The sequence below is a fragment of the Thunnus albacares genome, chromosome 10, assembly GCF_914725855.1.
Source record: "Thunnus albacares chromosome 10, fThuAlb1.1, whole genome shotgun sequence".
Lineage (NCBI taxonomy): Eukaryota > Metazoa > Chordata > Actinopteri > Scombriformes > Scombridae > Thunnus > Thunnus albacares.
The window spans coordinates 13,453,231-13,741,588 of NC_058115.1; the positions used below are offsets into that span (position 1 = coordinate 13,453,231).

General features: G+C 40.5%; 16 protein-coding genes across 21 annotated transcripts; 6 read left to right on the forward strand and 10 right to left on the reverse strand.

Annotated features, from left to right (window-relative positions):
* Positions 1-1,169: 1,169 nt before the first annotated feature.
* zgc:174917 (uncharacterized protein LOC565650 homolog) lies at positions 1,170-3,368 on the forward strand. Its single transcript, XM_044364152.1, has 7 exons — positions 1,170-1,274; positions 1,857-2,024; positions 2,197-2,440; positions 2,540-2,631; positions 2,790-2,929; positions 3,018-3,122; positions 3,224-3,368. Exons 2-7 carry the CDS (start codon positions 1,895-1,897, stop codon positions 3,308-3,310), a joined length of 798 nt encoding a protein of 265 aa, XP_044220087.1. The 5' UTR covers positions 1,170-1,274; positions 1,857-1,894; the 3' UTR covers positions 3,311-3,368.
* A 2,706-nt stretch (positions 3,369-6,074) lies between these two features.
* LOC122990973 (cis-aconitate decarboxylase-like) lies at positions 6,075-7,290 on the reverse strand. The gene is made up of 2 exons (XM_044364563.1): positions 7,277-7,290; positions 6,075-7,002 (listed from the first exon to the last, which is right to left on the reverse strand). The coding sequence occupies exons 1-2, from the start codon at positions 7,288-7,290 to the stop codon at positions 6,075-6,077; spliced, it is 942 nt and encodes a 313-aa protein (XP_044220498.1).
* A 16,514-nt stretch (positions 7,291-23,804) lies between these two features.
* Positions 23,805-29,369, reverse strand: LOC122989799. The gene is made up of 9 exons (XM_044362806.1): positions 28,581-29,369; positions 27,608-27,721; positions 25,813-27,489; positions 25,625-25,724; positions 25,386-25,534; positions 25,185-25,297; positions 25,015-25,104; positions 24,794-24,916; positions 23,805-24,698 (listed from the first exon to the last, which is right to left on the reverse strand). Exons 1-9 carry the CDS (start codon positions 28,633-28,635, stop codon positions 24,495-24,497), a joined length of 2,625 nt encoding a protein of 874 aa, XP_044218741.1. The 5' UTR covers positions 28,636-29,369; the 3' UTR covers positions 23,805-24,494.
* Positions 29,370-29,462: 93 nt separating this feature from the next.
* Positions 29,463-31,487, forward strand: LOC122989800 (glutamine amidotransferase-like class 1 domain-containing protein 3A, mitochondrial). The gene is made up of 5 exons (XM_044362807.1): positions 29,463-29,537; positions 29,967-30,079; positions 30,362-30,533; positions 30,652-30,853; positions 30,950-31,487. Exons 2-5 carry the CDS (start codon positions 29,972-29,974, stop codon positions 31,143-31,145), a joined length of 678 nt encoding a protein of 225 aa, XP_044218742.1. The 5' UTR covers positions 29,463-29,537; positions 29,967-29,971; the 3' UTR covers positions 31,146-31,487.
* Positions 31,488-34,141: 2,654 nt separating this feature from the next.
* si:ch211-153b23.5 (uncharacterized protein LOC321177 homolog) lies at positions 34,142-36,792 on the reverse strand. The gene is made up of 6 exons (XM_044363833.1): positions 36,649-36,792; positions 35,957-36,105; positions 35,364-35,476; positions 34,918-35,089; positions 34,598-34,799; positions 34,142-34,501 (listed from the first exon to the last, which is right to left on the reverse strand). The coding sequence occupies exons 3-6, from the start codon at positions 35,469-35,471 to the stop codon at positions 34,306-34,308; spliced, it is 678 nt and encodes a 225-aa protein (XP_044219768.1). The 5' UTR covers positions 35,472-35,476; positions 35,957-36,105; positions 36,649-36,792; the 3' UTR covers positions 34,142-34,305.
* A 233-nt stretch (positions 36,793-37,025) lies between these two features.
* LOC122990450 lies at positions 37,026-41,480 on the forward strand. The gene is made up of 9 exons (XM_044363817.1): positions 37,026-37,384; positions 37,958-38,071; positions 38,190-39,866; positions 39,955-40,054; positions 40,145-40,293; positions 40,382-40,494; positions 40,575-40,664; positions 40,763-40,885; positions 40,981-41,480. Exons 1-9 carry the CDS (start codon positions 37,330-37,332, stop codon positions 41,260-41,262), a joined length of 2,703 nt encoding a protein of 900 aa, XP_044219752.1. The 5' UTR covers positions 37,026-37,329; the 3' UTR covers positions 41,263-41,480.
* A 6,459-nt stretch (positions 41,481-47,939) lies between these two features.
* si:ch211-153b23.3 lies at positions 47,940-53,081 on the reverse strand. The gene is made up of 11 exons (XM_044363875.1): positions 52,992-53,081; positions 51,786-51,971; positions 50,220-51,695; positions 50,041-50,133; positions 49,847-49,951; positions 49,649-49,758; positions 49,353-49,544; positions 49,099-49,261; positions 48,823-48,988; positions 48,538-48,632; positions 47,940-48,448 (listed from the first exon to the last, which is right to left on the reverse strand). Exons 2-11 carry the CDS (start codon positions 51,940-51,942, stop codon positions 48,357-48,359), a joined length of 2,649 nt encoding a protein of 882 aa, XP_044219810.1. The 5' UTR covers positions 51,943-51,971; positions 52,992-53,081; the 3' UTR covers positions 47,940-48,356.
* A 78-nt stretch (positions 53,082-53,159) lies between these two features.
* On the forward strand, positions 53,160-57,276 carry LOC122990565 (cis-aconitate decarboxylase-like). Its single transcript, XM_044363937.1, has 6 exons — positions 53,160-53,455; positions 53,858-53,912; positions 54,035-54,222; positions 54,653-54,745; positions 55,148-55,353; positions 55,933-57,276. The coding sequence occupies exons 1-6, from the start codon at positions 53,270-53,272 to the stop codon at positions 56,858-56,860; spliced, it is 1,656 nt and encodes a 551-aa protein (XP_044219872.1). The 5' UTR covers positions 53,160-53,269; the 3' UTR covers positions 56,861-57,276.
* Positions 57,277-66,590: 9,314 nt separating this feature from the next.
* glod5 (glyoxalase domain containing 5) lies at positions 66,591-68,686 on the reverse strand. Its single transcript, XM_044363452.1, has 4 exons — positions 68,180-68,686; positions 67,662-67,817; positions 67,219-67,374; positions 66,591-67,098 (listed from the first exon to the last, which is right to left on the reverse strand). The coding sequence occupies exons 1-4, from the start codon at positions 68,234-68,236 to the stop codon at positions 66,955-66,957; spliced, it is 513 nt and encodes a 170-aa protein (XP_044219387.1). The 5' UTR covers positions 68,237-68,686; the 3' UTR covers positions 66,591-66,954.
* A 368-nt stretch (positions 68,687-69,054) lies between these two features.
* rlim (ring finger protein, LIM domain interacting) lies at positions 69,055-76,556 on the reverse strand. The gene is made up of 4 exons (XM_044363451.1): positions 76,316-76,556; positions 74,960-75,184; positions 72,799-72,903; positions 69,055-72,706 (listed from the first exon to the last, which is right to left on the reverse strand). Exons 2-4 carry the CDS (start codon positions 75,126-75,128, stop codon positions 70,971-70,973), a joined length of 2,010 nt encoding a protein of 669 aa, XP_044219386.1. The 5' UTR covers positions 75,129-75,184; positions 76,316-76,556; the 3' UTR covers positions 69,055-70,970.
* A 4,244-nt stretch (positions 76,557-80,800) lies between these two features.
* On the reverse strand, positions 80,801-139,041 carry nexmifb (neurite extension and migration factor b). Of its 2 annotated transcripts, XR_006405525.1 has the most exons (4): positions 138,944-139,041; positions 92,747-92,877; positions 82,571-88,087; positions 80,801-81,605 (listed from the first exon to the last, which is right to left on the reverse strand). XR_006405525.1 is itself a non-coding variant. In XM_044364691.1 (3 exons), exons 2-3 carry the CDS (start codon positions 92,826-92,828, stop codon positions 83,868-83,870), a joined length of 4,302 nt encoding a protein of 1,433 aa, XP_044220626.1. In that variant the 5' UTR covers positions 92,829-92,877; positions 138,944-139,041; the 3' UTR covers positions 80,801-83,867. The 2 variants fall into 2 exon arrangements, 1 of the variants encoding a protein (XP_044220626.1); XM_044364691.1 differs by having other exon boundaries at positions 80,801-88,087.
* A 10,085-nt stretch (positions 139,042-149,126) lies between these two features.
* On the reverse strand, positions 149,127-174,588 carry abcb7 (ATP-binding cassette, sub-family B (MDR/TAP), member 7). Its single transcript, XM_044363455.1, has 16 exons — positions 174,406-174,588; positions 171,898-171,981; positions 171,733-171,810; positions 170,330-170,449; positions 166,285-166,417; positions 164,219-164,487; positions 163,457-163,545; positions 163,204-163,291; positions 159,886-160,060; positions 159,188-159,345; positions 157,336-157,499; positions 157,041-157,170; positions 156,421-156,592; positions 153,761-153,864; positions 152,045-152,152; positions 149,127-150,631 (listed from the first exon to the last, which is right to left on the reverse strand). Exons 1-16 carry the CDS (start codon positions 174,553-174,555, stop codon positions 150,413-150,415), a joined length of 2,241 nt encoding a protein of 746 aa, XP_044219390.1. The 5' UTR covers positions 174,556-174,588; the 3' UTR covers positions 149,127-150,412.
* A 199-nt stretch (positions 174,589-174,787) lies between these two features.
* On the forward strand, positions 174,788-182,212 carry uprt (uracil phosphoribosyltransferase (FUR1) homolog (S. cerevisiae)). The gene is made up of 7 exons (XM_044363610.1): positions 174,788-175,368; positions 176,609-176,651; positions 176,761-176,830; positions 177,123-177,185; positions 179,538-179,699; positions 180,531-180,629; positions 181,808-182,212. The coding sequence occupies exons 1-7, from the start codon at positions 175,136-175,138 to the stop codon at positions 181,912-181,914; spliced, it is 777 nt and encodes a 258-aa protein (XP_044219545.1). The 5' UTR covers positions 174,788-175,135; the 3' UTR covers positions 181,915-182,212.
* zdhhc15b (zinc finger DHHC-type palmitoyltransferase 15b) lies at positions 182,131-189,956 on the reverse strand. 3 transcript variants are annotated; one of them, XR_006405301.1, is made up of 12 exons: positions 189,816-189,956; positions 189,154-189,180; positions 188,966-189,060; positions 188,745-188,865; positions 188,116-188,185; positions 187,718-187,750; positions 187,508-187,628; positions 186,844-186,976; positions 186,544-186,670; positions 186,021-186,136; positions 184,037-184,345; positions 182,131-184,001 (listed from the first exon to the last, which is right to left on the reverse strand). XR_006405301.1 is itself a non-coding variant. In XM_044363608.1 (11 exons), exons 1-11 carry the CDS (start codon positions 189,931-189,933, stop codon positions 184,302-184,304), a joined length of 1,005 nt encoding a protein of 334 aa, XP_044219543.1. In that variant the 5' UTR covers positions 189,934-189,956; the 3' UTR covers positions 182,131-184,301. The 3 variants fall into 3 exon arrangements, 2 of the variants coding, with proteins under 2 accessions (XP_044219543.1, XP_044219544.1); XM_044363608.1 differs by having other exon boundaries at positions 182,131-184,345; XM_044363609.1 differs by lacking the exon at positions 189,816-189,956 and adding an exon at positions 189,348-189,562 and having other exon boundaries at positions 182,131-184,345.
* A 40,791-nt stretch (positions 189,957-230,747) lies between these two features.
* fgf16 (fibroblast growth factor 16) lies at positions 230,748-239,455 on the forward strand. Its single transcript, XM_044364758.1, has 3 exons — positions 230,748-232,744; positions 234,406-234,509; positions 238,175-239,455. Exons 1-3 carry the CDS (start codon positions 232,441-232,443, stop codon positions 238,418-238,420), a joined length of 654 nt encoding a protein of 217 aa, XP_044220693.1. The 5' UTR covers positions 230,748-232,440; the 3' UTR covers positions 238,421-239,455.
* A 4,023-nt stretch (positions 239,456-243,478) lies between these two features.
* On the reverse strand, positions 243,479-274,351 carry atrx (ATRX chromatin remodeler). Of its 3 annotated transcripts, none has more exons than XM_044363048.1 (34): positions 274,137-274,351; positions 272,843-272,904; positions 272,666-272,715; positions 272,436-272,557; positions 272,257-272,337; positions 271,987-272,087; positions 271,745-271,812; positions 269,165-271,329; positions 269,004-269,076; positions 268,164-268,309; positions 267,892-268,062; positions 267,646-267,760; positions 267,434-267,533; positions 266,973-267,149; positions 265,735-265,876; positions 265,507-265,616; positions 265,067-265,213; positions 264,773-264,950; positions 264,250-264,387; positions 263,979-264,154; positions 263,772-263,889; positions 262,252-262,382; positions 261,892-261,986; positions 261,626-261,762; positions 260,236-260,386; positions 260,040-260,140; positions 259,080-259,188; positions 258,353-258,530; positions 257,961-258,152; positions 249,383-249,532; positions 247,502-247,618; positions 246,292-246,387; positions 246,018-246,146; positions 243,479-245,094 (listed from the first exon to the last, which is right to left on the reverse strand). In XM_044363048.1, the coding sequence occupies exons 2-34, from the start codon at positions 272,897-272,899 to the stop codon at positions 244,870-244,872; spliced, it is 6,246 nt and encodes a 2,081-aa protein (XP_044218983.1). In that variant the 5' UTR covers positions 272,900-272,904; positions 274,137-274,351; the 3' UTR covers positions 243,479-244,869. The 3 variants fall into 3 exon arrangements, with proteins under 3 accessions (XP_044218983.1, XP_044218982.1, XP_044218981.1); XM_044363047.1 differs by having other exon boundaries at positions 274,130-274,351; XM_044363046.1 differs by lacking the exon at positions 274,137-274,351 and adding an exon at positions 273,296-273,437.
* Positions 274,352-288,358: the final 14,007 nt, after the last annotated feature.

Genomic DNA, 288,358 nt, shown 5'->3' on the forward strand with positions numbered 1-288,358 from the left:
CACTGAAGGAAGTTGAAAAGTTTACTGTGTTTTTTCCTGGTCAGTTGTCCTCATCTTAACTGAGACTGAAACACATCATCACACAACAGAAGTTATCACCGGGCAAATCAGAGTTTTCCTCCGTGAATAATTTTCAATGTCCCTGTAAAAGACTGTAAGATTTCTTAATCTTTCTTTGTACTGAAACAACATAAAGTGTATTCTATAAAACAATCTCTTCACAGTTATCTATTTGTATTAAAGTAGTGATTGATTTATCAATTAACCTGATACATATGCAGTATAAATTGAGAATGACGTCATGTGGCAGCAGCTGGGCGACAAAATAAACACAATTGGCAGCAGCTTCATGTTTCCAGTAACTCTAGTAACAGCATCAACTTCCTTAGTAACTAAGGAAGTTGATGCTGTTGTTTTTTTGACCACACATGGACAACAGAGTTTCACCTTTCAGAGAAGGAAACTGATAACTTGTTTTTACACTGCCCAGCATCTCCATCCTTCCCTAATTGTAAATGAAAATAAAGACACATATTAATTAAGGAGGCTGTTTTGTTCTCTTGACTTTTTATTTGCTTTTAGCGCCATTTGCACAGAATGGCATAAACATGTCTGCACTGTTATTCTCTCATACATACAGCACCAGTCAAAGGTTTGGACACACTTTCTCATTCAAGGTGAGAAGAAATGTAATGTAATGTAGAAATGTAAATAGGAAAAACTGATGTCCATTTATTTAAAAAGGAGACCATTAGGATTTTCCCCTCCTGTTATTAATCGTTCTCCCAGCTCTGTTCACACATATGCACTCACACACTCAATACACACAATATGAAATGTGTCTTTGTCCTGCGATCAATCATCATTCCTTCATTCTCTTGAGTATCTGACAAGGAACTGAAAAGTTGAGTATAAGGTTGTGATGATTGGGAGAGTTAGCTTGACAGAATAATGAGTTACTGTGAACTAAAATGAATCATATCAATTTAGAAAGAATGACAGCACCAAAAATAGCTCCAGTGTCTGGATATCACTGTTTCCTAGTTAATATATGATGTAATTCCTGAGAATGGAGATGACACAAAGCCCAGCACATAGGTACTGAAATGCAATATGCTCTTCCTTATATTCTCTGTTAAATGTGTAACACAGATGATCGGTTTTGGGATCAAGTGACTGGAGTTTCCACCAGTTGCTCGGACAGTATATAATGCCTGCCATGTAGGAGCTTGACAGTATCCAGTCTCAGAGAGCCAGCAAGAGAAGACAAAAAGGTATGGAGCCAATGAAATGCTTACTGTTACACTATTTACAGTTAAGACTGATATAGTTACATTGTGGTTTTGCTACTTTTACTTAATAAAAGAGGAATCTTGTGATAATATTATAATATGCACTTTAAAATATACCCTTTAGTTGTAGCACTTGTAGTTGTTACTATGTAGTATGTTAATACTGTATGCACTTCATACTTTTTCCCTTTAGTTTTGCACTTCTTCAGGCAGATATTTAAGAAACCTGATTTAAGAAACCAATTGTTTAACAAAGAGACTCTGAACACAGACAGTTGACTTGCTTCAGTCAAGTACTGAGGTGTAGTTAGTAGGGTTATATTGGTCGTGAAGGTAAGGAAGAACAAGGTGGCACTCAGTGTGACCCACCTAAATGTGGTTGGATGTTTTTTCCCCATCAGGTCAGGTGGGCAGGGCGTACTTTATTTTTATGCCTCCATAAACAAGCTAAAGTTCAAATTGTCTTGACTAAATGGAAAACACAATCTTGGACATTGAACACTTGCCATATTTAAACTTGATTTTCTCTCTCTGTTCTCGCTACCTTATATATTTTGGGAGCAGAAATCCGGAGGCATCGGCACTGAAACAGTCTAATAGAGATGACTACATCCACGGCCAAACTGCAGGAGACCTACAACACGGAGGGCTTCCTCTCAGCACTGCCTGTGTTGAACGAGACAGAGCTGAGGGAGGCCAGGCGTGCCTTTTCTGAGCTGGAGGAGGAATTTGGTAAGTACCACAGGAAGATGTAGGGGTCTGAGGATGAGGAGGGAAAAGAAAGGAAAGGACATCAGAAAAAAAGGGGTGAAAATGAGTGAAAGTATGACCAGATATGATAAGGCTTTAGTATTGCATCAGTTGTCACTTAATGGAAACGTTATGTCTTTGTGTGTATCTCCAGGTAAAAAATACACCCAGTACAGCCTCCATAATGTTCACCTTCAGTATCCATGGGTGATGGGCTTGACCAAACACCCTCGTCTCTTGCAAGTGGTCACAGCCATCCTGGGCCCAGACGTCATCCTGCTGGATTCCCGCTTTATCTGTAAATACCCAATACTCGCATCATCCAACACCCAGGAGAATGAGGAGGAGGAAATCAAAGAGAATGGACTACCATACGTGGCCTGGCATCAGGATATGAGGTAGAAATACATTCTTTGGAAACAATCAAATGTTTGTTTTTTTTACTCAGCAAAGGTGTTTTGTTTTGTTTTGACTAACTGTAATCGTTGTGTTGACAGGTATTGGGGCATTGCTGGTGGCTCTGTTCTCTCTGTGTGGCTGGCTTTGGATGACTCACAGAAAGAGAACGGTGCCCTTCAGGTTATCCCAGGTACCTCAGCTCCTCTATATTTATGCTTTTCATGTAGGTTTATGCCTTAAGCCACTGTCCTGGTGAGACTGCAGCTAAATAAATGCATGAAAAGCTCTACTTGACTCCCACCCAAGACGTCAACAACTTGCTTTACAACAGTCTTTTTGCTCCTGTAGGTAGCCACTGCTCTGGCATGTTGCCCCATCGCCAGGCCACCCGCCCTGGAAACATGCTGACAGTCAACCAGGAGATCCCAGAGGAGCTGGTGCAGACTGAGGAGGCTGTGTTTTGCCCCCTCTTAGCTGGGCAGATGTCTGTAAGTTCATTTTTTTGCTAAAGATGACAGGGTTGTTTGAGCTCAATATAAGAAGAATTAATTATGATTTTGAATCTTTTTTCCATAGATTCATGATGGACTCCTTGTCCATGCCAGTGATACCAACACATCCCAGAGGAGGCGCTGTGGGTTTGTGATCCGGTATGTTCCCACCTGCGCATACCCTATACAGGTGAGGCAAGCATGAGTATAAATGACTTCTTATATTCTGTGCAGGTTATAACTTCACAGTCTTGAACTTGCACTGTGTATTTATCTTTTTGTTCATTTTAGGATCCGGACCGTCCCAGGAAGTTCCATGCTACAGTGTTGGTCAGTGGAATGGACCAGTTCAATCACTTCTCAAAGAAAAGCTCATGAAAACTTCCTGGATCCTTTCTGATTGCAAGAACAGTAACTTCAACATGTTACATGAATATTTAATTACATTGTATGGAATTTAAATGTCTCAACTGTGATCAAATTATTGGATACATTTTTATTTTGATGTTCATAATGTGAGGACATTGTGCAATATACATACTTTAACTGAAATGGACTTGTAAAATAGAGTTAGGGAGGTAACTGGTTACATTAGTCGCATTAGTTCATACTGTATGTATTCTATTGAATTCCAAATGTTGTATTCATAATTAACAAAAAATGACTTCATCATGTTTGTGGCTCTTCAGATAAAGTGTTGACCTGGCAATTCTTGGTAATTCATGTATTAACTATGTGTTGTTTATGCGTCAATCATCTTTGTGACCCCTCAAGTAAAGTCAACTCATCTATTTATTTGAACATCATATATTTGGAAAAATTACAAGAGCTAATTAAATCACAATTTTGGACCTTATATCGATGACCAATTATTTAGTTGGGCAAAGTATCATACAGTATTACTTTAAAGCTTTAAAGATAGCTCATTCATAATATTTACAAATTTGAATTGATAATTCAAAGCCAGCAAAGTAAAATTTTCATATATCATGTCACATTTGTAAGAAAGCAATAACATTTTTAGCAAAGACAGACAGAATACATATGCACTGCTGTGACTGGTCAGCATTTTAGCCTGCCCCTTTAACTGCAAACTATGAAGAAGACTCAAACATCATTAATAACTCAGAAATCATGACATATCATATTGAACCGCATTTGAATCACTACATTCATTCATTAATTCTTATGCATTCCTGAAAGTTCATGAGGTATTACATGAATGAATTCATGTTTTTTTATGCATGAAGTCATGCATGAATTAATTATAATTCATGTACCCTTACCATAAAGTGTTATATCTAACTTGACATCTAATAATACTAGAAGGAATTACACAAATTACAATAACTAGAAGAAGAAAATGTAACTCTAAAAAATGAGAAATAAACAATGCACAGACATTAGTCTGGCTAGAGCTCACTACTAACATTAAAGAGCAATATAACATTACTACATTATTTCATTTTAACAAAAAACATTTCTTGTAATAACAACATATCACTTTATCTTGTTATATTGCAGAGGGTTCTTGTTATTTTTATTAGTTATTATTTTATTAGTATGACTAGTTACTTTTCAGATGAAGATTTGACACAATGGATAATATAACAAGCTTTTAAAATACAACACATTGTTAAAGATGAAACCAGTGGTTTCCAACCTTTTTGGCTTTTGATGTCTTACAGAAAGTAGTTTGTAGTCAAGGTCACATTCCAGATGTCTATGCGTTGTTAATAACAGCTCCACCAAATGCTAGCTGTTAAAAGCAATATTTTTATTCTTTGGACAAGGAACAAAACACGGTACCAGGAGTAAACGTCCTTGTCAGTGCCTAGAATAAAGAACATAGACACACTGAAACCACCAGAAGGTTTGGAATTTGTCAGAAATGTGGGCTGCAACTGGTGGATGTTCAAGCAACAGTCTGTCTGTAGGCTACATGGTAGTCATAAGGCTGGATTCGGAAAAATCATGCTGCTGCTGACAGTGGCAGGTCCGCAGATGACTGAAGTGTTCGACACATTTGAGTTTGCTGAAAGGGATGACAAGGACAAAATTAAAGGCTTTTTATGTAGAATTGTGAAGCAACTTACATGTATTAATCATTTTTTATTGCCAATGAGTGAACGGGTAGTAATGTAACAAAAAAATGAGACCCTCTCCAACTTTCTCAGTTGTCTGTATCAGACTGATTTCTATGTGAAGGCCGGATTTCATTGCAGCTAATCACTCTATAAGGATTGAGGGTGGTGGATTTCCATAGATGTGGTGTAAACTGTTCAGGTGAGAAGAAGCCTGAATCAGGTTAAAGGCTATGTCTCCTCTGTATCTTTACTTATCTTGTGTACCTTAGATACACATTGATATAGATTTGTATTTTGAGGATTCATTGCATAACTTGACTGTAAGCACACACGTCTTTCTATTTTGATTTTTACCCATTTTTTCTCTAGTTGGTGATTGTTTGTAGATGTGTGGAAATGTTTTTGTTGCAGGCCTTTCTTCATTATGAATGTCCTCTCAAAGGACTCTTTGTCTGTCAAGGTTATTTCCCTGAGAGATCAGAATGTCACTCAGGTGACTGGTGGATTTTATCCTTAAGAGGGTAATGTGCTGAAACTTTAGAACTAGAAATAAAAGACTGAATAAGAGAAAAGAGTGTACAGTTTTCCCATTTCCCTTTATTAAATTAACATATTAACAATCATTGGCACAGACATGCAGTATTAAGCACAGTATTTTATAAATGTTTTTTTATAAAAATATAATGTTGATGTTTGACATTATTCAATAAAGAAATCATCTATGCTTTTCCCTTTGCAATTTAACAAGATTGCATTTCACACCTCAGTATTGATTCTAAATAATCATAGCATACAGAGAGAGTACAGAGAGTATATTAGATCAAGATGTACTGTCATATTGATGACTGACTGAGACAAGCATGTGTAAAAATATTATCTAGATGTGTAATTGTAGTGTATATGGATCAAGGCAAATATTATACTGTATGTTAGACATGTGATATGTTTGTCATCTATGATCTTTCAATACTTTTTATTTTATATTAAGGATTTTTGATTTACATTTTCATTATATGTTTTGTTTTGTTGTTGTCATCCTGTATGTCTGTAAATGTTCACTGCAGCTGTGAGAGAAGGCGGGTGCAGTCCCCAAGTCTGTCCAGCTCCTCCAAAACTTCAATCAGCCTCTCAACCCTCTCTGACGGAAGCACAGCCCCTGCGTTGTTCCTGAACTTCTTCCTCAGACTCTCATTGGTCAGTGGGTTGCGCCAGTGACCGTAGAAGGTGTCACAGCATCCCCTCAGGATGTCTCCCCCAACAAGTGTCACCTGGACTTCGGCATACATGTGGTTGAAATTAGCTGGGTTGTCATGGGGATGCTCCACGTGAACATGGCCCAGCAGAGTGAGCAGGTCAGGGCGCATCATAGCAGCGGGGGTGAAGGACTGCACAGTCACCTCGCCATCCAGGAGAGCGCTGCAAGCATTGAACTGAAAAGAGTGACGTGCCTGGTGCTCAGATTCAGGGAAAGGCCTGTTGATGTATTTTGATTGGGGGACTCTGAGCAGGATCTCCTGAACTTCAGCTGGGGACACAGTGCCATGGTCACCCCCCACAAGAAGCTTATGGACCGAGGCTGCAGCATCTGCCACCCAGTGCATCCCCAGATGTGCGGGGAAGCGCTTGAAACCCATGTCCTGTTCCTCTAACAGGAACATATGGCCATTATCATCAGGTGACCCCAAAGGCTGCAGCACGTAGTCTTCATAAAAAGCATTGAAGCCGGCTACCCCTGGGACAGCATCAAGGACCAGTGGACTCGCCTCTAGGCCTCGAGAGGCCAGGAGAGCGGCCTCCAGCCCCAAACATGAGGCATTACCGATGTGGAGGGGTTTGGACTGAGTGGCAGCATTAGCCATTGGGGCTCCAGACAGAGAGGCAGCAATGGCCAAAGCATGACTGCTGCGGGAGTGATCCAAGGACAAGAGGTGAGCACAGGCTGCTGCACTTCCCATAGTCCCCACCACAGTGGGAGGGTGAAACCTGGTAATGATGAAGACAGATAGTCTTTGGTGAGGGTTGGGTTTACATTTCCATCATTATGGTTATAGCAGAGCTGCGTACAAACAACTTCTGTTTTACACATGCAGAGCCAGCTTATTTCAGGTGTGTTAAAGGAAAAAGAATTTTAGTAATTGAAGTATTTGATAAACAAGCAAATAACGTGGTGGGTAATTTGACTTGGTGTAAACACTTGCCAAAAGGAGCCCTCTGTGATATTCTCCTCCACATGGCTAATTGTACGAACACTACCCACAGAGCCTCTGCCATCCTGGAGATGAACATAATAACACGTCTTTCACAGCTCATTGACACCACTAAAAGACTGCATGTTACAATGTGCCAACCTCCTTGTAACCCCTCCAACAAATCCTCCAAATGAAACGACCAAATATGTCATTTGACCACGCACTCTAGAACGACTCACAGGAGCATTTTCTAATGTGGCGCCCCTATTATCAGTAATGGCCAGGACAACATGATTTGTCTCTGCTTTCCAAAGTTGTTACAAAACATTCTTAAAAATAATTACATTTTGTGACTTGATAACACTATGGTTACAATCTGGTTAGGTTCAAGCACAAAAACCACATGGTTATGTTTCGGGAAAGATCATGGTTTGGGTTAAAATGATCACTTTGTTAAGGTTAGAGATTGTGGTGTAGGTTGCTAATTCCTTAAAGTTAGGCCACCGTCATTGTTATGGCTACAATAATAACCACAGGGTTATGGTTAGGGGACTGTAATTATGTTTTTTAAGAAACTGTCCCAACTGGTGGTTGGAAATGTGACACTCATGGTTAGAAAAGGCAATCAAGTGGTCTCCTGTGGCAAAGTCCACTGTTGATGCTTCCATCCACCCTGCCTCCTCTGAATGAGGATATTTGTAGACACATATACGTCATCTGAACTGCACCATTGCTCTGCGTCATAATTACTACGGCCACTATGGCATCTTTCACTCAAACCTAACTATATATCGTTTTTGGGCTACTCACTTTACAACCTACTATAATAAGAAATGTCACATACAGTAAGTATGCTCCAAGAATTTTTTTTAAGAAATCTGATTTTATTGTTTACCTTTTCTATTAAGTTATTTTTTAATCTATTTATTATTATTACTTTTGCGCTTTGTCCTGTTACAATGTTTACTATATCAACAAACTGAAAGTGAAGTCATGACCTTTGTGTTATCTTTATTTCATTATGATGCCTATTGTTGTTTTCTGCTATTATATTATTGTCACACATATTGTAAGTGTTGCTTTAAATAAATAAAGTGATGGGAAAAAACAAAACAAAACATTACAAACCACTGTGTCATTCTTCTTGGGAGCTCAGTCTCATAATTGCCCTCTATGCAAAATATAGAAATAAGCAAACCTGCAAATTGCAAACCCTGCAATGTTGCTAATATACCTTAAAGTACCTGTTTCTGATTTGACTCATGTTCTGAGGTGCTCACCTCTTGATGTTGTGGGCCTCATTAGAGAATCTCATCAGTCAGCCCTGGATCTCTATGCCGATGTTGAGAGCCAGCAGGAAGTCAAGGCCACTAGGTTTGCTATTAGCATTCATCATGTCACTGAGCGCTTACACAGCGGGAAGGACGGCTCCTGTGGGATGAGTGGCAGGGTGCCATGTATCATCAAAGTCCATGGAGTGAGTCTGTAGCAAAAAGACAACTTTTTAGCAATCTAAGAATGGTATAACTACCATAACACACATAATTATTTTTTAATTTTAAAAAGTGAGATGATTATCGAGTGATTTTGCATACAACTAGCAAGGGCATGAGGTTGCTGCACTCCATGAAATGAAACTGTAAACATTGCCTTTGCTTAAATAATGCACTTTATGTTACAGCTTAACAGGCTTTGGCTACTGAAGGAAAATGTGGGCTGCAGTGGCTTCTTTAGAAACAGGGGCGAAGGAATGTTTGCAGAAATTTCTGCAGAGGGGTCATGTGAAGTTAATTCAGGATTCTCATCAGCACCTCTAGTAGCTGGCTGTCCAGACTGTACCATAGTTGAGTGCAAAATAACTGTAGTGTGGTTGTGGTACTGGGTTTGGTGCATCTGAAACCGTCCGGTCTACTGGGGACAAAGGTGACACATCTGTTCCACCTGTTTATACTCACCGCCACTCAGTTGACGAAAGCTGCAAGTGTCAGGGAGAGCCTGGTGCATTATCAGACACTGGGTTACAGAGAGAAAAAAAATGTGTCCAAGTCATATAACTAAATTCAGTATATTAATAATCAATATTTATTCATCATTTTATCTGTCAACATATGACTACTATTTGTATAAGATCAGGCATTTGCTTTCATATATGCCATTGTTGTATCAGAAAAGACCTTCATAAAAAAGTTATTTTCGTCTGTTTTTCTTTCACTCTGACTCACCTGACAGTGCTGCAGAGCCAGTTCAAACACATCAGTAGTGCTGCCAATCAGACCAACTCCAATGCTGTCTAGCACCATCCTTTTACTACGGTGGAGGACTACAGAGGACAAGTGCTCGGAATTCACTTCACTGATAAACTTCCCAAAGCTGGCTGTGACTGTGGCATCAGGGGCTGGGTGCTTCAAGACTGCAGGGGGAAAGGACAGCAATGTGTTGCAAAATGCATTGAGGAGAAAGAAGACTTGAGGGCAGGAGGAAGTAGAGGAGAAACAGTTTGTATATTTGTCTGAAATGTGATGTGATAGATCTAGTGGATCAACATTTGCTTGGTAGGTATAGAGTTTGAGAATGTATGTCTCCATTATTCTCACAGTCTGTGTGACAGTGTTTTAATATTCTTTGGATAACAGGATAGAATAGAGTTCAATGTACCATAAGTTTGACAAAATAAGCAATCGAAGTTGCTACAATGGAGTTGGAAGAAAAAAAAAGTTAGTAAGTGAAGAGTAAGTAAAGATGAATTACTACCATTTACATAACTGTCATTTCAAGGGCATCAATGACCTGTCACCCTCAAGTGCCAAAAGTTAATTTACCTTTCAGTGCAGAGTTATGCAGTCCTCTGACAGCTGACACTGGCCCAATGATTTTCTGTGGAACACAGGTATAAAGGGTTGAATACACCTAAGCTATGAGCATTACCTCAGATCAGTTATTTGCTGTGGACAGGCAGTGATTTTATGGCTTTCTTTGCCAGACACAGATTAAGTTAAATCAGCCTTTTATTGCACATCAGCATCACTATAATAATATTGCTTTGCCGTGTGCCTCCGTTGAAAGGTCTGTTGCTGGTGAGGTGGTGCTGCACTGTACAACACCTGTTAAGGTGTAATCTGCTCAACTCTTAACAAGAACTTTGTCAAATTCCTTCCCTAATGTGTACTCACAAAAAAATCCTACACAGTACACACAATTTAATTATATTAGAATTTTGTATTAAATCTTCCACAAGATTGAATTAAGCCAAACTTTTTTAATATGACAAAAAATCTTCTTCACACATCTTTGTTCATCTAACTAAAATAAATAAATAAATATTCTGAGTCTTTACCTGTACTTGGACAACATGGCTTCAATAAGGTATTTTTATCACACTGTTTATCTTCTCTTTATACAGTTCTTTTCTTTTCTAGCTTTCAGGACAGGATGACTATCTTATATAGCCCAGGACTTGGCAACAGGCATCGGAGGAACAAGGACGGGCAGGCATATCGTATCAGAGGAGGAATTTTCTTACAGGACTGTAGGCTAGTGTCAGGAATTTTTTGTTAAACTCCTCCCACAATCAGATAAGCCTTATTTATGACAAACATGCATCCCTATTTCAGAACAGCTCAACACTTAATCTATCCAAGCATCTTGACCAAGTAAGACTTTAATTTTGTCATGTCTGACTATTTGCTAGCACAATGTCAACTCAATGTTTGCTGCATGCAAGCTTCAAAATGATCCATGGCAGGTGGTGATTAGACTGATGGGTTTATATTTACATTTAAAGTTATATTTTATTATTGCTGTAAATACACTGAGTAGCAATGTAAGACTTTGAAAGACTCATTAACTGTATTTTAGTATATGCTGTCCTTGTCTTTGGGCCTGATATCAGTGTTTTTGCTTTGGCAGAAATCATTTACTTATGCGGTCAGCTGCTGTTTTCAAGTCATTTTAACAGTAAAGTTGAATACAGCTACTTCTCAATGTCATTTGAAACTTTCACACTACAGCAGTGACTCCACCCAGTAATGACTGGGCAGAGCTAGAGACTCAGGGTGAGAGGACAGAAAAGTTCCAGAGTAATTTCCACGTTGGATTTTCACTTTTATCAAATAACATCTAGTTCAGGTATTATCTTTTATTTTTTATTTTTGTATTCTTTTTGGTTACAACTCACACCACAGTAGTGCTGTAGAATCACTTGGGATCCTAATAAAAATGAACATAAACTCATGTCATATGGTTTAATGTGCTATAAAAAAAAATATTTTTTTATTTCCTACTACAAACACTGACTAATCTTTTTGAATGTTACTTAGATGATATATTATGATTTTGTAACATAATTAATACTATGCTTCTTTGGAAAATATTTTGCAGCAATAGATCAATGAAGTATTGTATTATATTGTTCTACCTTTTAAAGATATACAGATTTTATTAATTCATAGATATGTTGTCAGTGTCATTACATTTTTTGGTTTGACATTGTTACATCTTTTACCAGTTGTTTCAGCAAAACTACAATTTGACAACATAGAGACTATGACTATATCAGATGGTTTTCCCGCCAGTTTCTATGGTGAGCCAGGAGTTTTAGGCATGTTATCCAATGGGATCAGTGCATTCCTCGTACTTCTACAGAACTTCAGTACAGCACACACTGGCATCGCACCACAAGGGGTGGAGAACATACTTGCAGGTAAAACCTGTAGTAATTGTTCTAGAAAAATTGAATCAATAATATAAAATTGGCTTATACAAATTTACAACACCTTTTACAGGTGTTCATCTCATCCTGATTGGTGGTATATGCCAACTGGTGGCGGGCCTGCTTTCCTTCCAAAAATACGATCATCTGAGTGGCACTGCCTTCATTGGCTATGCTGCTCTTTGGGGCAGTTATGGTGCCACTCGGATTTACTTTGGTGCAGTAGCTGAAACTCCCACAACAGAAACTAACGTATCAAGCAACATGCTGCTGAATGACACCACAGAGGCCCCAGTTTGCTATTTATGTCTGTCCATTAAAGAGTCAGCTGTTGCTGGTCTCGTCCCCTATATCCTTCTGTCCTTTCTCCTCGCCTTTTGCTCTGCCACAGTCAACTACATCATGCCTTTCGTTTTTGGGGCAATCACAGCCACTTTAGTTTTTGAAGCAGTGGTTCTGGTGGCAGGTTCTTGGGCTCTGGTGGTCTCTGGGATTCTCGAGTTGCTCATTCTGATCTTCGCCATCTACGGTTCAGCTGCACTGCTTGTCAAAGGTCTGACTCAGCGTCTGGCCCTCAAAGGCTTCGGGACACCCCTCTTCAATGTTCTGTTGCTTGGTACCACCAACTCAGCAAGCACCCAGAGCACTGGCCAAGAGAAGAAGAAAAACACAAAGTCTGCAGAGCCAATGGCATTGGGTTTCTTCAGTGACACTGTTGCACCCTTCATCTTCGCCTTCTACAGCTTTGGGTACATGAAGTCCTTTGGCTTGGGTGCTGCATGGGTGTCAATCGTCTCAGTCGCCCAGCTGTTCTCCAACTACTATGCCCATTTGCGCCAAGATTGCTATCACACTACAAAGTTTGGTCTTCATGCCACATATTGGCTGATCAAGGCTTGGGATGAGTTTGTGACATCTGCTCTGATTGTGAAGGACAGTGAAGTGACCTCAGGGAGGGAAATGATGGTGGGAGACTAGTTCTTTGTGGTGGCAGCCTTGGTGCTCTGTTGTTGAAGCCTGAACATCGATGTCCTGGAGCTGATCCACAACATGCTCTTCATTCTACTTACAGTCTCTACAATCCCCCAGATCCCTCTCCAGGGATACTACATTTTCTTTGGTGTAGCTTGCTCTCTCTTCTGCGCAGCCTCCCTGTATGGTACCTTCTCACATCTCATCAACACTATAGCAGAGAAGTCTCTCATCCCCGTAGGACCACAGCCCGTCTCCACTCACCAACTGAAGAAGGCTTTGACGTGTGGAAGATCTGAACAGGGAGACCAGGAGGTGTTGCTCCAAATGGACCACACTTCAGACGCCCTGTTCTACCTGTCAAATGGGGTTGCAGCTTTCTCGGCTCTTCATGTTGCTGTTTGCAGCACAAACCCCTCCTTCCTCCATCTGATTGACCCTTGGGTCTCTGGAGCATCTCTGGAGCTATCATCCAGGTCTATGTCAGCCGGCTACAAGTCACAGGAGCAGGCCGATTCGGATCAGTCATGTCATCCATCTATGTGGCAGTATGGGCTACCTGGACCAAACCCACTGCAGTTTTTTGACTTCACTGTGCCTGTGTGACAGAAAAAAATGTAAGTACAATTCCTGAAGTACACTATTGCATAAATACACACAGGTAAGACTTAATACTAGTACTTCCATTAATTAAACTGATCATATAATATAGTATAAAAAATTGAGGTCACACAATCACCACTGCTGAAGATATTATTTTTTATTGATGATTACTCTGATCGCCCACCTGGCCAGTTTTTACATTTACTTTACCACAACTGCTCAGGATCAAAAACAGATTTTGGACCTCAACATTAATATGTTAAGATTCATTTTACTCTCCAAGCTGCTGGCATCACTGTGGACTCATGTTTCAAAGCAACTGTTATCCACAGTTTAATTTTAGTAGAGAGAGTGTCAATGACTTAAAAAAGCAGGCACAATGAAAGAGCCACCAGGACTTCTTCTCTCCCCTCCCCCAAAATGATTCTCTTGCTTTTCAGTTCTCTTTTGTGGTTTGTGTGTTTTGTCTTTTAATATTTGTGACATTTCTGAATTGGGAGTTCATTTCTCTAATCTCTAATTCTTCTAATGAATGAATGAATGTCATGTCTCGAATCACAGGATTTGTAAATTAAACCATAAACATAGTTATGTATGAAAAATGATTAATTGTCCTCAAACATCAACTTTATTGGTGGACATTAACAAAGGCATATCTCACAATAAGGAAATGCCCAAGTTTGGTTCATCAGTGGAGTAGACTTTCCGTGATGTATGTCAAAGACACTCTCAAAAATTTTCATTTTCTTTGTTTAAACAATAACATCTTGTGATGAAAAACGAACAATTCTGAGAAACAAAAGCTTTTCTTAGAAAATGACTCATGACCAGGAAATGGATAGAGGGTGTACACTATGCAGGACTCTGACACCAGAGACTGAGGTTTGCTTCCTGAGTCCCACATGTGTTTAGGTTTAGGAAATAAAAGTAATTTGATCAAGGTTAGTGAAAAAATGTTTCGTTTAAATGTCAATGAACATGTTATGCTTCAAGTCATTGCAGTTTTTTCTGTATTAAAACAAGACCATGATTACTTTTTGAGCAAAACATATTTGTTGTTGCAATTAAGTAATATATGAATGTAATTTAGACCAGGTTGAGACAAGGTTGCATAATTATGAGAAAACTATAAGCAATTAAGAGATTCTGATCTCCTCGTTACCTTATTGGCCCAAATAATAGATGATATTTTCTTCTGGAAATTATGTTTGAAAGAGTGGGGCTCGTCTTACATTTAAGGACTAGAAATTTACATGTTGACAACATCTGACCGAATCTGTCAATCTGCCAATCACCACTGTTTCAGATAATGACAAGCTCAAAAAGACAAAGACTATCTGAAAAGTGCTATTTAGCACCTCCAAACATTTTGAAGCCAGACTCTGAACAGAGCGGCTAGTGCTGCAAACCTCAACTCCACTGCCATGTACCTTTAGGTCCTCTACAATATCAACCTCACCTGAAGTTTAGAAAAAGAAATCAACAGTCTTGAAATAGAAATTAGACTCCTGCCTGTAAATTAAGAGAATCTCCAGTTGCTCTAATCTCTGCTTTGTGGCCATTATAAAATAGGCTGTTATAAAGTCTTCACTGACATAATTACCCCTTAGCCTAAATCTACATATTTACGATATCAATAGATCACCTCTATTATTAAAATTCCCAATTACAGGAGTTTTCACAGGATACAGTGGTATGTTGAGGCACAGGCAACGTTTTTTGTTTGTTTGTTTGTTTGTTTTGATGAATGGAGTATTATATTTATATATGGCCCTGAAGTCACAGGGAGGAGGTCAGTGTGGATAGAGGGAGTACAGGATGCAAGACTCTGACACCAGAGACCAGGGTTCGCATCCTGAGTCCCACATGTTTTTAGGTTTCGGCAACAAAAGTACAAAAAGTAAGTAAGATTAGTGAAAAAACGTTTCATTTAAATGTCAATGAACATGTTTTCACAGGATACAGTGTTATGTTGAGCGTCAGCATTGGACATAAATAACTTATCAAGAAATCTGAGAAACTGAACTGAATCTACTACAATCTCACAGTGTTTTTACAGAGATGTAGAAAATGAAGCTTTTTATAAAATTCCTGTAAAAATATTAAAATAGCTAAACAACAATAGCTAAATCAACCACACAGTACCTGAGTGACTGAGATGTAAAGTTTAATGAAGCGCAGTGCATGTTCATTCAGGAAGACGATTAATATTTAAATTTAGTCATCACTCCAGGGCTGCAGTTATTAGTTATAATTTAACTAATGAACACCTTAGCTGAAGCACATTTAAATTACCATAATTGTTTTGTATCTTTGCTGTCATTGCAGTCTCTTCCACTTTGCTGCCCCACCCACCACTCTCTCACTGATATACCACCCAGATTACCTCCCATTTAACTTGTAATAAAATTCAGTCAAACTTAAGCTCTTTGTAAAAAAAATGCTGCCCCCTCCCTCATTTGAATGAGGCCAGTCCAGCAGCGCACTGGCAAAAAAAAAAAGAAGTAGTAATGCACCAGAAATGTGTACATGGGCAACCGGAACGTCTTGCACAACAATGCTGCATTGCAGCAAGAGCTGAACCAGGGTCAAATATTTTATCTGACAACCCTTCATTTTTTTCTCGAGTCCTTGTACCTTGTCACTCATGCTGCACCACAGGACTGGCGTCACTCAAATTAATGAGGAGGCTGCATTCTTTCACACAGTCAGTTTAAATATGGCCTGTTAAAACAATGCCAGGAGCTGTGTTGGTTTCATTAAATGAGAGGGTTGACTTTCTTCTTGCAGTGCTTTTGTCTGTCTGAACATGACTTAGTAGGTGTTCAGACTGTAAGCAGCCCTATGGTAAAATGATGCAAGGCGTTGCGTTGCTGACGATGGCTATAGAGAACAAGACACTTACCTTTTCACTTGATTATACAACCCCACAAAGTGTTTATCATCATCATAGCATATATCCACTGTAATTAACAACTCCAACCACTTTGAGGCCGGGCTCCTCGCAGAACAGTGAGGACTTCAAATCTAAACTAAACTACCCTTATCTTTAGGCCTATTACAGTATCCACCTCACCTAAACATACTTATAGAATGAAATGAACAGCTTTGAGGTAGATGATCTGAGATTAGATTACTGATCTTAAATTCAGAGAATCTTTACAGTTGCACCAAGTCCTGCCTTTGTCCAACAGGATGTTATAAAATCTGATGCAATTAAAAACCTTAGCCTCGAATGTACAATCCCTAGTGCTGTAAGCTATGGCAACAACACCCCTGCCTTTTTGATGTGTCTTCTAGGGACTAATGGCATGAAATAGAATAGAGCAGAGTCATAATTGTATTCCTTTTTAACTAAATGTTTTGGTAATAACATGTCTGTGTATTTATATTCAGTAATAATGCAGTCAATGTCTGTAAATACTCGTGTCTCTCACTAATAAGTCATTATGTCTACATTTATAAAAGTTAATAAATTATTAATAAAGGGTTTTTACAATAACCCATCAAGTCTGCAGTTGTAAATGGATTTTGGTCCACATGCCCTGCAGGCCTTTTCCACAAGTGGTAGAATATTCCATTTGATGAATTGAGGAGTTGGCTAAAAAGTGTCACACTGGAGGAGGATTTTCCCCAAACTGGCAGCCCAAATGTTACATTATTATACAGCTGCTCTGCTATAGTTGTACTTTTTTTAAAAGTATGCTTTTGCGTTATATATTCATCTCCTTTTGTTCCTGTTTTTTTGCTCCTGTTTTAAGTAACAGTTCCATTAGACAAAGGAAGCAAATACTTAAGGTGTCACATGACATTAACTTTCAATATTAGTGTGTCCATGAGTACCTAATATTTTAATCCAAGGGAATATAATTATCAGGTTACTTCATGTTGCCCAGTAAGTAATTAAGTAAATCATATTTTCTTGCCATGAAACAGATCCCACAGGTAAAAGAATGTATGCCTTCAACCAGTGGTTGTGGCATTCTGTGCCCTGCTCGCTGCCACAGAGAGGAGTTCTCCATTCCTCTGTCAAGCTCTGGGAATTATCCTGTGGTTCTCATTCTCCACATCTATAAAAGCTGGGGGGAGGTAGGTATCTGATGCCTTCTCCCTGAAGAAATTGTGAACACATTGTGGCTAGTGTTATATTGGAAAGGAAAACATGCAGTCTATTGGCCAAAATTCCAAATGCATTCTTGACCGTGCACCTTGTCCTGGACAGCTGGTAATTAAATATTCACTGTCCACGGTCCAGGTTTCGGTAAGGGTATGGCTTCAGTACATCGGTCCAGAGAGGAAATGCTTTATCGCCAACAAATGCATGAGGCATGATTATGTTAGTGCCTGGCAGGCTCTGGAGGGGGGACATTCATTAGACCTCTGTCCATGGCAGCCCAGAGATCTGAGTGGCCAAATATCACTCTCTGCACTCTTCCCTGAGTACCAACATTGGCAATAATAACATCATTTGCACTGACTATGGCTATGAGTGACAAAGAAAATCTGGGTTTGTAGTTGTTTGGTACTTCCAGACAAAAATTCCAATTTTCTTGAAAGATCCTTGCCACCTCTTTCCACTCCACTGCCTCTGTGGTAGGCTGGGGAAAATAAGCACCATAGATAATCAATACATGTAATGTTCTCACACTGTCTTTCTCACACCTTTAACTGTGCAAAACTTATCACATTAAACACTGTAAAATCAAGGTATAAATAAAATAAACACTAAATTAAACATCAAATACTTAGAAAAGGGCTAGGACTATTACAGCTTCATGAACCCAGAAACAGTCATTTGAAATGTTATAGATAGGGGACAGTGTTCCAGAGAGTGGGAGCAGCTACAATAAATGCACAGGCAACTTCAGTTTTCATTTTGGTCTTAGGAACAACCAACAGAGCGTGGTCAGCAGGTATCTTGTTGGTTTTATACTCCCAACAAGATACCTGAGTCTGCTGATTTTCATATCAGTGATATGAAAATGTCTTCATGTGTTTCTGTGTTCAGTGGACCCATCAGTCTACTTTATATATTACTTTGGTTGTGGCTCTCAAGCTGGAGTCAGGCCCCATCCAAAGGATCACAAGATAAATCAAGCACAAGAGAGAAAAGAAGACAAAACCAAGTTCTGATACACAAATCTGTATCTAAATTTTAAACTTTTCTATGGTCTTAGCTTTTTGTAAAATATTGAATCATGTGAATAGCTATTGAAATTAAATCATGTGAGAGGTTTAGAGTGGGAACGTCTCTTTGGTGCAAATGCTAACAACTCACTGACTACGGTTCAACCTCAGTTTAGTCTCACTGGTGAAGTTTCTGCATGGGTTAAAACCATTGAATTTGTTAAATCCTTATCAACGTTTGTCAATTGATTGATTGTTTTGAACGGGCACTGTACTAGTCTCATAAAAACAAATTGGACCTAACTCATGAAGGGTCTCATTACTAAGCCCTGGGCCTTTGATTGTGCCTTTTTAGGGGAAGACCATGCTATATGAAGAAGAATACTATGAAAGTAATAAATAAGCTTATATGATTTGGTTAACATTGCAATGTATTACAGATGTTGATTACAGTTATTTACATCAAATGTCTTACCGTCATATGATCACTGTGTGGACACCGTGTAGGAATGAATCGAAACAACTTTCCTATGGAGAGTACGGAGCCCTTAAAGGGACATGGGGAAAACATTTTTTTTTTTGATATGTTTCTTGTGCGCACGAGATAACCTTCTCGTTCGCGCGAGATACTTCTTCGTGCACATGAGAAAAACATCTCGTGAGCACGAGATAATCTCCCGTGCGCACGTAACTTTTACTGGTATGCTCCAGAAACCGAGGGTATAATCAACAGTAGGAGTTATGCTTGCTGTGATTAAGCCTCCAAGACAAGCACAAAGGATGGCAGCAGAAGTAGATTTATTCTCATTTCTGAAAATGCGGAATATACCTGATAGTGTCATCAACCAACTAAAAGATGACAAGGTGAGGATAATTGTTAACTTTCACATAAAGTAAGCAATAGCCTACATTTAATGTTGCTAGCTTTCTGTAGGCAATATAATTTCGCAAACTTTTGCCTTGCATTTTACAGACCGACATAAGATCATACAGATCATAAGTGTTATGACAGATGAGGATTTAGGCCAGTATATCGTAAGATATGGGGACCGACTTGCGCTCAGAGCATTTTGTCGTCAAAGAACTGTGACAAACGAAGAGTCGGGAGGAGTAGAGACAGTGAAGTCTTCTCTCATGCAGAAATTAAGAGACAGATTAAGAACTCCTGCTAACAGTGACACACAAGGCCCCGGTATTGGCAATAAACATGCAGCCAAAGTCACCCGGCGGGTTGAAATGGGATGGCTCCACTTTGAGAGCGGAACTTATCACCAGGTCAGAACGAGAAAAGGAGGAGGAACACGGAATCTGTCAGTCCAGAAATCAGTGACTATGGGTGAACTGGTGGAGACAGGCAAAGGCTTGTTTTTTCCAAATGGGCATTCATCCAAAGGACCGATGGAAGACTTCGAGTCACGGTGGGCCAGCTGTACGAACAGACTAAACTACGAATGCTGCGCATCTACACAACCACCAAGGCTAAAGACATTATACTCCTCTCTGATGAATCATCGGACTTCGAGCCAACACATAAGAGGCCAATGAAGGTAATTTATCCTCTGCCACATTTGTGGTATCAATACATAGGCTACTGTAGATATTTAATTTATATTGATTGGTTGTTTATTGCTATGGTTTTAAAACGGCTCAAATTGTGGGTGAAAATGCTGCACTATAAGTAGAATTAATGACTTCCTTTATGGTTGGTGTGGTTGTATACCACACCTGTCTCATATGCTGTGTATGATGTATGCTGTAAAAAGATATGCATTTGATACATATTTATTGTTCTCAAAGAGTAGCCAATTTAATAAGTTTCACCTTAGCTTTCCTACCTGTGCTCTTATTCAATGTGACCTGTACATTCACAGATGTCATTTATTTTTGAGGATAAATCTATTGTCTTAACTCTGTGTCAAGTCTGTATAAGCCCATAATTTGCTGATTTGCTGACTTTTTTTATAGGCTAGGACAATGAAGACACGATCCTTGAGGAACAAGACCAGGAGACGTCATCAAGTGGATCATCCAGAGAGCTCCTCTGATTTAGATCTAGCTCCCAGTGGCTCAATGCAGAAAAACCATGAAAGCCCTAGTATTGCATTTTTATGGACCCAGTCTGTGCTATACAGTACAGAACTTGTGTTGTCTGAAGATTTTTTTGTACCAAAATCAGTATTCTTTCAAATTCAAACAAAAATTGATTGAGCAAAAGTTCCTGTAGTGGCATTTGAGTTACATCTGCATGACACAGCAGCTATGTTTATATGTTATAAATCACAGGTGAAGTCTATGAGGACACAGAAATGGCCTTTAAGAGACCACAATTTTGTTGCAAGTTGTAAAACCATCTTAAATTTCAACTGCAAGATGGGAGTCTGCGAACGGTTTTGAGTTTAATGCTACATTATTCTCAAATAAATATTCAGTTCCTCTTTCATGTCCTGCCTTGTTGTTTCTCTTTTTAGTCAGTGTACATATAGTGACATATCAATCCTTTTTGCCCCTCAATATTGCTGCAAATGTTCTTAATGTCTGTGGCATAGCACTGTTCCAGTGTAGTCAGTGTGCACATGTTGTACCCCTGAATAATCTGAATAATAATCCATCTCAAATTAGAGAGCGGATGTTATCTCATTCCTCAAATGCAGGTACAAATCCAATGCTTGATAAGCATCAGCTGGAAGATGCAGCTGTGACTCTGCCATCAGAATGTTGCAGATGTTGTAGATGTCTGTGTCACATGGCACTGCTGGTCGAAATGTGCAGTTACTCTGACACAACTGTGCATCAGCTCTGTCCACTGGGGAAATGCAGTCATAAATTGTGTAGAGTTCTGGGAACATGTACATGATTCGGGGGCGACCACTGGGCACCCTGTCATTCTTTGATGGTCTGATGACATGTGAATCCCACACATGGATGGTCTCGTCTAAATCATCCTGGAAAAACAGTATAGAGAGAAAGAAAAGTTGTGGAAAAGAGTGGAAAGGGACCAGCATAAATAACTTAATAAATTAATAAAAACAGTGTTTGCTGCCCACAATGCTTGTACTGGGGGAAAAAATCTCTATTATATGATGAGACGTTATTTCATGCGGCTAGTTAAATGAGTGAAGTTGTCACAACTCTTATTCTGTATGTCTGTGTCTGTATGGAGACAGCTCTACCCGCTGAGAGAGATTAAACTACAGGACACTGGTGAAGTGAGTTTCAGGGTGAATATTTAACACTGTTGAACCCACAATGAATATCTGAAACTAACTTCACCACCGTGCTGTTGTCGAATGAAGACAGAAATCATCAGATCAATTTTATGATTGTTTCACAGCGGTAACGTTCAACATAATACATCTAGAAGTCGAGTGTTAAGTAAAGACAGATTATAGTTATTTGAAGAAACGCGATCAAGGTACACCAAGCAACAAAAATAAAATAGCTTTAGGCTTTTGCTGAAAATTTTCAGATGTAACTAAAATCTTAATCATGAATTTTACATAAGTAACTGTAAATTAATAGGCCTAAGCCTAAACATTTTTCTCCAGTAATGTAACGGATCACAATTTTGTTTATTTTGTAATTAAATTAGGCCTACCTAACCCCCAACACTGATTATGAATTAATACGCTATTGTAGAACACCGATGACAGTGATTAAGAAGACAGATGGACATGATGAGACACGAGTCCTAATACTCACAACCAGTGTCTGCTCATGGGAGGATGTTAAAAGAAAAAACGAACATTTGTGGGCCTCAATTTAGGATGAAAATACATATAATAATGCAATTGTAGCTTACCTGAATGATACTCATCAAGCAGAACTGAATTAGACCTCGGTCCAAATATGTACCACCGAACAAACCACGGTCCTTCAGGTCAGTGAAAAGAGAGATGTAGAACTCCATTGATTCCCATCTGAGGAAACCCCACCAACTCTCTATGCGCTGATTTGCTGTGCTTGCCCCTTCGGTGTAGCTGCCAATACCAGAGCCGTCATGAATGTTACGACGGAGAAAATGCTGAAAGTCTCTTTTCAGTTCCCCGGTCGCCTCTGACAATCCTTGGACAACCACCGAATTTCTGGACTGCCTCCGTATAGTAGCCTCCAATGATTTTTGGGTCACTGCTGGTCGTAAATGCATTCCTCCAGATAATTTTCCGGGGAAATACGTCAATACAGCCGTTTATACAGATACCAAATGGTTTCAGTTTGTCATAAGAGTCAAAATGCCAAATAAAATTGGGTCTCCCAGTCTCCCCCTACCTCTTCTTGCTCTCTACTCAACTCCTTGCTGAACATTTTATAACAAATAAATTAAAAGTATTATCTATTTAAGTATTAACTATACTATACTACTACTGATAGAGCTATTAGGATCTACATTCTCAGAGGCAACTGGTCTATACTGGAATAATGTTATTTGTGATTTTTGTGACCTTATCCCACAAATAAATGATCAGTAATAAAGTTAAAGAGGTTTCCTTTAAGTTAATTCAGAGATCTTAACAAATGTGTTAAGATTATTGACACTGCATGTTAAGAACATGTTAAGGAATCCAGTTAAATCATCATTCATATATTTTGGAACTGTCAATATTGTAAAAGCTTTTGTGATATCCAGACTTTGTCATGATTTCCCTCTGAAGTGGGATTTTTTTTTTTTACTGACCACAGCAAAAATGATAAGGACACATTTTCCATGACAATCTCTGTAATAACTATAGCAAAATATCATATTCATAAGTGTAAACTTATTTAATTCATGTTCAGTCACATAAAATATAAACATATATACATATACAAACATATAAACATAAAAATTTCATGGCTTTCATTGTTCACAGTGTAAACAGAAAAACTGTGGAAATATATAGTCAGTGTTTCAATGTTTTTATGTAGTTGATTCCTGTTGATATGATTTGTGTAGCCTTCCCCCTGGCATTACCTTGTCTCATAGTTTTCTTCTTTATTTGTATAAATACAATGTGCTGGTGCTTACACTATATATTATTGTACACTTAAATGTACATATTCTGTTTAAAAATAAAAAATATATATAAAAATTTAAAAATATATAAGATTTTTATTTGGTGACATTTGATGTGACTTGATTCAAGCATCAAGTAATATTTGAAAAAAAGATAAATGATTATTCTATCAAACACTGAAATCTTATTATTTATTATATATTTTATTACTTATTTCTGCTGATATCTTTTAACTATATGATTTAAATTGTCACAGTATTGATAATTTGCTTAAATTTCACGACAGCAGAAATTTAAGCACATTGTCAGGAGAGGTGATTATAGGAGAGGTGTGCTTGTCTTTGAATTATTTTCATTTCATTAAATTGTTTAGTTTTTTTTATGTATGTGTGTGTATGTTTTTGTGTATATGTGTAATTGTTGATGAGTATGGAAGTAGTGCAATTTTATTATCCTAAAACTATACACAGTAAGTGCACTCATGTTATCTGGTATACAGATATAAAATATAAAGTTTGACTTAGCAGCCGTCAACATAAGCAAAACATCTGTACATAATATATTACACACCATAATTTACACATATATAGTCATATAACAAATGATGCATGAACATTTGTGTGTTATTAACACTTAACATACAGTTGGCTCTACGAACTACACAAAACAACATACTTGATAAAGACATCAGTGTGGCCAAAATAAAACACAGCTTATGGGATTCTTCATGGTTGTTCAAAGGGCATACTCAAACAAAGGAATGGCTAATGATGCCAATCAGTGCGTGATTTTTTCATTTGACAACTTTACAACAACCGCACATTAGATTACAATATATTATTTATAATGCAGCAGGCAGCATTTTGAAGCAGTGCATTGATACTATTACTCATTTCTAAGGACTGGACTTTGATCAGGGGAATTAGTGCGTGGTGTTGAGCTTCCACTTCCTCTTCCCGACTCTGCTGCATTGTCCTCTCCTGAACCTCTGTCCTTTTGTGTATCTGGCAGATTTATATCATATTCAAAAGCAGGATTCGTCTGCCCTTGTCTGTGCCGCCTCTGAACCTCCTCAAAAATCTGAAGAACCTTCCAAACAAAAACAACGAGTATTAGTGTGAGCGTACAAAAAATTGAGAGGGTTAACCTAAAATGCAAAGAACAGGAGGGGATATTTATATCACCTTGGATTTAGGAATGAGACCAACTCTGAAGAAACCAATGTTTCCTGTTTCAATCTTTGTGCAGTCAACCACAGTGGATGCAATGTTCTCTGGCGAGGCTCCATCACATAACACCCCGTCCACCTAACCAAGCAAAATGCACATATTGTTCACAAAAAGTTCAATGAAAGTATGAACAGCAGTGCCTCTTGGATTTAATAAAACTGAATTATTGTGTTTACCTTGTTGCCCAGCTTGGCATAAACTTGGTTGTGGTGAGTTGTGTCTGCCTCGCCTGTAGGGTTGGCTGAGGTCACAGCGATGGGCCCCACCTTCAACAAAAACAGGTCATTGTATTCACTATGGGGTTTACTGCCGAAGGTGCGCAGTTATTCATGCCTACAGCCCTTACCAGGTTAATGAGGTGTGTGGCCACAGAGCAGTCTGGGTTCCTGATAGCGATGCTTTGTGGAGTCCCTATGTGTTTGGCAGCTTCTCCTAAACCAAAGGTGTCCATCCATGGGCCTGTGTGAGACAAGAAACCCATATGACCCTTCATGCACCATCAGGCAACCAGGCACAAACATGCAAACATCCACAAACACACACCTACCTCTGGGTATGACCATGCTGATGGAGGAGGGCCACGCGGCCTCCATGAAGTCCAGGAGCAGAGGGCTCAGCAGATGTCGGACCGGCTCCAGCTGCTTGATGGAAGAGATCCACAGGGACATGGGTCGGTCCTGCGCCTGCTTCTTCACCCTGAAGTCAAACACAAAAATTAGAGAGTAATGAGACGGAACTGATAAACGAATTCAGACCAGGGCACACTCACGAAAAAAAGACACTTACTTGTAAGCTTTGACAACTGCATCTGGCCTGTTGCAAGCTGCCACCAGCACATAGACAGTGTCTGTAGGCATTCCACATATGCCACCATTTTTCATGATTTCTGCAGAGGAGAAGAGAGAAGAAGAAAAATCAAGTATGCAAACAACTGTATTTTAATATTCACATCAATTTCTTTTATGCATTCTTACCTGCAATCTGTTGGACAGATGAAGCCTTGCGGGCCGGCACATGAGGACAGATATCTGCCCCTCCTCCAACCCCACTCAGCTTCACTAAAGGTTTTCCTAAGGGGATCTGGGGGGTCTGGAAGGTGCTGTTGAAAATGTGAGCCAAAAAACAATAAAAACTAACAAGGCCAAAGATGATGGTGACTCCTATGTCATAACCATAAGGCAGTGCACCTACTGCATCCAGCAGGAAGCTAATGAGGATGAGTTGGAAGGTGAATGCATAGACAAACCAGGCAACATTTAGAAACAGAGCCGCCACTGTCACTAAACAGTTAAACAGCATGAAGCAGATGATCCCGACGGCCACATTAAAGCCTCTGGTATCACCGTACAGACCTCCGTATCGTGTCAACCCCCACACTGTCCACATCACCCCATAGACTATAAAAACTGTGCTCTCAAAGGTTTTACCCCGAGAGAAAGCAACCGAGCCGCAGAGCAGCTGAAGTGCCCCACCAGCCACCACCACCCAGGGCAGTACCAGCACAGACAGAGGATTTCTGTCACCAATTGTGGCTGTGACAGCAAAAGCAGCCAGTACACTGCAGGCGTGGCCTAACACTTCTGCGTCTGCATATTTGGAGTAGCCCAGGTGAGGTGCATGGAGCTCTTTATCATGGGCTCTGAGAGTGAGACCCCGCGTCCTAGTTACTAAAGCCTTGAAATAGCCCTGCCCTGTGGGAATCATTTTAGTAGAGACCATATTGAATGCGGTAATTAAAAGCATGATGGCAGAGGCTACAAATATAGCTGCCTGTACTCCCTGAGTGCCTCCTTGGAAGAAGCCTCGAGGCTGGGCTGCAATGGCAATACAATACGCTGAAAAGAACAACTGGTAGAACCCCTCCAGCAAACTCTTCTGACAACTAAACAGAGCCAGGATGAAGAAAAGCACAGAGAAGACGACAGGGAAGGGAACCGGGGAGAAAGGCTCCACTTTGTAGAATGATAGGAGAGCACTGTAGCCCTCTGCAAATCTCAGGAGAGCAGTGAAGCCATAAAAAGTAGCAGCTAGTGTGTCCATGGCTCGGTAGAAGAGGACACACATGCCAAGCTGGAAGACTCCAGCTGTCCACAGCCAGGGGACGTGACCGACAAAGAGCTGAGGGACCACACCTAACAGAGGACAGGCTAACACAGAGGCTGACAGTAAGTTCATCACCAGACCCACTGACACTGCATCACTACACTCCTGCTTCTGCCCTGTTTTCAGCTCATCTTTTCTCTTCAGGCCAGTTCCTGGAGGTTCCACTTTACCATGAGTGACGATGGACAGCAGACGTCCAAAACCAAAGTAAACACCCACCAGACAGACAAGGAGGTAGTTAGCAGCTGTGGCAGACTGGCCGAAACCTGAAGCTGACAGACCGGCAATTTGGTGGGCACAAGCTAAGCTAATGCAGACAGCTATGAGACACAGAACTACTTTCTTTACCACGAGTGCCACACTGCCTATGAGGAGCAGGGCTAATGTAAACGCTGCCAGGCCGGGGATCAAAGAGGATCTTAGCTCTGTGGGCTTTAGCACCCCCTGCCCTGCCAGGATGTACACCAGGCCTGAACCACACCACAGAGCAGAGATAGTCAGACACACAGAGGAAAACAGCTGGGCGTGGGACAAACTGCGACGGATACCTGAGAGGTAAACAGTTAACAGGGAGCAAATTAAGTTTTTTCATGCATAAATACAAATCTCTAATTAATAAAAATTGACAAATATTTAAAATTAGTGATGACCAAACTCAAAACAAACCTGCATAAGCTAAGAGGGCAGCGATGATGAGGAGCAGAATCCCCAGTGCAGTATAGGGGATGAAGCCTTTTTCAGGAGAGCTGGCATAGTTGTTCACCAAAAGCAGGAGAGAACCTAAAGGTCAGAACAAGTTTTTTTTTAGACATCTTGATAAGAATTAAGCAGATGATTTTGTTTCCTCCTACAGTAAGCAGAATTAAGTGAAATGTTTCCCAGTTTAGATTTTCTCACGTTTCCATATTTTATGCAGTTAATCATGAACTTAATACTAGTTCTGCCACATTTCTGAATTTGTATTTTGTAGTTGGCAAGAGTATGGATTTCCTAATGCTGTGAGTGGACAGCAGAGGTTTTAGTATTATTGTCTGCAGCTTTAACCCTCATCCTATCAACATATTTAACACACAAGGACTACCAACTGACAAGAATAAACTACAACCATCATAACAAAATATTAACTTATTTCTTCTCAAAACATTATTAGTTATGTAATTAATGTCATCTGAAAAAAAGAAACAGATTATTATTATTTCAGGAAAGTTACAGTTAATTTGCATGTTGTGTAAAACAAAAATATATACTTTTCTTTGACATAAATCGCAGCTTTTATTCCGAGTACAATCTTTCCACAAAGCCTTCAAAATAACTGACAGAGAGCAAAGTCATTAGGAAGAAACTGATTGACAAAGTCATAAAAAATTGGAATAATAGAATAAAACACCTGTGAGATATGACAAAAAGTACACCTCTGGATTGAGGTTAAACTTACACAACATGCTTTTACAATTTTGACACCAACTTAAGATATAACTTTACTTTTATCTTACATTTCCGCATGATATTAGTTTTAGAGAAGGCAACTAAAATGATATTGTGTTTTGTAGCCCTGAGAAGGACTGTTAGTCACAGCCCAACTGTTGCAGTGGGGAAAAATGAACGAAAAAACAAACTGACGCATGTAAATACAACTTACCGCCAGAGATGCCCAGTATGCCCACGGACACATGCAGTGAGCTGAGTTGAGCCATAGCAGGAGCGATACTCAGCAGATGTGAGGATGCAGTCTTTATACAGTCGTGAGTGACGTCAGCACACGAAAACAAACAGAAAAAGCTGCACAGGTCCGCCTTGTGTCGACTACACCCATTGAGTTTCCGTACTGCCTGTAACTCAAAATTAGACAACCGTCATAACTCGCCTAATTCACCTAAATAGACTATTTTGTTGGTTCCCAGCATTATTATGGCCAACCTAAACTGGACGAAATTATCGTCCAAATACCAGTACTATCCCTCTTGTTTTAGGCTGCACCTGCACCTGTAAAAAACTGAATGATCTCGGTAATTTATTTTTCCACACAAATACTTTTTTTCCACACAAATACACAAATACTCCCAACGATGTAAATAAGATCTACAACCAGAATATACCCTAGTATGCACCTTTTATTTTATCAGTAAATTCAGTCTTACTCTACGTTAATTTATATCTATTTTAAATTAGTCATACATTTATTCACATACCTATATCTTATCGACATGCAAGTTAGACCACGTAAATACGTTTGAAAATTGGCTTTAGAAAACTTTTACACTTCTCATCCACATAGCTTTGAATGTAACCCAATTAAAAATTAACCATGTAGTTGACATGCGTTGTCATCATTACAGCAGTCTTACTGAAAACAAAATTTGCTAGAGAGGAATGACTCATCATTTTAACTGCAACAATAACCACTTTAATTCAGCCCTGTTCCTGGTTCCTTAAACAAGCATGATGTCAGCCTTTTGGACAGCAGGCTGTGGGAGGAGACAGGAGAGGCAGGCAGGACTATAAAGTGTCTGCCTCAGGAGTTCAGCCCGTACACTTCTACTGAACAGCAGGATCACACAGTGAAGAGCCAGACCACCTACATATATACCTGTCCAAGGTGAGTGAATCTATCCACACTGTCTCTACTTCTGTTTTTTATACTTAACAAACACCTTTTCTTTATATATGAGAAAACAGTTTGTATTTAAGGAATAATCTCTTGGAGTAACTGTGAAGTAGTGCTGCAAACTGCATGAGTGAAATGGTGAAATGCTTAATAAGTATAATATATTTACCTCAAAGTATTATATTTATTCATACCACCTGGCAGCAGCAGCACTCCTGAGACTCCTCTGCCACCTGACTTTATGATTTTTTTATGTGCAGTGTGAAACTCAGCGGTTCAAATGCAGCTGATATGAGACAGGAAAAACAAACAGGAGACCGACATTTTATGATGTGAAACTACGGAAGCGCGATAAAGTCTGTCGTGTAAATATCTTTAGTTCTAGGTTATACATATGTGCTTTGTGTGTCTGTTTTACAGGAACCATGGTGAAGCGTGTTGCAGTTATTCTCTCCGGCTGTGGAGTCTATGATGGCACAGAGGTCCACGAAGCCTCCGCTGTCCTCGTCCATCTGAGTCGTGCCGGAGCAGAAGTAAGGCCACGTCTGCAGGACAAAAAAACCAAGTGACCATGTTACAGTATAGTTGTCTTATGTCATGGCAGACAGGATTTACTCCAGTTCACACTTTGCTCTACTTTTCTTTCCATTTTTCATTAAAAGAACTGTTGTAACCCTGACCCACTGAGATACGGTTAACAGCTTTGGAAAGACTGACACATTACAATACTACAGAGCTACAGAGGCTGTTGGCCCATCCATCTGATGTGTAATGTTTATTTATTTGTTGTTTATTTCCCTCCTGATGCTCCTCAGGTGAAGATGTTTGCTCCAAATGTAGCTCAGATGCATGTTGTAAACCACTGTGAGGGGAAACCTACAGAGGAGAAAAGAAACGTCCTGCAAGAAAGTGCCCGTATTGCCCGGGGTGACGTGACTGATCTGGCCAAGTTGGATGTTTCAGCATTCGATGCTGCCATCATCCCAGGTGAGACTGAGTCAGTTGTACATAGAGTATAATATTTTACAATTAGCACTTTTATATTTCTTTTTTCACCTTCACTTTTGAGATATGCTACATGCTACTTGAATGTGTTCTTGTTTAGGGGGTTTTGGTGTGGCCAAGAACCTGAGTGACTGGGCAGTGAAGAATAAGGACTGCACCATCCAGCCACAACTGGAGAAGATCATCAAGGCTTTCCACAAAGCCGGAAAGCCGCTGGGCATGTGCTGCATCTCCCCCGTCCTCGCTGCCAAAGTCCTGCCTGGCTGCGAGCTCACTTTGGGACAGGACAAAGAGTGTGAAAAGTGCGTGAACACATGATTATTTTTCATCATCAGATGTCAGTGGATACTGAAATGTGCAACCTAAGGTTCTAACATTCTCCCTGTTGTCCTCTTCAGGTGGCCATATGCCCAGACAGCCGGGGCTGTAAAGACGATGGGCTGCAAACATGTGAATACAGATGTGGAGCAAGCTCACGTTGATGTCAAAAACAAGCTGGTCACCACCAGTGCCTTCATGTGCAATGCTCCCATTCATAAAGTTTTTGATGGAGTAGGTGCCATGGTGAGAGAGACACTTGGCTTAAGTCACTAAAGACTATTTGTATGTATTGACTTTAAACCCAGTTCTCTGTGATTTTCTATACAAGCATTGGGTTTAATATCAAGTTACACCACTTATATCAGAGCATTCATCTAATGTTATATGTATAATGTGTTGTTTTGAGATTTTCAATAAAAGTTGCACTGCAAATTACACATTTGCAATCATTTATCTTTATTATAATAAAACAATGGTAATCACAAAATATCTACAACTTAACTTTCTGTGATTTTCTATACAAGCACTGGGTTTTAGATTAAGCTATGTCTGAGCATTTCACTGCTGTTGTCAATTGTAAGGTTTTCAATTAAAAAAAACGAGTTAATATGCAAATTGCAGTACAGCATTTATTTTCTTATTTATTCTTAGAAAAAATAAAATGGAAATGACACATTTCATAAGAAAATATGCAACACTGTAAAAACGTGTTTGTGTTTGAACCTAACATGGAAGAAAGCAGTTTTTTCCACAGGTTATCTAAATTTTAAGCCCACTGAAGTGTCACTTTATGGCAGTGTTGCTTTTATCCGTCTCGGGTGATCCGATCACAAGTGGACAGCTTTACGTACGTCTGTTTACACCTGGCATTAACATGCGTCTCCACATGCGTCCTAGTGACCATTTGAGATCGGATCTGACTTCCCCGCTCTATATGCAAATAAACACGGACATCTCGGACATTTCCGTTTGCAAACGGTCGTTATTAACCGGCGGGAGGACCGGGTGTCCGCTCCGTCCAAAGCTGTGTTCAACTTGTTTGGTGATAACAGGATAAATAAATATACAATGCAGTATATATATATATATATATATATATATATATATATATATATATATATATATATATATATATATATATATATAGTGAGAGAGAGAGTTATATGCAGCGATCTTCCCGCAGCTGCTTCTCTCCCTGTGCGCATTTACGCACAAGACACAGCAGCCTAACTTCATCGGATCGGTCAGGATCTAATGTTAATTAATGTTCTGTGTTCTTCTACACATCCAATAGGTCAAGTTTTTACACACACGGTCCAGGTTCATACTGTTTGGCGTAAAGCAGCTGTCCTCCTGATAAATCCTGAGCTCATCATATCGAGCAGCGCAGAAAAACTAAAAACTGTAGTTATCAACTTGACAGGACAGAGGGAACTATTCAACAACGTTTAGCTTCTGAAATATTTTTTTAGACAGACGAGCGAAAAACAAGTTAGTTTCTTATTTTGGTTTAATTTGTATTCTAATTGTCGATTTGAAGAGGGAACTCGGTTAGGAGAACTGGAAAAACAGAGGTGGATTACGTTTTTAATTCACATAAAAAACAAAATAATTTGTTTATCCTATTATAAAACAAGCTGAACAGCTTTGGGCGGAGGGTCCTGTGCCTAGTCTGCCGGAAAATAGAGGACGTCTGAGACTGAGATTAATGCTTCTGCCTGTGTTTCATCTCTGAAAAGTGAAGACACAGTTTGAGTTAAAAAAAAAAAAAAAAAAAAAAAAAAAACTTAGCGGCGACTGGTGTGTGTCGAGCTCTCAAGTCGGTGTATTAATGACTGAGGCAAAGACTAAGTGCTCCCCCCACAGGCTATTCATCAGAAGTAATTTTATCTATCTGAATACTGAATCTGCTCTGTTTTAACCATTGAAGACAAAAACTGTAAAATTAACCTTACAATTCAGATACATAACATACAACCCATTCAATACATTGGTTTATATCTTGTACATCAGGCAAAAGCAGCATGTTGTTACCACCATAATCCTGGTTCAGTCTTTAAGAGGTTAACACATCTAACTTTGGAACACTGATTATACTACCACTGTGAAGGGGGACGTTTGATTTATATCAAAATTCATCAGTCTCTGAGATGGTAGGTTCACAGTTTTGTGCTTAAATCATGAATACACTCATTTCTACACATATAATCCAATTGATCAATTTGTTCTTGTGCTTGTGAATGTGCCCACATTTAGAACCACTCCTAACCAGGTTTACCAACAAACACCCAGTAGCCCACAGATATAATAATGGGCAAAATGATTCCTAAATTACAGATAGATCTACACAAACCAACTCTACTGTTAAACATGTAATAATTAATAGATTGTAAACTATTGTTTTTGAAGATGTGCATCACCATTTTTATTCGGAAAACAAGGTAATCATGTCTCTATAGGCTACCATTGATGCCTCAGTTTTGTTTCTCTAATGCTGCACCACGAAACACTCGGCCCCATTTACGAGATCCACATGATTTGTGTTGACATTCAGTGATAATAATGCATCATTATGGTTTGATACTGTTCATTTTAATTGGTTTGTCTAAGCCATGTATGTTTTCTGTTACAAAGAAACTGTTAAAAAGTGCAACAATATACAGTTGTGTATCACCTGTCCCCATCTGTATTTATTTATCTCTGGACAAGCAAACTCTAAAATTGTCAAATACAACAGTTTGGTTTTCTTGCCACTGAAAGCTGTCCAGTCATACTGTAGATGTTTTCAAAAAAGAATGATATCAGGGTTTCCAATTTTCATGAATCTGGCGTGAGACACCCACTTTCAGGCTCTGGGTGCAAAGATAGAGTAACTAATGTTTAAGTAATTAATAATGAATGAGTCATTACTATTTTTTTGTTGCTCAGCAGCTGCATCAGAGTTAATTATCCCCAACTCATGAAGAAAGTGGTCAGTATGATCTACTCACAGATATTAATGAACTGATCAGTACCTAATGATTCATTAATATAGCATCTCCCAGTCTGTTCTCTAGTAACTCATCATTATCTATTGCATAGTCCTCCATTAGGAGTTATTAGGGAAGTACTTATTAACAATTAATCAATTATCAGGCCATTCTTGATTTGTTCCTCACTCGTTCCCTTGCAAAAGTTTGCACACTGTATTGTAAAGTGTTACCATTAAGGTTGTAGATATTTTGTGATTACCATTGTTTTATTATAATAAAGATAAATGATTGCAAATGTGTAATTTGCAGTGCAACTTTTATTGAAAATCTCAAAACAACACATTATACATATAACATTAGATGAATGCTCTGATATAAGTGGTGTAACTTGATATTAAACCCAATGCTTGTATAGAAAATCACAGAGAACTGGGTTTAAAGTCAATACATACAAATAGTCTTTAGTGACTTAAGCCAAGTGTCTCTCTCACCATGGCACCTACTCCATCAAAAACTTTATGAATGGGAGCGTTGCACATGAAGGCACTGGTGGTGACCAGCTTATTTTTGACATCAACGTGAGCTTGCTCCACATCTGTATTCACATGTTTGCAGCCCATCGTCTTTACAGCCCCGGCTGTCTGGGCATATGGCCACCTGAAGAGGACAAGAGAGAGAATGTTAGAACCTTAGGTTGCACATTTCAGTATCCACTGACATCTGATGATGAAAAATAATCATGTGTTCACGCACTTTTCACACTCTTTGTCCTGTCCCAAAGTGAGCTCGCAGCCAGGCAGGACTTTGGCAGCGAGGACGGGGGAGATGCAGCACATGCCCAGCGGCTTTCCAGCTTTGTGGAAAGCCTTGATGATCTTCTCCAGTTGTGGCTGGATGGTGCAGTCCTTATTCTTCACTGCCCAGTCACTCAGGTTCTTGGCCACACCAAAACCCCCTAAACAAGAACATACTCAAGTAGCATGTAGCATATCTCAAAAGTGAAGGTGAAAAAAGAAATATAAAAGTGCTAATTGTAAAATATTATACTCTATGTACAACTGACTCAGTCTCACCTGGGATGATGGCAGCATCGAATGCTGAAACATCCAACTTGGCCAGATCAGTCACGTCACCCCGGGCAATACGGGCACTTTCTTGCAGGACGTTTCTTTTCTCCTCTGTAGGTTTCCCCTCACAGTGGTTTACAACATGCATCTGAGCTACATTTGGAGCAAACATCTTCACCTGAGGAGCATCAGGAGGGAAATAAACAACAAATAAATAAACATTACACATCAGATGGATGGCCTCTGTAGCTCTGTAGTATTGTAATGTGTCAGTCTTTCCAAAGCTGTTAACCGTATCTCAGTGGGTCAGGGTTACAACAGTTCTTTTAATGAAAAATGGAAAGAAAAGTAGAGCAAAGTGTGAACTGGAGTAAATCCTGTCTGCCATGACATAAGACAACTATACTGTAACATGGTCACTTGGTTTTTTTGTCCTGCAGACGTGGCCTTACTTCTGCTCCAGCACGACTCAGATGGACGAGGACAGCGGAGGCTTCGTGGACCTCTGTGCCATCATAGACTCCACAGCCTGAGAGAATAACTGCAACACGCTTCACCATGGTTCCTGTAAAACAGACACACAAAGCACATATGTATAACCTAGAACTAAAGATATTGACACGACAGACTTCATCGCGCTTCCCTAGTTTCACATCATAAAATGTCGGTCTCCTGTTTGTTTTTCCTGTCTCATATCAGCTGCATTTGAGTTTCACATTACACATGAATAATTCACAAAGCCAGGTGACAGAGGAGTCTCAGGAGTGCTGCTGCTGCCAGGTAACACTGTTGACTATAGAGAACTAACAGGAAGAGGTTGGAGTTTGCTGAGCAAACCCTGCTGATATGAATAAATGCTGTACATGAAGATCAATATGCATCAGACACATATAAAGCATTTCCGTCATGCATTTTGCTGTGCTACTTTGCAGTTCATCCTAAGAGTATCGTCTACATTTAACATGTTTCTTCCAAACATATAAAGCAATGGTGTTGGTAAATGTTAGATAGGAGAAGTAGAGACAGTGTGGATAGATTCACTCACCTTGGACAGGTATATATGTAGGTGGTCTGGCTCTTCACTGTGTGTGATCCTGCTGTTCAGTAGAAGTATACGGGCTGAACTCCTGAGGCAGACACTTTATAGTCCCGCCTGCCTCTCCTGTCTCCTCCCACAGCCTGTTGTCCAAAAGGCTGATATCATGCATGTTCAAGGAACCAGGAAAACGGCTGGATTAAAATCATAGACTGTATAGTGATGGACATAAAATAATGAGTCATACCTCTCAGATAACTTTGTTTTCAATGAACAATGGGACCGATATGATAACGATGACCCATTTAAACAACATGATTAGTTTTTTTGCAATCTTTCATTCAAAGTTGAGAATATTAAAATTTTGCAATATGTTTTGAAAATGTTCAAAAGGTACTTTTTTAAATAATATTTTGACAGATAAAAACATAATTTATGAATATCTTATGACTAAACAAACAAATAAATAAAGAATACTTGTAAGTAAAATCCCTCATTTAAAATCCTGGTTAAGTAAAAGTATAGAGGTATTAACAGCTAGATTACTAAAGCAAAAGTAATAATTTTGCAGATTGGCCCGATTTTCTGCAAAATTAGCACTTTTACTTTAGTACTTTACGGATTTATGATGTTGTATGATGAGGATATAGGATTTTTACTTGTAATTAAGTATTTTTACATTGTGGTATTGATACTTTTACCTAGGTGGAGGATCTGAGTACTTCGTCCATCACTGCAGGTCACAAAATCTGATGGGTCTCAAAATACGGTGTGACGCCTGCACGGAAGCTAAGCAATGTACTGCTGTGGACGGGACCAGCAGCAAAGCGTATTTTAGCCACCTAAACACGGCCGACCTAAAAAAAAGAAAAACATCAAAATTATTTTAAATGTAAGCTATATTTAGAATAATTTCACAGCTTTGCCTTGCCGTCAGACAGCCCTTTCCTTTGGCACTACATTTTCTCAACCGTAGAACCTTCATATTCCTACGCATGCCGCCCACTGTATTACACCGCAGAATTGGAGGCAAAAACATATTCCTGGAATTCACTTGTTATTTAAATTTTACAGGTTACAACTATAAATTAGATTAGTAGCTTTTGTACGTGCATAATAACGCTAAAACGAATAGTAGACGATTAAAACATTAGTATTTATAACATTTTTTTTTAAACTGTCGCAGAAAAAATGTTAAAATATAATAGGTCATGTGTTTATTTTTATAGTTATTACATTATACCCCTGCTTATAGAGAGGAGTGACTAATATGTGTTTTTCCCAGCGAGGTGAGGCTTTTTCTCAGGTTTCTTCTGCATGCTGACGTCACACAGGCGGCTGTATTTAAAGCGCATCGTCACATCTGTAGTTTCATTCCTGCCATGGCACAACTACAGTCGCTGCATATGTCCGTGGGCATGTTGGGCATCTCTGCCGGTAAGCTGTGATTTAATGTGTCAATTACAAACATTCATAAGCCTACTTTGTGCAGTTATTAAAAGTTATTATTACATATTAGTATGAATTTAAAATAAACGTATGCTAAAAAAGTAAAGTATCATCCTATTTAGGCTTAAAACTTCAAAAAACGTGTTAGTTTTGAAACCTAAAAAACCGAAACTCTCTGGTCTTATTTTTATCTTTTATTCTTTATTTATTATTTACATGTCATGGTAATATATGCTGAAAATAAAGTGACATTAAGTTTTGAGCTGCAGAAACTAAAACTTTAAAACTTAAGCAGCCTACACTGATATCAGACACCAACTCCATTATTAAAACAAAACATACTGCTGCAGATATTTAATTATTAGGTTCATAATTACCTGCATGGCATTAAGGACATTAAAACAGGGACATTTCTCAGTCACTTTCAAGCAGCCACTTGCTGTTGCCATTCGGTAAAATCATATTTTGATCAAAATGTTAAGATACTGTTTGTGACATGAGTTTGTTTTGGTCAGTTGCCAGTAGGTGGCTCTCATTAGTGAGTTTTGTTTTGACCTTTAGGTTCCCTCCTGCTTTTGGTGAACAACTATGCCAGCTCTCCTGAAAAAGGCTTCATCCCCTATACTGCACTGGGGATTCTGCTCCTCATCATCGCTGCCCTCTTAGCTTATGCAGGTTTGTTTTGAGTTTGGTCATCACTAATTTTAAATATTTGTCAATTTTTATTAATTAGAGATTTGTATTTATGCATGAAAAAACTTAATTTGCTCCCTGTTAACTGTTTACCTCTCAGGTATCCGTCGCAGTTTGTCCCACGCCCAGCTGTTTTCCTCTGTGTGTCTGACTATCTCTGCTCTGTGGTGTGGTTCAGGCCTGGTGTACATCCTGGCAGGGCAGGGGGTGCTAAAGCCCACAGAGCTAAGATCCTCTTTGATCCCCGGCCTGGCAGCGTTTACATTAGCCCTGCTCCTCATAGGCAGTGTGGCACTCGTGGTAAAGAAAGTAGTTCTGTGTCTCATAGCTGTCTGCATTAGCTTAGCTTGTGCCCACCAAATTGCCGGTCTGTCAGCTTCAGGTTTCGGCCAGTCTGCCACAGCTGCTAACTACCTCCTTGTCTGTCTGGTGGGTGTTTACTTTGGTTTTGGACGTCTGCTGTCCATCGTCACTCATGGTAAAGTGGAACCTCCAGGAACTGGCCTGAAGAGAAAAGATGAGCTGAAAACAGGGCAGAAGCAGGAGTGTAGTGATGCAGTGTCAGTGGGTCTGGTGATGAACTTACTGTCAGCCTCTGTGTTAGCCTGTCCTCTGTTAGGTGTGGTCCCTCAGCTCTTTGTCGGTCACGTCCCCTGGCTGTGGACAGCTGGAGTCTTCCAGCTCGGCATGTGTGTCCTCTTCTACCGAGCCATGGACACACTAGCTGCTACTTTTTACGGCTTCACTGCTCTCCTGAGATTTGCAGAGGGCTACAGTGCTCTCCTATCATTCTACAAAGTGGAGCCTTTCTCCCCGGTTCCCTTCCCTGTCGTCTTCTCTGTGCTTTTCTTCATCCTGGCTCTGTTTAGTTGTCAGAAGAGTTTGCTGGAGGGGTTCTACCAGTTGTTCTTTTCAGCGTATTGTATTGCCATTGCAGCCCAGCCTCGAGGCTTCTTCCAAGGAGGCACTCAGGGAGTACAGGCAGCTATATTTGTAGCCTCTGCCATCATGCTTTTAATTACCGCATTCAATATGGTCTCTACTAAAATGATTCCCACAGGGCAGGGCTATTTCAAGGCTTTAGTAACCAGGACGCGGGGTCTCACTCTCAGAGCCCATGATAAAGAGCTCCATGCACCTCACCTGGGCTACTCCAAATATGCAGACGCAGAAGTGTTAGGCCACGCCTGCAGTGTACTGGCTGCTTTTGCTGTCACAGCCACAATTGGTGACAGAAATCCTCTGTCTGTGCTGGTACTGCCCTGGGTGGTGGTGGCTGGTGGGGCACTTCAGCTGCTCTGCGGCTCGGTTGCTTTCTCTCGGGGTAAAACCTTTGAGAGCACAGTTTTTATAGTCTATGGGGTGATGTGGACAGTGTGGGGGTTGACACGATACGGAGGTCTGTACGGTGATACCAGAGGCTTTAATGTGGCCGTCGGGATCATCTGCTTCATGCTGTTTAACTGTTTAGTGACAGTGGCGGCTCTGTTTCTAAATGTTGCCTGGTTTGTCTATGCATTCACCTTCCAACTCATCCTCATTAGCTTCCTGCTGGATGCAGTAGGTGCACTGCCTTATGGTTATGACATAGGAGTCACCATCATCTTTGGCCTTGTTAGTTTTTATTGTTTTTTGGCTCACATTTTCAACAGCACCTTCCAGACCCCCCAGATCCCCTTAGGAAAACCTTTAGTGAAGCTGAGTGGGGTTGGAGGAGGGGCAGATATCTGTCCTCATGTGCCGGCCCGCAAGGCTTCATCTGTCCAACAGATTGCAGGTAAGAATGCATAAAAGAAATTGATGTGAATATTAAAATACAGTTGTTTGCATACTTGATTTTTCTTCTCCTCTCTTCTCCTCTGCAGAAATCATGAAAAATGGTGGCATATGTGGAATGCCTACAGACACTGTCTATGTGCTGGTGGCAGCTTGCAACAGGCCAGATGCGGTTGTCAAAGCTTACAAGTGAGTCTCTTTTTTTTGTGAGTGTGCCCTGGTCTGAATTCGTTTATCAGTTCCGTCTCATTACTCTCTAATTTTTGTGTTTGACTTCAGGGTGAAGAAGCAGGCGCAGGACCGACCCATGTCCCTGTGGATCTCTTCCATCAAGCAGCTGGAGCCGGTCCGACATCTGCTGAGCCCTCTGCTCCTGGACTTCATGGAGGCCGCGTGGCCCTCCTCCATCAGCATGGTCATACCCAGAGGTAGGTGTGTGTTTGTGGATGTTTGCATGTTTGTGCCTGGTTGCCTGATGGTGCATGAAGGGTCATATGGGTTTCTTGTCTCACACAGGCCCATGGATGGACACCTTTGGTTTAGGAGAAGCTGCCAAACACATAGGGACTCCACAAAGCATCGCTATCAGGAACCCAGACTGCACTGTGGCCACACACCTCATTAACCTGGTAAGGGCTGTAGACATGAATAACTGCGCACCTTCGGCAGTAAACCCCATAGTGAATACAATGACCTGTTTTTGTTGAAGGTGGGGCCCATTGCTGTGACCTCAGCCAACCCTACAGGCGAGGCAGACACAACTCACCACAACCAAGTTTACGCCAAGCTGGGCAACAAGGTAAACACAATAATTCAGTTTTATTAAATCCAAGAGGCACTGCTGTTCATACTTTCAGTGAACTTTTTGTGAACAATATGTGTATTTTGCTTGGTTAGGTGGACGGGGTGTTATGTGATGGAGCCTCGCCAGAGAACATTGCATCCACTGTGGTTGACTGCACAAAGATTGAAACAGGAAACATTGGTTTCTTCAGAGTTGGTCTCATTCCTAAATCCAAGGTGATATAAATATCCCCTCCTGTTCTTTGCATTTTAGGTTAACCCTCTCAATTTTTTGTACGCTCACACTAATACTCGTTGTTTTTGTTTGGAAGGTTCTTCAGATCTTTGAGGAGGTTCAGAGGCGGCACAGACAAGGGCAGACGAATCCTGCTTTTATATATGATATAAATCTGCCAGATACACAAAGAGACAGAGGTTCAGAAGAGGACAATGCAGCGTCAGAATCAGAGTCAGAAAGAAGAAATGGAAACTCAACACCGTGCACTGATTCCCCTGATCAAAGTCCAGTTCTTAGAAATGAGTCAATGCATCGCTTCAACATGCTGCCTGCTGCATCAGACATTCACAAAGAGCTGTCAAATGAAACCTCTTAATCTGGTGTTTTATTGTGGCCAAACGAATGTTTGTTTTTTGTTATCATGTTTGTGTGTTTGTCTGAATGTATTATAATAATGTATATAGTAATATAATGTATTGTAAACTAATGTAATGTATTATAAACTCACAAATCCTCATGCACTGTTATTTGTAATATGACTACATGACAATAATTTGTGGGTAAAATTTGAAGGTAAAATTACAATAAATTATTTCCATAAAATTGTTGCTATGCTATTTTAATATACTAATGGCTATGTGTTTTTGTTTCCTCACCATTTATCAAATATATTCAATGAAACATATTCACATTAACATTTACAGATCGCTGCTCAACATTAGTTACTTGATTGCTCTGTAACTCTATATAATCTGCAACATAATCTAAAAACATCATGGAATAGAGTAAGTTAATAAGGAACCGCATAAAGCTGTGTCAATGATAATTATAATCAAACTTATAATAATAATCAAATAATAAATAATCATAATTTCGAGCAATAAACTTCACAGAACAGATAAATGGAAAATAGAATTTTGGAGTGAAGCACGTCATTTACAAAACACCTTTCTGATACTGATAAGCACTGAGGACAGTAAAATAATTGCATGAAAACACATTTTTATGCATATAATTTAATACTTACATAAAAAAAACAAATTACATCCAACATTTAATTTCATGCAAACGCAACAGCCATCAAGCAGTTTTGCAAAGAAGAGCCTAGTTGAAAAAGAGTGATATTTTAACACATATTAAGACACATAGTACGAACCATAGAAGCTTTCAATTTCTATGATTGTAAAATGCCAGTTGACCAACTGCTAGTTGCCTCAGATGACCGGAAATCAAATCTCTTATTAACTTTCAAGTACAACAAGCTGTTTCCTCACTGTGATACGAGTTGCAGACCTACATCAATAATTTCATTACAGAAAACATGATAAAATGTCCATCATTTGTTACCACTCAGTGTCTGAATATCACCTTTTGCTAGACTTTCTAAACTAATAATGCTCATATAATGATGAACAGGACATGAGAAAAATACAAAAACCCCACATTTAATCTCACAGTCAGCTGTTACAGGCCTTATTTATGTTCTCTCTTCTTTTCTAATAAAACCCTGTGACGATGCTTATTCAGTTTATACTCAAAGGAATATTTGAACTCTTCTAACCCTTTAATTAATTATTATCAATTAACAATCTGCCCTTCCTTATCTTGGATAAAAAAAATATACAGTCTATCATATCTTTATCTCGCAGTCCAATGCTGACACTTCACATACTGCACCCTGAAAAAAAATTTATTATGTTGATTAGGATTAAGGTTACTGATTAGGTCAGAGGGCAGGAAAAAATTGTTACACACTCTGGCTCCCTATATATTTCTCTTTTATTTAATAAATAAATCAATTTTATGAATAAAAGAGAAATGCATATGGATCCAGAGTGTGCAACACCTTTTTTCTGCTCTCCAGTGATCTGCACCTCACTACAACCCTTGGTGTACGTTACTTATCCACTATATTTTAATTTGGTCAGGCCAATATTATAACACCATGTTTCATAATGGCCACAATGCAGGTGTCAGTGCATCTGTAGAGATTCCCCTCAATGTCAGATGAGGAATCTAATTTCAGGTAATCCATTTCACGGCTGTTCATTTCATTCTCTGAACAGGAGAGATCGATGCTGTAGTGATTCTGAGCATAGATGATTGCTAAACTCTGTAATATTCAGAAACTGACTTTAAAGGGGGACTCTATGATTTTACATATCAACATCCACAGTATTTACACATCTTGGGGAGCACTACTACATCTGTGAAAAACAGTTTTATATGGCTTTTTGTGGCTCCAGAGGAAACTTCCCATAATCTGATATTTTGCCTCAAATGATGTCACTCACTTCTGCTTTGATTTTGAATCCTTTTTGTTTGTGTATTTGTTTGTTTTTGGTGTTTTTTTGGTCCATCGTGAATCCAACGTTGTTATAGTGGTGCAACGCTACATCGGTTTACTCTTTAGGTGGTGGGAAAGAAGTTGATCAGTGATGATTCATGTGTAAGGACTGCAACCAGCACCTGGTCAACTGACATTTTACAACAATTTAGTGAGAATTAAGGTTACATGATCTGTGGAGATGCAGGAAACAGGTGAGTGTCCCATTGCTGTGCGCCATTTTGTGTTACTGGATAGGTGATAATCAACATTAATGTGAATAAGGAAGTGTTTGTCAGAAGAAACACAGTGATAAAACCTTTCCTTATCGCCTTTTGCAGAAAGCTATTAGTCAGTAAACACTGTAATACATCTGTTTTTCTGCAAATCCTTCCTGCCTCTTAATGTAATTGATGTGACCTGATAAATAAATAAACTATTAACAGAAATCAGGCTGAAGAACTTCGGGCTACACAGACCAATGCAGAGTTTTCAGAAACTTGTTATTTCCTCTTTTGCGGAGTAGTTGAGTAAACAGGCTGTCTGGACTAAAGACTACAGTGTTTCTTCTGCACACACTGTCAACCACAGTGACTAACAAACAACCTGTGGAGCAGAGTGAAAGGACATCCGCACCCAGGACCTCCGACTCACATCTCACAGCAGTGCTTTTGTCAGACTGTGTTTGGGTGTTTCTGTGTAAATGTGTGAGCATTTGAAAAGCATTTATAAATATTTCAGTGTATTTTGAATGGTCTACCAGTGCTAAGGGATTTCACTGCCACCACAGCATCATTGAGCATCTTGTTTACTGCATTTCTACATCCAAACAGAGAGGAGTCACGAGAGTGTGTGTGGTCAGATATGCCTGTACTGTACATCCCTTCAAGAAGTGCAGGAAAAATAACACTTAAAATAACTCAAAATGTTGATGATGCTGTTCTTTCTTAGTACTATATCTGTCATTTGTGTCATAATGAAACTAGGGCAATGGTTAATATGTCACCATAATAATGATTCATTGTTCCAAAGTTTATTGAACAGTTTTAAAAGCTCTTTCGTTCTGAGTGTTTCCTGTTAATGAGTTACTCTATAAGCATCAGTTTCCTTATTTCATGACAAGACTAATATTTATCCTTAAAAATGGGGAAATCCCATGGATGTGTTGTTTTGGTTGACTTACTTTCAAAGTGACGTATCAGAAAAATGATCTATTCCAGTAACAAGAAGGAAAATCAAAAAATGTTTCCTTATATGTTTCCTTATGGGTGGCTCCATTTATGAGATGCTTTCAGGGAGGTACTCCAATTACGACAAGGGTTTTGATTATTTTACAAAGAAGAAAATATCACTGATATTTCTTTATCTTTACATTTATCAAGGTGATAAGATAAGTCTGGAGTAACAATCTTTCTTACTATGACACATAGGACCTTGTGCCAGAACCACTCATACAAACAGATCTTAAGATGCACGTACGAGTGATTTAAGAACATTTGTTGTTAGGTATCAACGAAATTGATGAGTGGTCCAGTGTCGTACATGTGATCAATAAATCATATCTGCCTTTCTTCACTGGGTAGAAACACTTGTTTGACTTACAATTATAATGCACTAATCTGAATTAATTTGGAGTTTGAATATGATACTGAAATTAATTCATTTTCATCATTTACTAAAAGGTTTTTTAGATTTTATCATTTTTATTGGCATATTTTGCTGCAGCAACTTCTACATTTCAGTAGCTGTTGCTAAACTTCTCTCATTCTGACAGCTGCCTCTGTGTCTCTGCAGGTCTCTGTCCAGTATCATCTTGTTGTAGATAACAGTGTAACATCATCTGTAGACTATAATATTCTCTCCTCTAATATCTCTGTGACTGTCACATGACCACCTCCCATCACAGACCACTTTGCTTTAGAAATATGTTTTTTAGCATCTAATTTCATGTCAAATCATTCCCTCTTTTTTTCTGTCACAGTGCAGAGCTGCTCTGATTAAGTGTTAGCTGGATTCATATTTCCTGATTATTTTAGGTATCCTACTGCTGACACTCCTAAATTTTTAATATATTATGTTTTGTCTACTGAGAGGAGGACTTGAAGTTGTGCAGTGTTTTTACTCTTTGGGAATTTTTTTGTGAGTGAAACTTGCCCACAAACAGAGAGCCAATGTTGATTATGCTGATGATCACATCTCACGAACACCACATCCACAGGAACAGGTGACTGTTCATGATTCATCAGGCTGAAACCAGTGATTTACAACAAGTCCAGGAAGTTAAGAGAGTATGTTGAATCTGACTTTGAACACTTGTACAAGCAAACCTCACAGAAAAAAGTCAAAGTGCACGAAGCCCAATTTTTGGATCAAATTTAGAAATTAAATGACGATTATTTGATGATTTCTGTTATTAAAACAATGATATGGCACAGTATATTGTAGCCTACATTTTCTATGAAGTACAGAAAGTAATTAGACATTTTGGCAATATATTGTTTTCTTGGTAATTTGGTTCAATGTTTTTTTTTATTGTTTGCAGTGTATATATCTATATCTATATCTATATATGTATCTATCTATGTTTATATACAACTGTACATGTTTAACATTGCAAACCCCATTCAGCACACATGATCTTTTCAATAACACGTTACATACATCAGTGTATAGATATGCATACCTACATAAAAACATATATCCACACATACATAGGCGCCTGAGCAATGGTACAAGTGGAGCAAACGCATCCCCATTATTCAATCAGGGGGAGTAAATTTACGGTTTTGCTACCCCACTTTTTGTCTTTTTAAAAATAAACTTATTATCTAACAGTCCCCGCAATCAAGTGATTATATTTAAGCTGCCTATATCAATGATCATTTTTCTATTTTCAGCAACTGACAAAAACAAGTAATAAAAAAATCGGATGTTTTCAGACCACCATTTGAATTGGTTCAGTCCAACCCATCACAGCGCAAAAGTATCTGAATTAACATCAGTCAGATGTCCAGCAGTGGAAAGTAACTTGCTTACACTTTGCAAAATACCCTGATTTCATTTCAGTTTCAGTCTGACTTAAGATGGAATTATTTTATGAGATGACGCATTGCTCCATGTAATGATCTCTCATCCGGCTATTCTGCACTGTGCTTTTATTGTTTGTCTTTGTTTAACCTTGAAGATGCAACCTACTGACATTTTAGGTTACATAATGTTTTTATGAATAAAATTTCAAATATAATCATTTCCTGTCCTCATCCACCTAATTATATACTTGATGCATTCCTGGTTTTCATAGCACCCTCAATCTAACTAATCTAGACTAGTGCAGGTGGCTGTTTCTTGACTTAATCCAAGAGGTTAGATGATGTAGAAATGCTGGAAATTTGTTTTAAATCACAATTTTTTTTCTGGAGAAGGACCCCCAGACCCCCTTCCCAAGTTATGCATCTTTCCAAGTTTGCGCCCCCATATTAATACATAACCAGGCGCCTTTTCACACATATTATACATACTCACATCATATACACATACACAGACATACAGTATACATATAGGACAGCTATGTGATGTCTATTGATTGTTGAAAGTTATTGTATCTTCATAAGACTGTATGCAAGGAAATTCCAGCATTGCTCAGCTTTGTTGGCACACCTCTCACCGTGGTAGTCTACACAATTCAACAAACAAAAGAGGAGAGGTGATGTATGTGGAGTAATTTAATACATAGCACAATAGCCCTGAAAATGCAATTCTTCTGGGAAAAAAAGCCCCAAAACTGAGCTTTTTGAAAAGAGCAAATGTATTTACAGAATACAGAAAATGTATCCAAAACATCTTAAAAAAAGAGACAAACTGAGTCGGACCTGTCTTTCTGCAGCACCAAGTGTGAAGCCTGGCTTACAGTAAAATAAACATAAAACATAATACCATAATGAGCACGTTGACATTGGAAATGAATAAAAAGGGACTAATGTCAGCTTTCAGAATTCATATAACAGAGCTTGCACATAAAGTTAGTGAAAACAGTGCCATTTTGTTGACTTATGCAATTAAAAAAGAAATACAAATCTGCATGCAATTGTCTTTTATCAATTTATCATGTTATGTCTTGGCACATTTTGAGTAAAACCTTGTATGTACTAGACATTATGGGTTTTTTTTGCTATGTGGCACGTGCAGTGCACCATGTCATTAGGTTTCTGTTATCTTGTAATGTCATATCCATACATGCAATTAGTGCAAGTAAGATTTTATTGGATTGGACCCATCAATTATTGCGTAAATAGAAAGAATGCAGCTGTTTGTGCGTACTATTGCACTTCAGACTATGTACTACACTCTGCCCTTATTTTCTTATTTGTAACATAGTATAAAAAATAATCTTTTTCATTAATGTTGAACTAGGTGTGCCCCATCAGTCATAAAAAAATATTTCTTCATTCTACTTCAAAACACATGGATACCATAATATTAACACTGTGATCTCAACAATCCCAGTTTAGTTCCAGTCTGGGATCTGTGTTGCATGTTGCATTCCCCCAAAACGTATTCCTTGTTTCCTGTCACCTCTCAATTGTCCACTGTTGAATAAAGGCAGTAATACCCTAAGAAATATATATTTTTTAAAACTAAATATATTGAAACTTAGTGTACCAGCTATATCATTATAATATTTTTAATTTAGGACACAAACGTTTCACAACATCAGTCAAATAAATGTATAAGTTTGAGTTTATAAGTTTATTTGCACAAAATTCAACAGTACAAGAATGCACAATGAGCTTAAATACATACAGGGCATATGTCCACACATATGTACATACGTTTTCTGACGCACCCTTAAAATTCAGATAAGTGTGCAGTATAATTTAAATGTATAAATACATATTTACAGAATCATTAACCTTTTACAACAGTCATTCTATGAAGATTGTTCGATATTATTTGAAACAAACTTAAATATCAAAGTTCTTGCAAAGATTCTTCATGTCAAATAAATTCTATGCTTAGCAGACATCCACTTTCACTCAATCTAAAAGTGTCCTTGAGATGGTGGAAGGAAAATACGGGAGCTGAAGAAGCTAATCTTATAGGGAACCAGGAGTGAAGAGGCTCTCTGAAGGAGAGAAATTGGCTCTCTAACATTCACCCATCATGTTTCTCACTCTGTCAAAGATCTGTCGGACTTTTACTGCAGGGACACAGCCTTCTCTCAAAATGGTGATTGTCCCTGTGGAAAGAGGAAGACAGGTAAGAATTAGAAAGTGTCTGTTAAAGCAAAAACAGAGACAATCTGCTGGAAAAGATTCTGCATTGTACCTTCATCAATCCTCAGGCAGTTGACTATAGTGGAAGCAACAACTTCATTAGAATCCCCATCGCACAGAACCCCTTGGATCTTCTCTCCTAGTCGGCTGTGACAAAACAGATGGTCAGAATATATTGTAATAAACTGATAAAGCACACATTTGTTACTCTGACACACTGAGATGAATCTTCTGTAAAAAGCAGTTTTCAAATCTCACGTCAATACAAAGTGTGTCAGTTAACAGGAGACATGTATGAGGACTTTGGTACAGTAGAGTTGTCAGAAAAGACTCTTACTTGACGACCATGCTGTGGTGGGTGCTGTCTGGCTCTCCACTGGGATTGGCTGAGGTAATGGCAAGGGGTCCAGTGATGTCACATAGGTGGCCAGTCACAGTGTGGTCAGGGACACGGATCATGATGCTGTTGTTGGTACCAACACGGTCATAAGCTGGTCCCACTCCTACACAAGATGAATTAAAACATTTAAAACATGAGGTGACTGCCATCTTTTTATGCTAAGATAATGAAGTTAGAAGAAGAACAAAATTGCTGCTGTTTTGGCTAGTTTACCCAGTTTGAACAGCCAGTCTCCTTTGCTCACTATGCAGCTGATGCCTCCAGGATACACGTTCCTCATAAACTCCCAGAGCAGAGGACTGAAGGGAGGTTTGGCTGCCACCAGCTGCTCCACACTAGAAATGCAAATACAGATGGGCTTCTCCGCTGGTCTGTCCTACGGGTTATAAACAACAGGTTAATGACTTTCACATCATGCACAAAATGGTGACATTGGATTTAATTCACATGACACTTTTCATTCTTACTTTAATGTTGTAGATTTTCTCTATTGCCTGAGGGTTCTTGCAGGATGCAGCCAGGGCATACACAGTGTCTGTGGGAATGCCACATACTCCGCCTTTCTCCAGCAGGCCAGCGATCTCCAGAAGACCACTGGTGAGTCGAGAGTTAGCCTCAGGACAGTGTAGCTCTGGAGCAGTCTCCTGCTTCATTTTCTCCTAAGACAGGCCACAGAGGGAGGGAAAACACAAAAATATTTAGTTTACAGCGGATCACAATAGAATGAAAGAGGAAATACAATAAGAGTCTTTTGATTGGTTACCTTTAAGAAGGGAGGGCCCATAGGTAACACTCTCTGTGAGAAGATGCAGTTCAACATTGACGCCAGAGCTCCATATATACAAATTATAGAAAGCAGCACAAGCATGGCCACTATGAAGAAAAAGTTGTCACAATGTTTTAATTCCAATGTGGATGTTTTTTAAAAATGTGCTTTGAATGAATCTTTGTCTATACTTACCTTCTAGCTGGTATGGCAGTCGCTGAAGGGTGGAAAGCAGGAAACAGACTAGTACAACCTCCATGACTGCTGTTAGAAACAGCAAAACCAGGTTCCTATAGGCAGCTGACATAAACAATGGAAAGGATTACAAATGGCTAAAAAAAAACAACATAAAATGATTATTCTGTTAAAAATAATATGATAAACCTTACCAATCACCATGAGGAAAGCATTAATGACCAGGAGAGCAATGGCTCCTGCTGTAAAACCGTAAGCAGCCTCTGTAGAAAACTGAAGCAGTTTACCTAGAAATTAAAAACTTGTGATTAGAATTTTGTGTAAATCTGTCAGAAAGAAATCTGCATTGAACCACATGTTTGTACTCACATACCTGCAAACCTAAACCAGGTCCAGGTGGCCCATACTACCACATAGATTGATGAGATTACTGATCCGAATCTGCCTGCTCCTGCGACTTGCAGCCGGCTGACATAGGCCTGGATGATAGCTCCAGAGATGAGGACCCAAGGGACAGTCAGATGAAGGAAGGAGGGGTTTGTGCTGGAAACAGCAGCCTGAATAGCCGAGAAAGCTGCAACCCCATTTGACAGGTAGAACAGGGCGTCTGAAGTGTGGTCCATTTGGAGCAACACGTCCTGGTCTCCCTGTTCAGATCTTCCACACGTCAAAGCCTTCTTCAGTTGGTGAGTGGAGACAGGCTGTGGTCCTACAGGGATGAGAGACTTCTCTGCTATAGTGTTGATGAGACGTGAGAAGGTACCATACAGGGAGGTTGCGCAGAAGAGAGAGCAAGCTACACCAAAGAAAATGTAGTATCCCTGGAGAGGGATCTGGGGGACTGTGGAGACTGTCAGCAGGACGAAGAGCATGTTGTGGATCAGCTCCAGGACATCGATGTTCAGGCTTCCACAACAGAGCACCAAGGCTGCCACCACGAAGAACCAGTCTCCCACCATCATTTCCCTCCCTGAGGTCACTTCACTGTCCTTCACAATCAGAGCAGATGCCACAAACTCATCCCAAGCCTTGATCAGCCAATATGTGGCATGAAGACCAAACTTTGTAGTGTGGTAGCAATCGTGGCGCAAATGGGCATAGTAGCTGGAGAACAGCTGGGCGACTGAGACGATTGACACCCATGCAGCTCCCAAGCCAAAGGACTTCATGTACCCAAAGCTGTAGAAGGCGAAGATGAAGGGTGCAACAGTGTCACTGAAGAAACCCAACGCCATTGGCTCTGCATACTTTGTGTTTTTCTTCTTCTCTTGGCCAGTGCTCTGGGTGCTTGCTGAGTTGGTGGTACCAAGCAACAGAACATTGAAGAGGGGTGTCCCGAAGCCTTTGAGGGCCAGACGCTGAGTCAGACCTTTGACAAGCAGTGCAGCTGAACCGTAGATGGCGAAGATCAGAATGAGCAACTCGAAAATACCAGAGACCACCAGAGCCCAAGAACCTGCCATCAGAACCACTGCTTCAAAAACTAAAGTGGCTGTGATTGCCCCAAAAACAAAAGGCATGATGTAGTTGACTGTGGCAGAGCAAAAGGCGAGGAGAAAGGACAGAAGGATATAGGGGACGAGACCAGCAACAGCTGACTCTTTAATGGACAGACATAAATAGCAAACTGGGGCCTCTGTGGTGTCATTCAGCAGCATGTTGCTTGATACGTTAGTTTCTGTTGTTGGAGTTTCAGCTACTGCACCAAAGTAAATCCGAGTGGCACCATAACTGCCCCAAAGAGCAGCATAGCCAATGAAGGCAGTGCCACTCAGATGATCGTATTTTCGGAAGGAAAGCAGGCCAGCCAACAGTTGGCATATACCACCAATCAGGATGAGATGAACACCTGAATAAAACATAAAATTAAAATTACTAAGACAAGTTTATACTTTTTTATTATATTATATTATTAAAGCAGATTATCTACAAGTTTTACCTGCAAGTATGTTCTCCACCCCTTGCGGTGCGATGCCAGTGTGTGCTGTACTGAAGTTCTGTAGAAGTACAAGGAATGCACTGATCCCATTGGATAACATGCCTAAAACTCCCGGCTCGCCATAGAAACTGGCCGGAAAGCCATCTAATGTAGTCATAGTCTCTATGTTGTCAAAAAGCACTTTTGCTGAAAAAAAAAATCAACAAAGGATGTAATTTAACAAATGACACAAACAACTTATCTATGAATAATCTATATATCTATTAATTTGCTTGGTACATTTTCCATTATGGATAAATTGCAATACCAAATACATATATCACCAAAAAGACTAATTCAGAATCATCTTGATTGATTTATTACAGCACATTTACCAAGGTAAAAAAGTATTATAAGTATCACTATGTTGCAAAAATATGAATGCAAGTTAAGTGGACAGAGACATGTTGTTTGTGGTTGGAAAGAACAATTTGGTTTTCTTAGTGGCTAGTGAATGATAAATACTCTAATCAGTGCATTTTACAAAAACACCATAGAACAAATCTGAAGCTAAATTAAAAACAAAGTAGATATGATAACACCTTTAGGAATGTAAATGTGAACCACAGATAAAAAAAAATTAGACTGCTGGTCCTATGAACTAAATTAGATGTTATTAATGGATATATGGATATATATTCAAGTGAAAGTCAGAAAAGTTAAAAAGTTGGAAAACTCTCCGTCAGGCTCGTTTTTGTCTTATCTCCTGAAACACCCCCATAAACCTGAGAGTCTCTGGCCCTGCCCACTCATAAGTAGGGTAACTCATTGTTGTAGTGTAACAGCAGCAAGAGACACAGAAGAGTAGCTATATTCAACGTTCCTGCTCTAATGACTATAGTTAATAAGTTACTATAAGTTAATATATAGTTAATATAGTTACTATAAGTTGGTATCTGCATAAGTAAACATTTTATCCATAACTGACATATTGATATATGCACAAAAGACAAGCGCAGCATACTAAGGTACTGTCAGATACACTTTTTAAAGAGTTGGGATTTTGGTATTCTCTAATAATTTTATTCTGCAATAGAACATCTTTCCTGTAACTGCAATTATTTAGACAATGTTTAAAAAAAACTTGTTATTTCTCACTGTTCATTATGTTGCATTTTGAAGCCTACATACAAAACACAATCAATAACACTGGAAATAAGGTCTTACCTGGTGAAGCTCTTCGGAGAAATGAAGTGTGGAGTTGTTCTGGAGTGTGGATGAAAGGTCATAAATAAGACTTCTCTGTGTGTAGGAGGAGTTCATGAAACTTCCCCCACACTCACCTACAATCTGCAACGTGAGCGATGACATCATTGACTTACTTACAATAATAAAACTTCACTATTTCTTCCTCCTTTTTTGAGGGTGGGGATGTTTGTTGTGATGATGATGTAAGCCAACTACATGGAAATTCCTCCTTTGAGGAAACTCATGAGGGTTTTGTTATGGATAAGCCTGCCCTTCCTTGTTTCTTCCCAGTCAATATCAATAGCCATTGTAACTATATAAGGCAGGTACAACTCAAACCCAACATCAGTATCCATCTGCTGACTGCAATCCTGCTGTATCAAAGAGAGAGAAAAGAGAAAAACAACTTGAGAAAAACTGAAGCCATGATCTCCACACTACAGGTAAAGATTCAGAATACTTTTGCAGGCATTTTTACTTAGATTAATATGAATCTACATCACTTTGTATGCCTTACTAAGTAATTTTATGGCATATTTATTCAATCTAGTGAAAGATCTAATGTTAAATTCTACAATCACACTATAGCATTTTTTTTGTATACACGGTAGTGGAGAACGTAGCTCTTGTTAAATGTTGAGCAGATTACACATACACACCTGTTACAACACCACCTCACCTGTACAATAGGTCTTTCAACAGAGGCACACAGAATGAGCAATATTCATGACAGTCATGCCAATGTATACCAAAATTTAATTAGATCCGTGTCTGACAAGGAAAATATCTGAGCGCACCAACAACCTGAAATAGATTTGAGACTCTCTGTACTCTGTGTCCTGCAGAAAACTATTAGACCAATGAGCACTGTGAGAGGACTGCATAAATCTGCAGTGGAAGGTAAGCTGTTACATACATAAATTCTACTTATTCAGACAAAGAAACTAATAATTTCTCCTTTACTAACTCCCGACTTCTTTCCTTCTCTTTCTCGCTATTTTTGCTAATTTTTCCCAATACAGTCTTTAACTACCCAGCCCATGAGGACACAGTCACAGCCAGCTTTGGGAGGTTCATCAGTGAAGTAAAGCCTCAGCACTTGTCCCCTGTAGTCCTCCACCGCAGTAAAAGGATGGTGCTGGACAGCGTTGGAGTTGGTCTGATTGGCAGCACGACAGATGTGTTTGAACTGGCCCTGCAGCACTGCCAGGTGAGCCGAGGGGAGAGAAATCATTAGAAGGAATAACTTTTTATTAAGGTCTTATCCGATATAAGTAGAGACAGATGAAAGCTAATACCTGACCTTTTACAAACAGTAGTCATAAGTCAGTGCAAAGGTTGTGTGTGGACAGATGTGATAAAGGGAAAAAAAACACTGGTTATTATTAGAATATATCTAGTCATATAACTTGGGAACAGAAAGGGGACTTTTATGTTTAATGAAATATGACGAAGAAACTTATTCAGCTTTCATCAACTGAAGAGTGATGAGCCAGAGTTTAATTTAATTTAAATTTAAAGTAAAGCTCACAGTATATGTCTGTGTGTGTATGATGACACAATATCTGACTAAAACATTGCAATAAAAATATCCTTGAAACAATTCATTATGTTAACCTGTCTGCTTCTCTTCCCCTCAGAACATGTACGCCCCTGATGACATCAGCTCTGTGTACGGACGCAAGGGCACCAGGCTCTCCCCGACACTGGCAGCTTTTGTTAATGGAGTGGCAGTGAGTATAAATAGGTGGAACAGATGTGTCACTATTGTCCCATGTGTGCTAGACAATTTCGGATGCACTAATCCATAAACCCATTACCGCAACCAAACTACAGCTACTGAACATGGAACAGTCTAGAGAGCCAACCACAGGAGGAATGAATGGGAATTACCGTTCTGCAGAAATTTCCAACATTATGTGTGCAAACACTAGTTGGCCTCCGTTCCCCAAATAAGTCACCAGGGTGTCGAGCCCATTTCTGCAGCCAGCCTTTGCCCTCTATGATTCAACCCTGTCATAGCAATTAAAGAGACTCTGATTTTCCTATTAAATACATTGGCCACAGTGAGGATTAGGGACTTGATAGCTATTGTTCCATTTGATTTTTTTTTAAATGTGTCCTTTTTGCTACAGACTCACTCCATGGACTTTGATGATACATGGCACCCTGCCACTCATCCCTCAGGAGCAGTCCTTCCTGCTGTGTTAGCTCTCAGTGACATGATGCCTGCTAATAGCAAACCTAGTGGCCTGGACTTCCTGCTGGCTTTCAATGTCGGCATAGAGATCCAGGGCCGGCTGATGAGGTTCTCTAATGAGGCCCACAACATCCCCAAGAGGTGAGCACCTCAGAACATGAGTCATATCAGAAATAGGTACTTTAAGTTATATTAGCAACATTGTGGGGTTTGTACTGGACTTGGTCTCTGTAAGTGATCATTTCATGGATATAAAGCCTGTCCTTATTTCTATATTTTGTAAGGAGTATCCACATGAGTCTAAAGCCCATCCATATTTGACTCTGCTGATCTCTGTAGTGTGGTTTACAAGGAGGTCGGTGCAGTGTAACATGCAGTCTTTTAGTGGTGTCAATGAGCTGTGAAAGACGTGTTATTATGTTCATCTCCGGGACAGCAGAGGCTCTGTGGGTAGTGTTCGTACAATTAGCCATGTGGAGGAGAATATCACAGAGGGCTCCTTTTGGCAAGTGTTTACACCAAGTCAAATTACCCACCACGTTATTTGCTTGTTTATCAAATACTTCAATTACTAAAATTCTTTTTCCTTTAACACACCTGAAATAAGCTGGCTCTGCATGTGTAAAAGAGAAGTTGTTTGTACGCAGCTCTGCTATAACCATAGTGATGGAAATGTAAACCCAACCCTCACTAAAGACTATCTGTCTTCATCATCACCAGGTTTCACCCTCCCACTGTGGTGGGGACTATGGGAAGTGCAGCAGCCTGTGCTCACCTCTTGTCCTTGGATCACTCCCGCAGCAGTCATGCTTTGGCCATTGCTGCCTCTCTGTCTGGAGCCCCAATGGCTAATGCTGCCACTCAGTCCAAACCCCTCCACATCGGTAATGCCTCACGTTTGGGGCTGGAGGCCGCTCTCCTGGCCTCTCGAGGCCTAGAGGCGAGTCCACTGGTCCTTGATGCTGTCCCAGGGGTAGCCGGCTTCAATGCTTTTTATGAAGACTACGTGCCGCAGCCTTTGGGGTCACCTGATGATAATGGCCATATGTTCCTGTTAGAGGAACAGGACATGGGTTTCAAGCGCTTCCCCGCACATCTGGGAATGCACTGGGTGGCAGATGCTGCAGCCTCGGTCCATAAGCTTCTTGTGGGGGGTGACCATGGCACTGTGTCCCCAGCTGAAGTTCAGGAGATCCTGCTCAGAGTCCCCCAATCAAAATACATCAACAGGCCTTTCCCTGAATCTGAGCACCAGGCACGTCACTCTTTTCAGTTCAATGCTTGCAGCGCTCTCCTGGATGGCGAGGTGACTGTGCAGTCCTTCACCCCCGCTGCTATGATGCGCCCTGACCTGCTCGCTCTGCTGGGCCGTGTTCATGTGGAGCATCCCCACGACAACCCAGCTAATTTCAACCGCATGTATGCCGAAGTCCAGGTGACACTTGTTGGGGGAGACATCCTGAGGGGACGCTGTGACACCTTCTACGGTCACTGGCGCAACCCACTGACCAATGAGAGTCTGAGGAAGAAGTTCAGGAATAACGCAGGGGCCGTGCTTCCATCAGAGAGGGTTGAGAGGCTGATTGAAGTTTTGGAGGAGCTGGACAGACTTGGGGACTGCACCCACCTTCTCTCACAGCTGCAGTGAACATTTACAGACATACAGGATGACAACAACAAAACAAAAAATATTGTAGACATTACTGCAAAATACTGATTTATCTGTCAAGCCATGTTAGAACATAATTATCTCACGTATCTTATACTAAGTTATTTTATTGTATTATTTTATTTAATCAAGACATAAATATGAGTTGTAAAATATGATTTAATAACATATCACATGGGTAGGAAAAGAAGGTTTTTGTACTGAATAATTTGAAATATCAATTTTATATATACTCTTTGCAAAATACTATACTTTATTCTGTATGTTTGTGCTACACAATGTACTGTTAAAATGTTAATTTCAACACTTTAAATGCTTATTGCTTGTAAATGCGACTGTATTTCCTCTTTGACATTTCATTTCACAAATATAGCATTTCTGTTTTTATTGTAATAAAGCTGCTAAAAACCAAAAATGAGAAAGTGTCCCCTTTTTTTGACATCTCCTCCTGTAAGTATTTAAACACATTTATAAAGAATGACAGCAACACGTGCAACAGTAAGCTAAAGGCAACACTATATACTTTGCTGGAGGAAAAGATTATGTGGACAAAAATAGTCACAGGAGGTCACAAAGTAGAACCCATTATTCTGTCATTAGGTTAATTTAAAACCTAGTCTGTAGTTTTGTTTCATGATAAGGACAAACATCCTTGTGTCCTTCAGTTTGAACAAGCAGGTAACAGCAATGTAAGAAAAGTTAACAAGCCATGTATTTAGTCAAGTGTGTGCATTTGGACTGTTAATAAAAAAAGAATGTGGAGCAATGCTGGCAATAGAGAGGTGCTTTCCTCATTCTAGTCTCCTTAAGTTAATATGTGCCAGTAAGTCTGCTAAGGAGGAAACAGACGCCTGTCCTGGAGACATGAGGGCTCTGTTCCATGCACCTACCCAGCTCAGTCGTGCATCGGATACGGTGAAACCAACATGTTTGCAGCACTGTCTGGGTACACCTGTATGTATTGGCAAAAGTGTCACAGTTCATAGTGTACTTAAGAAGAAGGCACTATTGAGGTTAAAATTAAAGTGAGTTGTGGTTCTTTCCAAAAACTAGACACACAAAGTCTAAAAACAGCTTTACCAATGTCAAAATACACAAAAAGAACCAGCACTGTGTGACGAAGCAAGTTTAATAACTTCCTATTGTCCAAACTTACAGTGAAGTACAATAGCAACTTATTAACGTTATTACGTATAGCAATGTCGGTCTCAATGTATAGCAATGTCAGTCTCATCTTAGGGGGACCACCCAACATTTTGCATTTTGCATCATTTTCTACAAGTTTCTTTATAATTCGGCCTGACATATTCACTATATTTTGAAAGGTTTGGATAAAACTTAAAGTTAAGTTCTATGGGATGCATAACGTTTTTAAATTATGGACTCATAATTAGTATCAGCAGGGTAACAGCTAAGGGTTGTAAGAGCTGCATATGAGCAGATGACGACAAACATAATACAAATCTGCAGCTTTTATTTGATTTCTTCAAGGTTTTACCACAAAGACAAGTGCAAAAAAACACAGGATGGACAAAAACATTGTCATGTCACTTTTGTAATGAAAGGTTTATAACCAGTCATAGTAACCCTATACAAAAGCTTCGGTATGAATTTGCTCAACGATTAAAATATTTACAAATAAACAACGCAAAGTATTGTTTTAGTAACAAGAGGTCAGTAACAACTGAGTATTATTCATCCTCAATAAGCACAATAGTAGCCTATGTTTGAACCATGTAAATAAAAGATGTCTGCATATCTTAAGTCAACATATATATTTTAAACATACATACATCTTTCAATCTTTGAAATAATCTCTCAAAAATAACCTGATGAAGGTCTGCATACTGAAACATTGTTCCCAATAAATCTCCTCTAATTGCAAGCACAGAAGACAGTGTGTGGGAGTTCTTTGTTCAACTATTGTCCACCCATGGTGGATCCTGTCGATCTGCAGGTGTGCAAATGTTCTACTCCTTAATCTTTGAAATAATGAAAACAAAACATTTCTCAAAACTTCTGAAAATTAAAGGCTTTGTAAGTTGCTCTACCATGTGTAACTTTCCATCCTGTCATGTCAAGTAGGTCAATTTGGTGTCTTTCTTGAATCTGTTATGGCCTGTTTGGAAATTTTGCTCCCAGCAACTGGCACTTTCTGGATAAATCCAATGCTTGTTGAACAGCTCTCGCTCATCCCAAGTACTTCTCACTCAGTCTGATGTTTACTTTTCGTGCATTACAACCTTTAGTGGCTTCAAATCCTCTCTTAACAAGTTCCGGGATAGCAGACTTCATTACCACAAATTTCCCATTACACAAAATGGACTCTTTGTCATCACTTCAGGAATATTGGTGCCTATTTCTCCACACTCTGACCAGAGCTGACTGTTGATTTTTCATCCTGTCTGCAACAGGGACATCAAATTCCTCCTTGAGTGCCTTCAGTATAACCTTGTAGGTCTCATTACCCATTGGCCGTAAGCCCAGGCCTTGTCCAGTACTTATCACACAGAGTGTGGACAGTAGAAGTATGCGAAGAATCATCTTCAACCTGTGAGACACACAAATATGATATGCTGCAAGTATCTAACCGCACTGAACATGTACAATAATTTCAGGTCTAATTCTAAATGGTCAAGTCAACAGTCTTTTATTTCTCAATTATGACTGCTGGGTTTAGGCTATAAACTGCTACTGTTAGCATTCACTGTTTGCCTGTCACATTTGCTACTGGTCAAATTGCTAATAAAATTATTTTCAATTCACTACCAGTATTTCATCTGAATGTATTAATTTTGTAAGAGGTGTAACTTACTCTACTTCCCGTCAGGGTCCCACAGTAATCACCCTATCTGGGTTTATTTTGTGGAGGTGACTGTTTACTCAGAGGTAGGGGACTCGGGTCACATGATTTGACTCAAGTGAAACTCCAGTCTCAAATTTGATGACTTGCGGTTTGCGTGATCATAAATAACAGAGGACTCGTTCATTGACTAGACTAAGACTTCAGATCGATGACCTGAAAGGAATTCATTTTGATTGATAGCTGTAAAATGATGAGCTATAGTCACTTTTCTCATCGCTGCAAGTGCTACTTAAACAGTTACAATCACTGACACTGTGTCCTGGGCGAGCGAGCGAGACACGCGTGAGCAACAACTACATTGTTTAGAGAATTACCTAAAAGACAACTTCCATGGATCTAGATAGATATAGTCAGATATCCATTGCCTGAACATAATGATATAGTCAAAAATCATGAGTTATTGGTATTATGAAACTGTACAAGTTGGTCAAAACTGGTCAGAACTGTGGTTTTATGCAACTATCATATAATTCCTTCAAACAATAATAGGTGGATGAGAGCTTGGATGACACTTATTTAAAGTAAATGTAACATATAATTTATCCTTTTCTTTTATCTGGGAAATTTTCAATTAGGGATGTGGGAATTCAGATTCTTTCCTGCATTCACTGACATTAATTTAAGTTCACTTGATGTCAGTCATTAATCATTAATCGTTTGCAAGCCTTTAGTGATGAGCAAAGTGACTGTAGCTTACAAGCCTTTGAGAAATGCTTCGTTTTCATTATTTCAAAGAATGAAAGACTGGTTCAAACATAGGCTACTGTTGTGTTTAAAGGGACACTCCACCCAAAACATGATTCTACCTCATTTTTACTCTCTTTTGGACCCAATAAAGTCATCCAGACAGTTTTTAGAATCATTTATTCTGTCTAAAGATTAAAGATTTTATTAATTGTTAGCAAAAAGTTAGCATGTAGAAGTTAAATCTATCTTTATAAACAAAAAACAATTTTTAAAAAATGAGGAAGAGAAAAGAGGAATATAAATGAGGTTGAATCATGTTTCGGGGTGGAGTATCCCTTTAATGAGGATAAATAATATCCAGCTGTTACTGACAATTAATACTTCACATTCTTTACTTGTGGATAGTTTAACTGTATAGCAGATGAGTTTGTACTGAAACTTTTGTATAGGATTGAGTATGATTGGTTGTAAATCTTTCATTGCTAGAGTGACATGATGCTGTTTCTGTCTCTCCTGAGATTATTTAAAATGGGCTTCTTAATAAAACCTGGTATAAATCTTCCTGTGGGAAGAAAATGTGATAAATATGATTGGGATTGATTGCTCATTTGTACACACAACACTTCATCAGTCTAAATAGGCAATAATCTAAAGGACAAGGATATGTGGGAATAAAATGTTATTGGCTGTTGAAGACATGTAGAGTTAGCAACTTGTATAAGCTGCAGATTTGTATTATATTAGTGGTTTATTACATTTGTGGGAAGCTATTACAATTTTGAAAGCTGAAGATTTTCACCTTTCTGCAAACGGAACAACTCCCTGTAAATTAAATAGTTTGCAGGAAATGACGTATTACATTAGTGGGATTATTACATTAAAAGCTGCAGATTTGTATTACATTTGTGGTTTATTACATTTTTGGGATGTTGTTACGTTTGCGGGTCTAACAGTCGACATTCACATAAACTGATAAGAATACTGTGCAGTCAAAAAAAAGCAGTAATTGATTGCCTGTGTCAACAGCTTGAACACAAACAGCAACAAAACGTCCTCACTGACTCAAGCACACAGTATCATTTTAAATCAACACAGCAGCAGGGGTTGTAATACAATATGTTCAGTGTTGTGCCCTGAAGCCATATTGATTACAGCTCACACAGATGAGTGGGTCAAAAATGACTTGAGTTGTCTAATTTAAGTAATTAAGACCAGGCTATATTGGTCTTGATGAGCAGACTTCTACTATTTGGGAATGATGCCAGATACAGTTTTGGTACAGCTATGTCATATGTGCTCTGAACAGAGCAGAGAGAATAAGTACAAAAAGGTATCTTCTCCAGTTTCTTTCAATGGGTCCAAATACAACTGATAGTTCAGAGCTTAACCAGGGGTAGATACATTTTTTAGGGGTTTAAATAAGCAAAAAAAAGTATCTTAGGCCCGTAGGAGGTGGCTGGCCTGTTGCAGGTCAGATCCCCTTTAGAACAGCCCCCGCCCCTACAGGAGGGGTCTGTTCAATTGGGTCTGAGGAGCAGCTCTCTATTTGGAGAGGGTCTTAGCAGGGATCAGGTCCTCTGACTCTAAGCTTTTCCAGATCAGTCCAGTCCCCCAACCCCTCCCAGTCACCAGGGCCCAGTCAGAGGTGGTCCCATCATTCAGATGTGGTTGGGATGAAGGGTTGAATAAAACATAACAGATTAAAACATAACAGAAGATAGATAACTGAGTATGCAAACAAGTTAATAAAAATAAATTCATAAATCATAATGAGAGAATAGAAAGAAAAGAGAACACATATGTATGTCTGTGGATGGACTTGTAAAATGATAGAAATGGAAATAGTTAAGTAAATTCAGTAACTGAACTGAAGAGACAAAATTGAAATTAAGATTGAGATTTGTGATAAATGGAGTCCAAGTTTTCAAAAAGTGTGACATTCGGACTTAGAGAAGCAGTTATTTGTTCCATTGATATATGTTCTGTGCGAATATTTAACCAATGATGATGTTTAGTGTTTGTGTGGTTTTCCTGTTTGTAAGGATGACTTTCTTGGTGATATCTAGGGCAACCAGTGTGCGTTCTGTGTGTTTTGGTGGAAGTTCAACTGAGGATAACTCACCAACTATGCATAATGAGGGAGAGGGGAATGCTGCAACCCAAGACTTAGGAGAGTTTAAACCAAAAGTGTTGTATAGGTGGACAGAGCTATAAGGAGTGCATGTAGTCATCTGTGGTGCCTAGAGTGCACTGTGAACATTTATTTGTGTTGGACAGACCCATTTCATGCATTTTGCTTTGAGTGACAATGTGTTCTATGGAGGATTTTATACTGGATTAGTTGTAGATTTGTATTCTTTGTCATTTCAAATGAATTTCTGCAGACCTGTGTCCAGAGGGAGTCAGAAGGTAGAGATAAATCTCTTCCTCATTTAGCAGTTGGCAAGTGGATGTTGTTATCTACACTCACTGGCCACTTTATTAGGTACACCTGTGCAATCTAACACAATCCAACAAAACAACTCTGCCATAAATTCTACATTTACGAGGCTTATACTTTTTCAGTTTTCATTGACATTGTCAGATAAGGTGATAATTCTCCTTTATGTTTATTATTGAGGTCGTAATGGGTGGTGGTGTACTGGAGTGCATTATATGGAAAAGTGTTCCTAGTATTTTGTCCACTCCATTAACATACATGAGGAGGGCAAAATAATAAAAAGCCACATTTGCCATTTTAAATATGAACATCTGACATTGAAACATTATATGCATCATTATATACAACATATGTGACTGAAAATAAGGAAAAGCATAATAGGTCCCCTTTAAAGAAAAGTAAGCTCAGTGTCTGCTAGAAGTCTTTAAGGAATTCAGCAGGGACCATCTGGTTCTGAGTTCTTTGTTATTAGGTATGTGTGTAAGAGCATTGTGTAGTTCAGAAAGTGTTAATGGAGCATCTAAAAAAGGGGAATACAGATGCTATAAAAAGTTCAGAGAGTATCATTTATGGCTTGAGGAGATTGTGTATTGTTCCCTGCTGAGTTCCTTACTGTTGTTATGAGTGATTTCTCTTTATTGCATTGAAGTGGATTTGCTAGAAATTTGCTTGATTTATTATTTTGTTCATTGTTATTGTATCTCAGCTGTTGTTTGCTCTGTGGGGTTGTTTGTATAGTTTTTGTTAGTTCTTTTATTTTGTTTTCCAAGTTATTTTGTAGTTTTTGCTCATTTTTTTGTTATGAGAGGAATATGAAATAATTTCCCTCTACTTATCACCTGCTTTTGATAGCAGAGGTGGAGAGGTATTTAGATTGTTAGTGTAATTATACACATTGGTGATAAGTTCCATTGTTGGTTTCATGGTTGATGTTTTCATAATGGGAGGGGTTCATGGACACTACTGTCATTACTGTGTTTTATCACAAGGAAAGACTCTCATGGCAAATACAAATGAAGTCAAAAAATTTCCCCTATGATGTTAAAGTGTAACATTATCTTGTGGCTTTTGGACTGGGTAACGGTCAGCAACAAAGGAATTAATTCAACAACAATAAATGTGAATCAGGGGTGTTTTCTTTCCACCCACTGCAAACAACAACATAATAGAAGTGCAACCGCAGATGTCTGAAGACTACAGTGTGTCACGTGTCTGTGACATACTGTAGGTGGAGTTTCCTTAGAACAATAGCATACCTTGTTGCTTTGATAGTAAGCCCAGTGTCAAAGCTTACAGCCATAAAGTAGAGATATTAAAGTTCTTTACACCTCTGACTACTAATATAACCTACTCTTATCTATCTACAGTAAAATCCAGTCTGCTTTTCACATAGAGGTTTCAGAGTGCTAACTGGGTCATCAGGTGTGTCATCCAGTAAAATGGAAAGAAAATACAAAGGTATAAATGTGCCTTGTTGCTGAGTATGGGGCATTTGTGAACTGAATATGAGAACATTCAACACTAGGAAAATATCATGTGGGAGAAGAAATGTACTTGTGACTCCCTGTTTAGGATTCATTGATAAGCAATGCTTAAGATTGTAGAGGACTGATAATTTTTTCTTTGTACCCTTGTGTCCCAGCAACAGGAAGTTTTAATGCACATTAAAGACTGTAAAAATAAAGAAAGCAAAGCTAAAATCTTGCAAATAAAACAAGTACAATCTGCTCACAGGTGATGTGCAAAGGCTAATTTTTGTTCCAGAAATATCTCTTATTATATTTAATTTAAGACCAACACTACTACATTTCTCATGGAAATGACTCAGCATGAGCATATATATTGTATATTTAATGGGTCCTGTATTTTAAGTATAATAGTGAGTGAAATGTAGTCTCTTGTGTATTTCATGTCTGACCATATAATCTGTATGCCTTTTAGTATAAACAATAATCTCCATGTCTCTGCCACAGATAACCAAGTAAAAAATATATTATGATGTTCCTAACTTTTGTTTTTCCCCTAAATGATTGTTAACCTGGTGAGCAAAGGCAACAAGTATTTCCTGTATTTAAATGGGCTAATTATTCAATATAAAAGTGTCATAAAACAGAAACAGTGTGACAATAAATGGCTTAGGCACTGATAAAATATAAACCCATAATGACATGAAGGCTAATGTAATCTAAAAAACTGCATAAATTGTGTCAAAAAAGCAAAAAAAACAAAAAAGACCAGAGCCTTTAGTAGATGGAAGAACCTTTTATTTTCATCTGAAAAAGAAATGTTTCTTATAACGTCTTACACACCCATTTGATTATACTTTATAACAAAACTTTTTCAGCTGTTGAATTTTTCACTTTTCATGCTCTGTGGGGTTGTTTGTATAGTTTTTGTTAGCTCTTTTATTTTGTTTTCCAAGTTATTTTGTAGTTTTTGCTCATTTTTTGTTATGAAAGGAATATGAAATCATTTCCCTCTACTTATCACCTGTTTTTGATAGCAGAGAGGTATTTAGATTGTTAGTGTAATTATACACATTGGTGATAAGTTCCGTTGTTGGTTTCATGGTTGATGTTTTCATAATGGGAAGGGCTCGTGGACACTACTGTCATTGCTGTGTTTTATCACAAGGAAGGACTCTCATGGCAAATACAGTAATGAAGTCAAAAAATTTCCCCTATGATGTTAAAGTGTAACATTACCTTGTGGCTTTTGGACTGGGTAACGGTCAGCAACAAAGGAAAGAATTCAACAACAATAAATGTGAATCAGGGGTGTTTTCTTTCCACCCACTGCAAACAACAACACAATAGAGGTGCAACCGCAGATGTCTGAAGACTACAGTGTGTAATGTGTCTGTGACATAAGTGGCTTAGGCACTGATAAAATATAAACCCATAATGACATGAAGGCTAATGTAATCTAAAAAACTGCATAAATTGTGTCAAAAAGCAAAAAAACAAAAAAGACCAGAGCCTTTAGTAGATGGAAGAACCTTTTATTTTCAGCTGAAAAAGAAATGTTTCTTATAACGTCTTACACACCCATTTGATTATACTTTATAACAAAACTTTTTCAGCTGTTGAATTTTTCACTTTTCATGCTCTGTGGGGTTGTTTGTATAGTTTCTGTTAGTTCTTTTATTTTGTTTTCCAAGTTATTTTGTAGTTTTTGCTCATTTTTTTGTTATGAGAGCAATATGAAATCATTTCCCTCTACTTATCACCTGTTTTTGATAGCAGAGAGGTATTTAGATTGTTAGTGTAATTATACACATTGGTGATAAGTTCCGTTGTTGGTTTCATGGTTGATGTTTTCATAATGGGAAGGGCTCGTGGACACTACTGTCATTGCTGTGTTTTATCACAAGGAAGGACTCTCATGGCAAATACAGTAATGAAGTCAAAACGCCCTGAGCAGCTAAAAAATTTCCCCTATGATGTTAAAGTGTAACATTACCTTGTGGCTTTTGGACTGGGTTACGGTCAGCAACAAAGGAAAGAATTCAACAACAATAAATGTGAATCAGGGGTGTTTTCTTTCCACCCACTGCAAACAACAACACAATAGAAGTGCAACCGCAGATGTCTGAAGACTACAGTGTGCCACATGTCTGTGACATAAGTGGCTTAGGCACTTAGGCTAATGTAATCTAAAAAAACTGCATAAATTGTGTCAAAAAAGCAAAAAAACAAAAAAGACCAGAGCCTTTAGCAGATGGAAGAACCTTTTATTTTCAGCTGAAAAAGAAATGTGTCTTATAACTTCTTACACACCCATTTGATTATACTTTATAACAAAACTTTTTCAGCTGTTGAATTTTTCACTTTTCATGCTGAATTAAATGTACTAATATAAAAAAAATGTAGCCTTTTTCACACATCATTAATACAGCATCCACTAGTCAGCAGAACTACATAGGAACTCTGTCTTTGCAAAGCCAACTGATGTTATCTACTCCAGTCTAAATCAGGTCTGAACTACAGCAATTTTGGTCGCAAACTTCATAGCTGAACAGTACTTGTGCAAAGTGGGTCCAACAGTAAGTGCAGTGATTAAATGCATGTACACATAGTCCTAAAATGACCCTTCTGATGTTGGCTGGTTATAGTTTGACACTTCGATGAGATTGTGGTCTGGATCTCTGAAGTACAGGGAGGTGATCGTCCCCACAGCTCCACTCCTCTCCACTGGACCCTCCTCTATCTGGATTCCACAGACCTGCAGAGGAGAAAAGACAACAAGAAGTGACACCGAACGGATATATGTAAAGTTAACTGGTTTTAAAAGAATAAAAATATTATATCATAGAGATCAAGAGAGACATATGTGAGTTAGTACCTTCAAATGTGCAGCTACTGTAGCCAGAGGGGTTTTAGTGATGAGACACAGGTCTGCAGAGCCGGAGGTTGGATGCTTGGCTTTAGGCTCAAACTCCTGGCCCAGCTGGTGTAGGTTAAACTTCTGTTTCCCAAACCCCAGGGCTTTACGGTTTCCCTGGGTATTGCAGAAATGGCATGCATGGGTGTAGTGAAGAGTGTGTGAAAGCTCAAGACCCCTCATAATGACTGAGAGTTGCTATCAGCTGACATACAGTCAAAGCCTGCCATCTAGTGGATGTTCTCTTAATCCAACAGTACTTTTCCTGTTGTCTCTATGTAAATAATGCACACATTGATGTTAAATGTACAACTATTGGAAATTAATTGATATGAATGAATACATACATTTAGTCCTTAACAATTATCACATTTTCAACAATCATTATTAAACTGAGGGCATACCTTGAAAGTGATGACCTCCATGCCCAGAGCTGTGGTGTAAAAGTTGACGGTGTCTGGAACACTTTTCACTGTTAGCACCAAATGATCCAGATGGCTCACTTCAACAGGACAGGTTCTTTTGAATTTGACATATCCAAGTGTTTGGATGGAGACCGTCTGCAACAGGTAAAAACAAATAGATCACACGAATACAAATGATGTTGCTGTTTAATTCAGGAGCAACAGCGTCGCTGTGTTGTAAACGGGAAGTGCAGCCTTTAAGTGAAATGTGCCTTTTCTCTCAAGCAGTACTAAACGATACTAACTACATAAATATGAAGCATATTATAGCAACAAGTTGTCTAGTTACTATCTGCAGTCCATGAATGTGTGGGGTTTATCATTTGAGGCTACTACCTAACAAGAAAGTATAAACATACATTGAGCTGTTTCAGTCGCAGAGCTAGACGCGAGTAAAAAGACTGATAGTAAAACTAGATGTAACTTTTGTTATATTCGCAGATAATAACATGAATTACCTTGAAATTATTCCTCTGCAAGTGCCACAAGCGACTCCCGGCAGTCCGAAGAGCCATCCTTGCCGTGCCTGAGTCTGTCTGACACCGGCATTTCCTTGTTTTTCCACCTCTGTGGACTACAACACTATTGCAGCGCTACATTACAGCACCGAAGGAAGTAAAGTATGAGGTTAAAGAAGGAAGAAAAACAACAACTTGTGGATAAACTACAACTTTTATCTGCCAGATTTCACAGATGGCTGAACCTGATATATGACGTCAAGGGCAACATTAAACTAATTGTATGCGACTGGATGTAATCCAGTTAAAATGAAACTCATTCAGGGTTCATTGAGTGTGAGAAGTCTTTACAAGTTTGATTGCTTTTTAAATGGCAATTCTTGTTCAAAGAAGCCTTGTCGACTCAAAATTTGCTGTTCTGGCAAAGTTGATAAAGCAACATTGAGGAAATGCAAAATGCTCTTTGTTCATTTTGAATGTGATTTTTCACAAATCCTACCAGTAGGGGGGACTGTTAATAACTTTGCTTTCTAAAGCAAACCCCCAGTATGAGTGCATCATATTGTACTGTATATTATATTGAGCACCATGGCTGTGATCAATGCTCATATTATTGGAGGGAAGCTACCAAACACCTGCTGTTTTTACACCTTTATGAGGCTCATCAAAGTTTTTAAACGACCACCTTGTAATCAATGACATTTGAAAAAGTCCCAATATCAAGTGGGGGTAAAAACAATTAATGGTCAGTTAAAGGCAAGCTTGTAAATTAAAGTTAGATTAAATTTAGATTATTGCATATATAAGGCAGAGCTATAACTAATAATGAGTAAAAAAAAAACAGCGCAGGGTGTATACAGAATGCATATCTACAGTGCATTTTGTAGCATAACAAGTTGTTTAATTCAGCGGTTAGTTTCATCTTAACACCCAGTTAACATACTGCACTGGGTGGGTCACAGAACAAGGCCAAAACTAGGAAAGAATGGCCCCAGAGGGAACATACATTTCATTTACAGGTTAATGGTATTCAACAATGACAACGTCTTGCATTCAAACTTTTATGCCCCACAAAGGGAAGTAATAATTGTGGCAAAGACATCAAACAGTGAAACAAGAAACATGACAGGATGGCATTAGAGTGATGCCCTTTTCTTCCCCTAGCCAGTGATCTTGTTATCAACAGTGCTATTAAAAACCTACAGAACCTCTAAATAAAATTAAATGTACTTCAAATAAGTCTTCATTTAAGATTTTAGCCATTAACAGTTTTAACAATAGCATACATTTATATCATGGTTTGTATTCCCCTACTTTCACTTGTGTATTGCACACTGATATGAGCATCTGCACATGAGGCAGAAAGAGGGCACAGTGGGCGAGCATCTCGACTTTCTAGTGGAGCCTTACAGAACAACAATGATGTGACTCTTTTCAGACTTGGTATACATCCAACACCCAAACCTTTAGATTGATGATGGAAATATTGACTTGTACATTGAGGTGAACCTACAGGTAAAAAGTTATATTCTGACATGAGACTTAGGTCAACTTCCGATTATTTCATGTATTTATACCAATACCAGCTTATAGAACTTAATTCATGAGTCAATAATTAAAGACAATCCATTATGTTAGTGGAACAGTAAAGAATTAGACCAGTAGCTGATGGATGACAGGATGAAATGATTGAGAAATCATTCTTGTACATTAAAAAGTAAATGTGGGTGAAAAGGAAAAGCTACCACATATACATTTCTGACATGTCATGCCTGTTAGTATAATATTTTTGAGTTGGGAAAATTCACATGCCAGCAACTTGATATCAACCCAATATCTACTACCAATATTGAGACATCCCTAATTTCTGGTATGAATACTATTTGATCATTTTTAATGATCGAGAAAATAAAAAATAAAGGTTTAATAATTCCAAAATCAACTTCCACTTTGCAAAAGTAACCTAGTTGCATGTGTCTTATGCCTGTACAACTTTCTACTTTTTAAAACAATTCAGCACACTGCAAATTTTCATGTCATGGTGCCACTTGAAAATTGTTTGTTTCAGGTGAACAAAGAAGGGAGAGTACAAGTCACAATTTAAATGGCAAACCAGTAAAAGTCCTACATCCTCTTAAACGTCACAATCTCTAAATAGATCTGCTGTGTACACCGATACCAACTCTAAGTTTTAACACCAAATTTAGGGATGCTCTGATAGAGAATAATTGTGGTCAATACAACCCTAATCTTCATATGAGATAATTTACAATCCAAAACCAATTCACTGATACAAAGTATGATTCAAAATTATTTTTACAAGCTTATTTACAGCTAATACTTTGAACTGGTGTAACTAAGACTTGTACCAATACCCACCTTATGGTATATAAGGCGCCATTTGGTAGCTAATACAAAAGAGCAGATTTGAAGTGCCTGAACTACCAGCAGGTGTGCAGCATTTACAACCGGGGGATTCTTTATGAGATACAAGTCTGCTTGTGCGCATGGCTTGATGCAATGCATCCAACTGCTTGGTCACTACAGGTTGATTCAAACAGCATGCATTGCTTGCGTGTAACTTTGGACTGTAGAAATAAATGTCTTAAGAGATACACTCCACTGCATGGTGCACCCCAAACCAAACCTGTGACTGCATTATGATAAAACTCACAAATGGTATGAAGGAAATACATTTCAACAGTGGAGACACATTTCCTCAAAGCCTCTTACGGACTTGGGATATTAGATTATTTAGGTTGAGACAAGAAGGCCTGCAGTCTGTTATGAGCTAAACCACACTCTCTCGGTTGGCAGATACCAGGACTGCCCTGCGGCAGATGGGGCAAGTGGAGTTTTCAGACAGCCAGCGGTCGATGCAGTGCACATGGTACTCATGAGAGCAGGGCAGCTTACGTAGCTTATTACCTTCTGCATACTCTGTTATGCAGACACTGCAAGTCTTCAAGGCATCACTCTCACCAAAGTTGCGCATGGAGAGGTTGTCAATCTGCTCTTTGGTCAGCCCTTGGGGCTGGTCCTCATCGTCATCATTTAGGAGAAAGAAGTGAGCGAGTCGGAGGAAGGGCAGTGAGCTGGGCTCTTCTAGGCTGATAGGAGGTCTAGGTCGAGCCCTGCCACCAGAGGCAGGTGGACCATTGGCAAGACCCTCATCCATATCAGTCTCAACTGTCCTTGCTCTGACTCCAGCAGCCACAGGTGGTTCATCAACCTCAGCAGCAGGAGTCGCAGCAGTGGTAGCATCTGGGTTGTTGAGGGCTTCAGTCAGATCCGCAGGTGTGGTGGCTCCACGGTTTGAATCTGAAGAGTCAGAGTCTGAATCCATGAGGTAGCCGAGTTCACCAAAGCCTGTCATGATCTGCCGGATCATAGACTGGAGAGCCATTGAGGTTGCCTCTCCCAAACCTGCATCAGAGATTCTCCGGATAGGGATGCGAATTGTGCTGACGTAGGTCCTCACACCAGCACGCTCCGAGCGTGAGAAAGTCCTACGAAATCCACCACGCTCACTTTCATAAAGAAATGTGTTGTTTGAGTTCTGGGAGCGTGAGCGTGTACGACTGGCAATGCTGTCTCTTTGGCGATATTCGCCTGGACGCACACGACGCACCTGGAGATCAAGCATGATGGTAGGGGGCCGGCGCCCAGCTGCACCCCCTTCCCCCCCAGCAGTTTCTCCTTCCTGAGATCTGACGTTTTGGGCCTCTGGGACTGATTCTGCTCCAGCCCTAGATGGCTGAGCATCACTCTCAGCATTGCTTTGCCTGGAGAGAACATGTTGTCGAGTCCGAGAACTGCCCTCCACTGGAGGTACAGGGGGAGTGTTGGTGTCAGAGCTGAGGCCTTGAGAGCTGGGAGCATGACGTGGATTAGGGAGATCCTCCAGCTGATCTAGGTTGAGAGGGGACCGGCTCCTGGCTGTACGTGCCCTGGTCCTGCGTGGTTCTGGACTGCGGCTGCGAGCTCTCCTTTGTCCTCTGCGTGGAGAAGGAGGAAGTATAGGTTGTACCGGCAGGACAGCTGGTGGCAGGACAGCTGGTGGCGGAACAGCTGGAGGCGGGACAACTGGAGGCGGGACAGCTGGTGAGCTGGGTGGTTCTCCTAGTATCTCCTGTGAAACAACCTCTTCTAGTTCAGGCTCTGGTTCCACTATGACAGCCAACTCCTCTACAACTGGTTCTTCTACCACTTCTGTCTCCATAGGGACCTGTGGTTCAAGATTTGCATCTGCATCTGCATTTGCAAGCACAGCTGCTGCTGCTGCTTGACCCTCTGGAGACTCCTGCTCTCCTTCAGCAGCTCCCTGCTGTTCAGCCAGGTTGCGGTTCACACTGATTTCCAGGCTGAAGCGAAAATCTCCACTGTTTGGGTTGGTCTGGCTTACTGCCCGCCATGACTGGTTCCCACGATGACCAGTTCTGGTTGTATTGCCTGTGCGCCTCACTGTGTTCAGCCAGTCCAGGAGACTATCCCCACCAGCAGGATCCTCAGAGCTTTCCGGTTGTTCTGAAAATCAACAGAACCAAGTTGTGATAAAGCATATCTGAATTTGTCACAACATGGTTAAAAAAAACAACAACAAAAAAAGGCTAACTTACCACCTGGTTCTTCTGCACTTTCAGTCCTGGGGGTGTTATTCTGCTGTTCTGGACCATCCTTGATTTGCTGAAGTCTATGTAACAGTTCATCCTCTGTTACCTCTCCTGAAAGAGATTAAAAAAAACAAAAACAGTCTGTTATCACAAAGCAACATAACTTTGCGTCAGTCCACACATTCCTTTTCTGTAGGTTATTGTGCGTTTAGTTCACCTCCAGAAATCCACCAAATGGGTTTCTCCGACACAAGCGCATTTTCATACTGCATTAGATGATTATTTTTCACTAATTTTGGAACTGCCCACACATCTGATCATTTTGGTCAGGGGTCATGAGCTCCTAGAAGATCTATCCTACACACATTCCAACACAATTCAAACTCCTTTTGCTTGTAGCCTTAACCACAGTAAAGAATACCGTACTTTTGAACTGGAAGAATTGGGTGAAAATCACTCTAACTTACTAACAGACCGTTCCACTCCTTCAACTCTCAAAATTAACAGCTACTATACAAGACACCTATACTGGAAATACCTTGAGAGCGGATTCCTCTCCTCTGTACTTCCATATATCATACTGTCAGCCCAGTAACGCACTCCAAACAGTAAACAATGTCCAACACAATGTGCCGCAATCTCTACCTCATTTGTACATTCACAAATGAAATAACCAGCTTTCCCTACGGTCTACCCAGTCCATGTGTTGTCCTTATACAGGTATTTTTTCCTCCGTTTGTTTTTTCTTCTGTTCCCATGTTGTGATTGATTTGTCGATGTATGTATATTTTGTGTGAATATATTTTAATAAGTATTACTTCAGATTCACTACTCTGACCACCAACTTAAGTTGGGAGACAGACATCGCAGGTGGCTGAGAGGAATTGAAAGATTCTGATTTAATGCATAGAAAGGGGATTAGTCAACAAGGTGAAAAAGAAAATCTTGCACTATATTGCAAAAACATACATGTGACAAAAGTGGTGATCGTGCACAAAAGACTTAACGACTGGTGTTTTTTGTACTGTATTGGTCCATAGAGCTGTTTGGTTTTCTTTGAACACAGCAACAGGACAATACTGAAAACCTCCACACTTACCAGGGCATGCCACTGTCCACTCAATGCCCTCTCCTTGCAGGGTGCTCCGCTAACGGATGCTCCAAACTTACATTCCCCCTCCTACTGTCCTGGGACAGAAACGGATTGGGTGTCTTCAGTAGTGCGTAGGCTGTTGCATTTCGAGCATAGTGACAAATCCAAAATGGATGGAAGAAATAAAGATTTTACCTGTTGGTCACAGAATAATCTAAATTGTTGACATCCACTAATTTATGATAGAAAAAAAGCTTTCAAACTATCCTGGTTCACATCTTTGCAGGGTCGGGTACTGTTATTATCAAAGTTATGATGAGAGGTACTTTTGAAGTAGTACCAACAGCAAGTAAGCAATTATATACATCAATACCATCTACACTAAAATCAAACTTTCAAAATATGAAAGTTCATAATCTATAACTTTAGAACACTTAAGCGAGTGGGTTGCTGTGTTATTTACATGGCACCACACCGCAACACCACAATAGATAATCTGGTTTAGGTGCTCCATAAGTAAAAAGGAACATGTCCTCTTTATTCAAGAGGCACTGAAACCTAATTATTAGTCCATCTGAATGGATTTTGATTTGAGGTACCTACATAAAAGTGTTGATTAAGCCACAGGGTAGCAAACGTCATGAATGAATTTTCCATCAATCTATATTAGCCCTTTTTTTGTCTGCTAAAGGCTTTGAAAGGCATGAATAGAATACAGCACAGCTCAGACTAAGCACAGAAAATTAGAGCATGAATGAACTCTATGTGTTACATGAAAAACCACAACAACAACAACAACAAAACAGAAGTGAAACAAAACTCAGAACGACAGTGACTCCTACGTAAGTCACACAGGCACTTAGTGGGATCAATTGCTGGAACTTTTTGACTGACAACAGTGTGCTGTGGCATAATTTTAATTCACTCTGGATATCTGGAAAATACTGAGCACTGATACCCAGCCCTATCTATTTTATAATAAATCTTATTATCAGCAGAGTTTGCTTAAACTTCCCTTAATCACAAATTCCACAAAATCAAAAAACTAGTGTAAATGGCTCAAAAGTTTATTACCTGGTGTTCCCAAGAGATTGTTGTCTCTCATGAGACGATAATCCTCATCACTGAGATTGTTGACAAACTGATAGAATGCCTCCTCTCTGTCAAGGCGGTCCAGCTGCCGTCTGCGCTGTGACTCCGGCTGGTCACTGCCGCTCTGCTCTACACTATCAGACCCTTCCATTGATTCAGAAGGGAGAGGTTGAGGGATATTCTCCAATCTCCAGCAAGATCCAGTTGCTGCATAAAAGAAAAAAAAGTAATATGATTAGATGAATATTAACAACAGATGGATAAGCCCCTGCTTGTTTGTGATACAGCTAAATCAGACTACTCAGAATCTGAATGGGATTATTCAACAACGATTCACTTTCAAAGAGACATAAAGATGTCTGGTTTGACCCCTTTATCTATCTCCATTATCCAGACTGTTAGTACAATGGCTCTATCAGTGTATTCCCATCAGCCAGGCAAAGTGTCATCAATGGGAAATTTTGGGTCAAAATACAGCATCACAATGCGACACACTCACTTAGAGAAGTGAGCTTCGACCCTGGCTAATGAAAGCATCTCGGTCCACCGGTCATACCTTTAAAGCAACCTGACATGCTAACCGCAACACTACCTGGCTAAGCCATCATAGTTTTCTTACAACACGCTTTGCCAGAACATATTACATTATATGACTGTTTATATAGCTATAGCGTTTCTTGCTGTTACACAATATGATATTTTGTGTGTTTTAAGTCCGATGGGAGAGTGAATATGTTGTGTCAAAGTCGTCATAAAAACAAAATGGCATCATATAGCTTAGCTTACGCCAGCTAGCTTTTAGCATTGTACAATGTTGCTGACATTGACAACTTCAACCACAGCGCAGGTAAATTGTATGGACTATATTTGCAGTAATCTATGAAGTGAATAATTAAACTCAGACTATGTAGCTAGTGTGGTACCGGCTGCATTGTCGGCTCAAAACAATATTGGTAGACGACCAAACAAACGGCTAACTAAGCTAAGTTTGCCATTAGCTAATGTTACGTTAGCCAATAACTTCATGATACGTGCCTTTTACTTGACGTTAACTTTGCTCGTATATCTGTCATGTTTGTAGACAAAGTGAGAATTGTTTTTTTGACCCCGTAAAATGTTTACAGGACATTGGTGAAGAAACACGAGGGTTTCATTAAAAAAAGATTACGCTGCCGTTAGCATCACTGCAAGCTAACTGGGCTAACGACGTCAACCAATGACGTTCTCAACCAGCATCTTAACCAGAGCAAACTAGCTAAAATTAGCTCGCTGAAGACAATTAAGGTAACCTGGAGGGATATAACGTTACAGTCTGTCACTAAACCGCTGGTACCTTACCTTTCCAATGATGTTAGTAGCCGTGTGATCGTACAACCCGGTTATTCTTCTAATATTATCTGGAAGACGCTCGACTGTTTAGCTCAAAGTGCGATTTCAGGTTTCCATTTTCTCTCTGTTAGGAAGGCTAAAATGATCTTCCGGAAACTGAAAAGCGTCACACGTTTTTCTTCCTGAGTTTAGCCTTCCAGGTAGACACAGGCAGTACAATAAACACTGAGTAACCGGTTTGTTTTTTCACGTCTGCCAATCGTAGCGTAGGAGGCGGAGCGTGTGGTGCTGCCTGACAGACTGAGATCAGGGCATAGAGGAGTTCGGTGTCTGCTGCTTTTCAGCTGTAGCGTCACGATGCGGTTATACATGCAAAATACTCTAACCTTTGTGTCCACAACTAACTGAACGAAGTACATTAAAATTGTACATAACATAGCCTATATTCCACCAACAAATTCATCTCAAGATTTCTGAATATCATTGACAAAATATGATATTTGTAAAAGAAGAAAAAAAAAAAGAAGAAGATACCACTACACATCTGGGGAAAAAAAACAAAATTGAGGATTATTTTGATGCTCAAACTAACCATTCAATTAAGCTAGAAGCCAAGGATGTAGTACTGTACTCTGAAAACAAAAGCACAGAAAGTTCAACTGACTGTCAGTTTATTTTTTTTTACTTTACTGGGAAAATTTCATATCCATAACTCCAGGTTTTCAAGGTCTCACCCAACGTTTAAACTTTTCATGATTGAATTTATAAAGTATTTTGAGTCTATCCAGCTTATAAATGATAGGAAATGTGCACATACAGTGCGTATGCTCCAAGATTTTTTTAAAGAAATCAGATTTTATTGCCCACGTTTTCTGTTAGGTTATCTTTTTTTTAATCTATTTATTATTATTATTATTATTGCCCTTTGTCCTGTTACCATATTGACTGCATTAACAAATCGAAAGTGAAGTCATGTCCTTTATGTTATCTGTATTTCATTATGATGCCTAATTGTTCTGTTACTGTCTTAATATCACACATGTTGTAAATGACGTTTCCTATGAATAAAGAAATGGGGAAAAAGAAAGAAAAAAGAAAACTCCTACCTTTTGTACATCTTTTTTTAAATTGCAACTTTGTTGCCAAACTTTGGTCAGATTTTAGTTGTCATTTCTATCATAAACATAATTTTAAACTTCCTCTTAAAGATGCAATAATATATTTTGAATGTAAAGACCCTAAAACTAATTTTATTGTTAATGTGAGGATAATAATGGGTAAGCTTCTTATCAACAAATGTTGTTTTTCAAAGAAATTACCATTATTTTCTCTGTTTCTTCATGATTTCATGTTTTTTTAACTCTCTAAAATCTCATCAAAACATATGTACAATTGATTATAATTACGTTTTTGAAAACATATAGTTCACAGTGATATTTGGACTGTGATGAAATGGAATGTGTTATTATTAACAAAAACAAGCCTGTAAAACATGGGATTTCTGTACTTTATTAAACATTTTTGTTTAATATTTAAAAAAAAAAAAACTCTTACCTTTTGTAGAGTTCAGAAATTGGAAGATGTATAAGATCTAGACACAGCAGTTGTTTGCATGTCCTGGATATAAATCTATTTGGAGATTTTTAATAAAATAATCTTATGTTCACAGGTATGTCATTTACCCAATAAATATATGTCAGAGCATGAAACACTGCCTATTTCATTTTACTAAACTATTATATTAATATCATCTTATTTTACACTATTCAACCCATTAATATCTAATTGTCCCATATATTTTAAAGTGGTTTCCACTCTCTTATTTGTCAAAGGCAATACATACAGCCAATGTACCGTCATATAATCATTTTAAAACAGCAGGGACCCTCTTCATCATTAACACCTTATTATTCTTATAGTCTCCAGTGTTATACAATCAGTGGTTTTGTGCAGGTTATGCAGTTCACAGTAGCATACACAATATGAACTGTAGTCCTTCACTCAGTGTCGATGCTTTTTCAGCCAGAAGTGAGTATACCGAACTTCTCAAGTGCTCTGAATGAACAGACTATTCCTGCTTTGTCATCAAAATAGATGTAGGTATTCATGGTAGCCTGTCTACAGTACAGCTTACAACACATCGTCATAGGATGAACAACCTGTTGAGACACATCAAAACGGAAAAAAAGTCTGAAAAACATAATATGTGGAAGGTACAAAAAAACTGTCTAATAGGAGTCTGGGAGATTATCTTAAACATTTATAAAGAAAATGTCATGTATTTCAATATAAGAGCTGCTGACAGTATGTCCCAAAGTCTAGCTGTTATAAAATCATGAACATATAACACTGATTCACTTTACATGACAATTTAGTTCATTACAAATATGTTGTAAATGAAATTTTTATTTTTTTTGCAAAGCCAGTTACATACTATCTGTTACTAACTTGATGTCACCTTATGTCTGTTATGTATTGTGGTGTCAGCAATAATTATCAATAATTATAAGAAATCACAGAAATTTGTGGCAGTATACAGTAAGCTACTGTATCTGAAAGAGAACGACATAATACACAAGACGTATGTATAATTACATATGGAATCAAAATAAACTAAATTAGGATATTGAGTTCAATATACAAACTATCCCATCATATCAAAGTGGATTTTCTATTTCTTTACACAAAACAATGTAAGGCAAACATGTTTTGTGTTGTAAATTACTTAAAGCCATTGCAGTGACACTTTAAATGGACTTGCAATGCATCAAAGTGAAAACATAAAAACCGGTCCAATAACTGAAAGTCTATCAAAACATCCAACATTCAGAATTCAGAGACAGTATTGTACCAAGTCAAAGTCAATGAGTGGTATTAATTTCCTGTAATCATTAAAATTATTATGGAAAAAGAAGAATTCTAGATATATTTTGACAAAGAAACACAGGCTTGTAGCAGCAGTCTCTTGTGTGGGTGGAGGAGGGACGGTAATGATACAGCAGCATGCCAGAGTAGTGGCTTCTACTTACAGGGCATTTGTAAACCAATGTGCAAAAACTACCAACTACACTTGCAGCTATCACAGACACATGTTTGAGAAAATTGTATTATTCACTATTTTACCTAATACCTGAAAATAAACACTTATCAGCCAAGCTATAGGAGGTTATTTGGCAGTTGTTGAAAGCTTCTGCAGTGGCTTAAAGCTTTTGTTCTAACACACAAAAAAGGAATTACCTAGCTGTAGTGTTTCACCATCTTACTGAATTTAACACATCAGATTAGTTTGTAAGGTTGGATTTATAGAAGTTTCTTTCTTGTAGAACTGCTTATCTGCCAGCCAAACAAAAAAAAGTCTTTGAGTAATTGCATTGTTTGTAGGTTCTTTGATTCTTTGTGATTTGACTCAATAAGTACATGCCTACATTATGAAAACACGCAAATTTAAACACGCTGATTCTTTCAAAATGTTACTCCATATCCTTGTCAGTGGTGATTTAGACAGTAAACAAACAAACAAATGTCCTAATGAGGGAGCCGCCTATGGCTTTCTCTGCAATGTGAACACGCACTGACAATAACTAAGATCTCATTTAATAACCACAGGTGTACCTGATCCATTGCATTAGACATTCCATCTTAATTTGCTTGCTCCCTTATCTGCTATGGGTGACTAAAGAACAAAAACAATGTTAATACCACCTGACAATTTTGGAGGCATACATCACAGGATCTGTTTATGGTCTGAGACAGTATCTCCAGCTCCAATTAAGCATGCCAGAATGAGTTGCAGTGTGGACCACAGCAGCCCAGCTCAGAGTTACGGATGAGCAGTCACTCTAGCAATGCCTGACCCTGAGTGCTAATTAGATATGACATTAAAATAACATGAGCCAAAGCCCGACTTGTGCAGAAATGAAAATGCCTTTCGTCTACGAATCTTCCAATATAACAAATAGGGACAGACTAATTGGAATTATTGAGGTTGTATTTACACTCGCACGTGTTGTGGGAAGAGCAAACATTGAATATAACAGATTATATTCTTCTCTACTATTATTGAAGTGGTACCACAGAAATGGGAGGATATTGACTCAATAGACTCACTCCTATGCCTCAGTCCTGACGTCTCAATAAGTTGTTTATGATATCAAGCGTTTTCACAAAACCATAACTTTTTGTAATTATTATTTTAAATTGATTGAATTTGTTTCTAGAGTTGTTATCAGTGTGTAGATTTTGTTTACTGTATATATTTTAGTTATTGTCTACAATAACAGGTGGGCGGTAAAAAACACAACCCAACTCTCTTCAGAAAGCAGCATTCAAAATCTTATTTTAATTTGTATATTTACTCCATAAACATTATTACAAAACTCAGCAAGTTACCAATATTACATTATCACCATACAGGCTTGATCACAAATATTTAAAACCTTTGCAACAGTTACAACAAAACAAAAAAACAAAATAATACTCAAATAATTTACATGAAAATCTATAAAACAGCAAATTGTTCACAAATTATATTTTTTTCCAAGTTTTCATGTTTTTTTCTTTGCTTATTTGTGTTTTGCACAGTAACACAACACTCTCACAACAAGATCATGGTCTTATTACAAAACTCCCAACAAAATGTAAATATTTCTAGTTTTTCTGTTGATACTTTCATATTTTGGTTTTTAAAACCAGAAACTTGTCATTGTATATCCTTTCCACTGCCCACAGAGGCGCATAAAAGGTTACTCACACACACAAATACTTCACAGCACTTTCTAAGAAAAATATACACTTACAAAATATGTTACAAATTGGCACACAAAAAATATACAAGATTTTGTAGTGTCAAGAGTTCATTAAGATTCCTTCTGGTAACAACTCTAGACAGTATATATAAAGCTCGGTAATCTTTTAATGAAAAGAGCAAAAGTAATTCCAATCAATGTCAAAGAATCATGAAGTGAATACATCAAACATAACATTATAATATACATTCATAAAGAGGGTTAGGTACCTAATCTATTTTGCATTTCTTTTTTTGTTAACTCTTGAAAAACAAAAAAACTAAACAAAAAAAAAAACAATTGTCAGCTTTCTTAGCACCATTAACATGAGGCAGCTCAACAGTGGCACATTTTAGAAACAAAAAGAAGAAAAAAAGAAAAAAAAAATAACTATGAACTCAGAGAAGTACATTCAATTTGACAATAGGCAGAAATGAGAGAAGGCAGACTAAATGGGCTTACAGCCCATGTGGAGCTTCCCATCAGCAGCTTGTCTTGGTCCTAACCCTGATACACTGGAGAAAAGAAACAAAGGATCATGGCAGAGAGGAGAGAAAAAAGAGACAGAGAAAGATTGATTATGATTCTTGCCATATGCAAGCAATCAATTACTATCACCTGTGCGTCACAATTACCATATTCAGTGTGACAAGGCCTGTTTTTAAATCAAGCTTCAATTTGTCAATGCTCCTCTCCTGTTTAAAAAACTACATATATTTGATGTTCAAGAGAAGAAGAGAAAAAAACATAGGCCTACTGTTTGTGTGTATGTCTATTAAAGATACACCTGTAATCAGCTGAAGGGGCTGCACATTTCAATTGTTTTGTATATAAAATCAGCAATTTAAAACAGATTAAACATGATTGTATGGCCCATTTTAAGATGTATTTCTGGATGGTCATTCATGAATGAGCCCAAATAATTAATTTAAATGGCCCAGAAAACACATATACATATACAGATTTTTTTTTTCAATTTGTGCATTTATTTGGCCTTGATTTTCTGCCAAAATATTGACCCAAAACCTAGATGACAAAGATAACATAAAAGAAAATACATCCAAAGGAATGAAGTTAAAGTAAGACATTATGTAAATAATTAACCAAAATAATTTGAGACTGAATACACCTGTGGTGCAACATATTATGTTATGGCAGTGGTAAGAAATCAATTCTGTGAGAATGTCAAGAAAAAATAATGTTTAAATCACCATTTCAGGTAAGAAAGTAGTAAGATTCCCATGTGGAGCTAATGCAAAGACATGCTTTCCTTCATTTACAAGATTACTGATTCCATTTGCACTGAAAACTGTGTTCACATTCACATTAAATCTAACTGCAAAAATGTAATGTCCTAAGTCCATTCGTGACTGATGCGTGCATCAGAATCTCTATGAGTAATAAACTGCCTTGAATTTCCAGTACAAAACAGCTATTCAGTGAGGCACAGCCCCAACTGACAAATAATCTCCTTGCTTACCCTCAAACATCTGTGCTACACTCTCCTTGGTCCAGAGACAGCTCGTTTGAACATCTCTTTTTTTCATCTTCTTCCTCTACAGTAGCCTTCAGAGCAGATCTCCCCTTTGTCTCTCTTTTGTTGCTTCTCAGTGCCAGGCGATGTTGAGGTAAATTGAATTTGGCAAACAAAGTGGGGGAAACGAGGAGAATTCAGAGTCTTTCTGATTTGGTTTAGTGAGTGGTGGTGTACCACTGCCAGCTGTTGGTGCCTTTCATCAGAGAAGAGAGAAAAGTCCAAAATAAAGAATTCCTGTAGTGGCAAGTCTCTGTAAGGAGTCTCCAACCCGAGCAGCCAATATTCCAATGGATAGAAAAGAGGAACAGCCAATATTCACACATATATAAGAGGTCATTTACACAGCATTGTTACTTTTGGCACATTGATTTTAAGATTATAATTATCTTTTTTTGCAAATATTGCATGTCCCTGTACAACAACATTGACAAAAATACTCTGAGGGTAGAGCTTTTATGAATTTGCAAGGCGTAAAAATGTAAATTTAGATAACCAGTTCCTCTAAACTCCAGAAGAAAAAAGAAATGCTTGGTAAAAGAAAATGGAAAATCATTCCAACCTTGAGGGAAAAAAAAGACAATGTCTGATATGTCATCAATACAAAATGGTCCCATCTTGTGTTTTCAAGATGTCTTGGGCTTAAATAGGGCTCATTAATTGTAGGTTTCCCTCTTGAAATGAGCCAGGCAGTGTATGAAGGACAGCAACAACAGGACATCCATATTCTGCATACAAAAACAGATGAGGAGGAGGGGTGCGTAGATGTCACTCAATGCATTTGTGTATATAGCTACATCTTTAGGGAAAAGGGGAATAAATACATAATTCAGGGGAGCTCGTTCTGCTGAGAAAATACAAAAACAAAGTTTCTCAAAAAGGCGACAGAACTGTTTTCAAGGCTTATTCTTTTTTTTTTCAGACAAAAATAAAACAAAAACGACTATAAGAAGAACAAACAAAGCAGAAACAACAAAAGCAAGAAAAATGCAGCCATGGTCGTTTCAAATCTCAATCAAGCTTGACACAATCACTCAATAGGTAGTTTGCAAAGTACAAGAAGTTTTTCATGCAGATATTAATTTCCTCCTCGGGGGGTTAAAAGGAATTGGGAGTAGTCAGGGAGAACGTAGTACTCATGCAGCTCTGGCATAGCGTCAGTGTAGGTATGCTTGGGAGGGAGGGCTGAGCAGGTACTGGGGGAAAGTGAGAGGGGGGTGCAACAGCAGCTGATAACAAAATATTACCTCAGTTTCTCAAAAGAGGTCATCAGTGCTATGTCCTTATTTGGGTCTCTCTCAGCTCGCTTCCCCTTCAGTGTCTCAATCCGAGGGAACTTTGCACTGGTCTTGTGGCGGTACAGCTTTTTGTGTGCAGGCCCAGGGTTAATAAAGTTGGGTTTATCAAACATGTTACAGCCCAGAGCTAGTTGAGGGAATAAGGGATGAGAAGGGTTGAATTTGGCCTGGTTCTTTCCTCCCTTTCCCCCTGCCTTTCTGCCTCTCCCAGCCCCTGTTAGCGCGGCTCCTTTTTTCTTAAGATCAGCTTCTGTGCCTGCTAAGATTTTGAGGGTCTTTAAGTTGAGGCTATTGGCCTCAGAGGGCATGCACGCCTCAGACATGGGATTCCACAGTGGCTCAATGGAGGCCATCATGAACCTCTGGACCTCAGCCATGCCAGAGACAATGTTGGACAGAATATTGGAGGGCTCCTCGAATTCTCTCTGGTCGTCCCCTACCAGACTGTTGCTCTCTGACCAGCCGGTGCCAGACCAGTCTCCAGTGCTGCTACTGTCAGTCAGACCGGTGCCACAACCACCTGCCTGGTTCTTTGCTGCCTTACCCTCTAACATGGCCTTTATCTTTTTGGTGGAACGCGAGTTCTGTTTGGGGGTCTTGACCTTTTCTGACTTGGGAGCTCTGGGGGCCCGGACTTTCTTTGGGCTCTGTCCTGCAGCTGCCTGTTTGTAATTGCCTTTCCTCTTTGACTTAATGCTTTTCGCACCAGCCATCTCACCAGTCTGTTCATCAAATTCTGTAACACCCAGCTCCTTTTTATCTAAACATAAGACATCCTGACTGTTGAAGTTGTGCAGTGGAAACTGGCTGTCTTCCACTGTGTATGCATTTGCTGTAGGCTCCGGTTGCTGCATAACATCACAGTTCCACTTTACCTCCCTATTGCAGTCCATAGTCATATCATTCACATCCTGGTATTCTCCAACATTCCCTGCCATCTTCATCTCCCGCCCCACCACCTGGGGGGACAGGTTGGGGGTCTCAGGAGGGGAAAGCTCTGACAATGATGAGTGTCTAAATTTGTCAGGGGTGAAGTTGGAGATATCCAGCAGGTCTGAGGACTCCCTGAGTGGGGTAAGGGCATCCACACTTTGCTGAATCACCACTTTAGGACTGCAATGAGCTAAGAAGCTGTCTCGGCCCTCCTCCTCACCCTCTCGCTCACAAGATTTGAGGCTGAGGGAGCTGTAATTGCTGGAGGAGGCTGACAGAGAGCCCACTGAGTCATAGCTGATGAGCCTGCCATTGTCTGTGCACAGGGACCCTCTCTGGTATTGCACCTGGCCCTCCACACAGGCAGACTGACACACTTGCAGATCCGCCCCAGGCTGCAGCCCAGCCTCAGTCAGGTAGCTCTTCTCATAAAGCAGCCTGTCAGCCTCAGGGCTCAGCTGGCTGTAGTTAGACACTGGAAGGTTGTCATTCAGGGGTACAGCAGCTGGGAAGTTGTTGGGTAAGATGGGAGTCTCAGGGGTCTCAGGCCCAAAGTTCTGGTTGTGACTCGCGCAGAGCTGTGGGTGCCACATCTGGGGAAAGTTGGGGCAGTTCTGGGGAGACTGCTGGAGCTCAGACTCAGAGGGAGGCGAGAGGACGCAGCTTTGAGCAAGCTGCAAAGAAGAAAACTGTTTTTCCTCTAGGGACAGTCCCAGAGGATACTGCTGACGAGAGGGCTGCTGGGGAAAATAAGAGATAGCTGCTCCACCGGAGGAGTCTGTAGCATCTAACAGGGTCTGCAGGTAGCCCCCTGGGATGACAGGGACACCCGCCTCCACCTCCTCTGAGGAGGGAGCTTTGTCAGGAGAGCGGGTGGACGAAACAAAGGGGAATTTCTCCTCGGATGTGTGAGCTGTGGTGGTATTGTCAGAGAAATGGGGTTTGACTGTAGTTGAGCTCATGCCTGCCTCTTCTAACCCAGCAGTAGGGTCCTCAATCTGTGCCGCAGCGACACAGGCATCCGTTTCATTTGTCACGCTCCTCCCCTCCTCTCCTTCTGCCTCTTTCATTTTCTTGCTCCTCAGCCTGGCTTCGCTTTTGAATTTCCTTATCCTGACTGTTTTATTTCCTCCCAATCTCCTCCCCTCCCTTTCCTCCCTCTCCTGGGAGCGGCTCTTGGCTGTGACTGTGTGCGTGATGGAGTTTGTGTCTAATGTGACTGGGAGGCCTGGGGCTGCTATTATTCCCCCTACCGTGGGGGTGGCCGTCTCTTTAGTGACACCTCCATGGCCCTGATCAGAGAGAGGGGAGCCCTGTGCTGTTGCTGATTGCTCCACAGCGTGAATCCTCTGAACCTTAAGCCTGTTTGCAATCTTGTATTTCCTTTTGGGATGACTAGAATTAAAAGGGCGATGATGGCGTCCATTTAGATGAAAACCGCGTTGTTGTTTATCTCTGGCAGCCAGCTTAAGCTGTTCCTGTCTCTCTCTTTGCCTCTCCTGCCAGAAATCCTTCAGAGGAGCCAGTGTCTCATATTTGCTTACTGTGTCGGCATTTAAGCTCACAGTAGCATCCACAGGGTCCAACTTGCCCAGTTTCACTGACATGAGTCTCTCTCCTTTAAACCTGTTGATGATGATGTACTTGATAACCACGGGTGGCTCTTTACGACACGATTTCCGCCGTTTTTTGGGGCACCAGTCTACATCTTCCTCCTCTTTCTGACCAGAGGGAGCTTTCTCTTTTTTCTCTGCATTTTTCTCACTCTCAAGCGAGTCAACATCATATAAGTAATCATCACTGTATCGAACCTTTCTCTTGGAGCGCAAGCCATAGTTGAGAGGATTGGAGGGGCTGAGGAATCTTTTGGAGTGGCCCTTCTTAAATTTGCCCTCCTGCAGGGTGTCTGAGGAGGAGCCAGTGCAGGAGCTGTCATCACTGAATTCGCCTGACTCCTCTGTGGAATTGAAGTCCATTAGGTAGTTGACTTTGGGAGTTGACATCGGTGAGCCTTGGGAGCCATCAAGTGGGCTCCTGCCACTGCAGTCCCCAGCCTTTTCCTCCTGTCCCGTCTCCAGGATGAGCTCATCGGTTTTGGGCTGAAGCTCCTCGGCGCTCCTCCTCAAGACTCCCCCTCCTTCTTCTTTTTTGGCACAGTTGGCCAGGACACTGGGGAAAAAGTTGAACTGGGTCTCCTCCTGGAGCACATTTGTTTTTTCCCTCATGTTATCCTGAAAAGACTCATAACGAATCTTCAGCGAACAAACGTCACTGCTTAAAGTAGAGTCATCATCTTCATCATCGAATAGATTGTCAACATCTTCCTCAGAGAAGAGGTTGACTGACAGCTCATTCTTAGAACAAAGGTCCAGCAGTTCCATCTTACTCTCACTGATAAAAGACTCAAAGTAGCCCCAGTCCTGGCCAGCATTAGCCAACAGAACTTCCTCTCCGCTCACTTTGTCCAGTAACAGTCCCTCATACAAGTTCTTAGCTGTTGCATCATCCTCTGGGTCATCGCTTTCCTCTGTTGTTTTGTTTCCATCCACTCTCTTGCCCTCACCTGGGGCTTTCGGCAGAGGAAAGCTAAGTAGCTGGTCAGAGAGGAGCTGTTCTCCGTAGTGACTCACTGCCTCCCCCGCATGGCTCAGGCACTGGATGCTGATGTTGTTGATGTCAGAGAAGTCCTCTCGGCTCACATCCCCTATCCGTACACTTAGCCCAGTTTCTGAATCAGGGTTGGTGCTAGGATCATGGGGTGGGTTTTGGATGGAATTACGGTCAGTGGCATCACGGGTCTCAATGAAGCAGCCGAGACAGGTGCGGGTCGGCTGAAGGAGACACTCCTCTGTCAGGGCAGACACAGTGCCAGGTTCCATCATTGTAGCTGACAGAGGAAGGGTAACAGGCAGCGGAAGGGAAGTCTTCTGGGTATCTCCTGTTGGGCTCCAGGAGCTTACAGCCGGGGTGGAAAGTGATGTGGGACTGGGAGTGCGGTGAAGGTGGGGGACTACAGTTGGAGCCTCATGGGAGGGAGGGCATGGGGCTGCTGTCAGGCCCAGAGAAGGATCAGTGCCAAGGGGGAGGGAGAGGGTTGCTGATGTAGGCGTGGTCCTCTGGTGTGGTGGGCAGGCCTGCTGTGAAGTCTCTGCGGCAGGAGGAGGTGAGGATGGAGGGAGAGCAGCATCAACGAGTCTGCACAGACTCAGATCACCACTCTGCTCACATACCCCTGCAGGGAAAAAAAAAGAAAAGCTCTTTCAACTCTTTGAACTGTAACTCTAAAGTAAAATTACATTATTTTTGTTCTGTAGTTACACTGACATTTCTTCTGGGCTCGTGAAATGCAATTAGTGTCAATTAACCCCCCAGAGTTCAAAATGTCATTTTATGGTGCCAGCCTTAAACATTAATAATTCAGTTTTGCGACTAGATTCAATAAGAGGTATTAGCAATGTCAAGTTGGGTAATGACAATTTCTTACCCATTATTGCTTGATGTTCATAGGTCTAGATTAGGCAAAAAATAACACAGTCACACAAAAGTCATATGAAATTCTCTGAGAACATAAAATACAAGTAAGCTGACTCACAGTTGGAGTCACCTGCTAAGTTAACATGGTGGCGTAAATGTCTGCAATAGACAGCTTGTACAAAAGCAGTTATATTTAACAGAATAACAATATTTGAAATGAGTTCTGTGCAAATTAGAGCAATCTTATCAAATGTTTACAGGAAGCAATCTAAAAATTCTCTTGTGAATTTTCTTTTGGTGTCCTCTGATTGGGTGTGAGTGATCAATGAAATGACTTCTACATGAAACACACAACATTTATTTCATGAGATAATGGTTTCAATTTAGTTTTAAATATTACAGCTTTCATTTGATAGACACAGAGTAGGAAAAGACACTCCGAAATGTCACAGTAATTGAGTTACTAAAAATTATGTTTGGAAATCACCTACTTTACTACTGCTATCTTCCCTACCAACCAAGAGCAATATATGAGATCAAATTACTACTGTCATCTTGCTTTACATCCTTCCAGTATTTCATCTGTATCCAGCTTAGCTTTTAAGTAACAAGATACCACAAAATTACACAGATTGGCATCAAGAATAGCAGTAATGACTAAACTGGAAGTAGATTTTGGTGATTTTCTACAGGTCGATTGTGACAATGTCTTAATCAGTTGAAAACATCCATCTGATGAGTAACAATCAAAACCCACAGAAGCAGGGCTTGTAGCAGCAGGCAGATAGCTTTGTTTGCTCTGCATAATTAGATGACAGCAGCAGAGGCAGGTACGTACACATGGGACACGACAGGCCCATATGTTGGAGACTGTATAACCAATATCATCTACACCTGCCTCCCTCTACAATCCCAAGCTGCTGCCTCACACGTATTCTTTAAAACCATGCCAGAAAAAAAAAATTGAAAATTGAAAATCATACCACAACAATTAATGTGTTCACAGAGGTTAACTAGCAACGTTCCCCATTTTAGAATGGATGCTCCTAATCATTATTGAGGTGGTGATAAATGCTTGAGGGAGGACTGCCTGACAAACAATATTCCACATGACTGTATTGGTGGTGATCTTTGAATATGGATATGATTTCAGAGTGATTTAACGAGGTAATGAAATTTCTGAGAGCAGGTCTCTCTGGGTCTGCAGCCTGCAGACACATTGGAGCAACCAGAACGCCTACTAAAAGCATACAACTGTGCTTCTGTCATCCTTAATGAAAACCTCAAGAGAAATATGCATTTTCTCTCATCCTCTCGGATTCAGAAAACTGCTATAGCAGCAACTTGTCAGAGGCTGCAGAAGCATCACAGCAAGGCATTTGCCATCAGTTCCTTTCAATCTGTGAGTCAAAATGACCTCAGAGCAAAAGCATGTTACCGACACATGTTCTCTGTAGAGAGTCAGGAACGATATCCACTTTTCTACATTTAACAAGCATTTCTGTGCAGTGTAAAAATTTTGAGCTGAATTCCATTGTATTGCACTTATTGTAAAGAGTGGAGCATAGGAGGCATGGACATTGATTTATGTTAACAGTCCCCGTACTTCAAATCAACCAAGTAATTTTCCAACAATCATAAACAAGATAACATAAAGAAATGATTACTTTTATTTGCCCTGCAAAGAGACAAAGCCATAGACAGAAGGAAATTACAAAAAGGGGAGAAATTAGCATCCCTTATCCTCCTGTGCTTGCATGAAACCTAAGCTGCCACCTAATATTGCCAAAAGATTGTGAAACATTAAACTCATATTGAAAAATGTGTTTCCTCAGGGTTTATAGTGGATTAACAATCTATCCTATCCAGTGTGTGCATGCATGTGATTTTCTTGTGTGTGCGTGCATGCGTGTGTGCATGGATGCATGTGTGTGTTTGTGTGTGTGTGAGAGGGAGAGGGAGAGTGATAGAGTGTGAGTATTGGCTTGGGGGGTATAGTGTTATCGAGAGGCCATCTGTCTCCAGCTGGACCATTAGCTCTTCAGCTGTTCAGAATGTGCCACAGATCAGTCAGTCAGACAGGTACACACACACACACACACACACACACACACACACACACACACAGGGTCTTACAGCGATGACTGTAAGACCCCGAGTTTGATGTCAAATCGAGTTTGACATTAGAGGTCACAAGGGGATCGGCAGCCTCATATTCACTGATATGGTACAACATAATGTTACTATTGCATCTGAGCTGGCAAATGTAAACAAGATAAACATCCAAAACACTCACTGCTGCCAGAATTAAATATCTAGCTCATATCCTAAGATAGTCTGACATTTTTCTATCACAGTTGTAGTTTTGTGTTATCAGGAGAACTCTCTTTGAATAGAAACTGAGGCTGGATGTGACACAGCTCATGCAAGCTGGCATGGACATTCACCACTGAGCATATGGAAGGACCCCGGCTGCTGGCAGGTGGTGGTGATCTTCTGATCCCTAGCTCTGCCAAGCCCAGCCATGCTAGACAGCCCGACCACTGCCAAACTAGACCAGACCAGACTAGACCAGTTAGCACTCGGAACTCTCTGAGTCTCATCTATCTTTCTAAGCCATGATATTCAGGGCTTCATCCACCTGAGGTAAGACTGAGCTGCCCTCGCCAGTGCCAGGTGGCTCTGTGGGGAGACGAGCCCATGCTGAGGGACATGGTCATGGACATGAGGAGGGAGACAAGTTGGCGTCCGTGGCCTCATCTATTAGCGTGTCAGATGCCACACATGCACATAAAACACTTCACTGACAATCCGTTTTCAGTCACTTTATAAATAGGACAAGATATAAGAACACGTCTATATGAAGACCATCTGTTCTCCATATTAACATGAATCAAATTTATACATCTTTTCCATGTAGCCAAAGGAATAAAATATCTCAAATATCTCAGTATGAAACACAATGCAAATGAAAACAGCTGACATGGCCTTTCCCTCCTTTTAATGGCTTTTTGAAATCATTCCTCAGTCCCATCCCCCTTCTCCATCCCTTCTTTCTCCCTTTTTTGCTCGCTATCTCTTCCCCTCCCAACTTCCCTGCTCCTTATCCCTGGTATATGGAGGCTTTTACATTCGTAAAACGCCGAGCTAGCCGTTCTGCAGCTCAGCCACCTGGGGCGTTCACTCATCCAGCTGGTAGGCCAGCCACAGAAGCTGCTTGCTACCTATTGCTCCATCTTCACTATATGACATTTGGTGAATGGTGGGGGGAAATCAATCCAGCCAGTACAGGATGTTCATAATAAGTGGTGAGTAACTGCAGCATGATTCATGACCATCCTCCTCAGAGAGCTGCCCTATTCCTGCTCAATGGAGCCGCTTTCACCCTTCTCTCTACCACTCTTTCTCCATCCTCTTGCTCTCTCTTTTCCTCTCTCTTTCTTCCTCTCTGTGCCTCTCAAGGAAAAGGCTAGTGCTGAGTATAATCTGTGTGATTCCCTCAGTGGGGTTCGGTCAGTTCCCACTGAGCCTGACCAGAGCTGAAATACTAAGATAAACCTCATCTAAGGATCAGTGGTGCTTGGTAGAGGTAAACTATAGGGGGCAGTAGGTAGTGGCTGAATGAGTCTTGGAAAATGCACAACATCAATGGGGCTTATAGTCCAGTAAAAGGAGGGGACTGCACTGTAAATGTGTCTGGATGCACTTGAATTAAGTTTTAATGTGAAGTGTTTTTTACATCATGTAAATATCATTATGATGCAGGGGTTATGTTGTTAAAAATTCAGAGAGAGGCAGCAGGTACAACCTAAAATAAAACAGAAAGAAAGAAAACAAAAGAATCTGAATAAACGGTATGTTACTCTCAGACTCTCTTTTGCCATATATGGTAATGACTGTGAATGAATGTGAGAGAATGAGTGGTTGCACCCTCTTTCACATTTGCACCTTTTTATGAGAACAGGTAGATGTCATTTTTCTGAGTTGTGGAAGCATTGGGAAAGAGGATTAACAATAGCTTAAAAATCTTCATTTAATGTTTCTTTTCTACTTTTCATTTTAAAAAGACAGGATGTGTTTCACATTCCCCATATCTTGTCAAAAAGATTAAAACTGAGGGTAAAAAGTTAATTCATGAAAGCTAGTTCCATGGTATGTGGTAATACTAATTGTCTTTTCAAAGTTTTAAAAGGAAAGGTATTGGGAGAGAAAGTCATTTATTCTGACAAATGCTTGATTATTCTAGTGGAAATTAAAATTTCTTCTCTTAGGTCAACAACCCAGTATCTGTAAATGTTCAAAGCAAATTAAAGCAAAATTAAAGTGCGGTATTTAAATTGTTATGTGCATTTCTCATTTGAAAAGAAGTCGCTGGATATCATATAAATCTTGGGGGGTAAAAGTGAAGTATTTTCACCTGTGTCCTCCACTGCATTTGCATTCTCTGGTTCTGAAGTCTTCACGATCAATGTGAGACTGCTGTCTGTTAACACATCCATCAATACGGCTCAACGCTGCACCTCCTACGCATCATTTTGACTGTCCCACCTGTTGAAAGGGAGAGCCAGAGAGAAACAGAGAAGACAGAGAGATAGAAAGAGACATGAGTACGAAGGGAATCATTAAAGGGTGACTGTCTCTAATGCAGAATAACATTAATGGCAACACATTGGATTTCATTACAACAAAGACTGACACAAGACACAGACAAACACAAAGTTGCAGTAATTGAAGAAAAGCTCAAAAGAAGAGAGAGACATCAAAGAGGCCCTTGGGGCACCAAACAATCACTCATTTCTTCTCTGTATCACAGATTCGTATCTAAGATTAATTTAAACTTTGCCAACCAAGAAAGTCAACAAAGAATCACAGCTGAGATCGCTATGGCAACTGTATGCCATACTATCCTATTTTAAGCTTCATTTAACATTTATAGCAGAGTTGTTAACCTATACGAACCTTACATAGACAGCTCTGAGCATATTTGTTTATTGTAATTATCTGACTCCCTCCCTTATGTGTGCCTCGGCAGCAAGAAAACCAACCCAGCTCAAAGAGGAGAGATTAAAGAGATGTGACTGAGGCGGTGACAGCAAACTGTGAACACTGACAATACTTTTTACTGTTGCAAGTGATGGTGAAAGTGGGGGTGGGGATGATTGAGTGGGAGCCTATGTGTAACAGGATGCAGTGCACTGGGTACAATGTAATACAAAACAATATGTTAAGGTAGAGAGAGAGAGAAGAGAGGTTGAAGTTTGTCAGCCAAGGGATTGGGTGGGGTGGCACAGAGAAGAAAAAGCATATTAATCTAGTGTGATTCCTGAACGAATAATGATGATACAAGAAACTCTGGGCCAGTAAATGATGAACATTTGATGTTGTGGCCTCCTGCCTGTTTATATTGTTTTCACTCTCGTTTTTCTTTTTTTTCCAGCTCCTGCAGTCCTTCTCTGGTGGAGTGGAGCTGCAGGATGACAAATGAGCCAGGGGAGGGGATCTAATAACATGATCTCCTTGTGGTGTGAAAAGGGTGGCTGGGAGATTAAGACAGACGGCAGACAATAAGACAAAGGTAGTGTGCGGCTGACTACAAACAACTGCCATCTCTTTCATCCTATTGCTTCTAAATGTCATTAACTGTTCACTGACCTGAGCGGCAGAGCTACCTGAAGGGAAGAGGGTAGCTTCCTGAAGGGAACCCCTGCTTCAGCTTACAGTTGCATACACACTGGCTCAGTGGGTAATTACCTTATGAGCCATCACATCTGCTCATGTGTGTAGCAGGTAGAAGGACCCTATTACTCCTAAAGCCGAGGCTTAAGTGCACATTGCATTTACAGAGCTCAGAGATGGTTTTGAGGTCATTTCGTATCAATTCAGCACACTGAGAAATTGAAATTCTACATCTGGCAATAAACACATCCCCGTCCACAAAGCATGAATTAGAATTGGATATCTCTCCCTTAACTAGCTGACCCAGATGAGCTAAGCCCGGCCATAGCAACCTTATCAATGCAACAATCCCGAGGAAAAAGTAAAGTCACAGCAGCACCCTATTAAAAAAAGGCTGCAGCCACCAAGCAGTGTGTCTCCAGAGTGGCAGTGACACAACACACAGCTGGAATGCTGGTCAGGCTACAGAGGTCCTGCCAAAGCTCAGATCGTAGAGCTGCTTGTGGATGCATGTGTGTGTGTGTTTATGCCCAATTGCATGTGTGTTAGACAAAGCCCCAAGGCTGAGGATCCACAGCATCAGCATCCACTGGCAGAAGCTGCACATACAATCACATGAAGAGAGAGAGAGAAAGAGAGAGAGGGAGAAAACGAACGCTGGGCATTTCGCAACACTCCCCACAACTCCTCTCCTGCCAGCCAGCTCCAATGCCTCAAATGTTTATTTTCCACATTATTCATGATTCTCCTGTATTGCTCCCCCCTCTCCCCCAGACTCCCTCCCTTTACCATCTCCACCACTCTGTCAAGACCTGACGAGAGGCTATTTCAATAATGAAGATGGACTAACTGCAATAGAGAGTGGACATAAATTGGAGCTACAGCCAACAAGCATGTCCAATTTGCCGAGCGGTTAAGTCTGATGTCTGGGTGCAGCTTTAAGAGAGCGCCGCAGCTACCGTCAACAGGTTTGTGCCGACCTGATTCATCCATCCACATCATTAATACTTCACAGAGGGCATCGCCATTTAACTCTGCTGCAGGAAACCGCTCTTTAAACACCACACATTAGGGCACGTAATCACTGTGCACTCATTTCTGGAGCATTCAGCAGGTGTAGGAAAATGGCTGGTACTTCTGACCCCTCCATTGTTCTTGCATGTGCACCAGGGTTCTTTGCACGATGAGAAACAGAAATAGAGACAAAGAGCAGAGAGAGCGAAAAGCCAAACAGAATGATTAGGATTTGATTTATCCTTTTAAACCCTCCTCCACCTCCTCCACACACCATGTGTTAATGTGCAAGCTGGATAACAAGATAAGAACATGTTTACTCGCTCTATATGGAACTTATCAGCAACACAATCTAATTCCTGCAAGCCTCTTCCCGGGTCCCCGTTTCACTGCATTTCTCCGCGTTTCGATTGCATTTCTCTCCAATGAAGCAGCAACAAGAGGGTGGGCTGGAGTGGGATCGTGTATAATTGCCGAAAATACGAAGCAAGGTCCCACATCAGTAGTATATGTACGTACAAAGGGTCCATTGTGTCAATGGAAGGAGAGAGTCAGGGGCCAAGGAATAGATCCCCAACAGAGGAGCTCTCAAAGAGGGCATAGCGCCACAGGGAACACTGATCCAAACAGACAGTGCTGAAATGGCGACTCTTCTTTTCAGCACAGGTATATAGTTTCAGAGCAGGTTCACTGGCTGGCTGCAGACAGGCTGAGTAACCTGCTTCACACGCAACTCATGGTAATACTCTTGAGCTCAAAAGCTTGCAGCACTGCCTGGTGGGAGTGCAGAGAAAGACATATCCAATGCCGACACAGATACACATGAATAAAAAGGGTCAACAATCAACTTTTACATAAACGTCTTGGCAGATAGGAACTTGCTTTTGATTTTCAAGGTCAGAACTTCTAAGTCTGAGAAGTAAACCTTTGCTCAGTAATACCCTGTAAACAGTAGAGAGGGACTGGGCTCCATTTAGAATAAGTAGAATACATTTTACACATATCATATCTGAATTTCACCCGTCCTAACTATGGCAGACATTCTGAGAGGCACCCAGAGAGAAGCTGCAGATCTATGGTACTCTGATTGTGGAAGCTGAATTGTAACATGCTTGTAAGGTGTGAAACTGCAGAAGAGAACATGCAGACTCCATACAGAAAGGGTTGTGTTGTCTTCATATCAGGTAGCCATGCTAACCACTGTGCCATCATTCCCTCACTGCCATTGACTCAATTGTTGGCACTCTGTTCCCAATATGTTTCAAAAGAAGTAACTCTCTATCTCTCTCTTTCTCCTTCTGCTTCTCTCTCACAAACATGAGCATTGTTCTGTCAAAGGTCAACAGGCCTCTTCACATCTGATATGCCAGAGATCTCTTCTTCTGGGGGCACTGACACAACATACCAAGCCAACCTCAAAGAAGCAACACTGTTGATGGCCAACAGATCAAACACTTCTGGGTTGCATCACTTCAAGTCACTTTAAGTTTGGTTTAAAATGCTTCACTTGAACACATTGCAAAGACTACAGTGCTATTGGCCACCAACATGGATCTGTGCCTGCATGAGTGGAATCAAATAGTCAGTAGTCAGTGTTTGTAATCAGGGCTGGTTCATATGGCTGAAATCAATTTATTTTGCCCACTTGGGGATGGCGCAACAAGCAGTTAACACAACACTAACACATTTTCACCTTATAAAGTTGATACGGCCAATGTGTTAGCAAACAGTTGCCTATTTACACATTCAACAGACACAGAGACATTAGCATTCATTTGGAGTCATGTTTGTGTTCAACTGATAAATGTGAGCCCAATGTTCACTCTCCTTTTAACTTTGTTTTAGTCTCATAATTCCTGAGGGATTAGTCACAGCTAGTCAATAACCTTGTTTGTCTGCTGCTGGGTAGGAAGTGCCCAGTGGGTTTTTTGAGCTTGAAATCATAACCAGTGGTGGCCAGGGATAGGGGTAGAAGCTTTACTGGGGTCATCAGGGGGGTACCCTCCTGCCTTGGTGTTTTGTTGATAGGCCCACGACACCTCCAGAGGGCTCAACAGTGACACCTGGTGTCCCAAGTGCAGCCTCCTCTGCTTTTAACCCTCCTGCTGGCTGATGGTCATCTTGCCACCCAGTTCTTGTCCTTTCTTTTCAGACAGAGCCAGTTGCTGCTGCGCTCGGCATCCTCTGCCAATGACTTGATAGCCTGTCTGAGGGCCTGTCCTCAGACTCCCATCTCTTTCAGCAGCCTGGTGGTTGACATGGCCACAGAACCCCTGCAGCCAACCTTCACAGGGAGCACCTTTGTTCTCCAGCTCTTTCTCTCTTTTCCCAACTCTACTCTACATGCTTTCTGGATTTCGTTTTCCATTACACATAATACCCCCTCGATGTAGGGCGGGGTTTGTAGTGATGATAGTTGCTGATTGGTTATGGATTTCAAGCTTCCATGGGTTGTGGCTGCGGACCCCGTGCTGCCATGGTCCTGCTTGATGCCCACACCTGCTATTATTATTATTGGTAGTATTCATATTTCTATTGTTATTATTGTTATTATTGTGCTGCTCTGTGTCTGTCTCTCCCCTCTAACCCTCCCTCTTTCTCTCTCAACCCAACCAGTCAAGTCAGATGGCAACCCACATAGAGCCTGGTTCTGCTTGAGGATTCTTCCCATTAAAAGGGAGTTTTTCCTTGCCACTGTCGCCAAGTGCTTGCTCATGGGGGGAATGTTGGGTCTCTGTAAAATAAAGAGTGCGGTTTAGACCTGTTCTATGTGAAAAGTGCCCTGAGTTAACATCTCTTGTGATTTGGTGCTATATAAGTAAAGATTTAATTGAACTGATTGGTCAAACACACACAGCGCAGCTGCTTCAACTTGTGTACGGCTTCATTCATAAAACAAGGAAGTAGTCTAGTATTGATTTAGGACCAGTTTAGGACAAGGAGAGGATATTTCTCTTCTTTGATAACATTAAAAGTAAAGGATTTTTGTCGGCTTCCTGAGTCATTTTTAAAAAGATGAGAAAAAGAGAGAGAGAGCGAGTGAGTGAGAGAGGGAGAGAGAGAGAAAGAGAGAGAGAGAGAGAGTGCTGGTGGTCAAGCGAGGAGAGGGCGCGGTGGTTGAGAGAAAAACTTGTGAATGAGAGAAATAAAATGTTATTTTCTGATTGTTTCATGGCAGAAATGTTCTAAAGCACAAATAAATAACCATCAAACACTGATGATTTACAGTGGACATAAACTATCTTAGTTTCTGTTTCAGTTTCCTCCTCTGCATTTCTCCTTTTCATTAATTCATTACATCCAACTAATGCAAAAGTAAATACAAAGAACAACAGGACATATATGTGTTGTTTTTTCCTCATGTGGGAATGCTGTGTTTCAAGCACGGCTGTATTTTTTTAGCTGAGTAAGTAAGCGAGAGAGAGAGATAAAGAGAGAGAGAGAAAGAGAGAGAGAGAGAGAGAGAGAAAGAGAGTGCAGCAGTGGTCCAGCAAGGAGAGGGAGCTGGGGTAGAGAGAAATCAGTGAATGAGAGAAATGACCGACCAATCAGTGGCCTGCAGTTTTTTCATGTCACCTTTTAGTATCAGCTCAGCTTGCTTGGAAACTCAATGCAGGTGATACCAAAAAAGAAGGTACCAGTTACCAGGCACTATCTACAACGTTTGTGAAAACCAAAAAAGGCAAGTAGAGTCGAGTTGGGGTTGAGCTGGTACAGTGTAGTGGAAAAGGGAATTCCGGAGCTCTGTTCCCATACAGGCCAATATTGCTGAGGCGTCGTGGGAGTCTGAGCCATTTCTTGATGTACCGTATTTTCTCCAATAGAAGCCGGGGCCTTTATTTACCTCAACTGCAGGGGGTACCAGACCTTTTTTGGAAGCAGGCTTATATTAGACAGAGGCCTTTATTCCTAATTCCCTTGTTTGATAAGTATATTTGCTTTAGTATGTAAGTATATATGTTTTAGTACGAAGCGTCCCTGTTTTCTGATCTGCTTCCGTTTACTCTGTTAAATTTTTGTTACTGCATTATGCTATTAATAATATTAAAAGCCTTCATTTCCCGACTTTTATTGTGAGACATTACACAAACAATTCAATATAACTTGTGTGAAGTATGACTGGTCAAGTACCGGAGGGTAAATTTTGGCCAGTGTCAGTTAAAAACTAAACAAATCTGAGGTAACGTTATGCTGGATATAAACATTAATAGCCAGTTAACAGCACAGTCAAATATCAAATATCAATCAGGTGTCTCTCTAGCTCCAAGCTAACTTTCTTCCTCCCACCTCCAGCTAGCCGTGCTCTCCTCTTGTCAGTTAACAGCAGCTTGCGTTTCTGTTTTTTCCAGTATCTGATTCTTTTCGGGTCAGTGTCAAAATGTCTTGCAGCTTTCGCTCCTTAATTTTCCTCCGCAAATTGCAAAACTCTCTCCTCGAATTTGACGTCAAACTTCCGTCTGGTGGGTGCCATGTTTGCTCTCTACAGTGTTGTGGCATCGGTGTTATGGAAAATCTAGTCACTGACATTTGCACAGGCCCTATATGGTACTTCAAATATAGCTACCGCCATCTTGTGGCACTTGTACATTACTACAAACCACAGTCACATTATAACAGGCACCAAGAGGAGGGGGGCGGACATTTCTTTTCATTTGATAACATTAAAAGTAAAGTTAGGCTTTGCTGTTGGTTTCCAACTCATTTTTAAAAAAGACGAGAGAAAAAGAGGGAGGGGGGGCTAGAGAGTGAATGAAGAGATGGAGCTGATAAGAAAGCAGTGAACCAGATCAATAAAAAAAAATCTAATTGTTCCACAGGGGTTACTTTCTAGAGCACAAATAGACACACCCACACCCCCGCACACCACCGCACAACCCTGCAGTGGTGCGCAGCAACACCTGATTTGGTCTGAATATGGCCTTAAGCCACCCTTGTTTTTCCCTCCCTTGCTTGTATTTGGGGCCGGCATTTATTTGTTTCTTGTCGACCACACCCCCGGCCATTATTGGAGACCCAGCTTTTAATTGAATACCGGCCACTATTAGAGAAAATACGGTATGTATTGACTGTTCTCTCCAGCTTCTCAACTTTGGTGATGGGAACCTCATAGATCATACGGAGGAGCAATCCAAACTACAGGCACCAAATTTTCAACTTACCTGGAGGTAGGGTCTTGTCCATATTAGCAAGGCCTTTGATGGTTTCTTCCTTCAGTTGCTTACTCTGGTCTGAGTCCTTAAGGCTTGCATTGTACCACTGCCCTATGCTCTTGACTAGCATCTCTGATATGAGTGGTATGAGTGTTCCATCAATGTGGAATCTCTGGTCTTTGAGCTTTCCTTTGATAATGCAGATGGTCCTGGATTTGCTGAACTTAAACTTCATCTACACCCATTTTATGTTGGAATGAGGTTTTTCCAGGAGTTGCTTTGTACATGTGATGGTTGTGGTCAGAATGGTCATGTCACCTATATAGGCACGGATGGGAGGTATTCATTGTACGGACTGCAGGAGTTCTCCTCTTACCACCCATTTGGATCCTCTGACGATCAGTTCCATGTCCATGGTAAAGACTTGTGGGGAGATACCCTGAATACTCTGATGTTGTGTGGCAAAATTGCAGATCTTGAAAATAGTTTCTGACCAGTTTTGTGATGGTCACTGGAACACAGAAAAACTCAAAGGCTGTCCAGAGGATAGTATGCGGGATAGCTCCAAAAGCATTGGCCAGGTCGAGGAATGCAGCATGAAGATCTCTTGCTTCCTTTTTTGCAGCTTGAATCTGATACCATATCATGGTTGAATGTTCTAAGCATCCTGAGCAACCTGCTTTATGTACCAAGGTGTCAATCAAGTTTTTGTCTTTCATGTAAGTTGCCATCCTTTGAGCAACAATGCTGAACAAATTTTCCCTTCAACATTCAGAAGATTTATTTTGCTGGAATTGATCAATATTCAAGGCATTCTCCTCTTTGGGGATTCATACACCCCCTGTTCTTCACCATGCTTTTGGGATGTTTTTCTTCTTCCACACCACCTTTATTAGCCTCGACAGAAACCTCAGGACATCTGGAACATTGTTATACAGCTGGTAGGGAACTCCATTTGGTCCTGATGCTGACGCTGTCCTTGCCTTCCTCATGTCTTTCTTGACTTTGCTCCATTTAGGAGGGCTGTTGTCACACTGGTGTTCTGGTTGAGGAATGGGTGGCATGTCAGGAAGTATGTTTCCCTGTTCATGTCTCTGGTTGTTTGTGTATATTGTTTTCAAAAGATCTTCAAGTTCCCTCTTTGACACTTAGAGTGCTCTGCTCTTTTCCTTTGTGAACAGCCCTTTCACAAATTGGAAAGGATCCTTGTAGAACGATGTTCTTTCCCTCTCCTTCTTCTTACGTCGAATTCTGATGTTTTCTGTTCTCTGTAGTCTTGCCAGGTGTTCTTTTAGGTCTTTATGCAGGAGGTTGATTCCCTCCCTCTCCTCTATTGAACCTTTCCTCCATTACTTCCTCAAGTCCCCTCTCTCCTTGACTCTCCTTGATTTCTTGTTGCCTTCTGGACTTGGGTGAGGTTGTTGCTGTTCTATTTTTCCTTGGGTTTCTTGCTCCAAACCTTTCTACCCTGTATTCATAAATCAGGTTGCTCATTCTCTCCAGCTTCTTCTCTGCTGTTCCTTGAAGTCCTGCCAGGATCTTGCTCCAATCTGCATTGGCCGTTTCCCACTCTTTTTTTGCTGCAGGACTTTGACCACTTCACATGTGGTCTGCATCCTTGGATCTTCTTCTTCATCGCATGTTGTGACTGGATTGGTTCCAAGTTCTCAGATGTCGTGGATGAATTACCTTCCTCTACAATTGGGATATTGATGCTCGGCAGACTATGGGTTGTGTCTTGCTGCTGAGCTTCACTCAAATGACTTGACCCTTCTTTCAGGAGATACTGGTCAATGCAAGGTCCCAGTCCCACCTGCTTCAGGCATTTTTATTTTATTTTATATGGCCTTGGTGTATTCTTAGGCCTCAGAGAGATGTGACCTTGGCCAGTGACAGCTATATGTTCAAAGCTTGTGTCAAGCATCCGTTGTTTCTGTGATCTGCTGCTCTGAATTATAATCAAAAATTTTAACAGAATTTTGTAAAATTATACAATTCTACTGAAATTCAATGAAATAAAATAAAGACTTAACAACAATATTGAATTATATTATTTATTAAATTATTATCAATTAAAACAAAATGTCACAAATGGCTACGAATACTGAATGACAGCCCAGCAGCACTTGACCAAATTGGTGGCTTAGTGTGACAAGGCAGTTTTGCAGTATGTAGGTGTTTTCTGAAATGTGACTGTGTTTTTGTTTCAGCCACTTTTCCACACAAAGCTCAGATTGTCTGACTCTGTCATGAAGATTGCTGGTCAGTTAATATCTGTGCTGCAGCTGAAGACAAATATCAATGATTTTGTCTCTGACACATGGAGAGAGAGAGAAAAAAATCACTCTCTTATCTGTATATCTTAATTCAATAGTGCCTTCTACATGTGCTTCTTCTACTATATGCCGTCCCTGTCAGCTGTTTGGTGCCATATTTGAACATCCTCACCTAAAATTCCTGACATGGCCACGGCGATGACAGAGATATGGTATCCGCTTGAGATAATCATCGTCAATCACGGGCTGCTGAAGAGCCCAGCCATCTGATAGGCAGAGATTCACTATGAATCAGGATTATATGGAGCTGGATCTTTATCAGCACAGCAAAACCTGCAGAGCCAGATCTGGACAATTGTAACCACTGTTACCTCCAAGACCTCTGTCTGCCTCAGAATAGAGGGGAAGAATCAGGAGACTACTCAGTCCATTAGTATTTTGTTCTTAATGAGATTGTAGTTCTGCTGAGATATAGAATATGAGTGACACTAGGATTTAATCATAGCTCAGTATGTCATTCCAGAGATGAGTGGATTTTAACTCTTTCATCTGCATTCATTTATCTTTTAGCTGACATTTGCTGAAATTTCCTCAATTCAGTTAATGTAGTTAAAGGAACATTTCACCACCATTTTTTATTTATTTTATTTTTTACCTTTATTTAGACACTGTAGTTTCCCTGACAGCAATGGTCCCTTTTTCATGAACGCCCTGATCACATTCACACAGTTACACATTCATACCTGGAAGCTGCCCAGTACAACCACAGTCTGATCTGCTGGCCACTGAGCAGCTCCACTGGAGCAGTTGGGAATCAGGGCCTTTCTCAAGGCCACCTCAGTGGTGATCAACAAGGAGGGGCAAGTGCTACTTCTTCACTTTCCCCACCCAGATTTATCCTGCTGGTCCAGGGGATTGAACCGGAAACCCTCCAGTCACAAGCTCACTTCTCTAACTTTAGGCCACCACTGCACCATTTTACGGTTACTGTCATTAACTAAGTCATTTATTATTGCTAAGTTAAATTTAGTTTAGTTTACTACATTTACTTGTGAGGGACCATGTACAAAAACATTCATCTCATACAAAGAGATGTATTATCCCAGATTTAGTTACTATTTAATTTGCAGTCCCTGGGTAGGAGACACAAACACTAATACAACTAATGCAATTAATACAAAGTATGGAATTTCGGTCAAATGATAACTTTTGATGATTACATTTCTCAAGATAGACAGCTTGTGTTAGTGGCTTCAAAGACATCATTATTTGAAATTCAGTATAGGTCACATGATATGAATTAAACTATTTTCAAGACAACTGCACAACTCCATCCAGTGAAGGCGGCATTAACATGTGAGAACAACAAGTTGGACCTTGTGTTGAGACTCTTATTTCTTGTCCAGCTGCTTTCCACGGTCAAGACTGAACCTTCAACCTCGAGCATTCTCCAGTTCAGATGGCACTAAAAGCTCCAAGTGCCTGCATGCATTGTGTATGAGGCTCTTTGTGATTGTGTGCAAACAAAATCAGCTATATTTGCTTCGAGGTTCATGCAAGGACACAAACTGCGTATGATTGGTACTTGGTGTACTCAGTATGTGTAGTTTGTAAGGGGATCTGCCACTGACATTTAGTTTTAAAGTAATATTCTATGCATGATTTCAATTGTTTATTTGTAAATTTCTTTTCCCTCTAAAATACATAAAAAGGACAGCAGATAGAAATTATCCCAATATCCCTCTTTGCAACACATATAATATTTAATATCTCATTGTATTGTATAGCATTACATTCCAAGTTGTTTGTTATTTTGTTTTCACAAAAGCAACATTTATGACATAACTATTGCACTAGATTGCAGGATATTTTACAGGTGCTCATGTTATTGTGTCATCACTGTAATGTACTGATGTCGAGCCATTTCAGCTTAATCCCTCTATTTAACTCTGTGTATGTATTCATACATGTATTTCATTTAAAATTAAATTAATTTAACTGACTTCTAAAATTGTATATATGTCAACATGTATATGATTATCTTATTAATGCATAGTCAGTTCCTGCAGCCGTTCAGAATGGTAAAGGTAATCAACCTAAGTCATGGCATGGTGATGTTTGTTTCAAAACTATGCATTAGCATTGAATTGTATAGCAATACACTTTATAGCAGAAGGCAGATAAATGATCTGTACAATGAGTTATGCTCAAAATTAGCTTTGATTAGCTTTAAATACTCAAAAGTTTCAGTTGTAAATATATCATGCATAATGAGAATACATATGCATAGCTTCTGGTAAATAATCACCTCTATATATTAAATTGCTATATTTTACCTGGAAACTATGTGTCTTTCTCTGTTTATCTTTTGCACAACCGGAGCTCTTCAGCAGAGAGGAGAGGAGGATGGAGAGAGATAAGGAGTGGAGAGAAATAAGTGTAGGGAAGGTCAAGAGTGAGGAGAGAGACAGCAGATTACAATACATCACTTCATGCCTTCAGAGACTATTGCTGCTGCATGTGTTTACATTGCTGCCTCATTCATACATGTATAGATAATCAGTCAAAACAAGGCTCCTGCTTAAAACAAAAAAGGGATGATGTCTAAATGGGGATGAGGCCCTACCGGTGAATGGCAGAGAGAAGAATGGCAATAAGGCAGGCAGTAGGCGAGGTGTTAAAAGTTGATTAGGTTGTTAAAGGTCACATAGTCAGGCCTCATCAGCTGTCCCAATGGAGCACAAGAAGCAGCTCAGGGCCTCAGCACTGCTGCTAATGAGACAAAAGCAATGGCACCCTCACTAACATATGGATATATCCTGCTCCCATGTACAGCAGTTTTCTTATGGTACAGGAGAGCGTGCGCCAGTTCCCCGTTAATGTGATGACATTAACAAAAAACATCATGACTAGCCTGAGGTTGCTGTAACAAGCCCTGCACAGGAACACACAGCGCAGAGGAAGGGAAGGGTAATGGTTAAGGCATATAAAGCTACATTATTCGATCACAGAAACTGGATATGCACTGTGGGTTGAAACATGCTTATACATACATTCACACACAGACACACACTCACACATGGGCTAACACACCGTAAACTTTCACATTACAGATTCATTTGCTCATTTGAGCAAATCTATGTTTGGTCCACCCACTGCTCTAGAAGGGTCAGTCTTATGAAACGATTGCGTATTTAATGAGGTTCTGCGTACAAGCAGCTCTGCGTACGAGCACACACTCACACACACACACATGCATACTCACATTCCCGTACACACTCATTATGTACACAGTGCTCCCACTCAGTACAGTTAAAAAGATGCTGATGTATGAGTAACTGCTTATAAATACAGAAGATGCATCCACCCCCCAGAAACACAGAGCCAAAACTACCAATCATGCTCAACCCTCCATCTCCTAACTGATACACACAAAGCTGCACACAGACACACGTGCATTACATGCATCAAAAAATCTTTACTGCAATGGCGAAAAAAGGTCAGTCATCTGAGATGCAATTATCATATTTCCAACAGGTGCATTTATTAGAGCTACGCTTCGTTTGCTTTGCTGAATCTAAATCAGGCTGGGGGGGATTGAGGGCCATTACACCACAGTAATCAGTGCTAATACACTGACATAATGTCCTGCAGGTCTACATGGCTGCAAAGGCACTCTGTCAATGCCTGTTTCTGCCACAACAATGCCTGTCAGACACATTATGGGTTGGAGTGATCAATATTTTTTATTACCACCACTTTGTTCTACCTCTCTCACATGAGCTCCACAATAATTGACATTTATGCAATTTTCAGGGCCACTGCCTTTCTTTTCTTCACAAGTGAGCATATGTGTGTATGTACATGCGTTTGTATGTCTGTGTTCCTTACTATAAATGAACACGTGGCAGCATCTGACTCTGTATTAAACAGTTACATGTCTGGTTGTGCAGGGTTGAGTTTGTGTATTGTGTATCTATATGTGTTTGTGTTCAACATGGTGCAGGCGTGTGTGTCATATACGTCTGTGCATGTAAGAACTTAAATGTTAGAGTCTCTCATAATGAGAAGCCCTCAAAGGTGAGGCTGGATCACAGGGAAAGAGCATCAGAACAAGAAGTGATGATAGCCGCTATGGTGCTAGCCTCCATGGCAGCCAATCATAGCTAAGAGCAAAAAAAACAGCTCATGTAGCGACACAGAGCTATACTGTAACCATCTTAATTCAGTGCACCGCAGCCTCTGCAAGAACAGACCTGCCTACAGCGGAGATGGTGGAAAAAAGCAAAATCACACTCAATATCAGTGTTGACTACAACTGCCATCAATGGCTAATCAATAGAGCAGTGCACCTATGGGAGACATGTTCCATTAAGTCTGCGGGTCAATGTGTTTGCCAGCAGATAGCACTGGTTTATTTTCCCTGACACTTGTCCCCAGCCCTATACCCCACATGCTTGATTAGCTGCCCTGCTTGGCTCCATTAATGTGTATCAGTGGTCACCCCCAGAGTCCTATCAGTCAGTGACTCTCAGAAGGCACAGGGTGAACATGTACGACCTATGACCTCTGCCCTCTGCCCTCTGACCCCAGATGACCCTCAGTTAATTGGTTGTGCGTGTTTATCAAACATCTGCTCCACTGGCACCATTACTCTACTGTCTGAAAATTAGAATCACACATACAATATAGACACAAATACAATGGGGAGAGTTACAAATACGGGGGGGGGGGGGGGGGCTCAATTACTGAGCTAGATAACTAACAGACAAAAAAACTGCCTTCAAATTTCAGCGACCCAATACATTATAGGCTGTGAAAATATAGATTTAATTTTTTACATCAGTGGTTATTTGTCTTAATGCTGATATTTCCTTTTGTCACTATGCACATGTCATCACTACACAGACTGACAAACAGAATGTGAGAACGCACACGTAACACAAGAGCTAGTAATTAATGAAATGACCTCTGAATGCTGCACCTACAGCAGCCCCCTCTCATCACAGCCGCACACACGCATGTGTGCACACACATACTAGAATAGAACGGCTGTCTGTAGCTGCTGGAACCTGCCAATTATTCTGTACTTTACTGGACTCTCGCTGCATCGGAGGTGTGATTGGAATAACAACCATCCTCCGAACCACGCAATTCTCCATTCCCTGTAGGGCAGCAGTGAACCAGCAGGGGAAGAAGGAGGAGAGCGTGACGAGATGGTAGCGACGATGAGGAAGAGGATGTGTACGAGACAGAGGAAGAGGAGAGGGAGAGAGAGCAGAAAGCCAAGGATTACGTGAGAAAGGAGAGGAAGGGGAGGAGAGGGGAAGAAGTCAAAGCCGGGGCTCCCTGGCAACATGCAGAGGCAGAGGCAGTGTGAGAGTGAGTGCTGTCTGAGTGACACTCACTCTCATATCCCCCCCTCTGGGGAAATAACCCCCTTAATCCAGCATGCTCTTTCAGATAGACAAGATCCCCCTTCTTCTCCCAGCAAGGATATGAAACGCTTCCCCTTGTGATTCAAATACCAGGGATGAGGGCTGGAAATCAAATAGACAACAATGTGACGTGGCGCAGCTAGAGAAAGACATCAATGTCCTCGTCTCCTCCTCTCTGGCAGCTGACTCGCTGCCACGGAGGGAGGCACAAAGTCATTGGTTGACACCAAAGGAAGTGGCCTGCCATTGGCTCGTTTGTTGGGAGGTGGCATAACATCGATTGTAAGAGGCACAATATTAGACAAAGTCAGGTGCTTTAGAGCGACATAGTTTTACGCCTTTCACTGTAAACGCCTGCCTTTTACAGCAGAAAGAAAATCTTTTTTTGTAGGAACATTTGTGTATTTGTGGCACTTTAGGGTTTACAGGTTCCTTTTGTTTTGTCTAAAATAACTGGCCCAAATATGTTGCTCCTTAGCCTTGGTTTCTGAAAATCACCTACTATATCCTTCCTGTTGCTTTTAATGCCCTCTTAGTAATATCCTTTTTCATAAGCACACGCAATGTGACAAACACTTGGAGACAGAGTTAATTAACAGTTCACAGCACTGGACGGACCACGGAATCAATAAAGTCAAGGCGGGCCCAGTCGCAGCAGGCCGAGCGGCAGGACCCGCCAACCACGCAGCCTTTTCAGTGTGAACCGAGGGAGGTCTTTTTCTCTCCATACTGGTAAATCACTCCACAGCCAGGCTGCTTGGTACACAGAGCGAACTGCAGAGCTAGGCCGACACAGTGTGATATTATATTAGCATTACAAAGGCTTTCCCACCATCTGTGACACACAGTGGAAAAAAATCACTTTTCTGTTTCCAAGCCCCGAGTGCTGATGTTTCCATAGGTTCTGTGAGGAGGACTGATGGGAGTGTGGCTGGGGATGACAAACGAAACATGCATTTATTACAGCCTCACTGACATGTGTGATTCACCTCCAGTACAGTACATACAGTACACATAACGCACGCAAAGCCTCACAGCTATTCTAAGCCTTTTAACTTCAGCTGAGGGTTAGCAAACATGGTTATTCACCGGCATTATAAACCTATTAATATTACAACATTGAACTCTGTGGCATGTTTACTCTGATTCAAAAAGATGGGCTGGGCTTATGATCATTTCTAGCATAGTGTAGGATTTTTTTTAAAAATCTATAAAGAGCTATGTTCTCCTCAGTGAGAGCAGATAGAGCTCTGTGCTTCACTCAGCGGCCTAGGGGAATGAATAGACTTGGCTCTTCCACACAGCTCTCCTTGCTTTCCACTGTAGCCTGTTGTCACTAGCCCCTGGTCGTACGCCAGTCGCCTACTTGGCAGGGAGAGGTGCTGTACAAAGCAACTGGCAGGTCTGGTAAATAATGCTGATGGAGTGTGATAGAGAGAGAAGCATCTCCTTTATTCCTCACAGCTACTCTATCTGTTTCAGTGAGGAGAGAGGAGAGACAAATGCTGCCTTTTTCCCAATCTATTTGACTGGTGAAGCAAGGAAAAAAAACCTACCTAGCTCTTCTTTGTGTTATCTTTCATGATGTTTTCCAGCTTAAGAAAAACCAATAGCCCTCAGCCAATGGCTTACCAGAATACCCAGCACTGCAGGAGCAGACAACCTGCCAACAGCTGGGATTTACAGTTGAAACTTCATGCATACAATTACACAGATGAAGGAGGGACAAGTGGACAATAGCAATGCAGTGTTGAGGGGAAACACTCATCCAGGCAATCATGCAAAGCCCTCTACTTAGTCAGTGAAACAGGAAAACAGAAGAAGAGGAAGAGTGAAAGAGAGAGACATGATTATCCACACGCTGTATGACTGACTTCACAGTTCAAGCTTCAGCATCGACACAGAAACATGATCGCCCTCCTCAACAATGCTGTCTGCATTACGGGGAGCAAAAAAAGTGCAAAAGCAACCTTAAGTTCCGTCACTGTAACAAAGAGTTCTGTAGTGTATTTCCATGCACTCTTGTTATTGTTTGTATATGTGGCTTTATGCGTGCTGATGCTTTGACTGAAATACCCTATTAACATTTCTCATTATCCCCATTCACTAAAATCTACATCCTTTCATCAGTCCCTCCTGTGTGAAGACATGAAGGAGCTGTGAAGCTTACCAGGGGCTATATCTAATAAGAGCAAGCCCCGCATAGTGGAAGTGCACCAATTCTGTGGCTTTAGGCAAAGGAAGCATGAACACTTATCAGTGGAAGGAAAAATCCTGTAAATGACAGCACATGAAGCCATATAGAGGCTCTGCGCCAACCTGTAATCCAAATATATGGATGAATACATTGCGCATGTGGATTCCTGTCATCTGATGTGGATATTAACGGGGAGTATTACTGCATATAAAGAGCATATATGGCTCAGTGGCAGGATATAAAGCCACTCTCATCCTCGTGGGAGTGCGAAGGGTCAATGAGGTTTCCAGCTCCGGTGTAATATTCCTGTCACTGAGCCTCACTCTGAAAACACCTGTAGATGCATCCCGCATTCTCCCCCTTTCACTAAGTGTAATTCTCATTAGAATATGGCCCAGAATATCCGAGCCCGGTGAGGCAGTCGGGAAGACAGCCTGGTGAGAGCGAAGGTAGCAGGGTTAGCTCTCTTGTCAAAACCAATATCCACCTCTTGAAGACTAGACTAGGGAGAGGCAGCCAAAATCATCTGCATAAAGGAGAGGCACTAAAATCACCTCTCATAAAAAACGACAGGGGAGCCAGCTCACACTGGTTAAAGCATGATGAAAGGAATGGAATCCAGCACAGCTCCCTGTCTGTGGATAATCAAACAACCCTGGCGCTAAAAGCATGGCATTCAAATTCAATTGTGAAAGCTGCTGCTGTCTGAGAAAGGAAAAAGACACAAGAGAAAAAATACATTCCTGTTGTTTTGAACTCTGCGGGAGCCTAAAAGATGTGTTTTATAATGCCTCCCATTAGAAAACACACAAACTCTAAAAACCAGAGAAATTGTTAACTATGTACTTGGTATACACTGAAATAAAAATATAAGAAATGCAACACTAATTGCATCAAATTGTGATTGATTGGTAATGCAATGAAAATAATAAAGATTTATTAAAGTGTAGGCAGCTTCGTGATCTCATGATATCTTCAACCCGGAGTATGACAGCCGCATCTAATCCCCAAGGAAACAGCAGTATATATTAACCACCAGATGATGACCGTATATCACATGGATTAGCACAATATGTCAACACACAAGATATCCTTGTTGCTACAAGCGGATCACCTTGTACAGCTTGAGAATCAGAGGAAAAAGAAAGGACTAAAACGTAAAAAATAAATAAATATGCTTTAAAGGAATCTTTAATCCTTAGCATTCAACTGTTTAATACAAATATATATATCAACAGGGTAACATAACATCAGTGCACATCAAAGAGCTGCACACGTTCACTGACAACAGCAGGCTTTTACACTTGGACTGCAATGTAGTGGTGCGGCAAAACAGCCGAGGCAACAAGGAGTGAGTATGAATGCCTTATTACAGTGTGTGAAGTGGAGCTGGGAGCAGGGAGGGAGAGGGGAATGTCTCAGTGACAGAGGCAGAGGCTGATGAAAGCTCTGCACAGAGCAGTCGAAAGTGCCGACACATGACACAGCTCATAACTGCTCACCATCCAGGACAGGATCGCATTCATGTAGCCCTCTTCTTCATGTATATTTAAACACTTGCAGCTCCAGTTTGATTTCAGCTAAAAACGTTTGCTTTTTCAACACACACACACACACACACACACACACACACACACATACACAGATATATATATGTGAAACTTCAGGGCATGCCTCACATGGCAGTGAGCTAAAAAGACGAATCCATGGATGACCCCAAAATGGAGAGATTTTTCTTTACGTCATTGTTTCTTTTTTAATGAATATAAAAACTGAGCAGGCTGTAGTGGCTCTGACACATTAAGACTGTGTGATCTTCACACATGGGTGTATCTTCAAGGCCCTTGGTGTGTTTGTGTATGGGTGTCAATGTGAGAAAGCGTGTGGGTGTATTTGCTTGACTATATCTTTGTGTAAGAGAAAAAGAATGACGCGATGATGAGAGCGACAGAGGGAAAAGGAGAGAGAGAGTACGGACATAAGGGCTGAAAGGGGGAGAGCGAAAGAGAGCGAGGTTGGGGGTTGGGGATGGTGGGGGGGGGGTCTGTGTGAGCCCAGGGGGTAGGTAAGATTACAGATGTACACACAATGTTCTGGAGCACAGGCCAAGGGCTGAATAACAGAGTGTTGCTGTTTCTCCAGAGCAGCTTGCTGCAGCTCACTCTGTGCCTTGTTTTGCTCAATGCCCAGGGCAGCCATTCAGAGACGCTCCCCGAGCAGCAACACAGATAGTCTCTCATATCCCAAATAACAGAGTTGCTCCAAAAGAACGGCACCAGTGTTGATGAGCCCTTAAAAAAATATACCCAAAGTAGAGAAATTCAAGGAGAAGGCTCCCATCTTTCCTCACTGTATCTTTATGTATCATTAGCAACAGGCTCATCCAAGTCCATTTCCAGCTGACTCTTCTGTTTTAACACATCTTTTTTCCATTTTTCTTTCATTACTATTATTTATAATGTTCAAATGTAGGGCAGTAGGTAATTGCTCCTCCTTAACCTCCTTCCATTATCATTATAACAAGATTAAGGCAATACTACAATTATCACAACTATCATGTAAACATCCAGGCTCATGTTAGTCAAATTAAGACAGAAATAACCTGATTAACCTGGATTACTTGTCAGTCTTGTGAATTACTGTGTCATGTATTGAGCTTAGTCTAACTTCTTTCAATGCTCTGATTAAAAACATGATCTTAAACAGTGTTTTTATACACATGAACATTGGCATGTAGGACAGACGCCATTAATTCATCAACACATAAACAAAAACAACAACAATCCATCATGTTTCTTCTCTTAATTTGTGGCACTAATAAGATATTTTCTGTAGATCACAACAAAACCCTTACAACACCAAACCTATCATTAAAAAATTATGCAAGCTCAGGTTACGAGAGAACATTACTATCATGTGAAACTTTTAGTTGAAGATTCACCTTTCGCTTGTATTTCTTATTAATTGAGTTATAATGTGCATGTAAATAAAGCCTATCTCACTATTTCTTGCATTTTTAACATATTCAGTACAGTAAGTGGTGGTGATACAATGTCTGAAAACAAGGTGCACTAACTTTTGTCCCCAGTGCTGTGTAAATTTATACACAGGGACAAAAGGTACAAAGATACAAAAGTACAGTGTTTTCTCAGGGCTGTAGTAATAGCAGAGATAGTGATTTCAAAATATTTTTTTGCAAATTGTTCTTGTACTGTAGTAACACTGCTGTACAATTTATCTAACAAAACACTGCCTGAAAATGCACACCTACTTTAGCGAGGTGCTGGCTCATAGGCAGACAACAAAAAAACAGAACAGTGAAGCCACAAAGTCATAACCATGATGCAATTATTTATCTCAACATGAAGAGCTTGACACTTCTAAAAAACTGCCCTCCTCATGATAAAATACAACAAGCACCTGACTGGCATTTATACTAAATAGGACAGGTGTTTCAAATCAGCACATCATCAACTTAAAAGGCCAAACTGAAGAGGGCCTGAAATAAAAACATGTGCATGTTTCAAGAAAGCAACAAGCACAAACTAGAAGAATACAGCATAAAATTCAAAATAGAAAACATTTCACATTCAAATTAGGAGAAGAATACACAAAATAAATACATTTTGTGTGTTTATTTGACCCTAAATACTGAATTGACACTGATTAAATATGTAGATCTTGATTTGTATTGTGTGGAACCTTCCCTACTTTGTGAGTGTGTGGCTTTTCAGTTTTATCTAAGCATCTTAAATCTGCAGACTGCCATCCCAATCAAAAGTAGAGGATTATATTTTAAGAACGGGGCATGAGTCTGTTACAACGTGGATGAAGTTGTGCTTTAGAAGCGGGCGTGTCAGTGAGTGGGCTCATGTTTGTGTGTCTATGAGTAAGAGCCTCAGCATATCTGACACACAAAAAACGTGAGCCAAATACGAGCATGATCACTTGTTGCTCACAGAAAAAAAGGAGTATATCCAGAAGCATCTACGCAGCCTGAGCTTGCCAGTTGTTCCAATCAGCCTAACTACTTACTGACTGAAAACATCACAGGTCAATGCCAGCTAGAAAACAGCAAGTCAGCTCTGAACAAATAGTTTTAGCTGTAATGCCTTTTCAGAGGATATATTATTGTGCTGAGAAGCGCAGAACGATACAGGTTGAGAATATTGGTCCCTATTCTGGCATCAAATTCCACTTGTCTTTCTGCCTGCTATATTATTCTGCTATTGTTAACACAAGGCTAAAGAGCAATTTTTTATGGTATTCATCGGCAGAGGCGCACATACAGACATCTCCAACCATCACATTAACACTCTGTATCTATGTTGAGCCTTTACAGTCAATTTTTAATTTAGTACATGCAGATAAAAATACATAATTTATGCAATTATGGCAGAGTCTGGTCATTCACAACTGCTGGTAGAATATACAGTATGAGGGCCTTTCCTTTTACTTGGTTGGAGCAGTCAGGTGGCAGCAGGACAAGTCAAGTCAAGTCAACATTCCTCCATGAGCAGCACTTGGCGACAGCAGCAAGGAAAAACTCTCCTTTAACGGGAAGAAAACTCAAGCAGAGCCGGGCTCTAGGTGGGCGGCCATCTGCCTAGTGGACTAGTGTGTGCATGACGTCTGGAGTCACTAGTTTAAGGAATGGGCTGCACATTTCCAAAACATTGTGAACATTATACACGTCTCATTTTGCGAATCTTGAAAAAGGGCCCTGGGCTCTAGTAAAATAAATACACAAACATACTGCACATTCTGCACACCTGAATACTGTGCAAATCACTAGCAGTATTGGAGGCGTCTTGAGCTTCACAAAATATATCACAACAGTTTGTCTTAGAGTAAAACTACTATACGAATTTAATTTCTTATTGATAATCTCATTTGAAAATAGGATCATTAAGGGAATAGCAGAAATGCAATCACATAAACTGCTAAAACAGGCTATTGCTTTTACACGGGATATGGATGTAGCATGTTGCATTGTCATTGTCATTATGTAATTGTGTGTAAGTGGTGATAATTTGTATTGTCACTATCTATATTTTTATATGGCCACTGTGAGCCACTGTTCAGCAGCTAATGGGGATCCAAATACACAAACAAAATTTGCAATAGTGCCACTGCTGTGTGCATGTAAACATATCCTAATAATATTAACTGAATGCAGGCTGTTTATTGATTATTTATCATAAACAACAACTTCAGACAGAAAACTGTGTGGACACCCTTCTCTTGTGAAATCATTTAGTGCACTTCATTACCCATAGAAAGAAACATCATCTATGCTTTGAAGCATATTTGGGTGCTGTATATTCTCCAGTTTTCTGATAAGAGAAGCCAACATGACTGTATTCGCAGCTCATCAGTAAACTATTGCCTGCTTTTGAATGAGATGAGAGGAGCTGATTTGATTGGCCATTCATGAAGCTGCCCAGACTCCACCTGCTGATAATTTATTGCTAACTGACAATGTATCCATCCTGGTGCAGCTCCCTTTTCCAGATTGTGCCACACTCTGCCAGGACTGCGCTTGTGTGAACTAGTCACCAAAACTGTGAAAATGTACGTGTACATGTACGTGGGCTTTGCACTTGTATATGTTATATGTATACTTGTTTATGTTTTCCACCCAGTTTCAGAAATACAGAGTACAGGGAATTTACAAATCACTGTCACTTCTTTCACAAGTTTCAGCTGAGTCACTCCTTCTTGCCTTTTGTGTAGAGTTTTAAAAACAGAAATTCTCAACCTACAATTAACCTATATATGAACTTAAATAGTTAAAGAAAAATCTGCTAGAGGTGTATGACTGCATGTCAGGGTCCTTGGCAAGTAAAATGTTAAGAATGAATGAATATTTACAGTTTTCTGACAGAAGAACCTCATAACCCACGCTGACCTGTAGGCCCACCTCCTGATCATGAATATTTATAAGAATATGAAAAGAGAAGAGACATTCATAATAATATCACACAGACCTTGAATGTGTCTCAATTTAGTGGTGCAAAGACAGAAACCTTGACCGGGTCAAAACATTAATGTTAATGTCACTGTGTCAATTTAAATTCACCTTTGGCCTAAAAGATCATGAGCTTGATAAAACAGCAGTAAAATGACTCATTACTATATTTCATAAAGTAGAAGGTTATTTTTATGAATTTATCATGAGAAAATCAACAGCATATATTGACACATTACTCGCTGGGTAATGAAGGCTTCATCCACATTTTTCATGCAGCAGTGTCACATCTCAGTACAGTATGTTCCCTGTTCAAAACGATACATTGACCTGGGATAAACCCACAGTTGATGTTAGTCTGAACAGCTCAACATTTATCTGAACTGGCTCCATGAAGCTTCTCCTGACCTGAGTTTAACAATGTTTGGCTTTTGTGTTAAAGGGTGAACACAGAATGATTACTACAGAATTATTACAGTATTGATGGTGGCTTGTATTGACCATTTATGAGGTCTTTTTAATGCTTGGACACAATCTTAACTTGTTGCATATTTTTGTTTCTTACATTAACTTTTTGTGGGATGACCAAATAAAGACTTCCTAAAGATACTCCACTTCGCCCACACACTTGTGTTGAATTTGTATTGAAAACTTTGCAGTGAAAACTTTTAATGAAGTATAAGATTACGTTTCCAATTAGCTTACTTAAAGGACGTATTAATTATCTTTACTGGTGATATTTATGGGACTACAGCTGCAAATCTGTGACTAGTGACAACCAGGGACACCAGCAAGCTCAAGAGGTCAAACGCAGGTTGAGTGTGTGTTCATTATCCTGTGACTAACATGGGATTTATGTGTAAAAGTGCTATGAGAGAGGAGAGACTGACACACATTTTCACAATCACATGTTTAAACTGGTTATAGACTTTCACTGCCAACCTCTAGGCTACTGCTGCCCTCAGTTACACAAGGAGACGTTATATTTTGAATTTGTGTTTGTGAAAAAGATTAAATTTCTGAAAAAACAACAACATCACTTTCTTGGTTCAAAACAAGTTAATAGATGATTACATATATGAAAACCCACTGTAAAATGTATGTGCTAGATTCAGTCTCTCTTCAAAAATACCAAAGTTAGATTAGCCTAGACTATTTTCTGAAAACATTTAATTCCATTGCAGACATGTGCCTTTTAAGAAATTCAGAGTCAAAAACCCGGATTATCCTTGGTTTCGTTTGGAAAGGCTGAAATGTTACATGAAAGGGACGCTGCCTGGCACAATACGCAAACAACTAAATCATCCTCTGATTGGTAATATTTTCATCAACAACGTAATGTTATTTGAAATGCCAAATCATCATTTTATGTCTCTGCACTATCTGAAAGTAAAAGAAACCCCGCAAATTTTTGGAAAACAGTTACATCATTATCACATAATCCTACTTCATCCTTACCCAGTGAAATTGTTCAAAGTTCAACCACTGTCTCAGTTGGAAAGAAAATATGTGATACATTCAATGAACATTTTATTTTATCAGGTTATTTATTTGAAAATGCTGGATTTCCTCCCTCTGTCTCTGATCATAGTGCCATTGCTGGGCAAACAAATTAGGCACCCAGACCTTTTAATTGAAGCCTTTAACGAATCTTGAAGTGTTTAATGCTCTTTGTTCTATTGATCCAAAAAAGCCCACTGGGGCTGATCAGTTAGAGCCAAGGCTTTTATTATTAGCAGCTCCATTGCTAGTTGAATGCTAAACTTATATTTTTAATCTGACTGTGGTAACAGAAAGCATTCCTGACCTTTGGAAGACAGCCTACCTTTGCATACTTTTGCATAAAGGGGAGTCCAATGAGCTAAATAATTGTCAGCCAGTTTCTAAGCTATCATGTCTAGCTAAAGTGTTAGAGAAACCGATAAACGATCAGGCGAGAATTTTTTATCTCTACACTCATTTTAAAATCTTATCAATCAGGATTTAGAGCTGGGCATAGTACTGTGATGGCAGCATCAAAAGTCTTTCTAGTGTATTAGATAACAACCAGGATTTTGTTGCCCTTTTTATTGATTTTATTTATCTCTAAGGCTTTCAGTTCTGTCAATCATCAAGTTCTTTTGAAACACCTGGAATCTATTGGCTTTGATGAAAAGTCGTGTAATTGGTTTGCAAATTATCTCAGTGGGAGAACACAAGCTGTTGTGGCTGATGGCTCTCAGTCCAGCTTTATGAGTGTTAACAGAGGTGTGCCACAGGGTTCTATTCTAGGACCACTTTTATTCACAATTTTTATAAACGAATTAAGTGAAAATGTTAGAAACAGTACAATTCATCTCTGCATGGACGATGTTATCCTCTATACAGCAGTGCACTCTGTTGCATGCTGATTTCTAGAAAATAGTTCCACTGAAGTGAATATTATCCTTAATGGGACACCAATTGAAAGAATATCCTCTTATAAATATCTTGGTTTCTTGCTTGATGACAAGCTGTGATCCTTAAAAGCAAAACTGGCATTCTTTTATAGAAATAAGGCATGTATTACCCAGAATTGCAGAAAGCAAATTGTTCAGTCAACCTTTTTATCCGTTATGGACAATGGGGATGTAATTTATATGCACTCTCCTCTTAAACCTCTTGATGCAGTCTATCGTTCTGCCCTTAGGTTCATAACTGAAGATGGCTTTTGAGCATCATCACTGTATACAATATGAGAAAGTTGGGTGGCAGCCATTGGCAGTGAGAAGAGAAAGGCACTGCATTCTATTTATTTACAAAGTACTTCTTGGTGAAACTTCCTGGGTATCTCATATTTTTTTAACTTTAATAGATCATTGTCCCACTGCACTACGTCCCAAGACTACTTAGTCCTTGGAAAACCATCGTGTTAGTACTGAGATTGGGAAACTGGCCTTTAAATACTATGCTCCACACAAGTGGAACAATCTGTAGAAGCTTGTAAAATTAGACAAGCTAATCCCTTTTAATCAATTTAAATCTCTTTTGACTGACATAGAGCAGTGTGAATGCATGCTTTTTCTTTGAATTGATGTTGTCGCTTTTGTTGATGTATTTGGCCTGTTTGTTGTAATAATCTGTTGATGTATACCTTAACTTTCATGTGCTTTTATTTTTTATATGTACTGTAATCTGGGTGCCCTTGATAAATAAAGATTATAATAAATAAAAAAATTCACCAGGACCAATCAAAGATATAACAATTTGGACAAATCTGGGACAGTAAGTTGACACGTGACACTACCTAACTCCTGTCCAAGATCAACAATTTGCATCTGAGCACTGGAACAGACAAGAAACTAGTTTGAATTGAACTCAATGTGCTGCCAATGTAAACAATACATTTCAAAATAATAATTTTGCAGCTATAAAGTAGTGCACAACCTAATTGATTTGAATGTGACTCATCTACAAACTTACTGACTAAAACAAACAGAAAATATTAACATCTGAGAGGCTGAAACCAGTGAAATTTTGGCATTTTTGCTTAAAACATGATTTTAAGAATTGATTGTTTATGGAAATTGTTGCTAATTAATTTTGTCTATCAACTGATCAAGTAAAAAGAAGTCAAAAGACAGTAAAATTTGAGGTATTGAAGTACCAGCCAATACAGAGCATTAGCTACTATTGTAAATATCTACTGTCTACACTGGATTAATTTTTGTATTTTACACATAGCTTTCACTTTTATTGTTAAAAAAATATAAACAGATGAGTCCACATTGTCAACCAACTGATGTGAGAGATATGAGAATATTATCAGCATTTTCTTTGAAAGTGCATTTGCAGATCCAAATCAAGGCCACATTACGGTTTTGTCATTGGAACAGTGCATCAACTCCAGCACAGCGCCTCTCTGACCTTGTTGAAACCACATTTTTTCCTGACAATTACAGCCCAGTATTAGGCTTTTGTCCTGTGCCATGCCATGGTGGCCTTGCTGCCTGTATCCAGCTTCTCCTGTGTGAATGACAGCTGATAAAAGCCCTGGGCTTTTGCTGGCGTCACTGCCACTATGTAATTCCACTGCAGGGGAGTGCTTTTAGCTATGAAGCCCACTGCCACAAGAGCACTAAAGACACAGGCACAAACCCTCGCCGAATTGCCCTTAAGCTCCAGAGACATTTCATCTGACATTTTATTGACAGAGACAATTGTCACTATTCTCACCGTGTGTTATTTATTGTATTGCATCAGTAGCTTTGTATATACCACCACCGACACAGAAGCACAACAGCAAGAGATAAGGCTGATAACTGGTGCATCAAGAACAGCCACCCTAATTATGAGGGCCTGCATTAAAATTTCAAAACAAAAACAAGATGACAATAAAGCCTCTCAAGTCAATAATGCACCAAGGCAGCACAGAACAAAATTATTTTCAAAAAGCCAGAAACCTTAAGTAAAATACTGAACCCAGTGTATTCGTGTTTTTGTGTGTGTGTGTGTGTGTGTATGTGTGTGTGTGTGCATACGTGTGTGCAAGAGAGAGAAAGAGAGAGAGACCTTGAGTGCAATGGGAGGAGTTGATGCTGCAGCATTCAGGGAGGGAAAGCAAAGCTAACTGTGAGTCAGACTCTCTCTTTTCGGCCCTTACCTCCCTCCTTCCACTTCCACTCTCCCCTTCTCCTCCCCTTTCTCAGCCCTTAAGCAGCTGCCTCCACTTATGCAGGGCACATTTCAGATGACAGGAGGGAGGGAGAAAAAGGGGAGGAGGGGGAATGATGGAGGGAGGGGGTGAAAGGAGGAGCAGTGGGGGGAGGGAAACAAAAGGTTGCACGATGATTGCACAACGATTCAAAAGCTGCTGAAGGGGGACATTCCAGCCTAGGTGAGGATGCTTCCCCCCACCTCTCCACCTCCTTCTCCTCCTGCTCTAAAAACCCATGCTGCTATACATCAAAGAGGAGAAGGTTAACCGCTAGACACAGTAACCCCTGTAATAGAACTGTTTTCTAATGACCATCAAACAGTGTTTACTACCTCTGGGCCTGTGATTAATGGCTGTATGCACAGGCAACCTCCTACTGTATTTCACAACCTCTCCTCATGCTCGACACAGAGATGGTGAAAGAGATGTGGAGAGAAAATGACAGCTGGGATAGAGGAGTCTGGGGCTTCCTGGATGCTCCTGAAGGATCTTTTAGGACATAACCAGCTTGCTCTCCTGACCACTTCAATGACTTATTAGTGTCTAATATCAAAACACAACAAAAAGGGATGTATTGACAGTCCTGTGAAAACACAATCCCAGTGATTTTACAAATTATACTGGACAGAGGATGATGGAGCATTGGAACTGATTCAAATCACTTCAGGTTGGTTTTGAATTTATGAAATAAGATGGAATAAATGACTTTTTTTCACTTTGTTCATCATTCAATTCCATTATACTGTACAGGCCAATTTCACAATAAATGCCATTTATTTCATACAATTGTTATCTTGATTTTATTTTATCAAAATATCATTACATGTATGCCCAGTATTAGAACTGCAACAATTACTTGATTAGTCGATTAGTTGTCAACTACTAAATTAATTGGCCAGTGTTTTCAGAATCTTCTACAACAAAATCCTAAATATCTTTGGGTTGTGGACTGTTGCGGACATTTGAGGATGTCACCTTGGGCTTTGGGGAACAGTGATTGACATTTTTAACTATCTTCTGACATTTTGTAGACCAAACTACTAATCAATTAATCGAGAAAATAAGTGACAGATCAATCAATAACGAAAATTGTTGCAGCCCTACTCAGTGTCTTTGTTGGTTACCTTGAGCTGTAGGTGTTAATACAAATTCTGAACAATAAAATCTTGATGCTTTCCATGACAATGCATTTTTAGATACTGAAACGGTTTATGAAACACCAGAGGAGAATTTTCTCAGCCAAAAAATGTTCAGGTTATCTGAAAAATGTAAACTCACCAAATGTGGAGATGTGTGGTTTTTCACAGGACTGAAAAGCCATTAAACATCACTTTTGAGACACAATGAAAACAAACAAATGAAGAATGCTGAAAATGCCACTTCTTTGTGACATTATTAAATATCTCTACTATTTTGGCCAATTCACGAAAGGCATCGAGTGCTAGACACTGATGCAATTACTGTTTATCAGTGAGGACTGCACCAAAATCAAGAGCAACATGCTCTTACATTTCTTTTAACACTAGAATGTGTATTTAAAACAAATTGAAGGCCTCCATACACGTTGTGTAATTGCAGTGCACCAATCCTTGTTTAGAAATTGCTCTCTCGCTAATGGATTTAGTATCATGTATTCATTGTACTGCAGATATTTTCAGGCTTCATGTAATTGTCTAATCATTTTTAATACTGACTGACAGCATGTCGGTGCAAAACAACTTGTATTTTAAAGCTGGAAAACTTTTGTTAGGTTGTAAACAAACTGCAAACATTTCACTGCAGACTCCTGTGTGATCATCAGTGACAAAAGGACAGTGAAGTTGTTACACTGTAAGGTCTGCTTCCCTTGACAACTGTGTTGATGGATGAGAATTACAGATGACTAACACTGTGACTGTAGCAGCTACCAGAGAGTAGGCTGAGGTCATTCCCCCAACTGCCTCTATCATCTTTGTGAAAAGCCAGTGTTAAGCAGGAAGGAGGCTGCAGGACTGATGCAGGCCTAAAGTTACTGCAGCAGCACAAATCATCCCAAGTTTGTCTGATAACTATTTTATTTTGAGATGCAATAACTGAGATGTTTTTTATTGTTTTATAACACAAAATAACTCACAATAATACAACAGATCTATCATATTGTCATATTGATTTGTGGTTTGTGGACTGCAAATTCTATTTTGAGATTTAATTTTTTGCTACTCAACAAAACAGGTTTGTTGTAAGAGCAAGTTATATTTTGTTTTCACTGTTCATTCTGAAACTTATAATAAAACTGTAAATGCTAAAGCTAACCATTATCATGTCACTTTTAAAAAATATAATTGTACGATTGTCTCAAATCAAATATTTATAGTTTACAAAACAATTTCTGAAATATCAGAATCTTCATGTGGAATTAAAACATGCTTTAAAGCTGCAGTGCAGGATTTTTGTCTCCCCCTTCTGGTAGTGAGTGTAATTACAAAAACACTGTCAACACATGCTTGTGTCATAGGCTCCGGCATAGCCTACTCCGTCGCTACTGTAATGGCTGTAAAATGGTGGATAAATTGTTTTGAACATCACACACGTCACTATCAGAATTTGATCCGTTCGGTCCAATAAAGAAGAAGAGCCACATATTCAATTATTTTATCCTCATTCAAGTTAGCAGAGAGCTAACCAGAAGTTAGCCACTCAGCCAGCAGAAGTCTCTATTGTGCATGCTCTGCCCTTAGAGCATGCACAATAGAGACTTCGGTATGCATTCATCCGGCCAGCACAGGAATATCAAACCCGACACCAGATAAAAAAGATTTATCTGATAGGCTTAATCAGCCTATCAGAACAATGCATAATCAGCATTGTGTGAACTTGTTTGGCAAGGGCTTGATTGTAACAGACGTTCATTTATATGTAAAGGTTCAGCACTGCAGTATTAAAGGAATAGTTAACATTTTGGGAATTTTGCTTATTTACTTACTTTCTCTCTGAGAATTAGATGAGAGGATATACCACTCACATCTGTGTGCAATGTATGAGGGAGCCAGCAGGCAATTAGCTTAGCTTAGCACAAAGACTAGAAGTGAGGGGAAACAGCTAGTCTTGCACTCTCCAAAGTTTAAAAATATTTCTACCAACACCATATTTGAATTTAGTATGCTATGATATTAATCATGGTCGAACGTTCATGACCATGCGATGTGTAATTGCCAGTTGGATTAGCATCAAGATTTGTTTTGTTTGTTTTTTTCACAAGCTGAATCTGAACACAACACCTTAAAACCTGCAGCTATCAGTATTTTTTCCATTAATAATGAATGAAACCACTCGGTGTAATGTGAAAGGGTCACTCATGGTGCTGTAATCACAAGAATTATCACCCAATTCTGCAGCTCTACTGACCATTTCAGTGCCCTCTTTTAACACTTAGCTCAGTGTTTTGGTTTTTCATCCCACACATTTACTGTATAGGTCAGTCTGAGCAGCTGATTTTTCAAGCTAAAATGCTTTGATAAACCCATTGTACCTGCCCAGAACCAAACAGCAGAAGAAGTTAGTGACTTGTTGGTGAACAAAGTCAAGCATATAGCAATCTGACAAGGACCAAGATATTTTCCTCAGGAGTTGAGGGGGACAAAACCAGAGCTAAAAGGAGAATGGATACTGAACCTACAGGTCAAATTGACAGAAATATGACTCCAAATGGATGTTAATGTTGCTCCATGTATGCTGGATATGAACATTTGCTAACATGTTAGCCATGACATGTGGTGGGTGTCTATCATGGATGTATTATAAGGGCTGGATACCGGACTAAAAATGGCACCCATTCAGTCCTATAGGAATTGCTCGCCTGGTGCATACGCGTTGTGCAGCCCACTGAATATGCGCAGTAGTGATTCTCCTGCTGGCCCCGCCCACGAGCTCCCGCTCGGCCCATAGACTTTACATTGTGATGATGTCACGGATTTTTAAATCGCTTTTCTTGGCTCGAGGAAAGTTCTACAAACATAAAACCTCCATGGATCAAAAGTTCATAATAGAAAGAGTTATAATTGACGTTTGCAGTTCGAGGGGTCCTGTCAACAGTTTTACTGGCGTCTCTTTTACTATGCTGGTCTATGGGGAAAATCCTTTTTGGGCCACAGGGGGGTTTTTCACTGCGGTACCAGTGGCCACTGGGAAAAATTGGCTCCAAGGCTGAGCAGCGGCGCCCTATCCAGCTTATATTATACATCCATGGTGTCTATCTGTGGGTTTTATTTAGGTAATTTTCGGCCCCTAGTGGCCAAAAATTGAATAATTCAGCTTTCAGGTTCTTTAGACTGAATGTTTGAAAGTTAACAGGTGTTGCAACAGTCCAGCCTAAATGAACTATGACTACTACACTCTTGCAAAGAAGGCATAATAACACAACGTTGCAAGCAAACGTTAACAAATATCTGAGGGTAAAACCAAAGAGCAGACTGACTGCTGGTTAAATCTGTAGTCTTTCAACAGTCACTCAACAGTGTGTGTCCGTAGTAGTTCTTAAGTGTCAAGAAACAATCTTTTTTGTCTATCAATGAAAAATAACTCTGGTACACCCAGTAGATGTGCAGCATCTGACAGAGAGCCAGCCAGCATGCAATAAATTGGAAGGGGTCATTAAAACCTAAAACACTACTTGAGTGCTACTTCGCTTTCTTTGGAAATAATTGCAAAAGTCTTTTCTAAATATTTTTGACGATTTAATGATGCACTTTCAGGTTACTTTGAGAATTTGGAACACAGAAGGGTCACTAACTAATTTATTCAGTCAGGTAAGGGAGGAAAATTTGGAAAGCTGAGAAATTTCTAAAATGACTTTGTTTTCACCAAGAGACAGAGCATGATTTCTTGAGTTTCTTCCAATTTTTTCTAAGTATGAGTATTGTTCAGTGCGCTTAATCATCTACAATTCCATTGGTGAAAAAATTAAACTAATTTATGGGATAAGTAGCCACAAGAAATCTGCACTGTTTGAGACATCAAGGAATAGAAAATATGACTAACAAGTAAGCATTCAGGGGACAAATATTCTTCATCTTTGGCTTCCCAATCCCTCCTTTTCTGGCACAATAAATGTCCCGCTAATACACTCCACAGTCTCTTGAGTCAAGACAAAAGCAGATCATTGATAACAGCTCAATAAGTGAGCATGGAGGTCTGTCGAGGGCTTTGAGGAATTTCCAGTCAATACATGACCATAATGGATTGCACATGGCGCTTTTTAAAACTGTATTTTAGTGCTGAAATTGCATTCACAGCAAACTTCTACACTATTAACCACATAAAGATACAATAATAGTGATGAAGACACAACAGAGTTATAAATAATAAGCAACTGATAAATAGTTGATGCATGTTAGAGATTTTTTTGTATATTTCTCTTTCAGTTTTTTCTTAAAATCTAATAATAATGATACGGAGAAAGGGATATATTTTATCCATCAGATATTACACCCTTATTATTTTTCTCTTTACATCAAGATCTTTCATCAGTATTTTGTTTTTCATCCACATCACAAAATTCATTCCATTACTCTCACAGTAAAGATTTCCCTTTGTTCTCGGAGCCACAAATTATTTCCCCGTTGCCTCAGAAGGCGACTCCTTTACTTGGCTTCAAAACCAAAGGACACGGGCAGGCGGGGGTGGGAGGAGGCGGGCTGGGAGAGGGGGGTTGGGTGTAGGGGGGGTCTAGAGGACAGCAGGAGAAGAAAGGAGATACACAGAGCAAAAGAGAGGATGGGAAAAGGGAGGGCAGAGGGAAAAAGCCAGAGAGTGAGAGAGACAAGACAGGCAAATGTGAAGGGTGTCAGTCAGAGCAAGTGTGTGTACAATGTGTGTGTATGTTGAATGGTGAGGACATAGGACAAAACAACGGCCCCTCTCTGCCCTTCAGACCCTCTACAAACTCAAATCTCAATATTCACCCACCAGCTCTTGTTGCTAATACGCTGTCTTCCTTTGAAATTTGTTTTCCCTTTTAAAGTCATTGATGTTATTAGTTTTTGAAACCCGGCTTAGAGGCTTATTGATAGGCTGCACAGATGGAAATATAAATGGCCTCGGAATCTCTTATGAGAGCGAACAATAATTCTTGTCTTTTGCTCGTGTGAAGTTGCAGCACATCTACAACACACAAACCGCCAGGAGGGAGTTTCTGTGTTTTCCTGCATCAAGACACTCTTGCACGTTGCAGTTTGGACCACAGTGTTTTCAGTGGCCTTTTCCAGTATTAAATAAAAACGCTGCATTCCTGTGGAACACTTAATCAGGCGGTATGAAATCAGTGAGAGCAGTAAAAGGAGCACACTGTCACGGCTTTAATGTGTGTCTCTCTGTGTTCTGGAGGGGGGTTAGCCTCTCTGATGTGCCACAGCTGAAATTGGCAGGCTATCAGTCACAACCCTGTAACACAATGTACAGCATTTCTAAACAGTATAAAGAGATATGACAGCCAAGAAGGCAGAGAGACAGATTGAGGGAGGGAGGGAGAGAAAAGATGGAGATAGAGTGCAAAACAAAGTGAGAGTGAGAGAAATGCCATTTATAGAAGCATGATGTGTAAGTCTAAATGTTTTCCTTACAACTGGGTCAGAATAGCACATTATTCCACACTCAGAAAACAAGCATTTAGTCTTGTGACACTGTCAGATCCAGCTCTTGGTGCAGCAGGTCAAATTTGTCATCAGAATAACAGAAACATCACCATCATGGTCTTTAAGCAATACCATATTGTGTCTAAACGTAGGAGAAGCCTCCAGTAAGTTGGCAAGATGTTTGGAGGGGGACAAGCTTTTTCAATGAACAAATGAGAACAAAGCCAGGTCTGCCTCCCTGTTGGTAATCAGACCTATTGATTAGTGGCTGTGTGGGTCTGTGAGGGGCCGCAGAAGCCTGGGAGCCAGTGGCTGTGTGCATATGCACAGGGGTATTAGCAGCGCTTATTCTCCAGGCCTGTGGGACAACGCAGCCTCTGAGCGAGGTGATTAAAAGACCCGAGCTATTGAGCTCCTCCAATCAATGCCCTCCTGTGCTACTGGACAGAGCTGGAAGCCGCTTCCTAAACAACAGACTCACACACTATCACTTCCCCATCCTACCATTTCCCTTCCCCCCAAATCTTAAACCAAAGCCAGCTTCGTTAAGTGTTGGGGCCAAAGGGGGCCAAATCCCCATTGCTCTGCTGTATTGCTCGCCTTGACCACACCACATTGCAAAGGGACTTGCCATTTTCATCATGTGCAATAGCCAATTAAACAAATCTAATACTGGAGAGAGGAAGGGGGTGTGGGATAAAAGTAGGAGCTTTTCATTTAAATGGATAAGGTTAATGAGTTATTTGTATGGTTGACGTATTCCAATTGTTTAAAAGGTTAGGCGCATCTACACAGTTGCCCTTTGGAGTGATCTCCTCTGTTTCACGCTCCTTCAAGCAGTGGTAATGAGAGGTCACTATGCACCATGAGGGCCCTGAGAGCCAGCAGCCCCAGCAAGACAACTACAGCCACCGTCATATTACTATTTCCTCAAAAATAAACAGGCCTTGAAGAGAGGAGCAGGTCATCTCGGCCCTTTCTCTTAACCTGCGTCTCTCTTTCTCCCTCTGTCTCTCTCTTTTTCAATATCCTGACAAGTGGTCTGCTCTCAGCTTGCCGTGACCAGAGAACACTCCTCTCTCTTGTTTTTTTGTAACATCCACTTTCATATTTTCAATAACTGCAGAATCCTATTTTTGTTTCCTAATGGAGCCTCTGTCTCTCTCTTTTTTTTCTTGTCTCTAAATTCCATTTCAGGGAACTGGCCTGTCTTCTTTACATCCACCGCCATAATCAGACCTGCTATTTTTTGTCGCTCCATGTATCATCAACACCTCGGGTTAATCCAGTCAAAAATATCACATATTGCTGACACATAATCAGCCATGGAAAACGTAACTCCATCACAGCATGATTATGGAATAGCATACAAGCAAGGAAACATATATATCATGCCAATTTGAAACTGTCCTCCCAAGAAAAACGACAGAATTAGTCGTTTCAGGAAGTGCCTCAAAACAACATTATGTTTATGTTCAAGTGACAAAGCCCTCTAGTGGCTTTAGTAAATATGACGGGAGGAATCACAAGAAGAAATAACGTTGTTACAGAGTGACAAAGTCCACAAAGGGAGGAAGTCGGGTGGATGGATGGGCCAACAAACATCAAACAGCAAGCTAAAATACATGTAGGTTAGTTTTAAACCGTGGCCGTGTCTGAAATCGCTACCTATGGTACAGTATATTTACTGTCTGCCATTTAATTTGAGTGCCCTATTTCTGACTGTGTAAATTTATCTGCTATGTAGCGCCCTCAAAAGATCCGCAATGGAATGGAAAAAGTAGTGTTCATGGCATGTACACAACTTTCTATTGACAATCCCACAATGCAATTCTCCGCATTTTATTGATGCAAAAGCTATCATGTGACTCTACAGCTATCAGTGATGACGCAAAATGTCGATGATTAAAAGTGTCAGAAATCTCAATTTACTATCACAATGTTTGTTTCCTTACTGTTACTAAGAGCTTTTTGTATCATAGCATTATCACATCATAAAATGTATGTGCTGTAATTTTAAACAGTGATTTGTAACTGTTTTGGCACAGACAAATGATGTCCTCATGCTTCTACGCGTCACTCTGGAATGCATGGACCAACAGCATATTTTGTCATTTAATTTGGACAACAGTTTCCATACTGGCCCCACTCTAGGCATGAATTTGTGTCGGTGAGAATCATGAGAAAACGCTTTGCTTAATTTAAAGCTATTGATTTGGTCATTATTTCATAAGCCGGTATGTCCAAATACAGGCACAGAAAAGCCCATATCACAGGCAGCCAGGCAGCCTGGGGTGTGTTGCTGTCAGGTTTGCCAGTGTGAGCGGACAGAGGCGGTGGGCTCTGCTTAAGACAGAGTATTGGACAAACACAAACAAACGAGGCAGCGGCCACTGTGACTCAGTGCTCTAATGAACCAGCGTATTGACTTGCTGGCTTTCTCTTTCTCTCTGTCTCCATGTCTCTCTCTCACACACACATTCTGTCTCACTCACTCTCTCCCTCTGTCTGCTGTGTTTGTATGGATCCCAGCTGCCATTCGGAATACCAATTACTGTAGGCCCAGGAGTGGGGGAAGGAGAGGGAGAGAGATAGAGGGAAGGGGAGACTGGGAGAGCGAAAGAGGGATGGTGGGGAAGGAAGGAGGAAAAAAGAAAGGAGGGAAAGAAAGAGGCGGAGCTGTGGAGAGGGGGGGAGGGAAATGGTTGGCTCGCTGGCAGGCGATCCAGGAGGCTTGTCCTCACATGGTGGCCAGGAGAAGCAGCTCAGAGTTGTGGATGATGGCGAGGAGGAGGAAGAGGAGAAGAGGGGGGTCTTCCCTGATGCTGTGGCATCTCGCAAGAAGGGAAAATCAAAAAGTGTCTCCATGTGTGACGTGTACACCCCTGATGCTGTAACACTCTTGCAGCTGACGCACAAGGAGGGAAAATCAAAGGGACTTTTTTGTCTTTTGTGGTCTGCCACAAATAGGTGCACCGCTGCACAGGGAGGGACTGGAGAGGGGGGCAGGTGTCAAGTGTTTCACAGAGAAAAGTAACATTTTCCCTGCAAATTCCTGGGATGAAGCTGGGTGCTACGTCTCCCATTACAAGATATTTGTATTTGATAAAGGGATTTGGACCGTGGAGAGCTTTTGGTCCCGATGACACTCCTTCTCTCCCTCTCCGTTTCTCCTCTCTTCGCCATCCACCGCAACAATTCTCATGACAACCATAATGAGCATACTCACATTCTGCACGATACCACTAATTTGAGAAATTTCCAGCACAAAGACATAATTAGACAAACTAATTAGACGAAGACTTCACTGCACAGAGATCCTCCGCAGTTCAACTCATCCGCCTACCTGCCGAGGACTAAAATAGGAAGCAGCCGTCAAGCCCATCCATGCTTATTCCCCTCAGTTAGGGCAGTGAGATGTTTGTGAGATGGCGCACAAGGGAGAATAACATGATCTCTCCCAAGGGCTGCAGCCACTCCTCGGCAGCAGTACAGCAGGATCTTTGTCGTGGCTTTAGTGTCACATAGGGCTAACAGGTCTTACCCAGCCACAGATTGTCTTCCTATTTATATCTGAGGCAGCGATATTGTCTAGATGCTGCGAAAAAGCTGTCTGAGAACAATCTGCACAGGCCTACAGCTACACGCCACTGTGTAAGACATATTAATAAATCAGAGAGAGGTGCTCAGATGTGCCATGAACACTTAAAAATACACAGAGTTCCAGTTGAGGTGTTCATAGTGAGCTATAGGTGAAGTGGTGGGTTTTCTAATGAAGAATATGACGAGAGTACTTAGAGAGAGTTGGAGAGGCGAGGGAGGTAGAAAGGTAATTGATTTTAAAAGTGATGGGAAAACCCACAGGTCTCAGGAGGGAGCAGCAAACCGTCTCGATGGATACGGAAGCCCCAGCTGCCTCCAAGAATAATGGAATTAATTCTTAGTCTGATTTAAATACATTTTATAATGGGAACTTAAATTAACATTTCCTAAAGCCCCAAGAGAGGGAGTCAAAGTGTAAATTGTTACAAATTTTTTTTTTACTTTTCTCTCGACAATGGAGCCTTTGTCCTCAGAATATGTGTTACTTGTAGGCACTCTGTGTTATCCAAATAGCAGTGTTCACTCGCTATCATTTTTGCACAGGGTGAGAGGAAAAAAACATAAATAACATTATTATTATACGAATGCAGGCTTGCACGTATACACACAAAACAAACTTCCATGCCCACATAGAAGCTCAAGGGTCCAAATAAGCATGAGCACATGCATACGTACACATTCATATTTCCAAATGCTTGGCAGGCTGTCACTGCATTCACTGTGGAGTCTGTAGGCAGATTTGTAAGTGTATCTGGGAGAGAGAGACAGACTGGTGTTTGTTACTGCTAATTTTGTGTCAGGTCACTAAGTCCTGGTAGACTCGGTGCACCTTGGGATTAACAATGAGCACAGAGGGCTTCTCTAAGCACTGGCTGCCCCTAAAACAGATCATTCATACGCATACACACACACACACACACACACACACACACACACACACACACACACACACACACACACACACACACACACACACACACACATTGTAACACATTCACAACGCACATGGATACCTTACCCCACCTCTCCAGAGGCCTCATCACTGGAGCCAAAACATTGCAGCAGCATACATCTTTGATAGTGAGTTTTAAACCTATTAGATCATATGGCTATAAAGTATGCATGCAGACTGTACACTAGCTCTCCCCTGAAAAAGACTTTCTCTCAATGGAATTACCTGCATAAATAAACCATAAGCAAATCCCAAATAGTGCACACAAAAGGCAAAAAAGGCGCAATGATACACAGGCATACACACACCTCAGAGACAGATCTCAAAGGAGCGGGTTATACACAACGTAATTTGAATATAAAAGGGAAATACCTGGTGTTGTGATGCTCCCAAAGTATTTAGCCCATAGTGACAGAAACATCGCTGTATCATAACAGTGATAGAAACGGCAAAAAGATATGTGTAGGTGCACTGGAAGCGAGATTAGTGGACGCTATGGATGAGGAGCAAGTACATACTGTACTAGATGCTGTACATACACAGGTATGTTAAAGGTATGAAAGTGGAAAGTTTCTCTTAAAACCTTCATAGTTATCATTTCTTGTCTTAATAGCAGCATGTTACCAAATTGCTCTTTATTAAAAGCAACTCTTTCAAGTTACTCACTAGTACTAGTGAGTGCATGTACATGTGTTTTTCTAAGTTATTGTTTGTTTTCAGCAGGCTAGTATGCACTTAAGGAAGTATAGCATGTTCATAATACACCTCCATAGATTTGTTAGGAAGAGCAATCATTTCAAGATTTCTGGCCTGACTTTTTAAGACCAACTTTGAGAATATAAAAATGTTTCTCCACAAAACCCTTTAATTTTTTTTCATAAAAAGTAGCCAAACTTCATAACTGTTTTCATTACCGATTAATCTACGAAAATAATATGGTTTATAAAATGTCTGACAACAGTGAAAAAAAGGCTATCACAATTTCCTAGACCCCATGGTGACTCAGATTGCTTGTTTGTGCAACTAACAGTCCAAAACGTGAAGATATATTTAGTTTACTATTGAATAAAACAAATACAAGCAGCAGATTCTCCACAATTTAGCAGCTGGAATGAGGGAGTATTCTGCTTTTCTTCTTGAGAAATTGGATCGGCAAAATATGTAACAATTTGAAATAAAAACACTGAACAAAATGAAATACTACATTGAAAAATAAATGTGGTACTTTATTCCAAAACAAATCTATATAAGTATATATAATATATAAGCGACCACCACTAGCATTATGCAGAAGCCTGGAAATTATTCAGCTAATCCAGATCTCCTGAATTCCAACAGTATACAAGATATTACAATGAATCTCTGAGGCTTTGGGTGACTAAGTGATGAATTAGCCCTTTTATCAGCGGCGACTACGCTGAGGTGCATATTTGACTCCTTCTGGAGAGCATTTTACTGGCTCAAGTGTGATGTATGTGGGCTGTATTCTGACAGTGTCGCTGAATGATGACTTGGGGAAATGGGTTAGAAGAACACAGAGAGATAGTGGGTTGAAAAATGTCTATTTGCGCATGACAGGGCTTCAGTAAGTCACTGAATGTCGCTATCAGGGGCGAGCCCAAAATAAATGCATAGCAGGCATCCTGGCCCTTCATGTCTCTTTATGCTAGAATTAGCCACTTGTTTATGACAGCAAAGACTGGGTCACTGTCATGATGTAAAATATATGTGTGTGTGTGTGCGAATGTGTGTGCACTGTGAGAAATAGCAGAGTCTGAAGCCGAAGAAAATCCAGAGCCGGCACAAATTCTTACTGGAGTGTGCTGGAGCTAACACACACACAGGGAAGCAAGCAAGTATACACACAGCTGTACATCCTAGAAGTCAAAGAGCCACAGTAGACACTTCATACACTCTTCTGAGATGCATCTGAAATGAGAAGTCCTAATTATTATTTCCATTGTGCCCCACTCCTGTGACAAGGACCACTAGCTGTGAATGATTATAATTATTACCCATAGTAGAATAGCAGTCATGCTGTTGTATCATCAGCAACATCATCCAACAGATCAGGGTCAAATCCAACTTGAAATTCATGTATGCAATTCAATTCACATTCTCTGTGTTAAGATATTCAAAAACATTTCTCATTTGACTTCTGCTTAGATGTGTCGCGCATGGATAATGTTTTGCCTCTGGCGTGCTATGGTAAATGGAAAGTAAAGCGTTATTCGTCAGCTGACTGTATCTGACAAGAAGACTATTGCATTTGCTCAACAGGCTTTTGTCATTCTGCTCTCTGCATCAACCGCAACGTATGATAAAATAGCTATTCGATTCAATTATCACTAATGTTTGATTAGGGCACAAATGGCGCAGTCTCTACAAACAGCAGCACAATTAAAGTGAAATGAATTACAACGAATCTTAGACCGAATGCTATAATGCCATACATTTTAAACACTCAACTTGTACACTGTGAAAAGATTTACAACAAAATATAGCCTGTCTCTTATTTGCACATAAATTCACAACATCGTTTAGAGTAGAAAACAAGCCTGTCTTGAATGGCTGGTAATTATGTACAGCAGCAAATAAAGCGTGGTTCCTTTCTGAGGCACTGGTGGCTTGTTAAGTGGTGAACAGACAAAACAGCATTTAGAAAATGAAAGGTGCAGGGAAACATCCAGGGCACAGCGAGCTTCTCTCCCATTAGAAACAACACTGTCTATCTCACGACTGTTTGTTTGTTCCAACTGGCTGTGCTGGGAGGACGCACCCTGAACCCCCACCACCAACAGTAACTATGTCTCTCCCTTTATTTGTCCCCTCGTCTCTGTACTCTCCCTCTGTCTGTCCGTCCCTTCCTCTAATCTTCCCACCATGTCCGTCCCCCCCCTTCCCCTCTGCAGCTCCTCTCTCACAGCACATCCTACCCTATGTTTTGCTCCCTTTCTCATCATCAACCCCTTTTTTCATCCCACCCCCCTCCTCCCTTTCCATCCAACAAATCAAAGATAAGGCTAATGAAGGTGGCTTATTATTCCGGTATTCAGGATCCTGATGGTATACAAGTCCAGCTCAACATGGATATGCGACTCCTCTGGCTCCAACATGAGGAATTTTAAAAAAAAAAACATGTTCAAATTAGACAAGGGGCGATGAATCTATTAGTGTTATTATATAACAAAAACCAAGGCTGTTATTGCCACTGTGTGTGCCATTACAAAGGGAACAATACATGGGAGCACAATGTGCGAAACCAATTAAAATCCAGCCCCGTCATATAGCTTCCTCCCTCCCGAGTCATGTTGTGAATATGCTGCTTTCACACCATTCATGTCAGTGCACCTGTGTCCACTGCATTAAATCCCCACCTCTTTCGTCTCCTTCTAAGATTTCCCAGCATCAGATCTCACTATCTGTTTCAAGAATCCCATGAGTTGAAATACAAGGGGGCCCAGGAGAGTGCGAGCGGAGAAAAGGGAAATTTCACATTATCTATCCATCTGCAATATAAGGGTCTGATGTGGAAGCAGGAAATGAGCTATGAACGTCAAGCCCGCGTGCTCACGGTCCCAGTGGCCACCAGCCTACATACTGAGATCAAGTAGGCAATACGGAAAGTGGTTTAATAGACCCCAGTTTAATTGGACTTTTATTTGTTAATGGCAGAAATCCTGATGCATTACTTTAATTATCCTGGCAGAACTAATTCATGAACACGGTGCAAAAATGTGGCCGGAGTTGGCATTCAAATAGCATCCAACTGCTTTTTTTTTTTTTTTTTAAAACCTCCTATCCTCAAAGTGCTCTTGAATCTTTTGCCTTCCACAGGAATCTCTCTGATAGGACTTGTAAGGCGTGTGATGGTTGAAACCCTCAGTGTACTTTAACCAGCCAGCTGCCGTGAATGAATCCAGTGAGGGAGAGGAGGAGAGAGCTCTGAGGCCATTTTTCCCCTAAAAGTGCTGGGGCCCACCCAGATCCTATATGTGAGCATGCCCATGTTTGCCAGGCCCTCAGAGTGCAGAGAAGCAGCCCTCGTCAGTTTGGCTGCAGCTGGGGTGGGAGGGGTGAAGTACAGCTCCCCCTGCAGAGCGCTCGCCCAAGACAACCACAGGCAGCCTCTGCTCACATCTATACTCAGCCCAATCACACCTCAACTGCTTTGTCAATGCCGACCAGCAGCCAATGGAGAGAGAGATCCTTACTCTATGTCTGATTGCGCTGTTTTTAATTCATTACACTACTGCACTGTAACAGTTGTGCCTCAGTGCCTCACGCCTCATACTGACACATATTTTCTAAAATGGGGCATTCTTTAAAGTAGATTAGCACAGTTTGCCTGTCAGCTACAGATGTAATTTTTGCCTCTCTCAGCCACTCTATATGTGTGTGTGTGTGTGTGTGTGTGTGTGTGTGTCAGGATGTGTTTGAGTATGTTTACGTGCGTGCGCATGAGTATGCCGGTAGCGTGTGAGTACAAATGCGTGTGTCTTCCTGGAACAGCTCCTGTCTGGGGGGCAGAGCAGGCAGCAAAGAGCTCAGCAGCGCCTCAGTCCCTCAGGACACGCTGCAGCTCTCTCCTCGCGGCCATGAAAAGCAATCAGAGCCCAGCCTTCTCCCCTGGACTTACCTCTGCCTTTAATTACAGAACTCAGCAGCGGCAGCAGCACAGAGAAAGACTGCCTCCGCTGGGCCACAGCCAGCATGTCACAGCCCAAACGCAGGGGCTGAGGTCGACGCAGCAGGGCTGTGCATACTGTGGCCTGACATAAACACAGTGTGCTTAAACATACAGTGTGGCTCTGATGGGCTCAGCGTGTTTCAGCACGGACTAGGACAGAGCCATGGTGCTTCCAGACTGGAGTGATACAATGTGTAGAGAAAACTGCAGCGCACCAGACATAAAACACAGCGGGGACTCTATATAGAAAAGGAAAGCCCTCTCTGTATGCTTAACGAGATGTTCTTGCCTGTATTCTGTCGATTGTGAAAGTTAGAGCATGTTATAGAAGCTAGTAGGCGACACCTGATTGCAAAAAAAAAAAAAAAAAAAAATCAATCATACAAAAGAAACATCTGTGATACTGTAGTGTCGTATCCAGATAGTTGTTGTTGGTGATAAGAACATACAAGGTGTAAGATATTAATAAAAGGTGCGAAAAAGGATGATTGATGAGGATCAGTTCATTCTGTATAACTGAGACTCTCTCCTGTACGACAGACGTGGTAGTCGAGGCCCAACACATGTGCCTAAGGCTGAAGCAGAGGAGAAGCCACAGAGCACACATGGGCAGGGGAAGATAAGAGACTATGTACACAAGCTGCTGGTTTTATTGCTGCAACATAACACTCGGATAGCATTTTAAACACATTTTCAGAAAACCTGCCAGCGCTATCCTCGCTACTGTGGATCAGAGCCACGGTGTTGAAATGTGTCATTGGGCTCAATTTCTCATCCAGTTTAGAACGGCACTTTTAGTGAAAACAATGAGACTGACCAGGCAAACGCTGTAAAGACAAACATATCGCAGAATGAAGACACAGTTTGATATGATACCTCCTATTAGTTTCCGCATCTGTGATCTTCAAACAAAACCAGACCAAGGAGGCCCCTCTCCCGTCCACACGTCACGTAGCCTCGGGCCCAATGGCACACTGTGCCGTCACACATGATAATGACACCCACATCAACTTGTCAACTCAATTTGGCCCTCTTTTAGGCTCTCTTTGACTCAATCAATGCATGGCCTTCCATCTGGTTTCCACTGCTGTCTTCACATTAGGACACAGAGAGGGCAATGACAGGCATTTTACACACGCACACACACATCCCTCTCACTGCGCTCTGGTCCAGTGCACTTTAAAGATTACATCTTCAGCAAATCTTCCAACAAAGTAACCCGATGCATGCTGAAAAGTCAGAAACACACCCTGTCAAATAGGCTAACAAAAACTCCAAAACATGAATCAAACCAAGTCACGTCAGGTCATTAACTGTGTTCTGGGCAGATCATTAATTGCGACGATAAATTCGCCACTTCTTATTTGAAAATCCTGTCTAACAAAGCACTCCAATAAACATCAGCCGGGGAAATTTCTGGCTCGTTAAAATTTAATCCAATTAAAATCCTATTTGAAACAAAGTTAACAACAAATTCTAACACCTCCACAAAAACCCGAGCAGAGCAGAGGCTGTTATTATGGGCTGCAGCTCATTATTTCCTAGCATGCCTTGTCTGGCTTGCAGTGAGGCTGACTGGGACATCCAGTAAACATCTGTCATGAGGCATCCTTAAAAGGGGAGCAGAGACACAGTAAGCTACTGATCTAGTGACCCGACAGTGCAGGCATTCACACATGCCTGGGTGCACCTGTGTGTGCCTCTGCTATCATGATGTTTAGGCCAATTTTAAGAATTTGTTCGTTTATGAATCATTTATTTGCCATATCACAGAGGGCCTAGCTGTAAGATGATGTGTTATCCCATTGGGTTTCAATAGCCCATTCATGAATCATTCATTAGTTTGGACTATAAGATTATGCCCCTTTATTCATTTCTTATTCATTTTTGGGGCAGCACTGCTCTGGATGCATAACGTTGATTCAAAATGACGTCCACAGGCCACTGTTTGTCTCCAAAACATACAAACAGTGCAGGGTAACTGCCTTCAATATGAACAACCACACGTGGCATCTGTATTTGTGTTGCATTTCTGTGCCTAAAGCGAATAGGTCAGAGCCTGTGCTTTAAATAAGTGGGGGTATTTTTCGCAGGGAATGGGTAATCGATGGAGCAGAGACGAATGAATGTAGGCTACGACAGCTGTCCCAAGGAGGTAGGGCTGCTACTACGTACACCGCATGCTTGGTGTGTTCTCCCTTTGAATAAAATGTCCGATCAGATCAAATCAGGGGAAGCAGGGATAGCCTATAAATCAGTGTGTGTATAAATCAAGCTGTCATGTGCATACCTAATAGAGCTCGCTCCCTATTCAAATACACAACGGCACGCTGAATAGCAGCATAATAACGTTTCACTGCCTACCTCCAGAGCGTATGCGCCCAAACTGCGTTTTTTTCCCCCGTCGCAATGGGATCCTTCTCAGCTGCTGTGGACAGTATCAGAGATGCGTCTTTCCCCCGAAATGCAAACACTTCCCCTGCATGTTCCCCCCTCCCACCCTCCCCGCCACCAGCACCAGCAGCAGCAGCAGCAGCGGCAGCAGCAGAAGAAGCAGCAGCAGCCCGGGCCTCCAGTAATAGCAGGTGGACGCGCCTCTCAATGATGGAGACAGCGCGACTCTCCTCTCCCCCGCCGCTCCATTTTCAATTACGGAAGAATTCGTATTCCAGGAAACGCGCTATAGAGCAGCCAGCATGTCCTAATATCGCCGCTTTCCTCCGGACAAACAGGGGCCGTCGCCTGTCAAACTCCCGATTCGCGGTGCCCTCTCGCCTGTTATCAACCTTTCACGAGATGCTTGATGTTGCCATTGTCACGGCGTATTTTTTCCTTCCTTCTTTTTTTTTTTCTTTTTTTTTTTTTTTTGCAGCTGGACCTCTCCCCCTCCTTGCGGCGCGCAGTCTCGTAGGCGCGCACTTCGCCTGCTCCCCCTCCGATTCTTCTCGGTCCGACCTATGAGCGCGCACAGCCAGCCGACGCAGGGCCACGCACTGCTTGACGGACGCGCTGAGCAAATCAGGTAGCCCACTCCAAATAGGACTGTATCATAACAGGGCAACTGCAATGACATGAATAATGAAACGGCTACTCATGTATGCCTATGCTGGATGATCGGCCCACTCATAACACCACAACACTCACCGGACTGGAAGCAATATTTGGATAGACTTGAGTCTCTCTCTCTCTCTCTCTCTCTCTCTCCCTCTCTCTCTCTCTCTCTCTCTCTCTCCCAGTATGAATTGGGTCTGCAAACTGTGAATAAAACAGCATTCAATGAATAAAGACAATGGGATGCAATATTATATTGGTATAACAGTATTTCTATCCATTTACAGCGACTTCATGGAAATGTGTCACTTGTCAATTGATCTTCACATTTTCTGAATTCACAGCGCACAGTTATGACATATGAAAGCTCACAGTGGTTTATTCCAGCATTTAAATGATACAATATGGCAGTGAATGACAGGTCTGTACACACAAGCAAAACAACAACAACAACAAAGCAAACTACTTTCGGGACTTAAAACACTACTTTCATTCCTAAATAGATTTTGGAAAGCTGTAGCTTTTAAGGTGGTCGTTTTACTTAATACGTTTCCATTGATATGTCGCCTTATTTGTAATCTCTATGATTGAAAGCAGAATAATTAAAACAGACAGTTCTGATGCAATTAATCATTAGTCGAAAGACAGAAAATGAATCAATAAACATATGTTTAGATGGTGTATTAAGGAAAAATGTCAAGATTGTCCTTGTTCTAGCATCTAAAATGTGATGTTTTTTTTCTGTTTTCACTAAACATTGAATATCTTTGAGGTTTGAACTGTTAGTTGGAGAAATCAAGCAATTTAAAGATGCTATGTAGGACTCTGGGAACTTGTGATGAACATTGTTCACTATTTTCTGACATCTTAGAGACAAAATGATAATTTGATTTGTAATAGTTCGGGCTGCAACTACATTTGCTATTGATTTGTTTGATGATTATCTTTTCATCTAATTGATTAATTGTTTGGTCTAAAAAAAAATCCATCACGTTTGACTTAAGTTCAAGCTGACATATTTAAACTGCTTGATTGTCTGGCCAACAGTCCATAACCAACAGATATTCAATTTACTATAATAGAATAAAAAATTCTAAAAAATCACACTTGAGAAACTGGAATCAGTTAATTTTTGGCTTTATTGCTCAAGAAATAATTTGCATTAATCACTTATTGACTAATTGTGTGTGTCAACTAATTGCTCTATAGTGTCGGCCAGTTACAAGACATCCTAAAAGCCTGTCCTTAAATATAAATATGTTCTATCAGACATCTTGAGGCTCTTCAGCTCCCGTCACCACTATGTGAAGGTCTGTGTGTAATCTAAATGTCTAGTAATGCCCAATGATGCGGAACCACTAAACAATTTATTCAAACTAAACGGCTGATTTCCTGTTTTTGTGGCTACATGATAGAGCTGTAATGGCCTCCAATGAAACACAGAGAAAAAACTGTTCTTCTACTGCAGCTCAGTGACACACATTATTATTAGCATCACACGTAAAGACATATAACTCTCTGAGATACACACGCATACACATTGCAGATCACCTTGGAAATAGATGAGTAGTGTTTATTTTAGCCATGTTTTCTGTTTTCACATTAAGTACATGACTTATGCTAATGATCTCCATAGTAACTCCATAGTAACAGAAGTTATATTCACGTTTCTTAAAATACCTTTTCAACTGCAGTTGTCATTACAGATGTTTTTAAGGAGACACATTGGCTTACAGCTTCTCTTAAGCACTGAAACTTGATAACAAAACTCAAAGCTGACAGGAACAGAACATTTTCATGCTGATATAATTACAGAGTTTCTTCATGTCTTTACAGTAAATAGAAATAAGCCTAATGACTACTGCAGTGCCATGAATGCAATATCAAATAATATGCTTCACTATACAAATTAACACTGAAGCTTAAATGTTGCAAATAAGGAATATTTGCTTTGGGCTGAAAAGTTCGAATGAAGGTCCGTATGTTGAAATGCAGGCATAGTGCAGTATTAGTGTATTTAAAAGGGAGGTCCCCTGCACAGATTCAGGTCTATATTTTTATTCTTAGGCTCTACTGGAATATCTTTGCATGATTTACTGTTCAAAAAACTCCTTATTTATCTTGGCTCCTCAGTTCAGCCTTTGTCTGAAACAGGCTGTTTTAGCTCCTGTCTCTTTAAGGCCCCTCCTGATGAGTCCACTCTGTTCTGATTGGTCAACTTCTGGAAGCTTTGTCTCGGCAGACTTCAACCAGCCCCGGAGGCTACGTGAATATTTCACTTCTTTTTCTCATTCTTTACTCGAAATGTCAACTTCTCAAATACATCTGTACATGTTGGAGCTCAAATCTGATCCAAAATATGCGATTAAACAACACGAATAACCAGTGGAACAACCTTAGCAACAACTTTAGCACAGATGGCTGTCTGTGGGCATACGTGACCTGATGTCACTTCAATGGAGAAGAAGAGGTAGCTTTGTAAATGAAGCATTCAAGGCAGGCTGAAGCATTTCTACATACATTCACCTCAAGTTTTAGACCTTTGACCATGTTTAACATAGACAGCTGACATCATAACGGTATAAAAATAACTGAAAGTCACAAAAAGCATGATATGTCCCCTTTAAAGGATCAGAATCCTTATGAATGAATGTGTGCTATGAAGAAAACCCTCCCTATCAAAGCCAAAGTAAAGCAATCTGAATGTAGTACAACACAAAAGAACCACTAAAATATAACAATGTAAATGGCTTTTAACTTTTAAGTTCTCATTGTGTTGGCAAATTGACAATTTAAATGTTTTACAGTTCTTTGCAATTTTCCACACCTTTGTTTCATTCACTAACTTCACTTTTTAATGACATTCTCCTGTTTTTTTCAGCTGTTTTTGACACAAATCACATTCAGTATGCACATGAAACATCAACAATATTCAATTTTTCTTGTCAAAAACAGCAGTTTGCAGTATAAAAATATAATTAATAAAATAACAACATACATAATGTCATTGACAAAAAACATAGATATTCAGGGAACAGAAATAAAGAATGGAACGCTGTTTGCATTTCTGTATTTCTGGGAAACAACATCACTAACAAGGTATCCTAATGCAACATCTAAACAGCTGTTTAGACCACAGCTGGAAGCCTTACGGGTCTAAATTCTTTTTATGCAAGTGTTGAATGAATATATTGTCCATGTTTCTGCATTTTGGTGTTGAGGGTTACAGTCATATGCATATTGTTATTCCTTTATTGTTACATTATAAAACAACAGCTCACATATTATATTGCTGACAAAAGTATATAAATATACTGCCTGTACTTCTAATACTGTAAAACAAGCCTGCTGCATATACAGTATCTGTTTTGCAGTATAGGCAATATATTTACTTACTTTTGTTAAAATGTTTCATGACCTTACATGGTTCATTAAGCAAAGATTGAAACAGAGTCTCAATGTAGTATTTGTGGGCTTGTGTTCAATACTTGACCGAGTAGTTTATTCAGTATCTGTCACTGTGAAGTCTTTTTTATGTTATCTGGTTGAAATTAGCAGTTGAGTTTCAGTCAGAAAAACACACTGATGTTTGTGAGTATTTGTGACAAAATTAATTCAAGACAATGAACTTGAAAATCCAGCCTGTGTAGAATGACATGAGCATATACAGACAGACCTGGCGTGGTGACAAAATGTTGCAGGTTATAATAATAAAGATGTAGATTTTCTAGTCTGAGCGGCAGAAGAAGTTCACCTGAATTACATGTGGTAAATGGTCGTATTCCCAACGTCACAGTTTAAAGTTTAAATAAGTCCACAGGTGGTGACTGTGGCCTTCAAGCCCATGTGAAGTTAAAGGCTGTAAGAAGTTGAGAGCAGAATGTAAACGTTGAAATTTCAGGCTTTGACACTCACCAGGTCTGACAGTCAGTGTGAAATCTCCAATAAGATTATGACAGTTGTAACCTGCATGCATCCATCTTTGTATTAGTGGGCCTGACCAAACAGTCTAAGAAGGGGCCATTTGGTATGATTTGTCAGCTCTGTATGAAACGGGGTGAGCCTGATTCAAATATAAATCCTGAAATGTGCATGCAGTTTCACAGCGATTTACGTGAATCCATTTGAAAGTCTTAAAGACGACTGAATGACAGAGCATGACCAGAACAAGCGCACGTATCCTCCTCACCAGGACTCTGCCCTCAGGCATTTGATCCGGTTTCATAGATTTCTACTCACCAAATTCAGTGATACGGCTCTGGGAGCTTTTGTGGCAACACACACACACCTGGCAAACCAAGCTTTAAGAAAGTTTTATGATGATTTGAAGTGTTTATAAAATGAATGTCCAATTAAATCAGAGGGAAGTACGTTTTTAACGTCAACAGTTCAAGACATGACTGATTTTAAACTGGACTCTTAATAGCATATGTTATTTCTGCAATACTTCTTGGTTTAAATGTGTGAATTTGGTCAATTCACTTGTCAAGCTGAACAGCAGAGACAGACTATAGTGATGATGATGATGATGTCATCTAGGCACAAACCCCGAAGCTGCTCCTCAGACAGTGAATAATGGAGCAGCTCCTCTGGGACAGCCACCGCCGCCACAGTGATGTGATTTTACTGGGGACGTTTTCTGATTCACAGCCAGCAGAGTTACATTTAGAAATGTCCACAGATTCAGTCATTAAGTCAGCATCGGTCGACCTGTGACACCTGATGACATCAACAGTTCATGTGCAGCTGTGTTTGAATCACGTGACTTCATTGTGAAATCAGTAAAACTCTTTTTTGTTATGGTGGATTTTCCCTTTTGAAGGACAGGTTGACAAATTTTTCAAGTCTGTCTTAAAACAACAGTCAGGTGCCCAAATGAACACTGAAACAGGTTTTTCTTGCTGTAATCATCCCTCCCGCTAATACTGACCATTTAAAGATCCTTTCTTAATGCAAATCCAATGTAAATGATGGGGGACAAAATCCATATGAAGCTTCAGACGTCCAGCTTAGTCAAATTAAGTCTTGAGTCTTTTTAGTACCAAATTCCCTCTTTGTTACCATCCTTCCACCGCAGCTCAGAAGGGAAACACAAAGATGAAATTTTTTGCATTAAAAAGATTTAAACTGTGGAAGATATCTGCTTGATTTGACAAACCTGGACAGCTGAAGGTTAATATTATCTTCCAATAAACGCTTAAATACATTTTTGCACAAAAACAAGGACACTTACACATCACTTACATTGAAAGCACATTAGGAAGGAATCTTTGAGTCCAACAGGTTTCACTCTCCATCTGCTTTTAGCATCTTACATAAAATACCAGGTTTTTATGTAAGATACAATACAAGCTTTGTGAGAAACAGTATAAAGGAGCCGAGGAACAGAGTACAAAACTTGTACAAACCTGTGCAGTCATAACTTCAGAGATGATAGTACAAGTACCTCAGAAAGAGAAGCCAGTTGCCCTGCATGACCAGATGTTGAAAGATTTTGTTGTTTTCATTGCTCTAAAAGGGAAGGAGAATGTTTTGCATGTGAGTATAAAATACATTGAAATTCATAAGAGATTAATAAGTTTTGTATTTGCAGCAAGCATACATATTACAAATGTGTGGCTTGGATCATCCGGACTCTGCTCAGAGGTTGTGTCATCTGCAGCACACTGTACGATGTCTGTGTGGAGATGGTAATATCACTATATCTGTATTTATTGACTTTAAAAGGATAAGCCATGTGTGTACGTGTGTGTGTGTGTGCACACAGACACGCACACACGTGTGAATATGTGTGAATATTCATTCTCATTTTGACCAGGAGCATTGATATAGTACACAGGGATTACGCACATAAATTTACACACCCACACAAAACGGTGGAAATAACTACATCTTCTCTGAGGCATTGATGCATATTTATCAAGGCGTAGACGCCCTTGGCCACATACTAGTTCTATTGTAGTGGGATGGGAGTGAGCTGACTGTCTGGTGCAGAGGGATCGCCCTGAGTCTCAGCCTTCTCTGCCTGTTATCACGATGAAAAAGAGCGCAGCGGACTTCAGCAACAGGCCAAGGAAGGGTCACTGGAGATTTGACGTGCGTGGCTGAACTCCTCTTATCACCTGTGCACTCCGAACAGGTTTCATGGGAGCAGGGATGCAGCTCTTTGGGCATGTTAAGAGGATCTATACATTAAACCCATCACTGAATCACCAAGCAGGATAATATTACTATGATTTTAGACAGAAAGAAGGGTGCAACAAGAAGGTTTCGTCCTATCTGCACATCAGCAGCATGTTCTTTGAAAATCTCTCCTTCAGCAGAAGGTCGTGGTTTGCATTAGGGGCTGACTCTCCTGCTGTGGTCCATATTAAGGATATTATTAGAGGGCTTTGTGTGCCTGTCTTCCTTTTCTGCCTGCAGAATGCTGCATGGTAAACAGGGAGATGGCTTCCTCATTACCTCCTGAAGAAATGCAGACAAACAGCTCACAACAGCACTAATCACAAGCACGCCATACAGAACAATTATGGGTCACTGAACAACAGATTTTGTGATTCCGTTTTTAACGTAAATAGCCAGAAAGCAAATACCTCCATGTCAGATTGCTCAGTAACTTCAGTGCTTTAGAGTTTTATGTCCTTGACCGAATCACACACAGCAAGAAGAGGAAAAGCAAAAAAAAAAAAAACTGCTCTGTAATATCTAAGGCTCTCTCACAGAACCCGTGCAGATCATAGTGAATTATGTTCACTGAATAATTAGCGAATAACCTGTTAGGGGCAGCAGCTGAGCGTTGTTGGGAGTCGCTAATGAATAGTCTCATAATCTCTTCCTAGGTTAGATTAGAAGGACGCCATTAACATCAACTCATCTGCCTGGACATCTGACGCATGAAAGGAGACCCATCCAACCAGTAATCATCCAGTTGGTTTCCTTTTAAGCAGGGCTCTATCAAAGTCTACTTTCATCTATAATGTGTGACTTCCTCAGGAGGTGGTGGAGGCTTCACTATGCGGCGCAGCAGGGCTTGGTCTGTCACGTTTGTATGAATGTTTTTGTTATTGTCGGTTTCAATTATAGTCTTGCCAAAAGGCCTTATGGAAAGTGTCGTGTAATGTATTTGGTCCCAAAGGAGGTTCCAGGAAGCTGCAGGAGTTCTTGAGAGGGATCTGCTGTCATTCTGTCCACTAGACAATGAACACGGCGAGTGTCAGGATCACTTCAACTTCTGTGACACATCAAATCCACTTGTATTTAGCTTAAAACAGATCAATAATTTGTTAACTACAAAATCTTGACTGCTCATAGTTATCACGGATTAAATTTCTTCTCATTACAATAATAGAATATTTAAATATATGAAAAGACAAAAGCATTTTAGAACAAGTTCTAAATGTAAAAGATAACTTTCAGAATATACTGATAAAATTGTGAATTCAAAAAACACATATCTTGGTATATGCCATTTTATATGTCTGATATTTATATATTACTCTATCGATATACAATTTGCAGTATCATGACAAAGAAAAATTTGAGAAAATTCAGTCAAGAGAACTTGTTAATTCAGTGAATTAAATACATAAAAATTAAGATTGAGACATAATGTTGAAGCAAAAACCTTTAAATTTCCCATAGCGGTCCAATACATTTTTCTCAACCTTTTTGGTTTGTGACCATTTAAAACAAAGTCAACTCACAAACCCTCATCAACATTTAGACATTTCTATGAGCTGAGAGCATTGGGCAACACTTCACACAAGTCTCCTATTTAGCATTTATAAACAGTATATAGTATAAAAGTTAATAAATGGTTTATAACATACTGTAATGTAGCTGTAAACAGATACACAGAAATGACTTTAACTCCTCCTGTCGGCACCCATAACCTTGGGCTGCTGTATAAAAAGATGAAAAAATGAATGATGATGAATGAATGAATGAATGATGACTCAGGAATTAGAACAGGTCCAGTAATTGGGAGATTGGTGGTTTGAATCCCGGCTCCTTCAGTCCATATGTCCAGGTGTCTTTGGGCAAGATACTGAACCTCAAATTGCTCCTGAAGGCTGTGCCATCAGCATATGAATGTGTGCGTGAATGGGTGAATGAGTGGTCGGAAGACTAGAAAGGCGCCGTATAAATGCAGTCCATTTACTTCCAGTGGAGTCCAGTTGAACTCAGATTGGCCCAATAGACACTCCTAGACACAGTGAATTGGTTTTCAATAAATTTAGTATGAGAGTCTATGGTGCCACCTAGTTACAAACAAAATCTGGTGTCAGACTCCACCTTGACCAAAGTGAGCCGTCACTCTGCCCCCCATTGTAAGTTCATATCCTGGGCTATGAAGGAGCTAGGGGGATTGGTAACTGGTAACTATGCACTCGGGGCTACCCCTGGTAGATGCACATCAACTTTGGTGACCATAGCAGCACCTGGTGGCATCATTAGTTTATGTGTGAAATGTTGTCCAATTGACTCAGAATGGCCTGACACTTGTTGCTGGACTGTTTCTGGGGGAACGATTTTGCCCTTGGCACTTGGTGAAATTTGGCTTCCAAATTTTACAGTAGGGCGACCCCTAGATAGAAAGGTTGTAGAAACCCCGCTCTACCTCTCATTGAAGTGCATCCCCAAGGAAATCCTGCACACTGACTTTCAAGTCTCTACTTGTCGGGAGTTATTTGAGGATGTGGCATTCGAAAAGTGTCCGTTATATATATCTATACCCTCCTATATCTATACCTAACCGTACCCCCAGAGCCCTAGTGGAGGCCTCCACGTACCCTCTGACATGGCCCCTTACCCCATTGCCGCCCTCTATGCCATACCATACCCTAACCCCTGTGGAGGGGTCAAAGCCCAGGTCCGGGTCTCAAGCGCAAGCCCCAGGAACCTTGCCCACCAGTAGAACCATTGGACCCACTCTTAAGCACATGTATTTATAAAAATGAATTTTAACATTTTCCAGTGAAAAAAAAATGTAATCCATTTAAGAAAGTTGTATAATCTTGTATGAATTTCATAATAAATTTGAATATATCGTTTCTGTTGCACAATGTTGCCATATGGCAATGTGCCCCAAAGTACCACCTCAAAAAATATTATTTGTAAAAATAATTTAAATATATTAATTTAAGTGATAAAAACACTAACATTTTTTCCCCGTTTTCTCAGATTGCTTATTTTTTTATATTTTTTAGAGGCCTAAAAAGCAAAGGTATGAGTAACGTTACAGTTTTACATAGCTGATATGTTTGCTTGTTTCTTTCTAACTTGCTAATCATCTCACGACCCCTCAGAGTTATCACATGACCCTTAGAGGGATTGCGGCTCCTAGGTTGGGAGTCAGTGGACTAATACAACCACAGATATTAAAAGAGATAGTTAACTTGGTGTAAATGCTATAATAAATTTCTATTGTCTTATATTACTGTATTTATTGTCATGTTGCCCAACCACAATAGAAAACCAGCACCTGGAAACCTTGTTATTTAGACAAAAAAGCCAACATTTATTAATCTGTCTGTAGTGTACTCACACAGTCATCTCAGTCTAGAATACTATGAAACAGACTTTACATTGTGTGTATAGCACAAGACACTCAAAGAATATTTTTTTTCATTTATAGATACAATATCATAGCAAGGTTCCTAACAAAATGTGCGTCTAACAGCCAAAACAGCCCTCAGAAAATGAGGACATACACGTACTGTCATCTTTAAATATGAACATTGACAAGTAACCTGTTATGTATTCTGATCATACAATCCAAGAAGCTGTTTTTGCTCTGTTAAAATTAGAAAAGCCCTGCCAACCCAGGCTAAATGATATGACTGTAAAATGTTCCCAGAGGAGGCCTTCAAGTTGTTGCCTCTTAATGTGGCTCCAATTGCGGTGAAAACCATTCATGATTTATTAGTCTGAGTTTTATATTTACATGAATGTGCCTGTGACATACTGCTAATTCACTTGGGAGCCATTTAGTATGTTCATGAATCCCAACATCCATATTATGTTGTGATACATCTAAAAGACTTGATTATCTGCCAAATTCAACATTTTTAGAACATGCATTGAAAACAATGTCATGGACATCAGAAACATAAATGTGCGTTATGAATGAGCCTCACTGAAGTATCTGTTATATGAATTTTTTTTAAAAATAAACACATAATTAAATCAATCTGGATTTTAATTATGATAGCCTAATTGCAGAATAAATTGTAATATGTACACATCCTCAATATAAAAAAAAGCAAACTATAGGTTCAATGTCTTTTGAAAATAATTTAAAAAATTAAATCAATACAAATTTTGTGTCAACATCAAGGCATATGTAAATCATTACGTGTACTCTCATCTGTTTCCAGTGCAATGAAAGATGTCAATAAACCTGATGTCAGAAATGAAGAGGAGGGGGGCAACCATGTTGACTAACAGATGTCTTGCACACACGTATGTGATATACAAGGTCTCTTATGCTTGGCTTCAGCTGAGGCAACTGGCATAGAAGCTCTATCTCTGGACACCAGCCAGTGCTAAACACACTTGCTCCCTGTTCTGCTCCTCTTCCTTCACTTTGGCGAGCATTGGCCTTTATTTGCATGAGGAGGAGGAGAGATGGTCGCATGGGTGGGGGCTTGGCTGAAGTGGGGAGTGGGGATGTACCCCTCCCCTTCCCCCCTCCCCTTCTTTCCTCAATACCACACTGACCAGGGATTCCAGCAAAGGCCATCTGTGAGGGATGAAGAGACATGGAGGTGGCAGCTTCTCTCAACAGGAGCAGTTCCCACATCCCTTCACACTGTTGAGGATCTCCTCCTGCAATTTCTTCCTCTCCTCCTCTTTCTGGGACAGACGCTCAGCCGGCGGCTCAGACGAGTTCTTGCTGCTGTTCAGGATTTTGCTGTTCTGGGTGTTCCACAGGTCTGCGTACAAGCTGCCTGGGGTGCTGAGGAGTGCGTAGTGGCTGCCTCGCTCTGCCACTTTACCCTGGTGGAGAAAAAAAGAGCAGAGAATCAAGGAAAAAAACAAACAAAATGAGAAATGCAAAAATGATAATGGCTGCAATGCACATGAAGTTAAAACGAAGGGGCCATGAACATAGAGTCCTATAGTTAGCATCTCTTCATGACCACACAACACTGACCACACTCTCTGCGAAGAGTCAGCTCCCCCCTAGAATCCTTGCCGCCTCCCCAACAACTGTTGCATTCCTCTTGCAAAAACAGTGACTCGCAGACAACAACGCACATCCACACGCCACAAATACACATCCCTCCCACACAGTCAAACACAAACGAAGGCACCCCCTTCCCCCACCTCCCATGAGCATGCAGAGGTGTTGGCATCATCTTTAGTGCACCCAAGATAAGCATGTGACTGCTTCCGCTCGTTATTTTAATGAGCACCCCAGGCAGTCCTCTGCTGGTGACACCAGCAAACGCCATGGCGACATCACATGCAAACATGCCTCCTCGCCACGACCCTCTGATCCCCGCCATCTGACTCTGGGAACATGGAACGACACATGCTCACTCGCCTCAGTTCAAAGGAACCTCTTCTTGTTTTATCATATCTGACTCCAGCACTGGTGGAAAATGTCACTTCACCTGTGTTACATTTCATCTTAACTCTTACTTGCCAGATGATAACTGACTTCACTCTCTTTTTGTGCTTCACAGTGTCTCCAAGGCCAACCCGTAACATACAGCAGCATTTTTCTCTTCACTTGGATATTTCTCTGATGCACAATACAGTGACAATGCACCAAAAAACATTTTTTTTTTATACCTTGTCTTTGTCTCCATGGCACCTTCAGCCTGACTTAAACACATCTGAGCAAAAACTAGATGGAAAGACCATTTGAATGGATATCTACATTGGACGACATGTTTAGTCCTGGATAAGGCCTCATCAGTGTCTGGGAAGCTGGCCCATACATTATTAGTCACCGAGACAAACAAGACACGCCATCTGACCAAAACAGCCAGTCGAGTCTGACTGCTTTAATGAGCCCTTATGGAGAAAATAATACATTCACTTCTACCAACAGTGTCCTGTTGTTGTTGAAGTTAATGAGAAAAGCTAAACAAAGCATGTTTTCATCACGTACGTTGAAGAAAGGTAACTGGAAATAAATGAGTGAGAAAAAAAACAGAGGCTACTTGCTAAATTCTTGTTGCAGGCGGACACAGTGCAATAAAGGTCATGCAAAGTGCAGGTCATCGTCTTCCCTTCAATGCAAAACCGTCTAATTGGACTGGCAATTAACACAGCACATGTTTATACTCAGAAACCCTGAACTGTCATATAATTTGCTTTTTATGAAACTGACATTGCAACTGGAAATGTTAATCAGGGAAGGAACGAGATCAAGTAAAAAATAAGTGGATGAGTTCTTACCTCATTGAGCACTATAATCTCGTCTGCATCTACAATTGTGGAAAGCCTGTGGGCGATGAACATTGATGTCCTGTCCTTCACCATCTCCCTCATTGAACTGAGGATGTTCTGGAAGCACACAAAGACAAATAACATGATCAGAGTGTTAAGCTTTACAAGAGTCTCCCCTAATCCAAAGGAAAATAGTTTCCCAGGTTTGCAATAATGGTGCTCTGCAAAAATAATAGGAAAGAAAAAACACATGAATGACAGGATATATATGAAATGTACTGCCAAACTTTGATTTGAAGGAGAAGCTAAATCAACAGAATGTTGCTCAGCAACATCCACCTTCATATGCTTTTCTTTCCAATGTTTACATATGATAATTTAAGAACACCACCGTGCTAAGAAGCAACAGAAAATGTCAATTAACAACCACATCTACTGCCCCACTCTTTTCCCTGAAGTTCAGAGAGGACATGCTGATCTCATTAAATGTAACATTTACAAAGACCGTGGGGTTTAAAGGGGACCTATTATGCTCATTTCCAGCTCTATATTTTTATTCTGGGACTCCACTAGAGTAGCTTTGCATGATTCACAGTCCAAAAAACTCCTTATTTATCTTATACTGGCCATTTATGCAGCCCCTGCATATGAGCCCATTCTGTTCAGATTGGCCGGCTTTCTGGAAGCCTGCTGAGGGGCAGCCATGTCAGAGTCGTTTTAAGTTACCATTGATAAAAACCCAACATTTCCTGCTTTTGCCGCTTCTTATTAAAAGCTTTTAAATGACTAAATAATGAGAGAGTTTTATTGTTAAAAATTTTCAGGAAACGAAATGTGTTCTTCATTGAATTAGCGGAGCTTCGTTAGTGGCGCTAAAAACCAGTCCACACAACAACATATGGAGATATTTGGAGGTATTTGTAAAGCGGGTCAGTTAGAAATAATGCAGGGAGGAATAGTACAAGCAGAAACAGCCACAGTGATGATGATGTTTGATGAAGGGCTGCAAACGACCAGCACACTTCCAAGAGGTTAACAACTCATTTTACTTTGCTGTATAATGGAAAAAGACTCACAGTGTGCCAGCGCGACTCGAGTCATGGCTCGGGGTGACTATCCCGAAAAAAAAGCCAAAATGTTAGCAGAGCAGAGCAAGTGAACTTGCGCGCTGTGCGTGGAGCAGTTGACTATATAAAGAAATCAGTCACAAGTTGGCATCAGCTCGGGCTGAAAGTGGAAAAAAAATCGTTAGGAGTGTTCAGAGCAGCCTGAAGCTGGTGCTTTTTGCTCACAGGGATTACTTCTACATATGTTTACCTCACTATTTGACACTTTTGCCACGTTGAATATGAACATCCGACATTGTAACATCATATTTATGACTGAAAATAAGGAAAAGGATCCCCTTTAAGCTGAGCTGGAGATTAAGTAGGAGAAAACAGTGGCAGGTGGCGAGGGAGAACATGGGGGTGGTGTGTATGTGTGTATGTGTGTGTGTGTGTGTGTGTGTGAGAGAGGGGGTGTCTGTCACAGCAGGTATCTGACGCAGGAGTGAGCTGAATTATTGTGTACCTACAGCAGTTGACTGAGTGGGTGTTTGTTCTACTAAATGTGTATGCAGGCGTGATGAGGTGTCAACCTGTACGTGCAGCAGAGAATGGGCATTTGTGGGTACGCATGCCTGTGTCTGTCAGTGTGTATGTGTTTATGCACTGTCAGACACACCTCTTCTGTGATTGAGTCGAGGGATGATGTTGCTTCGTCATACAGGAGTACGGGTGGATTCTTCAGGATTGCACGGGCAATGGCTACACGTTGCTTCTCCCCTCCTGAAATAAAACAACAGACGTCATAAATAAAAGCAAAGCAGACTAAAGCTGAAAGGTCTGAAATATGCGAGGATACAGCAGGTCTCTCTTTGGCCCTTCTCATCAGATAATTACCTCAAACAGAGGGCAAACATTTCACAATACCGATGCGACAGGCTTCAGACTGGTACAAAAGAACTTTCATTTAATTGTGAGGGAAAAATCAGCGGGATACAAAGATTTCTCCCACTGTGTCTGACTCGGCCTTTATTACATATGAGCTGTGTGTGGCCTCTTTAAAGCAAGTGGTGTTGTGCAGATATAAATATTGCCGACAGTGGAGAACAGCAATGAATGTAGTTAGGAGCCTCACAGCCCAGACTGCTGCCCCCCGAACGCCCTTCCCTCTGACAAACTCACTGGCAGCTGTCACGTAGAGCCGCAGTGAAATTAATGAGAAGTTAGTCATGTCTTTATTTTGTCCGTTCTCTCACTCACTCAGTCACTCCACATAAAGAAATCTGTGCTGCCAGTAATTGCATCTTGAATGTTGAGTGAAAGTGCTCACACACTGTGTTTACGTGGGCTAAATGAGTTTCAGGGTGATGCTAGAAGACATATACTACAGTCTTGTGCTATCACTTCAGATCAAATGAGGATAACTTTAACTGTAAGGCAACAAGGCTTTAAACAAGTTCACACACCACATAGAACAGCTAGATAAAATAACGATGGTGCAGCTAAAGATTCAGTCCCATTATGTGTTAATGTCATAATATGCTCAAATGAGTCATACTGTCTTAGGTCACCAATTATGCTCATTCAATTACTACCTACTTAGAAATTTTAATATTTTAATTTTCAGAGCTGTGAACAGATCCACATAGATCTTCCACACAGTTTATTATGCTGATGTTTCAGTCATAGTACTTCTTCAAATGCAAACATGGAAGTTACCATTCCCAATATATATCCTTAGTAACATATGTGTAGAAGATTTAGACTTTTTTCCTTTGCTTTATTTCTCCTAGCATCTGTTTACTAGGTGTGCAAAGTCCACTCTCAGTTGTTGAGCTGTGTAAAACTGACCTAATCAGATATCTAAACATTTTAGACCCAATACTTCAAGATCAATAATGTCACAACATTTTGGGTAAGACACTTTCTGCTTTCTTAAAATATTGGGTGGGCAATTACATATAATTACTTATATAACGTAGTTAGGAGTTCAGCTACAATAAACATTCTCCCAGACAATACAGTATCTAATCTCATATCATAATATTAATATTTTATTAGAGCTAAAAATATACATCGATTACTGATCAGTCAATTGACAGACAATTAAATTGCCAACAATTTTGATAATCGATAAATCGTTTAAGGGAAACTTTGGTATTTTTCCAACCTGGACCCTATTTTCCTATCATTTTGTGTCTAAGTGACTAATGGGGACAATGTTTTTTTTTTTTTAAATTGAGCGAGAGCGTTGCAGCTGCGAAAGGGGCTGCAATGTAATCCAATGGGGCGATAACGCTCCATCATTGTATGTCCACTAAAAGTGCTTGTTTCTGCCACTGATAGGCTCAGATTGTTGTTATAAGTGTCTGACATCATTATGGAAAGGACCATACGGAGAAATAAAACGTTTTTCTTTACATTGTTGAAATCATTGACTTTGAAAATCTTTACGATAACACTAAGCTAGGCTTTCTGTACTACAACAAAACATACTCCTCCCAGCACTCCTCTCTCCAACTTTAGCTGATTTTGAGATTTCACAAGATTTCAGAATGAGATTTCTCTTTGAGCCAGATTTGGTGAGACACAATAACAAACAGACGGATCAAGCAAAAGGTAAAGAAAAATGTTTAATTTCTCTGCGTAGTCTTATCCATAATGATGTGAAACACTTATAATAACAATCTGAGCCTGTCAGTGGCAGAAACAAGCACTTTTAGTGGATGTACTTTGACGGTGCTCTATTGCCCCAAAGGATTACATTGCAGCTCGTTTCGTGGCTGCCGGCTGCAGTGCTTTCACTCAATACTGGACCAGTTTCATAAATTGTTGTCTCCAATAGTCATTTAGACACAAAATGACAAAAAATACCAAAGTTCCCCTTCAAGTCAATTATTAAACAAAATTGCTAACATTTTCCAGCTCCTAAAAAGTAAGGATTTGCTGCTTTTCTCTTTGTTATATCATCATAAAATAAATGTGTTTTGGACTGTTGGTCAGACAAAATAACCAACTTGCAGATGTCTGCTTGGGCTTTGGGAAATTGTGACATTTTTTATTTATATTTTATAGACTCAAACATTAATTGCTTAACTGAAAAAGCTAATTGACAAATTGATAATGAAAATAATCATCAGTTTCAGCCATACACTATAAAAATATATGTCCCAGCTCTACTTGGATTTATGTGTTGGAATTAAATCATTTGCAGATGGTTACTGAAATAATTTCTCTTTTTCTTAGTTTACCATCCAAGGAAATAGGCAAAACACACAGCTCTTTCACTTGCTTGTGCTGAGACCATATTTAAACAGTAGTCATAATGGTGCAGCAAACCTGACAGCTTGAGGCCCCGCTCCCCAACCTGGGTGTTATAGCCATGGGGCATCTTGAGGATAGCGTCATGGATGCCTGCTAGACGCGCTACTTGGTACACCTGCTCTGGTGTAGCATTGATGTTCCCGTACTGCAGGTTGTAGAAGATGGTGTTGTGGAACAGAACAGCATCCTGACAACAACACAGTTAGAGAGAGAGAGAGAGAGAGAAAAAAAAAGGCTTCAGTGAATATTTTTATTGCAGCAGAGACAAAAACAGAGGACTGCACATACAAAGACGAGGGTAGGGGGCAGAAAGAGAAAGAACGCAAATGACAAAAATACTGTTCATGTACCATCTGTTCAGATCAACCTGTGAGCTCATTGCAGTGAAAGCTTAACTGAATTCAGCTTATTTCTAATGCTGTTAACTACTACTGTTACACTGTTCTATGCTGCCCCCTTGTTGTACATAATTATTAATAATAACTCACAAAAAAAGATTTAAATTTAATTTTACATTTAAATCTTTATACATGCAAAGCTCCTGGTAAATAAAAACAGTCTATGTGGTGTTGAAAAAATGACTTTTTCATAGTTTGTTTTTGTTTATCTTATTGTTGTGTTGGTGCATTTCAGACCTGAGGTACGACCCCCAAAGCCTTTCTCAGGCTGTCAAGGCTGACGTCTCGGATATTCTGCCCCGCTATGTAGATGTTCCCCCGCTGGGGCTCATAGAAGCGGAACAACAGCCGCACAATGGTGCTCTTCCTGCAACCAGACGTGGAACCAATTGTCAGCATCATTCTGTCTGTGAGCTGCACCCCCACAGTGTACTGATGATATCTGGTGATAAGACTGCCTGCACATACAAATGAGATGGCACACACCTGGCTAAAGGTTTTACAGTAGATATTTGTGCTAAAGGTGACCTACCCTGACCCGCTGCCACCGACTATAGCAACCTTCTTTCCAGCCGGCACGTCAAAGGACACTCCGTTTAAGACTTTCTGGCCCTCCAGGTATTCAAAATAGACATCCTCGAAGCGAATGGTGGCCTCCTGTGGTGTGATGGTTAAAGCCGGGGCGAGATCCCTCTCCTAGAGCAAATCATCAGGGAGTTGAGACAGACGAAATGGAAAGAGAGGAGTCGGATACAGAACAGCCACTGGCAGACAAGGCCTGGCATGATGCAACGTTACTCCAACACCTTGTAAAGGGGGATAATGCTGGAGCACTGAGCCTACACGGGCTGCATAAAGCACAGACATTCACAGCAAATTCTAGAGGTCGTTTCGAAAGACCGTCTGAATCTTCACACGCTGCCCTTCATGGTGACTGAGGGATCAATAAGCGTGAAAACTTTCGGTACATACTGAGCTCAGCCATAGTGCTGAAATGCAGCCAAGGTCAGCAGTGAATAAAGCGCTGTCCTTTCCCTGTGTGTAAAAGCCTGTTCTGCTCTATTTCTATACTACCTAATAGCAACATAAGCACCCACAATCCACCTCAGGCAATTAATACAAATAACTCACAGTCCATTAGTATAAACAGATGATAATTTCACACAAGCCCCTCCCACCCCCCCCATGGAAAAAAGCCAAAATAATTTATTTTTTATTTTGTGGAGCAGTTTCAAGTGAGGGGGGTAGGGTGGGTTAAATTATTTCACATCTACATAATAGTCCAATGTGTTCCTCAAAAAAAAAAAAAAAAAAAAAAAGCATTCAGACTGTAATGGCCTGCTGGGCAATGCCATTCCACAGGGAATCACAATGGAGAGGAGTATTACTGATGAGTGAAAAATAACTGGACAGATTCATTTCTCCTACTGTAATTACAGGCTGGAGACGGGGATGGCATTCATATTGTTAGGCGGCAGGCGCACATTTGCACTTAAGTGTGCTCTTCTGATGCAAGATGGTCTGTCGCAATGTGTAAAAAAAAAAAAAAAAAAGATAAATGCAATGAAATGTCTAATAAAAACAATTGATGGCTATTATGTTGAAGAAGCAGAGGGCTTACATGTTTAAAATCAAAACAGTATTGGGAATTTTTGACAGTTAGGTTGAAGAAAGATTTTGAATATTTGAACATGACTTGGTATTTCTAGGTGTTTTTGAAGATAATTTACAGATTAATGACAGATTAATTTAAGTAAAAAAAAAAAAAAAAAAGGTTAATGTTGGAAAGCCAAAAAGAAGTGAAAAAGAAGGGAAGTAACCTCATACTGGATAAAATCAGTAAAAAATAGGGGTGCTGATCATAACTGTTTAATAAGTGCTCTAAATAAATCACTGAGAAGTAGCCAATCACAGTTCAGCTATAATTTATCATAATATCCTGATACAGATAACTGCAGCAAGTGATGTCATCTACTACAAGTGGCACCAGGGGGAGAAGCACCTGAGTCACATCAAGCACAGACTAGTGTGTAATTACCGTGTTTGACTACAACCCATCATTTTTTACAGCACATGTCACTAGGTTAGCTATGTCAAGCACGCAGTCATGAGAAAGTACTGTGTTAAAATCTTTTACCACTTGTGCTTGCTGTTGTACATGATGTGCTACTGTTAGAGAAAAAAAGTCAAGATTTTTATTTTTCAGGGTTTATATTTGTTTTCAATGTTTATGTTGAACTCTATATTCACTTCCTGTTGTGTACAAGTTCAGCTTTTCTGTTTTCTTTTGTTAGAGGAAGAGAGAAAAAAATGTAAAAAAAAACATTTTTGTGATTTACTGCTACAATGCAAAAGGAGAAGTGCATGTCAAGCCGACACGTTACCTTGATCTTGGTGTCGACACTGAGGAGGGTGAACAGAGTGTTCATGTCTATTAGGGCCTGTCTGGTCTCTCTGTACACTGTACCCAGGAAGTTGAGAGGGAGAGAGAGCTGGAAGAGCAGGCCGTTCACCATCACCAGGTCTCCTACTGTCATCGTACCTACACGACAGCAGCAGAACAACTTACAGAGATGCATGTTATCTACCTCTATTTATCACATAGGTGTCTTTGGATAGAAGATCTAAAAAAAAATAACACTCAACCCTGTTCTACTTTTAAGTTGTGAAAGCAGACAAAGCATGTTACAGTCTGAATCTATCTCCACCCCCTGTAATTTCATTTTCTGCATCAAAGCTATTTTGTTTCCCATTCATGCCACTTTTTCATGCTTGCTGTGCTTTGTTCTCATTTCTATTATCCAGTTCAGTCAGGGTTTTACTTGTCCATTTGTTTTTGTTTTGAGGTTTTTTTTTAAGCTTTCTTACTTTCAAATGCACAATTTTTTCCCATTGTGCTGTTGCCATCATCGGAATAAAGAAGTAAATTCAGGTCAGGTGAGATATTTTGCACCTTTACACTTGGATGTTATCAAATTTTGATAACATGAGGGAGTGACTTTCCAAGAACTGGAAGATCCCCCCCTTCCAACAAACACACACACACACATACACACACACCCAAAAGTCCAAACCTACTCACCTGCCGCAATGCCCTTGCTGGCCAGCAACATGATGCCAGTGAGTCCAAGACTGAAGATGGCACTCTGGCCAAAGTTGAGCATGGCGAGTGTGGACGTGGTTTTTAAAGAGGATGACTCATAGATCTTAAGGTATCCATCATATCTCTCAGCTTCATACTTCTCATTGTTGAAGTACTGCAGTTGAGATGAGAGGAAGAAGGGACACAGAGCAGACAGACAGTGAAAGGATTTACAAAAGATAGAAAGTGTAAGTTGAGAGGGAAGAGAGGGAGAGACACAAAATATGGTTAAGGTTAGAGGTTAAGGAAGCATGGAGTGCGATGTCAGGCAGATAGACACTTAAGTGCAGCCTGCCTCAAGGCTGCATTTGTTCTCAGTGACCGCTCTGGGCATAGTCTGGGTCTCAGTTGGCCTCTAAAGCACTTATTCATGTCTCTGTATCTTCATCTCCTCCCCACTGACCTGAAAGGACGTGGAAGGGGAAAGAACAAAATTCAGAGCCTGCTCCTCCGATAATGCTGCAGAAGAAGCTTCGGCAGAGGATCGTGATGGAAAAATGACTAAAACAAAATAATAAAAACCAAGTTATCATTTTAAAAAAACCTAAACATCACTTGCAGGTTAAACAAGATTCACTGCAGAACATCCTTTATAGGCCTTGTCGTCAGCCTTCGTATTTACATCTGTAGCAGCTTACACAGTCACCCACCAACAGAGCACAGATAGCTCTCTTAGCAGCACTAATTTTGATTAAGACATACAGCTATCATTTAGAGGAAGAAGCCTCATAAATCAGCCACAAGCACATCACTTAAATTCAGCACACAAAACTCCAGCATAAGCATCAACGACCCTCCTCAACTCTGCAGCCAATTACCTAATATTTCTGTTTGTTTAGTTTGTACTATTGTTTCTCTGCTCTGGTTAAGTGGGCGATTTGCTTCTCTAGCTAACGGCGCTGGTGCTGTGCTGCTACTGACTTGCCATTGATTTGCATATAGGGAAATGCAGGGAATCAGAGAGAGAGAGAGAGAGAGAGAAAGAGAGAGAAATAAGTAGCGCATGGAGGACAAACTGAAGCAGTGCAAGGCACCATGTTCAGGTTCTCATTCAGCCCTTTGTGAAAGTGGAACGGATTTCTGAGTGGGCGGAGATCTAATTACATATGCACACTCACAGCTCAGAGTGATGCTAAATCCGGCCGCATTGACACAGATGACACAAAATAACACAGAACAAAACGTTAAGAAAAACAGGACGCAAAATAATACAGCAAAGAAAATAACATGGGTACCAAAATATATCTGGAACAACCAATAAAACACCCGAAACTGGATGGTGATTATGTTTGTATGTGTACTGTGTACAATGAGGTTACCTAGAAAGAGGCTTAAAACAACAAAAGATAAAGATGCAGGATAACCGTGCGACAGAGAAAAGTATAAAGCAATGTTTACATTCACACTACATCATATCTGTCGGGTGTCTGTGAGAGCACACGCACTCATAAACCGCCATTGCTTCAACAGACATTTCTATTCAAAATAAAGCTGCCAGTGACAGACACTTTCAGTCCAAAACTATAATTGAGACACTATTTTAGGTCATGGAGTAAACCGGGGAAATAGTCCTGAGTGGCCAGTGATAAATGTCTCATTGTTTGTAGCGACTGGAGTGACATTTACAAAAAAAAAAAAGTGATCCATTTAACAGTGAAAGAGAAGAAGAGCCAGAGAGAATGAGTACAAGAGAGACAAAAAATATGAGCTAAAAAAAGAGGAAAATGTGTTTTCAAACAGGTCGATATAAAGCTGAAAAGATTACTCAATTAATTGATCAACAAAAAAAATAATTGGTGACTATTTTGATAGTTGCAAAACACCCTTCAATTGTGAGGATTTGCTGCTTTTGTTTGTCCTGTGTGATAGTAAACTGAACATTTTAAGGTTTTGGACTGTTGGTCCACAAAACAAGACATCTGGGGCTTTAGGAATTTGTGATGGATGTTTTTCAGTATTTTGTGACAGACTCAATCCCTCCCATGGACATTACACGTTATATTAACATAAAAACATATATTTTCACATCCGTGATCTCTGATCTCTGATGGAGTGCCACATATTTTTTTTATTGTAAATTCTTTCTTATTTGAATTATTTAGGATTACTTGATTTTTGACCACTATGCACCAAAACAACACCAAGGAAAATTCCTTGTTTGTGCAAACCTACTTGGCAATAAACCTCATTTACAGACAATTAATTGGTTAACCAAATTAGTTACAGCCCTAGGTCAATATGTACAAAGTTACTACAATTACATTACCTCATTTTTATCATTATCATTACCCCATGTTCATGTTGAGTCAAAGATTTTAGTGTTTTACTTGATCATATTTTTTTATGAAAATATTTAAGATGTAGCAGCTTTTGGTAAAATTTAACTTGGTGTCGTCACTTTAGACATCAGAACCACAATATCTCAATATGACAATAAAACTATATAGAGACAATAATAGATATAATCGACTTGTTAGCCATCCTCATGGATTCCAATCAATCATTTCTGCTTTAAGAGCTATGATGCGACTGTATCAATTCAGTGTAGATGTTGTGACATACAGCAGAATAGATACATTTGCAAACAGTTTACTACTAATGTAGTTCATCATCATTTACCCAAACAACACAGGAGATTTATAGTCTGCCTTGTTGTCTATTGAATATTACTGCGATGAATCATATTGCATCACACATACATTTGAGACATGACCAAATATCAAATTACTGCATTATAAACAGGTTCCACGGCCCTTCTCCCAACCTGGGTCTAATCCTCAATGTAACACTGCTCTATAATAAATAAGAGGTATGTCAATAACCTTTTGGTAACCCTATACTAGAGGCGTGCAGTGACTTTCAGCCATAAGCCACTCCTCTCAATCAGAAAAATATTTAAAGTTAACTTTAGAGTTTAACTTGTACTTGTTATGACATGGGGGTTGTGTGTGAAATTGAGAGAGAGTCAAAGAAAGAGACAGACAGGAAAAGAGAGCTTTCCTTTGATTAAAAGGCAAATTCTGACAGTGGCAATCATGCCAGTGAAACGCTATTATCACAGAAGAGTAAATATTTGTTCACGTCAGTGTGCCTAGCTTAAATTAATAGAGGAAAAAGACTAGAAAGGAAGAGATAAAAGGGAGGGATTGATGAAGGGAGGAGGGGTGGGGACGAGGGGGAGCTGCAAAAAGGGTGTGTGATAGGTTTGTGTATGTGTCTCTGTGTATGTGTGTGTCTGTGTGGGGGGTTGGATCTCACCTTAACGGTCTCATAGTTAAGGAGGGAGTCAATAGCTGCGTTGCCTGCTTCATTGTCTGCTTTGTTCATTTCTATCCGGAAACGAGTCCTGCGTGCAGAGACACATGAGAAATGACGTAAGCACTTTCTTAAGTATTACCAGCAACAAGAGAACCAAAGAACTGAATCTCTCTTAAGAGATAACAAACATCAGCAATACAACAACCAATTGAATCATGGACAGAACCAGGAGTATAGACATCCTCATTGTTACCTCCACTGAGTGATGAGAATGGTGAAAAGGGTGTATGCCGATAAGGTACCCAAGGCCATTGCTGCAAACTGTCCACCACACTTGTAATACTGCAGAGGACAAAAGCACAGTCAAGACAAAGCATCTTCCATGTGCTGTGACTCAACAGCTTTGTGATAAAAAAGTCAAAGCAACCACTTCAGACTGCCGGGCTCCAATGTTTGCATCACAAGGTATTTTGAGAATGCACTGTTTTTGACCATTGCACTATGAAATAGAGTGTTACAAATGAAGGGGAAACTACAAGAACTAATCGTGCTAATGTTTTAGCTATTTGGGCAATGGAGTCTGCCCTCATTACAGGCAAGCTGACATTATGGTCCAGAGAGGAATAATAGCACAAAGCTATAGATGAACCATTCTTTCAGTGGTGGCCAAGGAGGGGGGGGGCATCTGTTCAGGGCATACTCCACAGGAGGACATTAAGCTGCTACAAAGCTTTGGGATTCATCATTGACACTAATGGATTCTGTGTTGCCACCAAAAGTTCATGAGGATTCATATTCCATTTAGAATGTAAATGAGACAATATCCTGAAATTATTTTCCAGACAATCTGCTGTGTAGAGTGTAAATGTGATGGAAGGTCCTGAGCTAAAATTAAGGATCGAAACAGTAACAAGAAATCACATGGAAAGAAAATTGTACGCAGTCTTTCCTGTATGCTACAATAAACAAACCACCATCTCCAGTATGTGTGTCTGAATTTTACCATAGGACTCACCAGTATAGCACTGACAAGGCCCATCTCGAAGACTGTGGGTCCTAGATTGAAGACGAGTGCACTGAGGACAAAGGAGATGCCCCGTGTGCCACGGTCGATGGCCTTGGACAGCGCTCCCGTCTGGCGGCTGAGATGGAAACCCAGATCCAGATTGTGCAGGTGGAGGAAGACGTTCTTGGCGATGCGTCTGATGGAGCTCTGGGCCACCGTGCCGAACACAGTGTTCCTTAGCTCGTTGAAGAGGGCTGAGAGAGCCCGTGACACGCCATCTGGGATAGCGGAGGACACAGAAAGTTTAGCGCACCTGCTGTGAAAAGCAGAGAGGTTCAAACAGCATGTCTCAGTGCTATAAAGTGAGAATCTATCCTCATCCTAAACACTGAGGGCTGTTATGAGGCAGCAAACAAGAATGTATTGCAGTATTATGGGAGCTCAGACTAGACGGGGTTGAAGCTTGTCAACTGCTCTTAAGTGAAGGCTTGTATGAGGTAGTGGGGCAGGTCTTTCACATAATGGTCTGCAACCCCTGCAGTGCTACAGCAGCAGCCTCCCCAAGCCTCTGTAATTACAGAGCTGGATGCTGTCTGAAGCGTCACTACTATGGCAGGCCAGCACACTGCAGACTGAGGGAAGGGAGGGAGGGAGGGGAAGGTATATGAGCGTACACAAGTGTGTGGCAGGGAGCAGGCTACATGTGTGAGCAGAATACTAGAAGAGGGGGAGGAGGTTTTAATAAGAGTGTCATAGAAAGAAGTGAGTTGTCAATGAACAGACTTAATTTTATCACTGCCTGAGTTTAGAGTTTCTCTGGCTGGTCTGTAGGATGAGGGTGGATGTAAGCTACATAGCTTTAAGGTATCTTATTAATTTGAGATTTATTTTAAGGAGGCTTCTTGATAAGGAGCAAAACTGAAACAGTGTCAGTTCAATAAAATCTGTGATCTAATTGTAGGAGCATCACTTATTCGTTCCCGTACACTTCTTATAAACTGTTCTACAAGCAGACGGCTAGCATGACTGTCACAAATTAATATTAGTCTGTGTTTGAATGACTTCCTGTGGCGATTTCACTGAGTTGTGTGAATACATGACTTGTCTGCTGAGACCAAAGTCAGGGTAATAATTGCTCTGTCTGCCGGTCTTCATGGGGCTGTAATGTGGCGTTAAATAGGAATGCTCATATAATGAACAATGTGTCCACATCTGACAAGGTAGGATGAGCACTGAGCAACCTTTTCAGCCAAATTACACCCGTCACCACAGGCTCCAAGTACTGGGCCCTGAGCATTGCAGAGAAGGAACAAAATAATACAATTCCTTTCTCTCAGAGCATCCCCTTCATTCTTCCTAGTCATCCTAATTCGACCTGTCTGGAGTCCTGTTCATATGCCCCAATTATTCAACAGGCAGCATTAGTGTCCAAGACCTAAGTGGGCTCATTAAAATAAGTGGCTACAGGGCTAGGTGAATATTGCATCCGAGCTGATCTCATTCAAGGCCAGAGTGACTTGCAGTGGGTGTCAGGTTCACAATATTTATTTATTTATTTGTTTATGCTTTTCATCAGCACCTCAGAGAAAAAAAAAAAAATCTCTAATCAGGAAGGAACTCCACATTCATGCTCCACCTCACCCCTGACCCCTCTTGTATTCACATGGCTCATTTGGACAAAGAGGAGAAAAAAGGGAGGTGCACTCAAGGGACGAAGTGAAAGAAACATCCCTGGCCTCCGTGTAACAGTAAAAATAAAAAATCCTGCCACTTTCAAAGGATATTAGCAATTTCTTTACCATTGCTTTAGAAATCACGTTCTGTGTACCTTGGGAGCGCACATGTTTCTTATTGAAAAGTCGTCAGTACTCACGAGAGGGCTGTGTAGATTAATAAAAGTGAACTCCGACGCAGAACGGAGCACATAATGTAAATAATGTGAGGGAGAGGCGGAGGTTGCGGGGCAGCATTGATATGAATGTGTTGGGAAAGGTCAGCCTGTAGATAATAGGCAGTCCCACAGTCCCCTCTGATGAACGCGGCACCTTCCAGTGCAATACAAGTCTGGGACTCACAGCCAATCAGCACAGTCGTTGCCATGGTAGCCACGGTGCTTGGCGCGTCATTCAGGTTCAGCATGTGTCCCGACATCTGGTTAAGCTCGTCCACTGCATACTTAAACATGAAGGGCACCAACACATTGGTGGTCTGGGAAGGCAGAGAGGGAGGGAGGGAGGGAACATTCAGAGAGGAGGAGAAAAAAGAAAAGAGAGGAAATTGTTTCAAATAGCCTATTAGACAGACATATGCTCAATATAGTCCGCTGCCATTTTTCTAGTCCTGTGTAGTGCATCTCTATTGATGTATTTGCACCCCACATGAGAGATGAATTTCTACTGCCAGGTGCATTCGAAGATATGTATGTATATTTGGTATGCTGACTGATTGTGCACGCACGTGTGTGTGTGTGTGTGTGTATTCTTCTTGACTGCGCTGTGCTGGTGCTGGTGAGGTGGCTGGTGCTTCCTGCTAATGGAATTGAAATGGTTATTAGGGCTAATTAAAAGCACAGGGACAGCTGTGTGACTCAGGCTAGGCGGTCCACGGCACATTAGGACAGCCAGAGAACACAGCAGCACACAGAACAGCATTTTCATTTGAAACCCATTTCATTTGAACCTCTCAACCTCTCACACAGGGGAGGGCTTTCGTTTTTTACTTTTCTTTTTGTTTCTTTACTCCTGTCGAACTCTGCGTGATATAATTTTGATAAAATAATACTAATTATAGAAAACAGCGTTAAAAAAAAAAAACATGTCGACCTTACTTACGTAAAAGGACGCCTAATAATGCACCATTTATGCTGCAAAAGCTGCATCTCCAGGGTTCTCGCTTTAAACACTTGGCTATTATACTCAGACAATTATACTCCTTTTGAGTCCCTTAAGGAAAAGCAATATGTGCCACTTTGCTACCAAGACAACAGAACATGGCAAAAAAATAGCCCAAGCCTATTATCACAGGGCCAAAACATGTTGTCAATTTAACCACTAACACACGATAAGGTCAGTTGTGCTCTTTTAATCCATTCATAGCCAAAACTGGAGATTAAACTGACACCATGTCAATCTGTACCTGGCGATATGTCATCTCATAATAGAGATATTGTGTCAAGTGGTGAAGAAGAGGCTCCAGGCTTTCAAGAATTAGCCTAAGCTTATAGTAAGGCACACAGATTGGCACACGGACAGGGAGGGCTTCATTTGGGGCCAACAAAAACAAGAGGCTCTATATAATCAGTTTTTTTAAATGAAAATGTCACTGATTATGTGGAGTGCAGAGGTGTGATGCACTGTAACCACGTAATTATTCAGCTGATTTAAAAATTGCCTCTACACTGCTGGTGGTTTTAGTTCAAACAGACAAACTGGAGAAATCGAGGCTAACTCCAGCCAAGCAGGAAAATAGGAGAAGATTGGATTGCATGCATGTTCTCTCCTCCTTTACACACACTAGAGGGAGCCACGCTGAGCGGCAGCAGGACATGCTTATTTAGGAGCTGTGAATTTGTGATTTTGTTTTCCAGGGTGTAAATTAGAGACCATCAACAAAGGAAGAGGAAATACATCACACACTGATTGATGTTTGCAATTAATTATTTAAAAAAATGTTTTAAATGCACTCTGTTTTTAGGTTTACACAGGTGCTCAGAGCAGTGGTCAGAGGATAGAGGTTGTTTAGTTTAACAAGAAGGTGGAGCTGGCCTTTACTACAATTCTACTATACTGACACAGAGTCTTACATTTACATCGTTATAGGTCATTTTCAACATCATCAAGCTTCTCAACATCAATAACCTAAAGCAGCTTATAAAGCAGTGATTAGGGGGATGGTTGATCCAGCTAAACTCAACAGCCAGTCCAATTCATAAACCATGATGTGCCAACAATGACAACAAGCTAATGAAAAGTCATTGTTGATTGGAGTAAGTAAGTGATCGTGAATTATTTCCAACTAAATAAATCAGGTGAAGACACAGCAAGATTTATTTTTCTATAGGGTTTTTAAAAATGTGAGTGTCAACACTTTTCATACTACTGATTAAGATGCATAACTGATGTTTCCCGTCTTTGACTTTTGGATACCTCAAATGTACTATACACATTTTTTAAAGGAACAGTGTGTAAGATTTAGTGGCATCTAGCGGTGAGGTTGCAGATTATAACCAACTGAATACACCTCTCCTTTCAAGCCTGTAGGAGAAACTACAGTGGCTGCGAAACTTGCAAAAGACAGTAAAGCAGTGAAATGGGGATCTCAATCAATAAATCAGACAAAAGGGACCACGTTAAAGGACCAGTGTGTGAGATTTAGTGGCATCTAGTGGTGAGGTTACAGATTGCAACCAAATGAACACACCTCCCCTTCCTTTCATGAAAAACGCCAAATGCCCTCTCTAGAACCAGTGTTTGGTTTGTCCATTCTGGGATACTGTAGAAACATGGCGATCTCTGTGGAAGAGGATGCGCTCCCTATGTAGATATAAAAGGCTCATTCTAACAAAACAAAAACACAACAATTCTTAGTTTCAGGTGAATATACACTAATGAAAACATACTTATGAATATTATATTCCATTTCTGCCAATAGATCCCCCTAAATCTTACACACTGGTTCTTTAATGCAAAAACAAAGACAAAAGATATTTATAATTATTGTATTCTTACAAACTATATAAATATCAAATAGTGGAATGTTGACCTTTTCCACGAGGTCCTTGCTTATTCTAGGTTTAATTTTCCGACAACCTGAAGCTTAGCATTGCATAATGAATGCAACTCAGCTGTTGAACTTCAGAGCACATGAGCAACCTTTCCATATCAATCCACTCTCCTAATAGCAGTGCCAAACAACAATGACGTAACACTGACAAAAATAAAACCAGACGTGATGTTTTCCTAATGGTGAACTATTTTGTTGTGAAACACAATTTAAATAAACTTGAGTACAGATGCAGCTTTCCGTAAAAATTAGTGTTAGCGTTTAAGAAATCTGGTATGACTACTCAATCTCTTAATTGAACATATTTTTTCATAACTCCTGACACTAATTTTAAAAATAGTATGAACTTAAAAGATTTACCTGTGGCTCTTAATAAACCTACTTAAACCATTAGCCACTAACAGGACTTAATATTGTTAGGATGGTGGCTGATGATGATGTCTGACTGTAACATATCCCAACGTCAACTTGTTTACCAGAGAAAAATATTCATCAAGGAGAAAAAAAACTGATAATCACAAATTCCAGGTTTCATATCCTCTACAATGCATCATTTTTGAGAACAGAGACAAATTAAAATGTGCAGCAGTGTGCAAGAAGGACTCTTAAACTGGATGGATGGATGATGACTGAAGACTGGAAACATTATTTAAGTTTCAGCAAAGCTAGTGATGACGAACAATATGGCATCAACACATAACTAATGGCATCACTGTCCACACTAGAGATGTGATGGTATCAAATCACATCTCTAGTGTGGACAGTGATCACTGTACGTAAAAATATCACAATTAACAGTATTATCATGGTAATTATAATGTTTTCTGATATCCTACTAGTGCTAATATTAATACAGAACGTCTTGGCAAGAGTAGCTGGAGCTCGATAGACAGGAGCCTGGTTTCCTGTGCTGTGGTTATTCTGTCTCTGTGTGACCAGTATGTAATGACGGTAATGAAAACGGTTGGCGGTGTTGATACTGTCAAAATGTTTCACCACGGTATAATGTAAAAACGGTATCAGCACATCTCTAGTCCACACTCACTCCACACTTTTTACCATCAGGAGGATCATCAGTGGCATTAAGACACATGTGAGCCATATTTGATATGGTAGGACAATACCAGTCTTTTGGTGGAGATGTGATTATCTTCTGCTTTTCTTTATCATTTTTAATCACTTTAGATCAGTGCACTGATCATGTTGTGAGTATTTACCATTTTTCTCTTCTCTTAGCTGTTTTAATCTAATATCCTGAATTAAACACTATTTAAGTCTATCAGCTTGACAAACCAAAAACAACTTCTTTAATACCCATGACATTGTCTGTGAACATACCTTGGCTCCAATAAGCAGGCCCAGAGAGATGGCAACACGGGCCCGTAGGTCTGGTCTGTCCTTTGGCCACACATAAGACAGCATAGCAGACAGGATCGTGGCTGAATTGACCTCCTTCAGCTGAGGAGAAAAACCAAAAGCAAAGCCTCTCCTTAGATCACATTCCCCTTAGTTTGATTGACAAGTCTGTCCTGTAAAATACAGGTCAGATGGGTAAAACAGTATTTACTATAATGTCAATTTTCTAACCTACTGAGCATCAGTTTGCCAATATTGGCAAGTAACTTGCATTTTTCATTCAGTCTGACAATCACAATAACCTAAAGATGGCTCTCTGGGCAGACAGATGGAACATCAAATGTCAACAGGGGTCCCTTGGGAGACCTGGGAGCAGAAACGACAGCAGAGTCTCCAGGTGGACCTGGGGATCCAGCTTGACACTACAAGTCCCACGAGACACCTGGGCTGTCATCCCAGCTGAGGTTGAGAGCCCACTGGTGCCAACATGGCTGTTTACCCATGCTCCACCACACACCTGCCACAGGGACTCTCCGCAGGCCAAAGTATATGCAGTAATTCCTCTAATCCACTCAATATGGTGGCACCATGTTACAGCCCTGCTGTATGGCAGCAAATTACAGTGAAACTGTGCCCAACACCTGCCTTTAATCAAATTCAATCAAGCAATATACGGCACTGCGAAGAGAGGATTAACATCAACAGTTGTGATGGTTTCTGTAACATATGTGGTGGAGATCACGTAGAATGTGGTAAAAATCTGAACTCTGGTTTATGTAAAAATAGTTTAAATCTGACTCAGCATTCAGAGTGTAAAATAATGTTGTAAACTGATCATGTGAAGTCAAAGAACCATCCACCATAATGCTTAAATAATCTATCAATTAATCAAGGGTTTTTCAAACTTCTCTGGCCTGTAAACCAATTTATTGATCCCAATGCTCATGACCGCAGCAAATAGACGGCCATTAAACAGACATATCAGTTTGTTAAGGAATACTTTTGTAATGTAATTTTAAAGAGAATGTACAGAGAAATTATAATGTATTTCAAACCTGTCATTTTTTATTAAAATATGTCAAAACAGATCAGCCCTAAAAATCTCATTTTACTCAAAACATCTCCACATGGCATCCTAACCCCAAGAATGACAAACACTGGATTGACAGGCATAAAATAAAAATAAATACATTTTGTCAGTCATCAAGAGAGAGCCTTAATTGTTGCACCTTCTCAAATATGAGACTTTGCTTGCTTTGACCATGACATATCTTTCTAAAATGAATATCTTGTCAGTATCTTGTTTAGTGTGCAAATGCAAAATTACTCCTTAAAAACTGCAGCACAGAAAAGTTCAATGAATGATCGAAGGTGCAGTTACTCACCACATTTTTGGGATCTGCACTTAGACCTCCTCCCGCATGTCCGTGCCAACATGTTCGTTTGTCTATCACCTGTAAATGCTGTGGAAACATCATATGCTATTATACTGTGTACGTATTAGATTTTGATAACATAGTGATTGGCGATTATTTCTCAACCATACTTACTTTTGCTGCCTCCAAAATGTGGCGACTGTTCTCGCTTTTGTTTGTATTCCATGTCGCTGTTCGTAAGTGTGGAGGGGAAGTCAGCTGAAACACATAAGATGTATCATTTGACTGATGTTTCATCGTTCTGGATGTATTAACATACAAAAACACCAAATCCAATAACAAACAGAACAAACAAAAGATTCCACTAACAAGGTGAAATAAAAAGCACATGTGATTCATACATACAAACAAGCACAAAACATTTTGTTCTGTGTGTTTCCGCCAAAATGCCCAAAGTTTACGGTCATCAAGTTCAGTTCAGTTCAGTTCAGATCTTTATTGTCCCTCGAGGGGAAGTTTGATTTGCAGTAGAGGGCAAAAACACAAACACAACATACAAGAGGACATAGGACATTAATCACGACAGTTACAACAGATCGGAGTTTAAAGGTTAAACCTCAAACAAATATGAACTCAGCAGCTGTGCAAACTATCTCTATCTATACGTTTAAAGCAAGCAACAATCATAAGCTGCAAAACTCACAAACTATAAAAGGCAGCAGTGTATTCAGCCATATTTTAGTGAAGTGATGGGCACACTCAGTATTGAATGTACAGGTACACAGTAAAAAGAGCTGATTAAGCTGCTGGCCTGGTTTGAGAAATTTCTATGAATGTTTGATTGTTGTTGATGTTTTTACTGTGAATATTTTTCACTAATGGAATTAATTTTAACAAACATGAAATCTATGGAAGCAATACAAGGTCAGAACTTTTCTGAGTTTGTGAACTGATGTTCAGAAATTATTTCAAAGTTTGTAGATGTGAAAAAAAACTTACAAAGACTAAAAACCACAAACACGCCTAAAAGGCGTGAGTGTTTGATAAAAGAAGACATCCTCTGGGTGCTTTATGATAAGCATACTGAGCTAAAGCTTATCCTGTGTTGTAGCAACATTTATACTAAGACTCTCACAAAAATACACATATCCATTGGTGATATGAGTGGGCTAATAATGGATACATATGTCTTCTTTAAGACAATATATCAGTGCATCCCACCTATGATGACCTACAGATATGTAAACAAATACTGTATCAACAATGCATTTGAGAAAAGCATCATCTGTCATTATGAGACGTATTTACTTATTTATACCATTGTCATACAAACCACATCATACATTGATTGAAAATGTGTGATTTGATTGTAAACTGGGTTTACATTATGGATACGCAAACTGGATTAAAGTTTAGGGTAACTTTTATTCCCTAGATTAAATACACGCAGCTGCCAGTTTTAGGTGCACCAACTAAACACTAATGCAGTGACCCCATTGATATGAACAGGAGGGATAAAATATTAGAAGCACCTCCAGGAATAAGACAAAACAATTAAAACAGCCACAAAAACAACAACCTCGAAAAGGGCAATTGAGTTGAATCAACACCTTTCAACACAAACTCAACAGTATAACTTTAGTGAAGTGAGACAACTGAATGTACAGTATGTTGAAATGTCTGATTAATAATCAATAACAGGCTGTCAGGACGTGATGACAGTTACATGAGTCCACTGGGTGGCACAGACAGTTTTTTTAAACAGCTTTATTAAAACAGATAAGTTATACAACAAGTTTACAGCACTTTGTATGTACAACTTGTGTCTAAACTCACAAACACGACAGGGGGACTAAAGGTTGTAATAAAGAAATAGTTAAATAAATATCTTGGAAAGCTTACAGTGGTTATACGTTTTAATATCTTTTTTGAAGAAATGTATTGTTTGATATAGGCAGTCAGCTCTGAAAAGTTAGTTTTTTTTTTCTTAAGAATTTGTATTTCTGATTATAAAAAAAGGGTCAAAATAATAAGCAAATTAAACAGAACTGCGAGCAGATTCCTGTCATATTCATCCGTGAATCCAAACAATAAATCACTTTCTCCGAAGTAATGTAAGGTGAGGGAAGATACGATCAGCAATAAATCGTGACAATTAACTCCACAGCTGTTTTGACAGTCTTATCTAACAGTTACTGTCTTGCAACATGTGACTGAGTCCACTGACAGGCTACAGCAACACACACACAGTAAATACTGAGTGCTATTGTTAAACAGACTGTGAAACGTGTGCTATATTCCGTTCACACTTGTCATACAGTCAAATCGAAGAAACTAAAGTAGACACTATTGACACCGTGTGCTTTTAACAACACGACGCTGTCTTAAAGATATTTGCGCAGATAACACAACTAGCGTTAGTTAACGTTGAGTTAGCCGGTTAGCCTTCGCCCAACGCCAAAGTTCAGACGACTAATTAGCTCAAAAATACATTTACATGACAGTTGTCGCTCTTAAAAAACACACATGAAACGCATGAAATTATGTAAACTAGATTGATTCAACTTTGGGAGCCGGGTAAGTTAGTTAGGAAACACTTTCCGTCTCTGTCCTTGCGTAGTGACTGTCATACCAAACATAGTGTCCTCTCAACCCCCCCTCCAAAAAAGACGCCTCACTCACCACAAATGTACTTTGGCGTTTATGGTCCGTCCCATTTTCACTGCGACTTTTACTCCAAACATGATATGAGCTCGACTGTCGAAGGAGAAACGCTAATTTTCGTCTTTGAAAGTGAAAGCCGCATTTTAGCGGTGCCAACATCGGCGCCATGTTGACGAAGGAGGCAGGATGCTAATTTCTTTTCCTAGGATAAGGAAGCCATGACCCGCCCTACTCTACCTCTGATTGGCTAGTACTCGTTGCCTTCGTTGTTTGGGTTGGTTAGGTTTAGGCATGAGGAGTGAGATTGGTTAGGGTTAGGGGAAGAACATCAGGATAAGCCAATCAGAGGTAGAGTAGGGCGGGTCATAACTTTGGCATCCTAGGAAAAAAACGGCGGTTAGCGAACACGCTGGTTGACGACATATCCGGCCTTCGTCAAAAGCTGTCAGTGTCAAAGCTAGCAAGAGAGCGGCTTTTATTTGACACTATAATTAAAGGGAGAAATCAGCCGCTAATTTGATTTTAACACGACGCGAGTGAGTATCTTAAGGTTTGTGAATGTGGTCCTAGTAGTTGTTTTTAATGCGGTAGCTACGTGAATCGGGAATTTTCACCTCAAAACAACGGCCGAAGCTAAAGGAAAAACACGTTGTCTGGCTGCTCCTCTTTGTCAGACAGCTCGGTCAAGCCACGTTAACTTTTGACTATAGCACAGGTGTGCTAGGGAACTCTTGACCTCGTACTCAGGATGCCATGTCATAATCAGCAACTGAACAATGTGAATAATGGCCAGGAGCTACCCATGAAGCAGGTACGGTTTGCAAACAGCAACAGCAGCAGCAGCGTGCCCGCAGTGCTGTCCAGCTCTGAGCCAAGTGATGCCACCACACAGCCTGTAAACCAAGAAACACTGGGACCTCAGCTTAAGCTGCTTCCTCTGAATGACCAGATCCGTGAATTACAGACTATAATCAGGGACAAGTGAGTCACTGCTCTTTTATCTTGATATACACGCCATTACAATTCAACATTCAAGCCCCCCTTTCACTCAAAAATGTGTTTTGCTTCTTGTTCCTTCAGTTGGATGTTTGAGCTTCACTGTGCAGAATGATGTGTGTGCAGAGTTTGTTTTCACATTCATCTGCTGAAAGTGGAAAGTTTCTCTGAGATCATTGAAAATCCCATTGTAAAGGAAGGGCCTATGAGCAGGATTTGTGACAACACAACTAGTTTTGAAACCAATCCTGGTCCAATATTTAACTTACACAAGTGTAAATTAAAAACTTGAAGCATCCAGTGCACAAACACTGATAATAGACTTTACAGTTAAGTAGGAAACATCTTATGTCCAACAGTTAAACTTTTGAAATGAAATGTATTTACATATTTATAGGTGGTGGAACTAAATGTTTTATGTACATCTTAAAATATGTCTGAAGGGCATCCTTAAACATCACAATAGTTATGACTCAATACTTTGTTTTCAACGTCATGACAGGTTTTGTTCAAAACTAATTATTATTATAATTACCATTATATTATTATTATGGTCTTGGGAGTGGGCAATATGTATATAATCTTCTATCATGATATATGTAACTGCATATCGTGATATAATCTGTATATCATGATATATTACATTCTCTGGAAATACAATTTAGAAACTGTTGTATACAGTAACCAGATGGCAATGTCTGTCATAAAACAGATTTGCAGCATAGTCCACAATGTCTTAAACCACACAGTAATATTAAAGGGATAGCAACCATGGTATAAATGGTACAGCAAAATCTCTGATGGTATTGTTTTCATGGTCATATAAACTCCCCCTATATAGCCTTTTGGGAAAAAACCTTAGTAATTTGGATATAATGCAACTAGAACAGCCAACATACTATGTTGTACTGACCAAACAGGGTTACATTCACTTAGACACTATTGTTATTGTCTTAGAACTATTGTTAAGAAGTGAACGTCTCCACTTATACTTTATTCAGTTGTTTCATCCTCATGTCAACTTACCTCACACATATATAATGATCCCAATCAGTTCCGCACAGGGAGGTACAGACATTTTCAACAGAAAATGAAAAAAGAGCACTGAAACCTGATTTAGTATTCATCACTGGGAGAGATAACGTGGATTTGATGCATCCCTATTGTAACGTACTTTCTAAACTACCTGATCACGCATCACTAATGTTTTTATTCATATTTGCAGGACTACCAGCAGAGGAGATTTTGTGTTTTGTGCTGACCGACTGGTAAGATCATGAGATCATGACTTTCTATTACATACTGAGCGTGTGTGTGTGTGTTTGTGTGTGTGTATATTTATAAACTACTTCCTGTTTTTTTTTTCTCCACCAAAAGATCAGACTAGTAGTTGAAGAAGGCTTGAATCAGCTCCCCTACTCGGAGTGTACTGTGACCACACCAACAGGTGAGAATCTCTTTCCAATAAAAAGTTAATAACAATTAATAAGAATAAGTTCATGGTCCTGTTTTTAAGGATGGACACATAATCCAAGCTCAAATATGTAAGATGTTCCTGGTCCATGGATAAAAATGACTAAATCCAATAACCTTAATGCATAAATAAATGCTGGGTTCACATCCTTCATTGTTTTACGTCCAGCATATAATATGTGACTGAGTGGGCTCATTCAGAACAGCTACATTTTCTTCAGAACAGCTACATTTGTGACTGTTCCTTCTTCATTTTTTTCCTTCAGGGTACAAGTATGAAGGTGTCAAATTTGAAAGAGGCAACTGTGGAGTCAGCATTATGAGGAGTGGTAAGTCAAACCCTCCGTAGCTCACCTACCAAATGAGAGTTTCTCCTTTGTAAGGACATGTATTATGTCTTCCATGCATATGTGATTTGTGCCCACCGTGCACTCGTACTGTACATTCTGTTCTGCCGGTATTCATCAGGTCAGACTATTGTGTGCACTTGATCATACTTTTTTTTTTAGCAGCAGCAGTTACTTCTTTATCTCAGTGAAATTGATTGAATACTAAGTAATACAATAGAATCATATTACACGGGGCATTTGAGACAGATACAATTCTATACTTAGCACAGCATGTTCTCCGAGGGCATCGCAGTCGACCGAAGTGACTCTTACGTTCTCTTTCAGATTTAATGAGACTGTTATCACTGTCATGTGCAAAATCTAATGCTGTTATTGCAAAACCCGTGTTATCCTTTTATGACGGTAACGCTTGGGCAGAAACTGTAAAACATACATCTGTTAAACACATAGTATAGCCCAAACACTACATCTAAAAGAAAACACGGCAGCAGTGCATGACGCAAGCCGAAACACTTGGGCCTGTTGTTTTGTATGGAAGTCCACACAGCGGTGGCTTCTTGACAGATTGTCCTTGTGGGTTGACATGCATCAACATGTCAGGATGTGTCAGCACCCCCAAAAAAAGCAGCAATTTCATTACATTTGCTCTCAAATATCCAGGTTACTATACCTTTCCTACTATTTTTAGTATGACTATGAGGAGCGTCCAGGATGTTATATGGGCTTTCATGTGGCCGATGTGTATCGCATTTGACTTGCACAGAGTGTGAGAAGTGTTGTGGAAATTTTCTCTCGAGAAAGAGGCACACGGAGACATAAAGAAAGCATTAAACATTGTTACTTGTTGAAGCAGTTGTAAACACTGTACAATCCATCACATCATCAGTAACAATTATACAAATGTCCAAACACAAACAAAAATACAATCATCTTGTATTTTTGGAGAGAAAGCATGTTGTTCAGCTGGCCCTTTCCCTAAAGCCAGCCCTTTCTCTAAAGATTGTGAACTCAAACTTGACAGCTTTATACCTCTCCAGAAGCAAAGCTAAAAACAGTCTGGTCCCTAAATGGACACTTCCACAAACCATTACACCTTCTTACAAACAAGTATGGTCTCTAAAACAGTAGGCTTAAGACAGATATCTCTAGCTAACCCCAGAGGTCAGCAAGCAATCCTCAGATAGAAACAGGTTCAAGAGTTCAACTAGCCTAGGAGTAGGATTCTTCACCAACATGTATCCCTTAAAATGACAATGACATTTCATCACATTCAGTTGATAACAAACATTGACTCCTTAGTTTGAAAACATTTGTAACATATATACAAAAGATTTATAAAATGATAACCTACTATTCAATTTTCTCTCACAGAAGGTAGTGTATTTGGTAAAGGTGGAGTAAAAATGGATCTTTTGATCATGAGAGCATACGTGCCAAGTATTGATATATTTTTTTAATATTCTAAATGTGGACTTTTTTTTCACAGTACTTGTGATCCAGTTGTCCACTGTAATGTGCATATTTGTAGAGTGGTGGGCTGTGTAGATAGTAGCACACACACAGTTCAGAGAAATATAGAATTTAATGTAATGTAGTGGTTTTTTATGAGTCTATTCATTCTGTCTAGAGGCGAGATAAACAAAGTGAAAGTGAAAAACACAGTGTCTTATTAGATCAAACACATTTTGTCAGTGAAACAGTTTTACTGATGGATCAGTAAAGAATTTATATTTGTTAACAGCAATTGAAAGCGTATCATTAGTTTTGATGGTTGAGATTGTGGAATTACAGAAACATAACACTCACGTACTCCATAGGGAAGTCAAAAGGAACAATACAGTATGTGCTCTAGTAATATTGGTATTGGACAGGATAGCAGTCAAACAAGTTAGCAACTGTAATAAAGACTCACTGAGCACTTTATTAGGAACACCTGTCAGACATTGTCAGAAAGGTGATAATTCTATTTTATGTTTATAATTGAGGTCGTAGTGGGTGGTGGTGGTGTACTGGACTGCATTATATTGAAAAGTGCTCCTAATATTATTAATAATAGCCCCTCATTAATGTTAATGGGGTGTTCCTAATAAAGTGCTCGGTAAGTGTATTTCATCAAAAATGAGGACATGATGATGTCACTGCAAGAAATCTACAACTAAAATACTGTAATAGTGTATCACAGCCCCTCTGCTGACTGTATGCGGCATAATGAGAATATCTTGATGTTTTTGTGGCCATTGGGAAGCATCATCAATTAAATCTCCAAACCATTAATGAATTTAAAATGAACAACATTTCCATCCCAGTTGTGTTCTGTGTGTCTCTCCACAGGTGAGGCCATGGAGCAAGGTCTCCGCGACTGCTGCCGCTCCATTCGCATCGGCAAAATCCTCATTCAGAGTGATGAGGAGACACAGAAAGCCAAGGTCTACTATGCCAAGTTCCCCCCAGATGTTTACCGGAGGAAAGTGCTGCTCATGTACCCCATCCTCAGTGAGTAACAGCGGGCTGAGCTGTGCTGTAGTTTATACTACTGATGACTCCAGTTTACAACCGACAGAGGCACATAAATGTCAAGAGATGTGCATTTTGGTGCAAATGTAGAAACAGTTTCATGTATTTATTCATTTTGAGAGATCTCCCTTGAGTTGACCTTCACCACCAAGTCTACATTTCCACATCACACAGGCCCATTCACACTGTTCTGATAATTATAGCTCTCATGGGGGAAATTATACACTGCCTGGGAGATAGCCATCAAGCTGCTGAATAGCATAATGAGGGCCAGCAAAAATAGTATCTTTCAGCATTTTTCTGCCCTCAATTTAAAAAATAAATAAATAAATAATATATATATATATATATATATATATATATATATATATATATATATATATATATATATATATATATATATATATATATATATATATATATATATATATATATATGATGGCGAGCCTGGTTTAAGGTATGTTTAATTATGTCAGAATGATGGAACATATGGTTGCATTGATGCATGCTAACAAGGTCACAGACATTAAAGCCTGCCAAGTGACCCAGACTCATGTGCAGATCAGTGGTCATGCAGTTCAGAACGTTTTTGAGATGATAACATAATGCAAACAGTCAAATTATAAATTTATGTCACGATGCTTTATTAACCTGATTCATTGTAAAAATGGAGTAAGCACGTTTTAAATGAACACTGTGTTTCTTTCTGTTGTTGGCTTATTTGTCTTTCTGTAAAAAAAAAAAAAAAGTGATGTTTTTAAGTGTGAAATGTGACCCAAACTTGTAACCTTAAATTGTGTGTGTCTGCAGGTACAGGGAACACTGTGATTGAGGCAGTGAGGGTGCTGATAGAGCACGGAGTCCAGCCCAGACATATTATCCTCCTCAGCCTCTTCTCCACGCCTCATGGTATACCACCACAGCCAGCTCGCTGCACCACCAATTTACTTTTGTTTACCCACCACATCACACATTTAGTCTCCAATCTCCTCTGCACTCTCCTCTCTACTCTTGTTCCTGCTGTATCACTGCCTTTATACGACTGGTAACCACACTGCCATCCAGTAACACTGCTAATGATCAGTGTTGCCCAGGAGTTCAACCAACAATGGTTTCAAACTAGCGAACAAAGCTGCCCAGCATTTAAAACTGGACCAGAAATTGTTTATTAGGTTTATCTTGCAAAATACAGGTAGATTTTGAAGGTTTAATGATAATATTTGTAATTATGGGGTAATTTGAGGAATTCGTCCTTTTAACAGTTTTTTTTCCATTAACTGTAAGTAGGTTTTTGGTTTTTGCACCACTAGTATCAGGGCCTGAGTATGGTGATGTCATTTAGATGGTTGGTGTATCTTTCCGTCCATCAAGGACATCTAATAGTCAGATTTTTGTGACATTTGCTGCGGATATTAATGGTTCCCAGAAGAGGATTTCTAATGTTTAGAAATGTTCTTTCTAGGAGTGACACCATCAGACCAAAATGTCCAAAAAAGTATTAAAATCTGAAGGACTTATTACCAAAAATTTCCAAAGCTGCTGTTTCTCTCTTTTAACTGTTAATTTTACTAATTTCTAACAAAAGCAGTAACACATTAGGATAATTTTAAAAACTTCATCCAATATGGTGACATACTGTACATGCATACATGGGATTACACTACTACTGCGTGTAGTTTCCATTATTTGGTCACATCCAAAATATTTTCTGAAAAATGTAACTGTGTAAATAGTCTCCTTTTATTCCTATTTTATCATGCATATTTGTGAATGTTGTCTCTCTTGCAAAAGAAATGGGCTGTGTCTGAAATCACTTCTGCATTGCACTGTGGAAGTGTAAGCAGAAAGTAGTGAACATGCCATAGACAGGATTCGTTCCATTGTGGAATATTTGAAAGCACTAATAGATGAATTTAACACTCAGAATTCAGACACTCAAATAAAATGGTGGACAGTAAATATAATGCACGACAAAAGTAAATAGAGACTGATGTCGAATGCAGTCAGAATGTATCTAAAGAGACTTTATGGTTGAATAAAGTTGAAAAAAGAACGAGATATCTAACGTCTTTTCTCTTTTCTCCTAGGGGCCAAATCTATAATCCAGGAGTTCCCAGATATCACCATCTTGACCACAGAGGTTCATCCAGTGGCTCCAACACATTTCGGACAGAGGTACTTTGGCACCGACTAAACCAAGGACAACCTGAGGAACATGATCTGTAAATTGTTTCAAGTATATTTTGTCTGGTTTATTTAAATGTATCTCATGTTCTCCTTGTTGTGCCAAATACTACGATATCTCCTAAACTGACCTAAAATGATTAATCTGATCAACTGTATTTATTTTATTTCCCTTTTTTTTGCTGTGTATACTCATGCTATAGAAACAAAACAATGCTGAGTCATGTTAAGAGTTCAAGTTGGATCATTTTATTTTGCATGTTACAACTGATGGATCAATAAAGATTTATATTTGTTAACAGACAGAACAGCAAATGAAACAGTATCAGTATTTTTGGTGGTTCAGAGGTACTGAAAAGGGGAAGCGCCACAGTCACGTACTCCAAAGACATTTTAAGAAGGGACCACATTTGCTCTCTAGTGATACTGAACTCCTGTCTGCAAACTTGTCATGTAAAATACTGGGTATCATTTGTCATCTTGTGTTACAAATGTCCAAGTATTTGATAAATGCATGTTACTTCAATACTTAGTTTAAGTGTCACTTGATGGAACAAAATATACAGACACTGCCTGCAGCAGTTATGAATCAGTAAACTCAATACACAGGAAAAAAGCAGAAAATCTTAACAATAAATAGACACAAGACAACATGAAACACTCAACATCGACATCTTTCCTAATGATTTCAAACACTGAATCATACCTCACATAAAAACAACATACAACTTTAATCAATAGATGACTTGAAGTATTTCTCAGACAAGAGCAGCATTTGATTTGGCTGAGCCAACATAGAAAATGAGATCTGATGAAGCAAGTAAAAGTGTCAAGATCAAACACCATAAAGGCTTAAATCGCCCTGGAAATGAACAGACGGGTTAAAGAAAAGGTTTTCAACAAAGTGTACCGGCGGACATCTAATGAGTAAATACACAAACATACAAACCATGAACAGTCCCACTGAGGAGAATCTGTTTCATTGGTATTAAAAATTTCAAAATACATAAACACAGGTAGAAAAACAAATAGATCATATTGCAGAAGACCACTGACCTCTACCAACCAGTGGATGAGGATCAGTCATTATAAATGCGTACAGTTAACTGCATGGTTAAAAAGATCAAAAACTAAACATAGACAAAGAAGAACACGTGTCCTCCTCTATGTATTATTTTGTGCCTATAACGAAAGCTATTTTCACTTCACTCCCCTGCCTCCTTGCATCCACACAGAACTATTATTATATCTGGGATGGCTGATATGGTAAGAAACAAGATTGTGACAAGTATTTAGTAAAAAAAAATGTCTATCACAGTATGTTTCGTATGCACATCCCAGACTTATCAAACTGATCACTGCATTTTTTTTAAAAACAGCATTCATGACATGATATCCAGTAGATTCAGGATATGATTCCAAAAAAGAAAAAAAAGATGAACATTATGTTTACTCAGCTCTACATAATCTGGGTGAGATTTCAGCATGATTTCTTAAAAAAAATATAAGCTGTAGCTGTGAACTGAAGCTAGTTTTGTTTTTATTACTGTCACCAGTCTGATCAGACATACGTAGTAATGCTGAAAAATATCTATTAAAGCGTATGATAGGTTCTCTTGTGTGCCGCCTAAAATGTTGGCACTCGGAAGCAGGGTGCTGGATACATTCTTTGAGAAAATGGATTCCCAAAAACACAGGAATATATAAATAGATATGTAAGGCGCAGGTTAAGTCAGGTATTCTAATATGCTTTGTCGAGGAAATAAAATAAAATATGATAATATGCTGCAAGACCCTAACTGATCAGGCCAGTCAACTGAATCGCTACAAGAGACCTCTGGAGTAATATGAGTGTGAGGTCAAATTAGATGCCACCCAGCACAGACCAGGCTCTAAGGTGCAACACTGTACACACTGTAAACTCACAGCCCAACACTGGAACAGAGGCATATAAAAACAGTACAGTGCCAGATAGAAGCTTCCCAATTTACAGTAATTAATAGAGGCCAACGCCTTGAGATGAACAACCAGAGAGAAACGTAACACCCATGGTTTGTTGTCTTGTACATATGTGAGCTGATATTTGACAGGTTTTCAGGGTTTCTTTCCCCCAAATCAAACGATACTGTCGTTCATCTATCCATGAGGGGGGATGACGTGATGCTGCTGGTTGTCCATCCAGTTCTTCTCTTTATCATTGTTATGTAAAACACCAGGGTAAGAGCGGCAATGACAGTCCAAATGCAGGTTTCATCCACACGTTTGGCCCTCTTCACAATTCTTTCGGAGTGTCTGAACATCCACGAGATTTGGAATGCATTTGCCTCTTGAAACACAGTGTGTGCGATAGAAATCTACATCTTCTGTACCAGTGTGAATTGTCCTTACATTAAATTACTATTCCTCCATCTCTATGGTAACAGAAGGGTCGTGGTCCTCAACTGAAATGAAAAAAAAAAAAAGACATTTTTAAGTTTTCCGCATCTTGGTTGTAACTGATTCAGCTCACACAGTAGTTACAGTGTGATGCATATGACCACCAGGTGGTAGCAGAATGTTGTGGTGCAAACCCAAACACAGCATCACAACACTTAATGAGGGGTGAGATTGGTGCCTGCAGATTACTGAATTTGAGCACATTCCCATGCGCAGTTGTTTGGTGTGATTACTGTTGTTCAATGAACTTTTTCCCTCCAAGGTGACAGTGTGTCCTCTTCCTAGCTGTTTAAATTGGGTGCTTTTTGACTCCTACACTAGATACTGTTTTGTTTTGTCATTTTTAGGTGTGTGTCCTCTATGTTTATGGAAAACTGAGTTATGGAAAATTTGGGGTCTAAATATGAATCCAGATTTATTGCATTTATTGTATTTTCAGGTTCCAGAAAATTCTTCTGTTATTAGAAATGGTGAAATCAAGTGAGAATCAAGTGCTACTGAGACTTTGAAAAATATTTTGCAAACACTTGATGTTGCAAGTGACTAAAATCAGAATTCATCTTGACAATTTATAAAAATACCTTTCAGAAGAATATTTAAATACGGTACATTTATAGGACCTGTGTAGTCATTTCACACTATTTGTTTTCATTTCTATGATAGACTGACAGGCAGTGTGATCTAGAAACCTTTATTAGGGCAGAAAATTCATGTCAAGCTTGAGAGGACAGTTAACTTTGCAGCAAAGTAATTAAATGCATGATGAGGTCATATTTGACAAACAGCAATACATAATCATGTTGTATGACTCTGCAAGCTGTCAGTAATGGATTTTTAAAACACTGGGAGACAACAAAGTCTGGGAGGTAAGGTAAGGCTAAAGCTAATAGGATGGCCAATAGTAGTTTCTAAATATGGCAGATTAATGGATTTAGACAAGAAAAACTAAAATTACACTGATGTTATTCTTTAGTGCATCAAGATCAGTGGTGAACAATAATGTCACCAACGTGTTATGTGAAGAAAAGTGCATTGACATAACTATTTTGGTTTGGTAATGCAGATTATGATTGTTACAGTGGGACATTAAGCAGCTCAAGAGACTTTTACTGCATGTAATTGTTTTAAATTACTTTATCACAATTCAGTTTTAATGTAATTAAAAGCAGTTTCAAATTTACTATTACATAGTGCTGAATTACAAACTCTTTCAAAGCCACAATTGCTACTTATGGTAAAATTTAAAAAACGTTAAAATGTTGGCAACATCTGGATACTCAGGCAAGGCATTTACTTGGAAATACAGTATAATCAAAGTGTCTGTGGAAGAGAAGATCTCTTTTTCTGGTGGCACCAGTCTCCCTCAGTTAAACCTTTTAAGCGACTCATTTTTTTGTATAGATATAGGTTATTTATTTTTGTGGTTAAACACTGAAACCAGCACATTTACTGTGGTTTGACACTTTTCAGACTGCTACTAAGAAATGTCATCCCGCACCTATCCTGTGTGACAGTGCTGACGCTGCCTATCATAACTTAAGTGAACAATACTGTACATGCGCACTCAATGTGAAAGTTACTGATTCAACTTTAAGATGTTGAAATTAACTTTGTATTCTTGGAACTGCGGAGAGCATGTGGATGTAGAAATAAGCATATGACAAAATTAAAGTGACTCACCCAAGCTTCCTTCCTCAGAGCCGTCATCTGACTCCTCCCACATCTCCTCATTAGCTAATAAGGGATTCTGGGATTCACTGCGATTCTTCAAGGGGAAGTAGTGACCATTCCCTTGGCTGACATGTACATTGCACAAAAGAAGATGGAGGCTAGTTAAAGAACCCAGTCTTAATCCAATCCCTCGTTCTACATTTTGTTAATTAGCTCCAGTTCTGCTGCATGTAGAAGAACTTTGTATTATGCACCTACAGTCAAATTTATCCAGTCACCAGCTCCCTATCGCTTCCTATGAGCTGTTCATGTTCTATGTATTTCATTTAGTTTGTGCACTTAGAATGTTTTTTATTCTCTGGTTCAGTATTTTAATTGTTGCAAAATTCTTCTGCAAACCAAATGTCTCTTATAAAGCAAACTCTAAAATTAAAGTGCACAGGTGCATTACAAACGTCAAGCATCACTGAAAATTGAGTAGAAACATCAAGCAAATTATGATCCTCGCTTGCCGTCTTGAAAGTAAGCTCACCTTGTGAAGACAGGGATGAACCACAGTCTCCGATCCTCTCCAAATACCTGCCGCAGGTTTCTGCGTATGCCAACATTGAAGCCATTTCTGTCTGGTCCACTGACAAAAACTGGAGCTGAGAAGGCCTCTGGAAAAGGAACAAACAACTGTAGGTCAGAATATGTTTTTGTAATTCTCCACATTTATATTTTTTTACAAAGGCCCACAATTTATAACACATAGAAATTCAGTTTTTGTCCATTCTTCCACCAATTGAGCAGTTTTATAAAAGTAAATACAGGTAAATGCAGAAACCCTTACCTAAAGTGGATCTGTTTTTGGCCACCAACCAACAGTGGTAACCAAAGAGGAACATGAGACTGACGAAGAACATGAGTGCCACAAACATGAGGAAGAGGACATGGAACTTTGCGGGCCCATTTGGCAAGTCTCCCTGAGAGAGAGAAACAGGAGAACAAGAAACTTGAGCAAAATGGTGGACTTGAAAGAAAAACAGACAGACAGACAGAATAACTACAAATAGAATAGAAAGTAGAGATATAACCTTAACTGTAATATACTATTTGCTGAGTATACACTGTTCAATAATGTTAATATGCTATAGTACACTATACATTAGTGTAATTCAGGTGGATATTGCTACTAAAGGTACATGATTGTCTATGGGTGTTAGAATTACGTGTATATTGATACTTGAATAATTTCCATTATGTATCTACATGTGATAACAGTATATAGACAGTACTTTAAAGATGATCAAAATATGAATCAGAAATATAACAGATGTGATAGATAATGTAATAAAGTGGAAAAAAAGCAGTGACAGTGAAAAAACAATTTGTAACTCATGACAGGTCCTCTGTTCTTGTGGAATACCGATACTGCTGACTACAACTCAAATCTGCTCTATGACTGCATTTTAAGATGTTGAGCATGAGTGACCATCTGGACTAAAGACACTTACCACCCAGAATTTGAGGAAATACTGAAAGACTGTGGATGCGATGAATACACAGTACAGCATGGAATAGGAGAGGAAAAGCAGGAAAAACTTGTAGTTGGAAAAGCCAACACAGTTGTTCACCCTGAAAGAAAAATAAATTATGATGTCAGAAAATTTTATTTATACATAAATTCCTTCTCAAAGGGAAATACAGACGAGGTTACAACTTACCAGGGACAGTGGTGATCCATCTTCAAAACACACCTTAAAAAGAAAAAACTTTAAACTTCAGTCACTGATTTGATTATACATGCCCTTACAAAACATTAGTGTCTACAAATCAGCTGGACAGTGTTTCTTATGTATTAAAATTTTTAATAATATAACTCACATCATCAAACTCTTATTGTAATTTGTCTTGTCCTCCAGTCCAACTTTTAATTCATTCTGACAGCAGTCTGCTGATTCCTTTTTGTATAAATTAAACCACTGCTCTGATTCTTTCTATGAGATAGTGAACCAACAAAGTGACACCTTCTAATTATCAGACCAGTCCCTGGCCAACAAATATCTCCTTCCCTAGAGCAATCTCTCTAGATGAATGGATTGGGGAGGAAAGAGTGACTTACGTTTCACAAACTGAGCAGTGGTGACAGCGGTCAGGCTTCAGTACCTGGCAGCGGTCGCAGAACCTGATAGCTAGAGACAAGAGGATGGCCAGGTGAATGAACGACATTTGAGCTGAGCTTACCCTTCGCTTACTTCCTGCAGCCCAGAACTTAGTCTCAGCAATCAACACTAATGAAAGAGATACATTGGCTTATTACCCTGGATGGGGATGCTCAGGAGCGCACAAAGCTAATTGCTCCTGCCTACTTGTTTACAACACACACGGATTATGCGCAACGATGATGTCCTTTCACAAACCACCAGATGATCTGAAATCAGTCACTACTGTTTCCACATTTAAAATGAGATTTGAAACCTTTCTGCTTTCTCAAGCTTATAGCCAGCCTGAGTGTGTGTGGCTGGGCAACTGTTTTTCATCTTTTTATTGTTTTTTGGGTTTCCTTCTATTTTTTGTTGATTATTTTGTTAATTGTTGTATTTTTAAACTTTGCATTAAAATGATTTTATCCTGTTGATCAATTGCTTTTATGCTGATGTTAAGCACCTTGAACTACCATTGTGTATGCAGAGTGCTATATAAATAAAACTGACTTGACTTGACTTCAGTGTCAAAGTTAAGATAGTTCACCTCCAGACTGAGCTCGAGTGAAGATGGGCAGTTTCTTCGCAATCTCAACCAGGATTTGTTTCTGAGCATCTGGCCTCTCTTCCATCTCGTATCTTTGCTTGTCTGAGTATGACAGCTGAAACTAAGGCAAAAAAAAACATGTTATGATCAACACCTGATTTTTTACACACTGCAGACTCAATATATGGTCCGATAAATCTATAACATTATGCTCAGGATACCTTTTTGCATGGTGATGAAGGAGGGGTAAAGATGGACTTCCAGTAGGTCCAGGAGAACATCACAAAGCAAACATGAAACACCAGTAGATAGGCCACTACAAACACAAAGTCACAACGATTAATGAAATGAACTTACTTTGTCTAGCAGCACAATGCTTGTAGCAAATAAAAATGAGTGGTTAACTCACCTTTTTCCAATGTGTTGGTGAGTGTAACTGTAGAAACAAGAATAAGGCATATTTAAAATACAGACTGGACACCAGGGACTTACAATAAAGTAGTTAAATGCTTCTACTAACACTGGTTTGACTATTTAAAAGGAACAACATTAACAGGTGTTATGGTGAAGTCTGTTCCCCCGTCGATGCATATTTCCCCTTACCTTTAACTGCACCTAACTTTATCCCTAAACCCAACCAGTGGTCCTCTGGGGTGTTTAACCGGACCCCAAGCTTACATAAACCCCGACCAGTTAGCTCTACTACGTCTAATCTAACCATAAGTCCTAAACCCAACCGCGGAAGTGGTGCTACGGAAAACACAATTTTGACAGGAGGGGAACATTATTTGGGGGGGTAACAGACTTCGACACAACACCGGCTAACACTACAAGAGAGATTAGTCACTAGCCAGTCTTTGTATGAATACCCTGACGCCTGAGTTGAAATAAAACATAAGACTACGTGCCTCTTTTTAAAAGCTAAATGTGTTAACGAAATAAACGCTAACACCCTTAAACCACTTCCGCCTGGTTTTGCTAGCTGTAACGTTATCTCTGTCAACACTGCTGTGTGACAATCTGCGGTCTACAGTTTAACCGGTCGAAATCACAACAAATACTCATACTTACAAAGACATAGCTGAAATACGTAGGCGTAGTATGACCACAACACCACGGAGGTTATTATAAGCACGGGTATCCAGGAGAAAACCCGCTGACAGCATCTCAAACCTCTGGAGAGAGCCATATTCCATCTAACCTCTGGTCTTATCTGTGCTCTACTACTATTCCTGCGAGTTATCCATCGATGTCATCGGGGAGCGATTCACCGCACTTCCTTAGTTAACCATAATAGGAGCCTGTGATAAGTCCTGACTACAGCAAGTGATAATGATAATAATAATTAAAAAAAATAAATAAATAATAATAATAATAATAATATACTTACTGAGGTATGTTTATTAAGAATATAAGAATATACGAGGCAGAATTGAAAAGAAGCCACAGCTACTGCATAAAATCAGTCTGAAAATTCAGTTTGGTCTATGACAGCATTTATAAGGAGAAAAACAATTTTTCAAGAAGCAAGCAAGGTATAGGGTATTAACAAAAGAAAGCACACAAAAAATCCAGTTTTAAAAGACATCAGGAACATAATTATCTGCATCCTGTGCAGGAATGCCTTCAACCAATGTTTCACTTTTACCTTGACATGATTAATTACAGCTAGGGGCAGTTTATTCCACTCTATGGCATTAGCATACAGGGGAAAAAATACATCCCAAATTTATAAACATTTAAGTTTGCTAGATTCACTCTGGTATTACTTTCTTTATAAACAGAAAAGATGTTGGGAGCTCTTCCATGTAAAGTCCTACGGACTGTTTTTGTATATGTGCTCATTTCTTTCTCACTACAATACATTCATTTGGAAGACCCTTTTTTCCACAAAGCTTACTTACATTTTTAGCTATGCTAGTGGCATAACTCTAGGGATGGGGATGTTGTCTGTTGGTCCATACTTAAATATCTCAACAACTAGACTATTGGTTGGATGCCGTGAAATGTTGGACATTCATGACTCTCAGATGATGAATCCTACTGACTTTGTTGATCCCCTCAGTTTTACACACCATGAGGTTGGCATGTGGAATGAGTGAAATGTTTCAAAAACTATTGGATTGATTCCGATAGAGTTTGGTAATTCATGCCTCCCTCAAAATGAATTGTTACCACTTTGGTGATTCTCTGATCATAACCAAATACATACAAAACTAATGATGTTCCTGTTCTCACCAGCCTCAGCTACACTTTTTGCTGTGTTTTGTACTAATTAGTTAGCATGTTAGCACACTAACATGCTAAACTAAGATGATGAACATTGTAAACATTGTACCCACTTAACATCAGCATGTCAGCATTTGTGAGCTGAGCATGTCAGTTATTGTGAGCATGTCAGAAGTATTACAAAAGCACGACAAGTCTCACCACTTTCTCCCGTTCATGAACTAACAGAGTAGTTAATAATTCCACTAAGTGCACTTGATTTTTAAGACCGACAATTAAATCTAAGTGTTAAAACATACATCTCCAAATATATGGTTTTAATAAATGTTGAAGAATTTGATTGTTTATCAGTTATTGAAGAAGATGTGTACTGAGCTGGACTATGCTCTCTGGTGGACAAACTATGTAACAGCAACACTGCTTCTAAATTCACACAAACATATGTTGGCATTTTTGTACTGCAAATTTATAACTTATTAGCCAACATATTAGTCTATACTAATGCATCTGTAATAAGATAAAAACTGCCCAATATTTTCTGTCTGGCTCTATCCACTATCACCAAGACTTCGAGTATTACCAGGCAGACATTTTTCTCATGTACAGGACAAGGAAGTTTTGAGGCATTTTTGCTCACAGTAGAGAACTAATGGGAAATTAGGGGAGAGAGATGGTTGGTAGGTTACACAACCAGCTGGATTTCTGTCAAAATATCTGCAGGCCACACACACACACACACGTGCGCGCGCGCGCGCACACACACACACACACACACACGCAAACACGAAATCACTCAAATGTTTTGTCCTGCCAAGAGCACAATTGGATCAGCATTCTTTGAATATAAGCCCTGATTTCTGCTGCAGATCTCTTGCTTTTAACATAAAGAATAGTGTTCACCCTCTCCTCTAAATGCTCAGTGTATTACATCATCTTGGGTTGTTTCTTATTTGAGTTTAGTGTGATAACTTTGCGCTGAGTCACTTTCATCACTGCCCTCCCTGATTTACACAGCTAGCCAACTGAACTCTTAGATATGAGTGGGTTAGATTAAACTTGAATGATACTGTGGGGTAACTGTGTGCATTGCAGTAACAAACAGTAACAGGATACATTTGAGGAAAATATTAAAATTAGAGAAGAGAAAATGAGTACTGCATACACACCTGACAAAACCAGTACAAAACATTTATATTATGTGAATAACCTGGATTCCAGTAAGAGTTTGCATTATAAAAAAGTCCAACATCAATATAGGAATATGTGGGAGCATTTAAAATATATATGCAGCATACACCCACCATAACATGTTTTCTCTTTTTCACATTGATAGATGACAAGGTGCCTCATATAATTGTGCAGGCACTGTCATATACTGCCATGTTAAGCTTGTATAAGCACTATAGGTAGTTGCTTTAGCTCCCCCTGGTAGCTTTAGTGTGAGGCTGTTTGGTCAGAAAGTACAGGAAGCTGTGATTGATACTTGCACAATGGCTCCACCCTCGAGGTATGAGCAGGAAACTGAAGGTTCTTCATGTATCGTCTCATCACAGAGGAGGTAAAAGAAAAGGTTGTGTGTTACTCTTCCCAGGGTGTTGGGTTCAGCCCCATGACAGCCAGCCTTTTCACTACTTTGTTGGTCCTTTCTGGCTCCCCTGTCTTGCTGCTGTTTCCCCTAAATGCTGCAGTAAATAATGCTCAAGTAAGGATTAAGAGGATGTACTATTTCATACTGAAGAACAGTCTGCTGTGTTGTTTTCTTCTCAGTGCCACTTTGTTTTCAGTTCATTTGAGGTGCAGAACTGCGGTGGCTCTGTTTAAAATTTATTTCAAGCATCTTTTATCATCTTTCAAGTTCTCCACCAGACTCCTTCAATCTTCACTGTCCTCATCCCCATAAAAGGGGCAATCCACAAACTTTTAGAGCTGACATAACTCTGGAAACATACAGTAGAAACTGTAGTCAAGCTGTTTGTCTCACTGTGGGGTCAGGGGAGCGGGTTTGTGGTCCCACTCCACACTTCCGTCGCTCTTCTTTTAAAGACATGATAAACATTAAAAAATGATTTTGATAATAAAACATTTTCAGTATTGTACAATTGCTGATGACTTGCTGTAGGCTACAGGATCATAGATGCAACAAACCCAGAATCAGTTTGGACATTATAAAAATATTCTATACTCACTCAAACTGCTTACATTTAAGCACCTTTTTATTACCTTAGTTTGTTTCTGTTTTCACTTTAAATTAACTTCAACACATTCTGGGGCAAAAAAAAAAAAAAATCACATTGTACAAACACATGCACTTTGCAGGAGTCACCAATGGGAGGCACTGTGAGACTGTTCTTAAATCAGTGAATTGCAGCCTTGCAGACATGATCAAAGCAGTTTGCTACAACACACCTTTTACTGACTGTTCTTTAAGGAATCTGAAGGAATTTGAACATATGCTTATAGTTCAATGCTAGTTTAATGTGAACTCATTAGCAGTGTTCATCCCACAGGTTTTTGATATCTGCATCAAATTAGATTTTAGGCTTTATAACGGTGTGTGAACATCAAGGTGTCCAATTAGAGTAGTAATTAGACATGTTTGAACAGAGACTTGTATTTTTATGGCTCACAGTGATCTTGGTAAGACAACAAAAAAAAGAAAGCCCCACAGAAACAAACACGTCTTATGCCGGGAAGACCGACACACAGTTGATGTCACTGAAGGAGCAGATCAGCGCTAATCTGTGTTTATGAGTGCGCGACTCTCATCTTTAATAGGCTATACCCCATTAATTCCTCCTCCATGTCTTCGGAGAGATGCTGCTTCATTCGTTTACTCCTTTTGTTCTGAAGATTTATGAGATGCCGTCATCCTCTGACGCGGCCGTCCAACACAATGCATAGCAACCAGTGTAATAGTCTCCCCATTACTGAATGCTGTGAAACTTTTCATCGTGTCATGGGACCCCAGAGTCACTGGAGCATTTAACCGTGAACTCTAACAGCCCAGCAGGACTGTTGATCACAGGCTGCGTAGCAAGGCTTTTGTGTGCTTCACAGTACCACCTGCTCTCCCCTTTTACGTAATACAGACTCCCTTTCTGCAGTGCTGAAGCCTTCTGGGATAGGGGTGTGAGGTGAGCTGCACCCAATATTGACCTCCTGACCTCCTCTTCCATCACACATGTTCTCTCTTCTCTTTCTTTTAGGCCTACTCCTTTCCTTGACATTTTCTCCCACTTCAACACATTGTCCATTGCTGGCCCTTCATCCAATTTCTGCTCTCTTCCTCCCCACCACCTCCTCAACCTCCCCCCCCTCTGCCTTCCACTCTCTTTAGGCAACAGTGTCGGCAGCCGGGTGATGACAGCTCCTCTCTCATTCAACCGCTCACTGGAGGCAGGGAGCGGCCGTCCATCCATCAGCACGGCAGCAAACCCCTCCACTACAAAGCTATTGTGACTAGCAAAATAGTAACGGCCTTTGAATCAAAACATTTACCCCCGTGTAAAAGTAAAACACAAACAGCTCATATCAGCAGGTTGAGGCAGACTCCTCGTCTCAGGGATGTGTGTGAGCGGAGCGTGTTAAAGGTGCATTCCATGCCGCCCTGGTGGTAGTCTACATAAACAGACAGTAGGGGCTGGAGGAGAGCCCGTTTGGGGAGAAGTCATGCGTGTCCGCAGAAAAGTGCGAAAGGACTGAGGTTTACAATGTACCGCCATGCAGGCTCATTAACCGGCGAGAGAAGCACAATGGCCGACACAATCTGGTGTTATTTGAGTTAGCTCTTGAGCTGCTGCTCACTGTTATGCCTTGAAGATGAAGTGGCACTTAGAGTGTGCATTTCATTTGACCCCTGAGACTCTCATGTCATGCAGTTGTGCTCTGCAGTCACGGCTGATTCAGGGAATGCTGATGATGCTAAGCACTTGGGAGGGTGATTCATTTGGGAGGTGTGTGTGTTGGAGCAACAGGGCTTTATGTGTGTGTATGTGCGTGAGGAAGAGGAATGGAGGTATTATTTGTTTTGTGTGTTTGCAGACTATATGTCTGTCTCCATTTTTTTTTGTGCAACACAGCAAGAAGATGTACTATTGGGTTTGATAGGATTTCCATTTCATTCTCTGCATGCTTCAACGTCTGGACGCGGGGAATTCATCATGTGTGCATCCGTTTCAAGTCAATATGGAGCACATATTGGAAAGTCTGCATTCATCTTAACATATTGTCATTGGTGTACATCCAGGTGATCAAAGAGCCGCTGTTCTGAGTTGCCCACATTACTTCATTTAGACAAAAGGTATGTGTGCAAAAAATCAGACATGAGCACAGGAGTAATTAGAGAGACAGACCAGTACAAGAAAACATAGCTATGACTTCACAGAACATGGTCACACACGTCATTTGCAATTCAGCTTAACACAACACAGAAAAAGATTTAATGCATTCTACCATTAACCTATTAACACCAATGCATTGCCCTGAAAACAGTTAAGAAATGTGTTTGGTGCATTATGCATGCATGGATATGTCATGTTGGAATCAAGGAGAACTCTCTGAGAACAACTGCAGAATCTCAAAGGCTGGTTCTCACCACACTGAGGGACACGGCGGACTTCAGACGTCTGGAAAGCTGTTGGGTTAGTGTGACATCAGCAAACGGTACTCAGTGGAGCAAGAGAAGGCCTTAAACAAGGCTATATTTCTGCCTGGCCTCTGCTCATATTCACACTTAACAGCAGAACAAACAATGACAGGGTGGGGAGGAATTGCAGACACCTCACCCAGCATGTGTGAAAATAAATCTGCTCAAGGGTGGAGACCTGTGTGTCTTCAACAATCATGGAAATTGCCACGAGGAGGGCAATATGCGTTTTAATAAAGGCGTTTCATTACACCGTGTGCGTGTCATGCACTTGTGGGCGATTTCTCTATCACATGCAGCCGTGAATACATAAATGGAACTCTTTTCATTGTCTCGATGCAGACAGGATATAAACTGATGATGTATTTCATCAGTATCATTGTTCTTGATCTCGGCGCTTGTTATCAAACAGATTAATTGCACTTTGCTAAGTGATCAAGTAATACATCGTGTCTAACCACATGATAATATTTGGAGCAGAACATCAAAGGACAATTTTAGTGGCTTTGTCGCTTTTAAGGGCCCTTTTGAAAAGTGACTCACTGCTCGTGCTCTGTTCAAACTTAACCACCTCTTTGCCACTGAAAATACCTTATGGAAAATGTGATCTGGTGATAACCCTTTTCTCCTAGGAGATAGTCGGAACAAAAGGCAATCCTCTCACTTAAACTCATTTTCATCACTTCAGCTTGACTTTTCCATGAATACGATTGGTTGTATCAATATGTGTTATTTGGCTGAATGAAAAGAAAGTGGTTGTTAAGTGCCACTGGCGAGATACAAACAGAGTGCTGCACTGGATGCGGAGGGCAGCTTGAAAGTCTATCATCTCACAGGTTTAGATGCTGTTTGCCTTGTATTGTACGCCAGCCTCTAGTGTTCCCTAAGGATGCTTATCTGTGGCGCTGCGCTCTTTCCACAAAACACAGACACAGTCACAACATGCACAATACCACACACAAGGAAAATGTACTGATGAGTACAACCCCCTCCTCACCTCCCTCCACCCCCCACCCTAAGGATGTTTTGCTGCATGTTATCATTTTCAGTATGTGAAGAAAACTTTTTTCACTGTTGCTTGCTTCAAACTCAATCCAGACAGAACCACCAGTGAGAACATATAACAGCAATAACCAGATCGCAAATATGTGAACATTCCCTTTTCCCATACTGCCTCAGAAAACAGATTACTCATTGATTGTGCAGCAGGGAATAGGCTGAGGTAGACAGTGGAAGGCCTCATTGAGTTCTGATGATCCAGTCCTACTGACGCAACCACGTCAGGTTCACTTGAGACCAAATCGGTCTTCTTCTGCCATGGGTGTCTGTCAATCATCTTCACAAACTGCACACCACTGTGCCTATAAACACACACAGAATGACCTCTATATATCAGTCAGTCGCTCTGTCAATTAATGATGTGGAACTATTTAAGCATACATAAACTTTAAAGACCTATTGCCTACTGTATGAAAGGCAATAATGAAGAATCCAGGTGGCATTTAGTCAGCAAATTGTCTCTTCTACCTGTCTTTGAATTTATGTGTCCTGCCATGTTGTGAACACCAAACTCACCTGGGGACATGGCACCAGTTGGTGAGAGGACAGAGGTTAACTCAAGTGTCAGCACCAGAAACTCTGGTACCAGATGTGCGCCACTCTATCAGAGCCAGATCATGCAAAGAGGCGAGGTCTGGCAGAGCAGTAATGTGGCATTAAGAAAATCTGGGTGACAACAGCTCATCTGTCTCCTGCTACGGGTGCTTACAGTAATTTATGAGCATTTGAATCATACACAAATGAATGCTTTCCAAGATTACATGCTCATAAATATTCTGACGAACGTCTTGAGTAAAGAGGTTACCCCATCAATGACAATAATTTACATTTCAAAGGTTGCAAAAATATTTTAATGGCTTGTTTTTTCTTTTCCCCTCTGAAAATGTGAGTTTGAGTTGACTGTTTTCCCAGTTCTGTATGGAAAGGGTCTGGAGTTATCATTGCAGAGGAGATTCCAGCGCAGGTACTTAAGGGAATCTGTTTCCATGCTCCAGTTTAACACACAGGGGCAGAGAGTCAGACTGTGAGAGTGAAATAAATAGAACAGAGAGAGAGATGAATGTGGGAGGGAGACAGATGCAGAAAACAACGAGATGTCTGTGCAGTAATGAGAGCAAGGGGCAGACAGGGGGGTAAACAACGAGTAGGTAAAGGAGATTAAGAAGATACGTGAGTGTGGGGGTGCTTACAAAGGAAAGATCCTGGTACAGGGGGCTGATAGAAAATGCATGGGGGAGGAATGTGGCCTATTGAGTTAGAAATGCAGTTAGAGCTCCTAGCACTGTGACGGATGGCGGCAAAAGGTGGTACAGTCATAGAATTGTAAACCACATTAACGTATCCCAACCTTTGCATTTAAAGCCCCCCCCCCCCCCCCCCCCCCCGCCCCCCAATGTAGACACTGATGTGTTTTCATGCAAAACAAACGGGGTGACCATGTTTTGTTCTGTTTTGTGAGGAATGCAACAGATGCAGTCTGGAGCCGCAGGGGGCTGGTTGGTAGTCATAGCACATGTTGTTGACCTTGTCTGCACCCCCAAGAAACCTTGACCGGTCCGTGTATCTGATACATAAATGCCTTTGAAGTGCGGATAGACAGACAGACAGACAGACCAGCGACCGTACAAACAGGGCACATGTGTCATTTCAAATTGTTGCCTATACACCCGCATGAACACTTCTTATAAAAATAGAAAAACACACATACATAAACCATGTGTCTTGTAAGTTGTTACTCATGCTGTAAAGAAATTTCCTCCCAATTTGTACAACATTGCATCACGCCCGAGGGATCGCACTGTGTTGATAGAAATTAGTACCAACAAAAACCTGTTTGCTGCCATTATAAACAAGCAACTTGAAAAATGGTTGCCTTCAGGTAGAAGGGTTTAAATTAAAAAATTTTGATCTGATGATGAATCACCAAAGTTATCAGGATTCATCCTCTTGGCACCACATCTGTACCAGATTTCATGGCAATGCACTCATGGAGCCCCCATAGAGCAATGACTCCAGCATGACTAAAAATGTGTAAAGACAGAAAGAGTTTATTAAAACAAGAAAGATTGATATCAATTTAATAATATTCAAAACAGTTCCACCACTTGTCTTTAATTGCCACATGAGAGCTATAAACTAATAAGTGAGACATTTCATTTCATTTTTGTCAGTATGTGCAAAGAGGGTTTTTTTTGTTTTGTTTTGTTTTTCAGTCAACACCTCCTTTTATCAATAGAGGAAAGCTGGTTTCATTGAAGGTCTTTCCACTGATGTATTTTAAATGCTCCATCTTTCCACTGGCAGTGTCATGTACACCCTGGCAGCTGACTTTGTCTCCCCTGCATTGGATCCAGTGTTACAGTCCCACTGCTGTCGGGAGCCACTGGCCAGACCGACAGCTGCCTGGAAAGAGACTCTCGTGGGTCCAAACAGAACCTGCGGGTCTAAGTGTGACTGTAAATCCTCATCCGAGTCTGTGATTTCCCAAATGTTCCTAGCGCACAGATACATTCACTCACACAGTCTGCAGACTACACCTACAGTAACCCCAATGCCTACTGTGGCATGCCGTTCCACAGACTATTATAAATTTGACAACATAAGTAATGAGCGTCAAAGGAGTGCAAACACAAACACTTCTTAATGTGTGTGTGATTCATTGATAGGAAACAGTAACTAAACGGGTAGAAACATGTTTCTCTTGGATAGTCATGTAAGATTAATATTATGAGCAACTGCTGTATTTCTGGCTTGGGTTGAATTCAGGCTAACAAGAATGCTACTACTGTTGCTGTGCTTCAGCTAATCTCCCGGACTGGGTTGCACCAGCTGTTCAGGAATCCATCACTAAGTGTGTATGTAAAGTCTTTCCTAGGTTACTCGCTAATTTCAAAAAAGTGATTTATAAACTTAAGAAATGTCTTAGCTAGTAAACACTTAAGAAAGCAACCAACTACTGTATGTGAACAGGACTTGCCTATAACATCACAAGCAGTGTTTCTTCTTATTTTTATTGTTCTTTTTACATTTTTTTCTTGAAAATTTGAAATTGTTCAACTGCTTGTTTTTTCTGATGGTTGTATTTGTGTATTATTTGTGTGTATTGTGTATTTCAGTATTTGGCTAATTAAGTTGAAGGAAAAAATAATAAAAATATAACGTCCCTGAAAAAAAAAAGCAGTTACATAACTTCCAAAAATAACTGTTTTAGGGGCCAAAAAACGTAATAAAATTAGCCGCCAATCCTTCATGAATGTAGGTCTTTGACTTTGTTTTATTTATATCCGCATACCTTGAGAAATATGTGCCTTTTAGAATTGGTAGTATTCATGCAGTTTACAGTGAGAGGGAGATATCTGATTATGCTAAGCTAACTGACATTATTTGGTCATTTAGTCTAATGTTATTGGTATAACGTTTTGTAATTTGAGGTTAAGTGTGTTTTTTGTCGACCATATTCCATATTACCTCCTTTACTCATCAAACTTAATAGGTCAGATATTAGCAAGCTAATGTTACTGATGTCGTCAGTTGTTTCATTCACTTCGTTGCCTTCATTGGTTAAATTGGTTAGATTTAGGCATAAGGAGTGAGATGGTTGGGTTATGGTAAGAATATCATGGTCCAAGCCAATCAGATGCAGAGAATGGGCGGGTCTTCGCAAAATGTGGGTGGAAAAAAAAAATGTGGGTAACAGTTCCACCTGCAGTTAGTAGGTGTAAATATTTAGTAACAACTAATCTCTACATAATAACTAGTTTGTGTGGTGCAACTGGTTTTAATTTAGTGATGTGTAAATCTACACTTAGTATACACTTACTTATGCTATGTCTAGGCTAAGTTTGAACTTACAAACAACTTGTACAACTGGCTGTTGAGGTGTATTATTAGTTATAGTGTCAGTAATGAGTTACCTGATCTTGAATATGTGCATTTGTGCAGAATCCACATCGCAATAATTGTACAAATTATGGTGCCGATGGATGTTTGCAGCTCTACAGGTTAAGATATGCATTGTGTATGCAGCAGTGTTTCTGTATCCATGACAACAAATTCAACTTGCCCACATGTCATCAGGTGGCAGATAATGGACATGTCTTGTAGTGATGATGTCACTACCTCCATACAAAGGAGAGCTCCAGCATGGAAGAGACATCTCATTTGCAAAAGAGCTCTGTGTTGAGTTAAGGATTAGGGGGGAATTAGAGTGCCAGTGTCACCTCCAAATAGTTCCTTCATCTTTTTAAAGTCACATAAAAAGTTAAATCTATGCACTTGAGCAGCAATGAGAACGTTGTTACATTGTATTTTCCATTTGGATTCAATAGCCAAGAAAAATATGGCATAACCAGCAGTGCTACATCAAAGTCATGACTGCAAAGAGAGGAGAGGGAAAGAGAAAGCAACGGAGAGGGAGGAGGGGTACGGTTCATACTGCTCCTGTGTACCCCACTCCCTCCTCCCGCCCTCTGGCAAGTAACAGGCACGCACTGCCGCTGAAGCTATGAGCTGGGACGGCAGCCTAACTATTTAGCCTCCACAGCCATACACCCTTCACGCTTGACACTTCTCCCTGCAGTCCCTCAACACATTAGCATAACAAACTTTCCACTTGAGGTAGTTCTCTCACAGTTCTCGTTGGTAAGCAGGGTCTTTGAGGAATGTCTGTTTTCTGGTGGATGGATGGCTACCGATGGGACAGCCGCTATAGTCTGTATGTGTCATTGGAGTCCAGGCTACTTTCCTGCAGGGCTCTCATAAAGTCCCAACTGCTTGTGAAAGGACCTTTCATGTTACCTGGCTCAAAGTAGAGCTCAGAGGACCTTTCATGTTCATGAGTCTCACTTTTTTTACTCCTCTGCCACGCTCTACAAGACACTGAACGTACTGATAATGTATCACATTAAAATTCATTATTCTCAATCTGACAGCAGTAAAATATTTACTGCTATAATCAATACTTCTATATTAATTATGTATCGCATGACTTTGGCATGACTTTGGTTTTCTGTCCACAACTGTACTCCCACTGCTTCCATCAGCATTGTTCTTGGATGCAGCAGGCAGCCGTTTTCAGCGAAAAAGCTCTAAAAACACATTGTCCACTACTTGCCCAGAATTAAACGACAAAAAGTCAAAGTTAGCAACTAGCTGGTGAACATAGTGGAACATTTAGCAGCTAAATAACTCTCAGGAGTCGGTAGAGACCAAAACAGAGCTAAAAGGAGAGTGAATATTGGACTTGCATTCGCAAAGTGACCAGAAATACAACTAATGATAATGCTAACGTTGTTCCGTATCTGCTTAGGGATTAGCAACTTTTTGCTAACATGTCTACCAAAACATTTTAAAAGGTGACAATATGTCAGTGTCGTGTTTACAGCTTGTTTCCACTGCCCCCGAATGGCCAAAAAATGACTTATTGCAGGCCAAATGTAACTTGGTGTAGTCACTGACTGTAATATCACCACTTCTAATGACCTGGTTGAGAGAAACAGACAGAAAAATAAAGAAAGAAGGAAGGAAGAGCAACACTGACATCTGCCCAGACAGCCTTGCTCAAAGGAAGGATGACTACGCCTGTTTTGAATCCAATAGATACTGATATCGTCTGCCCTTCAAAGGCAGCCCTTCTGCTGTGTCTAAGGCATAGGAAGTCACACACACAGACACAAACACCTCCTCCTGATACATATAATACAGTACAGAAACTGGTTGTCACGGCCCTTTGCTATGCAAATGCTCTCACTGACACCCTCATTTTTGCGGTTGCACCTGTAGGCATGTGTTGTACCATCCACTGTAGAAGATAGATACTGAAAGAGATGAGACTGTGTTGTTTTGGTTTCTTGGTGGGTGCCGTGAACTCTGCTGCGCAGTCTGCTGTGAACTCTGGTGTCTGGTCGTGCCGAGGACAGCTGGGGTCACAGCACCGGCCAGATAATCCCCATCACCATCCCTGCGCACGGCTCACGTCTGTGTTCGGCCCCTAATAGAAAACAGACACCATTAATAGTGGATTCCTGCCTGTGATTAATTATATTGATTCAGTTTTCCAACCCTGTGTTTTTCTCCCTCTCTCCTTCTGAAATGTTTCATCAGTGTTGCCATGGCCAATTAGTCTGATTGCTCTGCGCTGGCATCAAAGACTGGCTGGGAGAACGGGCCTGATGTGTCCTGGGCTGAGTGTTCGACATGCACAAGAAAGACTGGAAAACAAGCCTGATGTCTCTCATTAGAACCTTTCTCACGTAATCAAACAAGACTTAGGGAAAATGTTAGCTATTTCAGCTATGCTTTTACGTCTGATTGCATAAATGGTTACAAGGTCTAAAAATCTGCACTAAATAGCCACCAGGGGGTTGAGATAGGAAAGATTTCCCTGACGCTGAGGTGCAGAGACAGAGGGATGAGTGGGCTGCTAATACAAGTGTCCTCACAAACCACCTTTCATTACGCAAATTCAAATGTACTACGGTTGATTGGTAGACATCATCAAATGGCTGGGGAGATTAAAATGGAAAATGGAAATCTTTTCATATAATTAAATCACTCATGAGGAAATGTCTTTCACAAAGCAAATGTCATTCAACCGGGGGGTTTTTCAGATGCAGTACTAAAAGGACAAGTGGAAACAATCAGTGTTTGAACCAGGAAAAGAGTGACCAATGAACACTTACAGCATTCTTCTTCTCTCAGCTTTCACATTGTTCTGAGCCACTGACCGAGCCGCACCTGATACAGGACACCTGATACAGGACACCTGATACAGGGCACCTGATACAAGTACTCCCCACAGTTAAATCTCTTTCCAGCTAAATGGAGTTCCACATGCAAAATGGTAATGAATAGCATAAAAACAACACTCCCCATGTACAGGGAGGACACAAAAAGATTTCACTGATCTGCACTGCTTTATGTAAATAAGGCCAGTCACTATGGACTTGTCTTATATCTTGTAGTGTATCAGGCTTTAGAATTTAAATTTCTTGGCCTCAAACCGGTGTTTTCTGTCATGATTAGATCAAAAATGTTTATTTTTTATGACTAAAATCTGGATAAATCTGGCTGTGTTCCAGAGCAGGAGAACAACACAAATCTGAATACAAAGTGTTTGTGTTGACTGTAATTACAAAATCTGTGAGTCTTCTCACAGTAAAGTATTCTTCCAAATATGGAAATTTTAAATAAATGTAAGTTAGATGAATATTATACTTATTAGGGTAAGTAATGCCAACATAAGACCAGTAATGAAATAATACTACAACTACCTTATAGGACGGGTTCACAGTTTTTCAAGTGTGTCTTAAAGTTAGTATAAGTTCAGTTAGGTTTCCAAATGAACACTGAAAGAGGTTTTTCTCGCTGTAATCATTCCTCTTGTTCATACTGGCTGTTAAAGATCCCTTCAAATGTGCTTTCAATGTAAGTGATTGGGGCCAAAATCCACATTTCATTTCGTGCAAAAATGCATTTAAAAGTTTATCTGAAGCTAATGAGGTTCCAGCAGTCTGAGTTAGTCATATCAAGTGGATATCTGCCACATCTACGTCTTTTTAGCATCAAATTCCCTCTTTGTGTTTCATTAGTCAGTGTTTCCCGGTTGAGCTGCAGTGAAAGTATAGTAACAAAAAGAGGGACTTTGGCACTAAAAAACTGTAACGTTGAAAGATACCTACTTGATTTTTACTAATTTTGACGGCTGAAGCTTCACATTAGCTTCAGATAAATTTTAAAATACATTTTTAAACAGAAGGAGGACTGTGGATTTTGGACCCCATCACTTTCATTGTAAGAGCATTATGAAGGGATCTTCTAATGGCCACTATGAACAGGATGATTATGGCAAGAAAAACAAACAATTTCAATGTTCATTAAGGAACCTGACTATTGTTTTAAGACAGACTTGAAAAATTGTGAACCCATCCGTCAAGCATCAATACTGTATTATAATGTCTACAGTGGATTATATAGTACGTAAACACTTTCTCACTTTATGACATCCAGTCAAATATTAAGCAGATAAAATGCTATGCTATGTATCAAAACCTTTCTACTTGACATGACTATATTTGTCACATCTTCAATGTCACCGTCACCTGTTGTACCGTGGCCACATATTCTGTCTTCTTTTGATCACTTCTCCTTGCTAATATTTTGTTTACAGATCTCTTTTGCTTCCCATTGCTTGATACGACTTCTCAGAGACTCTCATCAGAGATTGTGCTTCTGTAATGTGCAACCAATTAAACTGAATTACAGTACCTTAGCACACCAGCTGCAGCACATGGCTCATGAACTGTTTCTTTGCTAGAGGAGAAAGGAGAACATGTTTGGTGTGTGAGTAGAGGCAAACAAGGGAGGTGAGGACTTTATTAAGGAAAGAGTTACTCTAAATGTTCAGGTACAATTCAGGTATGAGTGAAGTGGGTTTTATTCCTTGTTTTTACAGTTGTACATGTTAATTTAGTTGCACATGCTAAATCAGTTAAGAAGGAAAGTAAAATCAGTGACAAACATGTGAAAGCTTCTCTCCTGAATCTAACTAATAACCCCCAAATGCTGGAGACGACCAAATCTGCTTGCCAGAATGATCTGTGCTTTACAGCCCGAGTGGCAACAGAGAGCACTTTAATGGTGCTGAAATTTGTGCAACATGTGGTTCACAAGTTACATACCAGAAACAGGAGCGGGGGTTGGGGTGGTGGGGGAGACAGGCGCTTCCCAAGAGCAAAATGGTGCACCGTCATGGTACAGCAGCTCCCTGTGAACACGGGGACTGCATCCTGAGCCTAACAGTCGAGTGTTTGTCGCACACCGTGAGCCCAAACATGCTAACGAGACTTTATTGATTCAGTAATGACATTCCCGTCCACTCTATCTCCACAGGGTGCCCCACCCTAACTCAATCCAGATGAGCTCCATCATGTCATACTTGGAGGGGAACCAATCTTACATGACAGAAGTGGGTGGGTATTTCTATACTTCTGATAAAAATGGGGAGAGTAGGAAAAACATTTCTAAGGGGACACTCTATTAAAGAAAAGGCATGAGGCCTTTTCCACAGCTGTTTTGCACATTGGCCTGAGTCAAGCGGCGCGGCTGGTAATGGAGTGATAGGTAGTGTAGAGGCTCGCTCCACTGAGGGCCATTTTACGCTTTTCAGGGTGTTGAGGAAGTACACTAGCAGGACCGCACACACTCACAGCTTTTGCTATTTGTTTCTCACACAAACACAGACACTGTCTAACCTCGTAAAGTATCAAAGACAGAAAAGAACTGACACAAAAACATATGCTGGACACGTAGCATTTCAGACTTCATCTTTAAATCGACAACAAGTCATTTTTTGGCCACTTGGGGCAGCAAAAACAAGCTGTAATCACAACACTGACATTATCAACTTTCAAGTTGATATGGTGAACTTGTTGGGAAACGTTTCTTATTTGCCCATACAAAATACACAAAGCACCATCAGCATTGATTTGGAGACGTATTCATGTCCACGTAACAAAATTAAGTCCAATATTCACTCTCCTTTTCCTGTATTGCTCTCCACCAACTCCTGAGGGAATGATCTAGCTCTTTAGCTGCTAAATATCATATTTGGGGCAGATGCTGGAAATTTGTCAGTGATGACAAAATTGTGTCAAAATCTGGCTGAATTTGTGTAGTTTGATCCTGGCCTAAGTTTGGCTGTCTGTTCCTGTGCTGGATAGGTAGCGTTTAGTGAGTTTTTAGAGCTTTATATCATCACCTCTTAGGTTGATGTGTTGATATGTTGTAAAAAAGCAAACAGTTGCTTATTTCCACATCCAGCAGTTACAGATCAGTATTCATTTGGAGTCTTGTTTCTGTCCACCTGGTGGATGTAAATCCAATACTTACTCTCCTTTAGTTCTGTTTTTAAGCTGTTTCCTCCTGAGGGAAATATCTGGCTCTTTAGCTGCTAAATGCTACACTATGTTCACCAGAAAGTCAAAAGCGGTTAGAGTGAACCAGAACTGTAGAGTTGTGGGCCAGACAGCTGAACAATGAGCTGAAACTCTCTATAAAGCTCCATAAAGCCAAAGGCAGTGAGGTGATAATTCTCTGTAGGTCTCACTATGAGCAACAAGCTACGATAATATTGATTATTGCTGTTTTAACCAAAGCATCAAGTTCTAAAATAATATCTCAACCAATCCTGTGTGTTGGGGAACCAGCGGTTTTTACTGTCATCACTGTCCAAAATTTAGTGACACACTTTTCTTTTCCATGACTGCTTTAGCCCCAGTCCATACAGCGCAGCAGGCCTCTAGCAGCTCATACTGCAAACACCTCAGACAGCTTGATAGGCTGCGTGGACACACTCTGTCCAACAGTTCCCACAATTTAACTGCCTGCCATGCAAGAAAACTCCTTACACGAATGTGCACTTCAAAGTTCATTTGGATTCCTGAGCTTCACGGGCACTGATTGCCTCACTCATACATTAGAGTCATGAGCAATCCTAAAACAGGCTGTAAAATTACAATGTGACTGTAATGTTTAATGCAGTTTTTGATGTTTGCTGTGCAGCGCAAGACTTAATGTTTCCTTTCCCCACAGCCAAGCCTTATTTCAGTGCATGCACCAGTGATCACTTTGCATTTATACTCAGCAGCCCTTTGGGCCATACACAGACAAACATCCAGAATCATCTGTGTCAGATGTGATTATGTGAGCAGATGGAGACAGACAATGTATGTTTGCAGCAAAGGCAGAGAGGGAGGAAAACAGTGAAATGGGAGCTCAATCAGTATCAAACATCAGAAAAAGGGACCACGTTAAAGGACCAGTGTGTAAGATTTATTGGCATCTAGTGGTGAGGTTGCAGACTGCAACCAAATGAATACACCTCCACTTCCTTTCACGAAAAACTCGAAAGGCTCTCTTTAGAGCCAGTGTTTGGTTTGTCCATTCTGGGCTACTGTAGAAACATGGCAGTGCAACATGGCGGCCTCCATGGATGGGGACCCACTCCCTATGTAGATATAAAGGGCTCATTCTAAGGTAATGAAAACACGATTCTTATTTTCATAGGATTATACACTAATCAAAACATGCTTATGAATATTATATTCCATTTCTGCCAAGTCCGCTCCAGTAGATGCCACTAAATCTTACACACTGGTCCTTTAAAGCAGCAGAGAGTTGCTGACTGGCCCCCAGCGGCCCACTACACCTCTAACTGTACTTCACCATATTTGGAAGCTTTGGAAGCTTACATTGCTCCCTGAATAAATTAAAAGCCTCTGCATATCTTGCTCTGACTGTCTAATGTTCTTTAATTTGCTCAAAGCTCTGACTAAAATAAGTAAGTAAAAATAATCTACATTTTTCACCTGTTAGACTCAAACTGTTTACAGATTCTGATACAATTTCACCCACTTACAAAGTGAATGGTTTTTGTCTTAAAGGGTCAAATCTCTAATTATTGTGAGACATCATATGACCCTGATGAAGGCCACAAGCTGAAACATGTTAGTCTCACAATAAAGTTGTTCCTCATACTACAAGCGTTACTGGACTTTTGACCCTTAAAGACCCAAACTATTTCAAAAAAACAGGGCTCCAGTAAATCTCATTTTAGAAAAAGAGACAGTGGCACTTTTCAATAAAACACCTGCAGACAAAGGGTCTAGACGATGTATGTCTTGTATACAGATGTGCAATGTTTTCACACTGGGTGATGATTCATGTTACTAAACACCTTCACAGACATGAAGCCTGGTGCTTTAACTAGCCCATAGTGGACCACTCATTTGACAGACTTCTATCCTCAACTTTTAAGAAACGAAGCACTAGCCTTGTTTTGACTTAATAAGAATACAGTAAGTACACTATAATGGTTTTTAAATGGTTGGAAACTGGTCTTATTTCTCAGATATCCATGAAATCTTTCAATTAAACCAAAAGTGTAAAAATAATTAAAATTGGACACAAGGTTTTCATGCGGCAGCAGTAACATATTCATGGACACACTCCAATCATTCTGTCCCACTGCATCTCTTACTATCTCTCTCTGTCTCTCTCACACACACTAGCTCACACAAAAGCCAAAAAAAAAGAAAACACCATGAATCTGTGGTTTCTTATTGTCCTTGTATTCACCTTATGATGGATTTATACAACTGTGGCTATTTCATTTGACTTTATGGTGCCTGTGTGAGCACTTAAAGTCAATTAATATACTGAACAATAAACAGCTTCACACAAGCATTTAAAAGAAGACTACTCCAATGTCCTTCATCAGTCCAGCACATAAAACACTTAAACAGTAGGTTTCGTAAAGCACTTTGACTTCTCCTGAGTGAAAGCAAAATAACAGACAATTATCTGCTGAGTCAAGGTCTAAGGATTCACTTCCAGTTTTCTCTGCTGCCAGACACTAAGACTCTATTAGTTCACACCTTGTACTGCAATGAAACATGCTTGTGCTAGTTTTACGGGTTTTGGCCAATGGTTCTCCATATCCACACTGACCAGTAAAAATCTCAAAGTGCACAGTGGAAAGTCAAGGTAGTTGGCCTGCGTGTGCAATCAGACAAAGACAGTCAGGATGGGGGAGATACAGGCCCTCACAGCTCACCAAACACACAATAATGTCACAGAGCGGAGAAATGAATCCATGGAAAAGACACATAATCCTCATTACAAAGGCTTTGGCGTCTCTTTTTATGACACATGTGACTGGCGAACAATTATGTATTCTCTAATCCCATCAAACAGTCAGCAGCCAGCCTTCTGGAGGCTTAACCTTTGCAGTTCTAATGGACTCTCCCGATCAAAACAGGAACATGTCATGTTCCTCTCTCTCCCGCTCACACTCCTTTCACACTCGTTTTCCTTATTACGTTACACCGGTCTGACAAATTAGCACATGCATAGACCAGTATGTGGAGAACAATTCATGTATGCGTCTGAATGCACTTGAAAAGGATAATAGTTGTAGTCATTCGATGTTGTCTTGCAGGCTTCAATTTGTTCACAGCTCTCTGCTCTTATTATTTTTTTGGTTTCTATGGCCACAGATTATTTGAAATACTTCTTGTCAGAGTAACAAGGCTATGACTGAGTGTCTTCATGCTTTGTTTTTTATGTGTATGAGGAATGAAGAAGGCAGAAAAACTTGGAGAGGCTGGCAGGAATGGTGGAAAGAAGACACAGCAAACAATAACACACTGATGAGCCTCTCTACTCTGCACAGGATAAAGATATGTGTGTCTGAGAGTGTGCGTGTGTGTGTGCGCGCGTACACACAGTGCATGCGTGTATTGTCTTCCAGAGTCATAGAGGATGGGGTTCGCTCAGTGACCCCGCGCAGGGCTCCTCCAGCAGCTTGTCAGGGTTGGCGGCTCCTTCCCTGAGACCTCTGGCTCTCTTATCCAAATTGCAGTCAAGCTTCAAAAATAAAGAGCCCTTGAGACTCATTCGCCTGAGCAGGCAAGCCCCGCACCGACAATGCGTCACAAACTCCACATTGACACTTTCATGGACAATACTTTTTTCTGTTTCTTCATTTTTCTCTCTTTTAATATTTTTTATTTTACCAGTGCTTTGACCTTAGGAGAATTTCCCCAATTGTTTCCTTTATCCTGCCTCACTCCCTGTTTTCTTCTACTACATTTTCCCCCCATTATAGTTTTTTCTCTCTCCTCCCTGTCTGTTGTTTTGTTTTTCTGTTTCTCACTCTTGATTTCTATGGTGACAGTGCGCTTCCCAGGAATAATGGAGGCTGGGGGATTATAGGAGGCGTGAAGGCGGATGGATGGCTTTCTCATAAATAGGTAGGAAACTCCTAGACCTGGGTGGATGGGATCAGCAGATGTGTGACATGAGCTCAGGCTCTAATTGGAGACTTTTCTATCACTCAGGAGGTACTGGGAACATTTGCAAAGGAAAGCAGGAGAAACACAGACACCCTCTTGTGCACGCTGTGGTCCTCACATCTCTTCTGAACTGTGGGGCCACTGAAACACCACTTAATCCCTGTTATAACCAAACATGAGAAATATACACACCGCATGCATATATGCAGGTGCACGCATGTAGAAACTCTAACACATATCTCCTAAGCTCCTACAGGCAATGACATCATCAGATGCCACTTGCAGGCTTCATCACAGCAAGGCTCCAAGCTGACAGGATTCCATCCAACGCCGCTCCGAAAGGCATGGGAACCACACACACCGCAAAAGCCCCAAAAGTCAAAACACATCAAAACACTCAGCACACACACACGGGCAGCAGAACGGGAGGTCGAACAGAAACAAGCTCAGTCTGTTTACAGTCTGATTTGACTTGTTTGGAAGAAAGGTTTGGGCTATTGGTGGGTTCACAGGGATGTTTAGCTGCAGTGTGCAGTAATTCTAACACGGTGTAATGAGGGAGTTAGATTTCGACAAGTGGTTTCATCGGAAGGAAATGCCAACCTCTGTGGTACAGCACTCCTGGCCTTTAGAGAGTGAGAGGCAGAGAGAGTGCAGTTCCTGTGTGTGTATGTGTGTGTGTGTGTGTGTGTTTCCTAGAGTGCATTTGTGTGTTTGAAAACCTAAAACATCCAGTGGCTGCTGTGCTCCATACTTGCCTGACCGCGGTAACCACAGGCGAGCCACAGCTAAGCCTCCAAAGCCAATTAAAATGTTATGAAGTGGAGTTCCCTTTATTTATTTATTTATTCCTCCTGGCGGGGAATAGCCAGACAGTTACTGTAACTACGTAAAACTGGCTGCGAGCGTCAGGCCTCCTCCTCCTCCTGCTTCTGCCTGTGGGAAACGTGTGAGTGGAGGTCCCTCTGAGGCCTGGCGGGGCAGACCAAACTTCCACATTTTTGAACAAGCCTTCTGACAGACTGACAGCAGAGAGGAGAAGGTGTACGAGACTGGCTGCCACGAAGCAGACATCAGACAGAGGCTACAGGAAAGGCCCTGCCGCTGCACTGAGACCGACCTGCTGCATACCGAACATATTGCGCAGTGACGCATGGTGACAGTGACCACGTAAACCTGCGCCGTCAGAACTAAAGCTTGTAAGCACCTGTGTGTTTGGGCCTGCATGTGTGCGTATGTGCGTGCATTGTGCAAAAGGGAATCGCCTCTCTTATAAAAACATCCTGCAGGTCCAGCTGAACACACACTGGATTCCCCAGCAGCCCTCAGCACCACATACTGGGCTGCGTGGCAAACACCCCAGGAACACACTCACACACGTCTTAAGGCCTCACACACATCCCAACCCTCGTCCCCCCTGCTTCCCCAAGGGAACCACAACCATGCTTTTCCCAGGCTTCGCTCATATCTTGTGTCACAGGTGTTTGAGTATAGAAACAGCAGCGAGGCTTCGGAAATACTCTCGCTGCCAGTCTCAGGCGTGAGGGAACATGCTTGATATTGCCTTGACAACATGTTTATTTCTTTGCTGTTTGGCTTCGGCCTCGACAAAATGCCTCTCTTCGGAGTTCGCTGCGTTTAAGTCCAGATACAACACCAACACCTTGCAGATGACAAGGCATCACCTGAAGTAATACTTAAGCCCTGATGTAATCCACCTGGACTTGCTATGCAGTAGCCAGTGTGTTTCTGCTGCCTGTGTGTGTGTCTGAACAAGACGAGGAGCTCTCTCTTATTTCTCGTGGTCGTCAGTGTGTGTATGCGTGTATACGAGCATGTGTGTGATAGTGTTTCTCCACTACAAGGGATTACAGCTGATTGCGTCCACTGTCTTGTCGGGGAAAACCTGCTGTGAAATAAGTCCTTTGTCTCTCTCGCTCTGTCTCACACACACACACACACAGAATCCTTCAGGGCACCTCCACCTCCTGACTGAGGAATGTTTTTCTCTCTCACCCATCAACACAGGGGGAAATTGTTTGTGCATGTGTGTGTGTATGTGTGTGTGTGTGTGTGTGTGTGTGTGTGTGTAAAGCTCAGGAGAGACAGCTCGTAGAATACCTGTGAGTAGGAAGACAATATCTCATGTCTTAGCAGGTTGAGGAGACAAAGTAAACAGCATGTGAGCACAGCAGGAACATGATAACCTGTTCCTAGAGGGAGGCGGAAAGTTCCACGCGCACAGACACAAAGAGAGATGGTTTTCCATCAGTTAATCATGATTTTGCTATCAGATGAGATACATTTTTCAGTCATTACCACTCCCATTGATATGGAAGGAGTGTAACATGGAAATATCAGCTGCAAACAAATCCGATCTTGTGTTTTCTTGCAACCACTAGAGGCCATAGTTTGCTCTGAAGTACAAAATGTCAAGATAAATAACACTTGGACAGGACGAGGTCATGAGAGGGACACTCAGAAAGGAACGAAGGAATTCAGATTGCATGTTCTGAGGGAGAAATCCAGCTTGAGCAAGATGCTCCGTCCTCCGCCGGGAGAATGACAGTGTTAGCGGTGTTGTTGTGGGATGAGGGACGTGTGAAGAGTTGTCTACGGCCAAAAAGGTCTGCTACCTCACTGTAGTTCTCTCCAAAATCCTCCCCCAGCACTTTGATATCATGTCTTCCCTGCAACGCGTTCTACCCTGGAAAGAACACCAACACTTATCCTCCCCTGTGGAAGGTGTGGGAATACTTGTATTTGTCAGAATGGTGGGAAACATGGGAGCCAGAGAGAGAATGATTCCCACACATCTGAGGCACAACCTTGGAAAGACACTCCTTCAACACCTAAAGCTAGAGGGACCGACTGAACTATTAAGATTAAAACTGTGGGCACGAGTGTATTTGTGTGTCAATAAGGATACCGCTGATGAAAAACAGTTAGCGTCTGAGGAAAAGTCAGAACAAATCCTGATGGATTGTAAAAGTGTCAGAAGAAGGAGGGAGTCTTCTATGTGCTTTGGGAGGAATTAAAAGAGAATCATGTCCTCCAAAAACAGCTGACATGATCCAGGAAATACCGCAAAGACATAAAGTTGTGTGAGGAGCTGAGAGGTTTCATGTATAATTTGCTCTGCCTGTCGATGTTCCACTTTTGATTTAAAGTCCTTGGATATGCACGGAATCTCAAACAGCAAGTAGCTTTTTAATCAGAATGTAGAGCTAAACCTTACATCTGAACTTTGACTTATTTCATATAAATAAAGACAGATACCCACGGCAAAGCAGATATAACAGCTCATATTTTTTTCACAATTATCAAAGGGGGTTTGAGACTGCACCAGGGGAAAGGGAGGGGGGGGCGTAATTCACTTTGGAGCAGTGCATGCAGACCATCTCATATCACCAAACCTCTTTGATCTCCTGCGGTAAAAGAGGAGAGGTTTTTCCTTCGCTTGAAAAAACAAACAGTGGCATTCTTTCCAATCGAGTCTACTGTATGTGCAGGCGCATATTTGTTTTCCCTTCTCCCCTTTTTTCCCAATCCCAATCAATTCCTGATGGAATTACTGCATTATTCCATGGAAACTGCCTAACACGAGCAGGTGTTTCAGACTCTCGAGCTGATTGCCAGACAGAGCAGGCCGGGGTGCAGCTGACTGTTAGCGCTAATGTGAAGTGACAGGGCCTCTGAAGCCGGGGAAAGAATAGAAGACCATTCTACTTTCCAGAGTTATCAGGTTAACCACAGGTTAAACACAAATCAGAGAAAACACTTACATCCAACATTAATTGTTTTCCTACTTGAAAGGTTCAACAGTAATTGATTAAATGGCACTGGCCATTTTATTATATTATAATAACAGTGATTATATTGTAAAGATTACACCTCTAACACTGAAGCCAAATCATTTCCATTAATATATAGCCTCAACTGTATATCATACTGTTCACTTCATACAGATTTGTGCTGAATCATACAGATGAAAGCATTCATGGCTAAGGTTGCCATAATAAAGCAACAATAATATACAGTATTAGTGATATTTCATCCTTGAATATACTATGGTGAAGATAGTATAATTTGTCAAGATAATGCTTTTTATAGGGCATATTTTAATGATGGATGCTGCTTCTCCTTCATGTACAATGTAGACTTGATGACACACATTTATCTTTATAAGCATTACAAAACCTTTACAAATTATTTGCCTACCATAAAACATTTGTTACTTTGCATGCTTTGTGATTATTTAATTTTCAGTTTGACTATCCTTTGTACAGTAAAGTTGGAGAAGTGAGAATACCAACTTTGATTTGACATCCACCCCGGTGCAGCAGGTGTTTTGAAAGTGGAGAGACACTCCATAAATCCAATGAAGAACATGTTCACAGGCAAACAAAATGTCATCAATCCGACCATCTACCAGGTTTTCGATCGAAAACAGAAACCAGCAGGAATCTTGCTCACATCTGTTTCTTGTGACGCCAACGGACAAAAGTCATGAAATCACTCACTGGAGAGATGGAAGGAGAGAGAGAAACAAGACTCAAAGGTGGTTCCAATTAGAGAGCTATAGATATCTCTTCATTTATTTGAGGCTTGGCCTCGAAGAACAAACGTTAAATTCACACCACTAGCTAATAGAGTCTTCCTTAATGAAAGCAGATACCTCTATCAGTCCTGGACATCATCAGCGGCTGGCTGTTTTTAGCCAGTATCCAGCCATGCTGACAGGATGAAGGGTAAACACTGGGGAGGGCGCACGCAAGGCCCAAACCTGTACTCTCTGGGCTGAACCTCTGACAGAGAATAACTGAACGACTGCCATGGCAGCCTGGATGAGGAACAGAGAGAGGACCACATCTGTTAGGCTCATGACTGGGCCGATCCACACCGAGTCTTTGCCCCTACGTAGGAGCAAAGACTAAAAGCAAAAGTCAGAGCCACCTTCAGACTTCTCCCACACCTCGCCCCCTCAACCCAGCCCAGATCCAGTTCAAATAATCGTGCATTCATTCCCTGAAAACATGATATCCCCCAATAAAGACCATGCTGTTTTTAAATCTAACTGACTGGTCACCCTGTCCAGACAATAGCACCTAATATTGCACCACAGAACAGTCTGCTAAAAGATGACAGCACCACTCAGTTTAACTTTTTGTCAGCGTTTTAATATTCCGAGGCAGAGGACGTATGAGTGAAACCTTATGGGCCAGGTGCATCCGCAGAGCAGCGTCAGAGTCTCTGATTGAGACACACAGAGAGAGGAGGCAGACAATAGACAGGCTTTGTGAGGACAATGAAAAAGCCATGTGTCCACGTGGGCATTTCCAGACCCTGGGGTCAGAGATGTAAAGTTTCATAATGCAGTGATCACTCGGCAAAACCCTAAACAAGCCTGTGACTTTATCATCACTGCTCTGCACCTCTGGAAAATGGCTTACCGTATGTCTGGGCCTCTGGAATGTGTTTATGGACAGCTGTCCACCTGACAAAACCATCGCCAGATATATGAACTACTGTCACTAGTCACTTCAAAGGTCATATCTTCCGAAGAAGCTGCCGCTGTGTGTGTTCTAGTGTTGTGTCATTCACGAACGATTAGTTCAAAAGAATGAGTCTTTTGGAAGAACGGAGTGAACTGAATCACTTCCTGAAACGTTCATTTCTTGGTTCAGTTGAGCCTTCAGTTAGTTCTGAGAGAACGTAATTCGTTCACAGGGATACACTCACTGAGTGACTGATTCAAGTCATTAGTTCGCAGGAGGAATGGGGTGTGTTCAAGACAGCAAATACACAACTGATTCAGGTTGCTAAAATTTAGCTACAATGATTCAACAACATTGGTCTTAGACTGCAATCAAGATATGACATTATCTAGATTGATATTACATGCACAGGCTAGCATTTAACGTTACTTTGTACTGTGCAGTGCCATGGGCGTGCACACACACACATAATGTTACTGTTTTGAAGAGAAGACAGCAAGGATACACTCACTGAACGGAGTGTGTGTGTGTTTGTGTGTGTGTGTGTGTGTGTGTGTGTGTGTGTGTCTTTGGCGGGATGTCAGTACGTAGCCATGGCCCCGCTGTTTATTAGCCTACCGTCGTCACTCTTCAGCTTTCAATATCTTGTTAAGATCTGAATATAGCAGTTAGTCATCGGCGGGTCGTGTGTTATGTTTACTGCCTCAGAAAAGGAATAAATCTTTTGGTTATTTGCACGACGTCATCTCTCTGTTGTCTCTAACCAGACTTGCTAATGCTACAAGCAGCTCTGTGAGAGGCACAAACTGATGCTACAATTAGCAGTGGTGTGATATTTATACCCATTTGATTATTGCACAGTCCTTACCACCTCCCAAAACAAAAAGCTTACTGGCTTATCCTCCAGGAACAACTGTTCTCAGTTCACTTGTTAGCAAGCTGAACTGAAAGTTCAACCGTGTTTCATTTCAGTGAGTGGGACCACACAGTTGGAGCTCCAGTCAAGCACTGAACGATTCGGTGAATGAATCTTTTGAGCAAATCTTTTTAATGAAGTGATTCTAGTGATTCAGTGCACTGAAAACAACTGCTTTGCTCATCAATAGTGTGTTCTCTCTCCATCATCCTAATACTGAATTCAACAGGAGGAAATGTACATATTATCACAGAGACCACTAGGCCTATTTCCTATGTTTCTCCCAGCATATTAAAATCACCACTATTAATGTTTCTCTTTACAGAAAATTGACTATTTGCTAAACCCCTCTCACAAACAGCTAGTATCCAATCATAGCTTAGCATCCTTAATTAGGCATGGCTGGTCTGTCAAGCTTCAGATTTCTCTGCATGTTGAAGCGGTGTGCATGGGGCTGTAAGAGTACTCTGCATTTAAATGATATGATTGACAATTTTCTATATTTTTCTTATTGTCAACAAATCTCATGTGCAGAGCCAAATAATGAATTAATCTACTTTAGTATTGTGTGTATATCCAAAAGCCCGATATATCTTAATCCTGTGTGCTGTAGACCTCCATTTATATCCCAAAAATAATTAAAAACACATCAATAATCCACATCAGAAGGTTACGGTCACGTTAGTTTGTTTAGAAATGGCTCCAAAGACAGCAATCACATTTTCAGTCTCCAGAGAGCAATTAAATGTAAGGGAGACACTATTGAGCAGGTGCGGTTGAGTGTGGTTCTGCTTGCAGAGCTTCGCTAGGTTGTTGTGCTAAATATCACAACCTCTTAACTTTGTACAACATTGTACACTGTAAATAACTTTAGCATAAGTCAAGAGTTTTTCCAAAAACAAAAGCACATGAGCAAAAGTGTAAGGATTGGGTTAAACTGTGTTTGTCTGCTCTACTGTAAACTGTAATCATTAGCATGTCCAGCTAACTAGCTTATTATACCTACACCTGAACTGAAAATCTATGAATACGCCTACATTGGTGATCAAGGGTTACTTCAAAGGCCAAAAGAGCACATAAGTGTAGTACAGTATTTCTTGTTGAGAGAAAGCTGGTCCTGGAAGTGACCATATTGGTTAGGGTAACCAAGCTGCTCTGTTCGGCTCTCTATTGGTGATTTAGTATTTTAAAGTTTACCTTTGCCCAAGAGACCCCTTTTACATGATTCTTGTTTTAAAACAAGTCAGCTGGAAACATTGAAAAGGCAGCTGATACCAGCATTTTCAACTAAGTCATTGAGCTAACATTAGCTTTGCTAGCTAGCTAGTTACAGCTGATAAAACTGCCAGCGACAGTTATCATTTCAAAATAAGCCTGCATTTATCTACCTCCGTCTGAAATCAAAGACACATTGTAAGGAAAATTTCTAAGAATTTCATGTGGTAAATCTGCCCGCTGTTATCATTGTAAACTGTGACACATAGGAACATAACGCTTGACTGCTGTAGAGACAGTAACTAAGGGACAAGCTAAGTCAATTGTCATTCTGGGTTCTGGTTGGAAAACATGTTATGCACAATGAATTTCAAAAGAAACTAAAGTAAATGTTAGTCAAACAGATACTTCATCGACACTTTTCTGCCCTATTCTTTTAGTCACTTTGGCTCTGAAGAAATGGCAGTTTGTGAGCAACACCTCTTTCTGAAGCACAAAGGTCTATTTTTGGTCCCTCTCTTTATATACAATACTGCCTGCAAGTCCTCTATGAAATGCAGCTGTTGCCTTTACTAGAGCTGAGAGACCGTGATAATTAATAACCTCACTTGTGCCTCACACGCAAAAGCCAATAAGAGCACGTTTAAAGTCAAAATACACACAATACCATGACAAAGAGTTCCATATTTCAACCATGAAGTTGCTGTTTTGGTCGGTGATAGCCAGAGTCTCTGGTGTGGCTGGCAGCGAGGGGCTGTTGTGTACTCTATGATATTGATTATGTTCTAACTTTCTGGAAACATGAAATGCAGTCGATGATATCAGAGAATGATTTAAAAGGGATGTTGTCAGACTTTCAGAACGTGACAAGGGCGGAGAGAGAGACCAAACCACTTGTGGACTTGAGTGTCCTTTTCAAGTTTGAGAAAACAAATATGCACACATACACGAAAGCAGAAAAAACGCAGAAAACATACACATGTACCTCATCTCTATGTCTTAAATTAGAATGTTGCTGTTCAAAGAAACCGGCTGCTGTCTTTTCCCACTGACAGATTTGAACCTGCGCCCCCTGAAACCACAAAGGGCATTCAGACTGTGAGTTTGAGTCCAACTCTGGATTGTAAAATAGACTAAAGATGTGAATGTGAGTCCTTTAATCACAGAGAAGGGCCAAGAGGGCAGTGCTGTTTAGAACAGCCTGATCTCACAAAAATACGTGAAATGACCATGACCTCTTAACACTGCATTGCGTGGCGGTGGTGTTAAAATTACGTGCTGGTAACACGGAAACAATGCCAATGGAAAGTCAATTAGGATCCATTGTTGAGGCAGACACACAAATATGACCCAGAGAAGTGACGCAGTTCAGATGGCGTCCAAGGTGACAAGTGTCCATTTTCGGAGGTGGCAGTTTGGGTGGATGGCTAGATAGATAGGTGGCAAAAAGTGGCCTTAGTGTCACATTTCTAACTGCGAGTCGGGACAGTTTTTAAAAACCGTAACTATGATTTTCATGGTGTTTACTGTAGCCATGACAACCACGTTTCGAGTGATCATTTTAACCGAAACCATATCTTTCCCTAACCCTAACTACGTGGGTTTTTTGTGCCTAAACCTAACCAGACCTTAACAGCGTTGCCACACCATAAAATACAATTATTTTTAACAGTGAATTGTAATGGTTTTGGAAAGCACAGACAAATACAGCCTGATCTCACAGAAATACATGAAATGACTACAACCTCTTAAGGCACGTAAATTTAACACGTTATATGCCACCACCACGTAATGTAGTGTCAAGAGATCGTGGTCGTGTCACATATTTCTGTGAAAAAAGGTTGGTTTAAAACATGCATTCAGCATTTAACAGCCTGAAATATTTGTCCATTAGATTTATTGTCATTGTGAAGAGGGAACCGTTTAAAGGAATAGTTTTGGGAAACAAGTTCATTTGCTTTCTTGGCGAGAGTTAGATGAACAGATTGATACCACACTCATATTTGTTGTTCAGGTGCAGCCAGGAAACCGCTAGCTTAGCCTAGCATAAAGATTGGAAACAGGAAACAGATGGCAGGCTCTGCCCAAAAGTTACAAAATCCTCCTACTAGCACCTAAAGCTCACTAGTTAACATTGTAATTGTTTGTTTGATCTGCACGAACACTGAAGTGTAAAAATGAAACATCCAGTACATAATCTCCTATAAAGCCACATGCTAAGCTAAGCTAACCATCTCCTGACTATAGCTTCATATTTAGCCTAGAAACAGACATGTTATCAATCCTCTCATATAATTCTCAGCTAGAAAGTGAATCAGCATATTTCCCAAAATGTCTAATTATTCCTTTAATAACTGGACTGACTGATGTTTGCTAATGCCTCCCTTCAGTGCTGTGCAACAGGAAACCAAATGCTAATTCATGCATAGCCAGTTCTGCTGGTGTCTAAACGTATTTATTTGTGCTGATCAGAAGTGCTGCAGAAACACTGCACACAAACACAGCGATGCCAAGTCTCTTCTGCAGAATATTAAACACTTACATAAGGAGTGGACAAGGGCTCATGGAATATAACAATGACTGTTGCAATCATAATTACATAAATAATCAATTACCCTCCTCAGTCTTTTAGCAAAGTTTTCGTTATGTCAGAAATTAACTTAACCTAAAATAATACTGATTTATTGCATCTGCATGGTGATCTCATGATTTTGCTCATTGTATATCAGTTTAACTTTAGTTGTCTTTTTTGTGAGATGTCTTTATAAGCACAATTAAGTTTTTTTTTAAATCTTTGCTCGCACAATTCTCTTTTAAAAAATATTTCATGTTTTGTATGTGTGTGTGTGTGTGTGTGTGTGTTTGTTCGTTTGAAAGTAGTTTGAAAAAGTTGATAAATAAGCTTTTTTAACTTCTCATGAGTTGATCCTAAATTCCATAAAAAATATAACCCTCTTGAACTATTAACCAAACCAAGTGCACCATAAAGACACTGTTCAAAGCAAAATGGAAAAACAGAGCATAACCAACCGGTAAACCAAAGAGCCTTTTGTTCCACCACGGTGTGTCTGATAACTACGTTTATCTTTGCCCACATTTTTCCCCTTCTAATCCCCTGCACATTGACTCAAACAAGAAAATGAAAACTTCTTTTTGATTCCATAAATCCATTTGGCACATAAACAAAGCCTCCTCTCAGTGTGTGATCCCAAAGAGAGGCAGCGCCTCATCAAATTACCACAGCTATTCATATCTGCCTTTCCTCTACTGGAAAGATTTAGGTAGAAACCAATCCCATCTTTCCTCAACAATCTTCAGTCTCTCTTAATTGTCCACGGTTTAACCACTGGATTAAATAGCATCAGACATACAGCCACCAGGAGTGAGGTCAGGCATCAAAGCTCTAATAAATCTAATAAAATTAACCTTAACATGCAAATTCTCTGATATTTCACCTTTGACTATCTTCTGTGCAGGAAAAACTTCATGTTTCATACTTAAAATTGTTGTTTCACTTATTTTCTTTGTTTCCTTTTCTCCATTTATTGCTGCCTTGTTCCCATCGCTGCTGTTTTTTAATTGTGTTGTATGAAACCAAAATAGATTTGGACCTGAGTGTACAAAGTTTAATTGTGAATTGATTCCAACCTCCTGTACATTGAGACAAATGTCTTGGAAATGGAAATGGCAGAAAGAAGCTTTCAATGCAAACTTAATAGCAAATTTTCCAAACCAGACAATTTCCCAACTGTTTGGACAAATTATAAACCTGCAAGACTCAACAAACTTTTACAAGATGTCCCAAACCGATGTTGGCGTTTGCAATTTGTATGTAATTAACGCTATTACATTTTTAAGCCAACCAGTATTGAATTTGAGTTCAACTTGTTTTGAATGAAAATTCTACCTCTGGCCTTCATAAGCTGACGACGCCTAGTTGCTGTTCCCCAGAGAAGAAACACAATCAACCAGTGTTGTCCAAAGATAATCAATGGAATTACTGTGCATGTCATTTCTCATAACAAGTAAAAAGTAAGAGGGACAAGTAGCCGTGAACTAAGTGAGTCCACAGTGACTCTGCAATAGCAACAAGCAAACACTCTCATCTCAGCTTGGCTTCACTTGCTGACTCCCGCTTTTTTACGAGAAAAAATACTTCATTGTGGCAAAATTATCTGAGGGCTTTTCAGTATTTGTAAAATAAGGAAATGAATAGGAATGAAAAGAACAAAAGAAACAAAATAAGTGGTTATCAATCACAATTTTGACACATCCTCGGCTTATTCAGCATGGACAGCCATAAGGTTTTGTAAGAATTCTTTTCTGTGGGAGTTGTAAGTTCGTGTGAGTTTGAAGACAGTGAGTACATCCTGGTGTCCTGCAGGGCTGAAGTTTCCTCTTGCTCAGAAAATGTATTACCTTACTTTAAGAGACCTACAGCTTAGCACAGTATGACTGTCTCATTCATGTGGCAGACTGACATTGAAGGGCGAATCGTATTTGTTTAAAATTGCTTCACAACGCTATGAGGCCCATAGCCTGATGTTAAAAACTGTGTGTAATCAGTGCTTTGGCATTGTTATTCCATCACTGCAACAGGCCAAGGGCAAAACACAAACATGTACATTTTTTTCTCATCATGTGAAACTTAACAAACTGAATACAAGATGGCATTTGTGTTTGTTTGGCTGCAAACACCTAGATTGATTAAGCCTTTGTATGAGAGTTGAACAACAGGTGTCTTTGTGCATATAAGGCTGCAGCGGGCAGAGAGAGGCCGGCGCTTAGAGTTTCACTCTTTGAAACTGATATGGGTGAGCTGCTTTTCTCAGGCCTAACCCCAAATCTGCCGTTGATGGACAGACCACCCAACACTCCGCTCTTATAGGCGCACAGTGGGGCCGCTCGCAGCAAAGGCAACCCCCTGTCATTCTCCTTTGGGAAGGAAATGGATCAGCCGACTGTTTGTCAAGTACACTGTCAGGGTCTCCTTCACAATCAAACGGCCAGATTTACCAAACAACAGCATTACACTAATGGAAAACCACTGAAATACATGCAGTGCTTTACAAACCCAACCTTTACATCGGCCTCAAAAGGGTTGAAATGTGACAGCAGTGGCACCCACACAAAAAAATGTTAATTCCGCGCTCTTTGCTGAAGCACAGAAGGCAAGGCAGCTTTTATATAAAGCATGTTTCATACACAGAGGTAGATTCAAGATGCTGTACAAAGATAAAGCAACACAAAACAACACCATTGAAAAAGGTAAAATCTATATAGAAATAAAAAATAATAATTAAAGAATAGAATACTAGAGTAGAAGAATAAATAAATGAAAAGATTAATAATAATTATAATAATACAATGATGATAAGACCTTTTAACAACATTTAGTTAAAAGCGCTTGAGAACAATAAGGTTTTCAGTCTGGATTAGAAAGCTGCAAGGGTTGGGGCATTCCTATGAAAGGTATCTTGTAGGGAGAAAAAAAATAGGACGCTGTGATCAGTTAAAGTAGAATCCCCAAAGATATATAACATTTTTATGGTAATCTGTCTTCTTCGCCTCTCTAGTGAAGTCCATGGTTCCTCTTTTTCACTTTATTGTGAGACTTTATAGGAGGTTTCTGCCCTGTATTCTGATCAGAGTAAAGATTCCCCCAGGACATTGCAGTGCCAGAGCTGAGGATGCCAGAGCCATTGGTCAGAGGCAGAGGGCCGGGGGTTAGCCTCACTGGGCTGCTCAACTGACAGCGCCTCGTCGCCAAAAGTGGACTCAGACTGAGACAAAAGATTCACGCCCATCCTCTTCTTTCCAGAAGGATCCTTTCCCTGAAGTATTTGTGATCAGTCACAGGTCCAACAAAGCCACCAAATACACTCAAGTCTCTGCCTGTTCCTAAATTATCTATAACAATAGGCAGATTTACAGCAAATGGTCACATATGCTGAAACAAATTGGCTCTCTTAAAAATATGAGGGTATAAGTGGGAATTTGGCTCTCTGTATCCCCTACATTTTTGCCTCAATAACAAGAGGAAAGACCTGAGAACAGCCAAATGTTGCATCAAGTCCTGAGCCAAATCAAGCTGCTCTACCTCTTGTCCTGGCACATCAAACACACTATCTTCTTGGACACAACCCCTCCATCTATATTTCTTCCAGATCGTTTTTTCTGTCAGTGGACATGTTGCTACATACTCAAACTGTGCGCCCAGTGAGAGAAAGGATACAAGTTGTGTTTGGCTGGTGATGGGGGGGCAACCCTGTGAGTCCAAATCCCAAACATATGTTACCCCCTCGCTGGATGAGATCTGAGATACTGATAACTTCTTTCATGACTTTCCTGGGGTGAGTGCTTATAAGGGAACTCCTCCCCAATTAAACTGGGGCCCAATGTGTCTCTCCAATCAATAAAATGGGAACTGGATCGAACAGCTCAGCCAACAAACAACACTATGTGAGCCACGCAAATTAAAACCCACCCTCAAGCAGACAAAAAAACAATAGCTGGCCTCTAGTTTATGCGGTTTGTGTCAAAAATAAGAACATAATCTCTATCCTTATGAAAGCGTGAAATGTTACAAATATTCCAAAAGCTTGAGTTAAGCTTTAAAACTGACTTTCTTACAGTGATGTAGCATCTCTGCTCTGAAACGTATCAATCCATTGCCACATAAGTCATACAGCGTATGAAACAATGGGGCTGTGAAGAAATTAAGCTCGTGATTAATTTTTCTCTGGACATTTTTGTCAAAACGCTTACTTCATCCTACACTTTGTTCATTACTCAAACACATCTGGCTGACAGGTGCCCCGTCTGTTAAACGTTAAGTAATTTCATTCCAGCAAAGAGGAGCAAATGGAGAGGAGTGGAGGATAAGGTACTCTATCTTCTATCTGTGATGACATCAGAGCTCTGAGAGCTTGTTAGAGATGGAGAGTTAGTTGCTCGGTTTCTATAGACAGTAATCCAGCCCACCGCTGTCAGTGCCCTTTCAAAGCACTGATTACTCCATTTCCAAGGGCCTAATCTCTGTAAACAATCTCTGTTTTCATTATCTTTTAAACTGATTAGCCCTATGAATATAACTTTCCAGCGCTGGACTCAGACATAAAAAAGCCCTGCCATATTGATGCCAGCTGTAGCTGCATGACCTTACAAGAGAAATAAAGCTGCAATACAAACACAGATATAGGAGTGGACTGGGAGGAACATATGTGACTAAGGCATACTTGAAAAGTATGACAGACGTTGAATAAAAAAAAAAAATTTCCTGAGGGAAAATCTTTAACCTGCTTGTGGTTTTGCACAATTTGCAGCTGGATATTATAGTCAAGACCTAGGAATAAACAAAGTCTCGACCATTTTCTCTCAGACTAGATTGACAGTTAAAACACAAAAAGATTGCTCACTATTACAACTATACAGTATATTATCTACAACTGCAGTGTCTCTTATCTTTTTCTCTGTCTTTCTATCTATCTTGATATCCTTCGTGCCATTGGAAATTAAATATTGCTTCCACCCGATCCTTTTTCTCTCTCCGCTTTCTGGACAAAGTGAGGTAACGTTTGCCAGCACATGTCTCCATCTGTTAACAAACACTTCCAATATGTTGAGAACAACATCTTGGCCCTCAGTCTCCTCCATCAGGATGTGATGAACGCAGTGCACCTGTCTCAGCCTCCAGCCTTGTTTCTGGCAGCGGAGAGACTGCCTCAACCTAACAACTATTTGCCCCCATAACATCAAAGACGGCGAGGTTGAAGACTTCACATGAAAACAGTAAGTTTCTGTGGTTTCTTTTCCATTTTTGCCTCCCAATACAAATCATCAACAATGAACCCACTGCCCCCATTAGTTCGTTTGGCGTTTCCTCATTTGCCAAAAATCACTTTAAGTCAATTAAAACGTCTCTGGTACAGGAACTGCTTAACGTCATTGAGCACGCGAAAGACATGCCTTCTGTTAATCCTATTTGGTAAACAAACTTTAAGCATTCTCATGCACAGGCCCACACAATCACCCTGAACTGTAAATCACTCTAGACAGTAAATTACCTCCACTAATATACCAGATCTGAGCGTTCACTTGAGTCAACAACAGAGGGGAGAATAACAGCAAAACTACGTCAGAAGCTGAAACAGCCTTGATTACAGAAACTGAGAAAGAACTCATCCAAACATGCCAGGGGAGTCAGCGAGTTGGACTCAGCTCTGCCTTCGCATCGTGACACGCAGGAATGTTTAAGAATGAAAGCAAAAAAAAAACAAAAAAAAAGGGGACGACCTGCGTCACCCTGCTCTGAACTCCCCGCTTTAATTAACTAATGAATCTCCATTTGTCATAGCGTGACATTGCATGATTCTGAGGCAATCTGAGATGTTGGCTGAGCTCTGTGAAGGGGGAAACATCAGCACCCTCTACTGACGAGCCGGCCAGCTTCAGGGCCCCAGCGGACTTTCATTTCCTTTCATTTACATGAAGGTTGCTTGTCTAATTGTCATCTTATGATAATGCTGCCACTGAGCTGCCTTCTAATGAGGACCAGATCCATCCTCTGAACTTGAAACCTCTGGGCTCTGTTTTGAATCATTTAAGTCACTCTGCCTGTTATTAGACTTCAAGTATTATGACAATTATCAAGGGGATGATCCTAAAAAGTGGACAAAATAGACACTTAATTTACGATTTCTAGCAACCACAATTTGGCTCCTGCCCTTAAGCTCTCTGAACTTGATAGATGAGTTAAAATAAAATGAAACAACTCACTTTACAAATGACTTTACTCAAGTTGTGCAGCTAGCAAAGGCCATGCTGGCTAAAATGCAAAGCATTTTATATCATCTCAAAAGATTAGTGAGAAAGCAAATATAAACTCAGATTCCAGGAACGGTTATCATTATAAATCCTTCCCTCCCACATCTGCTTGGACTGGAGGGGACAATAAGTCAGTGTAGCAGGTAGAAATTTCAGGGATATATTTGGCTTTTCTTTGAAGGGGAATGACTAAATATAAAGTGTGGGGTAAAGGTTTGTGTCAGCACGGAGATATTCTGAGATACGGGACGCCTGGCCTTTTTCATCTCTCTGTAACTGAACCTGCAACAGTATGTCACTGTCTCCTCAGTTAAACAAATTAGAGCATTTGATTGATCAAAGTTTATATGAGAATGGGTATTTGATTTCAAACAGTAAATGGGGAAAGAGGGAGGAAGAGAAAGAGGGGGAATGCAAATGTATAGACACAGGCAGAGCGAGGGAGCAAAAGCGAGGGAGGGATGAAAGAAGAAAAAAAGAGAGAGACCGAGCAGCTGGATTGCCATGTAAATAGCTGTGCAGATAGGTAGGGTTGGGCTCCGTGCCAAAGGCTCTACAAAGGGCTCCTAACATCTGTTTGAGGGTAGATTCCTGCTCTGTGTTGTAGTAAGAATAATAGTCTCGCTCTGAGGGCCTGTTCCCTCATCAGACAGGATCATGATCACGCATATACACTCTCCAGTCTGGGCTCTAACATCAGACCGCAACCCTTCAGAGCTGTTATTGCTGTTATTACACTGCACCTCAGTCATCAGTGTGGACGGACAGGTGGAACACTACTCAGATAGCGAGGGTTTATTCATGAAGCAGGAGCAAACTAATGTGAGGCTCATTAGCCAACATCACTGCCTGTATAACCCTAAGTCCACTCATTGATCAATCAGTGTCTTTGATAATGATCAGAAGAAACAGAGAGAAAAATGTTGAAAAATCAAGCTTGTATTATGGCAAATTAGTAAATTTACAATGGGAAACATAGCATTTATCATTACAGTTTCATATTCAAGTCAGCCAGCAGATGAAAACAGCAAAACCACAAGTTTGGGGTACAAATAATTGACAGCTAAACCAAAATGTTGGCGATAAAGTAAAAAAAAAAAAAATCCTACTAAGGTTTTCCCATTGAGTTAAAAAAAAAAAAAGAAAAAGAAATAGTGGGACATCTCTGTTGTCATGTCAAGGATCTTTTTTCTTCTCCCAAGAACATATGTAAGTAATTTGTACGACAAATGTTGGTTTTAGACTGTGTTCCTTGCATACGAGTGGCTTCTCGAAACCTGGGGGGCTCCATTCGTTAGTGCTTGAAAGCAAAGCAAACTAATTAATTAACACTCTCTTTACAGGGGGCGGCCAGGGAAAGCAGGCGCTGAAATGTTACACCATTACCTAAATTCGCATGCATCTGTCTGTCCCCCCCCCCCCTTTCCCGGTGTACCCTCCCACCCCTGCCCCAGTGCACACAGCGCCCTTGAACAAGGCCGAAGGACCACCTGCGTGAAAGAGGAGACCCTCTCTGTTATGTCTCTGCTAGGGAATGAAATAACACGGAATCCAGCTCTGCAAATAACTCACAGTGAAGATCATTTTCCACATGCTGCTTGACAAAAGGTAAAATAAGAACAGATGATATCCTTTCTCTTCTCTCTCTCTGTCTCTCTCTCTCTCTCTCTCTCTGTCTCTCAGGGAGTTTGTTGTAGCTCCGCTCTGCAGCTCCACTCAACAGTCCTCACATTTTGTTGTGCTGCTTTGCTAGCCGGGAGACGCAGGGGTCTGACCCGTTTAGTGGCCTTGTTAACCGGGTGGTATGAGATACAAGCTCTCGTTCCTAATAGCCACTGACATTGAGTCAGCCATTTTTTTTTTACATGCCCTCACTTGGCTGAGGTTAAGAGGGGTTTGAGGAACCTGATCCCAGATCTGATGATTACGTGTGAGGCATCAGGAGCAGCAGGAGGCCTTTTTCTAAACTGGGCATCCATCACAGGAGAGGGAGGCTGCAACTGGCTCCACTTCAACCAGTGCGGCACTGTGAGAGAGAGTTTGGGGGGGGGGGCTCTGTTTCAAGACATTCAAAGGCAGAAGATGGCATTTTTTGAACATCATGTTGAGGAATTTACACAGATCATATGTAACAACATCACAGCACATCCTTAAATTCCTTAGCTTAAAGGAATAGTTCCATATGTGGCTTTTTCAGCTTCTTGCCAAGAGTTAGATGAGAAGATTGATACCACTTTCATGTCAGTTAGCTTTTAGCTTAGCAAAAAGACTGGAACAGTGATGACAAGTCTCCAGGAAGTTACTGCACCCGGCCAGGAAATAGTCTGTTACATAACCCAAATGAAACAGACTAAGCAGCTAACCAGAAACAACAGAAATGAAGCTAACCAGCTGCTGGCTGCTGCTTCATATTTACTATACAGACTTGAAGGTGGTATTCATTTTCTTATCCAACCCTCGGTAAGAAAATGAATAAGCAAATTTCTCTAAAGCATGCTCCATAATCGAATCAAACACATATTTGTCTGCTTTATTTGTCCAGGCGGACCTTTGCTAACCCCTCTGAAGAGGACGCATATGAAGTTTGTCTATTCCAAATAAACAGGTGAGGCACTTATTAGCCTCCAATTCAGACAGCGAGTGTAACTTCATTTTCAATTTGGACTCTTTCTGTGACTCATGGGAGAGCAACTTCAAAGCTGTAGCCATGCACTTGAGGTCATTATCTTCATTTCTATATCCTCCGCAGGTTCTCAGCATATGGGAACATTTTAACTCTGGATTTGTGTGTGTGTGTGTGTGTGTGTGTGTGTGTGTGTGTGTGTGTGTGTGTGTGTGTGTGTGTGTGTGTGTGTGTGTCTGCAGCCATAAATCTGCCATGTCAACTATAAAATATGGCTGACCAGCAACAGATGTAGTTGTAATAGCTACCAAAAAAAAAAAAGAAAAGAAATCAAAATTTACCACCTTTAGATTTTTATACTAACTCCTAATCGCCATTAAGATTGATTTGAGTTTTGTGTGCAGGAGATAGACAGAGAGCGAAAGTCAGAACTTGCTCATGAGAGGGGAAGAAGAGGGGGTTGGGGTGTTTCCTTTTAATTTTCTATTACTCTGCTTCACTTGCTCTATCTCTTTCTCTCTCTCTCTCTCCTTCTCTCTTTTCTTTAATCTCTCTCCTTCCACCCTTTTAGCTGAAACGAATCCTCCTTTCATCCTCTTCTGCAGCGAGGGCCCTGGTGTCTGTTCGCACAAAGCCTGACCATCCCTGACTCCTCGTCAACCCCTTTGCCCAATTCATCAAGCGGAGGCCCATGGGCATTCATCACCCCCACCACCTTTCATATCCCGCACCAGCTGAAAGCCACTGTCCCTCCTCTGACTTCAATGCAGCCATGACACACCCGTAAGATTTATAGCGGCATAATTAGTAGCAGTGAAAAAGGCCTGCGTGCTTTGGAGGGTCAATCATACTGTATCCCACTCTGAGGAGCTCTCAAAGCCCAGTCACATCTGCTTCAAAATAGATTGCGCTGCCACCACAAAAGTTGATAAATTAGCCAAAAAACAAGGAGCGACAAAATTCATCAGTCTGACAGTGACATAAAAAACAATGATACATGCTTTGTGTGATTTTAACATACTATTTGTCACCATTCGTGGAGGCGAGAGACTGTCATAAATCCCATTTCTCCATAACTGCTGCTTATGATGAGCAGCTCTGAGGTGAGAACTCCCCCTCAGGACGGGGGTTTCCGAAAACAGCTCGAAGGAGGTCTAAAATAACATGCCTAATAGTTAAACGGTGTTATTGATGTAATCATGCCCTCCCCTCCCACCCGTCCTGCTGTCACTGACATCTCAAGAACAGTGAACTAATTAAAACACTCCTGGAGTTTGTTTTCATTTCGATCCTCACAGAAGTAAAGTCTTCACCAAACAGCTGCGTTTTTCTTTTTTCTGTGCATCCACAAGTTGGGACCTGTTGCCCCATTGTGCACAGAGGAGATACAAAATCCCCATTCAATCATAAATTACACCTATTATTCATTATTCCTGTTGTGGCTCACTCTTTGCTCTCTTTCATGTGCATGATGGCACAGCTCGCCGTGCACCTGAAACATCAAAATGCTTGACATCCGTGGAGGTGTTTCAGGTGAGAAAGAGGTGGAAATGTGGCGTTGACTAAGACAGGGCTTTTTTTTTTTTTTTTGGACCATGACGGTAAAGTAGTTAAATATATGCCTGCATATCTTTCCTCTCTCAGTGTGTGATGCTTACTCCCCTGTTTTATGTACTTACATAATTACTAAGCAGCAGAACATTTGTGGGTGTGTGTAGAAACTTTGCAAGTCAGAAGCAGCGATCAACATTTTGGATAACCTCATTTTTTTTTCTTTATACTGTGAAGATTTATGTTATAAAAACACACTTAGCTCCTCTGATGACTCCAAAAGTCCACACAGTCTCTGCACCAGTCAGATTTGATGGTGCACGTCATCAGAAGTTGGATTTTCCTTTTTTTTTCCTTCCTTCCTTGCCAGTAGTACAAGTGGTTAAGCTGCTGGTTTGTTGGAGCACATTGCAAACGTTGTGCAGAGGGGCGAGGAAGCACCTGCTTCCAACAAGGAGGTGGAGAAAATGCTCTCATGAAAACGTCCAACTGCAGTGGTTGGCACTGACACTTGTGCAGGAGGTTGGATTGCTCTGAGATTATGCACAGGTTATTGTGATAATCTTGTTGGGAAACGATGGTTTGCGGTTTTCCTTTTTTTTTCTTTTTTTTTTTTTTTGTTTCCAGAAGAGGTGTGACCAAAAACCAGGCAGTATAAATTATGGATTCCCTTTGTGGTGGAGTGGTTGTTACAGTTTATGATAAATGTAGCTTTTCGGCTTTCTGTCAGCTGCCATTTGTGTTTTAACAATGATGGTCTTTGCTTCTGCATCTGTGTCGCATTTTAATGCACCACAAACTGTTGCCAGAGTTTCCTGCCCCTGGGTAGGCTATGTGGTTTTATCAGAGAGCCTCGGACCGAAATCAGGAGCGCAGGAGCTATGAGAAGATACTTCTGGACTTGGATTTGAGAATAGATACAGCTTTCTGAGAGGGCAGTGACAGAAACGTACAGACAGCGGCATCATCGGTAGTAAAAGTTGGATTGAAAGTACACATTCAATAAGGAAACTGATGCGCGTAAGAAGGGATGCCAGCCAGGCGTGGCTTGTGTTTGAATATCCAATGTGAGAATGCGTGGGGAGTATGTATATAATAGAGTCTTTCCATCTGATAAACAGAGATATCAAACTGGTGATTATAGCAAAGGACGATCAATAAACTGAGAGGACTCCGCTTGATTTGGAGGAGCACGGCGCGCTGGGTACGCTTTGTGCGTGCATGGACCGGACTTCTGTAAACTTTTTTCCCCTCCTTGAGTCACCGTAGCCTACATTTTAAATGCCTTCGCTTAATTTGACAGCTGTGCACACAATGGCAGAGGTCGGGAGTTTTCTGGGGGCACTCGACTTGGATTTACAAAGCTTTCCTGCACTCGGGAATATGCCCTTACCGGAGTCTCCTGTAGGGTTGAATGAGCGGCTGGGGCAGATTGAAGGGAGGCTGCAGCGGGGGTCGCCGACGGATTTCGGGCACCTCAAAGGGATCCTGAGGCGGCGGCAGCTCTACTGCAGGACCGGCTTTCAGCTGGAGATATTCCCCAATGGGACTGTGTATGGGACAAGACAGGACCACAGCAGATTTGGTGAGCGTATTTCTTTATCATTTACTTCATTTATTGATGTGAGGCATCTCAAATATTGGATGATTTTTCACATTATTTACCTCAATTAACAGAAACAGGTCCAGGCTTTGGTTTGATTTAGCCTACCTTTCTCAATTACTGACTATAATTGAGGTAGTAAATGAAGAAGGGTGAACTGTGGCCTCCGGTATAATCATCATCTTGAGGCAAGTAATTATCAGTATTTCAAAATTTAATTACCGTTTTTGGTGATTTACGAGGCTGTTTAATACTTGCTGTCACTCTAAACCTGTTGAAGTGAGTTTAATTAAGAGGCTTTTTCCTGCCTCACATCCCCGGTGGATACTCGTTCGTGCGTCACCATCACCTGGCGCGCAGGGAAGCAAAGCCACACACACCTTTCTCTGGCAATCCCCGCTGCGCGTGGGGCACAGGTGTCTCTCCTCAGCGGCAAACAAGCAGCGCGTGCGTGTGTACGTCTAGCGCTCACAGATAAACAAGGAGCCAGCACAGGCGTGTGTGTGCGCGCGCGCCCGCGGCTCTGGAGATTTGTGCCGTTAATGTAAATGGAGCGAGGTGCGGCTCGCGGGAGAACGATAAACAAATGAGGTCAGAGGGCAGATACGCACATGTCTCGCGCCTCATATCCATGCAGTCATCTCACAGGTGCAGGCCGCCTCGCTCGCTGCGGAAAGAGCGGAATAACTCTAAATTAAAGCATGACCACTGCGGAATTCAGGGAAGGTTTAATGTTCAGACTTCAGCCAAAACAAGCCGGTTTACAGGGATGGGTGGTCCTCGTGTTTGTTTCTGGCTTCACTTAGCTTTAAAATGCAAGGTCTTTGTCAGAGCTGCAAGGAAGACATGGCTTTGATTAGAGGGATATGAAACACACTCTTCACCCCCCAAAAATTAGAGGGATGTTCTCTGTCATTCTCTGGCATCAGATGAGGTCGAGGAGATGGGGACCAGGTGGCTGTAAGCTGGCCTCTGCCAGCTGGATCCTCTCTGACTAACCTCTGCATCACAACAGCCAATGGCTTTTAATTTTACCGGTTGTTTGCCTGCCTTTGAAGTAGATGTTCACTTTACTTTAACTTCCTGTGAGTCAGCAGTCCCCTAAACATCTTACAGTTCAGCTTCATAAAAGTGACTTCTTACTGCATAAGTGTGGGAAGCCTCAAAGACAGGATGAACACATTTATAGACACCACAAACTATTACAATAGACAAGAGTGATGTATGTTACTGAGGTCGAATAAAAAAGCAAGCAAGAAATCAAAGAAATCTTTCACTTGTGCTGTTTTGTGTCCTTTCCGTTGTAATCAATGACAAATTAAGTTATTAAATGTCTTTAAAAAGCATTTTTTCAAATGTAGAATGGATTAGAAAGAAGATGCTGGGTTTTATTTGAACATATAGGAGTAAAAGAAACAAAAAACACACTGGAAGTTGGACACAAGATGACAATGAACAACTGACAGGAAAACAAACATAAATAAAGCTTTCACTCCCAAAACCAGTTCACCAGTGCACAGTTTGACTGGTCTACTGCCAGATAAATGGAGGCCAGTAGCAGCTGTACTGCTGGCTGTTTCCTCCGAGGGGGTTTACAGTGTGTTTGTGGGGCTTCCCTGACTGGTTTGTGTGTTTGACCTCAGGTATCCTGGAGTTCATCAGTCTGGCAGTTGGTCTGGTCAGCATCAGGGGGGTGGACGCTGGACTCTACCTCGGCATGAATGAGAAAGGAGAGCTCTATGGGTCGGTGAGTCAAACCCCTCCTTTTCATTTACAACCCCGCCCTCGCTGTGCAGCCCAGGGTCTCATTCACAAGTCTGGCACTTAGTACATCTGATTTGTTTTACAGAACACACTATTTTCAAGCCTTTCTCAGAGAATACAGTTCAGTATTGAGCTCTCAAAATAAAAAAAAAGGTTTTCAGGAACAGAGAGAGAGTAGTCATCATGGGATTCAGTTTGTTATCAAGGTTCTCGTACGTGGCAGATGGGAAAACCCACAGTGAGACAAAACAAGTTTGTTTCTTTTACAGAGTCTCACACTCTCCATCTCATATCTCCCTCTCCTGCTGCTCTACTTCAAGCATGATGACCCAATAAATTAATAAAGACAGTAAATCCAGTAAAAGGTGTGGATTTTTAGACCAAAAGCCACACTGGCAGTAGCAAAGAAAAGAGAAAATAAATCTTTGTACTTGTTTTCCATGTGAAGGGATTTAAGGAAAAGCTCCAAGATCCACCACACATTTGTTTGCAGCTTTAGAAAAATGATTCCTTCAAAGGAAATTTCTGTCATGGCTCCCCGAGCCACCCAACCCCCAATATAACTTGCATAGCCTATATGTACACAAAAGCTTATCTGTTTTAACAGTTTCAAATCATATTATATCATTACATTATATTATATTAGACTATGAAGTTAAATAATATAGAATCATTCTCAATCACTCGGAATGAAAGCCAACAGGTGCTGTGCAGACTTTCAGATAAATCATTGTACTTAAAATAAACAATTGATACAATTGAATATGTTCATTTTAAGCTTGTATTTTAGATGTTCAAGGAAAAACAAACAAACAAAACCCCAAAAAAGGCTGCAGGCATTTTAATGGGACATGTTAGCTGCTGTAGATGTGGAGAGAGAACAACCTGCAGGTCTGACTCAACTGACAGGACGTCTCTTGTCTTGTTTTCATGTTTCCAGCAATGAGAGAACCACATAACACTATTATGAAATTGGGAACATGTAATACCACAGTGAATGTGCGCAGACAATGATGGATATCCATCTTATACAAGCAGCCAAAACCTGTTGGTTAAGTAGTTTTGTCGGCGGATTCAGAGTCACTTGTCTCTGTGTTGAGAGGTGAGATGTTTCAGTATTTCTTTGCCCTCACTTCACCTTCTCAAATCTCTGTATTGCTGCTCTGTCGCTCACTTTTTTTTCTGAATGCTGAGCTCCTGCAAAACTCCAAAGCGGGAAATCATGTTGTGTTCCTATGACAACTGGCAACAGTGAGTTGCATATTAAAGTAATAATATTGAAGGTTTTCATCTAAATAAATGTCTCTTAAGTCACTACCTATCACCGAATGAGGTAACACAATGGTGATTGAGTCTGTTGCCCACTGATGAAAGACCTTGCAGTTGCAATATTAAGAACTGGGTGTCAGTGGCAACATTCCCGGGAAAAATCACAAGCAGCGCACAGTTAGTGATGCTTTTTCCATCACCCAGCAGTGGTTGGACTACCAGAAAGGGTAGGCGGAGCTAACGCAGACTCGCTCACAAACTGCCGACTGATTGACGTCACACAGGTAACACTGTTTGGATCTCTGGGAAGTGAGATCCAAAAACACACCTGCAATTACTGCTTATCGCCATGGGTGCCGCCAAAGAGAGCGAAAGAGAGATCTTCAAGACTGTTACTTTAAACAGAGTTTTTAATACAGTGATTTTGATATTTATCTATTTTGTTTTGATGAGTTCGGAAATGTGACATAATATGTAGTTAATTTGAACAATTTCTTTTACGGTGAAACATTATTTTTAAAAAATCAAATCAAATACACACAGTGGATGAACAATGATATGATTAATCTCTTGGCCCGTCCTCATGCACCCACTTTGGAAAGCACCGCTTTAGAAAGCAAGCCAAAGTCCTTATTTAGCTTTGAGATATGCAGAAATATTTACATATTTTCCGAAAGCGGTGACAGGAACGTTTGGAGTGACTTTGGATGTGTGCTGTTATTACCTCTCTGTGTACAGCTGGACTTTAAACTGTGGGGTTAAATATAGAAGAAATGTGTGCTTATACACGTTTCACAGTAAATGTGGCTTCTAAAGAATTCTTTTTTTTTTTTTTTTTTAATCCTGGCAGCCTTTTTCTCACACTGGATTGGTATCTGGAGACAGAAAGAGGAAAGGAAAGAGATAAAGACAATGAGGGGGAAATATGCGAGGGTTACATGTATCAGGTGTCCCAGGGCATTACCTGAGGGCCTCTCAGCGCTCAGACCCCCCCACCCCCACCCCTCCCGGCTCTGAACATTTCGAACAGAGGCTACTTTTAAGCACGGTCATTATGTTGAAAGTGCAGATATTGTTACTGCGTGCTATCAGAGTCTGGCATCCTGAAGCTTTGACCCTGGGGGAGGGGGCGGGTGATGGTGGGATGCAGTGATTGTGGGGGGGGGGGGTAATTGCACACCTGACTGAGTCACCTGACTGACAGAGGGAGCGATGTAGACATGTCTGTCTGAATCTGAGAGGCCAGGAGGTGGAGGAAAACGGGGGGGAGGAACTACCCGCCAGCGAAACTGGGTAACAGGTAGAAGGGTGCTTCCGTCCCACAACCACCAGACCTTGACGAGCTTTTGATCCGATGAGGATTGTGTGTGTGTGTGTGTATGTGTGTGTGTGTAATAGGATGGAGCTGGCCCAGTCATGTGCCCTCAGGGTTGTGTTTACAGACAACAGCTTCACCACACAGCCGCAGCCAAGCAGAGCCTGACAGCCAATCAACAAAATTGCTGCTGGAATAAAACTGAGACTCTTGCACAAACACTTGCTTTAATTCCAAAGTGTGTTAAAGGCTGATAGTGACGAATCACGAACATTTAGGGGGAAAAAAAGTCTAAAAAATAAGAGAAAGAGTGTCCAGGAGGGAGTACAGGAAATAGTGACTGTTTGGGACCTTATTCACAACTCTGTACTACACACGTCACTCTCAAAAGAGGCTCATATTTGGCTTTTGGTCTTCACGGGGATACCCTGAGGACACTCCTGAGGTTCGGGCCTCTTGCAGAGCAGAACCAGCAGCAGGCGTTGCAGCAGAGCAGCCGTATGACTGACTGGTCTTGGCAGGGAAAGCAGCTTCAACCATGATGTCTCTTATTGTTCTCACACACTCACTCAGCCAGCACACTCTCACCTGCTGAACCCGCAGCCATCGCTCATGCTGCGCTGTCAAGGAAGGCAGAGACTTTGAGAGCTGCTCTGTGTGTGTGTACGTGTAACAAAGTGAGAGAACGAGGGAAGGTTCTACGCCTGCTAGATGTTCATGTTGCATCACAGGGAGGGAAACAATTCTCCACGCACAGCAAGAGGTTAACAGGTCTGAGGAGTGAAAAGCTGCTTGTAATGACTTCCCCTCTTCTGGCATAATGATCACCTGCGTAAATGATACTGGTTCATTTCAGCTTTCAAGTGCAGTCCAAAATAGTTAATGACATACACACACTTGTGTATCAGGAAGAGTGGAATCTGCATGCAAAGCGGCATCATCCATCTCAATCATAGTCTCTTTAATCTTTTTGGTGTTGCAAATTTCTTTCATTTTTTTCTCACTGGGTGCCGTCTGAGCAGGACTTCAGCATATGACTAATATGTTGTTTTTCTCTCCTGCAGAAGAAGCTGACAGCAGAATGCGTGTTCAGGGAGCAGTTTGAGGAGAACTGGTACAACACCTACGCTTCAACTCTGTACAAGCACACAGACACGGGACGCTTCTACTACGTGGCCTTAAACAAGGACGGCTCGCCCAGGGAGGGCGGCAGGACTAAAAAACACCAGAAACTCACTCACTTCTTACCCAGACCAGTGGAGATTGAAAAGATCCCTCAGGCATACAGGGACCTTTTCCAGTACAGGTGACCAGTGCTTATACTTGGAGAACTGGCTAGAAGAGAAAAGAAAAGAAAAGAAAAGAAAAGAAAAAAGAAAAGAAAAGAAAAGAAAAGAAAAGAAAAGAAAAGAAAAGAAAAGAAAAGAGGAAGCGGGTTGTGGATATTTGGGACCTGGTTCAGAACTGTTTACCCTCAGCTTCCCCTGAGGTCACTGTGTTTGCGCCTTGGCTCACTACCAAGCACGTACAGCACTGAAATAAACATTGTGCATGTTCCTGGTTGTCGCTTCATTGCCTCTGCAGTGGACTTCAGAGAGGAAAGTTATCCTGTAAAACCACTGTGGACATGGAGAGAGGAGGCCGGACTCCTCAGGCCCGAATGACTGCCCAGCTGTTGGGGTGATCAAATCAGGTGCCATGTTTTCTCAATAACCACTTTTTTTTTTTTTTAGAGGTAAATGCGTAGATACCGAAGCGACACGCAATGACAGATGGAGTCATGGCCCTTGGCGGTTTTGAGTAGCACTACGCTGGTGGAAAAAAAACAAAAGAATGGTTGCCTATGAGACCACCAAGAGACTTTTAGGGGCGCCAAATGACGGAAAGCACTGCAGACAGTCATGGTAATGTAAGAGAGGAGACACATTCCACATACAGAGAAAGATAGGAGAAGAAGAAGGGTCAGGAAGACACAGACTACGTGGTACATGCATGTTAAGTGACAGTTTGAGATAGTCAGGTACTGAAGAGTTTGTAAGAAGAATGTCTGTTGAGTTAGAGAGCTGGACTTTTATTAAGTCGTCTTTAAAATCAAAGATGAAAAGAGGGGGATCGGATCTCTATGATGAATGTGGGATTTTTGAAAGAGCACTTACTGCACATCCCCAGTCCCAGCTGTGGGCTCACTTAGTCTCCTGTGTAATCATCTAATGAGTCTAATGATCACATTCATCACTTTTAAATAAAATATCAAGCAGTCGTGTAGGAATTGCATGCAAAACAAGTGATAAAGCTCGGGACAAAAGCACTTCTCTGACTGTGGTTGTAAAGAATAAGTGATGGGTTTTTTTTAAAAAAAGGACGGTGACTTGTAATGTTCAGAGTGTCAGGAACATTATTAAAAATGCAAGCAGCTGAGGTGTACATATGGGTGATCCTATTTATGAGATGTACAATATATTTATTTTCTACATATAAAGTATAAATATAAATCTATATATTTATTTATTGCAAAGAATTTATTTTGTAATGAACTTGAAGTTATCTGAACTGTAGATTCTACTGAAATTACACCAAAAAACAAACAAAAAAATATGAAGAACTGCAATGAACATGACAATAAAATTGTCCTGCTATCGAGAACTCATTGTGAGAGACTATTTTTGCTTGGATAAAATTCTGATGTACCAATTAAAACCACATACAGAATATATGTGAATGTTGCATTTCTTTCTTTTCATTTTTCTCAGTTAGGGGCGTCTGTGTGTGTCTGTTGGTTGGTTTCTCCACCGTCAGACTGAAATATCTCAACAACTGATGGATGGAAACATTCATAGTTCTCAGATGATAAATCCTACTGATTTTGGTGACTTATATGACTCTAATGTCACTGTGATATTTTTTATTTTTAGTGTAATATCTGGATAATCATTTTTCATCTAGCACCAACATCAGGATATCGATTTGCTACATAGTTTGGTTTATGACCAAATACCTGCTACACTAATGGCATTCCCATCAGCCTCAGTTATACTTTGTATTTGGTGCTAATTAGCAAATGTTAGCATGCTAACACATTAAACTATTTTGGTGATCATAGTAACATAATAATAGTCTTGTTTAAATCCTTATTTTTACAACTGTATTTTAACTATTGAACTTTAAAAAAGCTGGTGGTACAATGTATCTGTGAAACATTTTTCCTTCTGAGGACAGAAATGATTTGGGCTTTGCTGATGTAAGAACTTTAACTTTATTATTATTAAAAAAGACCTTAAATGTAATGTCTTAGAACCACGACCACAATGCATTTTGAGAGAAAATTGGGTAAAAAGATACAGCAGATTCTTTTCCCAGAGGAGAACATCCATGTAATCCCATGCCAATTTGCCCTCATAAACCCTTTACCAAGTAATGTGCACAGCCCCCCTCTGTCTCCATAAGGTCTTAGTCAGCCTACATCCACCGTACAAAATCAGATTCCTTATGCAACTGGATCCCGACTCCTAATTGGCTTTACACATCAGCATGGATTTAGGGCAGTGATTGGTTGTTCATTGCAGGGGCCTCACAGACTCCACTATAGTGTAGTCTGCACTGAGGCCTTTTCAATGGACAGAAACAGCTGCCTGCTGCACAGAGAACCAGCGGGGATGTGCCGCAAACCTGGAGTGGTGGTAATCTGGGGCTAAGAGGGGATGGGATCAACATTTCAACATCTGCAATAGTTGTAATGTTTCTCCACTGGCAGATATCTGTGAGCTGTGAGAGCAAGCTCCCCTGGGGGGAGGGAATGGAAAAGTCAAAGACATGCAGGGGAAAACCCTGGCAGACTGAGAAATGAAAACAATACCGGGAGAGGGAAAAATAGATGAAAGATTGAAGGGAGAAGAGAGTGGGACAAAAGGCACTTAGTGCTGTGAGTGTGAAACACAGGGACACTGCATCAGGATGTACCAGCTTTGTTCTTTCCAACTGATCACTTTACACAAAACCACCATCTCCTGTTTATTAAATATATGACTCAGATGTAGCCTGAATGAGATTTTAGGTATCTGCAGGGACACTGTATCAGTATCAACATGTATGTCAGTTAAATAACAAGAAATAGTTTAGAAATGTGTTAATGTAGAAAACAAATGTCTCAATTTTATGGTTAGTCCTGCAGAGAGCACTGACAATTTTATTTTTACTGCCCAATGTCTCACTCAATATATCTTGGTCACAATTTGTTAATAATCAATTTTATCAAAAAATGAACATGGGCCAATATATAATTTAAGATTTTTTGAACTCTTAAAGATCCTCTCCACATATGTTTTAAGATAAAAATACTCTATGTTGAATAATAATTTGTGTGTAATATGGTTTTTCCACAATTATCTTGTTAAAATCCTTAAAATGACATTTTCTCCTTCTCCCTTATTAAAAATTCCATCTATGAATATGCAAATATGTGTCCTTTTAAAAGTTGATCTGCTGGACATAAGATGTCTCCTATTTCACTGAAAAGTCCATTCTCAGTGTTATACTGCATTCACAAAGTATTCAGACTCCTTCACTGTTTTCACATTTTGTTATGTTGCAGCCTTATGCTAAAATCTTTTAAATTAGTTTTTCCCCTCATCAATCTACACTCAAAATTTTTGCTAATTTATTAAAAAGGAAAAACTGAAATATCACACTGACATAAGTATTCAGACCCTTTGCTACGACACCTGAAATTAAGCTCAGATGCCTTCCATTTCTCTTGATCATCTTTGAGATGTTTCTACACCTTGATTGGAGTCCATCTGTGCTATATCCAATTGATTGGGCATGATTTGGAAAGGAATGCACCTGTCTATATAAGGTCTCACTGCTGACAATGCATATCAGAGCAAAAACCAAGCCAGGAGGTCGAGGGAACTGCCTGCAGAGCTCAGAAACAGGATTGTGTTGAAGCACAGATCTGTGGAAGGTTACAAAAAAATTCTGCTGCATTGAAGGTTCCCAGGAGCACAGTGGCCTCCATAATTCTTAAATGGAAGAAGTTTGGAACAACTAGGACTTTTCCTAAAGCTGGCTGCCAAACTGAGCAATCAGGGGAGAAGGGCCTTGGTAAGAGAGGTGACCAGGAACCCGATGGTCACTCTGGCTGAGCTCCAGAGATCCTGTGTGGAGATGGGAGAAACTTCCAGAAGGACAACCATCACTGAAAAATTCCAGCGATCTGGGCTTTATGGCAGAGTGGCCAGACGGAAGCCTCTCCTCAGTGAAAGACACAGGAAAGCCCGCTGGGAGTTTGCAAAAAAGCACCTAAAGGTGTCTAAGTGTCATGTCTGGAGGAAACCAGGCACCACTCATCACCCGCCCAATATCATCCCAACGGTGAAGCATGGTGGTGGCAGCATCATGCTCTGGGGGTGTTTTGCAGTAGCAGGGACTGGGGGACTGGTCAGGGTTGAAGGAAAACTGAGCAGCACAAAGTACAGAGATATCCTTAATGAAAATTTGGCCCAGAGCACTCAGGACCTCAGACTGGATGAAGGTTCACCCTCCAACAGGACAATGACCGTACGCACCCAACCAAGAGCCAACCAGAGCTCTGACTTGAACCCAATCAAACATCTCTGGAGAGACCTGAAAACGGCCTTCCACCGACAGTCCCCATCCAACCTGACAGAGCTTGAGAGGATCTACAGAGAAAAATGGCAGAAAATCCCCAAATCCAGGTGTATAAAGTTTGTCGCGTCATACACAAGAAGACTTGAGGCTGTAATAGTTGCCAAAGGTGCTTCAACTAAATACTAAGTAAAGGGTCTGAACGCTTATGTCAGTGAGATATTTCAGTTTTTCCTTTTTAATAAATTAGCAAATTCCAAAATCCTGGTTTCACTTTGTCATTATGGGGTATTAAGTGTCAATGAGGGGGAAAAAATGAATGAAATGATTTTAGCATAAGGCTGAACATAAAAAATGTGATAAAGTGAAGGGGTCTGAATGCACTGTATGAGCACTAGAGGCCTCAAGTTTCCACACTGCTCTTGTATAAGTTGAAAACTGGCCCAAACTAGTCGTGATGTCGCACAAATTATGCACGTATGTAAACGCTTTAAACTTGATTTAGGGTGAGCAGAGAGAAACTTTCCCTCTTAAGCAGATGAAAACAGCCTTCAGGTGTCGAACTCTGCATACATCACAGCACATTTTTGAGTGGAGGGGGAACTATATCAATATAGGTATCAGGCTCTAATTACATTATCATGCAAGTGTATAATAAAATCTATTGAAGACTAAAAACAATAAACGTATAATAACCAAATCTACCAACATTCACTTTTATAAATTCAGACACTCCTTAAAAACAAATGACTCAAAGACAGGAGTTGCTCAACCTTTTGGTCACTTTATTAAATGTTATAGTAAATACTTATCAAGATAAACGCAGATCAAATCTGATGGCAAATCATGTTGGTGTATTTGCTAACATAAGAACATTCTTAGGAGGGCAAAAAAGTTCGTCTACATTTATGAAATACACCTTGTGCAAACACAGGAGCCAACTAGAGACAACAGGTGTCTCTTCATGAGAAATGTTCACATCCCTCATGATTAATCGCTACACCAGTTTAAGCATTTAGAAGCGAGAATGTGCCAAAGTAGAATACAGGTAGTCTGGGGCCTTTCTGGGGGGACTCCAGGTGTCACAAAGCAGACGACACAAGTCAGCCAGATATAAGAAGATTTCCCTTCTTTACTCACACCATCAAATCCATCCTGAAAAACACACATTTGAAACTTCGACAGACAAGTAAAGGGAATTGGTTTGGGCCCTGTGTTACCGGGCTGAAGTGGATCGTGCTTTGTGAGACCTACTCATTCACCCAGGCTTGGGATCAACACAAGTGGAACATAAACAATGAACAGGACGCACAGTGCTATGCTAGACAACACGTGACGATGAGAATGATGTTACAAAAAAGGTCATAGGAACCGGCAGGCAGTTTTGAACAACACAAGCATTCCATTACCATGTTCAGCGACAACTAATGTCAACACTTAAAAGCATAATAGAAAAAATTTAACAATCTCAAATCTCAGAACTTTACAGAGCATTTTTTTTAGGAAATGAATATAAGGCCATACTTTTTTCATTATTTTTTTTTCTGTTTTTGTTCATGAATTTTTATTCTAACTCCCAAAAAGAGCAGGACATTGCAGCAACCACAAATGTCTGCTTTGCTAGATATTGGAGGAGGAACCTACCGAGGCTAATACCATGTAGAGCTTTACATTATAGAGTCCTGTCACCAACGACAATGGTCCCACTCAGGTTTAGTTAGGCTTTTAAAACAGTATAAAAAACTGAGTTTAAATAATAAGGAAACCCTCTTTGAAGGGGAAAACAATACAATGCTTAAAAGCATTGAGGGTAAAACTTGTTTATCCTTAAATACATGAAAAATGAAGATATAGAACTTGAATAACATTAAGGCGGTATATACATTTTTATTTATGTTGAGAATCCTAATAGACCCTTTCACACAGTCATTTATACATTTTATTCCACCTTCTCTCAGTGAACTACAGAATAAAGGACTGAGTCCATGCCACTTGAGGACCCAGTGGACAGCGGCCTAGTCTCAAAACTACTCCACCCTCTGCTCGGTGCACCGGTTTGCTTTGAGCTCTTAGCCGTCAGAGAACAGGGCCTTGCTTGGACTGGGCCACTGGGAGCTGGCTAGCTGAGTGGTGGTTGAAGGAGGGTCCTTCTGACCTACAAGCCCTTGGAGGGCCCAGGGTTTTTGCCCATGGTTTGATGGGAGCCCATGCCGTGGAGCTGCTGATAAAGCCCCAGCAGGTCGATCTGGCTGAGCCCGCCGCCTCCCATCATGCCATTCTGCAGGGCGAGCTGGTTTAGGTAGGTGGCCTGGTTAGCCATGGCCAGCTGCTGCTCCTGGACCTTCCTGTTGGTGATCAGCTTCTGCACGTACATCATCAGCTGTGTAGAAACAAAGAGAGAGACCGTTAAAGTAACTACAACATGACTTCTACAGTGAAATAACTACAAGCTCAACATGTATCCAAAGCACATCTGAACATGACAGACAAGAAAAACAAAACTGTAAACAAAATAAAAATGGCCATATAAGACAACATCTATTACAGCCTGATAGATACAGGACTTTAATGTCCATGCTAATATTGATATTTGAGTTTTAAAAATCCAATGAGGTCAGATATCAATAATCTTTACACAACCCATAACATAAATAAACATTTCTGATATGGTTCCCTTAAAGTTAATTGAGACCATGAAATGTACTAGGCAGAACATTTTGCAGTTGAAAAATGAACTTGTCAATATTTCTGGTGGAAAAACTTAATGAAAACATTGTTTCAAAACACATCTTTGGCATAAAATCACTCAGTCTGATGTAGAAACATTTCACGTTTTTTTTTTTTTTTCAGTTTTATTCAGACTTTCAGCTCTGTGTAATGATTGTTTCTTTCATCTGTTCACACTGCTGCCTCAGTGTCACTCTGGCTGCCCTGGTGAGGAACACAGCACTACATTTGATGCTAGACAGTGCAGCAGTGTCTCAGATTTATGTTATAATGTGATTTAAACTGTTGTCTTTTCCTGGTCTTAAAGGATACATTACATTTAGTTTCTGAACTGATACTGTTCTGGTGAAATGGACAAATACTAAATGCTTGGTCATCATATCCATGTTACTGATCATTTATTTAACATTTCTCATGTGTACATGTCTCCATCAACAATGTTATTTAAAAATGTTTCAGTATGACCTAGTTCTATCTGCTATCATTTAGTTTTCATATTACGCAAAGTGTAGATTTCTGGTAAAAAACCAGCAGCTGATGTTGTTTTAGTGATCAGTTACAGTGCCTTGTTCTTACCGTCTGCTGCCTGGTGAGAACGTCCCTGTAAACAGCCTCTCTGCGTTTGAGCTCCAGCTCCACGCTGGCCTGTCGTCCCAGAGCCATAGACTGGACCTGGGTCTCTGTGAGTGAAGGGTTCTCCTTCCACTGTGGGGGGGGGGGCAGTTCATGCAGTTAAATCTTAACCACCATCACAACTGTAACACCTCTGTGACGTATAAACACTCTCCACATTAATAAAATATTATTTTACTAAAAACAGCTAACAAGATAATCTGCACTGAACACTCACCACTCTGCCAATAATGTCTTCAAGTGACTCCCGCGGTAAATTCTTCAATGCATTTGTTGCTTCAATGACCTTCTGCCGGCCCTGGTTTATAAGGTCCTGCACACAAATGAAGACAGAGAAACACTTGAGGCAACAGGCAGCTGAGCTCAGATTCTTTTCAGCATAAGCAGTAAAGTTAATAGTCGAGACTGTGGGTATTAAATTGAAAATATTACTACTTGTCTTATGTAGTACATGGATGATCTTTAGACCTGCATTACTCCAGAGATTTGAGAGACTTTTGAGATTAATATTGAACAAAATGAATAATGTAAAAAGGTAGTAACAAACCTACAAAGAATCATCACCAGCTCTGCAGCTCTACAGAGATTTCTCTCCTTGTTTTGTTTTTACGGCCCACAGATTTACTGTATCGTAAGCTCCACAGGCAGCAAATTCCAGCGAAAAAGCTGCATTTGATCAACTCGAACAACAAATGGCAAACACATAAAGCTAGCATCTAGCTGGTGAGGAAAGTTGAGCATTTAGCAGCTAAGGACCCTGATATTTTCCTCTGGAGGAGGTGGAAACCAAAACAGAGCTAAAAAAGGAGAGTAAATATTTGATTTACTTTCATAAGGACACTACAGACATGACTCCAAATGAATACTAATGTCCCTCTGTGTGCTGATGGTGAAAGTAGGCAACACATTAGCAATAACCACTTTGTAAACTATTGACAAAACAGTAGCTTTGGATCCTTTAGCATGTTTTGATGATTTTCCTCTCCACAATCTAATGACATCATTTCCTCTACAGGATGATGCATCAGTTACTGACTTAGTTGATCACTATTTTAAGTTTCTATAAAATTTGTCTGCTTACAAAGAAACTTCAAAACAACATAATGAATCATAGATGACTTGCCATGATTACAAGAATTGAAACCAGCGTACAGTATTTTTACCAATTTATCATCCTTATTGAGAAACAAAAACTGCCTCTGGACATTTGCACTCTCTTTGTCAGATGTGCCATCGTGTATAAATAGCTGCTGCTCCAGACATGAAGTATTACAAACTGTTAGGTGGAGGAGCAGGGCAGAGCAGGGCTCGTCGGCTACAAGACTGTTGTCACAATTAGCGGTGGGGTCTGAGGAATGTGGGGCGCCATGCCGTGGGGGGAAGGAGGGGGAGGCAGGAGAGAAGGGCATGTGGAGCTCATTACTTACCTCCAGCTGCTGGTTGGACATGGAGGCCAAAGCCGCCATGTTGTAGGAGAAGTAGCTGGAGGTGCCCATGTCCATCTGGGAGTACGCTGTCTGGTAGTTGGTCCTCATGGACAGACCCTGAGAGATGAAAGAGGGAGACAGAGGGAGGGAGCGAGGAGGCCGAAGCCCCCCGGCATCCGACAGAAGAGCAGGATTAGTATACATCAATTAGGTGGGTGTTAAGAGTCACCAAGGGCATGATGGGAGAGATTGTATGCCATCACTGCGGTCGACCACGGACGACAATTCATGTTTCCCATCAACCTCTTCACACAGTGATCGTCCATCTGTTCACTCTATGTTTAGAAAGTTCACAAGAAAGCTTTCAACTCTTCAGACATATTAGTTGTTGCCAGGTATTAGCCTGCTCCTCTTGTATTAAACATGTGTGTGAGAGTAGTGACCTGAAGTAAACAGTCTTGTCCCAGTAAAGGCCAGCAGGATGCTGATGTTTGTGTGTAATTGAGCCTCTGCTGCAGATGGTTTTCCTGTGCCCTGTAATCTGGCCATCCGGTATGTAGGGGTGTGTGGGTGTGTGTGCGTGTGTGTGTGTGTGTGTGTGTATTGGGGGCCTGTGGGGGTCTTTGGACCTGGTCAGAGACAGGTGTGCAAGCCTAAACAGTACAAAACCACAAATGCACATACATACACGCACACGCGCGCGCGCACACACACTTTTGGGTTTGCTATTAACAAGCAGCCACTCTTGGAACAGCATCCTCAGACACTCAGTAGACTTCATACATCTTCAGACAGACAGACAAAATCGAGACTTTACTTCATTTCCAAAACTCAACGTCTGAAACTAAAATTTATGACATGAGCCTCTCTAAGCTCTGTACCGCGCTGAAGTCATCCCAGTGAGACCGAGGGCTCCCGGGTTCAGTTTAGTTTTGGGCGCCTGATCATGTTCTCACAGTTTTTCCCATTTCCTGAGTTGCAAATCTGATATTCATACACATAGCTTTTCCTGGCCACCACTGGCCAACCCTTAAGTTGTGAAGACATTAGCAGAGGCAGGGTTACGTTCCAGTTGCTTCTCTTGCAAAGCTCGGAGTATATACAACGTGATACTGAGCAGCCTGTCGCAGATGAAAGCGGCTACTCCTGTATCTTGGTATGACAGATTGCAGTGATGCGGACGCGACTGAAATCCTCACATTTGACCTCAGCGCCACTGTTTTCCCTGCGACTATGAACCCTCTGTTCTCTTGAAAAGCAGAGAAGCTCTGAGGGAAAAGCCTCTTAAGGCGCACAGAGGGCAGAGAGGGGAGAGTGTGTTGGAAAAATAATCATTAGAGTGAATTAGAATCTAGGATTACACAGGGGGGGAGAGGAGACCTGCTCCTGCTCTCTTACAACATCAACCCCCCATATACTTCTTCAAATAAACCCCGCTAATTGCCCATTGATTTGTCCTACAAAAAGAGAGGAGAGAAAAGCAGAGAAGGGGAAGACACGGAAAAGTCAAGTGTAACACTGACAGAAGGCGAGTTCCTGACCCTCTGTGGATGCAACAACTCACAGTAAGCAGCACTGACACTGCTTGGACAGCCTCAGTGGTTTGTACAGCAGATCACCGGCCTGCTGCAGGGGTAAAGCAACCATCGCAAGAGTAGAAAGAGACCTTGTCATCTGCTTACTCTGAGTGATGAGAGGATTATACGGATCCAACACTAGCTCACACATCCTGATGAATAAAAGCTTGGTCTCACTAAGCTCACCTTGCCACTTAGATGTCACTCTAAGCTGAGTGCTGTATGTGCCTGTCTTTAATTTTGGATCTGGTGGATATGCCTTTGTGTGTGTGTGTGTGTGTGTGTGTTTTTCCTCTATGCTCACCTTCTTCTCTGCTTCGTACTCGGCCCAGGCAGCCTTGCGATCCTCCTCGCTTAGGGCTTCCTCCTCCTTGTGGTCCAGCAGGGAGTCGTGTTCGTGATAACACGCAATCTGGTCCTTACTGGATTGCAGCATCTCGGCCAGGAAGGTGTCCTGCAGCGATCAGAGTGAAAGAAGACAGAAAAGGGTCTCAGTGGATTTTAGGTTATTAGAGGGGAGGGAAACACTGCTCTGAAGCCACCTGAGTAATAAAAGGTTATATTCAGGATTTGCTCCAAGCTTCAGACAAAGTTTTTCTGCAACACATAATGCTGACATCACATCTAGAGGCAGGTGTTGTTGCTGAGGTTGTCTGAAAACACAGAATTTGGACATCGCTTTGGTCTGAAGAGCATTCATTTGGCCTGCAGCTAGCTGTTTTGTATTCATACTGGAAACACGCAGCACAAGTTAGTACGTGCACACCTGTTGTGTTACTGTGGAAAACAATACATGGCCTCAATACAACCTCATCTCCTACAAAAAAACAGTTCAGCTCTAATGTTTGGATTAAAAAACAAAAAAACAAAACTTGGATTCGCCTGTAAGAGGATTAGAAGACACATAAAAACCAAACAAACAAAATAAATAAATAAGTGAAGGTTTTTTTGGGACTCTGGTTTCCATGACTACATTGTTATTGAAAACAATACCTGAGTAAAATTAAGAGCGGGGCCAGACTCCGCTCACACAAACATGGTTTAAATTACTCTCTCTGTGGCACGTTTGCTTTTCTTTGTCTTGACTTAGCTTTACATTAAACTGGAACTTTGCAATCTGGAAACGTCATGCAAAAGTTGCATCATTAACCTCCATGCGGGCCAGTTTTACAGAGGGGCTCTGCTCTGCTCCCTCCTCCCCTGCTCCCTCTCTCTTTGAACGGTGACAATGAGTGTGAAGTTGCAAACAAAATTAATCATAGATGTCACTGGCGTTAAGAAGGGGGGGAAAAAAAGGAAGAAACATCAAACTATAAAATGAGACAGTGATTGCAAATCTGTATTGAATAAACAGAAAATAAACACCAGGCCAGACGGAGTGAAACTGGATCCCTCAAAGGGGAGAGCTGCAGGAAAAGCACACAAGGCCCTATTTTTAGGCCTCCAGAAAGTGACAGATAAGGTGACTGAGAAAGGTAGGAGCAGAAAGGGCCGCAGAGCTTCGCACACTCAGGACCGCTGGACCCAATTGTGCTCCTCATTGACACATGTTTACGTTTCCCAGCCATCGCACTCAATCAGGAAAAAACTAGGCCACCCCTGAACAACCAGACATTTCAGAGCAGCAGCGCAGCCAGAGATTCAACTGCTGCTTTGCTCTCTAATTAGGACATAAAAGCACTGAAGAGCCTGATGGCCTGACTGGGATAAAAGGCATCCATCGTGGTATATTCTGCCAACATAGGAGAGTAAAAGGTCAAGTAGAGGTCAAAGTGGATGACAGCACAGGTACTTATATTGGCACTGATATACAGTAGATACAATATACATGATTTTGGGCTGCAATTAACTATTTTCATTATCGCTTAAATCAGAGATGTATTTTCTTGATTTCTTGATTATTTGTTTTGTCTACAAAATGTAAGTAACTACTTACTTAATCTGATCAAACAATCCAAAACCAGGAAATACTCAGTTTACTATCATGTATGACAAAGAAAAGCATCAAATCCTCACATTTGAGAAGCTGACAGTTAATCACACAATTAATCGGTTATCAAAATAACTGACTAATTGATGCAGCTCTACGTGATTTTGACTGCACTGTATGACACTGTACAGGTTTAAAGTACAAGTCTCACAATGAAGATGATCCAGTGGTCACTCAGAGGTTCATCTGTGCCACTCAATTTTCCACAAAAGTTGTCTTTTGCATTATGGAATCACGAGTCTCAATTGTTCCAAATCAGTTTGTGCAATGTTTTCGCATAAGCTTGCTGTTGATTCCCACATAAAGCAGATTGGTGGGGGATTATTTATAAGTCAATAACAACAAAAGTAAACTCAACAAGAGCTGGCTGCCTGTGAGAAACACCCAGGCCGCTCACTTCATCTGAAAGCCATAGCCTTGCTAGAAAAGAACAGATGTGATAATCTAAGTTTTCTGTTCATGCTCTAGTTTACTGTCAACTACTAAAGTTTGAGTTATGCATACAAAGCTGCAATCTGTTGAACATGTGGAAAGTGTGTGCAGGTTTGATTCAAATGCATGAATGAGTAGCACTTCTGACTGTCGACCAGGTAACGGGTCAGTAGAGCTGCAGGTCAAATGACAGTACAGATGCTCCCCCTGGAACCCAGTGCATTCTGGGATACCCAAGTAATCCCCATCAGCAACGGCTCTGGGGTGGTCTGGTCCATCTCCCATCCTGCTGCGCTGTGTGTGTATGTGTGTGTGTCCTGAGCCAGTGCTAATGATTGTGTGTAACCTGACCTGGGCTATTGTCATCTGTATGGAGCTGCATGGTAAAGCCTATCGCTTTACTGCAGGGGAGCAGAAAAAGCGAGAGTGGCTGGGTGGGCAGATGCTCAGAGAGAGAAAGAGGTAAATTACCCAACTCAACGAGACTTGTGTTTTCCCCCCTCTGTGAAAATATGGGGAGCTGGGTGAGTACTTCTAAAAGGGTGAAATCTGGGGAGGAATTCAGTCATTTGGCATCAGAGAGCATGTTTATGTGTTCAGATGTAATGATGGAGGTGGCAGGCCATGTCTGAGGAAAAAGCTCGAAGATTTTCCTCAGTTTAGACTAAAGATTCTTAACAGAGTCAGTCTCAATGAGAGTCTGATAATCTCCTGTCTTGATTCTAAACAGCATTTTTGAGCAGAAAGTGCTTTTTATTCAACAACGGGACTCGAAATCTGCTATTAATGCATAGTGAGCTCTGAGCTGGAAGTCTTGGCTTCAGCTGACTGCTAAACAAAGCAAAGGGTCGGGAGAGCAAGAAAACTAGAGTGTATGCATTGGTATACTAATTCAACAAGGCATCCAAAATGCATGACATTTACCACTGTATGAAGGCCTTTCCATTCTTTCAATCGAGAAAAGAATTTATGCTCTCCTTAAGCCAAATTCTTGTACATGTGTATATTATGAAAATGGCTGACCTGCCAGCAGTCCATAAATGATGTAAAGCAGTTTTCAAACTAGGCAGCTCTCACATCACAAAGATGAAAACTTGGGAGTCGACATAAACGGGCCTCATGTAGACTTTACAACTTGGCACGGGCACCCACACGTACTTTACCAATAAACTTTAGGTGACGCTTAACTGTAAAAGGTCTGATGCAATTAAACACCCGCCTGCATTAATAGCTTCAGGTTCTATGAAGGCAGGATTTTTGGCCGTGTTATCAGATACTTTCTTGAGCTGAGAACATTCTCAACCATGTTAACCCAATTTCCTGCACCTAAACAGCCGCTTATTGTGTTGGGCATGCCACAACAATAAACCTCCACTTAACAGGGAAAAACACCTCACAGGTGCAGGGGGAGAGATGAAAGTCAGCGAGGTTGGAAAGATGGCGACGGTGAACTGACTTTTGATTGGATTGCAATATGAAAAGAAGAGCGGTACAGAGTAAAAATACAGGGAAAGAACAGGAGACAAAAAAATGAAGAGTAGTCTGGGAGTTCTCATATGTATTTGACATGGCTGTGTCTGCCAGAAACTGCTTTTGATGCACAGGTGCGTTAACCATAGCAACAGAGGGGGCGAAGACAGGATCCCAACAGCAGGAATGTGAGTGGCTGAGATATTTGTAATACCTAAACATAGCCAGTCAAAACTCCCTCTCCCCCAGCTGCACATGAATGATACACATAACCCTATTGGCCTGCTCTAAACAGTTTCTGAAGCAACGCACTTAAGTTCGGGCGCTGTGCCTGACAACAAGAGGCCACTCCTGCCCTCAGGACCACGTTGTCTTTACTCCCTCCAGGGCGAGCATACAAGTCAGAGGGTTTATCTTGCTGTCAGTCAATTAACAAAGAAATAAAATCACGCGTGTCACAAAGGGCTAAACAAAGACAATAAACACCACACATTCCTATAAAAACAAGCCTCGGCTAGCAGCAGTAGGGGGGTGAACTTCTACGAGAGCTCGGGCTGGACGAGCAGGTCAGTGGGGATTCGCAGGGAGTCGACAAGAACTGTACTGGGAGGAGAAAAAAGTCAAATGGGAATTGGTTTCTGAATGAATTTATGGTGACTGATAAGTTGTGCACTAGTTGTAGTAGTTGTCCATAAAATTTGGGAATTGATTAAGAGGCGGTGAGGTGTCACTCTGTTCAATTTCAACAAACAGCACTGCTCCCCAAAGTCCACCTACTGGTCTGGTTTAAGGGGGATTTATACTTCAAATAAGAAGTTAATGGCAGGTCCAACAAATATAAGTGCAGCATATGCTTTGATTTTTAGTTTAGTATTGGATTTCACCTGTTGCAACACTGAACAGATGTATCATACGTGATATTGTGCTTTAATTATATTCCCCACAGTAACTATATTTAAATTTTTTCATTCGCTATGGGATATGAACAACAGTGGGCTACTCAGGTACATTTATAGTATTGTCGTTAAATCCAGGAAACTTGTTTCTTTACTGATTATAAGACTATTCACGGCAGTTGCTGTATTAATGTTTTTCATACTCACTTTGATAGTGAATGGGGTGCATTTCTGAGAAGAGAAGCTTGCTTCATGTTGTGTTCACATCAATCATCTCGAAAATACAAGCAACCCACAGTTCTTGAGGTCCCTATGTGGTATGTCCATATGCACTGTACGCCCTTCAGGTAGTTACACTTCTGAGGAGACATATCGACTGTGAAGACTATGTGCGTTGGATCTGTGGATACACAGTACCCTTAAAAGGATCATTTCGCCAATTTTAAACTTCATCTCTAGCTATACAAAATAGGGATATAGTGTGAAAAACGCTTGCAGTTGTCGATGTTTTCTGTGTTTCTGGGGTGCAGAAACAGAGTAACCCAGACTACTCTTCTGGTGCTTTGTTAAATCTGACTTAATTTTCTGACAGATTATTATATCGGACTTTGCCAACTCTGAATGTGTAACAGCACATCAGCAACTGTGTGTTACCTGTGTGTTTCTCGTTGTCTGTAACGATAAAAGAAATAGTGTTTGCTTGAAGTTTTTTCACCCCTTCGCCCAAGATTGTTTCCCAAACCAAGCTGAAATGGTTTGAGGTTTTTTGACTGTCCGCTGGCAGCTTTGGCAGCATTCTGGCTTGTGTACAGCTCTTGGTAAGTTTGCAATGATCAGCATAAGTGACTCAAGTGCGCCATTTGTTTTATGATCCTTGCACACTGGTACGATATATCCAGACTCAATGAGGAAAAACGTTTTGTGAAGTGAGAATAAGCCTCAGTAAAAGAGATATAAAGCATCAGTAGTGGATTGGATGGGACCGCGCAAAATGCATTCTGGTTGTTGTGGGATTCCCCCTTGAGAGCGATTCTACAGCCTTTTCCTGAGCTTCCTCTAGTCATAGGGCACCAATTTCAAAAATAATTGCACATTACTACACAGGTGACCTAGTTTTAAGAAATTATTATATTCACGGCAGTGAAGTTTCCCTTTAAACCCACAACTATAAATCCAGCTTTACGGTAGCAAGGCTCTGTCACTTGTCGGTGGATGTTGTCCAGACTAAATTTTCAGACTGGCTTTGTAACTACAGTACTTCAGCAATTTTTTAAGACAGCCAGTGGCAACATTTTCTATATCCATTTTGTTATCTGGCAGTGTAGTTAACGGTCTCCTGAACATTAACAGACAATGAAACAGCACAACTTGTCTGAAATCTAAGTTGTGGTAAAAGTGGAGGTTAAATCTTTTTCCTACAGTCCTCATGTTGCCCGTTCAAGTTCAAGCAAAGAGAGAAAGATTCATCATATAAACAGCAGAGACACATTCAATAGTCTCAACAGACCAGAGTGTAGCAAACATGAGTTGCTCTCGCTTTTTCCCACCTGCAACAACTCTGTCTCTTGCTGTTACTGTCATTAGTGCTCTCTCCACCTGCAATGCAACAAGCTCAGGCATGTTTTCCGAAGGCTGGCAAAAAGCATTCTGGGAAGTATAAGAAATCACTTACCCGAGTAGAAATACACCGGGAAGGGTGGGTACAACAAAAAAAAACATCACTTAAAACATTCCCATCTAATATAACTCCTGGAATTCACTGAACATCACAGACTGATGATGAATAATGCATTAAGAGTATTCCAGGGGGCATTTTCCTTTAAGGTCAAAGAGATTTCCTACCCCTAATGAGACAAGCATGGTGTGGCTTATTGCTCCAGTCTGCTCCTGTCTATACTGCGGCTTGAATACAGCTTCCCCACATCCTTTCAGTATACCTGACTGGGCCTAATGACCACTGCAGCCATCACCTGCTGAGAGCACATACAGTAAGGTACGCCCACAGCCTGCCAGCTTGACCGATGGTGTATAATGCAGCAACGAGTTCAGAGAAATCAAAGGAGCTGTATAAGATTTGTCCAACAAACCATGAGCCCATTCTGCAAGTGGTCGCATGCTTGATTGAAGTGTGATGAAGAGGAAATGGGTGAGGATGTCTCAGGTTGGGTGGGTGTGGAGTCAAAATCTCATGTCTGGGTTGCACAGACCTTCTTTGTCATTAGGGGGAAGTGCGCCTGCTTCCTTTGTCTCCAATTAGTTTCTCTGAAGAGCAGAGAGACATCTTTAAGAGAGGGGTTTAAATAATGACCCTTCATCAGGCCGGGGAGGCCAGAGGGAGAAAAAGAATAACAACTTTACTGAGTTTGCTTTGAACATTCAGAGGCAGAGTGGCGAGTCAGTGTAACAGATGGCTGTGGGGACAAGATGGGGTTGGTTAACGGTGGATGGGGAAGAGAGTGAGGACGTTGCTAAGGACAAGGGGAAGGAAAGTGGAAGAGAAATGGTAGAATTGGGACATGAATAGTAGGGGACAATGGCAGGTAGAACCCATAAGTGACATTAGAGAAAAGACAACTATAGTGGTGTTTTCCCCTCCTACAAGGCTTTTACACAAGAACAAATAAGAGAAATCGTCACAATCAAACACTGCCTCTTTGAGCTGTTTGACCCAAGTGTCAAAGCAATATGCCCTCTCTGGCTAGGAAGACAATACTTCTACGTGTGAAGAGTTGAGACAAAGAAGTGCAAAAATCCCTCTGCTGTGCCTCGAATCACTCTCTCTTTCGGCGCAGAGTGTTGTTGGCTCAAAGTGATGGAGGGTGTCTGACTCATCTTCACATCATTCCAGACGGCAAATTCCTTCCGTAATACCGCAGTCCTGCTGCCACATCATAGTTAACCCCCTGGCCAAAACAGGTCGGCTTGTTAAAGAGCTTGTCAGCCTCTCCGACTTTAATACTGTGTCACGTAAATGTCACTGGGCTCATTAAAGATCATACACATCTAACAGGCCGCGGCTCAATGAACACATCTTTCCTCTTCAAATCTCCAACTGTGCTCCACTGCCCTGTAAGTAGGCGACTCCTGGTTGGAGGAATATGGAAGGTGAGAGCAATGATATCAGCTGCCGGGTGAGTGGATTCATGCAGCGCTCCTACCTGTTAATACCCATGAAGGGAATAGCGATAAAGATCTTTAGACAGTGTAAATGGAAAACAGATTTTCCATCAAGGTGCAGTGCAAGGCCTCTCAACTGTCCGGCAAAAAAGCCAACCAGTTGGATATACAGTGTTTCTTTTATCCACTCTGTTTACAGACTTCTGCACAGGAACCCAGGTCAAATCAAAACAAAGAGGTAAAACCACTTAAGATGATCTGAATAAACCTAGAGACTGCAAAAAAGGGAAGGAGTGGGAAGGGATGGGAGTGATTCAGAGATCAACAGAGAAGTAAAGGACGGTAAGGAATGAAGAATGAATGAGAAAAAAAAAAAGAAAAGTGCAGGTTTATAGCGGGGCAGCAGCTCTGCTCCACAGCAGTGTTGCAATGAGAAGACTATTTAGTAAATAGCAGTAAACAGACAGATCTGTGCAGCTGTGCGGGGTTGGATGGCCCATGTAAGGGCTGTGTGTTCTTATTAAACCCCATGGGGCCCAAACAGTGACACAGCACCTGCATTAAAGGAGAGGAGAGGCGAGTGAAGGATTATGAGAGGAAACGAAAAGAAATAGATGCCGGAAAGGCCAAGCAGGATACAAGCTGGCATTGTATCTAAATAACAGTTTATCACCGAGTGCTAAACTTCAAAAGGAAAAACATACTACTTAGTACAAGTTAGGAAAAACAAGTTTGGCATTTGAAATGGCATTCAGTGCCATGTTTGTTCAGGGAAAAAGACGACTTTATTACTGTTAATGGGCTTCAGCCTTTTCTTCTGCATTTCCTTTAGGGATTAGTCTAAAGGAACACCATGAAACCTCAGTCAATGGTTCGTCAAAGCCCAATTACGCGTCTGATTTATCCTAAATTTAATTTACTAAATGAAGTTTGGTATGGTACAGAAGCATATTTCAACACTCTAAATGCATATTTACCTTAGGGAGCATGGGTGTGGCTTTCTTGCTCTTCTTCTCGGAGGGATCGTCCAGCATGTCCGGCTCAAAGGTGTAGAGCTCGGCCAGTTCATTCATTGTAAAGTGCCTCTCAATCTGCTGCTGGTCCACCACTCGGTATGAGAGAGACTGTTTGGTTACCTGCCGCTCATAAATCTTCTCCTCCATTGTACCCTGAAGGAAGAAAAAAGTGAGGAAAGCCAAGAAAAAACCATTACAGTCTTACTTAAGCTGTGAGTGTCCAAGAAATCACAGGACTTGGTGGTATAAGCTTGTCTGGCATTAGTAACTCAAGGCTCACTTAAGCCACAGTGATTCCATACAGATGCACCAACAGGCCAACAGATCTGACCAAAATATCCTGACAAGCTTACCTGGGCCAGAAATCTGTAGACGAAGACGGTCTTAATCTGACCAAAGCGGTAGACCCTGAAGATACTCTGGATGTCATACGAGGGATTCCAGGAGGCGTCGAAGATGATGACCCGGTTGGCTGCCACCAGGTTGATGCCGAGGGAGCCAGCTCGTGTCGAAATGAGGAACAAACGGCCTCTGGGAAAGTATAAGAGAGTGGAAGAAAGGGAGAGAGAGGAAGGGGGGTTGCTAAGAATTATGTAATCCAGGATTATACATGTCCAGCATTCCTTTAGCTGTAATATGCACTATGAAAGTATCAAAATTCTGAGCTGTTTGGAAAGTTTGGTTTTATTGAGTGCTTAAGTGTTGCTTAAGATAATAAAAAGGCACCCGCTGACACAATTAGTTGATTAATTAATTAGTCAATTAACAGAAAATTAATTAATTGGCAACTATTTTGATAATTGACTAATTCACTTTTAAACCAAAAAAGCCAAACATTACCAAGTTGCAGCTTCTCCAGTATGAGAATTTACTGCTTTTCTCTATTTTATATCACTGTAAACTGAAAATCTTGGGGATCTTTTTGACTTGTTGGACAAAATAAGATATTTGTAGACGTCATCTTGAGCTCTGGGAAAACGTGATCAACATTTTTCACCATTTTCTGACATTTACATACAGACGAAAGGATTAATCGACAGTGAAAATAATAGCTAGTTGCAGTCCTAAAAGGCACATTACCTCGTGTTACTGGGGTCATTAAACTCTTCCGCCCACTTCTTCCTGGTGGTGGCGTTAGTGGAGCCGTCCAGACGATAGTAGTCGATGTTCCTGAACCACTTGCCTTCACCTTCACAGATACATCACAGTTAAGAAATCTGCTATGAACTTCAATGTCACTGTCTACGCAGCACAAAACCTTCAATAACACACGTGTCACCATCAACAAGGCCTTTTCCTTGTCAAAAGGACTTAGTTTGGACACTTGCAGACAGCAGATAGATGGTTGTGTTGGTTAGAGGCCAGCCATATTTAGCCTTCAAGATGGCTAACCCCCCTACCAGCCTTCATACCCAACATTTCAGTATGTTTCCAATTACAGCACTGTGATCTTTTCATTACAAATTACAAACCCTTGAGCAAACATTTTTTTTGTGGAATAAAAAGTCAAGGTCTAATCATTTTCAAAATGAAAGTAAAAACAGCTGCTGAAGTTTAATTAGGAACATGACCTTACACCAGCGGCGGTGTGTGTGTGTGTGTGCGTCTGTGTATGTTTAAGGGTAATAAGTACACCAGCGTGTACAAGCATACATGTTGCATGTGGGCTGTCTTCGGAGTGTGAAACCTGCATCTCCATATGAAAATACTTCTCCAAAATATAATGTTAGCATTTTTTTTATACTTCAGTTCAAAGACTTGAAGTGTAAAACCACAAAAATGAACCTCAGACAACTGGGCTCCTCCAGCTCCATAAGTCAGAGGCTGGCTTACAACATTTTCACATTTCTTGGTGATTTTAGCACATCACGAAACCAAGAGCAGCCTTTCAAATCATAACATTCAGTGGAAAGCTGATCATATGAGACTGTAGGATCATACAGTAAAATAAGGTTAACAAATTCACAGGGATGTCAACTGAGTACAGTGAGAACTTCTTGAGTAAAAGAGAAAATGTGTGACTGCACTACAAAAACTTACCTTTGTACGGGGAGGGCTTTTCTTCTTCTTTAGCTCTACAAGCCAGCTCCAGGAAATCTTCGATCAGGTCCAGAGAGATAAGAGACTGACTGAACACCAACCTGAGGACAGATAAGAGGATACATTGGTGTCACTTTACCACAGCTCCATTTCACTCTGTGATAAACCCAAACACTTTCTTTCCAGACCCTCTTACACTTTCTCTTCTACTTCCTCGGCCATGCGCAGGATCTCAAAGAGGATCACCATCTTTCCAGAGTGTTCCAGGATTTCGGCATCAGCCTCGGTGACAAACTCCTTGTGCCAGTCGGGGGTGTTACTCCCTGGTGCTGAGCCGCTGCGCGGAGCTGTTTGTGACACGAAAAAAGATAGTGTTCAGCCTCAAGTCCTGTGCAGTCTCACAAAAAAAAACTGTAACAAAGACTGAAACAAAGACAGCCGCAAAACTGAGCCTCACTATTACCTCTGTCACATTACAGCTGCAGCGAGTGCAGATGTTAGTTGACAAAGCAAGAATGTCATGAAAAATTTTCCCTTTTATTCTGTTTTTCATCTGTTGGTACACTCAATCAAGATCTTCATGCATGCAGCCTTGATTTTAGTTCACTTTTGGGGTAATCTATATATGCATTTTAATAAGACACCGGCTTAGTTCTTTAGCTTTGTGATTAACACTATTTTTTCTCTTTCCAATCAATCATGTGTATTTGTTGATCTGGGTGGCGACATGCTGCATACAATTGCCCTCACAAGGATAAATAAAGTTGTGTTGAACTGAATATTCATTCATCACATTACATATGTAGTAAAGGAACTGCTTATTGTTGTTGTTTGCCGTTTCATCGAACTTTTGGCTGTCAGCTTAACTGATTCTAAGTGGAAGGATACAAAACTAAGCTTGTATCATTCAGGCTGGCTTGTTGATAATAACAATAACAATAATAATAATAATAATAATAATAATACATAAAAGTAAGTGATGAAGGTAGAGATGCACCGATCGATCAGCCACCGATCAAAACTGGCCAATTTTCAGCTGATCAGCCATGACCAGTGATCAGCTGATCAGTCTCATATCTGATTTTTTTCCGAGTCGAATTTACACACGATGGTTCACATCGCACACACAGTGGCACAGACAGTAACGTCACAGCCACACACACAACATATTGTCAGTGTGGAAGTTCTTTAGCATGAGTGAAGAAGACACAAAGCTCGCAATTTGTAATAGCTGTAAGTCCATTAATGAAAACTTAGAAAAATGTTTTTCTGTGTATTCTGTCAATCATAGTTCTTTGAAAGACAGAAAACATATGAAGAAAGAAATTATTTCTTTCTTATTAAATTCTTATAAAGAAAGAAAATTGGAATCAGCAGGTCAGACTTTCAAAAAAAAAAAAAAAAAAAAAAAAAAAAATTGGCATCGGCCAAGAAAATTGCAATTGTTGCATTTCTAGATGAAGGGTGTCACTTGAATTTCAAATGTAGGGGAAAGCTATGGTCACAATACCTACAGTTCTGGTCCCTCTAATACCCAGCTAACTACCCATAATGCCTCAAGCATGTAGTGAACACACTAGACTTACGTTCCTCTACAGGCTCTACCCTGGGTCGACCCTCTCCGTTGCCCCGAGAGCTGGAGTTCCACTCCTTGATGACCTCCACATCATCACTATCCGAGTCATCAGATCCCTTCTTTTTTCCCTTCCCCTGCTTCTTTTTCCTATTAGGAAGGAGGAACGGTGGAGGACACGGGGTCAGCGAGAGTAACAGATGGAAGAGAAACGGGAAGTTAAATGAGTGTCTCTTTATAAATGTACAACAGGGGAACTGGAAGTGAATCTTATTTTACTTTTTCTGCTTCTCGTCCTCAGAGCTAAGACTCATGGAGGATTCTTCTGTTTCTGAAGCGATGAATTCCTCCATGCTGTCCTCATCGAAGAAACCCTGCAAGAGAGCGGACTCGCATGAGGCTTGACTGTTTGGTGATATAGGTCAACCAAACACTGAGAGTTGGATCGTGGGTAGTAGAAATGATGCATAAGGGAAAAATTCTGCCGCAGTGGCGATATGTGTGTTGTTCTCCCCTGCTGCATGACCTGTCAGCAGTACGTTTCTATTGTTTTCCCGCAGTGTGTGTGATTCCTGCTCATGTATTCCCAGTTTTTGAGTTGGTGTTTAGTGTGGTTCAGTCTTGTCTTCCCAGACCTACCTTGTTTTCTTTACTGATGTAGTCCAGCTGAAGGCACCAGGGATGGGTCCAGATTCTGCTGAGCATCTGGAAATCCTGGAAGAGTTTGGTCCCCGCGCGGCCCCGGCCCCCCTCCAAAGCATTCCCCACACCTGCACACAAGGGAAAGAGTTTGAGGAGGAAGATGGATGTGTTTGCCTTATGTACCTGACAGCATGCCCTCAGTCTCTTCATATACAGTAAGACTATTATGGAAAATGTAGAGCAACAAAACTCATTGTTGTCTGCCTATAGCCGCCCCACCACGGGCAAGCTGTATTTAAGTCATTTTTTTATTTACATGAAACAAATTATACCAAGAAACAAGCGTCAACCAGTCCTCTGACAGTGATGTGGAAACTGACCAAAACAGAGTCAGTTAAGGCATCAGTATGTTTCAACCAAAGTGCGTATTAACACCTTTGCCTTCGTACAAACTAGTTTGTTGTGAGCCGAAGTCGGTTCGATCAGCAGCTTCATGAACTGAAGTGAATGGCAGCTGCTAAAATGTTATCATTGTATTTGCTCTGTGTGCTGGTCTGCTGTGACCCAGAGAGGTCTGAAGTTACAGTAGGTTTTACACAGGCAACACACAAGTGGGGAACATTTGGTTCCATTCAACCCCTGCAGACTGACTGGTGGTCTGGGGTCCAAAGACACCACTGTGGAGGTCCAGAGCCACAGTCACAACATCAGCACTGTGCCCTGTGGACAACCCGGCCTAATGAGCCACAGCACATACCACCAAACTCTAACTCCCCCCCCCCCAATCACTCCTCTTCTTACATACCAGCTCTCCTGCTCTTTGTTTTCGCTTTTGGTGTAAAACCTCTGGCAACCCCCCTCCCTCCAAATTTCTTTCCTTTTCCTTTATGCCCCCACATTCCCCCATTTTACCCCCCACCCTCTGTTCCCTCTCTCCCAGAGCTCTTCATTAGGGAGACGTGGGAAACTGGGCTTAAACCCTGCCTGCGGCACTCTGCCAGCTGCCACTCTTACACACACACACACACACACACACACACATGCACGCACGCACACATACATACACACACACACACACACACACACATATATCCTGGGCCACATTCTGAGAGGAAAGTCCACTAAACGACTTAACAAAGCAGCACAAAAAAGTGAGAGAACAGAAAGGCCTTCCACTTATCTAAAAAACCTCGTCAGAGTAAATGACATCCAGTTAAGAGAGCACTTTTAGGAGCAACAAGACTCCTGCACAAGGATTTAGCCTCGTCCTAGACTACGCATGTTTTCCAATGGAATTCTCAATTGAACTTTGATTTAGTCTTGGACTGGACTAAATCCCTGTCTGGACAATCAGACCTGAGACTATACAAGCCCTGCTAGCAGCCCCTAGAGGTTCTGCTGCTCCTAGCATCCAACCAGATCAGAGTAGTTTGAAAAAGGCAAACAAGTGGCAACGTCAGCTTCTGTGCAACAAAAAAAACAAAACAAAAAAAGGTTAATTAGAGCATGATTCTCACCAGTGAAGTGCTCCAGGTAGTATCTGTAGAGTTTACACTGGATCGGAGTAACTCTGATCGACAGCACATACTCATGTTTGGGAGGCAGGAACTTGGTGAGCGCTGTGTAATCTTTCCTCTGTGGGAAGCAGAAATAAATCATTATTTTTAAGCAGATGGTAACCAAAGATGTCAAAGAGAACCTGAGCCGACACGCCAGAGTGTTACCTGGACACAGCCGGCCAGCATCTCATAGAGGATGTGAGCTCTCTTCTTCATGATACGGACATCGTGTGGTGTGGAGTCGGCACATTGCCCGTTCTGAATGGGATTGATGAAACGATTCCTGAACTCCTTAACTGACCCAAGCAGGTTCTCCTTGATGAAGTTCACCATGCAGTGGTCTGGTGGGGGGGGGGACAAAGATCAGAAAGTTTTAGATATATCCACATGTCAACTATCCGTCTTTCTGACAAAGATCACACTCAGGCAGTCTCACATTCTATGAGGTTGTTCTGCAGAGGCGTTCCAGTCAGCACAACCCTCCTCCTCGTCCTGATGGAGTTCATTGCTCTGGACACAGCAGACGCCTCGTTCTTCAGGATATGACCTTCATCACAGATCACTATGTCTGGACCTGAAAGCAAAAGAACGGTGGAGACAAATCTATGAAAAAAGATTGCTAGTGACTGTGAATGATGTCTTGAGATATGTCATGGATTTATTTCACACTACAAGCTTTAATAACCAATTCTGACTTAGTGTCAACACCCATTATATTTTAAGCCAATTTTAATGTGGCTAATTTCAGGTAACAGTCTGAGCAGATCAGTCCTCAGCTGTCACAAAACAGATCAATCATTTTTTAAGACAACAGAAAGTTAGAGTGGCCTAAATCAAAATATTTTTTCTCCTCACAATCATGAAAAAACATCTGTCATACACAAGAGAATATTTTTTGATTTTGTCCACTTAAACTTTCAGTCTGAATACAATCATGGAATCATCACACAGCACTGTACCTGGATCTACTAGAGTCTTCTGAAAGGTCTCTTTGAGCTTCTTGCTCTTGATGTTTCTTCCCTGGGTCAGGTTTCGGTACATCTCATAGCCAATAATCATAACACCCCCGGACTCGTGCCATTGCTGGAGGGCATACCCTCGCTCCTGTGCCTTTTTCACTGTGGCCAGCTCTATCACCTGTTGAACACACCAAAGTTCAATAAGTCTATCTTTCAAGAAAGTCATTAATCAGGGGTTTCATGAGGAGCTGTCACATAGAAACAGCTTGAAAGGTTACAAAAGCGACTCATTACCTCTAAACTTTCATCATCTTTCATTCCCATTTGCCACTTCTCAAACTCGTTGAGCCAATTGAGGACAGTGTTCAGGGGACAAACCACTAGTGCCGTGGTGAAGTCGAGCTTCTCACAAAGCAGCAAAGTATGAAGGAATGTCACCACCTACAGGACAAAAAGAGAACTACAGTTACACAGTTGCAGTGTGACAACACAGCTTTGCAACAAACACAGTTTGACAAGATCCACCCAGAAGTATCCAAGAAACTATATTCTTACAGTTTTAACAGGGAATTATGCAGGTTTGTGACACCTTAAAATGCTGCAAAGGCCAATTGGTGCAGTTTGCACAAGACTGACAGTAACTGAAAGTAAAAGCGGTCAACCTGAGGCGAGTGACCTTTGTTTCAAACAAACACCCAAGACAACAGGAAAACATGACGCTCTCTCCTCCTCACCTGCAGAGTTTTTCCCAGGCCCATACAGTGGGCGAGGATGCATCCGGAGCCGGCAGACTTCTCCATCTTCTTCACAGATTCACAGCAGCAGTCCCACATGAACTGCACCCCTGAAACAGAAGACAAAGACAGAAGGGCCAATATTATTCTAGAGCATCTCAGTGTTTGACATACAGGCTTGTGTTTGATAAATCACTGTTATGTCCTATTGATTTACTTTGTCCTTACCGTCAACCTGGTGAGGTTTGAGCTTGGTGACAAGGTTCCTGTGCACCTGCACAAGCGGTTCCTTGGTCTCTTCATCCTCGTCCAGCACCAGCTTGGTGGTGATGGGACAGGCCACCTGGGAAGACTCCTCCACCACAATCGTCTGAAGAAGGACCAGGGGCAGGGAGAGAGGAGTCACATGAGAAGATGTACTTTTGAAAGAAAATTCACCCATCACTTTTAAGAAGAATACATGCGTATAGTTAGGTGTCTGACGGTGTTCTTCACATCATGGGGATAAACACAAAACTACGTCTGTGGTGATGGAAAGCTTTTATCATTGCAACAGCAAACTTCTGCTAAATGTCCAAAAATGCTTCATGAAGTTCATCACATCCACTAGTGCAAGATAATGATTTAATTTCTTACGGGCAGATATTAATTTTTAATTTGGACTATGAATGCAAGCACAAATGCCCTAACCTAGCTCAGATATCTTGATTAAGTGACAGTGATATTAGTGCTCAAGAAATTTATTGTCATATCATACTTGCCCACATGTTTACTGTTCAAGATCATTGTTTAGGCTGTTTTGCCCTTGACTGCATACTTCTGGCCATACGTTATTTGTACAATCACTAGTTCTGGATTTTAGGTGAAGAAAGCCTAATGAGACCAATGCATGGTTTTTAAATTTTAACATGTCAATCCAAATGTATTATGCACTTTAATTACCCTACTGGCAAACACATGCCCCTCAGGGTAATTAGAGACTTGTTGCTTTTAAAAGCTGAAATATTTCAGTAAATACTGCGTTCTATAGTTGCAGAGCTTTCATGCATATCAGATAGTAAACTCTATTCACACAGACTTACGCCACTCCATCTGTCTGTCACACTTCACAAGTAGATTTTAGGTTTAATTATTTCAAGCAAGGCCCTTAGTGGATTCTCCAACTATTTGATCTGACAGACACTGAGCCATCAGCAGCAAATTAGACCATTATCAGTCTGTCTAACTCACAGTTGTTATGTTTCATCCACTTGTATATAAACAAATGCAAAGCCAGATATTAAACTCCTCTACCAACAAATGTTCTGTGGGAAATCCTGAAATTGTATCACAGTACTGAAAGAGGTCTTGAGCTTTTTACCTGGTGTGAGTTTTATCACCTAACCCACGTGTTGAGAATGTAACAGCTCAGAGCTTTAAAAATGCAGTCCGTACTTCAGATCATCAGCAGGACATTTCATTTTTACCTCTCGAAGTTTCTTCCTGAGTGCCTCTCTTTCCGATATACGTTTCCTCCTCTCCTCTTCTTCTTTCAGAGCATCCCTCGTCTCCGTCCGCAGCTTGTCATCCTTCAGGATTTTGCGGATCTTTTTGCGCCCTTTGCGGTCCTCTCCATCTTTTTCGCCGTCATCTTCCTCTCCACTCTGTGGAAATGAACATTAAGTTCAACTCTCTGATCTTCAGCCCTTAGGAAAAAAAATTAATTTCCTATGACCAGTAGCCCAGTAACCCTATGATTAATTTGTACCCTCAATAATCCTCATAACACACTCGAGGGGTGAGCTCAAACTACATTTTATGTGTCATGCATGACTTAACTAGTAAAGGTTATGTGGGTCCGTCTCCTGCACCTAGCAGTCCTGCAGAGGAAAAAATATATACTTTGGACACTTCAAGACTACCACCATGTGCACTGCATTTTAAACACCTTCTCATTGCTGGAGGACGAATCCTGAACTTTGATCCTGCGTCGCTTCTTCTTCTGCTTGTAACTTCTTTGTTTCTCCTCATCCTTCTTCTTTGCAGATCTATAGACACAAATTAGAATATGTGTAAGCAAGAGCAGCAGGAGATCAATCCCGATCCAATGGTGGTGACATATATTACTAACAGTGACTGGTTGGAGTTCTTTCTTCTTACCTGGTCTTTCGACGCTTCCCATCGTTTTCTGAATCACTCAGCTCCTCGCTTATCCCCGACTCTGCGCTGGACGCTGACTTCTCAAAGTTGGAGTCTGCAGCGTCATCGCTGTCAACTGCCAGACAAAAAAAAAGACCAAGAAACATGAGTCACTTGCCAGTCTTACAGAATTTTGAATATTTATGTCCATATATAGATGTAGATATATTGTGTACACATACAGCAAACAAAAAATTAAGAATTAACCTCTCCGCCCTGTCTTCTTCTTGACCACCTTGCTCTTCTTATCTTTACTGGCAGCTTTCTCATCTCCTGATTCACCCTCACTCAGTGAGAGTTTATGACGGAGCAACTTGTGGCGTCGGCCTTGCGTCTTCACTTCCACGTTGGAACCGGAGTCTTCTGAATCATCGTTGTCTTAAAAAAAAAAAGAAAAAAAAGAAACAAATAGTTCGACAAAATACACAATAAAAGAGGCATGACTGAAAACGACTGTCGATTTATCAAATATATGCTACCTTGCTCCTCGTCTTCATCATCTTCCTCTTTTTTAACTTTCTTGGAGGACTTGTCTTCGTCGTCTGCATCTTCATTATCAGAGGAGCTCTCTGCTCCGGAGGAAAAGTTGGACTTTATTTGGGCAAGAAGCATTTTCTTTGCAATTCTTGAGGAGAAAAGGAAAACAAGACACAAACACGGGGGATTAACATCAATAACATAATAAAGTGCTTTTACAAAATTATCTTTGTGATGAAATAAATCAGTGGAAACACTGGAAATGTGTTTATGTTCAAGAACAGAGACTTGCATTTTCAGTAATTGCTTTCATGCATTAATGTCAGTTATCAATAAACTAATAATGGATAATCCTTCCGGTAAATGTAATTGGAAAGTTAACATTTACTCACAAAAAGAATTAAAGTGCTTTTCTGCATGTGCAATTTATTATAACTACACAATTCACCAGTGGAATATTAGAAGACTGAGTTAATAATCTCTCTTAGGTGCTTGTGAATGGATAACTGATGGAAATGCAGGAAACCTGTAAAAATATCATGATACCATGACATTGCTATGGCACTATTTGGCAACAGTACAGATAAATTGGGATAAACAAGGGAGAAATGTTCCCCCGAGGACACATATTCTGAAGTATTTCAAGAGCAACCGCACTGTGTTTGCCAAGTACTGCAGTGCTGCCAGCAGCCACACATACAGCTAAACATATTAGGCTAAACAGCTCGACCTGAAAGACAATTAAAATCCACATTATCCTTGACGATACAATGAATACTCTTAAACGGTTGTCTTTATAGTGAGCCAAAAAGTATCTTTGAAAGTTGTTATTTTGTAAGTACCTGTTCTCAGGATCATCATCGTCATCATCTTCACAAACTTGAGAAACTTCCTCTTTGCCATCCACTTCGTCACCTTGACAACAACATAGCACATGTGCCGTTAATGGGAGAACACGCAAGTCATTAACAAATAGTTCGCCAAAGATGCTGAGACAAATTACCTGAGGACTGATGGAAATTCCCACCGCCCCCCACCATGTTCTCTTCCACAATGGGTTTGATCTTTTGCTCGTCGCTGTCCTCTCCGGAGTCACCTTCAGCCTGCTGCTCCTCCTCATCCTCGCTGGTGGATGACTGCAGCTTGGAGGCAGCTTTGGGGCTCCTTCCTTTGCATTTCTTTTCATAAGACCTTTTGTGAATCGACGCCTTCCTTTCAGGTGAGTTTTTGTCTTCCTCTTTTGCTTCATTCTGTTTCTTCACGCGGCTGGATCTCCTCTTCGCTGCGCCAACTTTACTCTTTGTCTCCTTCTCTTGGTCAGAGTCGGAGTTGGACGAGGCTGATCCATTCTGTTTCTTTTTCTTGGACGACTTCTTGCCTTTGTCTGAATCAGAGCTTTCAGACTCCCTTTTCCGCTTGGATGCTTTGTCTGTATCCTGTGAAGATGTGTTGTTTAGTTTGAATAACCGCTTTTTTGCACTTGTGCTTCCCTGTTCCTCATCTGTACTGTGGCCTTCTGCAGCTTTCTTTAGCAAGATGTTGGGAACTTCATCCGAATCAGAGTCTATTCTCTTTTTCTCTGACAAGGACGTCTTGCTCTGCTTCCCATCCTCTCTTTTGGTGCTGCTGAATTTCTTGGAGGACTTGGACTTCCCCTTACGATCTTCCTCTGACTCAGATTCGGACGAGTCTTCCTTGCACTTATTCTCAGCCTGCTTCCTCAGTGGAGTGGTCTTCACTCTACTAGAGCGACGACTTGGTAGTGGGCTCTCTGTTCCATCTACTGTATCGGCGGTGTTGTCTTTCTTCTCTTCTTTACACTTTTTCACCACCTCTCCATCTTTTTCTTTGTTTTTGGACCTGGAGGATCTTGACCCACATGTCGTCACGACCGGCACAGGAGTCAGTTTAACTATGAGGTTCTTCACCTTGGGCTGCGGGCGTTGAGAATCTGATGACGTTCCATTTGACTTTGTATCAGTGTTTCCGACCGCATTGGTGTCTGGAGTCTGTGAGAGCATGGTGGGATCTGCAAGACTCTCCACCATCTGGAAAAGCTCCTCGGGAACTGAAGGAGGAACAGACATAATGTCCTGATCGAGGGACATTTCACCAGTTGACATTAGCTCATCACAGACTTCAGTTTTAATTGTCTTTTTGGTTATATCAATATCTGTTTGGCTGTCTTTCATTTCAACCATATTTGACGCTTGATTATTGTCCATGTCCTGCTTCTCATCCGGCTCCTCAACTGCATCAACCCCCTCGGCTACGTCAGCCTCGTCGCCTGCGTCAGCCTCCTCAGCTGTGCCAATCTCGTTGACTGTGTTAGCCTCGTCGACTGCGTCAGCCTCCTCAGCTGCATCAATCTCATCGACTGTGTTAGCCTCGTCGACTGCATCAGCCTCCGCAGCTGCGTCAGCTTCGTCAAAAGCGTCAGCCTTGTCAAAAGCGTCAGCCTCAGTAACGGCATCAGCCTTGTCCGCTGCATTATCTGTGTGGTCGTTTTCTACAGGTGGCACAGCATTAGTGTTTTTTTTTACAATATGTTGCCCTTCGTTGCCATTTTGCAACTCCATGTTTCTGAACTCGGGCTCCAAAGCCGCCTCCAAAGCACTGTGGGCTTTTTTCAAATCTGCAAGTACGGCCTTGAAGGCTTTCAAATGCCGATACCTGATAGCCTTATCTCCCTGCTCCTCAGCTGCCTGCTGGATGAACTGGATGAATGTATTGTTCAGACCAGTTGTAGTTTCAACAAGTTTTTTTGCTTTCTTTATAAGTTCTTTGGGTAACTGCAGTTTTTTGTAGGAGAACGTCATGGTCCCTGAGCCCTCGGTGTGTTCTTTCCCATTGACAACTGCTTTGTGCTCTTTGACTGCTTTGCTCTCGTGTCTCTTGCTCTCTCGTTCCTCGGTTTTATCCGTTTTCCGTTGCTTGAGTTTCTCATGTTTCTCGTGTTTCTCATGGTGTTGTTTTTCCATGATGCCGTGGCATTTGGAGACCAGATCCTGAAGGGGATCTGACCTGCAGACATAGCAATGCCACTTTGAGTTCTCATCAGTAATGGTTGACAACTCCCTTCTGCCCAGGTTGCGCAGGATGCACTTCTTGCAGAAAGCATTGTTGCAGTAGTCACAGCAGATGAGCTTGCCCCCTTCAGCACACCACCTGGGGAGGAAAAGTTCAGAGTTAACATAGAGCAAATGAGGTCTTCAAAATTAGGTTTCCAGAATATTTTGGGTAAAGAAAAATGTAGGTCAGAAAAATAAAAATCTAAAAGAAATGAATACCAAAGAATTAAATAGTCAGAAATACTTTTCCATTATTTCATTAACTAGTATTCTCAGAAAGGGCATTCAAATCCTTGGCTGCCTTACAACCAAAAATAAGCTTTTATATGAATTCCATATTTAAAAAAAAAAAAAACATTTTGACAGAACCAATGTAATGTTTTTATCTTTTGAATTGTCCAGTCACGCCTTCAATGTTATAATTCACTTGACATTGCTTCTGTTGTGTATCTTCTTGTCACAGTAGGTTAAGAAACCAGGTCATTTTCTTGGTCTTGTGTAAAGTTTCGTACCTGCACTGCTCATCCATCCCATCAGAGTCTCTGCTGATGTCATCACTTGTGTAATACTTGTAGCATGACTAGAGGAAAAGGATACAATAATAATAATAATAATAATAATAATTATAATAATAATAATAAGATGATGATGATGACACACTAATACAGGAAGAATGGAAAGACTGAAAAAATCTGTGTGGGACTCATTGTAAAAGCTGTGAAAATACTGTAAATATAGATGTGGAATTTCTTACCTTGCAAATAAGTACTTTGAGCGCAGGATGCTCATACACAGAGTTGCGCTGAAACTGGTTTACTTGTTTTCCACAGGCTGTGCAGTTTACCAGGGTATCATCTGCGGTGAAGAGCAAATAAAATCACTTTTTCTCCACTTTGTTTACACTGAATAAATAATTTATTACCTTAATGCTATCTGGTTCATTTACATCTAAACTTTGCCCGGCTGAACATCACAATACAAAACACAAAACATGTTTAAGGTATAAATAATGAAATAAATGTACCTTTTTGTTTCTGTTTGAAATCCACTCTGAGCTTCATGGCACCTTTGTTTTCATTCCCAGCTGGCCTCATCACTAAAGTGCCTTCAGACAGAAATAATACAAATGTCTCAAAGTCAGCATCCTATTCAGCAACAATATCTTGATCAAAACATTAAAAAAAAAAAATCTATGGTTCATACCTTTAGATGAACTGCCCACATTACTGTCTGAAGGATTGTCAGAAGTGCCACCTTCATTTTCACTCTCTGCTGAGGTGTCGGATTCATTCAGTCCAGTGTGCTTAGCTACAGTAGTGGGCTTCCTAAAATGTGCAAGCACAAAGTCTTTAGTGTTTGCGAGCATGATAATGCTTCTGAGAACATGTATCTGCAAAACAATGCATGCCACATGTAAGAAAACTGCTTCTCACCTCTTGTTGTGAGAAGAGGAGGGCTTCATTGTGTCTGTTGAGCTACCAGGCTGATGAGGATACAAGATCAATTTTAATAGTTTTGAAAAACAAATCAAAAACTGTACAATATGTGCCTTTCAGGTCTAATTTCTTTTGTGTATACAAATGTGACTACCAAAAAGGCTGCACACTTACCTCCTCTGCGTTTTCTGCCATGTGGTCTTGGTTAGATTCAGAAGAGGCCAGACTCATTTTACCTACAGAGAAAGTCAAGATTTGTTTCATGTTGAACAAATCCAATGCTGCACCATGTTGCAAAAATCAACAAATTTCAGCTTTTCTTAAAGAATATTTGATCATTTCTTAAATGTACAGATCTTTTTTTCACTACCCAATACATTTGCATTAACAGAACATATCTATGTGAATTATTATATTCATAAAATATGTTCATGACTGATTAGTTTCCTCCCGATAGTTACTGGCAATGTCAAAGGTTACAGACAATGTTTGGTTTTTTCTTTGTTGTCTGTGAGTAAGACACCAACAATACACGACTCCAAATTCACATAACAACGTTAATAAACTGCACAACTGCACCGTTTGTGTAATTTACAGCAGCACAATTAAAAGCTGAACATTGCCTACATGGTTTTACGGGCATCTATTTGGAGCACAACACTCCCGAGGCGGAGATACGGCTGTTTATTTAGCCGTTTTGCGTCATCATAACGTGCTGATTAACGCTGGATGTTTGTGAGATGTGTTGAGCGATAACTCGGTCCTGTCAGCAACAAACGGGCCAAACATTTATCCAAAATCCCGTGTCAGTGGAAAAAGAAAGAGTTCACTCGGCTAATGAGCAACGCACGCTTCTGCGTTTGCAGCTCTGAGGCGCTTCTTCATCCTCCTCATCGCCTCCGTTTCCATGTTTTCACAACACAAGACCTCCTGACTATCCGGGGATGCCCAAGTTCATGCTAGTTTAGCTGCTGCCGTTGATGCACGACTACTTATCTCCAATATCCTGCGTTTCCCTAGCAACCATACAATCTCAGCGGTGCATAAAAGGTCCAATGCATGGACATGCACTGAAAAATGCAAGCACAGGCCTTCCTTCCCTTCCTCTACAGATACCATGAAGGCAGGAACCAGCTCGCTAATCGCAGCCTGGCACTACCAGCTAACTTAGCATCCAAAGTAGCAGTGCAACCTTATAAGCTATCTATACCACATGCAAAGTAACTGCGTTGTTTTACAATAAAGTGCGTTTTAAATGACTCTGCCGCTCTGACAGCCACCCCGGGACACGCACATGTTTATCTGAATCTGCGTGTGCACGAACCTGAGCATTGCCGGCTGCGCAGCTAATGGCTACAGCTAGCCGAGCATGCTAGGTAGCAATAGGCAGTAATGGGCCGGCGGAGGTAGCATAGCAATCAATGCACAATTAACTTGTCTAAACAAGGGGATTAAACTGACCTCCTACCTGCTGTTCATCGTCGTCATTTCTCGATTTACAGAGGCACGTTTTATTTTGACTTTAAGTTGTCCGCTTCAGCCTCATCTACAGCTTTTCCGATGGTGTGGAAACAAGAATAGCCGCCGAATACCGAAGCAACTCCGGTCAGGGGAGACAAAGCGAAGGGACCATCTTGCCGGATGGCTGTGGACGCAGTAAAATGGCGCATCTAGCTTAAACCCTGTGCGCTCTTTCATTGGCTGACTGCTGCAGGTGGTACAGTGTGAGGCGCGCTTTTCCCTGCTGTTTTGTTTCTTATGCAATCCATAAAACACCGCAAGTTGTCAGCAGAAATAGCCTAGTTCAATCCCACATATTTAAAAAGTTTATTGCCACTTCAGTTATACAAGTGCTATCATGTGAAATACTTTGGCTGAGGGGCTCCATTACAGTAAAACAGTAAAAAAATATATATATATACATGTATATGTATATAAAGCAAGCGGCAACCTCTGGGGCTGTAAAATGAAGCCAATGCGGAAGTGCCAAAAACTGCAGTTCCTTGAATGGCCACTTGAGGCTGGCTCCAAAATCGAGTCAGTCCCCATAGACCCCCATGTTAAAATACCAAATTTTACAGCAGAAATAAACATGTTTACAGCCTGGTACAAAAAAAACGGTTTTGGTCTCTATAGCTAGGGGGGATATTTTTACAACTAACTTGTTTAAATTTTATTAAGCTATGAAGTTATGCATAATGAAGGAGATGGCTGCTTTGAGTCCGCCAGCCGCTAGGTGGCTCGTTTCAGCCATTCAGCCCGCCTCTTTGCCCATTTTTGATTAGCTGGGAGTTAGGCAGCATCACACACTGCCAAGATGGCGACAGCTGGAGCAGCTCACTTTGAGCTTCAAAACCGCTCTTCAGAAACCAGAAATGGATTATACACACAGCAGTTATTGCACAGAAGGTTGAAAATATAATGTAAATTGAAGGACCAGTGTGTAGGATTTAGTGCCAACTAGTGGTGAGGTTACAGATTGCAACCAACTGAATACCCCTCACCCTCACCCCTCTTTTCCAAGTATGTAGGAGAATGTATGGTGGCCTTGAAACTCGCATCCAGCTCGTATAATATATCCATGCCCTGCTCCCTATGTAGATATGAAGGTGTCATTCTAAAGAAACACAAAGATTCTTATTTTCATGTGATTATACACTAATTAAAACATACTTATGAATATTATGTTCCATTTCTGCCATGTCAGTTCTGCTAGATGCCACTAAATTCTACACACGGGTCCTTTAAAGCTGCAAGCAGCGATTAACGGGCCCTCGTCCCCCAGAGGAGGGAGCGACAGCCGTGACATCGCTACTGGAGGTCAGTTGACACAGTTCTGAATTTTCAGGATTATTGGACAACATGTGAATGGGTAAAATATCATTCTCTGTGTCCAGTACGTGGTGCTGGAGATGACATTGAAAATTGTGTATAGGGGTGGAGTCAGCTAAAATGAGCCACTTGAGACCATCAAATAAGCCATGCATGAGATCTAATTATATTTTTTATAAACTGTTAAATATCTGTTAAATATTTATTTGTTTAAAAAAAACATGAAAAAGTATAATTGTTTTGGAAGTGTGAGAGTTAGAATATCAGCAGGTTCCCTCTTGAGCTAAAACACAATGTTCCGGTAAAATGGGCCAATATGAAGAGAGAGCAACGCAGTAATTTCAGCTGAAATCATTTTAATTTTAACAGTAAATTGACACTAAATATTACCTTTGGTGTGCGATAGTAACAACACTGAAAATACATTTCATGCAATAAAAAGTTGAACAATTATTTCACTGAAAAATGCATTTAAAAATGAACTGATCATGTTTTATGGATGTGTGTTTCTGCGCATTAGTGTCTTTGTGTCTGTTTTGTGTGTGCGTCTGTGTGTATGTGTGTGTGTCTTTGTGGGACTGTGTGTAGCTGTGTGTGTAGATGCATGCTTGTGTCAAACATTTGTCAAACATTTTGTTAAAAATGAGAGCATCTTTGATTTAAAAACAAAAAAAACCCTACCAAAAAGCAACATTTCCTGTAGGTCTTTACATCTCATCCAGTCAGGTCTTGTTAGGTCTTGTCCTGCGTTCCTTTCAAACACAGTCTTTGCAGATGTAACCATCATCATCACTGATGCCATTATCCTCTCCACAGATCTCATGGTGCCAAGGGTTGCACTGACAACAGCACACTCAGTCCTCCGTGGCCTTTGGGTCAATCACATCCCCATACACTCTCTGGCAGGCCGTGCAGGGGAATTTGCTACTCTTGCTTTGTTTCCCTTTTTTTTCTTTTTCCTTTGGTTGTTTTTTTGTTATTTTTGGTAGTAATGTAATTGATGTGGTCTATGCTTGTTAAATGGTAGTTGGGGAGCTTGGTCATTATTCTGAGGCTCCTTTCCCATTTTGTAATGGGTATTAGCTCACTGAAGGTGACTGGTCTTGTGCTGACCTGTATAGAAGACCTGGAAGTTGAGGGTTGTTCATCCTCCTCCTGATGGTTTGAGGTGTCTTGCTCAGGAGTGATTATCACATATCCTCCTGATATGTGATAATCAAAACTTCTTTAGAGACAACATCCTCACTGAAAGTCGAGATTGGTGTATCCTCTACCATGGGCAGAACTCTGTTTAGGGAGCTTTTGTCCTGCCATCCTCTTTATGCATTTCTGTCCCTCCTAATACCATTTCAAACTTTTAAAAATGTGTTCTCTCACATGGATGCTGGAGGGCATGTGTGGTGTGAGATGGATAGGCCATCACATTCACATTTTTGGCTTTCATCTGTTGTATGATGTCCACATTGTAGATGTGCCGACTGTGGTCATGCACCAGGAAGACATGGGGCCTTGGGTCATCTCTTAGCAGCTGCTCTGTTAACATCTTACCCCACTCCAGGAACAGATCACTGTTTATCCAGTCGTTGTCAGAGACCCAAACGGCACCATTCACTAGGCAACGATAAAGTCTCTCACACATTAGTCCTAGACCTTCCCTTTAAAGATGACCATTGTGTGACTAAATGTACCAGCTGCACTGAAGGCTGTAAGGACTGTCGTGGTCTCTCCTTTCTCCCCAGCAGTTACCTCTACACAGGGCTTACCCACGTCCCCAGCTACACACGTGGCGTAAAACTGGGTTTTGCAGGCCAGACTCATCACAATTCCAAAGATAAACCTGTTTTGTGCCCTCAATTTCTGTGTAACGTCTGTGTAAGAGTGTGTGTGTGTGTGTGTATGTGTCCCATTTTAGCTGAACATCATGGCCCGTTTTAGCTACCTGATTAAGCTACAATGGGCCAGTACCTAAAATGTCATGTTGACTTACCATACAAATTCTCTGACATACTTTATGTAACACTCTGCCCCACCCACCTTAGCAACCTCAGACCAATCAAGACAATTCTTGTGTTGTAGCAACAATGCAAGATCAGTTATTGTAATTGGCTTTAAAATTTTAAAGGGCTATGACGATCACACCTTATCTGGCCCATTTTAGCTGCCTCCACCTACATTTGATGCACTATGTGTCATTTAGGCTTCACTTCCTGTTGCAAGTAGGTGGTGTGAGTTATAAATGCAACAATATAGTTACTGGAGCTTTCATGGCATGGAATATACATTTTTAATCAATATTGGACATTGCATTAAGGAGTTAATTATCACGTCCTTCAATAACTGTCTGCTCGGGCAAATCTGAAACACATAACGGGTTAGATGATGAAGTTGTTGTCATGCAAAGATGTGTAGCCTAAAACTTGTCACCCAAAACTACGACCTTATCCAGATCCTTTGAATTCCATGAAAACACACTGTCAACTGTATGTTTTGCCAGGTCAACCAAGCATGTAGCCAAAAACTAAACTCCTGCATATTTAAACTGACGGTTCCCCTGATGAAATGATCCTCTTACATATCTTATATTACCTCTAAAGCTGACAGAAGTGCTTTCCTCAAGCTCTGTTGTAACTTCAATGTTTTCACCATTAATAGTGTAATTTGGTTGCACTACTGACACTGACTTGTTTTAAATCAATATGACATCTTTTACTGTCGAAACAACTTTACCTGCCTTCACAGAAATGCTACTAATGCCATAACATTCTTTTTTGATTTGATTTATTGATTGGGACAGTGTGCAGTTTTAAACATTAAAGATGCAGTGCACCGGAGTTAGCTTGAAGCTAATTTGCATCCGTAGTCCCCCACAATCAATACATACAACAGCACAACAACAAGCAGTACTAAGCAAAAAAAAAAACACACACACACAGAACACGCCATACAAAATACAAAACACAAAGCTACACACAACAGCACATCACCTACACCAACAATGTCAATTAGAAATTAATAATGTAAACTTGTCAAATTAAAAGCAAGACTACCTGCGCTAATGAGAAGACCATAGATGGAGTTTAGACTCAGTGGTCACACAGCTGATTGGTCTTTAGTAGTTTTTTTAATTTGGCCTTGAATGTATTGATTGAAATACGGTTCTTCATATCATCAGGTAGGGCATTCAACTGAGTTGTGGCTTTCACAGAGAAAGCTGACTGCCCAAATGCAGTGCGACAAAATGGTATGGTACAGTCTTGTATAGAGGATATTCTGTAGGATCTAGTAGAACTTACTGAGTAAGTGTACACAAAGTCACATAGTGGAGGAGAGGCAATTTTATAAACTACACACATATTTGAGAATAATCTAAAATTCTCAGCTCAGTAAATTGTATTTCTCCAGTACCCTACAGTGATGGAAATGCATTGGCTTTTTGTCTAGAGTTTTTAGAGTTTGTTTATATAAGGACTCAAGAGGTTTTATGGCTATTTCTCCAGCCTGCCCTGCATCCAAAGAGAGGCAGTTTCTAATATGTCTAAAATTTGCTAAGTTGTACTTTATGGTTTTAACTATTTTTTAACGTGTTTCTTGAAGTTCAAATTTGGATCCAGTATGACATCAAGATATTTAAAATCAGTAATTATGTCAATTTTTTCACCTTTGATAAAAATATCAACATTAGGAGATAAAGAGTTAAAGAGTTCTGTAAAGAGTTCTTTAGATTTGTAATATGAAGCATCAGGTCATTCAAACATGTGTTAAATACTGCCACAAACATGTTGATACTGGATTCCAACCCAGATGCATCACGTCCCACAGTCAACTGCTACAAAATAATCAATTTGATGAATGATTGCACTAACTGCACCGTGGAGGTTCAACAGATACATTTCATCCCTAAACAAATGTTCTTGCATCAAGTTCTTGTGTCAAGTGACTTGACTTGACTTAGCTACATAACCAGCCAACCTGCTCCAATATAGGCCTACCTACTCGTAGGCCTATATCGTCAACATCTGTCTCTTGCCACATGCACACAGGAGCAATCACATGTTTTATAGCTGCCACAACACTGAATGCAATCGATGCATTCATATCCATAGGCATCCATTGTTTTGTTTTTTAGATTTCTAATTTATGCTGAATTAACAGTGACAGTGGAATAGGTTTGCATGCTCAATTCACAAAACACTTTGTGGAACTCTTCAGTGGATTAGTGTTTGCCGCTGTTTGGGCTTGTCATTAGGCAGCTAAATACCAACTGATTTACAACTTTTCAGCTCTATACCTGCTATTCAAGCTGATCACCTGAAGACAGGTGAAAATGTGTACATGAATTGCCCTTTCAAGCAACTGATATCCACTTCAATAGACAGTCAACCTGGAAAAACACCCAGAGAAATCTTTTAAAAAACGCATGTGCAGCCAAAAGCACCATATTGCTGCTTTTTCTCAAGATGTATCAAAGTTTCCCCTCATGAGTGTGGTGGAGAACTTCTGGACATATGATGTTGGCTTTGTGAAGACATCTATCTCTTATTTCAGAAGCTTAATACAGAAGCTCTCCCTCTTTCTCTGTTCCTGTTGCTCTACCTCCATCAGTTTTTGGAGCTATCCATGGTTCTGATGGGTTTTTTGACTGTAAGTCACCTCCAAAACACTAATCTGTGTGGAATAAGCTAACCTTACATTGATTAAGTAATAACAACAAAATTAATGGTGTATTTGGGTTCCGAAGTAAAGAGCAAAAACCATTTTGTTACAAAAACTCTTATACTAACTTTTTATGCTCTTCTTTCTACATTTCACGCTACATATTTTTCATTTTGTTAAGTACATTATTGAATTTATACATGTACACATGTTGAATTAAACAACAATGCGTCAAAATCATTTCTTTTGTTGTTGTTTCTTCTGTATATATATTTTGTTTTATATATATATATATATATATGTACAGTGTTGCTTGAAAGTTTGTGAACCCTTTAGAATTTTCTGTATTTCTGCATAAATATGGCCTAAAACGTGATCAGATATTTACAAAAGTCTAAAAAAAAATTAGATAAAGTGAACCTAATTAAACAAATGAGACAACAAAAAATAATTTTTCATCTTTTTTATTTATTTATTGAGGAAAATTATCCAATCTTACACATTTGTGGGAGGTAAAAGTATGTGAATCCTTGCTTTCAGTAACTGGTGTGACCCCCTTTTGCAGCAATAACTTCAACCAAACGTTTCCAGTAACTGTTTATCAGCTCTGCACATCAGCTTGGAGGAATTTTAGCCCATTCGTCCTTACAGAACAGAACTCAGGGATGTTGGTGGGCTTCTTTGCATGAACTACATGCTTCAGGTCCTTTCACAGCATTTCTTTAGGAATAAGGTCAGGACTTTGACTCAGCCATCCCGAAACATTATGTTTCTTCTGCTTTAACCATTCTTTGGTAGAACGACTTGTTGTTTAGTGTCGTTGTCTTAATGCATGCCCCACTTTCTGTTAAGCTTCAGTTCACAGACAGATACCCTGAGATTTTCCTGTAGAATTTGCTGGTACAACTCAGAACTCATAGCTCCATCAACGATTGCAGGCTGTCCTGGTAGCAAAGCAGGCAGCAAAGCAGCCCAAACCATGATACTACCACCACCTTGTTTCACAGATAGGATAACGTTCTTACGCTGGAAGGCGGTGTTTGCTCATCACCAAACAGAACACTTCTCATTCAAGCCAAAAAGTTTGATTTTGTTCTCATCCATCCACAGAACATTGTTCCAATCACCCTCTGGCTTATACATGTCTTCTTGAGCGAAACGTAGACAGCAGCAATGTTCTTTTTGGAAGAGAAGAGAGAAGTGGCTTTTTTCCTCGCAACTCTGCCATGTACACCATTGATGTTCAATGTTCTCCTGATGATGGACTCATTAACATCGACTGTAGCCACTGCAAGAGAGACCTTTAGTTTCCTAGATGTTACCCTGGGGTCCATTGTGGCCTGCTACACTATTACACGCCTGCTCTTGGTGTGATTTTTGTTGTTAGACTACTCCTGGGGAGGGTAACAATAGTGTTATTGTATATGATCTGGCTGCAGTCAACTGGTGGAGTCCAAACTCTTCAGAAATGGTTTTTAACCCTTTCCAGCTTGGTGAGCATCAATAACTCTTCTTCTAAGGACCTCAGAAATCTCCTTTGTTTGAGTCATGACACACTTCCACAAACCTGTGTTGTGAAGCTCAGAGTTTGATAGTGGAGACCAAGATTTCTCTTCTTTAAATAAGGCAGGGCCTCCCAGACTCACCCTTGATTGTCATCCCATTGATTGAAACACCAAACTCTAATTTCCCCTTCAAATGAATTGATAATCCTAGGGGGTTTACATACTTTTGGCAAGCACAAATATGTAACATTGGATCATTTTCCTAAATAAATAAATTAACAAGTGTAAAGTTTTTGTCTCATTTGTTTAACTGATGTCTCTTTATCTAGTTTTAGGACTTGAGTGGAAATCTGATCATGTTTTAGGTCACAAAGGGTTCACAAACTTTGGGTGTTTGATGTGGGAGTAAAATAAGACATCTCTCTGCTTTTGTCGGTGTAATTTTATGTTTTTATATCATGTGTACTGAAGCTGAGTTGACATAATGATGCCACCAACTGAATGTCAAACTAGCAAATTCATTCTGGTTTGCAACGCCACATTTTCACGGTTTTAGTCAATTTAAAATATAATTAATAAATAAAATAACTCACCTTGCTTCACACCAAATTGAGTTGTCTGATAGCACAGATCCAACTTGGGAGCAGGAATCCTGTTGGCTTCCTCAAAGTCAAAATCTCGCAGCTCCTTTAGTTATCTGGAGTATCTGGTCTCTTGTGTTTTGCTCAAATGGCGATAAAATGAAATCCTCTAAGGACAACACAGGTATTTCACCCAAATTTGGTGGGTGTGGCCAAAAAAGAAGGCGTTAACAAGTACAGTTAAGATTGTCATGTTCTAACATGTTAGGTATAAAGAAGTACACTCACTTTTAACAATGCTGCAGACAGAAAAAAAAATCCTGTTTCCTTCAAAATAGGACACAAATAAACTGACACAACACAAAGGTGTGATGCAGTTATTTTATTTAGCGGTAAAAAAAACAAAACACTATTTAAACCATAATACACACACAATAAACCACAACCACAACCAACTACTTGTGACTACAAAAATGCCACTTCTCCTAAAACTCAGATGTAAACCGTCCTTCATGTACAAATTGCCAAGAATCTTCTTCTGCTGACAAAAAAAATGATTTTTGTATGCTTAAACACAAAGTTGGCCATTTATGTACAACACTATTCCAACAAGATTTGCATTCTTTTTATCAAAGTCTTAGTGTGCATGTAATAATTTTCCCTGCATACATTTTTGCCGTTTAATCTATTTTACTCATCACATACACACTCAATTAGATGAATGAATGCCCTAGCTGTCTTACTTACTGTAGCAACTAAACATACACTTGTTCCTTTGATTTCTTCCCATTATTTTGACCTGTGTTTTTTTTCACATAACACTTATTGTGTGTTTGTTCTCTGTTCAAGTGTACATACAAAATCAGAATCATAGACAACTCCAGGATGTGAGAGAGAGGGAGACAGACAGAGAGGATTTAAAGCCCAACAATTATCTTGAGATAGATGATTTCTTCACAAAGCCAGCATCATATATCTAAAATTCCTCCATCACACAAATGAGGGGAAACTTCACTACATTTAAAGAAGGGGCAGCAAAATATAACACATTTTCTTGCAAATGTAAGACACTTGCAAAATAAACACATTACTTTTTAAAAATCATTCCTCTCTGCTTTATTTTTTCACAAGAAAACAGTCATCTGTGTTTGTGCAGGCTGGTTCTTTATTCAAATGGATATCAACTAATTGAAAAGGCAACTGATACACATTTCCACCTCTCTTCAGGTGATCAGCTGGAATAGGAGGTACAGAGGTGAAAACGTGTACAGCTGATATCAATTTGAATAACACACCAATTTAAAGATCTGTTAGTATGACACACTCATGGTCCATTAACTGCAGACAAGTTTGCCATAATGCCAATGATGTGGATGCATTTGTGCTCACTTACTTACCATGAGAACAAGCAGATGTTTGTGACACACTTTCTGTTTCACTGATTTCATCATTTACACTAAATTTAGAAAAAAAAATAACTCCATAAACTTTATGAAACACCATCTACAATGTGTTCTTCATAATTTATGCCTTATTGTATTCTACTGACAGTAATTCTCAAACTTTTTCACATGAAGGACCCCTAAACTAACACTAATTAGACCACGGACCCCCATCTGATAAGATTTTTGCTTTTACATGTTTTATTACAGAACGTGTATGAAACCCATGACCAAAATAGTCATACATTCAGTCATTGTGTTACTTATGGATGGAATTATAGTGAAAATAAATCATTCCCCTTTTCCCTGGACCCCCCTCAAGGACCCCTGGGGGTTCCCCGTCCCCAATTTGAGAACTATTGCATTAAGATACTTCTTTCTTCATTTAAAAAAAACATTGTCTACCTGCATGTAGGCTACTCTATACATAAATGATATTCCCTGTTGCCAGTGGGTGGCGCTATGAATATGACACAATATTGACACTTAGATGTGTTCAGGTTGAGACTGTTATCAAGCATGAGAAATTTGGGACAGACTAGACGATGCACATTCGAGTAACAACAACTTCATGTTTCATGCCGAAACATGCAAATTGACTGGAATGCCACGTCAAGGTGACCTGACATGTCAAAAGGTTTGTTCCATGGAACTATCTGAGAAGTCATCTTTGGAAACTGTTTGGAAAAGAGAAGGCACTTTCAAAAAATACTTGGCAGGTGATTGGATGAACCATCTGTCTATCACCGTCTTACCTTGTGAGGCAGCTGGATTCGAAAGATCACAAGATCACACAAGCCTGACAAGATGGATTCGTGAGTGATCTTGCAAATCCAGCTGTCTCACAAGGGTGTTTCATGCCATTTAGCATCACAAAGGTCTTTAGATGACACTGACCAAATCTGAATCGGTTCTGCTTCGGTTAACTCTCTAGCGGGAGTTTGTTAAAATATACAGCACCTCTAAATGGCAAAAACTGTGCAAAAATTGTATGGCTCCCAGAGGCTTTTCTGTAAGTTTGGAGATGTTACATCTGTTTACCAAATTTTGTACATTTATATCAAATTTTAAGGTAGGGCTGGCTTTATCTTGACAGGAACTTTTTTTTTCTGTCAGTCACAGTTTCCTCTTACTAATGTGTGGAGTAGCAAACTCAAAGCTTGACTCAGTATATCTCCCATGTGCCCACACACCACAGAGATTTTGTAATGTTGCAACAGGAAAGAAAAGGTGTTACTACTAATAATAATTACATTAATAATAGCTGCATGCTGGCTCACTGTTACAATCTTTAATGAATCGCTGATTTTGTCAATTCCTGTGCTTTTTCTTCCTACGACAAGTCAAAATGTCGGGTGTGAAAAGGGTCTCTAAGCATGTCAGTTTCAAAGCTGGCTGTTAAACCAAATGTGAGGGCCGAGCCATCATAAAAATATACTTTATAAAATTTAAGTCACAAATTATATCAATCAAATTAAGTTAATTAACTTAAAACTTTCAGAAAATTTGTCACAAGATAAAACAAACATTTAAAAGTTCACTTTCAGTCATAATTCAATTTTGACCAAAATTGTAATTACTGCGGTTTGGCTTCGTAGGGCAGTTTAGGTATGTATCAATAGTAATATATTAAACAATAATAAACAACTAAACAAAAGTTCATAGCTGTGTTTATGGTTTGGAAGTGCAAACAGATAGAAAATATTATTGAATGAACAGAGGTAACAACAGTTTGTCAGCATATATAGTAAGTAGCCTGTAAAGATATTTGTGATGTTTATGATTTTTAAAGTTTAACATCATAACTTTGATCTTTCTAATTGCACATAAAAGAGAGCGTCTCCCTTTCCTCTGATCATGGGTACCTGTTGGAAAAAAAACTGTTGTGGTGTGAATATTGTGAATGATGTAAATGTTACAGATATAACCTGAAGGTGGGGCTCTTCTTCAAGGGTTGTCAGTTGGTGGTGCAATAGTTCAAAATATGCTACAGCAGAAATGGTAAATGTAAAATGGGGAGATGGGAATGTGTGTGAATATGCAACGATATGAAGTCAAGTTCAGCTACTCAACTCAAGTCAAAACAGAGTTCAAACTCAACCTAGTTTCCAAGCTATTGACTTCTCCAATAACCAGTTTTTATCAGTCAACCAAAGATGTTGCAACATTAATTAAGCACTTCTCAGTTGGGTCTGTTTTAAGGCTGCAACCAACGATTGTTTTCATTATCAATTAATATGCAGATTACTTCGTCGATTAACTGATTGATCGTTTGGTTTACAAAATGGCAGAAAATAGTGAAACATGACTGTTACAATTTCCCAGAGCCAAAGGTGGCATCTTCAGATGTTTTGTTTTCTCTGACCAACAGTCCAAAACCTGAAGACATTCAGTTTATGATCATGTATGACAAAGAAAAGCATGAAATTATCCCATCTGAAAAGTTGAAAACAGCAAACATTTGGCATTTTTGCTTAAAAAGTGACTAGAACAATTAAATGATTGTAAAATCTTTGTCAATTAATTTCCTGTCGATCAACTAATCGATTAATTGACTAATCATTGAAGGTGTAGTCTGTCTTTAACATTACTGGCATGATTGCTGGCATCATTAATCATCATTTTTACTCACATTATTTAAAGTAACATTTCAATTATTTTAAGGTGTATTTAAGTAAAATCTTTTTTTTTTGTCAAAGTAGTTTCCAAGATCAAGAATGAACCTGCACACTTAATATTTGATTTGTTTTATTTTAATAATAACAACACAGTTCTTCAATATTTCTAACAATAGAAACTAAAACATTTAGTTTTCGGCCTTATCACCTAGACTACAACTGAATCTGAAGTTGGCAGGAACTTTTTTTTTCTGTCAGTCACAGTTTCCTCTTACTAATGTGTGGAGTAGCAAACTCAAAGCTTGACTCAGTATATCTCCCATGTGCCTACACACCACAGAGATTTTGTAATGTTGCAACAGGAAAGAAAAGGTGTTACTACTAATAATAATTACATTAATAATAGCTGCATGCTGGCTCACTGTTACAATCTTTAATGAACTGGGGTCATCGCTAATTTCATCAATTCCTGTGCTTTTTCTTCCTACGACAAGTCAAAATGTCGGGTGTGAAAAGGGTCTCTAAGCATGTCAGTTTCAAAGCTGGCTGTTAAATCAAATGTGAGGGCCGAGCCATCATAAAAATATACTTTATAAAATTTCAATATGAGTTTTCATATTAAAATGATATATTTTGTTATTAGATGTAATTCTTTCTTTCTGTCCTTAGACATTAGAATGTAACAAAAGGTGATGACCTACAATTATTGATGAGAGCTTCGCTGATGAGGGATTAATGAGTAATTTCATAGTAATAGATGCACCTCGTGGAACATTTGATAGTAAAACAGATAATCTACATGTCATTCACATCACTCTAGTCCTTGTTTGGTGTCTTCCTCTTCTGACGTGTCTGCAGGCTGTGGTCTCTGAGTGTCAGCATTTCTTGTCAATATAAGCAGCAACACTTCGGTGGAGAGTATTCGACTTTTCTTCTCAAGCTGACAGTGCTGGCTCCCGGTCTCTTCCAAAGACATGAAGAAGGTTAATATTCAGAGTCTCTCACTGATGATGCTGATTGCAATGATATGTGCAGCACCACATGGACAGACAGATGAAAAGACAGACCCAAAACTTCTGCTGGACATGATTCAAGAGGAGGTGGAAAATATTATTCTCAATGAAACGGTAAGAAAACTATAAAACTACATGTTGTTTGTTTGTTTTCTTGTTTGTTCGTTTTATAATATACTGACATTCTTATCTTGTCATAGATGTGGGAGAATAAAAACGTGTCAGAGATACCAACAGAAAATGGTAAAATTTGTGTGGTACGTTGGAAACATTTTACAATTATTTTGATTATTATACACAGTGGTCTTTGATGTCTAACAGACATTGCAGAAGTGATTTACACACTTTGCATGGAACGTGTGAAGATAATGATTTGGTTGCCATTGCTAATTGTGACTTTCTCTTCACAGGAAAATTTCTTCTGTTGCGCAGAGAAGGTTGTGAATGGCACTGGTTTAGAGAAACTCACCCGTCTTTTGCATCAGTACAACAACATAACTAACGAGGTAAAGATGAATTAATTGTTATTGAACATGCTTTTTAGTCCCTTCTGAAACCAAAATTTAAAAACAAATCAAACATGTTGCTGTGACTCTAAAAGGCATTTGTTGTAAAAATAAAAATGTCCTTTAATGTTCATCATTTTCTGTACCATTTCAGTTCTGTGTTTAGCTAAATCTTTGTGTGCTTAGAATTAAATTGTTAAAATGATTTTGTTTCAGGAAGGGAATAACAACTGTTCCTTGAACAAGAAAAGCACAGTTACTCTACACAAAGTGCTGAAAGAAATCAAGTGTTGTGCAAAGAAGAGGAAAATGAAATGATCACAGGAATTATCAGGAGTGATTGTATTGTTTAAGTAACACATGTAACATACATAAGTTATATTTATTTTTTCTAAAATGTAATGTTTATTTTCTTACATATCCTATTTTTGTAATATTTCTATTTATACATCAATAAATTATCATGTGACAGTAGTTTGTTGTGAAAGTCTTATTTTCTTCTGGCATATAATGTACTATTTATCAATATATACTGTATAT

Excerpts from the sequence above, each read along its gene's own strand:
- atrx (XM_044363046.1), bottom strand. Across the intron at positions 272,088-272,256 it reads TTTCAAACAGAAACAAAAAG|ATGATACCCTGGTAAACTGC; the intron begins GTACATTTATTT and ends TCTTCACCGCAG. Across the intron at positions 246,388-247,501 it reads TGTCCAACCAGCAGCTGGAG|GACCTTATAAACCAGGGCCG; the intron begins GTAAGTAATGAG and ends ATTTGTGTGCAG.
- LOC122990450 (XM_044363817.1), top strand. The coding sequence starts at position 37,330 with ATGGCACAACTACAGTCGCTGCATATGTCCGTGGGCATGTTGGGCATC. Across the intron at positions 37,385-37,957 it reads CATGTTGGGCATCTCTGCCG|GTTCCCTCCTGCTTTTGGTG; the intron begins GTAAGCTGTGAT and ends TTTGACCTTTAG. Across the intron at positions 40,886-40,980 it reads GTCTCATTCCTAAATCCAAG|GTTCTTCAGATCTTTGAGGA; the intron begins GTGATATAAATA and ends TTTGTTTGGAAG.
- nexmifb (XM_044364691.1), bottom strand. The coding sequence starts at position 92,828 with ATGGATGTGTTAACAGACAGCAGTCTCACATTGATCGTGAAGACTTCA. Across the intron at positions 88,088-92,746 it reads AAATGCAGTGGAGGACACAG|GGGTATGTGAGCAGAGTGGT; the intron begins GTGAAAATACTT and ends TTTTCCCTGCAG.
- uprt (XM_044363610.1), top strand. The coding sequence starts at position 175,136 with ATGCCATGTCATAATCAGCAACTGAACAATGTGAATAATGGCCAGGAG. Across the intron at positions 175,369-176,608 it reads CAGACTATAATCAGGGACAA|GACTACCAGCAGAGGAGATT; the intron begins GTGAGTCACTGC and ends TCATATTTGCAG. Across the intron at positions 176,652-176,760 it reads TGTTTTGTGCTGACCGACTG|ATCAGACTAGTAGTTGAAGA; the intron begins GTAAGATCATGA and ends CTCCACCAAAAG.
- si:ch211-153b23.3 (XM_044363875.1), bottom strand. The coding sequence starts at position 51,942 with ATGACTACATTAGATGGCTTTCCGGCCAGTTTCTATGGCGAGCCGGGA. Across the intron at positions 48,989-49,098 it reads AGACTGGCTGTTCAAACTGG|GAGTGGGACCAGCTTATGAC; the intron begins GTAAACTAGCCA and ends CATCTTGTGTAG. Across the intron at positions 48,633-48,822 it reads CACCACAGCATGGTCGTCAA|CCGACTAGGAGAGAAGATCC; the intron begins GTAAGAGTCTTT and ends GTTTTGTCACAG.
- abcb7 (XM_044363455.1), bottom strand. The coding sequence starts at position 174,555 with ATGGCGCCGATGTTGGCACCGCTAAAATGCGGCTTTCACTTTCAAAGA. Across the intron at positions 164,488-166,284 it reads AACGACTGTGCTGATTGGCT|ATGGCGTGTCACGGGCTCTC; the intron begins GTGAGTCCCAGA and ends CCGCTATCCCAG. Across the intron at positions 157,171-157,335 it reads GTCGGTGGCAGCGGGTCAGG|GAAGAGCACCATTGTGCGGC; the intron begins GTAGGTCACCTT and ends GTCTGGTTGCAG.
- zgc:174917 (XM_044364152.1), top strand. The coding sequence starts at position 1,895 with ATGACTACATCCACGGCCAAACTGCAGGAGACCTACAACACGGAGGGC. Across the intron at positions 2,930-3,017 it reads TCTTAGCTGGGCAGATGTCT|ATTCATGATGGACTCCTTGT; the intron begins GTAAGTTCATTT and ends TTTTTTCCATAG. Across the intron at positions 3,123-3,223 it reads CCTGCGCATACCCTATACAG|GATCCGGACCGTCCCAGGAA; the intron begins GTGAGGCAAGCA and ends TGTTCATTTTAG.
- fgf16 (XM_044364758.1), top strand. The coding sequence starts at position 232,441 with ATGCCTTCGCTTAATTTGACAGCTGTGCACACAATGGCAGAGGTCGGG. Across the intron at positions 232,745-234,405 it reads ACAGGACCACAGCAGATTTG|GTATCCTGGAGTTCATCAGT; the intron begins GTGAGCGTATTT and ends GTTTGACCTCAG. Across the intron at positions 234,510-238,174 it reads AAGGAGAGCTCTATGGGTCG|AAGAAGCTGACAGCAGAATG; the intron begins GTGAGTCAAACC and ends TCTCTCCTGCAG.
- rlim (XM_044363451.1), bottom strand. The coding sequence starts at position 75,128 with ATGGAAGGGTCTGATAGTGTAGAGCAGAGCGGCAGTGACCAGCCGGAG. Across the intron at positions 72,904-74,959 it reads CAATCTCTTGGGAACACCAG|GAGAGGTAACAGAGGATGAA; the intron begins GTAATAAACTTT and ends AATCTCTTTCAG. Across the intron at positions 72,707-72,798 it reads AAGTGCAGAAGAACCAGGTG|AACAACCGGAAAGCTCTGAG; the intron begins GTAAGTTAGCCT and ends GTTGATTTTCAG.
- LOC122989799 (XM_044362806.1), bottom strand. The coding sequence starts at position 28,635 with ATGGCTCAACTCAGCTCACTGCATGTGTCCGTGGGCATACTGGGCATC. Across the intron at positions 27,490-27,607 it reads TGCCCTCTTAGCTTATGCAG|GTATCCGTCGCAGTTTGTCC; the intron begins GTTTGTTTTGAG and ends TTTACCTCTCAG. Across the intron at positions 25,725-25,812 it reads ATCTGTCCAACAGATTGCAG|AAATCATGAAAAATGGTGGC; the intron begins GTAAGAATGCAT and ends TCTCCTCTGCAG.
- LOC122989800 (XM_044362807.1), top strand. The coding sequence starts at position 29,972 with ATGGTGAAGCGTGTTGCAGTTATTCTCTCCGGCTGTGGAGTCTATGAT. Across the intron at positions 30,534-30,651 it reads CGATGCTGCCATCATCCCAG|GGGGTTTTGGTGTGGCCAAG; the intron begins GTGAGACTGAGT and ends GTTCTTGTTTAG. Across the intron at positions 30,854-30,949 it reads CAGGACAAAGAGTGTGAAAA|GTGGCCATATGCCCAGACAG; the intron begins GTGCGTGAACAC and ends TGTCCTCTTCAG.
- si:ch211-153b23.5 (XM_044363833.1), bottom strand. The coding sequence starts at position 35,471 with ATGGTGAAGCGTGTTGCAGTTATTCTCTCAGGCTGTGGAGTCTATGAT. Across the intron at positions 35,090-35,363 it reads TGAGTCGTGCTGGAGCAGAA|GTGAAGATGTTTGCTCCAAA; the intron begins GTAAGGCCACGT and ends GATGCTCCTCAG. Across the intron at positions 34,800-34,917 it reads CGATGCTGCCATCATCCCAG|GGGGTTTTGGTGTGGCCAAG; the intron begins GTGAGACTGAGT and ends GTTCTTGTTTAG.
- LOC122990565 (XM_044363937.1), top strand. The coding sequence starts at position 53,270 with ATGGATAAGCCTGCCCTTCCTTGTTTCTTCCCAGTCAATATCAATAGC. Across the intron at positions 53,913-54,034 it reads GCATAAATCTGCAGTGGAAG|TCTTTAACTACCCAGCCCAT; the intron begins GTAAGCTGTTAC and ends TTCCCAATACAG. Across the intron at positions 54,223-54,652 it reads TGGCCCTGCAGCACTGCCAG|AACATGTACGCCCCTGATGA; the intron begins GTGAGCCGAGGG and ends TCTTCCCCTCAG.
- glod5 (XM_044363452.1), bottom strand. The coding sequence starts at position 68,236 with ATGGCTCTTCGGACTGCCGGGAGTCGCTTGTGGCACTTGCAGAGGAAT. Across the intron at positions 67,375-67,661 it reads TGGAGGTCATCACTTTCAAG|GGAAACCGTAAAGCCCTGGG; the intron begins GTATGCCCTCAG and ends TGCAATACCCAG. Across the intron at positions 67,099-67,218 it reads CAGTAGCTGCACATTTGAAG|GTCTGTGGAATCCAGATAGA; the intron begins GTACTAACTCAC and ends TCTCCTCTGCAG.
- zdhhc15b (XM_044363608.1), bottom strand. The coding sequence starts at position 189,933 with ATGGCTCTCTCCAGAGGTTTGAGATGCTGTCAGCGGGTTTTCTCCTGG. Across the intron at positions 187,751-188,115 it reads CACTGCTCAGTTTGTGAAAC|GTGTGTTTTGAAGATGGATC; the intron begins GTAAGTCACTCT and ends TTTCTTTTTAAG. Across the intron at positions 184,346-186,020 it reads CTCTGAGGAAGGAAGCTTGG|TTGAGGACCACGACCCTTCT; the intron begins GTGAGTCACTTT and ends TTTTCATTTCAG.